Raw genomic sequence first — 235,028 nt, 5'->3', positions numbered from 1 at the left:
CCCCGGCTCGCGCTTGAACAGACGGAGACGGGGCCTGCCACTGTCTGGCAATGCGCGAGAACACCGGGCTGACCGACAAGCGCCCCAACTCTCTCTAATTGTTCTCTCTTTCGCTCTCGCAGCCATCCCAGCGAACCTTCAGTGATCTGATCCAATGTGGGCACACGTCACCATGTGGACCGTGGCCATTGGCCTTGACACAGAGTTGGTTTCGACGGAGCAACCGGCCCAGGATGACCGCGTATCTGACAGTGCCGTCCTCCTGGGTTGGGTTGGGTTGAATTGAGTTGAGTTGAGTGACCCGGCGCCTTCGGGCTGGACTGTTCCCAGCAATTCGAACACTTCCTGTCGACTCCCCAAATAAAGTTTGACAGAGAACAATTAACAATCAACTCCTAGATTGGAAGGTTTGCTCTCTGAGACAGCGAATCTCCAAAAGCCAAGCGACAGTGGTACTGCCAAGCGCCCAGCGTCAAGCCTTCGTCCCTGTCACCATTCACTGCAAAACGTCTGTCAGCCCGTCGAGAGAAAGAGACCTGTCTTGGCCGCTGTCGCACTTCATTCAACCAGTGCAACAGCATACCACGACAGCACGGCACGCCTCATCCGCCCGTATATCCGTCTGCTCCACCCACCGTTTGGCCTCGAACTGTCACGGTCAACCGTTGACAAGAACTCCTACTGTCTAGGACATGGGATGTTGAAACGCTTGACCAGAGAAGTCTAGAGTACCTACTGCCACGCGGTGGCCCAAAGTCACCTTGCGAGAACAGCGAGGTGATGAAGACTTGGCATCACCGCTTCTCGAGAATTCGCCGTGTCCTGATCCATGATCTTCAATGCCCCTGCGTCAATCTCATCTGAAGACGGCAGCAGCATGCAAGCCCGCACCGCACCGCCGGCGGGACGGGGTCTCTCGATGGACGTGGTGGTGGCTCCCTTGGTGGCCAAATTTAGCTTCTCTTGACTTTATTGTCAGGGCTTGGGAGCCCCCCATTGCTCGCTGCCGGCAATCAATCGTCGGATCATCTGGCGCATATCCCTCGCGATGAACATGTCAGTGGTTGCGTGGAATCTGATTACCGTTCACTCCGCGCCTCGCTGGGATAGGCCAATGTTTCCCTTGCCTTCCGAAAATTCACGCTGGAGCGTTTCAGCATTCCCCGGACACCACGAGGCTGTGTGGTACGTGGGCCAATCCGAGATATGGAGGGAAGAGCGTGGTAAATATGAGCACCACATTCTTGCGCGGAAGACCCCCACAGGACCATCTCAAGCCACAAGAGACGCGCAGCCGCCCTCCCCGGTCTAGACGGCGCGCCCGCGCGTGCTGCCGGAGCTGGCGAAGGCTCTGGTCATCACGGCTCCACGTTGGAGCTGCCGGGCGAGTGGGAGTCCGGACTAATATGCTCCGCTCGTCGTCATCCAATGGAAGACTATGCGCCGACTACACATTCGTCAGCGAGTCCGTGAACGTCGACGGAATAGCGACGGAATCCAATGTTTACACCGTCCAAGGCTGTCTGTGGCGTCCGTCACGGGCCGCTCACGAACTGGTCTTGGAGGGCACCATGCATGTCGTATAAACACGATGTGGCCCTGTCGTGCTTACCGCAGGCTCGGGCGCATGGCTCATGCTGATAATGGCCAGGAAGCAGCTCAACGCAGATGGGTTACACGTGTGGCTTGGCGGAGATGACAGATGGCGTTTAGGAGGTCGGAGTTGCGACCTCGATCTATCTGAACATCAGCATATTGCGTGAACATTCCTTCGCCCCTGATATTAATGTGGCAATCTTTCTCTCCCTGCAGACAGGTGTCCTGAGCTCGTCCGAGGCTGGAAAAAGCACATCAGAGCCTTGGCGACAGTCTATCCCTTCCGTGGGACATGGCAGACGAACGAGTGGTGTGGCTGGCCTAATGAGACTTAGCGGACGGCCCAGAGGCGTTGATCGACTGCGACATGCCACGGCTGAGGCGAGCTGAGACCGTAGTGTTCTGATGGTTCGAAGTTGCAGTACTGCACTAGCAACGAGCTATCAGTGAAACTCGTTGGTGGCCACAGCAGGCGTAGAAAGCGTCCAGTGTCTAGAAGGAAGACGTACGTAGTCGTTCTCCCTAGCGTCAATTAGCTTGCGCGGAACGAAGGGGACCCATTCCATTGGGAGTCTCGGTTAGATTGGGGTTGCATCTGTCAAGCGTGCGGCATCTCAAGATAGAGCGGCTCCTGGCGGTCGTGGAAGGTTAAGGGTCTCGGTGCTGTCGCTCGTAGGGTGCCATCGGAGACTCGAGAGGCAAGGTAGGTGCGCAGTACAAAGTACACGCCTTACGACGGGAGCGCAGGAACTACCGATGGAAAAGCGCCTGCCCTGGTGTTGGAGGCGGGGGTACGTACCTCGGCAGTCCAGAGTGGTCCAGGTCCAGTTGCCCCCAAATAGGAAATACCAATGGTGGGCACTGGAGGCCGAGGACTCGAGTCGCCGCAGCTCACACGAATCACAATTAATTAGGGATGCTATGTAGCTTCATTTCCAATTTGGCTTGATTTCGACGTGCACAGCGACACGCAGCATCGGGCGCTAGTGCGCAAGAAGGCTATCAGCTGTCCTCCCAAGCCACGGGTGACATGACACGGCATGGTGACAGTATGTTAATGGACATGGAATGGGGAGTGGACACCTGGAGTGGTGGAACGGCGGTACTCTGCGGTGTCGATGAATCTCATCTATTTTGCTCTGCATTTTATTATATCGACAAGTATTATTGTCGTCCATTCTGCCCGCGGTGGTTATTTTGGTGTCTTGGTGTCGAGGCGAGTAGGGGTGCGCGGCATTGTGTTGTCCCTGAACCTGAACCTGGCGCGGACGGGTAGACGGCCATTCCATGTCCAGGTTGCCCTTGATCGGCCCCCGGTACGCTGCGAGCTGCGAGGAGAAGGGGACGCAGAAAAAAGAAAAGAGGAAGCAAGAGAGATGACGCCGGGCAGCAAACAGCGCCTCACAAACACAGCGAGCGTCATGTTTCAAAGTGTTGCTTCCTTGCCAAGACCCTCTGGGAGTCCACCCCCACCATCCACTCTCCAGCTGCAACAGGCCAATCACGGCCGTCCTCATCGCTGCTAGACCTGTAGTCGGAGAGAGCAGCCCACCTCCCACCCGGACGGGCTGGCTAGATCGGTATCCAAAGTGTGAGTGAGGTGCGCTTCTCAATGGCCGCCCCCAAGCATTCGGCGCCATTCGTTCACCCGCAATTCCATTGCACTGCACCTGCAGCCCGCTTGTTGATAGTGACCTGCTCTGATAGCGTGAGGGGCCCGGTGTCCCGTCGTGCTGCAGTTGTTGAGGAGTTACCTTACCTACCTACCTACCTAGCAAGTACACTTGTGATTTCCAATAGCACCCCGCGCCTGCTTGCGCCTGCCCTGCACTTTATTGGAGTCTCGTCCCGTAGCTGCAGTCGTAATCGCATCGCAGCCACCTCTCAGTAGCACGTGTACCTGCCCAGCCTGCGCAGCTGTATCCAACAAGCTCCATCCAGCCCTCTGCATCACGCAAGCTGCACCGCAGAGACCTCTTCAAGCTCGTCGCCAAGTACCTCCTCGAGCTCGGCCCGGTACTTTGTGCTCTCTATTCAGAACGATCCGACCTGTTCCTGGCCTGTTGCTCCCCAGTCGAGCTTACGCCAATCATCTCCATCGAGCAACCCTTGCTGATCTGTCCACCGGCCGACTCATCTCACCGTGGCCCTCGTTGCTATTAGCAGAAGCTACCAAAGTGCCCGTACCAAGTACCGCACCGTACCGTCGTCCCTCCTCTTACACACCACTTCACCTCTCACACACGCCAAAAGAGGTGCAAGACTACAAGTACTTTACTTCCGCAGACAGCCCTGCTTTGCATGAGGGTGCTGTGCTTCGTGCGGCCTGCCGACTCTCTATCTGAACTCTGACCTGTCATTCTTGCAGACTTAAAAAAGGTGGCAGGTGTCCCGGCTGACCAGTTCTCGCCCTTCACATCCTCCGTGCCACACCGATCTCCACGTCTGCATATTCTCGACCCAAAGATCCACGGACGGACTGACGACAGAGTCTCGGCCGAACATCTGAAATTCCTCCTCATACCATTTCGCGCCCTTCCATTATTCGCTGAGAGTGCGATCCCACCTGGCCTGCTGACCTCAGCGAATCCCGTCTTGCGAACCGCCCAACCCACCCCGACCACCGACCACCGTGGCCCACGCCGAACATCCCTTGCCTCAGCGCGACTCGGGTGGTGTGAGACAGGTCGGGCACAGATCGCCAATGGCCTCGCTCTAGACAGCGATAGGGATATCCCATATCTGAGGTAAGATTAATTCCCCGACAGGAGCGTGTCTTGCGTGTGGGCATCCAGCTTAAAGTGAGTTTAGGGCAGCCTTCACCTCCCTTGAAAGGGCAGCTTGCTCTGCGTATTTGTAGCTACATCTCGCCCGAACTGACTCGCTGCCTACCACGAACCTCAAACCTTCCTTGAGCTTCCCCGACACCAAATAACCTTCAACCTCCCACACTCTCTCGGAGCTTCATCGCAAGAGACCACATTTATCCACTGTCAAAATGACTCAACTCAACGGTCAGAACCGGCAGCAGGCCAGTAAGCATCGCCCAAACAACATGTCTCCATCACCATCGCCAAAACTGACCAATTCAGCCTACAGCAATGGCCACCGCAAGTTTTTTGAGGATGTCGGTGTATGGAAGGATGCTCCCCTTCTCAAGGGAAGCACCAAGTTCGAGCCTCTGCCTGATGTCAAGAACATCATGATTACCGGTGGTGCAGGCTTCATGTAAGTTGCGGTCTTGGCATTGCGCCTTATCAGTATCACGTCCCGCGGCACTAACAAATCCCTCAGCGCTTGCTGGCTCGTCCGTCATCTCACTCTCACTTACCCTGATCACTACAACATCGTGTCCTTCGACAAGCTGGACTACTGCTCGTCGCTCAACAACACCCGTGTACTGAACGAGAAGTCCAACTTCACTTTCGTCCACGGCGACATTACCAACCCCACCGAAGTCGTCCAGTGCTTGAAGAGGTACAAGATCGACACCATCTTCCACTTCGCCGCTCAGTCCCACGTCGATTTGAGCTTCGGTAACTCTTACGGATTCACACACGCCAACGTCTACGGCACCCACGTGCTGCTGGAGAGTGCCAAGAGCGTCAACATCAAGCGCTTCATCCACATCTCCACCGATGAGGTCTACGGTGAGGTCAACGACGATGACGATGACCTCCTAGAGACGAGCATTCTCGCCCCCACCAACCCGTACGCTGCCAGCAAGGCTGCCGCCGAGATGCTGGTCCAGTCCTACCAGAAGAGTTTCAAGCTTCCCGTCATCATCGTCCGTAGCAACAATGTCTACGGACCCCACCAGTTCCCCGAGAGTGAGTATGCTTCTGACTGTGAACTCATCTCAAGCTGACTCTGTCACAGAAATCATTCCCAAGTTCTCATGCTTGCTGAACCGTGGTCAACCCGTCGTCCTCCACGGTGACGGCAGCCCCACTCGCAGATACTTGTTCGCCGGAGATGCTGCCGATGCTTTCGACACCATCCTCCACAAGGGCCAGATGGGCCAAATCTACAACGTCGGCTCATACGACGAGATCTCCAACATTGACCTGTGCAGTCATCTTCTCAAGGAGATGGGTATCCCCCACGACACGACGGAGGAGTTCAAGAACTGGGTCAAGTACACCCACGACCGCCCCTTCAACGACCACCGCTATGCTGTCGACGGCACCAAACTGCGTCAGCTTGGCTGGGATCAGAAGACCAGCTTTGCCGAGGGCCTGAAGATCACGGTTAACTGGTACCGTCGCTTTGGCGAGGAATGGTGGGGTGACATCACCAACGTCCTCACGCCGTTCCCCGTTGTCCAGGGTCTGGACGTGTCCGGCGATCAGGAGCCCATCAGCAACTCGCCGCCTACGCCCGAGAACAAGAAGAGGAAGACTGCGGACGGTGTCAACGGCAACGGAAATGGCCATGCCGTCAGGGCCTAACAAAAGCTCAAAACTTACAGGACGGCATGGCTACGGGGCATGAGGGTACACGACGAGACGTCCCGTTCATTATGATGTAAATCTATAGACTTGCGACGCCTGGGACTGGCACGAGGTTTGCATGGCAAATTGCACATGATTTTGGCGCAGATAAGGAGGCATATGGAAACGTACCTATGGAGTTAATCATAGAGATTGAATGATAGGAAATTCAAAGCGATTTACTCAATTGGTATTCCCTCGCATGCTGTTTGCGTCGTGCGCGTCTCCTCATCGAACCACTCAACGTTGGGAGTTTGGAGGTCTCAGTACGCCACTGATGGTTCATCCGGCCAGTTCTAGCGGATGCCGATCTGGCGTCGACGGAGACGATTGCCGCCCGGAGCCTATTCGTCAACGGTGTCGACGAAGGAGCAAGTAGGCCTGATGTGGATGGAATAACATGTGAGCTATGACTTCATGTCAACCCAGACCGTGCAGACGCGGATCTGGCCGGGCCACGCGAACCCCCTCTTGGAATCACGGCCGCCGTTGGTCGGAACCGGGGGCCGATCCGTAAGCGAGGGCTCGTGCAGGCTCGAATGATGGAGTAACGCTCCCGCGGGGACGCGATGTTTGGTTCGCAGTCCGAGGCTACCCTAACTTTTACGGATTCGGATATGGGATGAGTGGTTCCTAGTTTCGTCTTGCAGCTTCGTCACCCGTCACGGTCGTCTAGCTGTGATGGATTTTGTCGAGGCGAGGTGGCATCAAGCAAAAGGACTCCAAGCTAAGAGTGACGTGATGATGGGCTTGTGTTAAGTTGGCCGCGCTCGTGTAACAGGCGAGGGGTTGGCTGTGCCGCAGAACCTCGTACGGCGAAGGTAGTCGTACTTTCTTTTTCTCCTTGGGAGGAGGGCTAGAACCACGTTTATTTCGCGCAGAAGTCCCAAGGGGACCCGAGCCTCACACACTCTCCCTTGGCCGGGTGTCCATTCCGACCCCTCGTTGATTAAGCTCCCAAGCTTCCCCCCTCTTTTTGCACGATTGCGCGCAGCAGGCTTTCCTTTTTTTTTCTTTTTTTTCAGCCTGTGGGTGCCGTCGTCGTCGATTGGAGGGAGGGAGGGGGAAGAAGGGCATGAAAGGCCTTGGCTACGGCCCATGCGGGCGGTATTCGCTTCGTTTTGGGAACCACGCAGACGGGTGCGTTCCCATTTAAACCCAGCAGCAAGGGGAGGGAGGGGGTCGGGATCACTGAAAGACTTTTGCAGGAGGAGGAGGAGGGGCGGAGAGACTCGCACTTTTGGCACAGCTATTACTCCCTCGGTTTTGTTTGCTTTCTAACTCCGTATCTGTGGTTCTTTTCTCCTGTCTCCTGGCTGATATCCGGGCCGGGCTTTACCTGACGATCGCTCACTTGCCCATCGGAGCTGTGTCCGACTCCGCCGCCCGGACGAATGAAACGACGCCGACAAGTATCCGTAGAGGAGACAGAACCCCCCGGTTTTCGATGCCCAAGGGCCAAGAGTGTAAGGGGGGCTCGTTTTCTTCAGCGGCGTCGATGGGCACAGACTTGCGGCTTTCGTCTCTCGGCCAGGCGTCCTGCCTCCTTTTTCCTCTCTTGCCCGACGAATACCATGTTCGCGGCAGACGTGGCCCCCTGGAGTATTCGGACTGGGTTGGGTGTGCTGGTGAGTCGCTGCACTGGGTGAAATGACAATCTGCTGCTGTATGGTGCCTTGGGACTGGAGTTTGCTGGGCAGCGAAGGGTGAGCGGGGAACCGGAGAACCCACACGCGGGCCCAACCACCCCCGTCAGCCGGGCCAACCACGCTGCAGTATCGGATTTGTAGTGGAGACTCTGGGGCCGGGGGATTGAACAGTTCTGGGCTCGCATCGGCGGGGGAGTAGAGAGAGGGGCTACCTTTTTTTCCCTCGTCCTCGGACTTGGATGGCGAAGAAGAGCCCGTTATCGTGGGACGGAAGCCAGTGAACCACAGGAGCGGATGCTTGGCTGGCGGGCCTTTGGGTCTTTTGGGTCCTTTGGGTCCTTTGGTTGAGGTAGGTAAGGTAGCACTTGAGAGAGAACTGTGGGCGCGAGGACTCCATCGTGCATAGGGGAAGCTGCGCCGGACTGCAGTAGCCTTCGTCCCGTTGGCCGTCCCAAGTGCGTCGAGTCGAATCAGCTTGGCTTCTGGTCTCTTCTCTCATGCAGTCGAGGGGCCAGACGGAGGGGCTGCTGCGTCTGTTGCATGTGTTGGGTGCGACGACAGGGCAGCTTGTTGGAGCATACTGGCCGTCTGGCCCGGTGTCATTGGCAGAGCTCACCTCGCTCTGTGCCGTGTAATATGTTTTGGACGACGCTAATGAATGACTGACCTTGCAGATGGAGCGACGTTGTTGTTGCTGTTGACTGTTGCCGTCGTATTCTGACGGAGCACGCAAACATGGAACGAAGGAAAGAAACACATGCGGCATAGCATTGGTAATGCGAATGCCTTATGACTGACACCTTGGCTTTCCCCCCATCCCCCATTAAGACGCCGTTTATCGACATGGCCATCAACAACCAGAGGCAGCTCCCGTGGTTCAAGTCGTTGTTACCTACCTTAGGTATGTACGTCCACGTCCACGGCAGAGGCGCGGCAAAGAAGCAAGCCAACGGCGCATGCCGCCGCCCATCTAACATCCACTTCCTCGGGCGCATCACGGTCCAACAGCCAAAAAAGCCAAAAGGGACCCTTGAAAGACGCTCTCCACCCTGGAGTCCTGGACCCGTCCTCGCTGCTCGCTGCTCCCAATCCATCGCCGGTTCCCACGTCCCATCCCGGCAGCTGTCAGGATCCTGCGCAGCATGCACTGGCCACCGTCACCACACTAGGACCTTTCCCCGGGGGCCAGCCCATTCCTCCTTCAGTTCTAATCCTACCTTACCTACCTGCTCCAGTGCCTGTTCTACGGATACCTCACGCTGCGCTGCGCTGCTGCGTCTTGTCGCCTGATTATCCGTACCTACCTATCCTCAAAACGTCCCCCAGGCCCTCCTCCCTCTTTCATCAGAAAGGCCCGTCTTCCTGTCCGTCCCTCTCTCTCGCTTTCTCCCTCTCTTTTGTTCTTCTTCGCCGCCAAGACCCGACGCCCCTAAAAGGCTTCTCTTCACATTCCACGCCAGCACGAGCTAGGTAGAGAACCAACCAACCGACGGCCCGGATTCGTTCGTCGAAAAATCGAAAGCGCCCGCGCCCGCCCGCTCCCCTTCCGTTTGGGGGCCGCCAAATCCACCCGCCCCTTTATTCAAAATAACCACCACTATCGACGCCCGCCTTGCCCGTCCGCCCACCCGCTCGTACCGCACCGCAACCGCAACCGCACCGCACATGCCCCTCCGTTTCTCCCCGCGGGCCATGATATGATTTTCCGGCGCCGCCGACACTCTGCACTGCGATAGGACCTCCAACAGCGGGTGGCACAGACACACGGGTACCGGCCGCCGCCCATGGCCAAGAAGCGGCGCACCAAGAAGCGGAAGGGAACCAGAACGAAACAAGACCCCGCCCAGGGCGCCTCAAGCATGTCCACTACCGACGAGCTCGCCTCGCACTCGAGCGACGGCCTGTCCAGCGGCGTGCGCGAGAGCGAGAGCGCTGCGACCGAGATGACGAGCATCATGAGCACCGAAGAGACCTCCCAGGCCGGTCTCGACGCCGACGACGATTGGAACTCGCAAGAGGAGGAGATTATGGAGGTCGACGAGGAAGACGACGACGACGATAACTTTTCCGTGTTCGCGCCCAGCCATTACCCACGACCGAGCGAGTCGCACCGGACCGAGATGCCCTATGGCATGGCCCAGAGCCATCAAGACATGTGAGTGAAACCTGTTTCAGAGGGCCTTGGAGACAATGGCTGACAAGATGCAGGTCGTCAACGCGGTCCTTCATGGAGCGAGAGCTGGATTATCAGTGGGAAAATGGCCGTCGGTACTGTGGCCCGCACTACCACCTCCCGAACGATGAATGGGAAATGTGCCGCATGAGCCTGATCCACCGAGTATACCTACATGTTTTCGACGGCAAGCTGAGCACGGTGCCGCTGGAGAACCCGACAAGAGTGTTGGATATTGGCACGGGCATCGGCGAGTGGGCGATCGGCATGGCGGACGAGTTCCCGAACTGCGAAGTTATCGGTACCGACATTTCCGCCATCGCGCCCACGTCAATACCGATGAACTGCTTCTTTGAGGTGGACGACGCCGAGCTGGAGTGGGAACGCGAGCTGAACTCGTTCGACCTGGTGCATTTCCGCCACATGATGGCGGCGTTCACGGACTGGAACTTCATCTACCAGGAAGCCTACAAGGTCATCAAGCCTGGCGGCTGGATCGAACTACTCGAGTGGGATGACCAGCAGGGCTTCAAGAAGTTCTTGTCAGAATTCCCTCCGTCGTCCGAGATACACGAGCTGCAGAGGGACCTCACGATCGCGGGCCAAAAAGCCGGCCGCGCCAGAGGTGTATCACACATGAACCCCAAAATGTTGAGCGACGCCGGTTTCACGGATATCAAACTTACAGAGCACACAATCCCGATCAACGTCGAGACGGGCGAAGGCAAGCTATGGCTGATTGTCTGCATTGACGGTTTGGAGGCAGAGTGCCTCAGGCCGTTGACGACGTACATGGGTTGGGAGCCAGACAGGGTCAAGGAGGCATGCCATAACGTTGCGAAGGAGATGGCCCGTCTGGCAAGGGATCCCATCAAGTCTCACGGGCTGATTGTCAAGGCTCGAGTGTTGGTCGGAAGGAAGCCGCTCAATGCGCCTGTGCCACCAGCAAGAACTTTCCCGACCTCTTTGGACGAGGCGTCAGAAACCGATGATACGGCGAGAGAGGACAACCACAGCAGGCGAAGGGCTGACGAGGACGCATCCGAGGCATAAGCGAACCTCGTGAATCGTAGTGTGGAGGAAGAGGAGGCAGTTTGGTGTCGTAATTCTCTGACCCCTCTGACCGAGTGACGAACAACTCGGCAGAGCACGAATTATTCTCATATCTTGCATATATCGCGTTTCATACCGGCGGACAGTGGCTGGTCATATTAGCGATGTCATCTAGCATATCTTTTACATATTTTACTCTCCCGGGGTCTTGGTGGACTAAAAAGAATCACGGTGGACAAACTGGATGTTGCGTTGACAGGTCAAAGGTTTGTGACGGATGCGCCGTGGTTGTAAGGGCTAGGCGGAGTAGTAGCGGAGCTTGTCGAAGAATAAATCACCTCAGCCGGGTGTTGCTTGACACAATTAAAATCCCTTCCAAAAATGTGCACCCAAAGTAAGGTCAAGGTATCATTGGGTTGATCCCGGAGCTATCAACGAGAGTCGCGAGCTCAGACAACGAGTGTTGGTACGTACCAAAGCTCCCAGGTTGCGGTGGGGGCCGAGGAGAGAGCTCCCTGCCTATGTCATCCTCCCAGGTGTGCGCCATCCAACAGCGGCCGACCGCCCGATCGGCATCAACACCCAGCCTCCAGAGAGCTGCATTCCATGCGCATACCCAGCGGGCGACCTCGCCAGCACTCTTGCCAACCCCGACCCGAGCGACGATGACCGTATGACCGCGCCCACAAACCCACCATGGCCCTGAATCCGTCCGACGGCTTCGCCGCCGGCAACGGGGTGCTCGACCTGGACGACTCCGCCGCGTTGCCCATGTTCATCGTCGAGCGAGTCCAGCTGCAGTTCTCCATCGCCGCCGACTTCGTCGCCGCCCAAGTCGCGAATAACGTCCTCGTTCTGGCCCTCTCGAACGGGCGCATCCTTCGCATCGACCTGAACAGGCCCGAAGACATTGATGGTGCGTCACTTCAATGGCGTACGATGCAGGCTCCCATAGCTGACCAGCTGTTTGACAGACATCGACCTACCGAAGAAACCCGCGGAGATTGGCGTCATTCGCCGCATGTTCCTCGACCCGACAGCTTCACATCTCTTGATTTGCACGGCGCTCGGGGAAAACTATTACCTCCACTCCCAACACAAGCATCCTCGAGCCCTCGCCCGCCTGCGGGGGGTCTCGATCGAGAGCGTCGCCTGGAACCCTTCGTTGCCGACCGCTTCGACCCGCGAGATCCTCCTCGGTGCATCCGACGGAAACATCTACGAGGCATTCATTGAGACGACCTCGGAGTTTTATAAGAAAGACATCAAGCTCAAGAACCTGCACAAGCTGCCGGATGGACCCATTACGGGTCTTTGGGCTGACACTCTACCCGGCCGGCCAGACATGCGGCGGGTTCTGATTGCGACACAGAGCCGGCTGTTTCATCTGGCTGGCAAGGTCGGCAGCGGCCATGATAGCGGAGGTTCCATCTACACCAAGCTGTTTGAGTCGGAGCAGCCCACGATCCACGAGCTGTCACGCTCGTCGGGTGCTGCGGTGTCCGCTTTGGTTGTCTCACCGGACCCTCCTGATCAGAACCCGTATGAGGATGAGGCACACGAGAGAGCCTACGCGTGGCTCTCGGCACAAGGTGTGTTCCACGGGCAGCTGGCATCCAGTGCGGAAGGCAGCAAGATTTTTGCCGAGTCCAGCATGCTGCCTCGGTCACAGCTTGGCTCGTCCGAGGGGCCAGGCAGACGTAATATGACGGCGGACTTTATTGAGGCGATTGTGCTGACGCAGTGGCACATTGTCAATCTTATTGGCGGTCGTGTGGTCGCCACGAACCGATTGACCGGGCAGGTTGTGTATGACCAAACGGTCCTGGAGCCCGGACAGAAGGCAGTGAGCCTGTGTGTCGACCTGCAGAAGAATACTTTCTGGATGTTTACCAGCCAGGAGATCTTCGAGGTTGTCGTCAACGAAGAGGACCGAAATATTTGGCAGATTATGCTTCAACTACAACAATTTGACGCGGCCTTGCAACATGCCAAGACGCCGCTGCAGAGGGAAACGGTGGCCACTGCTTATGGTGACTATCTCGTCAAGAAGAGGCAGTTCATGGACGCGGCAGCGGTGTACGGCCGCAGCAATAAGCCGTTCGAGGAGGTGGCTCTGACTTTCATCGACACTGGTGAGCCTGACGCTCTGCGAAAGTACCTCCTGGCTAAGCTGGCCACTCTGAAGAAAGCTGCGGTCATGCAGCGGATCATGATTGCCAGCTGGCTCGTGGAGATCTTCATGGCGAAGCTGAACTCGCTGGACGATACCATCATCACGCAGGCAGAGCTGGCGGATGGCCTCAACCCGGCACAGTCTAGGGAGCAGCTTCGAGCCGTCGAGAGCGAGTTCCAGGAATTCGTGAACAAGTACAAGTCAGACCTCGATCGCCGGACAGTATACGACGTCATCAGCAGTCACGGCCGGGAGCAGGAGCTCCTGCATTTCGCAAACGCCATCAATGACTACAACTACGTCTTGTCATACTGGGTCCAGCGCGAGCGGTGGGATGAGGTGCTGAAGGTTCTCAAGAAGCAGACCGATCCGGAGGTGTTCTACCGGCACAGCACGGTGCTCATGACGCACGTCGCGACGGAGCTAGTCGAGATCCTGATGCGGCATTCGGACCTCAAGCCCCGAAAGCTCATCCCGGCGCTGCTCGAGTACAACCGCAACTTCGAGGGCAGCTTGCTGCAGAACCAGGCCATTCGGTACCTCCAATACGTCATTATCCAGCTCAGTTCCAAGGACTCGGCAGTGCATAACACGCTCATTTCGATGTACGCATCGCACAGCTCCAAGGACGAGGCCGGCCTGCTGTCATATCTCGAGTCTCAGGGGCCCGAGCCCAACTACGATCCGGACTTTGCACTTCGTCTGTGCATCCAGCATCACCGGACGCTTTCTTGCGTGCACATTTACACTAGCATGGGCCAGTACCTGCAAGCCGTCGACCTGGCGCTGTCGCACAACGAGGTGGACCTGGCGTCGGTGATTGCAGACAGACCCATGAACGATGCGCCGTTGCGGAAGAAGCTGTGGCTTGCAGTAGCCCGCAAAGTGATATCTCAGTCAAACGGCATCAAGACCGCGATTGACTTTTTGAAGCGGTGTGAACTTCTCAAGATTGAAGACCTTATCCCCTTCTTTCCCGACTTTGTAGTCATCGACGACTTCAAAGAGGAGATCTGTACGGCGCTTGAGGACTACAGCCGTAACATCGATGCGTTGAAGAAGGAGATGGATGAGTCGTCGCAGACGGCAACAAACATCAAGATTGACATTGCCGCGCTCGACCACCGGTACGCTATTGTCGAACCGGGCGAGAAGTGCTACGTGTGCGGGCTGCCACTACTGAGCAGGCAGTTCTTTGTGTTCCCCTGCCAGCACTCGTTCCATTCCGACTGTCTTGGCAAGAGGGTGCTTGAGCAGGCCGGCGTAGGCACGAGCAAGAGGATCCGCGAGCTCCAGGTGCAGATCAGCAAGGGCCTCGTCAGCGGGGCTAAGAGGGAAGCCATGATTACAGAGTTGGATTCGTTGGTGGCGTCTGCATGGTAAGTCTCATTCTCGAGGGTTTCCTGCGTTACTTACTAACAATCTGTAGCATCCTATGCAGTGAGTTCGCCATCAAGAGGGTTAATGAGCCTTTTGTCACGCCGCAGGACAACCTGAACGAGTGGAAGATATAGATGGGTGGGGGCCAATTAGAGCGTATCTTTTGTACATGTATGGTACCCTTGCATGAGAGCGTGATGGCTGCAATACCCGGCGTTCAATCAATTAAGTTTTCAAGAGACACGTCGTTTACGGCGTGATTTCCTTCCATTACTCCTAAGCCTAGTGAGAAACTGTCTCATGGGCCGAATTGACAGTCGTTGACTGCGTTGGATACAAGCATGATGCCGATGATGGTGCCGTAGAGACCCAAAACCTCGGCGAAGATGAGGATGAGGATCATGCCGACGTACAGACGCGGCTGTTGCGTGCTCGCCCTCACTGAATGGCTCATGAGTAAATATGACAGACCCGGCGACTACTAGACTCACCTCCCGAGTCTCCAATGACACCGATGGCGAAGCCCGCCGCGAGACCGCACATGCCGACGCTGAGCCCAGCGGCCAGGAACAGAAACCCGTTGTGCAGGGCCAGGCCCTTCTTGTTGAGGCGGCCGGAGATGATGACGGCGACGACGAGGCCGTAGATGGAGAGGATCTGGGCCATGATGGGGCAGATGATGTTCTGCATCAGCCGGTCCGGGCGCAGGACGCCGCTGTGGAAGATGGCGCCGGAGGACTTGGCCGTGCCGTATGCGGCGCCGAAGACGGAGAAGATGATGGCGACGGCGCAGCCCATTGCGCCGAAGAAGGACTTACGCGGTGTGAGCATGGGTCACGTCGTTGGTTTTGGAGGTGATGTGACACTTACGGAGTAGGCCGGGCTGTGAGCGGGGTCAGCACGGCGTAGACATCTTTGGCGGCGCGTGAGGGAGTTACGTACCAGAGGTCTAGAGCGACGTAGTCAATGGTATTCATCTTGACGGGGTGTAGGTGGTTATCACGAGGTATTCGGTTTGCGAAAGCGAAAGTGAGCAGGTTCAATAAGGGGACGAGGAGAGGAGGGGTGGTGCGTGATGTCTGAAATTCGCTTCTTTTTATCTACGCTTACGGTGAGACTCTATATCTGGACTGTCATACGGCTGCCTGGATGCATGTGCCATAAGGCTGTCCGACTTGCTGTTGTTTCTTTGCCCTTGAATGTAGGAAGGATCATTTAGGTGGCGTGCCGCCCAATGAGACAGATCCGAGCTGACCACCCAGCCATGGCTCATGCAGACGAAGCAAGAGGCCACGACATCTTGGCATCTTGGTTGTCAGATATTGCTGCGCTCTTGTGTAAAGATTTCCGTGTTAATTTCAGTACTGAGCATAGTTACTCCCCTATTCATCTTGTGGGTTATGTCTGCTTTTCGTCTCCCAACTTTACGTTGCACCTCACTAGCCTTCATTCGCATGCATAGGTATGCAACGGCGCAATCCAGTCCCGAGTCTTATCAGCCAGCTTCAGCCGTCGGGCGAGTGATGTGCGCGTGGCGTTGCGTGTCGTTTGTGCTGCAGAGAGGTCTTGGAACGACGTGGTGATTGGTTCAAGACGCTGGTTGTGAGGGTGGTGGGTGTAAGCCAGTCGGAGTTGGGCCGATTCGGGAGCGGGGCAGGATAATCCGGCCTGCGGTCGTTGTCCGGACGGGGTGGACCCAGCGGGACCTTAGGTAAGGTATCAGGCAAGCACAGGGAAAGCCATCACGTGAATCTGGCAGGAGCAAAGTCCGACGATGCACGGGCCAAGGGGAAAGGGAGAAAAGCCGTTGCGGTCACAATCGGTCGAAGGATTTTAATTCTGGAGATCTCCTGCAGGAAAAAGGACCCCCGTCGTAAACTCGGCCTTTTTTCTTTTCTACTGGGTTAGCTTTTTTCTGGGTCAGCAAAGGTGAGGCGGGAAAAGAGCGAATGGGTGGATGAGTCGGGCGGAGGCTTTGCATTGCACAAAAATGCGACGATGCTTAATCGCAGTGTTACGATACGATCTCGGTGCCGCGGTCTGCTCGATTCAGCAAAGTGGATTTGTCTCCTCATTTTTAAGTAATATTCTTCTCCCTCCGCGCAGCCCACTCCGAGGTTGTTTTTATTTCGTCGGTCATGGAAATACGACGACAGCCAAACACGAGAGGCCCATTTGGCAGCAGAGATTGCGGCCAAGAGGAGGATGCCGCGCCTCCGTCGTCACCGACACTTTGTTAGTGAGCTGTCTTGTCTCCTGTCTGGACGCTTTAGCGCCGGGAATTTGGGGCTTTCTGGGGACCCGGACGACGCCACATCCCGGCCGTCGGATCTCGGCATCGGGCATGGGAGGGGCTTAGCTTAGGTAGGCGGGTTTGGACGAAGGTAAACAGGTGGATGACGACGGGCCACTTCCGCTTTTGGCCCTTGCCTCTCTCATTCTTTTCTTATTTTCGCTTTTATTTCCAATGCTGCTGGCCGCGGGCTGCTCACACCGGCTCGGTGGCTCCGGATTGTCGTGGCGATCACTGCATCGAGGGACCAAGTGCGTCGCGTGCGGCGGCGGTTCGGCTCAGTCGGCTCCGATGAAGCTTTTACGGGGGCGGGAGGCTTACGGTCCTTCCCCTTCCATTGCGCAATCCATGAGCGCGTGAGACAGGTTCGAGGGAGGGAGCTGGAGGCCCGGGGCGAAAAGCATTCGTACGCAACGCAAACCCCCCATGGGAATACTACTGTCTCCGACACTCCGGAGCCGCGAACGGCGCGAACGGGATCTGCGCTGGCTCTCTGGGACCAGTCAGAGGTGACGCTGTTGCGGCTCTGGCGGCACAGCGGACGGTGAAGGGACGGTCGGTGTGTCACTACTTTTAGGACGCTGCGTCAAACGAACGCCCCCGTCGTCGTCAGTCGCGGACGGAGTGATGAGTGAGCTGGTCGACTGGTCGTCTGGTCGTCTGGTTGGCGTCAATTGGCGCCCGTCCGGATGCATGTCCCAGCGGGTTGGGACTCATCATCGGAGTTTACAGCGGTCGCCGCGGACGAATGGTTGTGCTCTGCTGTGCTGTGCTGTGGCTCAGTAAGGTATCTCCTTAGCGACCGAGACATGGACATTTTAGTTTCCGTCAGGCACAGCCAGTAGGGAGATAGCCTCGCTATCCACAGTACGAAGCCACAGAAAGAAGAGGTAAGTAGAGCCCTCACGAGGCCAAAAGCGTCGTCATAGGCCTACTATAGCAAATAGGATCCCTTTATTTTACTAACTCCTCACAGTAACCTCACTTACTATACAAACTACGCTGACGTTGAGGTAGCTGAGGGGGCCGCTAAAATGTCCATGTCTCGGTCGCTAAGGAGATGGTAAGGTAGTAGCGGCCATGGTTGTTCTGCGCAGGTTGTCGTTGGTTCCAGAGCTGTCTGGGCTGTCTGATGTTCCCGCGTAGCCGTGTCAGGATGCTGCGCTCGCTCAGAAAGGGGAAGGGGGGGAGGAACACCACCACGACTTCAGACTTCTCCTTGCAGTCCTTCGACTGCTTGCAGCGTCAAACCCCCTCGAGCGTCTTGTTTCACCATCCCTGTCACCTGGTGCCCGCACCGCCCGCACAACCGACCGACCATTCAGCGTCGTCTGCGACCTGCCAGGCTGCTCTGCTGCAGAGAGAAAGTGCGAGGTTGCGAGGTGAAGGGAGAAATTCTGCACGCAGCAGTTGGGAAATGGCAACAACATCGACCACTCGACCTCCTGCCCAGCCCGTGGTCCTCCCACTTCACAGCGGCTTCGAAAGGCCGGACAGGCGTCGGTCGGGTGCAGGCCCAGCACGGCCACGCGTCTGCTCCGCCTGACATGCACGCTAGCTTTCCTCCTCATTGGGAATGGGGACGCACTCACTCGACTTCACACTCACAGTGTTGTGGTTGTTCGAGAAGGTTGATGCCGGGGTCGTCCCAGCTTGCGAGCCTGTCGGTCTTCCCCCTACCTCCCTCCTGAGTTTCCCTCTGCACAATTCGCTGGCCCATCCGTCGTCCCACGACATGCAGCGGCCTCCGTCTCTGCTCCCAGGAGTCAGGGCTTGCAGCAGCAGCACAGCTGAGCAGGTATGCAATGGAATCGACGTCCCTTCTTCTGACTGGCGAGCGTGTTCCCGGTGTAAGCGTGACTAAGGTGGATGCGTTCCGCTCAGTCCCTCTCCCTGACAAACGACAACGACGACTCGACGAGTTCCATAGGTGCATCACTGCATAGTAAGGACACCAAGTCACCAACAATGGAAGGGGAAAGATGGAGAGGCATTCCCGGCCTCGTCCCAACACACAGCCCCCCCGGACCCTGTCCACGCACCGTCCAGTGCCCCGCCGAGCATGACGACGATGGACAATTCTGCGACTGTATGAGACCTTTAGGACAATGTGCTGCGACTTGGCAGTGTCAGCTCCCGCCTTGTCGCATGGCCCAGCGCCCGGGCTGTTTCTATTCAAAGAACACTCCCCGAATTTTGACTTTTGATACTTTAGAAGCTAGCCCGCTGCTTCGTCGACGCATCTCATGTTCCTGCACCTACCACCACGACTCCCTTATTTTTTTTCCGTCATTGCGTTGTGCTTGGCCGCCCTTTTACTTTAAACGGGCTCCTTACTCATCCAGCACTCACACGAGTCGCGAACTGCCAGAAAAGAAGGAGGAAAAGAACCACCCCACGGTTACTGCGAATTGTGCTGTGCTGAGTTGTGTGTGTTTTTGTGTGTGGTGTTTGTGCAGAGCCCTTTCACTCTTTAGTTTGGGTCGGTGCCAGTTCGCCCCCAACCACGAAGTCTTCCATTCATCACACGCAACTCCGCCACCATCGTGGGTGACGAATCCTCTCCCCACCCCCGTGTGCCGGTCCCGCGCGCCCGATCCGAACGCCGAATATTGCAGCTGGCTCAATTTGCAATTACTACTTCTTCTTCTACCACTACTACCGCTAGCGCCGCCGTCAATGACTTCATAGCAACGAATCCGACTCGCAAACCAACAACGGTCTTTTTCTCAACTGTTATATACAGCCCTGGCAACTCCCCGCTTGTAAGGCCAGCCGACCTGCAAGCCCCCGGGACTTCTCTCATAATCAGCCTTTCGACAACGATTAACAACACAAGATCGTACACGAATTACACAATACCCGTCACACGATGAGATCGACAACATTAATTGCCCTCGCGGCCTCGTTGCTGCCGGCAGAGGGACTTGTTCTGAAGAAGAGTGAGGCAGGTGCGCCCAAGGTGGTTGGTCTGGACTTGCACAGAGAAACGATACCGTACACTCGCAACAAGAGGGACATGCTGAGAAGGAGAGGTTCAGTACAAGCAACTTTGGACAACTTGGTGAGTTGGTCAGACTTTTCGCGAAGCATTCTGGGAAAACTAACAATCCACCCAGGAAACGCTGTACTTTGTTAATGGTTCCCTCGGAACACCCTCACAACCGATGAGATTCCACCTCGACACCGGATCCAGCGATCTCTGGGTCAACACCGCCAGCTCCAGCCTCTGCTCAGGCACCGGCTCGCCGTGCTCCGTCTCCGGCACCTACGCCGCCAACTCGTCCTCGACCTACAAGTACGTCGGCAGCTGGTTCAACATCTCGTACGTCGACGGCTCCGGCGCCTCGGGCGACTACGCGACCGACACCTTCACCATCGGCAAGTCGACCCTCACCGACTTCCAGTTCGGCATCGGCTACACGAGCTCCTCGGCGCAGGGCATCCTCGGCGTGGGCTACCGCGTCAACGAGGTGCAGGTCGGACGCGCCGGCAAGGACCCCTACGACAACCTCCCCGCCAAGATGGTCGACGAGGGCCTGATCAAGTCCAACGCCTTCAGCCTCTACCTCAACGACCTCCAGGCCAGCACCGGCAACATCCTCTTCGGCGGCGTCGACACCGACCACTACGAGGGCGAGCTCAAGACGATCCCGATCCAGAAGCAGGGCAGCGCCTACTCCGAGTTCCTCATCACCCTCACCAAGGTCACGCTTGGCTCCAAGACGCTCAACGAGGACATGGCCCTCGCCGTGCTCCTCGACTCGGGCTCCTCCCTGACCTACCTCCCCGACGACATGGTCACCACCATCTTCTCCATGGTCGGTGCCGTCTACCAGCAGGACGAGGGCGTCGCCTTCATCCCCTGCTCCGCCGCCAACTCGGGCAACATGACCTTCACCTTCTCCGACCCCGTCATCACCGTGCCCATGAACGAGCTCGTCCTCGACCTCATCCCCATCACCGGCAAGCGCATCGCCTTCTCCAACGGCGTTCAGGCCTGCCTCTTCGGCATCGCCCCCGCCGGCGACGGCACAAACGTCCTCGGCGACACCTTCCTGCGCTCCGCGTACGTCGTCTTCGACCTCGACAACAACGAGGTCTCGCTCGCGCAGACAAAGTACAACGCCACGAGCTCCAACGTCCTCGAGATCGGCACCGGCAGCAAGGCCGTCCCCTCGGCCGTGGCCGTCGCGAACCCCGTCGCCGCCACCGCCGGCCTCGTCCGCGGCAGCGGCAGCAGCAGCGCGGCGGTGCCGTCCCTCGGGCCCATTGCCGCGTCGCTCCTCGCGGCGGGCGCTGCTTTCACCACCGGGTTCTGTCTTTTATTTTGAGAAGCGTTTTGACCAACGTAATGGGTTCATGAGTTTTACTACCACACAACATTTTTATGCATTGCGGCGGCGTTTATTTTCCTACCACTGTCATGAGCATGGCTGAGCATCAGCAAGGCGTTATTAGGGGGGGAAAGCAAGCATGTCACACAAACATCATCACACAGCACAGCACAGCACTCATTCCTTTGGAGAGAGGGGCATGGAGGACGATTCAGCAAAAAAAGAGAGGAAGACGAGATGAGACGACAAGACGGGCACATCGTGCCGGTTTAGATACCTAGAGCCGCATGATTGGCTAATCGAAGAAAGCTTTTTTGTGCCTGAAGTTCACGATGTATGGTGACCCTGTTCATCATGACTCTATTTCTGTTGGTGTGGTGTTTCTGCTCTAAACCGTTTTCGTGACCAATATCCTCCTCCCATTCGTCTGATTGTGCGACCCGGGAAACACTAAAAAAAGGGTGGTCCCAAACGGGATCCGGTTCCAGCTACTGTGTCGGACTCGGTCGAGGGCTCACCCCTGGGACCTGTGGCCTCGGCTCCCCCTGACCTTTTCGTTGAGCGCCAAGATTAGTCCCATCCTCTGCCAAGAGGTAACATGTTTCTAGGTGTATTATGCGTTTGAGCGTCTTGTCTTCGAGGCCTGCTGAAGGGGGTTTTTCTGTGTCGTGCCGTCACGATGGGAGCGGATTGACTTTGAAGCTCTCGGAATCGAGCCTCGGTCCGGATGGGCTGGCGTCCGAACATGGGCCCCTCATTATCCAGCTCGCTCAAGAATCGCTAGACGACAGGTCCTCGGTAGCAGCCGGAAAGGCGGTCGGGATCTTCAGTCCGGGGATCCACCTCCCGATGGTCCCAGTCACGTACGCCTCCGGGAGGCCGAGCCGGGCGGAGGCTTCTTCGACGCCGCGGCTCATACGGTCAACGTACTCCGCGTTCGGCGGGCCGGGACATGTTCTCTCTCGGTCAATGTAGATTAGCACGCGGTCTCCTTTGAAAATTATCCTGTCGTCAATAGTTCTGCCGTCTTCGCTTTCGTTCGAGGCGGCGTGCGGGATAAAAAAGCTGGGATGGGCTTCGCTGCAATTGAGCTTCATGAAGTCGACCGTCATGTACTCCTTGGTGTAGGCGTAGGGAACGCCCTCACATCTGTCGAGGGAAGCCTCGTCTTCGGGGGATATCTTGTAGACGACGCCGTAGACGCCCGCGTCGTTGGCGACGTCGTCGGTGCCGTTTTGGACGACGTTGGCGTACCCTCGGCCGTTGATGATGAAAGTGTAGTTTCTGAGAATGGCCAGGCCGACGAGACGAGAGGATGGGCAGCGTTGTTTCATTTGGGTCGTGGACAGATTTGAGCCGTAGGCGAAGTAGTAGACAGACTTGTCGTTGGACATTATGCGTGTTCTGGCAGTTTTGATGATCCAGTCGACAAAATCAGGATCGATGTCTTGGATGGTCGTCATTTTCGCCACAAAGTTTGGTGAAGTAGAGATGCAATCCACATTGGAATGGAACCGGAGGGGTATATATGGAAGACGTGCAGCTCGCAGGGGTGTCTGTCTTTCTTTGTTGATAGGCAGGCTTTAACCGCGTCTTATGCAGGCAACCGTTGGTTGCCTCGCGACGTTTCTCCTGTGTAACTGCCTTTTCGACACCGAAAATAATAGGCATGCATTTCCGGAAGTTGCGCGACCCGGGTCATGTTGCAGCTTGATCAAGAATAGTAGAGTATCGTCACCAACGTCGACCACAGCCGATATATAGCAGCCATCGTGAGGAGACCTCACACGCTCAAAACATAACTAATGAATTCATTCACATTTCAATTCTGCGCGACCCGAACCGCCCTGAGCATTTAGTCTATGAAGAGACTATGATTTCTGCCGCTTGTTCGGCAAGAGCGTACACCGCTGCCTGGATGTGAGCCGTAATGATGGTCGGAAACACAGAAGCGTCCACAACCCTCAGGTTGGCCACTCCTTTCACCCGCAAGTCACCATCGACAACTTTGCCCATGGCACACGTTCCCATAGGATGATAGGTGCCGCTACGCAAACTGAGTTAGTCTATGCTCTTTACAGAGAAAAGGTCTCAACGCTCACATAACTGCTGCGCGAATACGTGCTTCAATCTCCTCATCGGTAGAATCCATCGTGAGCGCTTTCAAGCCGGCGGGCGGCGCTTCGGCTTCGACGATCCCGCGGCTAAGAGTCGATTCGCCGCCGACCATCATGCGGATCATGCGACGAATCGAGTCGCGCCATACGAAGCGATCAACCTCGGAAGCGAAGAAGTTGGGGTTGATCAGAGGAGGCGTTCCTGGGTCGCGAGAGGCGATGGTGACGGAACCGCGGGAGGTGGGCAGGAGCCCAACGTTGGCGGTTGTCAAGTAGGTGTAGTTCGACGGCAGACTGGGGTTAGTGTTGACATACAGCACGAAAGCCTCCATGAGAGTTCTCTCGTCCTTGAGAAGAGGGTGTGTTTCGGCATCTGGCGCCTTGCCTTCCTCACTGCCGATCGCCTCGACGAGGCCGGTCTTATCTTCGACGTTGAAAGACGCAACGAAGTTGTTTGGCTGTCCGAGTCCATATTCCGGCTTGAAGAACAGTGGGTTACCCGAGTCAACGGTGGCGTTGCGATACTCAGGGGCAAGCCTCCAGTTGGCAATAAAGAAGGGATGGTCAGCAAAGTTCTTCCCAACCTCGGGCAAATCGACCTTCTGCTCAATGCCATGCTCCTTCAAAACATCGGACGGGCCGATGCCAGAGAGCATGAGCAGCTGGGGTGTGCGGTAGGCACCCGCAGCAGCGATGACTTTCTTGCCACGGATCTCGGTACTATTTGCAAGACGAACACCGGTTGCAACAAGATTCCCCAAGTTGTCCTCGTCAATGAGAACCTTCTCTACCAAAGTGCCTGTCATGACGGTTGCACCGTCATGGGGGTAGTATTCAGGAGTAATCTGGCGGACTCCATTACGGCGGTTCTCAGAAATCTCACCAACGCCAATGTTGGAGCCTCCGTTGGCATCCAGTCCTGGCAAAGCCTCGATTCCAACAGACGCATACGAGTCAAGAACGGCGTCCCGGAGAGGGTACACACGGCCAGTGACTGATGGAACCTCAATCTTCAAGGGTCCTTCCTGGCCATGCTGGTCGGGATTGACGTCTCTTGTCCAGTACTCTTCAGTCCGTTTAAAGTACGGCAGCTGGCTTTCATAGCTCCAGCGAGAGTCGTTCACCAGTTCGGCCCACTCGTCATAGTCGACTCGAGCACCACGCATCCATCCGCCTGTCCAGTAGATCAGCACACATGTCGCTCACTCGAACTGGGATACTTGCAGGTATTGATCAGGGAACCACCGCCGAGACCTTTGCCAGCAGCCATTTGAATAGTGCGGTTGTCGAGCTGCGGCTGCGGTACGGAATAGTCGTTCCAGTCAAAGTCGCCCTGGATCAGGTTGGTGGAATTGACATAGAGAATGTCTGAACGACCAGCCGCACTCTGACCAGCCTCGATGACGAGAATCTTGGTTGAGCCATTCAGCGCAAGCAATCGGCTGGAGACGACAGTGCCGGCGAGGCCACCGCCGACGACGATGTAGTCCCAGACTTCCGTGGGAAGCATTTTGACAAGCTGGAAGGCAATATAGAAGACTTGGGTACTACGTCGCAGCGAACCTAATATCCAGTGTCTAGGCCGCGGCAGAAGAGACGTTGCGGTGAGTCGCGATACGATAGACTTGGCGGAGGTAAGAAGAAAACTTCGCCGAGAGAACATTAATCTGTGTTCATGAGAACAAAGTCCCCGGCATCGAGCGGGTCTCTCAATCATGTTGACTTGGCGCGACGTGGCTAAGTAACGCACCACCTGGCTGGGATTCTTCACAGAACACCGCAAATATCCGTACGAAAGAACGCCATCCTCATATAGGAACTATCGAACGGATTTATGATCAAAGTTCACGCTGTGGGTCGCTCGGTCCAAAGTTCCAAAATCAGATCCCGTTGGCTCACCCCTGAACGAACCCCTGTCGCTGGAGTGGCGAGCATCTTGAAGGCGTTATGATGTTTACTGGTGGTCGTAAACGGGTTTTGAGTCTTGATGTCTTAGCAAATCCATCTGAGATCATAATATTGTAGTTGTCAACTCCGCCGCCTGCTACTTCGCAATACATCAATCATAAACAGAAAGCAGCGTTTCTCAATTGCACGTAGTCCATGCCCCTTGCAATTCTCAACACCCTAGAGCTTTCACATCCTGCAGGGTTTCCACTCTTTAAAGAGAGAGGTTGGGGAGTCTTGATCATTGACCCCTTTGGTTCGCTCTTGTTACTGTGACAACCAAACTCGGCTTCTGACCAGATTCATGACTTTGAAAGTGGTTCCAGAGCCGGGGATCTCCGTATCTACAACCATTGATCTGATATATTTCTAACTTTTCGCATTTCATATCTTGATATCGTTGCCTAGTATGATCTCAGAAAGCGCCTCTGCATCACACTTGGGGTTTCTCGAGAACTGACAAATTGTCGATCGCAAAAGATGTAGTTTTAACAGCAAGATGACCGTATGCAGTTTCGACTAGTGTCAAAATAAAGGGCATTATATAGAATAGTCGGAGCCGTTCAGCTCACGTGTTAACGGATCGAACTGATTCTTAGCTACTTGAAGTCGTCGTCCGGGGCGGTAATATCGCAGACAATGAGATCGATGACTCTAAGAATGGGCCACTGTGCGATGTGAAAAAAGAAGTCACGGGGGAAAACCTATGATCTCACTTCTAATTTCAAAAGTGGTCGATGGCCATGCTCGATCTTCTCAATTGGTGTTCTGTATCTTTCCTTTGCGCCCAAACTGACCAACGGCATCTTCAGAAAGCCAGCCTTACTGCATGCCTGACGATAAGTATGCAATATTTCTACCTGCCCAAAGTTTCTCTTTTTTCATTCGCAGCCATTGACCTTGGTCCACAAAAGTGGTCTCGTTGCGAGCGCATTCATGCATGTTGGTGTTTGTTGGTGCATGCTTCCCCTGTAGGCCAAGAAGAGGACGCCGGGGATCTTGTTCCGTCTGGTTAAAAGTCCGAGTTACCCCGCCATATCTTCTTCAATGGATTCTTCGTTGTCTCTTCTTCAACATTGGATACTGGTAGTCATTATTCGTGGCGACACGTTACATTTAGTCATTTAGTGAAACGATCAAGATGGCCCAACCGCAGCTCAACCCCGAGGTGGTGTTGGCAGTCGATGAGGTATTTGTATTCTCAACTGTAAATATCTCATAGGCTAATTGGCTTCCAGAATGATGATAATAGGTCTGAACTTGGGAGCGTGAGTTTGAGCCTCAAGCTGACTTAGGAATGCTACCTTTGTGCTTATGTGGAATCTCATAGAGCATCGCCTCATCGAGCACGAGCCTGCGCAGCTCCCTCCTCGATTACCGCGTGGAGAATGGTCGCACTTACCATCGGTACAAGGACGGAAGTCAGTCCTCTGTTCTGGCAGCGAGAGTTTGATGTATTCTGACAGTTGTACCAGAATACAATCTTCCCAATGATGAACGAGAGAGCGACAGAATGGGTAAATTGGTCCTATGAACCGAGGAGACTCAAGCTAAGTACTTGAATAGACCTAGTCCACCAGCTGTGGCTTCTCACGCTCGATGATCGACTTGGTGTTGCCCCGCCATGCAAGGAAGGCACCACTGTCGGCCGAGTCCTTGACGTCGGAACGGGGACAGGGATTTGGGCTCTGAATTTTGGAGACGAGCACCCAGAGGCTGACGTAGGTGTTTCTATCGGCTCCCTGCTACCAACCTTACGCGATAGCTTTGTCCCTAGCTGACAAGATGCCTTTGAATAGGTCTATGGAAATGATCTGTCTCCGATCATGCCCGGCCAGTGAGTATAGTCTTTCAAGGGGCTTTACAACTCTAAACTGCGGGATCTACTGACCATCCTAAATCTAGTGTCCCGCCGAACGTTAAATTTGAAGTCGACGACATTGAGGAGGAGTGGTTATGGTCCCGGCCCTTCGAGTACATCCATAGCCGACTTATGACTTCGAGCATTAGCGATTGGGAGGTGTATCTGCGAAACTGTTACAAGTGAGCTACAATTTATTCCTGACCATACATTGCCTGTACGTACGACTGACTCGATTGTGAACGTGCTAGCAATATTAAGCCTGGCGGTTACCTTGAACTGCAGGAGATGGACCTCTTTCCCCGCTCCGACGACGGAACACTCAAAGCTGACAGCGCGTTCTTGAAGTGGGCAAACTTCCTTCACGAAGCTTCCGTCAAGTTTGGGCGCCCTTATGTGGAGATTGCTGAGATTAGAGATCTGATGGCTAAAGTCGGCTTCGAGGATGTTACCATGAGCGTCTATAAATGGCCGTCGAACAGTTGGCCAAAGGACACTAAATACAAGGAACTGGGGATCTGGAACAATGAGAACGTTCTATCCGGCCTCGAAGCCTTCTCCATGGCGCCATTTACCCGCGCCCTGGAGTGGAAGCCTGCAGAAGTCAGCGTTTTCCTCATTGATGTGCGCAAGGACGTCAACGACAGAAGTATTCACGCTTACTGGCCAATGTTTGTGTTGAGATTATCCCACAATGATAGTGTGCTAACAGACTTAGGTATTGCGTTGTCGGCCGCAAGCCGGAAGCCCCCGCTTCACCTGCTGCTGCTTGAACCAAAAGTTGAAGGATCTCGGGTCCACCAGCTTTGGCATATGCGAAGAGTTTCCTCACCTTTACTATGGATTTTCTACACAACAATAAAACACGCTCTCTACAATATATGTTGATATGCTTGTGAATTGTAAACCCACTTGCTATTTCAGAAAGAGGGGCGGGAGCGGCCACGAAGCCAGTGATAAGCTCAAGTAAAACTACGGCCATCCTTGTCACGCCACAAGTCCATCATATATTCAGAGAAATTTGATTATAGAAAGAAGTCAGCTTTCAAGTTGGTTGGCTATATCAGTGGAGCTGCTCACTGAAAATGTTTCTGCCTAGAAGAGCCATGTAAGAGCAGGGATTTTGCCCTGGAACGGCTGCTGGACATTGAAGCAGCGTTCTTGTCCTTGCCAACCAAATCGACTCCGCATCTGCACAGAATCCCCAGAAAATTCTGCGGGAGTCGCACGCCGAATCATCACGCTCGCAGTGGCGGAGACTCGGCCGGTCCACTGGACTCCCAACCAGAAGACAGCCCATACTCGCATGCAGAGACTGAGCTTACTGCGTGCCATGCCGGTCCCGTAAAAGTCCCCAAGGAGACCTTTCCACCAACAAGAAGCCCCCGTTTAGGATGAAAACTCGCCGGCCACGTCTAACCCGCCGAGGAACAACCCTCCGATGCACGGGTGAAGCGATTCCCGGCTTCGCTGTCAGCTGTGCCGGGGAACGCGCATGCGTGATGGTGTGAAGCGTTGTGTAACACAGCATTTGTATGGGGGCCAGGCCACAAACGCGCGTTTAACTCGACAGAGAGACCCCGCGGCGCAGATCGACGGTCACACCAAATTGCCGCAGCGCAAAGGAACCATGACAGGTCGTCTTCTCAAACGAGCATTATTCCAGGCCTTTTCTTCTAATCTATTCTGCCGGATTCAGCAGCTGGAGTTTCAGGCTAAACAGTGCTTTGGATGATCTAGGACCACTCGGCCCTGCTATGCAACTCCACAAGAAGTCCGAGGGTTCGGGATTAGTCCGCCGTTTTTCGGGGTTGACAGACCCACTCAGCCGGGCCCTCGGGCCCGGATTTGACTCATCCCACCATTTACCCCTAAACTTCACCCAAACGATGATCTTATGATACAGGTCTAGTGCGTAGCTGGGGTTCCAACGGGGCTCCATGTCATGTAAATCTCCTGATTCGATCTGCCATGTTTGATTCGCCAGTAGAACGTCACCAAACGCCCAATTACGGTTCTCCGACACCATCAACTCCTGAAAAGTCTACGATAGTCCTGCCAACCACGAGCTCGCTCTCGCCTGGGTACATGCTATTACTCTGCGGCTCATTCTCACACGATGGGTAACGTTGCAGCGGGCGGGACCTCTGCTGGGCTCTCTCTCTCTCGCGCGCGCGCGATTATAATCATGACAACATGAGCGCGCGCGCGCATGACAAGCATAGCAAAGGCACCACCGAGCTCAAGGCAGCGACATTTCGAACATGAAGACGTACCTGGGTAATTGGGCAGCAGACCTTATGATAAGCGGCGTTGTCCGTCTCTCATTGGCCCGAGAACGACTGGTAAGAAAGTTCCTGACGTGAGGACGGGTTGCGGACCCGCTGTGAAGACAAGGTGGCATGCACCCCTCCTGCATGGCCGTTCTGCCGGGATGCGGCACGTAGTCCACGCACTGCACCCACAGACAGACGAGACAGTTCGAGCAAGGTCTCTAAGCCGGTCGGTCCCTGGATATTCCGAGGAAGATGGTTCGGGAGGTGTACCCTTTGCATGTGCTCAAGTGTTCAATTTCAAAGTCCGAAGATGCCTGTGTAACAATGCCTTTGCGCCTGCCCAATGTGCCTAACCTAGTCCTAACACTTGACGCCATGCCAAGTCCGTGGCCAAATCATGTGTGGTATCCCCTTTGCCGCCAATGTCACGTCCAGACCGTTACACATGCGCCAAGTCTAACAGAGGGCATCCGTACGCATGCTCCCTCAGCAGAGCCCTGAGAAGAGCACGCTCGTCTTGCTGCCGGATTCGCAGACCTCTCGCGTCCAGGAGTTTGCACAGAAAAAGTTCCTTCTCGGTGAGGAGATCGACATGGTCGGGCTCGGGCCCAACGATCAGGGACAGACACTGCCCGTAGTAGCCGCGATTAAAGAGGATGCCCATCGTGACCAGATCCATCTCGCAGAGCTTGGACATGACGGACCCCACAAGACACGCCCATATCATGACTGGTCTCAGGGCCTCCATGGACGGCAAGCCATCGTCGAAACCACCTTCGCCGTCATCTGCTTCCCTAGACTGCCGTTCTTGTAGCTTTTGCGTAACCTTGTGCACCGATGTTGAGAGGAGGTTCAGGGGCACAGAGTAAACCATTGGGTTGCGCGGCTCGTCTGGTACAATAGTCTCAAGGTAGACAATCGCAGCAGTGCGCAGAACCGGCTCGAGAAGATTCTCCGCCGGAGAAGGCACCGGTTTGGTCGTGTATAAACTGCGTACCATGGCCGCGGCGACGGCTTCCGAGTTCCCGAGGTCGGCGGCGAGGGTGAGCTCGTCGAGCTCCCCCAAAGAGTCGTTGAGGCAGTCTTCACGCAGTGCCCCGCCGTATAGAACAAGCTGGTACTCACACCAAAGCCATTCTTCAATAAAGGCTTCTGGGTTGAGAAGAACTTCCCGGTTGGGGCTCGCGAACGCCAAGCGCAGCACGCCGGCGAACAGAGCTGTTGATATCATGGCATTGATGAGGTATGACTGGAGCCCGCACGGGTAGAGAATGTTGGACATATCATTGACGATTCTCGTACGAAGCTGATGCGGTAGTGCATCCGTAGTTGCATTGAAGAACCTGGGATAATCAAGGTATGGTAAGAGGCCCAGGTAGACGGCCCCTTTAACGTCAGCTCTACATCGAAAAGGTCAGCAAAACGTCACCTAAGCCCATAGGGTAACTTGCCTTCGTATCATGTTCAAGAGAAAGTTCCATTCCCTCTTCATTCCCCCCTCTAGTTCGATCAGGTGCTTGAGGCCCTGCATATGAACCTTCCAATGATCGTATCTTCCCACGTTCCAACCCGTGATGGCTAACTGAGCAACACATTCAAGCATCCCTTGGTCGAAATCTCTCTTGGTTCGGTCTGAAAGCCTGTCATTGACCAAACTACACACCTTGGAGACGTGGTACAGCAGCTCGGGAGATGACCATTCGCCCTGTAGAAACATCTCCGCGTAGCAGGCCGTCATGAGCACGGCGTTCAGGCTCGTCTCGCTGGACTTGATTCTTTCGATGAAGGCAGAGCCTCGAACCGGGTTGTGTTCAAGAATCTGCTCGCACGGGTACATCTTCGTCGGGGCCAGCTTAAGATAGAGTTGCACGAGACACTTCTCCCTCTCGGAAAGATTTCCCATCCACGAGGCCAGCCATGGGATGGGGCTCCGGGGAATGCGTGACGTCTCGTCAAACTTGGCAGCCTCGACGATCCCCTGTTGTGCCGGGGTCTCTCTGACGAAGACGGGCTCTTGGGCTTTCTTCGATGCCCTGGCTTTACGCACCCGGTGCTTTTCATCATCCGACGAGTTGTGAGAACTCTTGCTGCGTTTTGACACGCTTCTGCGGGGCTCTTTAGGTTGGCTCAAGAACTTGTATTTTTGTTCCAGCGGCCGCGAGGGGTCTATAGCGGTAGCTTCCTCGTGGCTTGAGTCCGAAGCCGCGGAAGTATTGATGAACTGGGTTCCCTGGTGTTTCGACTTGGAGACTTGGAGCCCCCTCCGCGTTGAGACAAGATTCCCATTGTGGACAGTGACGTTGAAGTGGTCCATGTTGGTAACAAACATTGCAAAGAGGTATGCAATTGATGGCTGCTGAAACTCTGCAGCCCTAAAGGCCGACTTAACTTCAAACATGGTCTAACATGATGGATACAGACAACTCTTTATGGCATCACTTCCAAATGAGTTGTCTGTTCACTTGGAGAATCACGTATGCTTCGCCAATGGGATTGACCTATCGTGGAGATGGACAACGTCGTGCATATTGACTGGCGGCGGTTCCCAAAGCGGAAATGTTTCCTCTTCGGGTGCCGGTGCGGAGGATTCTTGGTATAGAGACTGTTGCGCCTGCGAGATGCATGGTTGCGTGCGGGGAGCGACGTAGCTTGTCGAACCACGAAACATATTCGAATGGAGAGTTGTCGATTAATCTTTGCAAAATGCTGCTGCCTGGCTGATGTCTCCGGACCCTGGCTGCAGTTCCCGTGGAAGACCGGGGTCCGGCATGACACCCACCCGACGTCGCCCCCCGGCCGGCCTCTACGGACTGGAGTTCTAGAGCTGTCGAGCACCTTCGTGAGCCATTTCCAGCCCCCACTACCAAAGGTGTGACGCAGTGAGAAGCTAATCGTCCCTGGTCGTGGGCGACGTTGAATGCACGTCAGACGTTAGGCACAACGAGAGGTTTTTACGTCCGTAGACCGCAGGCCCAAACGGGCGCCCTGCTCAGCCAGTCAATCAACGGAACTCGCTCCGTCCCGCAGTGCTCCTCTCCACACCCTGCTCATTATCTTGTATTTCGGCTCACAAGTCGCTGTATTTTGGGGCAAAGGTCGGCCCTATGGACACGGGGCGCTTATTTGAAATCTCGTGTTACACAAGCGCGCATACCCAGGATTCCTTTACGCCTCCGCCCGATGTCTGTGGCTGTCCGCTGTCTCGATCACACCGGACGTCAGGATCCAATGCCTCGAGCCCGAGACACGGCACCACAGCGAATTGCTGTCCATGGCGGTGACGATGTCAGCGTTACATCTCTCGTTGTGCTAATAGAATACCTGGCCCTTCATCAACACCCGCGCAGTACGGTGGAGATCTGCTGATTTGATTTTGCTGCCCTCGAAGGTGGTCCCAATATCCACCTTCCCACTCGGATGCCCGATAACGACAGACTTTCTTGGCCTGCTGTCAACAATCTGGGCCGCAATAGTTTCCGGTATCTGACTTGCCGCTCCGAGGCACAGCGCAAGTGTCAGGGGAACAGCCTTGTGGGCCTGTCCCATAGACATGGCCAGGCAGCGAATATCGACATCGGGCGAGCGAGTATCGGAGAAGAGGAGTACGATCTTGGGCACGCTCTCCACATCAGGATCCAGGCCCATCGCAGAAGCACCTGCACGCCGAATCTCGTCCAAGAAGGCCTTCAAGTTTGGATCTGCTTCAATGGCCTGAGGCGTGAGGTCCTCGGCAGAGGGAATCCCCAAATCAGAGGCGCGGACGAAGACGCCAGGGTTGCTGACATCCACCAGAGATGCCTTTATGGACCTGTCGTTCGATAACTGCAGCCAATCGCAAGCATTGCCCGTAGGAAGGGCCTTGCCCGTCTTGGCCCCGGCAGGATCCAAGAAGCTCAAGGTGATAGGTGAGTTGGTGCCAGGAACACCGTCCATAGTGTAGTCGCCATCGGGGCAGTATCTTGGCGGATTCCCGTCGACTCTGAAGCGGGAGAGAATGACTTTGGATGTGTTGGTGTTGAATATGCGCACGGTAGCATACTTATGGCCGTCAACCTCCTGGATCTGAGGATCGTCAACCAGAGACTCATCCAGGCTCATTGGACCAACGGCAGACGACATGTTGCCGCAATTCCCTGCCATATCTAAGCTGCCATCCGTGATGCCGACCTGGACGAAGGTGTAGTCCACGTCAACATCGGGTCGGGACGGCGGTGATAGTACGATAATCTTGGAGGTCGAGGAAATGCCGGAGCCGATGCCGTTCAACTGTCGCCCGTAAGGATCCGGGGACCCCATGGCGGCCGGGAGGACGGTGTGCCAATCATTTTGCGGGGGCAGGTCCTTTCGGTGGATGATCAGGCCGTTGGACGTGCCACCACGGACGAAGATGGCGGGGAATGAGCGTGACGAATGTAGACGCGTCGATATCGTGGCGTTGAAGGGGCACAGTAGTCCGACAGATCGCCGGGGTTTTGAGACGACCTGAAGAATGCCACATCGGGCATAGGCCAGCATTGTGTGGCACTGGAGAAGCTTGCTGTCGCCTTTGAAGCTGAAATGAAATGATTGGCAAATGCAACCAATGATTTCACTTGGATTGCTGCTGCCAGGGGTCTTCGTTAAGTGTCGTTTTTGAATCTGCATGAAGTGGTTGGCAGAAGAAATGCGTGGCTCGCAAGCTGGAAGTTGAGGTTTAATTATGGCACAAAAGTACGGGTTGAAAGCCAGCAGTCACAACCGTACCGGTCGTACAGGGGTCTTGTTGGGGGCGGCACTTCACTGTAGGGCAGGCAAGCTACGGGCAGGGTACTAAGCAGTTGCCAAGCCGGGAAGCTCAGGCTCGACCCCGATGCCGAAACCGATCATGCTTCCCGTCCCGTCGTGGTGGGCACACTCTCTTTCGACATTTCCCGTAGCACACAAACGACCCTTAGTTCGAAAAGCAATGATCTATTTGATAGAAGGGGTATGCAGAGAACGATTGCAACAACATGCCAATTGTACTCAATCAAAGGATGAGATGGCCGGCCGATACATGTCCGATTCGGCACCGAAGCGAAAGCCACCCGGAGTTGAGAGGCTTGTAAGACCGTCTGATGTTCGAGTCCCAGGAGTCTGGAGATAAGCACCAAGCGTCCGGATGTGTGTTCGCGTTACAGAAAACAAGCTTAAACGGCCTTGAATGAAATCCGTGTCTATAATAAAGTGGTGTATCCCCTCATCCCGTCTCATTGATCCCTCAATGAACGACATCTGATCACTTGCCGCTCACCGAAATCACACTTAAAGACCATTCACCACAATGAACCCATACGTCGAAGTCACCCTCAGCTGGCTCCTCAAAAGCTCCCGCGGCCACGACGCAAAGGCCTTCTACACCTCCCCGGCCTTCGCCGCCCACAAGGAGCAGACCCTCACCGTGACGTCCCCGGACTGCGGGCCCTCGCCCGCGGAGCTCCGGCCCGAGTACATCAACGAGGGCGGCGGCCGCATCCCCGCCCTCGCGTGGACGGCGCCGCAGGACGTCGAGGCGCGCGTCAAGGAGTGGCTCATCGTCTCCGAGGACCCGGACGCGCCCCTGCCGACGCCGATCTGCCACGGGTGAGAGAACCTCTTGTGTTGTCTGATCGCACAAGGGAGAGAAACGTTTTTGCTGACGGTGAGAGTGTAGAGTGTATGGTGGCATCCCGCCTGAGAGGAGGGAGGTCACGGCCAAAGATTTCGAGATTGAAGATGAGAAGAAGTCGCTGCTCAAGGGCGGTTTTCACTGGGGCAAAGGGCGGCGGGAGGGTGTCTACGTTGCTCCGAGGCCACTGATGAACCATGGTCCTCACAGATGTGAGTCTTTTCGCCACTTAATCCTGCTGAAATTGATTGCGTATTGACACTTGCAGACTTCTTCGAGGTTGTGGCGCTGAGTGAGCCGCTGGACAAGTCGATGCTCGAGGCCCGAGCAACGAAAGAGCAGGTCGCGGAAGCCATCGACGGCAAGGTCTTGGGTTGGGGTTTGTGGATTGGAAGTTGCGAGAGGAGGTGGACTTGAATGCCTGAGGGCCCTTGCTCACACATGGTCTTCAAATCACTAGAGAGCCGCCTTTAAAGCTGTACATTTTGCATTTTATCCACCTACTTGAATCGCCTCACCTAATACCACCGAGTTGCCCTCGAACCATCTGTTACTCGGTCTGCTCTCAACAGAACAAGAAGGGATAAAAGCAACGACGCACACCCACTCGAAATCATGCGGATTGAACTCACCCATACGCCGGCTTGTGCTCGGGAACCCACTTCTGTGAAAAGGAACCCCCCCCCCCCCCCCCCCCCCNGACCCCCCCCCCCCCCCCCCCTACGAAAGCCCCAAAAAGTTGGGCTCCCCCGCGCCCCCTGCGGTCCAGTCAAAGTCGTCCATCAGCATCGACCAGTCGATATCCTGTAGCAAGTCACTCGTCGGCAACACGTTGGCGTTATTCGCATCCGTCGCCGCCGCTGCCGCCAGGTCAGCAACACTGCCTCCAACAAGCCCCGCCCGTCCCCTACACTCACGCGTCGCTCCCGCCGCGCCCCCTCCCACCCCTCCTGCTCCCGCTCCCACCCCTCCGCCCGCCTGCCCTCCGGCGCCACCGCCCTGCTGTCCCATCCTCGCCTGGTCCAGCTCCTTCTTCCACCGCCGCAGCGTCCCGAACGCCAGCACCGCGCCCGTCCGGTGCGGGTACCGCGAGATGGGCGCCTCGAGCGGCGGCATGATGTGCCGCAGGCTCCAGTACGACTCCGTCATCCGCAGCACGCGCATCGCGAAGTCGCCCTCCTGCACAGAGCACCGGCGCAGCGCCTCCTGCGAGTTCTTGATCGAGACCTCGGCGTTGGCGAGCTCGAGGTCCGTCGCGTGGCCCGAGAGGAGGACGTCGAAGACGACCGTCGCGGCGTCGAGCACCGTGCGGAAGACGTGCTGCGGGGCGTGGTACAGGAACCGCTGGGAGCTCTCGAGGCGCAGGGCGAGGTTGATGATGGCTTGCGCCGTGCTGTATGCGCGGTTCACGTTGTGGCGGAAGGTGGATTTGTCGGCGGTTGACAGGGGTATGAAGTAGTACGACTGGAGTTCGAACTGCACAGCCAGAATGGTAAACAGGTCCAGGTCTGCCGTGTTGTTAGTTATGTTCGTTTGATGGCAAGGGTTCCGCGTACCCGTGTTGTGCCGAGACTGCAGCTGCCTCAGCTTGTTCAGCTCATCCTCCAACAACTGTATGACAGAGTCCGAAACGCCCTCGCCCTCCTCGGCCACGGAAAACATGGTGCGGTTCAGTCGATTCGAAAATTTTTGCATCTCATACAACAAACCAAAATACCCCAAGGCATCAGGCAGAGACCTGCCGCCGGCCGCCCGGTTCACGGCTTCGTTGAAGAAGCCTGCGGGCGGGGGCAAGCCATTGCTCGAAGCCACCCTGATTTCAAGTCAGCCAACCAACGACTCGACACTCGACACTCGACACTCGACCATACCTCTGCGCCTGGATATTATATCCCATCCAGGCAAAGCACGCTTCCTCGTCCGTGATATCCGTCTGACGGTTCGGCCCAATGCAAAACTCGGGATGAGTGCCACGCCCCGTATGCAGGCCAAGCAGCAACGCCGCATTCTGCGCGATCGCCACGTACGAAGCGGACGGGTCGTTTAGGAATCGTATTGTCGGCAACGGCCATGTACACAGGACCAGGAGCGCGTTGATGGTCGATATGCTTATCGGCGGGTTCGACACTGCGTTCCACACCTCCTTTGGCAGGTTTTCAACCAGGAACTGAAAGAGGCCGGGGTCCTTGGCGTACCGCCTCGACGAAACGGCAATGATTGTCCAAAACAGTATGGGGCTCAGCTTGTACAGCTTATCCGGGTCCTGGGACCGTACAATAGGGAAGTACGGGTGGAAATGTTCAAAATAGCTGCACATTCATCAGCGCTGCGAGCTCGCGTTTACAGGAGGAGGGCGAACTTACGTGTCGAAATAGAAATCAATATCCTCACTCGACAGTACCTTGGAACCCAAAGCCCTTGGCTGCGCGGGATGCCGCGGCGGTCCAGTCGGCGTCGTGTGCGACGTCAACGTCGGCGTGGGGACCTGCTCTGCCGTGCGGGAGTGAGGAACAGGCGACAACGCAGGGAGACTCACGCGACCGGCACTCGGAGGCGGCCGGTCCGCGAATGCGCTTGCGGGATACGCCGAACTCGGGCTCGGCAGCGGAAGGGCAACCGGGGGAAGCACGCCGGCGGCGGAGACGGGACTGGGATTGACGGCATTCTTGATCGTCTGGACCTCCTTCTCGAGTTGTTCGAGCTTACTGCCAAGGTCACACGAGCACGCATCAGATTACAAGGTTCCTTGCCTCATTTGAGATGAACTTGAAGAGAAACGGCAGGGGAAAGGGAAGGGAAGAGCAAGCAACCTTCTCCTGGTTATGCGCTTGTGGGACTTGTCAATGACACATTGGATCCCGAGCTTCGCGCAACGCTGACACGGCTTGTTCGGCGTCAGGCTTGCATTGCATTTCACCTATTGCGGTCGTTCCAACGGCTCCAATTAGCGACGATGTACTTTTGTCTTGAGAACATGTATATGTATTACACGGCAAACGAGACAGGCTGGGAGGCTGAGGGTTTGATAACGTGGTACCTGAGCATGACACGGCGACGTCGGAAGACCAATTGGAAGTGAATCCGGAGCTGTATCGCGCAGGTACAGTGCACATGCGGGGAGGAGCAGCCATGGCTGAGGGAACAGAGAGGGAGATTGTAATTAATTCATCGAGGGAGTCAAAAGGAACGTGAACCCACCTTGGAGTCTCGACAACTTGTGCAGGCTGTATTACGCCGGATCCGGTTCGGCACGGGGGGACTGGGCGAGGTATCCCTATGTGCCGAGCCGGGGCTCTTGAGCGGCGGGTCCATGAGTTTGTTTGGTGTTTTGGGGGTTCCCAGGCGGCAGTGGTCGTGCTGCGGCGGCGGTGGTGGTGTAGGGGGCGCCAACGCGTGCGTGCACCGCGTAGCGCAGCGCAGCGCAACGCAACGCAACGCGCCGAAGTGACGTAAGGTAGTCCTCAGCCCAGGTAGTCCTCAGCCCAGGTAGGTGTACCTTGGGTAGATAGTCTAATTTATTCCTTTGTGCAGGGCGTAAGTGCGCGGCTCCTCTGCATCCCGTCGTTCCCGGTTGGATTTGCGGCTTCGCGGGAGGTTGAACTGACTGTGACGATGGGAAGTGGAGAGTTGGGTGGGTGGAATTCGGTGCGGTTTCGGCAAAAGAAAGATAGGACGGGGGAGCGATGGATGGATGATAAATATGGCGCTGCTCAGTGGACTCTCGCTGACTGCTGACTGCTACTTGGGAGGGAGGAGGAAAAAGAGGAGGCAGGCGTCATGGGTTCGGTTCACTCCATCGATCACGTGCGCTGACGACCTCGAAGGATTCCGGCAGTGCCTTGTCGCAGGACAAAGAGCCAAACCGCAAACCGGAGTCTGGGCTTTTGGGGAGGGTGAGAAACATCGGATTGCCAGGAGCTTCTTTTCGGCAGTCAACGATGCACATTTTGCATGTCCGACATGACTTTGGTGATGACTTCTTGTACTCAGAGTGAGATGGAATTCAGAGTGAGATGCGTCGTGTCACGATACGTGATATCTACAATCGTTTGATGCTAATACAGCATTCACTATACGCCCGTCCACCAACCATTGGCGTGCGTCCATTACCGCCCACCGCCCGAGACCCCTTTGATTCCATTTTATGTCTGCCAAACCATCCGCTGTCGTAGACATCATTCTCTCTTTAGAGGACGGAAGCCCAGTCGACTTCTTCTGGCGAGCCTTGCAGACTGCCCGTCTTGTCTCTGCCATCTACTCTTTTCCGCCTGCCCCTGCTAGATCTGCACCTGTGACCGTCGTGTCCTCACCTCCGCCGGGATTGGTCCAACTCATGTCGCCCATGTTCGTCAGCATGCTCCATGGATCGATACCGCCTACAGCTTCAAAATCGATAAAGGATATCGGGTCGGCGCTGGGTGCATATTGCAGCCCCCTCGAGTCCCATGTCGACGCCGCCGCGCCCGACACTTGTGCTTGGATGCTGGTTATGTCAATGATTTCATTGACGTTCCCGTTCGTATTAGTACTGCCACCGGTGCCATTGATGATGCTGCCGCTGCCGCTGCCGCTGCCATTGCTGCCCTGGAGACCGTCTTCCGGTGTAGTACTTCCCGCTCCGTATCCAGGCGTAGTGCTACTGCTGGCTACCGAATGTGAGGGGGTGCTCTTGTTGAAAGCGGACGGCGGCGACGGCGATGTTGAGTTCGTGCGGTGAGGCAGCGTCAGATGCGGAGAGGACCCGCTCTTGGGCATCATTCCCGTATTTCTAAGGAAGCCCACCGCAAAGCCTCCGACGCCGTCGATTCCATTGCGCGATGCAGGCGGCGCGTTGTTCATATTCTTATTTGAAGGGAATGTGCCGCTGAATGGGCCTGCCTGGGCGTGGTTCACTTCAGGGCCGGTCGTCAGAGAGGTACGTCTCCTCTTATTTGACGAGTTCTCAGGAGGCGGCCCATTTGCGTTGTACCCGAGAGGAGCACTCGGTTTTGACATTGGTTGTGTGAGAGAAGCTCCGGATTGCGAGATACCTAGGTTGGAAGGGCAACCCGACTGGGGGGCCACTGGTCCGTTGCACCCTTCGTGCGTTCTCGGATAGTTCTCGTAGGCGGTGCCTTTAGGATTGCCGAGAGGCAGTCTGCCAGGGAGAGGGGGCTGGATCTCGGTATGTTTCGATATTGAGCTTCGTGCCAAGAGAGGAATATTCGAGCAAGTCCAGCCGAACGTGTTTTTGTAGTTATTCAAGCTGGGCACGTCGATGATGCCCGATAAACCGTTGCGCTGTATGTCCATGAATACTTGCTGGAGAAAAGCCTGGGTAATCAAGTGTCGACGCCCGATGCCTTCCATCGCCTGGACGATGAATTTGAGATTCTGCAAGTCTGCCATCGACAGCCCGTTTTGTGGGTCGCATTTGGCATTGTACACGTACACGGACGCAGCTGAGTACAGTGATAGAGCAACGAGGGGGCTTTTCTATAATACGTCGTTAGAACAACAACAAGACAGAGGCAACAGAGGCGGTCATCGACTTACGTAGCCGGAATTCGTGTGACTTGTCAGCTTGACAATGTTGACCACCTCCTCGGCTGCAGTACGCAGTCGGAGTTGTGAAGCAGTCTTCAGTTGTTCAGGCAGTTTGTTTTGCTCTATTCTATCGATCGCGGCGTGGTGCAGGCAGATGATGGATGCATGGAGGTTGAGGTTCGTGTGGACGGCCGTTGGGTCTTTCATGCTTTGGGGCAGACGAAAGCGTTCGGGCAAGAACATGAAGGCACTTGACAAGAGATTATCAATGTCCCTGTGACGCTTCCAAAACTCGCCGTACTCGAAGTCTCCGGGTCGGTCGTTGGGTCTCTCCCAGTGAACATGCTTCAGGAGCATGTTGAAGACGTAGCAAATGATAACCGCGCCCGCGAATGTGGAGTACGACGCCCCCTTGAAGGCGTCCTGCATTGTCGACGTCTTCTCTTCACGAGCTGAGTTGAATGCCTCCTCGGACGATGGCAGGTGAGTGGTAATCTGTCGGATTAGCGATTTTGTCTCGAGCATGCCAGGAGAGACTTACCTCGTTTGGATCGATCAAAGTCGGCCAGCCCGTTGATATACTGGCGTGACAGTCAATGCAGTAAGCTCCCCAAAACGCCCGCCTTCTCTCCTCCAGGTCAACCCACGACGTTGGCGGCGCGAGCGTTGGAGCCATCTCTTGGCCATCCCCATCGATGCGATGAAGACCCATCATCTCTACAAGACGCACGCATTTTGCTGAACTCATGGCGGCTCTCGTGAAATACATACACCTCGCTTCGTCTGTCGCAATTAGCGCCCAAGCTTGCGCATGCTGAACCGTCAAAAAGTGCTCGCCATAGCCTCTCATCTCATCTGCGTCTGCGTATTGCCGAGCTCGCTTGTAGAAGATCTCGTGATACTGGGAATACTTTTCATGTCCGTTCGAAGCCATGGCCCAGACGGCATACTGCAGGCACATGGGCGGACGCTTGTGAGGCGCCGAGTAGAACGACTGGAAGTACCTGCCGGGATGGATGATTGGAATAAAGTGCTGCTGTCGCTCGAAGAAACTCTTGTTACTATTTAAGAAAGTTAGACAAATATTCACACCAAGGGCAAGGGATTGCCCATACAGATCTTCCATCATCTCAAAAGGGGGCAGAGCCTCCGAAAGACCAAGGCCAATCAACTCTCCAGATGACTCGCCGAAGCTGGGCATTTGCGGTTGAGGCTCTGGGATATCATGAGCTGACAGTCCTGCTTGGAGGTCTGCAGTTTCACCAGCGAAGCCGTTTTGCATCGCGAGAAATGTGTCGATGTCGACTGTGAAGTCGTCCATACCAACATTGATCCGACTGTCCAGATCTCCTGCTGTTGCAGCTGTCTCATTCACCTTGCCGGCCTCCTTACTCGCCTCCTTGAGAAGGTCTTCCACCTGAGCTACACATCGTGAGCGACGTCCAGCCACGGAGATACAACTGCCATACCTAGCCTCTCCTCGAGCTCCTTTACGTTTCGTCGTTTGAACGCGGGCTTCCTTCTCGACTCAGGGTACACGCACTCTCCCTTGACTTTCACGCAACGGCTGCATGCCGGCTTCACTCGGTCGCACTTGAGCTTCCGGGACCGGCAGGTAACGCACGCCAACGGCTCGGAGCCCTGGCCGACAGGGCCGGTCTCCGCTTGCTCGCCGCCGTCGGTATCCATGATGCGGCGGCGAAATTTTGCATCCGAGACTGCAGCAGGCGATATCAGCGCGCCGAAAGTGGGCCTCAGCTCCGAACCTGCATCCAGGAGCGGGCTGTGTTGGGTGTCAGACTCGACGTATACGGATGCAATGACGCAGATGCAATGGCAGTACGTAATACCGCAGACAACATCAGGTTACCTGAGTTGTCAAGTCACTGGAGATGTCTTCTCGGGCTATCTCTTCTATGGCCAACACGCTGGCTAGGCAGATGCATGCCCATCTCGATGACCAATGTCGGACATCTTTTGCGCCGATTGCCCGAGAACGGGACTTAGCGCGCCGTCCTCATTGGTCATTTGCGGAATGCATGAGGTGGGAATTCCGGCGTGGCCAGCACAAGTGGAATTTCCGGCGTTAAGCGTTCGTTCCCCGCCGCGACCTCACGTGAGCTGCTGTTTCCTCATGCCAAGTGTCTTCAATGGTGCTTAAACTGCGTCCCGTTGAAGATCGTCAGCCGCCACGTCCCGTCCGTTCTTCCGCTCTGCCGCCGTCTTTTGTGGGTCTATCCGTACATCAACTCCATATCGATTCCACATGGCCTGGCCGAGACATGGCGAGCTTCCGATCACATCGGTACGCAACCGGCTCCGTCTCGGCCGAGCGGTTGAGTCGGTGCCTCTGCCAAGCCTGCCTCTGGTGACCCGCCGATCAGGAACAGCACGCCGACCGCAACCCTGCCGGTCCGGGGGTCTCGGAGGCAAAAGGCAAAAAGGGTGATCGACAGCAGCTCTCGCAGCCTCACCTACATCTGTCACAATAGGTCTGAGCTAATCGCAAACCGTCAAACCGGCTTGTCAATGTCCCCAGGGGCTAATGTATCAGGTGGATGTGGCAGCCGAAGAAACGCCTGCATTGGCGATGACGAAGTTTTGAGTTCAAGTCGTTGAAAGCCTAAAAGTCCCCGTGGCGTCCCAGGAACCGACACCACTGCGCTGGACAAAGTTGCTGTGCATGCTGCACTCTCGGGCCAGGTCAAGGAGCTGAGCGACTGCCATCCCAATTGTGCCGTCGCAGTAAGTTGAGCGCGCAGAGGACTTCAGCGAGCGTCCCTGGCGGTCAGATGGACTGTTCGCACCTTGGTGGGATGATCAAGGGCGATCTTCTGGGACATCATTCGTCAGGCCTGGTGGTCTGAAACTCTGTCCTTCCTCGAAGGATTACGGGAGACTCGGCGAACACGTCGGTGAAGGGCGTCAGAGAACGGCAGCCACTGACGACGGCGTACGCCAGAATGAGCATCAAGCCAGGTCCTCAAGCCCGCTGTCTGTTATCGTGAGGCCGATTTGCAACGGGGGCGGGAAATTAACAACCAAGCCCGCCGAGTGATTGCCACTAGCCTTGGTCCCTTTCGGACTAAAACATGGACAAGCGTGATGGATTGACGTCTAGGCGCGCCACATTTCGCATCTTGCCCACGCTTTTCACAACATCCTCGGTCTACCAGAGGGCGCCCCAGAACGAGCCGAAGAAAGGCGAGACGAGACATTCGGAGATAAAAACACGCAGCCACCGCGACTTGACAGCTGCAGACGGCATCCCAGTCTAGCGTCAGCAGCCGGACGACAGCGTTAGACGGCCCAAGGCTGGTGATCGACCGGGTCTGGCCCGAGTGAGCAGTTGACACAATTTGGCGGGGCGACGATGACTGCATGAATGCGGCTATTAGCTGTGACAGAACGCCGCCAAGGTCCATCTACCCATGGATGAAGCTTGGCCGCCACCGCCTGTTGACTTGGCCAAACGGCCCACGGGATCGACTTGCACGACATCGATGGGCGTTGGAAAGGCGCTGGGAATTTGAGAGGCTGTCACCGGCGAATTTGTGGAAAGCCAAAGCCCGAAGACTGAAGACTCGAAGCGGGTCTTGCGGTAGTCGGCGCTAGGTATGCTTGACAAGCCGGCCGGGCCTGGGCTTTTCGGGCTTTGGCGCTCGGCTGGTTGATCAGGATCGACGGTGGTCCAGGCTTATGATCTTCCCGCCTCTTGGTCAGCAGACAAAAGTGAATTTGGAGATTCTCGAAGATTTGCAGCATGGGTAGGCGCTCTGGGAGCTGAAGACTGTGCGCAGGCAGCCAAACAGCACGCTCATCATGGCGGCGAGCAACTGGTGAGGAATCAACTGCCAAGTTGAATGAAAGGGGTAGAAGGGGGCTCCGTTAGGTGGTTTCACCAAAAATATGCTGCCCAGCTCACTGCCAATATTCCTTCAGACTTGTCATCTGAGCGCCCTCGTGTTCTGGACGCGATCCATCCAGCCACCTTTCGGACCAAACTCCATCCAGTGAGATGTGAGGGACGACAGCTATCCGGTCAGGGTACAAGAGACAACGGGGATCGTCGGCCGTTGCGATTCAGGGCAGCCCTTTCCTCGGGACTAAGTTCGAGGAAGAGAGACGAGCCGATGCGGGTTAGGCCGGGGAAGCATGGCAAGTAGCTGCTGCTGGTGCAGTGGAGCCAGCGGCGGACGGGTGTGAATCGGGAGGGACGTCAGAGTAAACTATATTTTGGAGAGGGGGGGATGGACAACTCACACTTTGAAGGCTGTCACGCAGTTGAGTTTGTCAAACGATGGCATGCCAGGATGGAGCGACAACTTGCGGCGGTTTATTCCCAAAGAGGCGACTTGTTCGTAGAGAGGGAGTGCGTGTAAGGCTGCAGGTCATGACAGTCGACATGGCAGCGGCCAAGTGGTGGTGATGGCGGCGGATAGTCTTGGCCAGTGCCCCCGAGTCAAGGTCTAAGGACGACTCCATTATCATGACAAAACACACAACGATGGTGCCGATAGTTTGAGGGTGCCTTAGTGCCGAGCAATGCCTTGGGTCAAGACTTGGGAAATGTGGACGGTAAGGCAGGTAGATATCCGAGTTGGCTTGACGGGGCGTCCTATGTCTGACTGGGAATTAGCGTTGTATTGCCTTAGATTGGCCAGGTGCACGACACGTATGTACGTAGCGCACTTGTGCATGCGTCCGGATACATGTGCCTTCCAAGTAGGTTGACAGAGAGGCACGCCGTATTGTGGGTGGTGACTGGGCAATATGAGCATGCGCGCATGTTGGGTAAGGCGAATTGGGTTTGAGGCCCCCATTGACCCAGTGACGAGAAGACGATGTGGCAGCCGCTGCACCTGCCTGGGTAAGGTGCCTACCTACCGCAATAGGTACCTACCTAGGGTAAGGTCGAGGCACCCGACCTTATTAGTGTCGGGTAAGGAAGGCTAGGGATGCAGCAAGCTGACCCCCGGGGCCATGCCGCCATCCAGGGTTGAGGAGGAGATGAATGAGTAAGACTCAATGGCTGCTAGCATGGCAATAGTTGACGTGGTACGGAGTAGTATTTCCCTACTTGGGCGAAGGCGCTGTAGGCGATGTCGTGATGGTTTGGGTTTGCGTCCATGTTGTCGATGGCAGCGGATGGAGCGAGGGAGTTGCTTGAAGCAATTGTGGACTCGCGACACACTGCCTCGAATAAACGGGGAACGAACAGGGCGTCTGCCAGATTGTGAGATGGGGAAAAGGGCGATCACTGGCGGGTGATAGGCGGAAATAGGCAGACCAGGGCCTCTGGGCAGCCTCAACCGGATCATTCCCCACTTGTCTCCTTCCCGACCCCTTGCGCTGCCCTTGAAGACTTGGCCGCCCTTGCAATATTGGGCAGGACAGGTGCCTCTCTCCAAAAAGTCTTCCGTACTTGCTTGACTGGGAAGGAACATGAAGCTCTGGTGGGTCCCGCGGAAAGGACCCCCAGCCAACCTAAGGCGAACACTCACGGCGCCAAGTGGAGACTGAGGCACTCTACCACTCTACCTTACCCTAGCCACCTAGATACGTACCTCGATTTGCAACTCCAAGGCACAGGTCATCGCCAATCTCTTCGTAGGTGAAATCTTCCATGGAAGCCAGCTGGACAACACAACCATCCACCACTGCGACACCGTCATCCACTCACAGCCTCCCATTGCCGGTCTTCGATATCGACAAGTTGCAACACCGCAGAGTCGCATCCTGAACGGCCTCGCTCCTATCGTGGCGTCGCATCGCACGGCGTCTATCCGACCAGGCCATCCCCGGCGTGTCAAGGCCAATGACACTTACTGCTGGTGCTGTTCGTGATGCCGTTGACACGCGGCGGTACACGCCCCCAGGCCCCCTCGGTCTCCCCTTCGTCCGCTGCAAGATGAGCTCTGACAGGAGGCAACCTCATTTCCGATCCGATACGTTGCCGAAAGCTCAAGGGGTGCCCAGGGGGAGGGTGGCAGGCACTTGCACTCAAATCACAAATCATCAAACTTGAAGATTCGATACCCGATATCCGCTTTCCGAGGGCTGGACAAATCTCAAGAGGACCAAGGAACGAGAGGATGAGAAACCCACACGACAGAGTACGAAACGTCAGGGTCTTTCCGGTACTGCAGCACTGCTCAAAGCGCGGGCGCGCCTGTTCCACCAATACCCCGATAAACGTTTCTGCTCCATGGAACACTTTGAATCCGTCAAAGGAACAAGCTGAGACAAAGACGCCCATCCTGCTAACACACCAACAGCACTTGCCAGAATGCGCCACATCCACTCTGCCATGCGAGTCTGGCCGATCAAGAGACACGCCACAAAAGCCAAAGACCGAGAGCACGACGCTATCGCTGTTGGCGCAACGACCTGCCGACCTCCTTTGCCCTACGAAACACCTCCGGCATCCGTAATCGACCACCGAGTGACGTATCCAACCTTGCATTCCACAGCCTGTACTGACGACAAGCTCTATTCCGCCTCAATCTTCTTCAACACTCTCGGGCTGTAAATCATACGCCATCAAATTGCGTCTTTTCCGCTCCCGGAATTCCCATGCCATGCCCAGTCCTCCATTGTGTGTATCTGACCGCCACAGAAACCTTGCTTCATCCCAGCATGCAGTGTCATGCCGCATGCTTTGCTCATCCGTCCTCGCACTCGCCTTCGTACTCAACTGGCTGCCCTTGGCTGCTAGACTCAGGGATGGGCCGCTGATCTCCGAATCCCCTCAGAGACCCGCTCACCGTCTCCCATTGACTAGGTGTATCGTCGCCCTCATCGGGACGCCGATGGCTGCTGTCACTTCACCACCGTCGAGGGTGGCGATACGGCATGTCACCATCCTGCCAGGGTTTCTACCACGTACCCATCAGCATCACACTCCTACTACGCAGCTCGAGGTCGCTTTCATCTGACGCCTTCCTGGCTCGTCTAAAAGTGCCGAGCAAATGGGAGAGCCACACCTTGTGATTCGCATCATCCCATCCCATGTCTTGTCATCACCATGTGCACGCTGCAACGGAGGGTTTGGAGGCGCTAGCTGCGCGCTGACATGGCAGTCATTGCCTCCCACCGTCGTCTCTCTGGGGGTGGTAGGTTGAGCATGAGAGCATGGCCATGTTGCTGACACCCATCGACAGCTAGCTTCCTGCCATGCATAGCTCTCTCCGTAGCAGCATAAGCAGTGCCCGTGTGGGTTTTGACTTGCCAACGATGCCCCCCAGACTCATGTATTGTTCCTGAGGTGGAGGGCACTTGACATCCCTTTTTGTGCGCCGGCCGTCCTTGGCCCGGCTTGACACAACCGGGACCCCGATCCCTGGTCCCTGTTTTGTGTTCTTCGGCCGGGTCTGTTCTATTCTGTGCTGTGCTATGCTGTGCTGTGCTGTGCTTTGGGCTGCAGTCGGCACGTTGTGAATCTTCACCCCCTCCACACATCCTTCGTCCAGTGACCGTTGCGAGTGGCTGTCATCCAACGCAAAGTTACGACGCTTCTGCCAGAGACGCGAGGCCCAGTGACATTGCAGCTACGGCGAGATGCGCTTATCACCTTGGTCCAACCCAGAAACACACTCTTAGCCGTTGCCGCACGTCTCGTAGCGCATAGCTCCTCCATCCACCACTCTCTCGTCCTCCGACTCCAACGAGGTCAGGGTATGACCTTGGCATAGCGCAGATGCCATTCAGACTTTACGGCATACACCGCTCCTTGGGGGGCCACACGACAACAAGACGGCGCAGTTACGAACCGTTGGGAAACGATGGTTGCCAACCAAAAGCAAGCATGTCACCACCAAAAGCTGTCGTTCTCCATTGCTTCCTGCCGCATCGTGCTGTCAGACACTTGACCCCAGGAAGGACCGATTTGCTATCCTCATCTCTCTCTCTCTCTGTGTGTCTCTTTCTACCCCTTCACGTCAACGTCTCAGCATAATCAAAAAAGGAGAAGAAACCAACAAGAAAGTCACTTCATCGGATGACCCTGCTACCGCTCACCCAATCCCCTCCTCTTACACACCCCCTTTTCCAATAGTTCTAATCTTCTTGTCACGTCCCAGCTCAAGGGAGGCAAGGAGAGGAGAGGAGAGACCGACTGGGGTGTGTCGGCGGCAGGCTTAGATGCTGTCCTGACACCGGCAGTCGATCATTGTGCGGCCTTGACACGAGGGAGGGGACGTTGAACATTGAACGAACCGGGCGAACCCATGTCCTTCGTCGCCTGTCATTATGGTTCCTTGATCGCGTGTGTGTGTATGTCTCGAACCCAGAAGGGGGGCAGTGACAAAACGTTTGTGTGCCAAGATGTCAGAGACAGAGACATGATGGGAGGTCTATCTCGACCGCAAGAGCAAAAAGCAAAAAAACCACAATGGAACATTTCATTCCTCTCGCTGGCCTCTCCGCGGACGTGCATTGCAGGCTGCTGCTGCATGTTTTAGCAATCTAGTGACATGCTCTCTTGAGACCAGAGAGCTATGCGTGAGACATGCCGCTGGGGTGAAAAGCTGCACGCCATCGGCAGTCACGGGTACGCATGGCATGGCATGGCATGGCATGAACTGAGATGTGCAGCCCGGCCCAGCTCAGGGGAAAGGCTGGCAATGAGAAACAACAAAATGACGAACTGGCGGAGGACGCTACCGGACAAAGTATACCGCAGCGCTGGATTTTACGGCCCAGTGACTTGAGGGCCAGCGTTGGTTCAACGTGAGGTTGGACTGAACTGGCGGAAGGGAAAGGCAAAGACTAAGACTTAGGGGAGCGTAGTTCGATGGATCTGCAAGCCTCCGTTATCGAGATCGCAGCGGCTTGCCTGACATGCACCGGCATCGTCAACGGATCCGCCAAGCCGTTCTTCCCACTCGCGCCGCCGCCGCCGCCGCCCGGCCGGTGGCCTTGCATCTTTGGTTGGGTGCTCAGCAGCAGCCTCTTCTTGCTCAGCTGTGTGTGTTGTCATGGGAAAGGGTCCTCAGATGGAGAGAAGGATGAGGAGGCGAGGGAGGCTTACGATTACGTTCCGAGTGGTGGTGTCGTTCCTAAACCCGTACCAAGCCAACGGAGGCCGGACCCAAGTCAACGTGTCTAGTGTTGTGGACCTCGATCTCGCACTTCGCGGCCCTCTCCCTCAATCTAGTGTACGAGCAAAGAGCGAGCTGCCCAGGCGTTGATGGATGATGGTGGTCTTGTCTTTCCCTTCCTGTCTCTCGCTCTCTGTATCTTCCCCCCACCGGTCGACGCCACTTCCCTCTGGTCTCTGCCCTGCCCCCGATCTCGTGGCGTCTCGTATCATGTACTACCATCAAATGCCCCCCAAACCACCCACTCATCTCACTCGCGCGTGCAGCGCGTGGTCTGGACAAAAAAGCATCCTACCATGGGTTTTGTGTCTGTGAACCCCGAAAAGAGGAGAGAAGAAAGGAATCTAGATTCCAAAACCGAGACCCCTCAGACATGGTTTCTTTTTCCTGCTGGTCTCCCCGCCCTCTCTTGCGGGAGGGGCGTGTGTACTGGACGCGGGTGTGCTGTGTTAGTGTGAGGGCATGTATGTATCTACTTCCGTCTCTGCAGCTGCAGCAGAAGCAGCAGTCACAGCAGCAGGAAGGAAACAAATCACCCGCCCGCCCTGGCGACGTTGCGAACTGGGCAGAAAAAAACAAGAAGGCAGGACGGCAGGTACGCAAGGACTTTTTGGGAAAACTTGGCTCCCCTTACACACGTCACGCCCCCCTCCTCTGTTTCCCTTGCCATGAGGTCTGCTCGTGTGTTACACACTTGAGTCCAGTTTCCCATCGATTCTGCGTGGTAGTAGCTCCCCCGAAAAAAAGTGAAGAGGAGCGTGAAATGTTTCACAAGAGAAAAGAACACTGCATGTTTGGGAAGGGGTTCGTTCGTTTTTCCCTCGCTCCTCCATCCAGTCAATGCTTTTTCTCGCATTCTAGACGTCCCAGTCGAACGAATCTCCTTGGTTGTTTCCCTGTTTCCCCCCACCCAACCACACACACCACACACAAAACCACAGCGGCGGCGACGGCGGCAGCCGCGCACGGCGCACGGGAGAGGCGGTAACTGTAGCAAAAACGAAGAAAAAGAGTACCTCGAAAACATTGATGACGACAATGGTGCGGTTGACTTGCGTTGGGACAGACTCTCACACTCTCTCTGTGTGTTCATACTAAGGATTAACAGGTGGCTGGGGGGAAAAGAGAGGTACAAAGTAACAAAAAAGGAAAAAATGGCACCGGTCTCCGTCTTAGTCCGGCACGAAGGGTCGACTAAGGGACCATTTTCGCCGCCCGCCCAGCCCTTCCCATCGAGAGCGGCGGCGACGGCCGACCGCGCGCGCGCGCGAGCTCCACGCTCAGTCTCCCGCTGCAGAATCCGTGTGTAATGATGAAGCAAACGTTGGTTCTCGTTGTGCGGTGGCCCAGTACACTGGAAAGCGTGCGGGTTTGAGGAACGACGAACAACCCTCAGCCAAACAACTGTCCAGTCCAGGCAGAGAGCAGACTGACTAAAGGTGACCATGGCCATAGCACGGCGCCGGTAGTATCCAACCCGGGATCTTGGGTCCTGTGCCCCGAAATCTCGTTATTTCTCTCTCTTGCTACCGCTACCCTCCCTTAACCAGCCAGCTGCTATAGGGTCCAATCGTCCAGGTTGATGTAACCGCATACTCCTTTCCTTTAGCCCATCTATTACGGGGGACCGAGAGTAAGGGATAAGGGAGCAGGCAACATGGCAGAGATGGGGAAGGGGCAAGGCGTGGTTGGGCCAGGCGTGTGTGAGTGTGTGCGTGGGCGTGCGTGAGAAAGACATCTCGCCATCCAGGAACCACAAACATCATGCTCTCGTTAACGGCTCACACAGACCCTTTTCGTTTCCTTGCACGCTCTCTGCTTGATGTGTGTATATTTTGGTTAATGTTGCTTACGGGCTGATGATAAACACAGCTTGTAAACAATCATGCGCTTTGATTCACGTAGAGTCCGTCCACTGACTTCCTTCTACTTCGTCATGGGCTGCTGGTATAGGCCAAAAAACGAAAAAAAAAGATCTGTTCGCTCTAGGGCTCGCGCACCATGGACCATGGCTGAAGGGGAATGCGTCACCCGGAGGCTTGCTGATCACAGATGGAACCTAGGGAAGGCCATTCTCGTGTTTCCTGGGCAGCAAGTTTTCTCTTGGCGAAAGGCTTTCCGAGCTTTTCTTCAATGTTCGAAGGATGGGAGGAAGGATCTATCTTCCTCGTCACGCACATGAGAAGGAATGGCTGTCATCGAATGTTTGAAGCTAAGCGTGTTTACGAAACAAGGTTTTTGGTTGATATTTGTTGTGTTACTATGTACAGAGAACAAAATCGACCAGAAAACAAAAAGTTGGTACACTGATATCGTTCTACGATCCCTTTGTGGTTGGTAAAACTTGGCCTCTGGTTTGGCTGGTTTGAAGAAAGGAAAAAAAAGAGCCCCGTGATAAGCAGAAAACACCGATAAAAAGCGTTGACCAAAATGTCCGAGATGAATCTCTGTCTGATGAATGCATTTGTCTGCCCACCATCCGCCAGTAGTGCCTGGTAAACCGCCCCGTTGAACCCCTTTGCCCATAAACCCATTTGTGTGTGTTGTTGAATAAGAATACATTATTCCCATAGATACAGTCGACATAGAAAATAGAAACGAGGTGGGCGACAAAAGCATTGGTTTTGCTGGCGCGCGCCCCCCTCCCGTGGTATTTTTATACAGAGCTCATGAAGTATTAGTGTGTGTTCCCCTGGTGCCGTTTTGTGTTTTTTGCCTTGCGTCAGGTCCCCATCGTAGTTCGTCGTTAAAAGATGATTGGTCTGGTATGAATTCTTTTGTTGCGTTGTTTGGAATTTTTGTGTTTTTCTTTGTCTCTCTTTGGTGCATGATGATGCGAGGCGTTCTTCTAGATGCTCCCCCTCTTGATGTGCGCCGAGCGCCGTTGCTTCAGGCTCTCGAGGTCCTCGTCAAAGGCCTCGCCGTCGCTGAGAGGAACGCTGGAGCGCTTGCCATCATCGTAGTCGGCGCGCTCTGTCGACGGCAGGATCTTGCTCTCGCCGCTGCGGCTGGACATGGCGTCGGACTCAGCACGGGCGTTGCTGATCATGGTGGGCAGCTGCCGGCGCCGCGCGTTGATGAACCAGTTGGAGATTTGGTCTGTTGGAGGCAAAAAAATTAGCGTTTGGCCCCAAAGAGAGTCTAACGGTTTCGGAAAGCGTAAACTTACTCATCTGCAATCCAGTCTGACGCATAAGCTCCTGCTTCTCATCCTCGGTAGGGTACGGGTGGTGCAGGTGGGCCACAAACCACGCACGCAGCTTGTCAGTCGTCTCCTTGGGCAGGTTGCCGCGGCGCTTGCGTTGCTTGCTGTCACCGTGCATCCCCATGGCGCCAAGCTCTCCAATGCGCATGAATTCAGGATAGTGGCCATAGCCGGCAGCAGAGAAAGGCGTGCGGTCGAACGGGTGGATGGCACCGAGAGACAGAGACTGGACTCGGCTGGGATGGTGGTATCCGTAGGCGTAACCGCTGGTGCGGTAGGCGGGAGCTGCCTCCATCATGGGGGCAGGGGGCATGCCCATCGAGGGACGGATCGGCTGGAACTCGTCCTGGGAGTGACCACGGACACGCTGCATGGGGATGGACTCCCGCTCGGAAAAGTTCATGGGCGGCAGGCTGGGAAGCGTGGGGCGGATCTCAGAGCGTTCGTTAACCTCCATGGCAGGGGATCGCATGGAAGTCATGCCGGAGGAAGACATGTAAGGGCTGGTTCTCGCTGATCCGGTCCAGCTCTCAGTGGCAGCACGGGAAGGGACTGGCGGGGAGATCTGACGTTGAGGAATGCGGGCAGGGCTGTCGTAAAGTCTCGGCACGCGGCTAACTCGCTCACTCTCCTCCTCTTGATCGATAGAAAGCCTCCTCCTCTTGTTCGAGTTTGGCGAGTGAACGTACTCCGGAGGGGTCATGACACCGGCATATCCAACGGTTGGTGAGGTGTTGGAAGACGTTGTCCTTGTGGTTGACGCCTCCTGTGGTTGCAGGCGAAGGTGAAGTTCTGGGATGGCCTGATATCTCTGTCAGTCAAGAATGTCGTGCTTCTCAGACTTGGTTAACAAACCTGGCGAATGGAAGGTAGGGCGATTCTCTCGGGCTCAGTGCGAGGACGCGAAGAGTAGTCTGTGGAAGCAGACCTGCCGCCATCCCAAGGGTAGGACTTGAATGCTGAATGGGGGGATGGAGCAGCCATGGCGAGCATAGACATCTTGTGCTGTGGTATCTTGAAAGCGAAGGTCTCTAGACACGACCGTTGCGGATGTAGCGCTGAAGGCTAGATCCTGTGGAAAATAAAAGAATGGTGGGCTCGAAAACGGAAGCCGCACGGCGGACAAGGACTGCTGCGGTCAGCGAGAAAGATCCGGAAGAGTCGGTTTGCAGAGGAGCGTACCGAAGTCGGTCCAGCCAGGAATTTCAAAAGTTGGCACGTCGAGGATGGTGCTCCTGTAATGTTCTGTTGCTTGGTTGAAGCTGTGTATCTCTGTTTCGGCGGCGGGGTCGAATAGACAGTTGTTATAGTATTGCTCGTCAACGACAGGCGTGGAGAAGAAGAAGCAATAAAAGGATGCTGATGTGATGGTCAGGTGGTCCCAGCCGTTCTTCTGAATCAACAAACAGCTCGAATGGGATGATGGTCGGTGATGATGGAGACAGATGCAAGGTGGGATGGCAGTCCTTTTGTATATCTTTGAGTCTGGGGGAGGTATCGGTGTTGTGTGTAGTAGAGGTGTGTATGTATGTAGGTGTGTAGAGTAAGGTAGGTAGGTAGGCAGGCGTATGGCAAGGTAAGGTAAGGTAGCGTGGTAGGTTGGTGGAAGGTGGATTAACGGTGGGAGGCGCACAGATGTGGTGCCAAAATAGGAAATGGGAGAGAAGTGTCGAGGAGGAGGACCCGGCGAAGAGCCAAATTGGACAAATTAAGACGGTGATTTGAACACACTGAAACTGACACGAACCAGCCTCAGACGAAAGAGCCCCCCAACTAGTAGGTTCTTGAGTGAATCGGACCGTGGAAGGGAGTTGTGAGAGCTGTGTGAACTTGAAAGAGAAGCAGCAGCAGCAGCGCACAGCCCACGGATGCTTAATGCCTTGCTACTTGACCTATGTATCTGGGAACGAGCCTTTGCTGATGTGGGGGAGGGAGGACGGTTTTGACGGAAGAGACTAAACCTGAACTAGCCCAGAGCTGCGAGGCATGGGCATGGGTGGCATGGCGAGGAGGACGATCAGGGTACAAGCAGCCGTCAATGAGGAACAAGAGGAGGATTGCCCATCTCGACCAGGGTTGCAGGACCACGCCGTCCGTACCCACATCCACCAGGGCCTGCTCCTGGGATGCTGATGGTACCTCCCAAGTGGCGTCCCCCCCCCTCTGGCTCTGGCGGACAACGGACTGATATGCTAGGCTCGTGGTGGTACTGGGATGTGTCCAGCACCACGGGGGGGGGGGGAAGGGGGGCATGGATTAGGGGTCTGTTCGACGAGGCCGACCAGGATGCGAGAAGCAGAGTGGAAAGATGGGAGAAGCAGTAGCCTGCCTAACAGTGACACGAAAAAGGGCCACTAGGGAACCGCTGTGTGTCCGTGGGCAGGGGTCATTTTGTACACTACACCCCGGGCTGCTGATGGCTTGCTCCCGGGCCAGGACGGTTGTGATGTAGATGAAATTGCCCGAAGGGGGGCGCCGGCGGGTATGGAGATGTTCAATGGCGCTGCTGCATTACTCCAACGACGACTGACTATCCAACGTGCCATTACATATGCAACTGGCGCGCTGGCGTCAAGTTACCTCACCCTTCCAAGCCAAGCCTCTGCAACGCTCTGGCCGCCAAAAGGCCAACTAGGTTACTGACGGATTGTCAAATATGCAAACGGGACAACCAAGAGCCAGCAGACAAAATAAAGATGTGCAACCCGACATAAAAACAATAATTGACGGCAGACGGGCTTGGCGGCCTTGTTCACACGTCGAGTCCCCCAACGTAACGGTGTCGGCCACAGAGAGGCCAGTGTCCGCAGATACAGATACTCGACCGTCATTTCCCCAACGGGAGCCCCATAGGAGTAGTGTATTGGCCGCCGCGACATGGGAAGCCGGAGATGCGGTCAATATGGGATGGATTCATGGCATATTGCATCCAAGAACGATGCCCGTATGGGTTCGTTCCGAACAGGAAACCGACCAGGTCCAGTCCTTGATGGAATCTTCAGCAACACGATGCGGTCGCCCGGCAGAATACCTGTCCTTCGATGGCGTCCTCGAATCTTCAGGCCCTTGACGGGCTGCCGCGTGAGCTCAAATCTATTTTCGAAGACGCTTGCAGAGTCCTGAATTATCCTGAACTTCATACTGGGCCGATTCGACGTCCGTGATCCCTGGACGTGGCGGCTTCGGGAAGCTGATCACCAGCCAGCCATGAGGCCTAGCATTGCTCTCGGGCGTTCGATTCTGCCATCGTTCTTTTCCCCCTTCTATGTTTACGCAGTGCATCCATCGCTCGTGCTCGCCTTCGGTGAGGCGCCGTTGATTTTGCAAATCCCTGTTGTTTTCTTCTTCGTGCACATGGTCAGGGAGTGAGACAACCTTGATAGGGCGTACGTCGAATATGTCATGACTTGGAGACGTGTTGACAGGAATGGGACCCCCAGTTGAAAGATAGCCCGATGGTGTGTTACAGTCGGTGCAATGGGTGCATTCTTTGCTGCTGGTTGTTCAAGTTCCGGTTCGAGCCCGTACGCCAATGTATGAGTGTGTGTGAGAAAGAGAGCAAGTGAGAGAGAGTGTGTGCACGTAGGCGTATGGTGTGTACGGTGTGTGCCCGTGGATAACGTAGATGGATGGACGGACGACGTTTAGGCGGATGGATGAGAGCCAGGCCAGGACCTGGGCGACTGGGGGCCAGCAAGGCCAGCCAGGGCAGCCTTGACGTGACGGCGCTCCCCTGCTTGTCTGCCATCGATCCCATCCACACACCCCCGAATGATGTCCATCAGCCATCCCAAAACAACAAGGCGGGTCCGGAAGTCTCCTGGATGGGAAGAAGTACGAATAGAGCAGAGTTGAGTTGTGCGCTAGAGCGGCTATGCCATCCGCCGCTGACACGCCCACCCCCTTCAGCCCAATTCTAATGCTGTTCAGGTATCGTGATTTGCGCAGTCAATACCTGGATAAGGTCCGCGAGCGTTACAGGCCTGCAAGTATTTGACATTGCCGCGCGAGACCGCTGACGAGTGAGAGGGCAGACAACGCGATTCAGACGTCCGTCCCAAGCCTTGGGTTGAAGAACCGGAGCCGAACAACTTTGTTTCTGACAAGAAACTGGGAGAGTAATGGCATTCTTCCTTTTTTTTTTCTGCTTCTGCTTGTTGCCTTCCTCTTGTCGCCTCTCAAGCCACCCGTCAGTCGCCCGGTTGCAGCTGACGTCTGTGACGTGCTCAAAACAACAACCTCCTAACCGTACAAAGTCCGAGGGTTGGCTGGTTGGGAGCTCCTCCTAGGCGTCGAACGTCCTTCTGAGGCTTCGACCACGACCTTCGATGGCGGAGGCTGTGCTTGTCAACATCGACAAAAAAAGGGCATGGCACTTCGACCCAAGGACAATCGATGTAGACTGAAACGTCAACCATCATTGGATGCTTTTCTTCCGTCCGAGTGTTTTGGAACACGAGTTGAGTTGCGCGCGATGCATGCAGTGCGTTGCGGCTCCCACCATTGACGGGCCATACGTCTGGTTATCGGATCGTTCTGACATTTGCCTTATCTGGAAGTGTTTGCAGGCCTTGATTCAAAACGAAGGCTGGTGTCCATTTGAGCAGAGTTGCTGCTCTGCGATTGGTGATGATCAAACTTTGACATATGTAACCTTTGTCCCCTCGTCCCTCCCCTTTCCCGCCAACACCCTTCCATCCCCGCAAAGCATCGAGGTACCCGATGTCATGCGGCTCCCGTTTTTTGTCAGCTCCCGAGATGGCGGGATGCTTTATTCGACAGCCATCTCGTCAACGAGCAGCAGTCTTTCACAGCCGGAAGAACCGCCGAGTCAGTCGCCTGAACTAAGGGCATTCTGGCCATGACTTTGGTGACTACCGTTTCAACTTTGGGTAGACGTGCTTATTTTGGGGAATCATGGCTAATGAGGGGAGATGGGAGGCGCGCCCTAACAGGCAAGCCTCAACTCCAGGGAGTTCCAGGGAGGGGCCGAGTGCCTCTTCTCTCGTTGTCCGTCGCAAGGGAACACAGGCAAGCGCGCTCCGGAGCCGAAGCCGCCCGCGCGAGGGAGAGCTGTCAAAAACGCAGATCTACCGCGGTGATCCTGTGGCCCCCGGTCGGCACCACAATTGATTGGGCCTGTGGCTGAAAGGAAGTGGCATGTTCCGAGTAGCATCAATGTTTTGCCCTGGTGGCCGTGGCGAATCCTTGCTTCGAAAAGCATTGTCTGGGGTCCCACGATAATTCTTCTGCTCGCCATTCTTTGACAGGTCCCAGAAACAGGTCAAGGTGTGTGCATGACAGGTCCAAAGACTGGAAGGTTCGTGACGAGATCTAGGGAAACGATAATTGCGATTGGTCGCTCGGGGCAGTATGCGGTACGGTTGATCTGAGGTCGATCGGAACCAAGATGGGATTGCTCAGGTTGTCAAACGCCAGCCTTGATTGCGATTGGCTCCTCAGGATCTGTCATGATGGGCTCCTTGTCAAGTCTCGCCTCAAGTTGCTGCGCCCCAAGGAAGTTGAGTTGGGGTTCCGGGGAACGGCGTGCACATCATACATCACACAAAGGAGGGTGGGAAGGAGACAAGGAGAGACGGAAGCCCGGGTGCTGACTGATGGAGGACCCGTCAGGGGCCACGGTGGTATCGCGAGTTTGACATCTGAGGTTTGCTGGTGTGAGTGCGTAGTAGCAAGGAGAGGGCGTCTTCTTTTGCTCGTCGATTTGGGACGTCGCAGCTACTATGGTACCCCGTAGTTGGAAACCGCTGCTGGGACACGCCAAAGGCACAGCGTGCAGCGACTGCACGTACGCTGGTGCCCTCGCTTTGGGTCGACAGTTTCGATTACCAGTAGCCTCGAGTACGGCGGCCGCTGACTGGCTGACAGAATGCTGCTGCTGTCGAAAATGCTGCAGCCCGACCGCTTTCTGGTCCAGGCGGCGTTGTGGACTCCCATCGAGGCCTCCCCTTGTCAATGTTGTTTTGTTTGATAAAGTAAGGTGAGGTAGGAGAGCAGTGCGAAGCCGATCTTGTCACATCTGCAAACCTTGAACCAACTCGCGTCATTCGGGTTACCAGTCGCTAGGCTCTGCTGCGCTGGACCGCCCTGCAGCTTAGCAACAGCCAGTATGACAACGGGCTGGCCAGAACGCTCAGGTAGGTAGGGTGGTAGGTAGGCAGGTAGCAATCAGCCGGACTGTCGAGCCACTGCAGGTACCGATTCCTCCGGCAGTACGACGGCCTCTTCCAGTGCTTAGAGCGGCCCTTGCTACCAGGTCACCAGTCCGTGTGTCGGGACAAGCTGAAGACGCTCCCAACCAACGGTTGGTCTTGCAGATGTATTGTGGTGTTGGTGTGCAGAGCAGTTTTTTCCACCCCTCAACTCTTAGTTTGGAGCCGTAGGGAAGCCAAGGTTGGTCTGACAGCGCACCGTAGGGCACCTGGGGCCATGCTGGCGGCTAACACGGCTAGTCTTCAGGCGAAGAAGTCAAGCGCAGCAGAGTTCCGAGTAACAGAGCACGTTCGCGCGGGATCTGTGCTAGACAGGCGATCTTTGGTCTGTCCCAAGTCTCCAGCCCCGAAGCCAGAGAAGGTTTGCTGCTTGCGCGTGGCCCAAGTGTGCAGCCCAAGTGTGCAGCCCAAGTGAGTACGTCCAAGTCTCTCGATCCTGGTCTGGAGTATGTACACAACAGACCGGGGCGGGTCCGGAAGTCTGCCTGGTGATGTGCGTAAGACTGACGACGGTAATGGTGGCGGGTACGTAGACACTTGGACTCGCAGTTGGTTTTCGACGTGCCCCGGTAGGCTGCTGCTGGCTGGATGGCTGGTACCAAGAGTGTCTGGTCCTCCAATCAGACTCTTGCTATCGGAAGGGAATAGCGGTTGAAGTCTATGGCGTTCGGAGGGAGACAAGATAATGTTTGCCATGGTTGACTGGGATTGGCTACCGAATGCTTCTGTTGATGATGAGCTGACGGGAGGCTGCGACTTGGTTGCCTTCCTAGATCTCACAGCCAAGCGTCTGTATCGATCTCGGGGGTGCACTGTACCGGTGGCCATCTGCATCGGAAGGTCGCTGTGGTGGTGGCCCCAGGGCCATCGCCGTCGCCATCGCCACCGGGTCAGCCGTGGGCATGGGGGCTTGTGGCTTGCTTGGGGGTGGTTGAGTGAACTGGCAAGGGTTGGGTGATGATGCGTGATGCGTGGTGCGAGATGCGTGATGTGTGGTGCGTGTTAGGCGTAGGTAAGGTAGGGACGCGGGTGCTTTGATACGCTGCGATGCAATGCTCGAGCCCGGCCTCGTGCTGGCGCCTGTGTGCCCGAGGTCAAGGCCAAGCAGCATAACAGGTAACCTAAGGTATTGTCAATGTAGACAAGCAAGACAGACGCAAAGGCAAGTCGCTGCACTGCAACTGTCTCTTGCCCACTGACCGGTTAGTTGGTGGCTGGCATCTGGCAAACGGTGCAGACAGCAGCCAGTCAGGTAGCCAGACAGACGGTCAGAGACATGCCGCGTGGTATTAGATGCAGCTCAAACCAGATCGAAATGCGAGGTGATTAGATGGCATCTGCACCCGTCCGTCGAGGACTGCGACGGGCATCAACCCCAGATGTGCGTCCCGATGAGCAAGGTTGGTTGGTGGTCGGTAGCGCGATTGGGTGAGGTGGATATGCGGGCAAGATTTTTGTTGACGACCTACGGGCTTACAATGAAAGTGTTGCTGTTACTTTACCTAGGTAAGGTAGGTACCCAAGATTGGGCTTTCTGGGCGTGTACGGAGATGCGCAAATTGGAGGGGAAAGAGCCACCAAGTGTCTCTGCAACTATCTAGTGCTTCCAAGACTGGCTACAACTAAAGGAAGGTGTGGTCTGCACTTGCTGCTATTGTCGCACCTGCACTTGCCAAAACGCTTCCACCATCACCAACAACGACACCGCCCAGCCGCCTTTCCCCGTTGAGTGTGCTCTTTCCTCCTGCCCCGCCCAAAAATAGCCAGACTCCCCCAACTCCCAAGACTGGAATCAACCAAGACACAAGCAGACAAGGTCGACGAGGCTAGCACCAGTCTGGCGATGCCTTCAATCTTTGCATTTTCCTCCACGGGCATGGACTGGACCGCCCACGAAGCCAACCAAGCCAACGACAGCGGCCCCAGCAGCCTGACACAGCTGGGATGCGATCAAGCCTGGACAGTCCCGCACGCCGTCTGTCGTCCGTCATGGGGCCCGCGCCAGACGTCACTTGGCACCCGGGCGTCTCCCGATGGCTTTGCGGCGGCGGATAGGGGGAGAAAATAGAAGCGCAATTTTACTTGAAGTGCCGTCGGAGCAACTGACGAGACTTGCTGTGATTGGCCAGTCAGTCGCTCATCACCTCACCAAAGTCCCTTACCTTACCTACTGCAGAATATTAAGGTAACGGCTACGGATAATGTCTCTCTGGTCACTGCTCTCTAAAGTGACGAGGGCGTCAGCTATCACGCCAAGGGGGGAAAATAGAAAGAAATAAAAAACTACCTAGCTGCTCAAGGCATGACATGGGCATGCACGGAGCAGCGTAAGCAGACCGACTCCACTGTGCATTTGTCTTGACTTGAATTGGATTGATTGAATCGTTTGCCTGCAAGCCACAAGCGAGAGCAAAGTGCCAGCTCCTCATGCATCCATGGAAAGAGCTCCTGCCCTGGACATGCTGCAGCCTCACGCCTGCCTCTCGGTCTGAAGTGGGAGACAACTCCCGCCAGTCGGCTCTTCCCATTGGCCCTGCCGCCCCAGCAAAGAGATGCGGCGGAGAAGCCTTTTCCGATCCAAGCCTCCCATTTGCTGGCCCTCCACACCCGCCCCTCCCTCCTGCCCTTCACCGGGTGCCGGTGCCAGAGACTTGGACTTGACAACTNACCCGCCCCTCCCTCCTGCCCTTCACCGGGTGCCGGTGCCAGAGACTTGGACTTGACAACTGCTGCGAATATCCGCCAACAACATCGTCTCTCCCGATATGAGATGTGATAGACCGACGCAGCAAACATGATGCACATGCGCCCAGAATCTACTCCTCCTCCTGCTCCTGGTCCCGGTCCCGGTCCCGGCCCTGGACAACTACCCACGACAACTACACTCTCGAGTCTCGACGCCGCCGCCACGCACAGGCATGTACGAATACCTACCAAGAACGAGATGCTCGCTCGCACTCGTATGTACTTACACCTTGACCCTGACCTTGCCAAACCCTCGTCATCTTGTGCGGGTACGGATACCTCGACGGCCCTGACCCGCCCTGGCCTGGACTCGACCCGACCCTAACTGCTATCTTGTCGTCTTGTCGAGCTTGCTTGACAGACGGGCGAGTCTCCGCTACACAAACACACATACCTTACGCACGCGCGTGCACACCACGCACATCCTTCCCTCCAGCCATCGTCAACCGGTCAATCGCGGCTGGCTTCCGGTTCACCGCACAGAGCTGACCGACTGTTCAGTGCCGTTTCGAATTTGGGCCAGCCCGAGTTCTCAAGCTTTCTAGCCCCCGCCCAAGGCTGCCTCTCTCAATCTCTCCATCCTTGTTCCCTGGTCTCCACGAAAGAAAGGCGAAGGGCACTCGAAGGAGCATCTTCTTCCCACCTCGCCGTCGTCGTCGTCGTTGACGAAAGGAATAGATCGGCCGGTCAGATATTCTGTAGAACCTGTCCAGAGATTGGACGCCACGGGCTGCGCGTTGACACACACAAGGGCCGATAATGATTAGGAGCTGGGGACCGAGCCCCGAGTCGAGAAGACGTCCATGGATCTTCTACGACGTCTCAGGGGAAGGCCAATCTAACTGCTAAACCTCATACTGCCTATCATACTCCCCGGACACCGCCTTGGATCTTCAAGTTCCTGTCATCTTGCTGGAACAGTTCGACCAATCTTCCAGAGCCTCAGCCACCGAGCGATCCCGGCACCCGTCTTCGTCACGGCGGAGTACCAATCATCAATCCGTCAATCAATCACATCCACCAGCCGCAGGCACAAGCGCACTGTACAATGCCCTCCCGCTGCCCTGTGCGCCCGAGCACATGCCCTCCTGCAGAACGGACAGGACGATCATGCCAATCGAGTCGTCGTCCTGGCCGACTGACGGCCCCAAATTGCTTGCCTGTGTGTCCGCCCATCCCGGCCGCTTCTCCAGCCTGATTGGCCCTGCTGCTGCGGTCAAGTTGAGCAGACTGCATAAGCCGTCACTGATGTCTCTATGGACCACGTCCGAATCCCCTCAGCCTGCTCGCCTCGCTGACGCAGCGGCCCTCGCGGCAGCTGCATTTTGAATCGCATCGCGCGCCACTGCAGACGCCAACAGCAGCATGCGCGATCACAACCGCCTGTCGTTCACAAATCGATCTTGCTTCCCATCCGACGCTGCATATTGTTCCGACCCAAGTCACCGCCGTCAACTTGCATGTCACCACCGTTGTCTCCCGTCTACGATGCCCGCCTGGGTTCTGTCTCTCGGGCGGCATCTTCCACCTCCGCTCGTCAAAGCCCAAGGGTCAAATAGGGGAGTTCGAGCTGCTGTGGAGGCTGCCTTGTCATACCAACACGGTCCAGCTCCGTCAGTGTCCTGGATCTCCACCAGCGACAAGGGATATCGCGCTCGACGATGCAACCCTAAAAATACCTTGTGCCACAAAAGAGAGGCTCCGAACCGCTTCCGAGAGTTCTTCACGTTATTCGTCGTCCACCGGCTCTAGAGCATCCTCCGAAGCTTCAGGTTGCTGTCAGGAACGTTCATCCAGAAACCTTAACCAACAGCGCCAACATGGCTTGATTAATTATTGTTATTGTTTATCTTCCACCAGGTCGACAGAAATAGAAGCTCCGTCAACTAGTCCGGCCGAACAGACACACAAACATCGCGTGGGAGCGTCTGTTCGCCTGAACGCCTCATGTTTCAGAAGACTTGATCGACTGGCTGCAGCCTCCCTTCATCTGTTTGCATTGTATCTCAGATGCTGCGTATCGTTATGTCGGCGGATGGCGCACAATATTGTGCTCGCCGTGCGTTTTCGCCGACCGTTTTCGAAAATACGTGCTGGCTGGCATCTATCTGCTGAGCGGCATGTCCGGCCTACATTGCAAAAGGGCGACGACAGGATCGCTGCGGTGGGGATTCGAACTCCAGGTTATTGCGCACCAACACATGGCATCGTACGTTTGACAGCTCCACGCAGCTCCACGAAGTATGGAAAAAAAAAGAAATGGGACTCGTTTTCTCGATGAATGCCAGGCCTGTCCAGTCTGCCAGATCGCTGGGTGGCCCACCCATCCGCATGTGCAGGGATCACATTCGCAAAAATCACCCAACTAAGCAAAGATTACCCGTCGTGAGGGTTCCCATTCAAATGGATCTCCATTGTGAAGACCAGGGCAGGCAGGGGCACGACTTCCCATTGATGAGACGGCAGAGCCCGCCAACTGGGGTCTTTCAAGGGTTCCTTAGGTGCCACCGACCCAGTTATCTTGCTGCTCCACGTTTCGATTCGACTCGGATCCGGCTCCGTCCTTCACTACCGAAACACCCCGAACCGGTGAACCGTTCCAAGGTCAGGTGATGGGACGCCTCAACACGAGCCCATTTGTGGTATGCAAATGATTGGAAAACATCGGTCTTCATACGCAAAGCTGTGCGACTTGCCGCAGGCACTGCTGAGGCGTGGGGGGACAGCCGCGAAGCCGCATCCAGCAGGAGAGAATTTCTGCCACCAATGCCTTGTCAAACTCCAGGATTCTTGAACTGGTGGGTTGGCTGACAATTCCGGGGATTTGGTCCTTTACTGCGTAGAAAGGCCGGGGACCGTATCCAGCATACTTATTGCGTGGAGAGACCAACCGCCATCGACCACCCTGAAGATCCAAGGGATAGAGAGCCGCGCCAGTTAATCACGGCCAGATTATCCGCATCGATCGTGCAGTCGCAATCTTCCCATCGCCTGTCAAAATGTGGGTGAGCCGCACTCCGCCGACCTGGCACCTCATGTTACGGCCATGATGACCCGCCCACTCAAATTGAGTTGAGTCTCCGGCCGGTACTTTTGCCTCGATGGGTTTTCGAGGAACCTAGACCCGTTGCTTGCGATGGCGAAGGCGCAAGCAAAAGGTCATACGAAGACGTATGTCTGTGGTACCCAGGCCACCTGGGTTTCCCAGGGCACGGAGGTGTCATGGGTCCCCGATGCACTCTCCATTTCAGCCCGCCCGGGCTTCAGAAACCAATTCAACGGGTTTTCACATCAACGATTCCTCAAACGGACGGACCATTGTGCAACCGCAAGGTGTGCAGCAGCGTGTCACCAGCACTCGTGTTGTAGCCTGTTACCGGGCCTCATTCTCCCCGATGACACAGGAGCTCCTCAGTCCAGGCCCAGGAAACTCTCAGCAAACAGCCAACGAGATACCTGACACGAAGGAATCACCCATGCACCCCTATCCAAGCTGTTAGGCATTTCTTTTGTGTTCAACGGAGAATGCCACCGTCCAGAGAATTTGCATCTTGGCCATGCTAGGTTCCGTATCTTTGGACCACAAAGCTGGGTCAGCCATCAACGATTGATTCATTGAACGGCCAACGCCCCGTCCTCTAATTCCCAAAGCTGACAAGTCCGCAGGTAATCTCTTTGAAGGGCATGATCAGGGTACCTCGCTCACCCTTGGGTTCGGCGAGCAAGACCGATAGAATTGCTTTTTACAGGTCCTTTTCTAGCGGCGTGCCGCGAGATGCAGCGCGTTCTGGCATGATCAATGATCAACAGAGTTTGCTTTCTCATATGCAGGCCTTGGCCGACGTCCCACAGGACATGCAGGTCGATGATAGTCGGGCCTCCATGACGGGTCGTCGACTCACCACAACGCGCCAGGTCACTCCTCCAGCTGGGGGTTCTGGTTGTGATCCAGGTCTTGTCTACTGCATAACTCATCACCACATCATCAAGCTCGGACAGGTCGGAGACTCGGAAACACCTTTGCTAATCTGACGGTTCATCAACTTGACTCGTCATTGGTGGATGCATTCTTCGAGAACAACCCAATCTCGGTGGTTGGAAGATCTGACAAGCCCTGGCCCGACGTTATACACAGACGACACCAATGCCCCCCAGCCAGGCGGGACTCGCCGCACGCCAGGTCATCACCGGGGCCGTGACAGGTGCTCTCAAAAGGTATCCAGACACGTCGTACGAGCTGCAATCACCCAAATGAGCCTTATTCCATATTCGACTCCCTACATGCAATCAAGACAAATCATCTTGTCCGACCATCCCATAGCTCTAGGAATTCAGTGGATACTTTACGACCACGTCCGTCGCTCGCGAGGTACAAGTGACGGCGGTGACAATGTCTTCCCCTTCTGGAGCTCCAGATCGGATCTTAAGGCGGCAGTGGTAACCCTTGTCACGGCCCTGTGTATCGCGTCGCGCAAGCTGCTCCCTATTAAGTAACACAGCCGGTTGGGACGGCCGTGCTGGATACAGTACCGCCCTGGCCCGTCTGGGTCCTGACAGTGACACAGACATATCAGATGGAGATCAAGAGGTCCACCGACCGGTAGTTCCATTCAGAGCAGTTCTCGTGTAATCGGGAACGGCAATGTCGAGTTGTCGGCAACGTCAGTCGTTGCAGCCGCATTCGCTCCGCACGTCAATTGCAAACCTTCAGAGTGACAGCAACGGTCAGCATTAGCGTCGCAGGGGGATACTGTTCCTGGGCTAAGATTGAAGCCTAAAGGACCGCGCGCTCTTCAGCCGGTGACATCGGGCGCATTCCCACAAGGGGGAAAGGAAGGAGCAGCAGACTTTGTTGACAGCCGCGGCTCCAATCTTGCCATCACCACCTTCCTCATCCCTCACACCCACAGGGGCAGAAGCATGTTTTGCTTGACTTCATCGTCCGTCGTCGGTAACGTTGACCGACTGCAATCATGGACGAAATCTTGGGTTTTGACAAAGATCGACCGCAGGGCTGCAGACTACACAGAAGGGAGGCGAGGTCCAGGCCCAGATCCAAGCGCACAACGCAGAGTCAGGAGAATCGTGCAAAGATAATTGGAAAGCCACCTATATTAACACTCCACTGCAGGCTGCTTTGAGGACACTTTGACGAGATATCTCAGCTCATTATGAAGTCATTTTTTTGACGGCAAATCTCGCTGGCCGGCGAAGGCTCCATTCTTCAACCCCCCCCCCCAGCCGATGGGAGTCACATCGATTTCCTGCTCCCCCACCGCCCACCAAAATTACAAAGGGGATCTGTCAAGTTTGACAGCCGCAAGGGGACGACAGATCCAACGCTGATGGATCGGACAAGGTCGGTTCGAGTGGAGTGGCAAAGTGGCTAGGAGGTTTAACATCCAAACATACCCTCTGCCGACACCATGTTCCTCGTCTCCTCCAAGGATTAGCCAGGAAGAGGGGAGCAGCGGTCATCACTCTGGACGCAAGACTGGCGTGACTGGCAAGGATTCGTGGGGAGTCAAAAGAGGGCTCTGCCTCTTGGGATTCCCGGCCCCTGAGGCCGAAGTCAGGGGCCCGTCAGAATCTCACCCACTCGCAACTTGTCAAGCCGCCCCGCGGACAATGACCGCAGGCAAAACTGGGCTCGCGGCAGACCTGGTCCCGGAAGCCGTGCTCAATTGCCAATCTTCTGGCGTTGCTTCCGGACATCTGAAACGGAACAGGCAGGTCCGACCGGTGCCAAAATGCTGCTTGTTCTCCACTCGTTTGCCTTGATCTGATCCCGGCCAACCGACGTTTGGCTGCCAATCGGGCCCCTGGGGGAGCCCTTGGAGACGGAGAGCAGGCCCAGCAGGGCCAACCATCACGACAAGAGTTCACTTCACCCTCCTTTTCTCTCGAGGCTTCCCGCTTCCTCACTCTCCGCCCCCGGTGCCAGAACCCAGCCTTAATATGGTCCAAGCGTCCTGTCAAAATCGTAAAAAAACCTTCAATTGAACTGGGGGGGGGGGGGGTATGGGGGGGGNGGGGGGGGGGGGGGGGGGGGGGGGTATCAGGGGGGATCCTAGCACCTGTCACGATTTCTGGCGAGCGAATCGCATCCCGTTCTCGCATTCAGTCCAGAATGCGAAATGCCAACGACAGCACAGCGGCGGGCCTTGACTCCGTCATAACCTTCGACGACGTCTCATCAAAGGCACAACTCCAAAGCCAAAAAGACATCAAAACATGGGACCAGACCAAGCGCAACGCTTACGCACGGATTAAAAAAAAACCGACGTGTGTCTCTCGACTGCAGAACCCTTTGACAGCCCCTCAAACGGGATCTGCAATGTTTCTTCAACCTCGAGCTAGCGGTTTTCTGATTTGCCTCTCGTACAGATTCTCGTTATGATGTTATGTCGTGCATATTCATGACCCGCTGTCAAACCACCGTCTGTCGATGTTCGGGTCCCCTCGCCTTCATCATCCGCCCGCCGACAGGGATGAAGCCTCATACTTTCTTTTTCCTTCACTCTCACAAAATGGGACGGTTTGTACAGGATCTCGCTGCTCATCCTGTCCATCGGACCCCTCACACGCACACGCCCACCCCCCTCCTTTGAATTTGGCAGAAAAGGGGGAGGGGGGCCAACTTGTCACATCCGTCAGCCAGTCGCAACTTGTAGATTTTTCTGGCAGGACCGTTGAGGCTGCGGGCTGCGGACTGCGCCACCCTTTGACTTGTCTCGAAAAGAAACATCAGTCCGGCCCCCAGGGCCCGGATGTTCGCTGAAGTGCTTTCTCTTCTGGACGACACTTGCGAGTCTTGAGGTGAAGCTTGTCACAGACAACCGACCAAACCCAACACGCCGGCCACACTCACAACTCTCGCGTGCGCTGTCAACAACGGACGTTTTTGACACCCGGTCAGAGCAATTTGTCATTGATCATCTTGTCCCAAGGCCTCGTCTGCCCGCACACAGGATTGGTCAGTCGGGCTCTGACAGCTCGGCAGGAACATTGGACTTTGGGCTTGCATTCACCACACAGATGCTATTTTCCTTCGTCCTCTGCCCCGGACGTTCGTCCATGCCATGCGCTCCTCCCGCAAGAAGGCTGAGCAGACAGGACCCGTAGATACTAGACACCACACACACACACACATCAGATCAGGCACTCGAGACACGACAGCTGGCTGCCGTACCTGGCGAAGTTTAGACTGAAGAGAGACTGAGCCGTGACTAACACTAAACGTTGTTGCCCCTTGGTGTACACGCTACTGCTTTCACTTGGGATGCAAAAGCCTGCCAAATGAGCGAGGAGCCCGAACGAGTCACGTTGTGTTGTGCTATAGTAGCCTCGTTACCGCACCTAGCCCCATACCTGGCCGACCATGTGTCCGTGATACAAACAAAACGGCACTTGGGGGAACGCGGCATGGCGGATCACCACAGATGAATTGGGTAGATACTGTAACTGCCGCAAGCTACTAATCAATCTAGCCCCCAATTTTCTGCCCTCCACCTTTTTTTTCTTCCGCCAGACTTGCCCTCCTAATTCCTTGGACGGGAACGCGACGAATTGGCGGAGAATTTCCTCGAAGAGAAGGGAAGGACCTTGTGGCCGTTGAGAGAAGGGAAAACCAGTCCAGCTAGTTACAAGTGACTTTCCGCCCGTCGTAGGTAGACTTCTGTGTGTACTACACAATATGTGTCTAGTTCTGTTGCCAGCTTCTCTCAAATCCCGAGCGAGGAATGGATGACGTGATACCCGAGCATCCGGGAACAAGGAACAAAACCCAACTGAGAGAAGAAGGCAAAAAAACAGAAAATCCAAAACGTCCCAAAAAGGGATGCGATTTCGCCAGTGATTTGACATTCCGTCGAGACGAACGGGCTACTCCAAGCGGATGTGATGTCTGTGTGTGTGCGCGCGCGCCCGCCCGCCACCCCCGTGTCTTCGGGATGTTTCTGTCTGGGGGCCGTTGTCAGGCGGGAAGAAGCATCTCTCTCGCACACGGCACGCGCGCGGGCGGCCGGTGGAAGGGATCCCCCTCCATCGCATTCTGCCTCTCCCAGGCATAACTCTCATAGGTTGGTGGGAGGGTATCTCCCTGTCAAGAAAGGGGAACGAGCGAAGGATGTGCGGACGGTGATGTACTCGAGTATATTTTCTTTGGGCGGGAAAAGGCTTCGTCAAGCAGGCTTTTTCGCTGTTGATGGCTATATCTCCAAACAAATATGCTACTCCCGCCCATCAGACGAAAGGGAAGAAGAAGGGTAGAGCCCTACATACAACCTCAAGTGGGAAAAAGAGAAGACGAAGACGAAGATGCCAAGGTATAGGGCGTATATGATTGTCCCGATATTTTGTCCCGATGCAGTCCCTGTCCGACTCCGAACACCCATCATCATCATCGTCGTCGTCGCCAACGAAAGATGACACGCCAACCTTACCCGGCCTGTACCCGAACTGTTGCGAACACCCGTCCACACCATCCATACCCCCAACCAAACCGTCCAGCCTTTGCCCTTGTGTGTGTGTGTGTACTTGCTGGCTCCCTGATCCCAAACCGAATGAACTTGGTTACAGTCCTTTCAAATAGTAAAGAGACCAGACAACCCCTCCTAATGGATTGAAGGACCAACTGAGATGAACCTCACGACGCCGCCCGCTCTAAACTCATGCTCGCCGCAGAACCTTATTTAGGAAACCGCCCCGGCCCCTTTTGGGCGTTTCATCCCCAGTGACGACTGGTTGTCGTTGCTGCTGCTGCTGGTGATGGTGGTCCTTTGTCGTCCCGTCTTTTCCTCCGAGGCCCGGATCGCTCACTAGTTGCGCATCTCCCCTGTTGATCTTCACGTACGAATCGTCCGAAGACGCCCCAGCCGCCGCCGCCGCTGCTGCTGCTGCCCCTGAGTCGAAGTAGCAGCCCTCGGCGGCAAGTTTCGACAGGCCCGGTGAAGTGTCGTTAGTTGGCGGTGTTGTATGCAGGGCAGTAGTAGCTGTGGGTGTCGCGGCAGAAGTAGCTATAGACGAGGCTTGGGCGGGTATCCCCTGCCGGATGTGAGAGAGGCCTCTGTCGAGGTATTCGACGAGCGGTGCCTTTGTGTCAAAACCAAACGTTGTGCCACAGTCCTTGTCGCCACCCGCTCTGTCACTTCGCGTGGCAGGTGAGCCTGATCCATCATCGGGCTGGACAGGTGCAGCGGTAGGGGCGGCAGCTGGCGTCACGGGTGCGGAGGGGGCGACGGCGGTAGGGACGCCGCTGCTGCCGTAGACGAAGTCCAGGGCTTTGCGGTAGAGGTCCGGGACGCGACGCCGGAACTCGGCTTCGAGGTCTCGTTCATGCTCTTCCATGGCTCGCGCGCGGTCAGAGCTGGCTGTAGGGTTTGACGCCGAGGATGAGGGGTTCACCCGTCCCTCCTCGCTGTCGATCTGACTCAGCAGGTCATCGTATTGTAGCCGTCTCGCCGCGTCATCATCTTCTGACAGCGTGTCTGTTGTTTGTTTATGGGCGTCCCGGCGGAGTGCTAATTCCGTGCGGGCTGCCCTGGCTTCGTTGGTCATCTTGGAACTCTCGATGGAGTTGCTATACGAGACCGAAAATTCCTTGTAGTGGCCCTTGAGCACGAAACATCGGCCCGGCCAGCCCCAGCTCTTGAACTTTGTAAAGAGCACGTCGGCGACGGGACACTCCCATACGGAGTCGACGGCGCGGGCGTAGACAACCAAGCAGTGTGCCGATCTCCACTCTGCAAACTTCCGCCCGCTATCGTGGTCGGCGAAGGCACGCTCAATCATGTCAAAGGGAGCATCTTGAATGAATCTCAGGGGCGCGCGGAGGTTGATTGCACCGCGTATGTGAGACCTCTCGAATTCACTCGGAGATCGGAGGTCAACCAAGAGGATCCTACTGGGGGGAAGGATATCAATTATTTTGTTGAGATGATGAGGTAGGATCATCTGGGCTCCTTGAGACGCCACGGGGGCTAGATCATCAATCTTGAGATTCTGAAATTGCTGAGAGACGATGTCTCGTTCCCGTCGATGATGGAACCAAGCCTGAAAGATCAGCATATGCTCCTACACAACACACCGTAGAGTACCCACCTCAACATGCCACAACTCAACGCCTAAGTTGGAAGCAACAAAGTTCTTTTGATCGTCATTTGGCAAAGGTTCCTGATCGTAGTATTGCTGAAGCAGCGTCTCAACATGCTGCGAGAACTTGGGTGGTTCGGGGATATCCTGGAACACAGTCCTCCGTGAACTCCTCTGTTGGTTTGGAATCATTGTTCTCGATGTGATCTCGGCAGATGTCTGAGAGGACAACGACAGCTGCCGCTGAAGACTGGTCAGGGATGCCGAGGAAGGTCCAGCTCTCAACAGCCCAGCAGGGCCGCTCGTCGGCGATGACGACGGCGAGATAGCTTCGGTGGACGCCTGTTGCCTTGTCCCTATGTTCCGCCTAGAGGCTCGCCCCTCTCCGAGCGAATACGAACGCATGTCGGCCAGGTGCTGGTCAATCATGCTGCCATGGTCTGTCGGGGCATAAGTGTAGGTGGTATCCGAGAAAAACGTCTTCATTGACGCTGAATCGGGCTGGGTCCTGTCGAGCGTTGCAGAAGAGACTCGCACAGGCACTTCGACCTCGGCCTTGTCTTTCTGACCTCCCTGTAGCATCATATTGTTTGACCTGATGAAGGCAATGAAGGAAGTCGCATGGTCCTCGGGCAACAGGTCCCAGACCATCACCGGCATCGACAGCAGAAGCAATGTAGAATGGCTTCTGAACACCCCTTGAACCTTGACGTACTTTGCCATTGCTGGGAAATTCGACAGCCACTGTTCCCAGGCATTGAGATCCAGCTGTTGGTTATCCTCCAAAGCGAGGGAAATCATGACATGGGGCGTGTCCTCGTTTGGGTCTTTTGATACCGGCGCCCCGGGCCCTCGACCACCTGTCAACTGATCCGGGTTATCGCTTCCGTTAGCGGTTGTGTCCTGAGGAGGCGAGGGCGGTCGAGCGTCCGGGGGGACAATCCGTGACATCTCGATACTGGGTGCTTTGTGATTTGTGGTCATCATGAAGTGGACTGGTGTTGACCTTGCCTCAAAGAGCTTGCCGTTGATAGTAATTGGTCTAGGATGTTTTAGACGAGCAAGGACTTCGGCATGCAACATAGCGGCAGAAAAGGTGCGTAGCCTCCATTCCTGCAGTACTTCAATGAGGGCATTAGTGAAGGAGTAGCGACCTGGATCCGGGGCAATGGCGTCCCAGCTCGAGGCTGAGATGGTCTCGGTGATACTGTTGCCATTGGGGAATGTAGCACTCGCAGCTCCAGCGCAGCAGTCAAGAAGGATGAGAACGTCAGAGGCCGAACGTTCGAGCAGAGTTTGAATAGCTGACCACTGCAGCCACGGAGAGTCGGGATTTCGTGTTCTAACTCAGGTTAGAACCATCTACTACAAGACTTCACGTCACTTACGCGCACCAGGTGCTTTGCCTGGACTCATCTATCCTTGCGTGGCCGCCGTAATACACCAAGAAAAGCGTATCTTGGGCCTCGTGGTCTTTGATCAGCTTGCCGACTTGCATCATGAGCTCAAGATGGGAATTTTCGGAAGGAATGGCGAAGATGTCCGTGTTAAAGGCGTAGTCCTCGCGGAGGCAACGCTCCAAGTCCTCTAGTTCGGGCAACACGAAGAGGTCATCTGAACCCCAATGAAGCAACAAGGCCTGGACCTTCTTATATCTCTGGGATGATCTGCCCCTGTTTGGAAATGCTCGGTTTGCAGACTAGGTGGACATCAGGAAGAGGCCTTGCCAAGAGGTTTCACGGCGACTTACATCCTCCAAGGTCTGCACGAAGCTATCGAGATGTTTGACATGGTAGCTCACGCGACTTGTGTCGTGGGTGGCGGTCCGGGGTGCATCGCCGGAGCTGGATCCATACTGGCCATCACCAGCTTGTGAGTGTACTCTTCGCGACTGGTGTGTCGTGACTCTAGCACCTACAGTCGAGTCTGCACCACTGCTCACGCTGTTTCCATCGTACGGCCGGCGAGACCGGATGGTCACGTACGGCTGGTCGTCGCCCATGTTTGGCTGTGTCCCCTGCTGTTCGGTCGCAGTCCTGCTCCGTCTCCCCCTCTTCAAAGATCGGATGTATGCGTCCGCAAATGCTGGAATATAGAGCGCGGGGTGTATTCGCTACTCGAGGTTGGTGGTTTGCATGGCGATTGGGAAAGTGGTGTTCGCTATGAAGGCCGAAGGAGCCCAAAGGTCTTCAGTTTCAATACGGACGTCTGATGCATTGTCGGTCAGGATCGACAGATACCCCTCGGTCTCGAAAGAAGAGGGTGGACGTCGCTGGCGGTGTTTTCTGACGAGGCCTGGGTGTCTTCGGTCGGCATCTGGCGGGCTGAGGGCATCCCACTTCGTGCCAGCGTCGGTAGCCAAAGTGGTTTAGCGTCACTCAGACGCCGGTGACCTAATGGGGTCGATTGGCAGGGGTCGCTGTACCATCGGTGCCGCCTTCTGCCACGTGCGTGGGAGCTCTCGTGTGGCGCTGTGTGGCTAGGGAGGGAGCTTGGGCGCCTCCCGGCACTGAGTGACGAGTGACATGCTGTTTGTACAGAGTTCAGCCACAAGTCCGACTGGAGCTCAACCTGAGTCGCCCCCAATCTACTCCGTACGCTGTCGTGCACTCACTTACCTCACTCTTTCGGTACCGAGCGAAGGTGTCCTCAGCAACGGGTCCGATGTCGATGCGGGTCCATCTGCGAGCTGCTCACACTCATACACGTTCTTACCCTTCACATCACCGAGAGCCCACTTGACGGTGCTACCTTGAATCTAATCTGATCCAGTCGTCGTCGCAAGGACTTTTGTCAAAACCACCTACCAGGATTTCTGCTTGGGGCACAATCTATCAACATGCGTCAACGAATCACCTTCATCCACAAACCTGGAAATGGAGTCCCCTTCGAAGCTCTCGACATTGGCGATGCCGGCGTCAAAGGCCCGGAAATTGATGCCGTTCGCGAGGACAGAGTCACACTAGCTCTGGAGGAGCTTCCGGCCGAGCTCTCTCAGCTTCTGAGTGAGAGCCATGAGCTCCATATCCGATGGGCTACTCCTGAGACCTACGAGACTGTCACTCCCTTGAACTCTAGGGTATCACCGGGCTTTCATCTGTTTTATACCCCCAAAAAGGAGGGGTCATGGGATGCGTAGGTATTTTTGTCATGCCATGAAAAGCTGCATACTAACGTGATCTCAGAGCCAAATTATGTAAAGCTCTCAGCGATGCATTTGGGGCTAGCGGATGCTCGTCGTCAGAGGCAAGTCATGTAATATAACTTCAGTATCGTTTCTTCTAACATTCAAACAGTCATTCACGAGTCTTCCAAACGACAGATTCTCTCACTCCGCAGCTTTCCAATACTACGAGCTACTGGACAACCTCACAAAGTTCATTCATTACACATCCGAGACGCTATGCCCAGCGTCAAACACGGCCTGCAAGTCCCGCGCCGAGGATCTCAAGACGGCGGCGTCCCTCGACATTTCCTACGATACCATCTCGCACGCCCTCAAAGTCACGGCACAATGGCCGTACACTACCCATAGGATCGACGTCGCCTCAACACCAAAGCATAGGACCGAGGTCGGCATCCTCACCACCGACTCCTCCGCGAAACCTGAGCCCCACGAGATCGGTATGACCGGCGGCCTGACCGTCCTCGGCGAACATACGAAGCCCTCGCCCGTCCTCTTCAACGTGCCCGCACGCCACCGCCGCCATGACGAGGTGGCCGCCGGCTCTTCCTTCTCCGCCAAGTTCATCGAGCCGACAGGCCTGCACCCCGCGCTACAGCTTGCAGTCAGCTCTGCCCGGCCGCCCGTCGACGACGCCTACTGCGCCATCCACGCGCACTTTACTCTCCCCAGGACCATCTTCGCGGACCGTTACCAGCTCGCAGACGACCTGTTCCTCCAATCCAAGAACCTCACCGCCTTGCGCTACTCCAGCTCACCCGTCGACCTCGAAGCGCCAGCCTACGCGACCAAGCCGTGGGGCTCTGGCGTCCTCCTCGAGCTCGCACCCCCAACCGCGCAAGAAAAGGACAGTGAATGGACGGCCGAGATCCCGCTGCACCTGCGCTACCTCAAGCCAGCCGACGGCGGCTACACGGATCTCGAAGTCCCCCACCCAGCCGTGTTCTGGGCCTGCTCCTCGGAGGAAGGCACCAAGTTCCCCAGCAGCCCGTTCGAGCGCGTCAACCTGGGCTACGACGCGCTTTTCGGGCCGCGGACCGTCTTCTGGCACGTAGAGCCGGTCGGCGCTTCGGCGGGCGGCGGCGGCGGTCGGCTTACGAGCTCCGTGCGCGTGCCGGTTTTGGAGGCCGGGCAGGCGGGGTGGGTGCGGATGGGGACCGCGGGCGCGGTGATGCTGGGCTTCGCATGGGTTCTGTGGAGGCTCGTTGCCGCGTATTCCCGGACCGGATACGGCAAGGGTGCTGCTGCCAAGGCGGAGGAGAAGAAGACGCAGTAGCTCAAGCTGTTTTCCCGGTTTTAATTATGTTTTCCTTGCAGGATTTCCTTGGAATTTCAACATCGCATGATTGCTTAATTAAAATGACGATCCACCGAAGAAACATGTTCCGAGCTACAGTGTTGCGCCGGATCGGCACGGTAAGGTAACAGGACGGATGTGGCGGAGCCGACCACTGACGCGGCGCAGCAGGACTTTATAGTGCCTACCTTGGGTATGATGTAGTAGCAGCAGCTAGACCTGCTGGAGCTATGTAAGCGCCAACGTCAATTTCAAAAGTGAGCCGGTCTTTTTTTTTTGTTCACATATAGGGGCCGATCTGTTCGATGAAGCTCTCTCTTCGTCGGGTTCCGCCGTCGATGCAGCAGACATGCTCACGTACATTGTCGCCCTCGTGGCGTTCGTCGTCTTCTTCTCCGACCCGCTTCTCCGGATGCTGTCCCCGTCCGGAAGCCATCGCGTCATCCGCTCGCCGCGGCCGCCAATGAATGAGTCGCTGCTCGCAATCGAGCACCCCAACGCCACGGTACTATCGTGTCCTCCAGACACCTACACGGTGCACATCTTTTCAAAGGAGCCTTTGGTGTTGTACATCGAAGGGTTCGTCAGTGCGGACGAGAGAGCGCATCTTTTGGATGTTAGGTGAGACTCCATCCCTTAATTCCCTTCACTCACCTTTACCATGTCAAGTTTGACGACATTGGCTGAGCTGGACAAAAAGCTAATGTTTAAAAGTCAATCCCTGTTTGAGCCATCAACCATCACCCACGATGGTGCCGGCGTACAGCGCGACACATCAATCAGAGAGTCCGAGGTGGCCATGATCCCGCGCACCGACGGGGTCAGGTGCATCGAAGCCCGGGCCCGGTCGCTGCAGGGCTGGAGAGAGGAGCTGTGGATCGAGAGGCTGAGGACGCAGCGGTACGTCGAAGGAGGGCACTATTCGTACCACTTCGACTGGAGCTCGAATCGCGGGGGCTGGGGGCGGGTGAGCAGCATGATGGTCTGGGTCGATGCGCGGGGCGACGAGGACGGCGAAGAGCTGGTTGGGGGCGGCACCGAATTCCCGCTGTTGAGCATCCCGGGGCAGAAGGAGCGATGGTGTCGCTTCGTGGACTGCGAGAAGCGTGGAAAGACGGCGGCGGCGGCTGAGTCTGAGACGGGGGCCGATGCTGGCGGCGATGAAGACAAGGGGGTCGTGTTCAGGCCTGTCCCGGGAAATGCGGTATACTGGGAGAATTTCCGCGCCGACGGGAGCGGGGCGGGATACGAGGAGACGTGGCATGCCGGCCTGCCTGTCGAGAAGGGCATCAAGGTTGGCCTTAACATTTGGAGCACGGGAAGGATAGACTAGGTTGGCACGAGAAACCGCAATGTATTATTAGATGATGGTGTGAGAATCAGGCAACACAGGCTTCGAAACTGAAAGGCTCTGCGTCACGGTCTTGACATGTTCAAAGATCTTGTAGGCGGCCTGTTCTGGTGTCAACTTCGTAACGTCCAGTTCGAGCTCCAGATCCCCTCCAAAGCGAAACATCTGCTCGTCTTGCCTGATATCCTTCAGGATGTTGACATCTGTTAGCTTCCCGTTTGCAGCTCCACCCCGTCCGCTCCCGGTGGCCCTCTTGATGTTCTCTTCCAACTGACACTCCAGGGCGATGGGAATGAAAGGCACACCCCTCCTTCTGGCAGCGTCCTCATATTCTTGAGCAGCGGCGCTGCCAAAGGTACTCGAGCATCGCGCGTCTGTGAATATGTACGTTGTATTTTGATGTGAATCAGATGTGGCGATGGTAAGTAAGGTGTTACGGCGGTGGAAGGCTCTCATCAGGTTGTAGTCTGGATGGTCTCGGTCGATGTGGACGAGGTCGATGATGCGGTGGTTGTCCCAGACCTCACTTCCTGGGAAAAGTTTGGACAGCTCCCTGGCTATCGTGAGCTTACCGACCCCGGGGTAGCCGTTGATGTAAATGTATTGAGACATCGTGATGGGTGGAGTTATGTGACAGGACGTAATGAAGGATGTTCTTATTGCGCAAATTGTTCACATTCATGTTTTAGGAGGTATATTCAGGTAATCCAAAATGATCCACCCGGATGGATTCTTTTACAAATTTTGAACCCTGATATGTTGCGAGTCATCAGTGTTTGTTTCTTTGCGATCCGGGTGCATGTTCCCCGCGGTGAGTCAACAGGGCTCTGTCCTCCCTTTCGGCTCTTCAGCACGTAGGAGCAGCCAGAGAAAGCCAAGGGTGGCTAATTGGATGGTATAACGCTTAGACCAATAGAAAATAATGAAAACTGAGGCAACCCTTTTCGTTATTGCCCACGCGATTGAAATCCTAAGACTAAAAGTGTCAATATAAGAGGAAAATGAAAACAACAGTCAACAAGAAGAAAACGCCCAACAGTACAGTCAATAACAGCAAAAGCGAAACTAGTAATATTAGAACATAGGCAATATACCACAGTCTAAGTAAGTGTCTTTAAATATTATGATGTTTCACCGACTTGAAATGCATAACTACTGACGTGATCGGACTGCAAACATACCCACAAACCATGGACGTTACTATTGTACTCTTCAATTACCTTTTTTCCGATGACCCGTAAGGTAACCCGCGAACACTGCGAGGCTCTCTATCACCATTGGAGCCCTCAGCTTCTCAAGCCGGCCTGCATCAGACACCCTACCACCAAAAGCTCCACTATCACACCGAAACATCCACAATCCTGCGGCCGTCACTCTCCAACATCCCGATGTCTCCCTCTTAAATGCGCAGTCAGTCGACTTCGTCGCAGCCCGGATGGCAGCACACGGGACGTGGGCATCCCATTAATACCCCCGAAACCCCCAACACCACCACACCAAGTCGCGGAAATCTTCACACCCAATGCGACATGCGGTTCCGAGAACTTGGATTCACTAGCGCGTGATGCGTGCCGTGATCCCTCGCATCTTGATTTGGTCTTGATCACATAATCATGGATCCGAACCGGACGTTGCTCAAAAATAGGATTAAGTGAGGCGGACGATCGCCGTGGTTGGTCCGGAGAAGCCTCACGGTTCCGCCCGATCAGCGCCGATGCGCGAGACAAATGTGACTTTGGTCGCCTCGTCTTACTACGTCACCCCGTTGACGGATCCGTGGCCGGCCAATAGTACAACATGGATGCACGTCGACGATAACAGTATTTCCACATGCGCATTATTGTTCTCATGCAGCAACATGTGGCTTTTGTGAATAATACGAAGTCCGATGCTGTAATATTGAAAAGTGACACGACAATCTACCTAACCCCCTCTTGAACCAACCCGCTTTGCAAACCAGACATGACTACCTATCCTACACATCGCGCACCAACACCGTCCTCGCCAACACCAAATGACATTTTGAGAAGTGAAGGTGATTCCAGTCACAAGATGCTCTCCATAGCCTTGCCTTATGCAACCTTGCCAATGCACCACGCCCTTTTTTTGTAGTCCGAACCAATGATTGGAGTCGATGTAGTGCCGGAGACTTGAAGCTTTGCATTCTCCCCCTGCTGTTTTTCTCATTCTCGGCCAAGGTCCGTTTTCCAGGCGTGAAATCACGATGGTGACAGGGCTTCAAGGGAGTATCCAGCCATACAACGTCGGAACGACCAGATATGCTTTCGCGGCCGCAAACAGCCTCTGATCACGTCACAACATTTATCACACCATGGGGACCTCCCCGAGTCAATGTTGACCATGGTGGTGCGCTGGTGGAGGAGGCGGGGGAGGTGGAACGATGCTGGCGTCGTGGTCGACTTCAATCTCAAACATGGGGATCTCATCCGCCTTAAAGTACATGCTGAGGTCGTCGCCTCCGGCGGCAGAGATGGAGTACATGTCGTTGCCAAAGGCAACACGCCTCACCTTGGCACCGAGACCCCAAAGGCGTCCGGGCGTCATCTCCTGGGGAACAACGTTGTCGAACGACTGCCAGTTGGCGCGGACGTGGGCGAGGGCCGTCCTCTGCATTGCGCGGTGGCTGGCTTGACAATGCTCGACGATCTTCTTCTCTCCATGGCCTGCCCATCCGATGACGAGGCGGACGGGCTTGCCGGGCACCGACGGAGGTGGGGGCGGCGCGGCAATGGAGACAGTCCCCGGGGGTGGGGGCGCCATGGAAGGGGGACGCATTCCTGGTGGGAACCTGCCTGGGGGAGGCAGGGGAGGTGGAGGCCCTTGGCCGGGAGCGCGAGGATAGACACGCGTGGGGGGCCCTCTCCAGCCAGGAGGTGGAGGTGGAGGCGCCGAGCTGTTGATGGGAGCTGCCGGGATATAGGACGGGCGCGCAATCGGGGGAGGTGGGCGTCTTCTCGGCAAGTCCTCTTCGGAGGAGCTATCTTCTTCAGAAGAGGAAACGTGCTTCTTGGACTTTTTCTTATCCTTGCGGCGGGAAGCCTTTGTCTTCTTGCGACGGGATGATGGGATCTCATCGTCTTCACTCTCGGACGAGACAGCAGATAGAGAAATAACCTCATCCAGTGTCGAGGCTTCGCTGTCAGAGCTATCCGAGTCGTTCTTTGTGCCACGAGGGAATCCGAAGCCATTCAGCTCAACAAACTGGAAAACTTCCTGAGCCGACTTGGTATGGAGTGTCTCATAGGCGTCTTCGAGGTCGCGGCCCGTTGCTGAAAGAACCTCCTGGCGTTTGCCCTTGTGCACCTTCACTGCGTAGATGGTGTAAGACTTGTTGGGATGGCGTGAGGTATAGATGTCGACGAAGGCACTACGACCGGATATCAGACGCAAGTTGTCTAAAGCAATGTTAGCAGGTAAAATCTCTAGATTCAAGTTAGCCATGTTACCCATAATCTGCTCGCGCCAGGCGAGGCATAACGGGTTAGGTGCCATTGTCGTCGATTTGGGACAACGAGTTGGTGGTATTGCTTCGCGTATGTCGTTCAGAAACACTATCATATGCAAGGTGGAACCGAAAGCTGTATAGACCATGCAGGAGGGGAAGGAGAAGAGGGTGTAGGTCAAGCTGACATCTTATACAAGCCTGTCGAAGATGTCTCCCCTTTCCGTCCGTCCCATCTCAAGAGGCTGGCATGTTGTTATAGCTGCGAACAGTACTGGCCCATGATTCAGCCAGGGCGGATAGATGAGGCGGGCAGGTGTAGCCTGATGTGTGCAACGTTGGTCTAAGACAGGTGTGATCAATATCCTACCTTAACAGAGGCATTCCACTGTGGCCCAGTCGACGAGGAACAAGCTGATGCGCTATGACCCATCTGGTCTTCGGCTTGGCCAATGTACGGACAACCTGCAGAAGGTACAGATAAACAGCCTGCAAGGGGAATGGGGACGGAAAAAGAAGGTATATCGCCCGGGGTTGGAAGGGCCTTGGACTGTGACTGGACGGAAACGGGAGAGCAAATAGCTGGAGGGGGCTGAGAAGCAAGGCCAAGGCATCAGTCCAATCAGGCTCTACAGATACCCATGGTATCAAGAAATTTTGCTGCATAGTCATCCTTTCTTTTTGTTGGGTCTCCATGGCTACTGTACCCTGCATATCTTGTCTTCACGATGTAGTTTTGAAATCTGGTGTGAGTGCGAATATGGACACCTGGAATTGCACTTTGCGGTCGACGCGGAGCCGCATATTTCCCCAAAGGATGACCGGCCGACCACGCTTTGGATCTGGCGTCGGTATAAAAACGGTCGTCCCAAATGTCTCTGCTGGCACGAGTAACGCTGGGCAAAATTCCACACAGCAGATCCTTTCGGCAGAGCCCGAACGCAGCCTAATCCATCGTCGTGGCAGCTCGCGAGCCTCTCGTCCATTTTCGAAAACATCGGTTCCGTCCTCGTTTCCACGAAAACCCATTTTTCGTTTTCGGTAAATGCCGAACAGCTGTCGTCATCTTCAGGCCGCACCGCCGTGACAGCCCTGTGGAGAGGATTGTCCGGATGCCTCGAGGCCCAAGTGAGACATCCCGCGCGTTGATGATGGGTGGTTACGCTCAGGTTGCGAGAGGGCAAGCGGCGTCATAACTTCTGGTACCAAAGCACTGAGCTGGAGGGGGGAAAGCCCGGCGTAACAAAAGCTGAGGTAGTTGAATTTGTGACCATCTGATGTTTAGTCGGGGAAAGCTTGGTGCGAGGGTATGCCTGGTAAAGTATGGGCGATCCCGCCCTGCGGCAGGACAGACAGGGAAGTTGCTGCCGCTACAGCTGCAAACGGCAGGGGAGGTCCGAGATGAAAGTATCAAGAACTGGCTGCGGTGCGCGTTTGGAAGACTAGAAGCGAGAAAGAAGCAAACTGCCAGACGTGCTTTGAAGGCAACGCTATGCACAACCTTTTTTTTTCTTTTTTTCCCACGAGGACGACGGGGCCCGACCGCCACGTCTCAATCTCAATCAGTGGAACATTGCCCAAGGAAGCACTGCGTTGTTACGCTGCAGGTCGGAACTTGGTCGTGCCCTTCTACCCGTCCCGCACCGAGAGACATAGCATCTGCTGCGAATCCGGAACGACGCAACACAGTTGGGCATCAAAGTGGACGATTTTGGTGTTGGTGTGCACCCTAGCTGCAGAATGCAATATGCAGGCAAGACCGATGTCGATGTGATAGGTGAGATCAAACGAGGCGGGAGGCAAATTCGTTCAATTGGCCGACGCCTGCAGATAAGTCAGTCTAGAATCACACTGTCGATCTGACACCCGACGATCAACTCAGACATAATCCTTCCGCCAACTTCAACGACCACCAGGCTCAAGGCTGCGGGCGTATCTAGCCAGCATCTCCTTGCGGTTGACGATACTAGGCAACTGGGCGCCACGGCCTCGACGACAATCGTTGCCCGAGTCAGTAGGTCTTTGCTTGGAATCGACTTTGAAGTCAGGTAACGGTGCTACTGAAACGAAAAGCCCATGATGCTTCACCACATGGTTCGTCGCCCTGTGCGAAGTCAAAAACTGATGGCACCTGACCCTAGTTGCTTGCCCTGTGCTTCCTGGGGCTCAACCGCGATGTGACGAACTCATGTTGCTTTGAGCACACAACCTGAGACGATGTTTAACGTAACAAACGGCATGGTATCCTGTCATCCTACCTATCTATCAACCCCGCGCTACCCCATTCTATGTCTGCAGACGCTCCAAACGCGAAGTGACAGCCTCGACTAAAGCCGTCTCACGCGACAGTAGACCCATGACCTGCTGAAGCTTGGCCTTACGGATCTCTGACGGGATCTTGAGCTCCGACGCCTTTGACGGCGACTCCTGGACATCAGTGCCGTCGGCTGGCTTCTGTACCCGCTCCACCTCGGCCACCAGTTCATCTCGTAACCGCTGCACGTCCTCGAAACGTTTCTTGAGCAATCTTTGTTGCTTGGCTCTCGGACTGTCCTCTGATGATCCCAGCACGCTGGCCTCCATGCTCTTGACTTCTTCCACAAACGCTCTTTCCTTGGCGCTGAGCTCTCGAGTTGCGGCCTTGCCGACGTATTTTCGGACACTCTCGAGCCTTTCATTCAGCCGCTTTTGGCGATCCTGCGCGTCTGTGATGCGCCGCTCGAATCTGGCTTCGTCGCTTTCACCCTCCCCATCCTTGTCGTTGCCCGCAATCTTATCAATCTTCTCCTTGACCTCGTTGGCCTTCTGAATCTGATCACGAAGTTCATCTTGCAGAGTGCTGCAGCGGCGGAAAATCTCCGCCACGGCAGTACCAAGGCGATAGGTATCCTCGCCCAGGATGCGATGAGCGTCTGTGAGAATTTGCAGAGTCACTGGAGACAAACGAATCTCCTGGTTGACAATTGTCTTGTGACGTGAGCTGCGAAGCCTGTTGATGAGCTCTGGGAGGTCGGATTGCTGCTCAAAAGCATGAGACGGCTGGAAGGCTGGACGAGGCTCGTAGAAATCCAGAGGTTCCATCGTGGCAGGCTTCTCTTCGTACGGCGTCTCATGGCGTATAGGGGTAAAGTCGTCTTCGGGTGTCTCAAAAGTCAGAGCGACCGGTTCGTACGGGGTGGCCGACAAGAGGAAGTACCCGAGATCAGGGTCGCGTACGGCGGCACTCGCGGCGAGGGGCACAGTGACATCGTTTGAGGACTGAGTGTAGAGTCGGTCCCGAATAGAATTCTGTCCGTTGACAAGAAGGCCGAGACGGAAGTCTGAGCCTGCCTCCGACTCGCCCGAAAGCTCTCCCTCAAGACGAAAGATCCAAGGAGATAGAGAGAGGAAAGTAATGCCGGCATGCGAAGTGACAAACAATGAGTACCGAGACATGACATCCGACGAAAATGTCGGCCAGGAGTCCTCCACCTTCATCTCGGTTGGTGCCATGGTGTCGACGCATTGAAACGTCAGCAGACTGGGCAAGTCGGCCGCCGACAGGAGACGTCCGAGTCTCGACTTGTTGCGTGGTGGCAGCCATTGAGCTTCGATCCCTTCCAGGTCTAGGTAGACTCGGACCTGGCCAGTCTTGGAAAGCAAGCAGACGACGGACAGCGAAAGACCCTCCTGGTCCCCATCGTCAAAATCCAAATCCTCGTCTTCGCCCATCATGAGGTCCTCCGTGTCAACCTTTTTACCGATGACCATGATATCGGTCAACGAGCTGTCGTAATAATCCTCGCTGTCGGGATCGGCGATGAAGTCGAAGGGGCCTTGCAGCCGCGGTACAACACCGGGCCGGGAGGGGCGTGTATAAACTTCCACCGGCTGTTCGCCCGGTGCTGTGTCGATGACTTGTGGTTCCTGAGAGTCCAAGTCGCCCATCCACTCGAGTTGTTGCTGGGCAAGGAGCTTGTCGATCTCCGAGACTGCCGGGTCGTCTTCCAAAGCGGCCACCTTGGAGACGATGGACACAGAGAGTGACGGAATCAGAGTTGGCGGCGGCGCCCATTTCTGGGGTAGGAGAGGGCAAAGAGCGTAGACATCACCCTCCCTCATGGCTACCCAAAGGGTCATGGGACTCCATCCTCCAGATCCACGGCCAGCAAAACAGGCTGATGCGACCTGCATCTCCAGAGAGTATTGCGAGAAGCTGGCATTCATGGCCGCGGTGGACGCCGTGAAATCTTGGTCAAGTGTTGTGCCATCGACGAGCTTCTTGAGGTCGATGGACAGAGTAGGAGAGTCGAAGGACCAGCGATCGGTCATGGACAGCTCCCAGACACGGACAATGGCATCGGTGGTGACTGTGACCAAACAGGATCCCTTGACGCCAAGCGGGTGCCAGATCGCCGAGGCGACCGACGCGCGAGAGGTGACGTGGGTAGTAGGCCCAAGAGTCCATATCTTCGGTCGCAGGGGACTGGTATCTTCGGCGGTGAGGTGGGATGAGTCGGGGACCACGCAGATGTGAACGGTGTGTGTCGTCACGATGGCGAGGTAGTCGGAGTTCGGGGAGATGACGAGCTGCCGGATGTCATCGGCGACGGGCGTCTTGATGGTCTGTTACGGAACATTAGAGATTGAATTCAACGTCTTGACATCCATAACCTACGCGGAAACCCTGCGCGGTGGCGGCCTCCTCAGTCGAGGGGATCGCATCCTCGAATGTTTGCGTCGACTCCTCTCGCTTGACACGGCTGCCCATGCGACGATGGCCATACTTTGTTGACCACTTCTCCTTCAGGTATGCTAAATCGCCCCATCGCAGCTCCTTGCCTACGGCGACAAAAACCTCGGTGCCTCTGCGAGCAATTGTCCGCCTCGGTCCGACGGTCTTCTTCTTTTTGGGGTAGGGCGACGGCGCGCTCAGCGCCTTGGAGTCGGTTGACGGCGCGAACAAGCTGTGGCCGGGGCCATGGGACAGCCACGGAGCCGTGTAGCTCTTAACTTTGGGCATTGCGTGGCTGTTACCCGTTTGATGTGTCGAAAATATGTCTCTACAGCTGCGCGCGATTTCGTGGGTCTTGCAGGATCGCTGCCAAATGCTGAGGTCGTCGGCCGAGTTTTTCCAGACGTCTTTGATGGCTGGTCGCTGAAATGTTCCTGGACAAAAATCCAGAGAGAGTCGCTGTTGCTGCAGCGAGACCCACTTTGAGCTCCGCCTACCTTAACCCAGCACCTCTGTTCCGGAGCTGAGCCAATCACAGTTGCGCAAGCTTAAACTTACAACACGGCAATTCGCAGTGAAGTTGAGAACAGCCGCCTAATGCTGCCTAACTAGAATGATAGTCGATGTCTGAAGAGCAGAGAATTTCCGTAAATTACTTGAAGATATTGGTCTTATACGAAGCCTTTTACGATGAGAAGTGAAAATGAAGCAGAGACCCCGGAAGACTATGATGTTCTTACTAAAACTTCCAAATCTCCAATCGAAGTAAACGTGTGACAGAAATAATCAGCTCATGGATATTTGGGGAAAAAAGAAAAAAAAATTACGATACAGCTGTCCTCAACCTATTTCACCTGTGGTCAAAATCGGGAAGTAGCCCTTCGTTGTCACCCGTGAGGTTGCATGCACGGGCCACCAGATCCAGATCACTCGAGGACTCTCGCGCAACTGGAGCCTGCCTCAGGTACCTCACCTCATCAAATACCTTGATCTCAGAGCCAATCTCAAGCAACAAAACTGTCGGCCAATCCTTCACATTGATCCGACCTGCGCAACACCAAACCAATTGCTATCTCCCACAACCCCACAAGCTGCAAAGATGCGGTACGGCGTAAGAAACACAGTAGAGCGTCTCGATAGGCCGAGCGCATACTACCACAGCAGGGTACGCCTTCCCACTCTTCCCTCGCACCGTCTCCTGTGCTAACACCAGCGCTCTCTCTCCAGAACAAGCGCAGAAAGAACGACCACCGCGACGACGAGGACTCCAGGTCAGCCGAGCCCGCCGAGGACCCCCTTGCCCACGCGACGACGCTCTACGTCGGCAACCTCTCCTTCTACACGACCGAGGAGCAGGTGTACGAGCTCTTCTCCAAATGCGGCGAGATCAAACGCCTCGTGATGGGCCTTGACCGCTTCAACAAGACCCCTTGCGGCTTCTGCTTCGTCGAGTACTACACTCACCAGGATGCCCTCGACTGCATGAAGTACATTGGCGGCACCAAGCTCGACGAGCGCGTCATTCGCACCGACCTCGACCCCGGCTTTGAGGAGGGCCGCCAGTACGGCCGCGGTAAGAGCGGCGGGCAGGTGCGCGACGAGTACCGCGAGGATTACGACGAGGGCAGAGGCGGACTCGGAAGGGCCATCCAAGACCGCGGTGGAGAGTATGACGAGGGACGGTAAGACGAGGCGCTGACACGGCAAGCTGTGGCGCGCGTTTACCTGGAAGAGAAGACAGAGAGGGAGGAAGAGAATATTAGAGATAAGAAAAGCATTGGGGTTTTTTTGACATACCATATAGGCGGGTAAATATGCTTTCACGGGAACAGGATTCGGGATTCGATACCCTCAATTTGACATCATTCGGGACATGATTGGAGTTTGTGCTCGTTCTGAGCACGTGTCATTCTACATGGCTTTGCATTATACGCGGTTGTTCTTGAACCCACATACATGCATAATGTACAACAAGCAGCGAGAGCTCACGTCTTCGCTGTTCCCCGCGACAGAGCCTCGGCAGCAACCAAGTATGTGAAGAATCATACAATTGCTTGCCTTCTCCGTCGGCGACCCTCGCTATCCCTCCCTTCACGTCCTCTCCTTTCAAACAAAACATTCGGCATTCGTCATCGTCGTTGTTTAGTATCCGGGAGGGTTCAATCTCTGAGATACTCTCGTCCACTTGGGCAGCTCTGCAGATATCAAAAGTTAGCCATGCCACCCCCTCTGAAGACACCCCGTTTGGGCGGAACAACGAAGCAGGAAGAGAAGCAACATACTGTGAATGCCCTTGCGGTACCTCTTCTCCTTGCGGTCGAACATGGTGTACTTGTCCCTCGGCAGCATCTCCGCCTCGGTGGGCATCTCCGCCTTCCACCGCTCCACGGCAGCAACCGTCTCGCCCTGCTTCGCCAGCGCCGCGTCCACCGTGGAGACGACGTCGTCGACGGCGCGCAGACGCAGCCTGTGCCTCCTCTTCTGAAACTTGGACAGCCTCCAGGGGATCTTCCAGAGCAGACCGCCCGACAGCGGCGAGGTGATGCGGAACGCCCCGAACATGATGTGTGTATGTGTGTCTCCTGCCGAGTCGCGGCGGTGACAGCGGTCCTCTATCGGTTTGTCGCTCGCGCTCTCCGTCCGATATGCAAGTAGGATAGAAAGGGCCTGTCAATCGTACACGGGTCGCCGTAAATGAGTCGTCGTCGAGGGAGGGGGAGGGAGTCGAACAGCTCGAGGCGTCAATTGTGCAAGCCAGACATTCGATTCTAGGAAATTTCGGAGCTTGCACCAAAAAGAGTGGAGCCAATTGGCTGGCGCAGCGCAAGGTTCCCATTCGCGCGCGGAATTTCCCACTGGTCGTCGCAGCGCACCCGGGGGGAGGGGTCCCACCGCCCGTCCGCCCCGCGGGCCTACCTTAGCTGGCAGCTCTCGCTGGGTGCTTCAGTGACTTCGGTGAAGGAGCGCGAAAGGCCAGCGAGAGAGAGTATCCCGAATCGCTCGAGACCATCCTCACTCCACGACGACAAAACTCCGAACAACATTAGGCCATCTGCTTTGCGCCGCGGGCCTACAATCGAAACTCTCTCAGCGACAGCACAGCGAGACTCACTGATGTCGCGGTGAACAATGTCGTACTACTTCGCCATCGTTGGCACGCAAGACAACCCGCTCTTTGAATATGAGTTCGGCACCTCCAAGCAGGGCGGCGACGGCCAGTCGCGCTTCAACGAGCAGATTCGCCATCTGAACCAGTTCATCCTGCACAGCAGTCTGGACATCGTGGAGGAGGTTCAGTGGGCACAGGGTCAATTGTATGTTCCATCCGTGGAGGGAGGCTTTTGGTGGTGATCATGCGCCTGGCACATGCTGACGATGGAATTCCTGCCTAGATACCTCAAGGTGGTCGACAAGTTCTTCAACAACTACGTCTCCTGCTTCGTGACGGCAGGCAACGTAAAGTTCCTCCTACTCCACCAGCCTTCTGCACCTTCCAGCACCGCGTCTTCACGATCATCAACAGCCATCGGCGCCAACCCGACGAGTCCTGCGACCGAGGAGGCGATCAAGAACTTCTTTCAGGAGGTGTACGAGAACTGGGTTAAAGCGATAATGAGCCCATTTTACAGACTCAATATGGAGGTGAAGAGCCCGGTGTTTAGAGCAAGAGTCGCAGCGGCAGGAAGGAAATACTTGTGATATCTAGACCGACATGGACAGAAGCATCATGCCAACGTGGAGAGAGGCGAGAACAAGTACTTGGCGCAATGAGTCACCTGCAGTAATACAGCCTACAGCCAGACTGAGGCACACGCAGTGTAGACGGCAGCCGGTCCATTTAGACGAATTCAGACATGTAAACAATGAGCCGCGTCACGATTCATGCACAGCGGGGTTGGTTCGATATGTTCAAGTCACCATTTCGGTGTTGTTTCATTCGGACAAACGCGTCTGCCTATCGACGCCTCGAGTAGTATCATTCCCAGAGTCTCGTGTGATCCCCAACGCCTTAAATCAACGTGATGTATCCATATCCCATTACCGATGAGAAAGACCAATGAACCATCCGCACCAAGCCTTGCCAAACGGCCTTCCCGGCTGCGTGATACCAAGAAGCTGCAAAACAAAGCTCGACCGTGTCGTAACGACACGCTTAACCACCGAAACCGTACAGGGTGCGGCCCTGGCGCTTGAGAGCGTAGACAACGTCCAGGGAGGTGACGGTCTTGCGCTTCGCGTGCTCAGTGTAGGTGACGGCGTCACGGATGACACCCTCGAGGAAGGACTTGAGGACACCACGGGTCTCCTCGTAGATCACTGGAGGGGTTGTTAGACCTGGTTGTGGTTGCAGTGGAGAGAAAGAGGAACTTACTAGCAGAAATACGCTTGACACCACCACGACGAGCGAGACGGCGGATAGCGGGCTTGGTGATACCCTGAATGTTGTCACGCAAAATCTTGCGGTGACGCTTGGCGCCACCCTTTCCGAGGCCCTTGCCGCCCTTGCCGCCTGGAGGGACAGTCAGCACGTTGTCCAAGAAATGGAAATGTAGTTGTCGTGATGATGCCGACTGGTGTATACGCGACCTGAGAGGCGTGGCGACGCGTCCGCGTACGGCAGTGCATGCCGATGGGCCTCCGTGGGCACCAACCGCGGGGTACGCAACGACACCTGGAGCGGCAAACACCACGACGGTGACGATGGAAAAAGGAAGCAAAAGATTACTTACGTCCAGTCATGTTGATGAAGTTGTTTGAGGTGGATAGTTAAGTGGATGTAGTTGTGTCTCGAAGACGAGATGTTGGATGACGTTGTTTGGTGATGGATACGTTGGGGTGTGTAAGAAGGGGAGCGGGAATGGAGAGAAAGAGGGGGAGAGGAATAAATAAGGCAGTGCTGCAAGTCTGGGGAACGGGTTACTGATTGTGTGGTGCGCTGAGGTGCGGTGCGTGCAGTGGTAGCAGAGGCAGGTCCGGATCAGTAGGCTAGTCCCAATTTGGACTTTGGAAAAATAGCGAAACGGTAAGGTCCCTATTTTTTGCCGCGTATTTTGCAAGTCACTTGCGGCCTGTTGCAAAGCGTTGTTTTAGCAGGTGCGTTGGGTCTTGTGTTGTCAATTGCAATGGGGACACCCGGCTTGCCCCGTGCACCGCCTTTTTTTTCTGACCAGCTGGAGCAGGCAGGGGTGCTCGCAGTCGCAGCTGAGCCAGTTGCCCAATGCAGGGTGCGGGCGATTTTTTGAGTGGACCGAGCTCTTTGCAACCGGTCTCTTGTCACGCGTCAGGTGTCCTCCCGCTGCCTGCCGTCCGCTTAGTTCTTTCCGCTACCGCTGGACTGATTTTTCATTGGCTGCATTTTCATCTCTCCACCGAGTTCATGCAAGGGGTCTCAGTCTCCCCCACCATCGGCCATCGATCAACAGTCGCGATCTGAGGTGGGCGCGTTCTGGAAAACACAGGAGATGAGGCGCCCTCTGAATGATTCACTGTTGAGTACCTTGGCTAGCATGGAGTTCATTGGTCCGTGTTGGGATGGAAATCGATTGCACTGCAACAATGTTGGGGTCTGGGGACCAGATCGAATGGGTTCCAGACTTGTTCTGGCTAAAAAATGTCGATAAGCATAGCCCGAGCCATTCTTAGCATCTCTCGTAAGCCGCTGCCGAGGCCCGCTTTCCAGCACCCGCCCGCACAACAAGCCGTCAGGCTCTGTGATTGACAGCAAACATAGCAAAAATGCCCACACAGCGTCGTGAGGTGTTGCGAATAGTGATGCATTACTTTTCTCGTCACGACCTGTCTACCGAGCAGCCTGGTCAACGCGAGGCCGTTAATATACAAGAGGACATAATGTGTCCTTCCTAAGCCAGTATGCTCTCCCTGCTTTGCTTTCCCAAACGCCGGTGCCATGCAGCATGCCGATAAACATGAATCCGTGTCATCGTGCTGTTATACCATGCCTAAACCCAAGCTTGGCGGACTTGCCTCGTTCCGTCATACCCAGACTCATCTCCTATACTTGCACAACCCCTGAAAATGCAGAAATCGCTATTCTCTGCCTCGCAGGGCAAGCCCTGACTTGAAGCCAAGAAACTCATATGCCATATACTCATGTCATCATCGAGTCCTCCATGCTCATGTCCTCTTCGAGGCTTTCGATCGCTTCCTTGATCGATACGCTGGCCTTTCGATGCGGTTAGCCAAGGGCTTCATCACTACACGCGGATAGCATACCTTTGGATCCAGAGCGAGCGCGTTGCTGAAGCAGCGTACCGCCATCTGCTTCTCCCCGGCATTCCTGTACAGCCTACCAAGAAGGAAGTGCACCATCGCCTCGTCTGGTGCCATGTCCTTCACGATCAACAATTCCTTCTCCGCAGCATCTATCTGTCTGAGAAGCATGAGTGCGCGGGCTTTCCGATACCGGACCATCGCAGCCTTGGGCGCTAGCTCCACAGCCTTGCTGAAGAACTGGAGCGCCGGAAGAATCTGCTTCTGCCTCTCCAAAATCCCTCCTATGCGACAGATGAGAACAGCATTGGTCGGATTGATGATCGACGCGGTGTGGAAGTGTGAGTATGCCTTGTCGTAGCTGCCCAGCTTCTCGTACACACCACCAATGCCAAAGTAAGCGTTGTAGTGACGCTTGTCGGCAGCGATGGCGCGACGGAAGGCCGCCATAGCCTTTTCATACTCTTCATTGGCGACGTGCTCGTGACCTTGCAGAGTGAAGGCGTACGCAAAACCTGGATCTAGTTGCGTAGCCCGCTTAAAACACTTGAGTGCTTGTTCGTGGTCTCGGGAAAGAGACGAGGCATTGCCCAACGCACACCAGGCCTGAGGCGAGTCCCAGTCGGCATCGACAAGCTCGTGGGCCAGGAAAGAGAGGTCTGTCTCGCGCTTCAAGTGCCAAAGAATGGTTGAGTAGATTTCCATATCTTCCATTCGCGTTGGAGCCACAACACGCAGCTTCCTGAAGAACTTCTCGGCCTCCTTGTACGAGCCTTGCTCGTGGTACGCCTTGCCCATCTGGACCAGAACCCAGGGTGTATCCTGTTGGCTGCGGGGCAAAGTGCCGTAGGAATGCAGAGCCTCCTGGCATCTGAACTGCTTAAGTGCAAAGTAGCCAGAAGCGAACTTCTTGAGCAAGTCCATGATCCATTTCAAAGCCTCTTCAATCTTGACGTTGTCGGGCTCAACAAGAGCAGCTCTTGGCACAGCATGCTGGATCGCGTGAGGCTCCCGTACTCGAGTGGTCTCGGCATGGTCGACGTCCATGCCATTGTCTTCGATGGGCTTCCGGTTGCCACTTACGACCCTACCGACACTGGAACCACTAGAGCCAGGCCGCATGATTCGAGAGATTTGGGGTCTAGCCTTCTTCAACTCGCGAGTCCCGCCGCTGATGGTAGCAGCGCCCGAGTTCGCCTTGGTGACTGACGGCTTGTGAAACATGTTCATATTTAGCCTCGCACTCCTCCTTTGCGTAGGAGCGCTGACTTCTTCGGAATGCTGTCGTGACTGAACAGGGTGCCCCGAGACTGTCCTCTTTCGTTCCGAGGGTGCTGCTGTCCGCAAGATTCCGGGACCCGTGCCGGTGTCAGAGTGCAACTCGACGGTTTGATCCTTATCTTGACTCCTAGTGCTTCTCTTGGCACCTAGTCTGTAACTCATCTTTGGAGGTGCTTCCAGGAAGCCTGGCTCCACGGCCTGCGCCGTCCGTGTCCTCCGAGGCGGCGCTTGAGGTGGCTCAGCAGCGAAGTTACGCAATGTCGGAACCTCGGGCATCGATACGGGACCGGTGGGTGTCTCCATAAGATCGGACTCGCCATTTGCCGTGGCTGGCGGTGCCAGTCTCGCCTTTGCCGCCGTGATTTTTGACATAAAGTCGTTCTCTTCCGCCTCGGCAGCAAAAACGTTGGCACTAAAGGGCATGTCTTGGTACGTCGAGGATCGGTGAAGGTTGAAAGGATCTGATGAGTCCATCATAGTCCGGGCCGAGTGCTTCTTGGGCTCGAACGAGTTCGATGTGCCCTCCTTGGGCTCCTGGAGAACCACACTGGGGTCTTGGTCGAAGCTATGGGTGAGTGAATCGGTGACCTGGAAGATGTTGGGGACCCTGACATTCACACCCATGTCGCAAAGAGCCTGGAAAGCGTCCCACATGAAGGGGTTGACCCTGACGGCATTCTCAAAACACTCGATCGCCCTTCGACGGTCATCGTATGCTCGGTACAGCTTTCCTAGCAGACATAAAACCGCAGCTTCGTCTGGATATAGTGATCGGGTTGTTGTGGTATGTTTGCCCAGGTTCGTCTTGCCAATCCACTTCTCTCGCGCTTTTTCCAGCGCGTTGATGCCGTCCTTGTACCGTTCGAGTTTGAGGCAAGCCTGCGCAAAAATCCAGGCGGCGCCCAGGTTGGATCCACGAGAGGCAGACGGCCTGCTGACCTCAAAAGCAGTCCTCGCATCGCCAAGGCGGAGATGGCAAAGCGCCAACAGGTAAGCCGATTCACTCGACTTGGGGTCCTGAGCATTCAGGCGTTCGGCGAAGAATAGGGCGTTGTCATAAGTGTGATGGTCGACATGATAGTATATGACCTGACGCAGCAGGCCGGTGATGGCTGCGCTGGTGGGCGCCATTCTCACGGCGTGGTGAAGAGATGCAGGCGGCTCGATGGAGGGGGTTACCGTCGACGAGAGATTGTGGCCATGGGTTCGCGCGCAAGTGGTAAATAGTCGTCGGGTGGGATGGCTGGAAAGTCGATCTGGGTGGCCAGCGTCCCGGGAGGGCGGGCGGCTAGGGTTGGCAAGCGTGGTTGAGCTCTGGCGAGCTTGGATGATGGTTTCTGTGCAAGCGCAAAAAGTTGCGTCCGTGAATTTCGAGGTTGGGGGTCGCGCGGAGCCTCAGGGCTAGAGGAGCAATAAGGGGACTGCGGTCGAATCGTGTCGGCTTATTGAAGGCATTAACAATTAAGAGCCGTAATGAATGGCCGCTGAAGATGAATTGGCGCCGTAAATGCTGAAACAAGCGACGTTGGTATCGATGGGTATTGTGGTGTTTCTCTGTTGCTGGTACTGTTGTTACTGGGCCTGTCGAGGCGGAAAGGCCGTCGTGGTGGGTCCCGTGAATTTGTTTGGATTTCCCTTCTGGGGGGCGCTGCAAGTCGACGTAACCACGAACTGAGAACTCGGTCCAAACTTTTGCGTTGTTCACTCCTCGCAGCAACCAAAGAAGAGACGGCAGGCCATTTGGCTGACTGGGTCGCGTCTTGCAGAAAAAAAACGTGGCTACGAAGCGCACTGAACGGATCGAGAGGAGGAAGGAAGGAAAAGGTGTTGACGGAGGAGGAGGGGTGGAAGCTGGGAGACAAAAGACCAGAAGCTACCTAAGGCAAGCTAGAGTCACTACACCATGAGATGGAGGGGGCAGGCAGGTAGGTGGTGGGCGGAGACAGCGGCAGACTTCCAGCCGTGGGATGGCAGGAGGGAAGAAGAGAGCAGAGAGACAAGGGCGAGTCCCGTCGTCGCGAAGGTGTCACCTCAGGTGAGGTCAGTTCAGTTCAGGTCAGGGACCTTGTCTAAGATGGACAATGTCAGGTTGCTATTCCTGTTCCACCGTGTTGACCTGACGGCAGCGTTTCCCTCTCCTTTCAGTCCCCGTCGCGCGTGGTGTTGTGGTGCGACCACGCTGATTGGCTCACGCGATACCGCAGCGACCGCCGTCACCTCGCCCAGCAACAGGAACAAGCGCCCACTCAGCGGCCTTTCTGCCTGCCAGCCCCCTGTCGTCACTCGCCAGCCCCCGCCAGAGACAGCCTCCCGCCACCTCTTCCTTTCCAGGCGGTGCACCGTCTTCTCAATTTAGAGATCCACTTGATGCCGTCCGAAGTGCACTGTCATTGGATCCCGCGCCTGAGCCACACCTCACTTGTGGAATTTCGTCACTCGCATCCTTCAGCCTCAACACCGTTTGCCCGCAACCTGTCTTCATCCTCAGGAACGTACGGGTACTCATTCACATTCGTGCCACCTTGCGCCGGGGCATCGACCAATTCAATTGACCTCAACTGCGTTTCTTGTACCCTTTGACGGCATTAACCATTCCTCGCCTTTCTGCAACATCGACCCGCAGCAACCTCAACACAGCCAACCGTCGACATGGCGCAAAAGGCGAAGAAGGATAGGGCCAAGTCCAATGCCGCCGCTCTGAACAACCTGCACATCGGCTCTGCCATTGTCAACATCAGCTTTCTTCTGTTCCACTTCCTGATCAAGTCGAGGTCTCTTTTCTGGTTCATTCTCCTCTCTGCCCCGGCCTTGATCTGCGAGTTCGTCCTCGAGAACGCGGGGCGTCCCAAGTATGACGCGGGAGGAGGTCTCAAGGCTTCAGGCGAGGACCTCGCAGCCGCCGGCTTGACTGAGTACATGTTTGACGTCGTCTGGGTCACCTGGGCATCCGTGGTTCTCGTCATCCTGTTTGGCAACTGGGGCTGGCTGCTGTGGCTCGCCGCCCCGGCATACGGCGCCTACGCTGGAGTTGGTCTGCTAGGAGCTGGCAAGAGGATGGCCCAAGGTATGCAGGGTGCTGGCAACAACGAAGCTCCTATGCCTGCCAACCGCAAACAGCGCCGTGCGGCATAACTTGGCTACAAGTCTGTTCCAGCAGCTCGACAGCTGATATGGTGTCTATTCACCTCTACTGGGTCTATCCTCAGTTCTGTCTATGCCACGGCTGCTCTTCGGCCCACTTCTTGATGACCTCTGCGTCTACATTTCTCACCAGAACATGGATGTGCTCAAGAGCCCGCACACTCTGCAGAGCAACCCAATTCTTGAACCAGACAACTCTGTCTGCTCCACCATCGCCTAAGCTTTCAATAAAGTACCTCTCGACAAATCTCTGGGTGATGCGCCTGCTCTCTGGCGTCATGTCCCCCGTCTCCGCATCAGTAGGGATGATGGTGCGCGACCAGACCACGATATGGGTGATCTCGGGGTCAAGTCCGTACGGCCAGTCATTGACAAGGACTCGGTAGTCGGACGGATCCTCAAAGGGAACGAGCGACTTGGGTGTGAATGGCGGCTCGCCCCAGGTCTTTGGCAGGCGGTTCACGAGGAGGTACTTGGTCATGGAACCATACTCGGCCTTGGTCTCGGCCGTCCACTTCATGTATCGACGCAGGTCTGAGGGCTTCCGCTTCAGAACCTCCAGCTTGTTCGTCTCTGTAGACCATTAGACTCTCAAGACACAAAACCAAAGCGCAAAAAATATGACGCACTAATAATCTCCTTGAGCTCCTCCCAGTCATGCTTCTTGAACTCCTCGTCCGTCTGTGACAGGACCCACTTATCGACATCCGTCAGCGGGAAAGGGGCTTCTTCAACCGGAACGTCGCCCATGTTGACTGTCGTGGCTCGGAGGGTGCGGTGATGTTTGAAAAGGACCGGATGGCGGCGTTGAGAAGGGCGTCTCACATACAGGCAGGACGATGACTTGACGGAGATGGCAGGCAACACGAGGTCGACTAATTGGCGGTAACGGCATCCACCTCACACGGGCGGCGGCCTGCGGAAGATCAGCGGTCCGGTTTCCCCAACTAGCCGCTAAGGTAACTGCTGTTACGTTACACAGGTGCTAGAAACAACTATCAACGGGTGTTGAAGATACAACAACAAGCTTCGTCTCAAGTGCGCTGTTCTGTACAAACAATATTTACTGCCATGTACTTAACCCGGGAAGCAGACAATTTTGTTTTGGGGCTTAAGTTGCATCTTTTTCTCTTATCCTAACAGGCTTCTCAGTGATCCAATGCGCATGTATTTGTGTTAGGAAGCCAGCGTCAGCCGCTTTCCAACGGCGCCGTCTTCCAGAAGGGCAGCTTAGATGCAACAAAAGCAGACATTCGAGCATAATGGGCCAGCAATAACTCCCGTCCTCTATGAGGATTCAAGCCGCCTGGCAAATCAAATATATATTTCATAAAAACCAGGTGTCCTTTTGTTTAGAAGAAAAAATGCATTGAGTTTTGAAACCTGGCCGAAAGAACATGCTGTGAGCATTGGTTCGACCAGTACCTAGGTGTCATTTTCCACCGACTTGACCGCCGAGTCACATCGATCCTTTAACATGCTCACAACCACGTTTTGTCGGCCAGCCACGCGTCAAGAATCAACCCCGAAATTGAGGTATGCGCAAGGCTGTTCCGGCCAGCAATGACCGAGTCCATCCCGCATAACACGAATGACCCGGCCGTCGACTTATCGGCCAACGTGGCTGCTCCCGCACACCCGTACTACCCCGTCGACGCCCCAATCCTGCACTATACCGTGAACCAAACCGCCATCCCCATCCTCCTCATCGCCTTCGGCGCCGTTCTTGCCCTGGCCGTCGGAGCGGCTGTCCTGGGCGCCAGGAAAGCCCACCCTGCTCTGTCGAAGGCAGATCTCTTCACCGTCGCTTGGTTTGCACTTTGTGAGTAGTGCCTCTCGGCTACGGCGCTTACAACGGCTGACACGATGCAGGCGGCTTTCTTCACTGCTTCTTCGAGGGTAGGTAACAACCCATCATTCCATCGCATCATACCCGGTCAGGATCTAATCCCATCGCAGGCTACTTCATCCTTTACCATGAAAACCTAGCGAGCCTGCAAACTTTCTTCGGCCAGCTCTGGAAGGAATACGCCCTGTCCGACTCACGCTACCTGACATCCGACACTTTCATGCTCTGCGTTGAAGGATTCACCGTGGTAAGAAACCCCGGTTCAACCTCTGAACGAGCATTCAATAACAGAAATTAGGCGATATGGGGTCCGCTGTGCTGGTCCATCGTGATCGCCATCGCGAAGAGAAGCACCCTGCGCTACCCTTTGACTATCATCATGTGCGTCGGTCACCTGTACGGCGTCGTGCTCTACTACTCCACCAGCTTGGCCGAGTACTTCCTCCACGGCGTATCTCACAGTCGACCCGAGTTCCTTTACTTCTGGGTCTACTATATCGGGTTTAATGGCCCCTGGGTCATTGTGCCAGCGCGTATGCCATTCCTCTCGTTTATCGATACTGGTTGGTTCGAGCTAACTTGTCAATAGTCCTTCTGTCCAGCAATATCATGTATATCAAACGCCAACTGGAGAAGGCGGATGGCAGTGATGGCGCCTTTGAAGCAGCTCAAAGTTTGCCTCGCGACGTGAAGAAGAATGAGTGAGAGAGGGCGGTGCACACGGCGACAGTGTCCTTTGAGTTTCCTTTGATGGGATATCTTGAATCGAGCCCGACATCAGAAATTGGGGAACTGTTGGAAAGCTTTCGGGCTCGTGTCGCGCTGATTCATGAATTCGGGGGAGCAACGAGCTGAGGTCGACAGGTATGACAGCGAAGTTGACACGGAACCGTTTCTGTTCGCATCTGGGCGTTGGTTGTTTCCTGCGTATGAAATGAGTGCGTGTCACTGGCTATTTGGTGAATTCCATTCCGAGTGACTATGGAGAATCAGAGAGAGAACTGCGAGCGAATGGACATCCAAAACTTGCCCTGAAAGTAGTTCGACGCTGTGAAACCTTAGCCGCCTCGCCGGCCTCCCAAGTCTGCGACACCGAACTAGATAGTAATTTCATCATCCCAGAACCATCACCGGAACGAGAACCAGGGAGAACAGAGTATCCTGAGAATGCTCACTGCCAGTCATACGAGAGTCGGAGACGCCTCCCAGGTGTGATACAATATGTCGCGCGTCGGTGTGCAGTCAAGACTACTAGAGTCAGTTCGGAGACATGGAACATATTACATGCTCCTTTTCCGAGTATCATGTGGCTGTGAGCATCATCCACCAGTGGCAAACTGCTCGTAGATCATAGCCTTACTTGCACGCACAGCACTCGGACCAGGTGCTAGAAACCATGCATATGGATATCATTCATCTTATTCGGTATCCTATCTCCTCAAGAGGCAAGCTATACCTCTAAGACGCTGCCTCCCCGTCGAGTCATGTGTGTCCGAGAGATCATTCCTCGGCTCTTCATTATCAGCAAGTCGTCTATACAACCACAACGCCGCCCAGATGCCTAGATGCATGCCAATGCCCCAATGCACGAGTTGTTGACCAAGTCCCTTCATCACTCATCTAGTAGATGCCCTGCGTTCTATACTGGAAGGTGTCGTAGCTGGCGGGCATTAGCAATTGGATGTGCATGAAGAGTAGTGGAAGACCTACAGCCGCGTGTAATAACTGCCGAGAGACTTGCCGATTAAGTCAGTCTCGACAAACTGCTCCGCCTCGTCCGCACTGAGTTGCAGTTGGAACCGTTGGCGAAGGTTGTGCGTAGCTTGGGCTACGCCGGCAGAGTAGCAGGGCATCTTCGAGTCACGTCCCATCATGGCCACCAGATCAATGATGTTATCCGCAGACCGCCGCAAGGCTGAAGAGGTTAGCTTTTTTTTCAAAAAGACTCCTGGTGGGACGTAATTTACCTTGGAAAGCCTGTTTGCAGAGTTTCTTGTAGTCTTCGTAGTCATCAGATCCAATGCCGCCCAGCACCTCAATGTACTCCTGCGTCAGCTTGAAAGGCGCTGCTTCAAAGCCAACGGATCCCGGAGAGTTGGACAACATGAAGCCAAAGTCGATGTGAACGATATGGCCCTCGCTGTCGATCAGGACATTACCGTTATGTCTGTCCTTGAGCTGCAAGATGTATGATATCATACTGTACGCGGCGAGCGAGCGCTTAAAGGCGTCTACTCCAGCCTTGTACGGTTCGCTATCTGCGGCACCAAACGCTTTGAGAAAGTGATCTCTGAGAGTGGCGAATCGACGTTTTTGGCCCGGACCCGCCTCCATTGACAGAGTCAGACTTCTCTTGATAGAGTGTAATGAGACGCCGTTGGTAATCGTCTCAATCAAGCCCGACGACTCTCCCGTGACGAGAATGCGCATGAGCTTGACCCAGACATTAACCTTCGCATCGACCCAAATCTTGTGGCAAACGTCGATTAACTGGCAAGCGAACGCTTCCTGACGCAGATCGGCCCCCGTCTTAACGATGACGCTAACCAAATCCCAGTTCTTCATCCAGCCATAAGGCGACGTCTTGCGGACACGCTCCTTCTTGGCCTCCCAGGCTTCACCAAAGACTGCTGCGCTCGGATCGTCACGGTCACCCTTGGTCTGGATACCACCGGTCTTGATGTCGTTTTCCATTCTCGCAAGTCCAGCACCGGCATTGGCCCCTGGCTCAATAGGTGATTCGCTCTCCACCTCAGGCTCAGCATTTACTTGTGCAACGGCAGCAGCCTGCGCCGCCTGCGCAGTAGAGGCCTTGGCCATGATCGTGTCAAATGTTGGACCCTGCTCATCCATATCGAAGCTCTGCTCCTCCAGACTCTGCATACTCGCAATGATTTTTGCCCTAATAGCTTGCACCTCATGTCTTGGCCGCTTGCCGCTCGTAGCCTCAAGCTGGGCCAACATCTGTGAGGCTGTGCGCATATGCGTCGCGAGCGCAGAAAAGTCGGGCTGCTCGGCTGCTGGAGCACCACGGCCTGATAGCGTCATCTTGCGGAGAGGGCCCGGAGGACTGCTAGACCTCGAGGTAGAGGCGCCTGAGCTGCGTGGAGTGGTCATGTTGTCGGAAATTGTACTCGACATCGTGTTAGTGTTGCTTGGGAGACGTTGTGGTTGCGCCGGCGAAGCCTGCTTGGCTTGGAACTTCGAAGATGCATCTTCATCGAATGGCTTCAACATAGGAGAGCTTCCCAGGTCGCCGGAAACGGGCTCGAACACACTGTCGATGACGGGCTCCGGAGTTTTAGGCGCGATGGGTATGCGCGGCGAGTCAGACAGGTCAAATATGCGTCGATTGGTGCCCTGCTCCGTAAGCAAAGTCGACAAAAGCCTCTTGTTGTCTGGCGTCTCTGGATCGAACGAGAAGTCATCCCTCAGCACCTCAACCATAAGAAGATATGGCACCTTCTCCGCACTATTAAGTACTGTTGATTCCCCCGGGTTCAAGCGCACAATTCGATGGTGTCTACTCTTCGCGGGAGAGCCATCGACAAGCGTCGGGGGGCAGATGACTGGAACATCCACCTCGGCCGGAAGATCCTGTGCGATGAGAGCCAGCTCCGCGCGGAGCGCACTGAGGCGGGCAGGCTTCGGCACAATGACTAGCCGGTTCGAAATCCCCTCAAGCGCCGTCAAAAACTGCGTCTCGCACCTGAAGTAGTGTTGTCGCAAAAGCCTCGTCTTCTGTAACGGTGTCAATTCGGCGCCGGCGGCACTGCTCTTGAAATGATGAGAATGTCTCCTATTGAGAGCGTCGTTCGGTCGTGGCGGAAGTCCTGCAGACACTGGAGTTGCGGGCCGGGTGATGGCCAATCGTGGGGACCGCAGCTCGGGAAGAGGCAGTGATGATGAACTAAGTCGAGCGTCCGCGTTCTTCATCTCGAGATGTGACGGCAACCTCTTGACCTCAACTGGAGTCCTCGAGCCCGACGAACCCTGGCGCGACGGCGTTGGCGACGGGTCCGTCGCCCGGTGAGGCAAGTTCGAAATCACAAGGTCCGGAGCGCTCGTGATGCGCCCGCCATCTTTCGCACGCTTGGACCTTGTGCTGCTCGCGGCCGTCACCGTCTGGGATCGTGTCACCTTGGGGTTGTTGTCCTGTGTTTGCGAGTTGGATATCAGGTCGTCGGATGGTTGAGGCTTCCTGGCTTGTGCAACGGCGAGGGGTCCCGCCCAATGCGGGACGAGAGGGACCGCGACACTGGCCAAGACGAAGCTTGCAAGAACCGTAACTGGCAAAATGTTTTCCTTAATCTTGTCATGCCGCGCGGCATCTGGTAGACCGAACACGATGTGCTGCACCTTGTTGTACACCCTACGACACGTTTGGAAGGACTTGGATTGAGGATTGGATGATAGGTCGTGTAGGTAGGTCTGGAAGAGCCAGAAGGTCTAGAAAGTGACATTAGACAAGCCATCGACGGAAGCGCGGCGGCGCAATGGGTTGACGGAGGGTAACTCACAAGGAGGGCGGCAGTCACAGACTCCTCGCACAGGTCCAGGAGGAATTCCTCCAGGGCCATGGACTCATTGTCGACGCTAATTATAAGATGGCATAGCTGCGGCAGGAAGAATTCAATGTCCTCGTAAGGGAATTGTCGCAGCTTGTTGCAAAGGACATAGTGGATTCCCACATGGTCGGCGTACCGGCTGCATCACAAAGGGGTCAGTTTTGAGTGTCCGACGTCATGTGTCAGCGCCAATTGGGGGCGCAACGGACGCTGCGACAACTTGGAGATGCTGGGAGGAGGGGGAAAGAGCTCACGATAGGTAGGAGACGGAGAGAAACGGGTTCGAGTTGAAAACGTCGGACTCAAGGAATCGCTTGAGCAGGTCCCACGACATTGGTTACGCCACGAAGCGGAAAGAAGGATGCAAGTACAGTGAGGCTCGGTGCCTCATTGATCATGGACATGAACGGGATTTGCAGCGAGAGGGACGGTTTCGCATGGCTCTAGAAGCTCATATGTTTGGAGGTCGGTTTGCGCAGAGCAGCACGCAGATTTGCAGATGCAGCAAGCAAGACAATGGATCGAGTCGTCGAGTCGGCGGAAGGACAGGTAGGGTAGGTACACGCGGTGAGGTGGCCGGATGCTCGTCGGTGTATTAAAGGAGTCCAGTTGTAGGTAGCTCCCTTCTCGGCCGTGGATTTGGGGAGGTCGATTTGTCCACTAATGTGAGGGCGTGACTTGGAAGGTGGGAGGAATGCCCCATCAGCCATGCACGACCCGCCGTTGCAAGTGCCTAAATTTTCGGGCTTCAAATTAAGGTACGCCGGGTTACCTCAGCATGGCTCAATTCGCAATTGCTGGGTACCTGGCCTGCCATGCCTGGAAGGTACCTTGCGGGCTTGGTTGGGACTGAGCACCGGAACTTTAGGGGCCACCTTCACACAAAAAGGGGCCACAGTCCGCTGGGACCGAGTTCGCTACCCTCTAGGTTTGCTCCGCAAGCCGTAGGCACCTGCGGGAGTTGGAGAGGCGGGAGACATTTGCCCAGAGACTGAGGTGCTAGGCCACAGAAGCTACCTTACTAAGGTAACTCGGAACCTCAAGATGGATGACCCCTGCCGGCGGGGTATCGTCTTATATGCATATGTGACGTAGGTGCATAGGGGGCGGGGCGAGAGAGCTCACCCTGAGAGCTGACGTACTATGTACAGTTTGTGGGTGATTTGAGACAGAGGTCCATGGACTTGTGAGAATGAGATGAAATTATCTTGATATAATTACACAAATTTGCGAGCTTGCTTGGCCCCCTATCCCCCAGTGATTTCACAGCATGAGGCAAGTAAAGAGACCCCGCCGAGGTGCCGCGCCGCGCCGGGTTGGTGAGAAGTGAGTTTCAGATGGCCCACGGTGTAAGTCAGTCAGTATCAGCAGCACATCTTGAAGCGCAACATAATCTCTTCATTCTAAAAATGTGAATGTGAATGTGAATGCTGTCCAACGACAGGCCCAATGCGCATACAAGGAAGACAAGCCGTCCATGGCATGCAAGTGTGAGGAAGCAGCGCTTAGTTCCTCCGTGCCGTGTACCCTGTGCCCCCAAGTGACAAGTTTTCGTTGTGTCACCCAACGCCGATGTAGATGCTAGCCAGTCCAACGCCAGTCCTCATAACCCTTTCATAGTTCTCGTCATTCAAATAATCTCGACCCCGATGTGATGTGCAGAAACACTTTCTCACGTGGCCTTCTTCTTGCGACCACCCTTGCCCTTCTTCTTCGTCTCAACCTCCATTTCCTCCTCACTCTCTGTGTCGGCCTTGGAGCGGCCACCCCTCTTCTCTTCGTCGCCGACCTTGAGGGCAATGTCGGCCAAGAAATCATATTGGCCGTCTCTTTCGATGACTTGCTTCAACATCTGTGCCGTCACACGCTTGGAGTTCTTCTCCTTGGCGATGTCTGCGCTCTTACTGACAACTGCAATCATAAACAGCTCCAGGGCCTTGCCAACGGCGATGGGCGTTTGTTGAGCCACCTTGCCGACTTCCTCATCGGCCTGCATAATGCGCTTTATCCTGGCAGTGGGGAACTTGGTCCGAACTGGAGAGGATTCGACTGGCGGCGGCGAGGGAGCCGACTGTGTGTTCTTCCTTGGAGGCATGGTGGCAGAACCTGGTGTCTGGGGCAAAGCTTGATTGTCGAAATTTGGATTGTACGGAATGTCGTAGAGATTGGGCGTTGTGCCGTACTGTTTTTTCTCTACGTATTGGTGGCTCTGGGGTGCTGGCGGTTGATACTGGTGTTGAGGCTGATCTTGATATTTAACGGGTTGCTGCCCATATGGACTTGGTGGGGGTTGCTGCGGAGAAGGCTGCTGCTGTTGCTGTGGTGGTGGCTGCGGCGGCTGGTGGTTGGACTGCGGTGACAGGTACTGCTGGTGCGGTTGATGGTAATGCTGGTGGTGCGGGTGGATGTGCTGCACGGGTGGCTGATAAGAGGAATATTCGGACTTGAATGCCGTAGAGGGCGGGTAGTGGGGCTGCTCCTGTTTGATGTGTACAGGAGTAGAAGTCGGCTGGTGAGGTTGGTAGGCGCGCGACGGGGACGAGGAGTATTCATATACCGGCGGCGCAGGTCCTGAAGTTTGCAGTTTGCTCAGGTCCAGGTGCTGCTGGTGGTGCTGCAGATTGTGCTGTGGAGGTGTAGGCGGGGCGGGTGCTGCCGAATAAAAGGAAGAGAGGTCTGGCGACTTTGGAGCGTAGGCAGTGTCGTCCGCCATTTTTATTTTTTTTTTTCCCTCTCCCTCTCCCGGCTAGGTACTGCTCTGGCGCTGTTCTGGAAAAATTAGAAGGCCGCTATTTTTTTTTTTTCGTCCCTCAAGGTGGAGGCCGAATGACAGGGGGAGCTTGGCTGGGTCGGGTTGGGGTGCTATGGCCAAGGATGCCCAAGGACCGCCTATGGCAGCGTGGGAGCGGAGACAGGATGATTAAGCGAGGAACAGGGGGTGGATGATTTCTTGGAGAACAAAAAGCACCTGCTTCCCCTCTCGTTCGGCTCGGGTGGTTTCCTTCAATGACTTGCGTCTCTCAACGCGAGCAATCTCTTGTGCGTGGGCGTATGCTCGTCAGTTGTATAAACAACTGACTGGACTGGGATATAGACTGGGGTCGGCCAAGGCAATCGTTCCGCGTTTCCCGTTGACGGCGGCGTGAGTCTGATTTAAGCCTGGCTGCCGCGTGCGGTGTGTATAGGCACTGAGGCAGTGACAGCTTGTCCCAGCGCTACGTCTGCTGGGATGCGTGAGACGGGATGGAGTCCTTGGGACGCGGGGCTAATGCAGTGTCGCCTTGGTGGTGGCAGTGAACGAGGCAGAAGCAGTACAGATGCTGTAGGCTCGACTCGCGGATGACATGCAGAACGAGACAGGATGGAGATGCGTGCCTGTGTGTGCGTGTGGAGGGGAAAACGTCTCAGTGTGAGCTGCGTGCAAATCAGCCTGAGCCAAGGTGATGGGCAGGGCTGAAGTACACAAGCAAGTCACGACAAGACAGAGAAGAGCATGGCACGTCTGAGAAGGCCGACAAGCTCCCACATTCTCTGATATACAGACACACGACAAGAGCGCCAGGTCGCTGTTAAGACCAGGGCAGACAAGCAGGCGCAAGGAGCCTTCTCGCGACTCAAGTCTCAGCCCTCAAAGTGGGAGGGGCAGCTTGCAGCGTGGAAAGACGTCTCCGGGCCTCGAAGCAGGCAACAACGTGTTTGTGGTAAGGCTGGTGGATGCAGGCAGTACCAGAAGCTCGAAGCGACGGGAAGTCGTGGCTGAAGAGGGCGTGGCCGTGAGACAAGAGGTCTGTTTGTGCGACAATGCGCTCTCTCGACACAGACAGAGCTCGTCGATGAAATGGAGAAGTCGCGATTTGGCCCGAGCGCTGAGTCAGGAAAGACTTTGGCGATATGGCAGCTTCGGTACGATAAGGTTTCGGTGTGAGAGGCGAACCAGGATGCAACTGCACTGGGTTCGGGGGTGCTGGGTTGGAGGCGGTGGGCGCGCAGGTCGAGGTGCCGTCAGGCGTGAGGTGCGGGGCAGCGGTATGTTCGGCCGTGATCCAATGAGGTGTTGTTGGCGGCTGCAAGAGAGACAAGAAGGAAAAGGGGTGACGAAACGTGTGAATGGGCGTGTTATGTCGTCAAGACGGGCCAGTGAGGCCAACGCAGGCGCGGCGTGATGTCTTGCTTGCTTGCCTCTGGCGGACTGGCAGGCAGGCACGAACTGCAGGCGGCAGGAGACAGTTGCCAGGCAAAGTGGCAGCAGGTGGAGGTGCAGGTGCAGTCGCAGGTGCAGTTGCTCTACGCTTGCTGGTGTCCGGTGTTTGCGACGGTTGGTTGGACGGAGGCGGAAGGTCAAGGTGACGACGGCCCCGTGATGATGGCAGGTGTGGCCAGCGGGTACGTGGGCTTTTGGCAGGCGGTGCGGGTGGTGTAAGGCAGCTGGACTGTGGACATGGACCTCGCGGTGGGCAGAAGCGGGCTCCTTTCATAAGGCGATGGATTCGCAGTGGGAATGCCCACCGTTTATATGCGCGTCGCGGGTCACAGCTCCCCTTTGCTCCCCTCTGCCTTCTCCAAAAAATCACCCCCAGTAGCAGGGGCCACGCTGTTATTCTGATTGGACCAGGATCCTCGACCTCTTCTCCCGCGCTTTACCGTTTCCCACTCCAGTACCAACACTGCCTCTACCTGACCACCAATACTTCACGCCCAAGTACATACCCTGACGGCTAGCTTCTCCAGTGCCGCCCTTAGGTACTCAAGCTTGCCGTCTTAGCTTCAAACTGTCGTCTGCCACCAAATTCACGTCTCTTTTTATTTTTATTTTTTCCTTCTCTTTCCGACCGCGATATTTGTCCACGCCTCGCCACCACCTTTTCTTCTTTTTTTCTGTTGTCTTTCGTGGCGCAAACCTCACCCATTTTCCAGTACAAACCTCATCCGTCACACTGCCAGTTCGTCAACGGCGCGAGCGTCTCGCCCTCCCCACCGTTGGCCCAATCTGCATATTGCAGCTTCGCGGATGCAGTTGTACCTTGCGGCGCACTCGAAGTAACCTCAAGCAGGCTGAAAGAGGCGGCTGGCTAACTGATGTAGCCTGGCTGGCTGACCGTCCACGACAACTCAGCTCGCGCCTCTCGTTGCCTGCTTGCCTGTCAATATTCACGCACTCACACACGCGGCCTCAGTAGGCTCTAGAGGGACAGCTCAAATATAGCACGTCGCGATGTCATGTCCAAACGAGTCTGACCTCGCGGCTTCGCACCGGCATCAGCTCCCACTCGTTTTATATCGATGAGACACATCGTCAAACCCCGCGCCGTCCTCTTCAATGCTGCCTGGAGCTGGCACCCTCCCTGCACCTCGGGCTCCCACGACCCTTTTCGCTGCACACCGTCATCAAGGACCCCCATCGTCCCAAGTCAAATGGCCTTGCCCGTCACAAAACGTCGCCTTCATCGAGTCGCTGACTGTTTAGGCCATCCATGACCTCACGCGAGACCCACAACAGCTCCTTACCTTACCACCTACCCGTCTGAGCTTTGCGACGGCCCCTCGTCGCGAGTCACACTTGTCTCCGCCCCAGGGCTGGCCCTGCGTGCAAGAACTCATCTGCATCTCTCAACGCGTCTCTGCAAACACTGACATGTTTGCTCGCGATCCCTCGGCAGAAATCCCGCCACTACCGCTGCAATCTCCCACTTAGCCAACGGCCCGGCATGCAGGAACGCACTCCAATCATGCAGGTAATCAAACCACGAAATCGATTCTATTGTTTGCGCACCCGCCCCAGCGCCTACCTTCTATTGGTCATCACGGATGATGATAAAGATAGAGAAATAGCTGGAGACCAACAATGGGACACGACTGCAGAAGCCGAGTCTTCCAGCTCTGGTTTCGAGGTTGTGCGCCTCGGTCCATGACAGTTTTTTACTTGATCTAATCTGACCCCGACCGGCATCCGCCCCCTTGGCAGACAGCTTACTGAATGTGTTTCCGTATGGCTGACGTTAGTGTCCGCAGACCCTTGAGCCTCTTGTCCTCTGTGCTTGACAAGAACAGCGATACTACGGGCCATGCATGGATCCCGCCGTCCTCGCTGCGGCTGTCTACCTCGGTACTCTTCACCAATGTGTTGATCAAATCCTTGATATCCGGCGCAAACACTTCCTCGGATCCGTATGTGATGAAGAAGCCGCATGGCGGGCTAGCTTCCGCCCACACCCGATGATCGCCGCACTGCCCGGGAGACGCCGTTTGGTCATAGGCATGCGCGTGCCCGGCGTACTGTGTCGCGTATTTCCACAGCGTGTCGCGGTCAAGGTAATCGCTAGCCGAGTTTTCGTGTTTGGCTGATATCAGTCGCGCCCATGGCGAAATTAACACGCAGAGTCCTGGGAGCGGCGATTCCGAAGATCGCCGGAGCGACTGCTGGCTTTCGCCCTCCGATGGTGCCGAGTCGTCCCCTTTCTCCTTGAATGCTCTTGCTTCATTCATGTGGCCCAGCTCCAGCAGCAGCGTCAACATGAGAGTTCCTCCTGCCGAGTCCCCTGCGATGACCACTTTCTTCGGGTCTTCCGCAATGGAGAGCACATGCTTGTATCCCCTCAAGGTCTCGTACACCTGCGTCGGGTACTTTTCGTCGGGAACGAGCGTGTACTCAAGCGCGAAGATGGCTGGGTTCTGGTAGCCTTGCTGAACCAGCAGCGCGTGCCACGACAGGAGGAATTCGAGGTAGAAGTAGGCAGAGCCCATGGCGAATCCGCCGCCATGTGCATAGTAGACGACAACATCGGGTGGTTTGGTAGCGTCCTTGTTGATCCAGACGCCCTGGAATCCATGGCGACCCTGCCATCGAAAACTAAGCCGCCGCATCTCACACGTGAAGAAAATGAAGCAATGTAGACTTACGTGTTGTTTGTACTCACGCCAGCTGACGGGTGATCTGATGTACCCATGCCGCAGCATGCGGAACCGTAGGAACGGCAGCGAAATGTACTTTGAGAAGAAGACGCGGCCGATGTTGGTGGGCAGGTTCGCAAAGGCGTAGCGCACGCAGCGGATGACGAGGTCCTCGAAGAAGCTCGCCCGCTGCACGAACAGCGACCTCTCGTCCGGGCTCAGCAGGAACCGTTCGCGGAACAGCGAGCTGGGCAAATCGAACAGCAGAAAAGGCAACGCTTTGATGGCCACCACCGCCGTGGGGAAGAAGCCGACATTGAGCAAGAGCTGCGGCGTCAGGAATATGACAAAGACTAGGCAGTCGAGCAGCGACACGGGGCCGAGAATCATGGTGGGCGGATGGGGGAGACTTGGTGTTACGAGCTTGTTGGAGAAGATGCCAATCGAGTCTATCACGGACGGATGTGTAAGTTGGACACGCTGAAGAGGGTCATGGCAAGGAGAATATAAAAGAGACAGGGCAATTGAGGTTCAAAATTAGCTCTATCGGAACTCCCAGTGTTCCTCCCTTCGCCGCCGGCCGGGTGGTTCGTCGTCGCTGCTAAGGTAAGATTGGGAAACTCTAGGTTTGTGACGTCTTCGAGGTTTGCGGAAGCCCGTGCCTGGATCGGTCCCTGCCTGCTCGGGCTGGCTGCAATGGCGGGGGTGCTGCGTGCTGCTACTGCCAGGGGCGCCTATGTAGGTAAGGCGGGAAAGCCAGCCAGCAGCGGGCTGCGACTAATTATTACCTGCGCTGAGTTTGTTGGGAAGGAAGCTGGCTGGTACTGTTCCTGAGGGAATCAGCAGTGACGCGGGGCTTCGTTCACATGCATTCTGCACAGCTCGACCTTGCGTATCTCACAGTACCTTTAATCCTAGCTGAGCTAATTGTGTACGAGTACTTTTTTTTTTCTCCCTTGCTCATCCGAAAGTTGCCAAAACGTGCCCTTTACGGTTCTGGCGAGAAATGATAGCCAAGACCTTGCTGAGTCAAGGTGAAGGGGGCGCTGCGCTGCGAGACAGAGAACCCCTTGGCTTCTTCCCGTCACAATTTGGCTTGTGAAGGTGGGATAAACTCGTCAACCATGATGCATCATTTCCTTCTCCAAGCTGCGTTATTAAATGTGGTTATTTTGTTTTCTTCTTCGCTGGACTTGTATGGTAGTAACAACGACGACCCTGGCGGGCCATTCCGCAAAATTGATGAACGAATCCCCCATGAGCCCGACCCATGCGTGATATCCTGAGCTGCAAACGCCGAAATGACTGCTATCGTGCGCCTATCGAAGCCCGGCGCCCCCAAAAAAACGTTGAGACCAAGACGCAATATGATGTTTGCAAAAGAAGAAGTCTTGCGAGCTCTCTTCTCTTTTTCAGACCGCCATCACCCACTCTTTTCTCGGCTGTCAGCGTAAACACCAAGACGCCTCTGTCGCTCGTACTCACACACACACACACACACACACACACACACACACACATACAAACCCCGCCGCTCAAGACCTCGCGAAGCCTCCAGACAACCTCGTTCCGGGAGCCGCCACGGAATGGTTTTGGACACGCGATTAGCCGCTCGCTCATCTCTTCCTCGTTTTCCAGCAGTCTTTAATTCCCTTGGCCGCCTCAGCCAGGTCCTTCTCCGTGACGCGGTCCTCGATACTCTCCATCACGCTCTTGATCGTGGAAATGTGATTGGCCTCGGCCTTATCATCGCGAAAGCGGATGATCCTCCACCGGTTCTTGTCGTCCTTGTGGCACTCGACGATGCGGTTGTTCAGCGGATCCCCAAGGGACTTGAGCGTCTCCCACTCATCCTCGGTGATGTGCACCTCCGAGAAGAACTGGTACTGTCCGTCGCCCATGAAGCTCCACAGCTCTGAACGCGGCACGTTTTCGTAGTCAATGTACGGCTCCGTGAAGTCGTCAAAGTTCTCGTCCGGGTGGACCGTCGGGAAGTTCAAGCGTAGCCGGCAATCCACCGTGTTCTCTTCAGGCGGCTTCCACTTTAGGATGTGCGGGTCGGTGCCGTGCTTGTAGTCGGATGAAACGCACGTGAAGATGAGGCCGTCGTTGCCGTGTCGCAGCTTGGGCAGGATTTCGCGAAACATCATTTCTATGCCGTACGAGAGCTGCATCGACTTCATCTCTACGAGGAACGGCTGGAAGTCCTTCTCCTCCGGGTACTGTTTGAACAGATCGCGATAAGGCTTGTAGATGTTTTCTTGAAAGTACGCCAGGCGCTTGTCGAGGGTGCGCGACATGAGGTCCTGGCCATCGAGAACCAGGCAATCGAAGACGAGGAAGCGAGGAGCCTTTTGACCGCCGCCAACGTCATCCATGACCAGCTCGCCATCGACGATGGTGCGCGTGTGGTGCTTGCCCACGTCATCTTTTCGCGGGAAGTGGAAGCTGCTGTTCTTGATGAACCAGTAGTCGTTTTTGCGGTCGATGAGGTAGTGAATCTCGCGGCCGCTCTCGTCCTCGGTTAGGTACAGCAGGTACCGGATGCCGTCCGACTTCTCGCAGACGTAGTAACTATTCGTCGCGTTGAGTCAGCAAATCTCGTCGCGCGTTTTCTCATTCTCTTGGTGTTGTCCGACACCTATACGGCAGGCGAGAGGGATGGGCGCGGGCGGCCAAAGGTGCACTCACTCTTTGTTCCGGAGCTCGTCCAGGTGCTTGCGCGCGAAGCTGACGGGCTGTGCGCCGGGGAAGCTCGTTTGATTGCGATGCAGGAGATTTGCAACCTCCCGACGCAGGTCGAAGAGCAGTTGCCCCTCGGCCTTGATGCCGGGTTCTGCGATTGAGGCGATTGGGCCCTCTGGAGGCGGCTGTACGCCATCCATCTTGTGTGTTGTGTTGCGCAAAGGAGAAAGTACAAACAGGTCCGGCCTAGCCTCGCGACGACGAAAAGTCTCGGAGCTTTATCGGTTTCTTATCGATAAGCGATACCACAGGGAGCTGTGCCGTACCTTGGTAGGTACCTTAGGTGTGCTGGAGCCTGGAACTCGCGACAGCCCGGACCTGCCTACGGATACGTTGTGAGAAAGGATATGCCAAGCTGTGCCAAGCCATTTGTGATGTTTACGAAGTGGTCTAAACACTCTCTTTGAGATGTCACAGTCACAAGATGAACTCACTCTGGAACACCGAGCTGAACTAATCTGATTATTTCTTGGACTATACAATGGCTTTTACGAACGGCAAGCCCTCGTAAACGCCAAATGACCTTCGTCGTTTCGCCAACTGACGAGCGAACCTCAACCAAGCCTGCGGAATCAACGCCTCGTCAAATTATAGGAACAAGCCGGCAGCTTTGAGCTGGAGCTGTTCTGATATCCACGCGCAAATTCATGTCCCGTTACCTCAACTCACGCCTAGCTCTCGTCAATCTTGCTGACCTCGGCCTTGGCATCCTCCCAAGTCTCCTTGTTCTTCTTTGCCCATTCGATCTGGCTCTTGGCATACGCCAGCTAATATCGTGTTAGCTACGGTAATGTCATAGATACCGCAAAACTTACCATGTAACGGCGCAAATCCTCTTCCTTCTCTCCCTGGAATCTCTTGAGATCCTTCAAGATGCTGGCGCTGGCCTCCTTGACGTCGTGTTCGGATACAACCTTGGCCTGCTCCAGCTGCTCAATGCTCTCTCTGGTCTTTCCGATCATGTCGCGGCGCGTCCTCTCAGGGTCGACGTCTGCCACTCCTTGGATCGCATGGCGAATCGGTCCGAAAATCTTGTTCGTGATAGAGTTGCTACTCGCGGCCTTCTTATGACCTGGCGTAGAGTTGCTTCTCTGCGGTACTCCCTGGCTTGCTGATGGCGCCGGCTCACCGTGGGTGGGAGGAAAGTCGGAGTCGATGGATGCCGTATCTTCGGCGCTACCCTCGCGTTGGTGGTTCGACGTTCCCGCCTCTCTGAGGCTTGTTGATCGCTTCGGCGGGGGTGTAATTTGTTGACTGCTGCTTAGGTACTGCTCAATGCGTTTGGCTTCTTGCTCGCTCCGCTCCAGCTGATCAAGAAGCGCAATCTTCTTGTTGAGTTCATCGCTCGTCTGCTCTTGCTGCACGCGCTTCAGAACTCTGTACTTGAGTACGCTGCGGACAACGCCCGCAAATTGCGCATTCTCGCGCATAGGCTCCGCAAAGCTCGCGCCGAGCGATCCGGAGAGTTCTTCCGTTGCAATGTATGACGAGTCGGCGGCCTGTCCCACCCTCTCAAGCGCAGGTCCCAATGACGGCGCCTGTTCCGACAGCGCAAACGCGTTGAACTTGGAACCCAGCTCGCAGAGATCGGCAGCGAGAGCTGACAGATGGCTGAGTGTCCGACGGTTGACCTTTTCCATAGATCCAGACAAAAGTTGCTCCAGTTCCTTAATCGAGGCTTCATACGTAATGAAGTACGGGTCGAGTTCCTGTTCGCTAAGATTATGGCTGTCGGGGGGGAATCGGCCAAATACGTGAGAGCCTGTTCCGGCAATGGCGTTGGGATCGACACCTGGGCCTCCCGTTGTTCTCAACTTCGCGGAGCTGGCTGGTACGGGAAGGAAGGCGTGGGCGGGTGTAGGGTTCGCTGGGTCCAGGGGGGGCGCCTTCAGGACGGACTTGGGGACTGAGGCTACGGGGTGAGAGTGCAGGACCTCACTCTGAAGGAAAATCAGCCACAATAATGCTATCGCAACGATGACATGGACTCACCCAGCTAGCATTGGGGTCAAGAAATCTCCACCACACGCCATCGACTCGGACTTCCTCCATGCGCCGGCAGCGGTTCAGGAACACAGCGAGCATGCGCTTGCGCAAGTCAATAATCTGCTGGTCTTGCTTCGCGTTCGTGGGGTTCGCGGCGTAGTCGGCCATTGTGTGCTTCTCGGGAATCGGTGGTATGATCAGGGTGGGATGCAGACGGGTAAGCGCTTCTCGCAGGGAAGCGAACTCTGAGTATCGTCGGCGGACCTCGAGGTTCTAGATTCTTGTCAGCACACAGCCGTAATCTCGACTATTCAACCAACTTACCCCGGTGCGAATGGTGTAGACGATGTATCTACCACCACTCTCTGCGCTCTTTCCTGCATCCGTAATGAGGATGGGCATCGACGGGTTCTCGTAGAGAATCTGCTCGACTCGACTCTCGTAGCCACCGGGCTTCGGGCGAGGGACGATATCGCCCCTGTCTCTAGCAATAGGCTCATTGTCGCTGCTCTCCACCTCGCTCTCGTCGTGGCCGAGGCCGCGATTCTGGGGAGCCTCGTCGCTTGTAGTGGACGGGGTCTGAGGGATGTCGAATCGCTGGTCTAGAGTCTCCCAGTCGGCATCAGCACTGTCTGAGGAATCATCCAGATCTATGGTTTCCATCATCTTGAGAATCTTGCTGGTCGCCTGGTGTTGTATTGGGGGAATGGTCGCAACATACACTCACGAGAGGTAGGAGAGGCCGGGTTGGCCGAGGAGGAAGTCAGGCTGTCCCGCCTGTCAAAGCTGGTCCCATAGGGGTTGTTGTCCTCGTCGTTCCACATGATGCTAGCCGTGACTGAAGACAACAGCAAACAAAGCTATAGGCTGTGATTCAATCGTGCGAAAGGGTTTGCGGTCTCAGTTAGGCTGCGCGCCGGGGGGATGCGCAGCTGAGCCGGGTGTAGCGGGGGAGGGGTGTGGAGGCAGTCGGTAGCATGCGACAATCAGCGATCGGGTGATTGTGAGTATCGGAGTCGAGAACAAAATATCCCAGTGGCTCAGTGATAGAACCCAAGTCCCAGGGCAGACTGTGGATGCGGTCGAGGTGCGGACAAGAGGTCGGTCGGGCGTGGGGGAAAGAGGTTGATCGGTGATGAGGTTCGTGTGGTGGTTGGACTAAGGTAAGCTCCAGGGTGCAGCAGGTGCAAGTGCCATTCCGGCCGGAGACCCAGGCAATGACGAAGCCACCTCCGGGGGCCTGCTTTGGCCTTACCTTACGCACCCGGACTGGGTGGCACCTTCCATTCCTCAGTACCTTAGCAGGTACCTACCTGTTTGTACTTCACCTCACCTCACTCGCCAGCTCACCTTCTCAGCCAATGGATGCCTCCAAATGTGCCTTACCTCACCACTTTGTCCTACAGCGCACGGGCCAGAGTGACACAACTACCTGACTTACCCCTGCTTTAGCAACCCGCAGTGCCGCTGTTTTGTTCTGGAATATGCACATCTCGGCACATCTCTGAATTATGAATGCACACATGCAACTGTCAAGGGGAATCTTTGTTTGTATTGGCTTGGTTGAACACACCCCTGCGGTTCATCTGCCGCCGTAACCTGACTCCATCATCTGAGCATCCTGTGGACCTGTCAAGCAACCCTCAGACTCCTGAGACCTCTCCATCCATCATTAAAAATCCATGCCAAAATGGATTCATATCAAAAACATGTTTCTGCCATGTGTCTTGCTTCCCATGGCTAGTCATCTCAAAACGACGTCGTGTTCGTTTCAGCAATTTCACTCAACTTTGTCTATGCCACACGGCGAAGCTGGTCTGGTGCGTATCGACCGCCCCCTTGATGAACTGGCCTTGGTGGAGAAGGCGGCGGCGAGTCGACGTCAAATTCATCAGTGCTATCCGACTCATTGTGATACGGTGTACTACAACTCATCTGTAAGTTTGGGAGCAACTTTCAATGCTCCAGTCAACCGTACCTGTACTCCTGGATCTTCGGAGGGTCTCGCTGAGGAGTGACCTGGTTGCTGTGAGTCCCTTGTATGGGATAACTCAGATCACCTGTCGAGAGCCGGCCAACCATCTCGACCGTGCGAAGCGTCACCTCCATCGGGTCCTTTCGAGATTTCTTGGGCGATCCATCCCTGTCGGTCTCCGTCTTGCGTTTGACGACTTTGTGATTTTCACTCTGCCTACTGGTCGCGTCAGCCTTCTTGTCAACTCTGATAGATGAGATCTCCTACTCTGGACTTTTGGACGGGCTGCCTTCCACGGCCATTGGAGATGTCGCAGGTCGGCTGCGTGGAGGTATGCCTCCAACTCTAGAAACTTATCAGCAGATCGCAAGGTTTGGAGGTCAAGGCACCAACTTGGGGCTTCCTAGAGCACCCGTCATACGGGGAGAGGTCTCTGACTTGGATCTCGGGATGGCCGTGGCCCGCGTTTTGAGAGCACTTTCTCTAATTAGCTTTGCCATCTTCGCCTCCATGAGGTTCTTCTCATACCTTCTCATTGGCTTGATCTTGCGAGGGCTGTGACGAGGCTCATCTCTGTGGTGGCTTTGACCGGTAGGGATGTCCTGTTTGACGTCCAGCTTCGCCTTCTCTTTTCTCTTCTGTCGATTCCTCGTTTCCTCAGTTGTCGTGTGCACCTTCTTTGAGGTCTTGAACTCGGTTGAGTCCTTCTTGATTGTTGCGCCCTGCTTCTTTCCTGTTCTTCCCGATAGGCCGTCGGGTCGCTCGGCGGACAAGACGTAGTCGTCGCTGGCAACAGTAGCTCCGCAGGGAGAGGCAACGTTCTGTGCGCTCTGACTGGCTTCGGGCTTTCGACGTGTTTCTGGGGATGGGGGGTCGGTGACGGACGTCATTGACAATCTCGATTGATGGCTGTCCCTTGTAGACACCTCATGCAGAGAATTGGAGTCTGAGCTTGCAATGGTCGAGGCTCTGCCTACCGGGGTGCTGAAGATTTCGAACAGCCTGCGGGCGAGTGACGGCCGTCCACTGGACGCCTCTTGTGGACGCGAATCACCCCGAGGATGTGTCCAGGGTTGTGTTGACCATATGTTTTGAGAAGGCGGCTGTGGTACTTGTTGTCCTTGACCACTGTCTTGAACGACAGGAGCCGCATATGTTCTCTGAGGCGGAAACGGGTTTTGATAGCCGCCTTGAATGGACACGCCGTGGTTTGGATACGGCTGGTAGACCACTGGGTACATAGTTTGAGGCGGATGAATCGGCATCGGCGTCGGTACATAAACCGGAACGGGCGGTGGAGGGGGTGGAGGAATATGAAAGAAGGTCGGGGGAGTGATCATAATTGGCGGTGGCTGTTGTACAACAGATAGGCCGTTATGTCGGAACGGAATCGATGGCTGAGTAACGACGGAGCTGGCCCGGCTATCAACTCTGCGCCGACGGCGGCGTGCCTTGCGGACGAGAACGAAATCTTGATGTGTCCATTCCTTCTTCTTTCTCTTCGACTTGAGGAAGAACCATAGAGAGAATGCAAGGACAACAAAGACCACGGCGATGCAGACGATAATTCCGGCCTGTTGAGCCTCTGTAAGACATCCCCATCCAATGCAGGTGGTGTCTGAATTTGGCGATGTGGGAGGCAGTGGCCCGGTCGGCTCCTCGGCTTGCCGTGTGGAAAGTCGACTGGAATCTTCTAAATGTGATCTGAGGACCCAAGAGTTGAGTCTCGCCTCGGATGAAGAGATGGCTGGCATGACGGAGTTTTCACATCTCAAGTCGGGTCGCTGATGAGGGTGGAAGCGTTCTGATTTGAGATGAGGAGGAGTGGGAGGGGACTGCATATGGCTTGAAATAAGATATCAGAGAGACAGTTTTTCAGGACCTTGAGTGGGAGCAATGTTGAATGGGCAAGAGGGAGTAGTCGTATATCACTGCGCTCTTTCCGTTTCAAACCTCTCTCATTTCACTGTTGAAAAAAAGTCTTACGCAGCGTCCACATGAATTGGACTGTAAATCAAACTTAGATATAATATTCACTAGCAATTCCATCAAACCCAAGCTTCACCTTCATATCCTTCTTCGTTCTTCATGCTAGAAGGGAAAGAACGACCAACTACTTGGTAGTTGTAGGTGCGTGTAAGTGAGCTCACTATGTCTCAAGTACCTGACTCAAACGCGTAGAGTCCAGCCATTAAGAAGTGCTGTCTACTTTAGAGACATCAGCCAATCAAAGCACACATTGACAGCAGCTCGGTGAATGCAGGAGAGCCCCACTAGCGTCTTTCCAGACCCACCAGTGCAAGGCCAACGCGACTGAGTGATCCTTTCCTCAGCCTCATCCCAGCTCCCCCGAATTTCTTAATTACTTCTTTCTCGTCAACCCATCCCATCGCTATATCCATCCGAGGCATGTCATAGCCTCTCATCCGCCACAATGTCAGCCCACCGGAACGGCGCGATGAACGGTGCCAATGGCACAACGAGTGCGCCAGTCAGCAAACGGTTCTCTGACATACCGGCTGCCATCGACGTTCCTGTTCAGGGCGAAGCCGAAGACGAGGCCGTCGAAATCGATCTCCTCGAGCTATTCGACGACCCGACCGAACTTTGCACCCTTTTCGAAAATGAGCGCGCCGCTCGTACCTACTGGATGACCGTTTCGCTGGCCTACGCCAAGCAGAAGAAGATCGACCATGCCATCGAAATGCTGGTCCGTGGTGGAAACGCGATGCGCGATAACGGCCCCAAGGAGAAGCTTAGCATGATCTCTTGCCTCTGCTGGATGTACCTGTGGAAGAGTCGCGAGGCGCCGCGCCTGCCCCCCGATGGCGAGCTAGCCTCCGAGGCAAAGACGAAAGAATACTACCTGCAACTGGCAACTTCGACACTCAACGATGCATCGCGCATCAACCCCGCGTTCCCTCCCCTGTTCCTCGCCCGTGGTGTTCTCCAGTTGCTCAAGGCATCGCTGCAGACGCCGAAGACGGCTGGGCACGGCCAGGTTGATTCCGAGAGGGCAGACCTTCTGCGATCGGCACTGAAGGCTTTCGAAGACGCGATTCGAGTTTCCGGAGGCAAGAATATGTTGGCGATGATGGGAAAGGCGCGCACTTTCTTCTCGCTCGGAAAGTATCCTGAGTCTCTGGCATGCTACCAAGATGTTCTGCAGAAGATGCCAGACTTTGTCGACCCCGATCCGAGAATCGGCATTGGATGCTGCTTCTGGCAGCTTGGCTTCAAGGATGACGCGAAGCTAGCGTGGGAGCGATCTCTTGAGATCAACCCCGATCACAAGGTCGGCAACATCCTTCTCGGTCTCTACTATCTCGACGCCAGTGGCCATATTCCCACCAACAGTCCTGAGTTCCTTCGTCTCTACAAGAAGGCCATGACCGAATACACACAAAAGTCCTTCAAGCTCGACAAGAATATGCCTCTCACATGCGCCACCTTCGCTGGTTACTTCCTTTCCCGCAAACAGCTGCCTACAGTCGACTCTCTCGCGCACAAGGCGATTCAATACACGGATGTCAACGCCATTGCTAGCGACGGCTGGTACCTGCTGGCACGAAAGGAACACTACACGGGCGACCCTGACCGTGCAAGTGACTTCTATCGTCGGGCTGACGACGCTCGTGGAGGTTCTGAACGTGGATACTTGCCGGCCAAGTTTGGTGCTGCTCAGCTCGCCGTGTTGAGAGGCGACTTGGGCGAGGCAAAGTTGCGTCTGGAGAAGATCATTCAGCAGTCCAAAAGCCACGAGGCCATGATATTGCTGGGAACTCTGTACGCCGAGGAGGTTTTTGCCAACCAGGACGCCGATGGCAAGGAAGATAAGTCGGCTGAGATGAAGAAGGCAATTGGTCTTCTTGAAGGAGTCCGAGGCGCCTGGAAGGATTCCAAGAAGAGCATGTCTCCCGATGCCGCGGTTCTCCTCAATCTCGCTCGCCTTTATGAGACCGAGTACCCGGACAAGGCTCAGCAGTGTCTGCTCCAAGTTGAGCAACTTGAGCTCGAGCAGGTTCCTGAGGAGGAGCAACCGAAGGATATCGACGATGAAGCCGAGAAGCGCGCTGCTCTGCGCAAGTTCTTGCCACCACAACTTCTCAACAACATCGGCTGCTTCTACTCTCAGTCGGAGAGGCATGAGCAAGCTAGTGAGATGTTTGAGGCTGCCCTGGGCGCTTGCATGAAGATCGGCGAGAAGGATTCGGAGATTGACACTGACGCTCTCGTCACCACGATCAGCTTTAACCTCGGCCGCAGCTACGAGTCTCGTGGGCTTCTCGACGAGGCCATTGAGGTCTACGACGGCTTGCTCAAGCGCCATGATGATTACACCGACGCTCGGACACGACTGGCATATATCAAACTCAGGAAAAACCCTAACAAGGAAGGCCCGGATGCCGTCGCGAAGCTGTACCAGGAGAACCCGCAAGACCTCGAGGTTCGCGCTCTGTATGGCTGGTACATGGGTAAAGTCCACTCGCGCAAGCGACCACACAACATCAACGAGGACCACGAGTTCCGCCATTACAAGCACACTCTGCAGAACTATGATAAGCACGACCGATACGCTCTGGTCGGCATGGGTAACCTGTATCTGATCCAGGCGCGAGAGATGCGCCGCGAGTCGGACAGTGACAGAGCCAAGCGGAGCGCAACGTACAGCAAGGCGGTTGAGTTCTTCGAGAAGGCCCTCTCTCTGGATCCCAGGAACGCCTACGCAGCACAAGGTATTGCCATTGCATTGGTGGAGGACAAGAAGGACTACAAGACGGCACTTGGCATCTTCGTCAAGATCAGGGATACCATCAAGGATGCTCATGTCTACGTCAACTTGGGCCACATCTACGCTGAGCTGAGGCAATGGACCAAGGCCATCGAGAACTACGAGACGGCGCTGTCGAAGGAGGGCAAGTCCAATGACCCCGTCATTCTTGCTTGCCTAGGCCGCACTTGGCTCAATAAGGGCCGTTCCGAGCGCGATCTGGATGCTTACCGACAGTCCCTCGACTATGCCAAGAAGGTAACCTGCCCCCTCCGAAGCTTTACTAACGGCAATGCTAATTCTATGACGTTTAGGCTCTTGAAGCTGCTCCGGATCAAGTCCACTACAAATTCAACGTTGCGTTTGTGCAGATTCAGATGGCGACAATGGTTTATGCGCTGAGTGAGAACCAGCGCACGGTAGCGCAACTTCAGGACGCCGCCGCTGGTCTCGAGGCTGCCATCTCAGCGCTGGACGAGATTGCTGGCCATCCCCAGACTCCCTATCCCAAGCATGACGTCGAACAGCGTGCCAACATGGCTCGCAACACGCAACGCAAACAGCTCGAAAGAGCCATTGCCAGCCAGAAGGAGTACGAGGAGAAGAACAAGGAGAAGCTACAAGCCGCACTTGAACAACGTCAAGCGGAGCTTCGCCGGCGCGAAGAGGAGCGCCAGAAGGCTTTGGAGAAGGAGCGAGAAAAGCAAGAGAAGATCAAGAGGGAAAGAGAGGAGATTGCGGCAAGGGACAGAGAGATTGCCGAGCGCCGCGCCGAAGAGGACAAGGCTCGTCAGGAGGCTGAGATGACCACAGACGAGGAAACGGGCGAGAAGGTTAAGCGGAAGAAGAAGCCGGCGCCGAGAGGCGATGGTGAAAGTCGTCCAAAGAGAGGGTCTCGCAAGAAGAGGGCGGAAACCGATGGCGACGAATCGGGAGAGGAACGTCCCACGAAAAAGAAGCGCCGTCTCACAAAGAAGGAATCCGTCAACAACACCAAGTACAAGTCCGCCGAAATCGTCGTGGACAGCGACGACGACGATGACGATGAGGATCCTCTCGAGCGCGCAGAAAGGGCTCTTGAGAAGGCCAGCTCTCCGTTATCCGACGCTGGAGACAAGAATGGCGACGAGGATGACCGCATGGATGTGGACAATAAGAACGACGATGAAGACGACGATGAAGATGCAGGCGGCAGCAGGCGGCAGCAGGCCTCACGGTCAAGAAGGGGCAGAGTCATTGACAGTGACGAGGAAGACGAAGATGAGGGTCCGACCAAGAACGGTGCCGACGCTCACTCTGACGACGAGGCACGTCCAGCAGCAGACACCAGCATGGCAGACGACGACGACGAGTAGAGGCAGATAATGGCTCAAAGACTGGACTTGGGTATATCAGAGGTGGGCAGACGGAATTGCAAGTACAGCCATCAGGTGGCCGGAATTTTATAAAAGCGTCTGCGTCTATTTCGGCGGAGTGTAGTATAGGTATGATAGGATGGGAATTACATAAAATGGGACAATGAATTACCGACACGAGAAACCGAGCAGTTTCGGGGGTCTGCCGACGGATGTGCATGCGAACCTTCACGGGCCGGCGCCGGGGTCTTGCCTCGTTGTTGAACTGAGTCGCAAGAGGAGGCTTCGTAGAGCGAGCAGACGGACTAGACTGACTGGTGTGCTTTGATGACTGCACAGTAAAAGCTGACTACGACGGCGGCATTTTCCCCGCGGGGGTTCGCCCAAGCGCCAGCAAGACCGAACCCGACTTCAACGATGAACCCCGCGCTCCGGATCGTTGGAATACGTCGGAGCGGGTTTAAGCGGGAAATTCAAGCGGCAAAATCAAGCGACATTGGCGTGGCATGGCAGCGTGGTAGGTAGCGTGGCAGCATGCCTGCCGGTGGGGTTCCAACAAGGTTTCCGAGCACCTCGAAGCTTTCGTGATACGCCATGCACGTATCCTCCATCTGTTGGACTCGAGCGAGCAGGTGCAGATGCACGAGACGTCGACCGTCGCAACGCCAGACGACGAGCAGGACACCAGAGTCGAGTCGAATCGAGTCTGGTCATGAGCACTATCTCACTGGACTGGCGCAAGTCGTCGGAGAAACTCCGCAAGAGCGGAGCTGGTGATGGACGTCAACGAGGGGGTATCGTGGACGAACCAGAGGTTTGGTTCTCCATGTTCCCGTCCCCCAGCATCAGCATGCTTGCTACCCCTCGCCCGGCGCGGGGAGTGAGTGGATCGATATCACGGGGCGTCAGTTGCCGCTACTGCTCAGAGGGGCAAGCCCAAGCACTTTCTGGTTTGCTCGGCTCAAGGTTCGCCGCATGTTTAGACGTCACGCCTGGTTTTGAGACAGGTTGATGGAGGCGTTTGCACTCAGTCTGCTGCAGTCTGCGGTTGGTGTGTGTAGTTGCAATTCAGCGAAAATTTGACCGCCCATCACCGGCGCGTCTCTGCCCATTGGTGGTTGTCGTCGTTCCAGCGAGAATTGATCTCGAGACGGCCAATTGCCATTGGCCGTCCCTCCTCCCCGCGGGCCCTGACAGGCTTCTTAGCACACCTTGGGTACCTACCTAGGTTCCATGCTTGTTGATGGGCGCTGCAGCTGCTGCCCTTGCCCTGCGGTGGGCAGCACACCGCACCAAGCACCGTCCACCCGGCGCCACCACCCACCTACACTACCGCAGTAATTACACTACACAACCACGCAGCGTGCGTTCCTTTAGCCCAGTGAGGCGATGGCCGCATCCGGCGCTTGCATGCACCAGCCTGCGATCGAGTGGACGATCATCCCGCTCCGAGCCCACTTACGACGTTTCGTGTCCCGCTCTCCAGTGTGTGTGCGTGGTGTCTTGCAGAACCGGGGGAGCTTTGGGGGCTAATTACTTAGATTGGCGCGGCCAGTATGGGAAACTTCAGCTATTTAAGACCACCAAGCTCCGTGACATAACTCCTCGCATGCCCCATCTCCTCCCCCAGTCCCGGTTCTGATAGCTAGCATTCCTGTCGTTGTTGAGCTGCCGCGTCGTATTTTGTCATCTTTTCCCCGTCTTATACCTCAATCGATTCGCATCACCAGCAGCAGCTTGATTGTTCGAAATGGGCTCGGTCACAACCGGCAAGGCCGACAGGGCCTGGTGGAAGGATGCCGTCATCTATCAGATCTACCCGGCCAGCTTCAAGGACGCCAACGGAGACGGCCTGGGGGACGTCCCGGGAATCATCAGTAAGGTCGACTATCTGAAGGACCTAGGTATCGATGTGGTGTGGGTGTCGCCCATGTACGCCAGTCCGCAGGTCGATATGGGCTACGATATCTCCGATTACCAAGACGTCCACCGACCATATGGCACTGTTCGCGATATGGAGGTTTTGATCGAGGAGTGCCATAAGAGGGGGATGAAGCTGATTCTGGATCTGGTGGTTAACCATACCTCTGACGAGCATGCGTGGTTCAAAGAGTCCCGGTCGTCCAAGGACAATCCCAAGCGAGACTGGTACATCTGGCGACCTCCTCGCTATGCTGAGGATGGCACGCGGCTGCCCCCGACTAACTGGCGAAGCCACTTCAGCGGCAGCACCTGGCAGTGGGATGAGGGAACGGGCGAGTATTACCTCCATCTCTTCGCCAAAGAGCAGCCTGACCTGAACTGGGAGAATCCCGAGACCCGCGAGGCCATCTATGAGAACGCCATGCGATTCTGGCTGGACAAGGGCGTTGATGGCTTCCGCATCGACACGGTCAACATGTACAGCAAGGGCGTCGAGTACAGAGACGCGCCCATTGTCAACAAGAACGCCTTTGAGCAACCGGCCTTCATGATCTACTGCAACGGCCCCAGGATACACGAGTTCCTGCGCGAGATGAACAACAAGGTGCTCAACCACTACGACACCGTCACCGTCGGCGAGCTCCCGCACACCCCGGACCCGCAGCACGTCCTCAGATACGTCAGCGCCGGCGACAGGCAGCTCGACATGGTCTTCCAGTTCGACATTGTCGACGTCGGCCAGGGCAAGAGCTACAAGTACCAGGGCGTCGACTGGAAGCTGCCGGAGATGAAGAACATCGTGGCAAAGTGGCAGCAGTTCATCGAGGGCACCGACGGGTGGACGACGGCCTTCTGCGAGAACCACGACCAGGGCCGCTCCGTGTCGCGGTTCGCGAGCGACGCGCCCGAGTGGAGGGAGCTGTCGGCCAAGATGCTGGCGCTGATGATGTGCTCGATGACGGGCACGCTGTTCGTGTACCAGGGCCAAGAGATCGGCATGATCAACGTGCCGCGCGACTGGCCGATTGAGGACTACAAGGACATTGAGAGCCAGAACTACTACAACGACATTAAGCGGGAGCACGGCGAGGGCAGCAAGTTCCTGGAGTACGTCATGGACAGCATCAACAAGATGGGCCGCGACAACGCGCGCATCCCGATGCAGTGGGACGACTCGCCGTACGCGGGCTTCACGGACAACAAGGACGGCGCGTGGATGCGGGTCCACGAGCTGTACCCCGAGATCAACGTTGCGAAGCAGGAGAAGGAGCCCGGCTCCGTGCTAAACTTCTGGAGGGCGATGCTGAAGCTGCGCAAGGAGGAGGGAGACTTGCTTACGCACGGTGCGTTTGAGTTGTTTGACGAGGAGAACGAAAAGACTTTTGTATACAAGAAGACGAGAGATGGAAAGGCTGCTGTCGTGGCACTGAACTTCACGAACGAAGAGCAAGAAGTCAACATTCCGGGAGAGGATTTGAAGATCAGAGTCGGAAACTATGACGATGTAACAGATAGAGTTTCTGCTGAGGGAGGCAAGAAGGTGTTGAGGCCATGGGAGGCGAGGTTGTATTTGCAGGGTTGAGATGTTTTTTTGGGCAACTCAACGATGGACAATGCCGCTGTCATATACACCGTAGGACGGAGACATCATAATGACGAACTTTCATTAGGTTTTACTTTAACTGCCAGAGCTGGCAGTAAAACGGTATGCTCCCCACCGAGACATTAAGCACCACGTGCTAAGTTTACCCTAAGTCAATTATTATAGCTTGAATGGATCGTAGAGATTTTGGTAAGCAGACTACCGCGATCGAGGTGGGTACCCCGTGCCGCGCCGATCCGGAACTGAGCAATGCACCGTCCCGTTGCACCTCCGCTAAAGTGGAGATTGTCGGAGCTTGTCCGGGCGCTGTTCAACTTCTGAAAGCACCAGCTTTCGGTCAGAACAGCAGGCGAATCTCTTTGGACATAGTACAGGAATGTTGGTGTTGGAATTTGGTACCACAGAAGTTCAAGGATTTTCCTAGGCGACGGGATAACACACTACAACCGGCAGCATTAGAATCGAAGATTTCGGCTACGCATTATGTAGTACGAACGAGCGTATGCGATCTTGGCCCGCGAGTTATTCGCCGAGCGGCAGGCGCCACAACAACATCCCTGACTAGCACTGAGTGAGGACCATTGAGTGTAGAAATGTGACGTATGTGGTCGTCTTGTGCTGAGGATCATATAAGTCTCGTCCGCTGTGCACTCTACGCTGTTGGAGTGTTGGAGTGCTGATACGTTTAGTGGCTGCCTCCCTCATTTTTCATACCAGCACTTGACGTAAATACATCGAGCCCACAAATTGCAAGACATTGGAGAGAGGCAGGGGATTGTGGTTTTGGTGCTGTCTCAGAAGGGTAGTCAAACCAGCACTGCCAAAGTAGAAGGCGCTCGTCAATTCTTGACTGTACACGGAGAGCGCTCGTCAATTGTTTCCGGCCAGTGAAACCGCTTTGTCTAGCCTCCTCCCCAGAATTGTGCGTTCAATCTGACATTTGCACACCAACCAACCAGCCTCCCTAACGCTTACGTCTCATGCTTCCTTTTGCATACCTTCGCTCTTATCCTCGGAGTTTTCCCAAAGACATGTCCCACATTTCATGCGGCTCATCTTTCCATACATTTCATATTACAGCCTAGACAGTTGTTTACTCACCGATCAGACAATACCCGAATACCTCAGGAGATGCCGTTGCAATTGTCCAGCAAAGTTGAGCCTCTTTTCATCTACTCGCAACTGACATATCTGTAAATGAGGCATACAAAATCCTCATCCCTGGCTCTGAGGAATATTAAAGAGATGGTGTCTTTCATGTTTGACAATCTTTTTCCATTCCACAAATCTTATGGGTATAAAGACAATACCAAGAATTCCGACCATTGGGAGCCAACCTAACATTCTCTGAGAGAAATCAACTGGAAATAATATCTCCTTTGACGACAAACCTTACACAAACGACCACGTCTCCCGATATGAGTACCTCTTCACCCTCTACGTCCGCCTTCAGGTGCAAGGAAGCCAGCTGCCATGCTTCTCATTTCGCTACAAAATCCAATCTTGTACGACATATGAGATCCAAACATGGACCAAAAGTTCGAATGGCTTGCGGAGAAGAACGATCGAACCATGCATCAAACAACAAACGCCATCAAAGCAGCTGCAAGAAGTGCAAGGCCATGCAAGCTCGGCTGAACGAAACATATCCTGTGCCTGGCGATGGAAAGAGTATCTCGCAAATTCCGATGACATCTTACGAGACGGACACCGAAACATGGCCTCAAAATACCGCTGGAACGCATTCACTACTCCTCGACATCATGTGGACTCAGGAGGATCTGAGTCACTTCCTCCAAGATGGCTGGTTGTCATGAAGGGTACCCAATGTTTGATTCTTAATTCCATGACATTTAAGCAGCATCTAATGCATACAATTTAGCACACGAAAGCTTCATGTTTCTATCCACAGTAAAGGAGATATAACTGAGGGGACCTCAGCTTTCACGACCACCTCGTTATTGGCACCCAATAATAAAGAGGCGATTTTGAAACCAGGGGGTATCTAGATCGTTAGTCTTTGATAATGTTAGGAATCTGCAACTACTGTATGAAGTGTTCAGAAAGCTAGTGCGTGTGATTTGTATTTGTTGTGAAGCTGATTTTGATTATCTAAACACAGACCGAGTAAGTCATCGGCAAAGGTAGACTATCAATAAGTGGCTATTGAACAAATCACCACTCACTAGTGATGGTGTATTCATTCAACCTTAACCTTCAACAATTAGCTTACCTCTTTCGCATGCGGATTTTTGTAGTCGCTTTGATTGATCTACGTAAAATAATTCCACTTCGGTGAAAGAGACTCAGATGTGGTGTTCCACGTCAAGATTGTTTGAAGTTCCAAGAGCGCGAGGGTTTCGTCGACTGGGCCGGAGACTTGTAGCCCGTGCTAATGCAGTGCACTCGACAATCCTTCCTATGGACAAGGCAAGTCTTGTCATCATCTTTGACTTTTGGTAGATGGAAGACGAAACAAGTCGTTTAGAAATCACTAGGCATCTTAGCTTTCAGTTCCGCCGGCAAAAGTGCTGGCCATCCGTCATCCTAGTCGGCGTTCGGTCCGAAGTGGAGCACTGAGGTGATGCGATCCGGCGGAGTGGGGCCGCACAACCCATCGGACCGGGCCGCTTCTGACTATTTTTACTCCAGATCCGTTCAGAAGCTGAAATCCCAAGGCCAAAATTTGATGAACTGTTTAATTTCGGATAAAAACCTAGTCCGGCTCAGAAGTTTCAATTTTCGATGTATTATCATCAGCGTTCAAAATCCGTTTGACTCGAATGCCTTTCGCAATTTTCTAATAACGAGCAATTTCAACATGTTTTTAAACCGCTACTTTCTAGAGACTGCGCAATTGCGTCAGATGCCTGGTCTTCTGAGATTGCTAGCGCGCCTTGTTCATCTACTACGACCGAATTCCAACTTCGGGGAGAGTTTAAGGGAGGAGTGCAGAGGCGGATGAGAACACACAGAGGCGGTTCAAATAAGCTCACTCGCTTATTATTAGTAGGTTGCTACTGTGCAGCTTTCGTTCCACGATGATGTCAGTAAGTAAGCGTGGTACGCCTGGAGCCATGGATCAGTAATCGCGCCAAGACCCACAAGGGGGAGATCACCGGGAGGAAACAATGGTTCTTATGATAGAGACTGGGCTTGGTCTTGAAGCGGCCTGGACACACGCGTCTGAGAGACAGACTCGCCTAGGCTTATCATCAAGCCATTGAAAACAGGAGGATGGGCCACTGTTAGGAGCTTCTCATCGTCAATCTCAAATATTGTGCCACACAATGGGTGGATATCTCTTTTGTAAGGGCCTGCAAACTGTACATGCAGCATGCGCTATCCGGCTTTGACGAGGGGTGGTTGCTAGGCATTGCCCTCCTGCGATGTCTGGGTGCTCTGGGTGTAGATCGCAGATTGCAGTCTACCGCAGATTGCAATCCAACGCAGGGTGCAATGTATTGCAGGCTGCCTTCCATTTTTTGCGTGCCATCTTTTCGCACACTGCCATCCATCTCTTTGTATGTCTTCTTGTGTTGCCGGCTTAGCCTGCAGGATGGGTTGCATTGCAGGTTCAGCTGCTTCTTGGGCCTGACGCCAGTACGGGCAGCTTGTACTGCGTAATTAGCCGCCGAACCCACCTCAACCAGGATCTCTGGCCCCGATTCTCAATCCAACCAGGTCTGCTTGAGCCAGAAATACCTGGTAGGGGTGTTTGACTTTGGCTCGATACCGCGGTACCTTGATGTAGATTGAGCTGGCCTGATGCTCCAGCCAGCAGAGCGCCGCTCTTATGAGCTCTCTTGCCATCCTGGCCTCCCGCCTGACCACCTGTCTGGCTGCCCGCCTCGTCGCCAAAACCCTTGTCAATCTAACGCCCATGTCTTCGCCCAAAGCCTGGTCAATCTCAACGCCCATGTCTTCGCCCAAATCTTGTCAATGTCAACGCCCATGTCTTCGTCCATCTCGACGCCCATGTCGTCGCCCATCTCGACGCCTACCCCGTCGCTCACACGGACGCCTACCCCGTCGCTCACACGGACGCCCACTCCCTGGCTGCCCCCTTGCCCCTACCCTCCTTGCCAACACTCTGCGCTCCTAGAATAACGTCTCAAGTATCCATCATCCGCGAAGAGCTCCCTCGCATCGAGTTCACATCCGATCAATAACTCAAATCGCTGAATGCAATTCCAGAGATGGTCTCCCGAGTACTGTCATATGTTACGGCAACTCTGGTGACGATACCTCACAGACATTGCTACATTAGGTATATACATTACCTTGGGAGAGAGATAGTGAGAACACGTCCTCCGTCCGCATCAATATGCCGACCCAACGAAATTTGAACTCGGTACATTGGGAAGGAGATAAGGATAGGCAGAGGCTTGGCTTACCCGTCGTCGTCACTGTCGTGGTCCCGTGAATGTACGTGGAACGGATCATCGAGCCAGAAAGACGGGCCTACCAACCCCGTCATCCACGGAACCTTGAGAACCATGCCCTCGGCGCCTCAACCCAAGTAACAAGGACCCGCAGCACCTCATATTGATCATTCTGCCCTAAATTTTGTGTCGTCTCGGACGATGAGGTAGAGGCATCGCCGCCGGGGTGGGCATGCGGGCAGGCTCGGCTCCAACACCCCTGTCTCTGCATGGCGCTTTGCGCAATGCCTCTTGCGAAGGCTTGTTCATGTTCTGGAAGCATACTTCCCTCCCAGCTTGCTCGACGACACCCCCCTCCCCACTGGCGTTCCGTTCCTCCGAGGTGTAGTGGGCCAGAAAAAGCAATGTGAGTGCCGTACCTGCCACCCCACCGCTGAGCTTGCCATGGCAGACTGGATCCCTGGTATCTCATCTGTATAACGAGTGCTGGACGCAGCGGTGTGGGCATTCCTGAAATCGCAACATCGACGTGCCCATCCATCCGTGCATGAACCATCCATTGACTGGCTTTCTATCCACCCATTTCCCTAATCATTCCTGCTCGAGGGCCGTTCAGGGAAACCCAGAGATGTGTTGCCGATCTCCTCTAGGTATCGACTGCGCTTCAAATGGACGAGTATAAGTGCTGCCGTTTTCCCCGCCTCTGTTCGTGAAGTCAGATGTTCCAACTCATCAGACTTCTCTTTCCCTTAGCACACCATCATCGTTGGGAACGTCTCATTCTGACCACAATCTCATTTATAACCTCAGATTCAACATATCGTCTCAACATGGCCACCCAAACTTCTCAGGAAGGGTGTGATAGATGCCCGTGGCAGCCCGACCTCGGCCTTCGGAGATCTATCCGAGTTCATGTCGCCAACCAACACCGTCAGGGGTTGGGAGTGAAGCCCGACCAACCTTTGCGCAACCAATCCAACACTGCCGAAATTCAGGAGCCAGTCAACGACCGCCCCGAAGGCTTGATTGATCAGCCCGAAGTGCTCAACGTGAGCATTGAGGAAGACACCGACCAAAGCAACCGAAGCACCCCCGAGACTGAGGCGGGATCTGGTGCTACTGCCAACGCTGGTCGAGTCTACCAGAACAACTTCTACAACAGCACTGTGTACAACTTCAACATGTAAATGTGAAATTTGACCAGTGGCTTTGTCAGAAATGAAGTTTATGATGAAGCAGAGTTATTAGGAAATCACAACAGTGATAGGACGTCAAGGAGTTTCGAATTAAGCAAAGCGCTGGGCGTGAAAAGGAGGGAAAACAAATACCAAAACGACGGAAATCAATACACAGAATGAAGGAACGAGAGGATCAGTACACGAAGCAAAATTTAACTGTAACTTAGATACTTTCACTTCTCTTCTTCGCACCCGCAAGAAGCTGTTTAAATAAATACAACTTTTGCTTTCAAAATTTGGGGCATGCTGACCCCCAACGACATCTGTTTGAATATTTCTGTAAATTCCACTTCGTGATATTCTTTACTTTATTTCTTTCTCAACTCGCGAGCTATACTTGAGAAAATAGATACCAAGCATCTAACAACGGCGCTCTAGGCTGATCATCCGCCGCGGCCTACACTACAATCGTATGGGAGTGATGTCCAGCCCAAGCCCAGCATACTTAAAATCAATTTGAACGGATACAAACGCCTGTTCGTGGGGGAGCAAAGTCCGAGATGTTTTTTTAGTTCCACGGCTCCTCCGTCATCCTAAAGCAAATCTTGAGAGGAGAACCCGGTGGGCAACGGGCAGGTTTCCATGACAGGATAGTCGGGCAAGGATCCAAGGAGGCCTGTATGCGTCCCAGATAATAGGCGTTTGCTGAACTGAACGCACAAGTAGAGAAACATCAGACCAAGCGTCTGTGTTGCGAGGCCGCAGTTCTTCATCACGAACAAGAAATATGGCAGTTTCTCTTTTCAGAAGTGGCCAGGGGGAAGTGGAAAAATGTTGAAAATGAGGACCATGCCTCGACGAATCGGACGGCGTTGAACTAGGGGCCCGGAGGCCAAGCATGCGGCCGCTCCAACGTAGCGCATACAGCACACCTTCATCTCCCATGTTGCCTTCAAGGCAAGCGCCCTGGACTGGAAGAAGTAAGGATCCCTGCCGCGCTCCAACAGCGCTGCATATCGCCATCCGAAAGAGGACTTACCCCTGTGAAAACGACAGAGCAGGATTCTGGACAGCCGCCCAAATCGCCCAGCCGAAGTATGACTCAAACTCGGGAGGTTGACGCGCACCGCTGGTTGCCTTCAAATCCGTTGGCGCCCCAAGGACATCGAACCTGTCGGCGGCCCCTCTGACTGCAGCTCGGGCTAGAGCTCTGCACCATAATGTCCGACTGGAACCAACACACAGTGTGCTATCTGTCACGCGTACCTTCGATCTGGAAATATTCAGATGGATCGTCAACCCATTTTGACTTTATTACGAGTTAGGAATTGATATTGGGACTGAAATGAGCGATCAAAATGTTATTCAGCGATGTTATCATTATATAAAAAGCCTGCGATTGAATTAAGCATACTCTTTAAGCGGCCACGAACCGCCAGCATCGGGGATCATTGAAACGTAGGCCACAGACAATTCCATCGGCGTCACCAACCACAAAGATCGATTTAGTCACATTTTTCGCCATCATGAGCCTGCCTAGGACGACGTACCTAGCACTTGTTTGAGAATGGGCGGCAGGGGAGGGGTGGATTTTGGAGTTGGACTACTTGCTGCTGGGGTGTTTGGGTTGCTTGCTGCGGATGCTTGCTGTTCGGAATCCTGGGCTTTTGGGGCTCGGGATGGTTCAGGAGATACACCAAAAGCATCAATACGACCCAGCAGCACCGGGATCTCCGCCGCCGCTGTCAGAACAAGGTATGTTATCCCAGCACTTGCAGCCAGCGGCCCTTGCAGCAGCCCATCTGTCAGATGTCTTTCACCTTTCCCCGAGACGAACAAGGTGGATCTCAGTCTGGATATCGACGACGCCGTCGCGACCTTCACCAACATTCTTTTGCCATCCCTGCTAGCAGGTTCGGACGTCAGATCCTCGCCCAAAGCGGATCCGCGGATGGGTTGCCGTTGAGACGACAAGATGCACGGAGCAAGGATAAGAAAAGAGACCGACGGCATCAGTTCCGACATGGACTTGCATCCGCTAGACGGCGTATGCCAGCCTACTATACCTGCTTCCCCTGCCACCAAAGAAAAGATGGAAGGATGTGGTCTGGTCCACGCCCATGCCCGGAGCGAGTCGGACTCCTCTGCCGGACGCGCGCCCCCAAGACAGTTGTGCGAGGACCTGTCAATCTCTTCCTCAGGTCTCATCTCAGAACCGCGAACCCTGCAAGGATGCAAACCGGCTGTTCTAATTAGCAAAGTCCGAGATTGGGAGAGTTCATGGAGGGGCGCCTTTGATGATTGCTGCCGCCGTTCCAATGCCTGGTCCGATCAGTTGTCAGAAGACAACAGTAGCTATCTGATCGTCTTGCATGTTGACTTGAGCAAAAAAGAAAGCGAGAACAACCTGATGCGATCTCCGTTGCGCTTTGACGGAAGTCGGTCATGAATTCGTGAGTGACACCCTGATGTTTTCATGTTTGCCGTGCAGACATAAAAGACGACAATGGACAAGGCACTCTCGCGGTCTATTGGGCATTATTGTCACGATCATAGGCAGAATCTTACTATCCAAACTTTTTCCATATCATTTCAAATCAGACATTAGCAGCAAGCAATGCCGCAGTTCATCCGAGCCCACGATCGCAACTCGGATCCGACATGTCCGCACATGATCTGTTCCTGGGAGGTCGGCTCAGACAATAGGACTAAGCAAGAGCACATACTCGAAGTCCACGGAGAGATACAGCGGTTGGTTTGTGGCGTGGAGCTCGGCCGCAACGACCCCTGCGACATTGACTTCCACGAGGAGTTCTGTGGGATATGCAATCACGGCGAAGAGCAGACGCAGTATACCGCCGCTGCTACCAAACAGTCCTATTATGAAGACGAGGAAGCCCTTTCTGAAGTGCTCATGAAGCCCAACGCAAATGACCATAGGGTCACCTTGGCAAACGGCGGAGACCAGAAGACAGAGATGATCGACAAATAATCCGAGGCCAGCACGAGGCCTAATCACGAGCCTCGTCACGAGACAATTCAGGCCCAACAACATGATCTGACCGCGATTGGATCTACTTAGATGTAGCTTGCAGGGGAAAGGTTCTGGCTTCATGCCATAGGGAATCGGCTGGAGACGGAAGTGGTGGGAGAGACGTGGCCGGGGAAGGGATGAAAGAAACGAAATAGGGATAAACGATTTTGGGGGTAAACGATTTTGGTATTTCATTGTATGAATTTCCCAAGTTCCTAAGCACGTAGATAGAGAAACAAACCATGGATTGTGTTCCCCTGCAACGCCTGACTTTCTGAAAGAATACTTGAGATGACAGATGTGTGCTGAATGACCTGCGCCACTTGCGCCAGCTCTCGAATATGACAAGCACGTCTGACCCGCAAGCCAAACGGTCGTGAGAGCCACGCTATCAGGGGACGTCCCGTCCCGCTGGAAGCTCAAGAGACTTCGATATGCCGTACGGTCCACACCAGCCTAACCTAGGCCATCCACTGCTCTCTCCCAAGAAGCTGATACACACAGCGATGTGGCGGGAGCCAGCCGGCCTGCGTGCGGCGCTAGGAACGTCCAAGGCGTTCCCCGGTGCCCAGGCCGATCTCAAGTTGAGGGTTAGCCACGGCAGGTACTGTCTAGGCCAGGCTTTTGGGACCGATCACATTACCCCCTGAGGTGTGCAGAAGATAATCTCAGTCTGTGTCTCTGGGAGCCTAGCGTCCCCGTGGCCTAGAGTGCAAAAGTTTGATCCGAGCTACCTGCGATGACACCTCATCCCATTCACAGACCCAGCCAGAAAGACCTTGGGGGCGTGATCCAGAGGAAAAGAAGAAACAGCTGGAATTGCAAACCAAGTACATCCATGTTACCACATCCTTGTTAAGAGTCATTGGCTCGGAAGCCTGGCAGGAGACTTGAACCTCGCTCGGGTCGCACGTTTTGAGGAAAGGAACAGGATTGCTTTTTGGTCAAGTCGTGCCAGCAACCTTTCTTGGGTCTCTTGAATGATGACGAGGTCGGCCACGAACAGGATCGAGCACACGGGCTGGCTGAGTCTGCGACAGCTCACGCGGGTCTCCCTCCCATCAGAGAACACTCGAACTAAGAAGCTAGTTAGCCTCACTTGACCCGAACCCTGCCAAGTCGTTGTCGTGTTGGAGGCGAGGGCGGCCGCGGCGAGTGTGCCTGTAGGAGGAGGAATCATGGGACTTCTGGTCTCTCAGTGAGCGACCGTACTGGCGTGCATGACTGGGCTCAGCTCGGCTGCAAGGTTGGGCGCGGGCTCCCAGATCCATTCACAAGAAGACCAAGGAGCGACGCCAGGCATGTTCTGTGTCTCTCCATCTAATCGATCGATGGGAGGGTGAAAGATAGTTCCACCCCCTGAAGGCGACGCCGTGGTCTGTTTCTCGGACTGCTGCTCCGAAGGCACGAGTTACCCCGGCAGAAGTCCAAGTCAAGCTATCATAGGGGGAGGTATAATCTTAAACCAACTGTAAAAACACATGAATTTTACGGGGCTTTTTGGTCTTGGCTTACGATGGCGGGCCTCCTCCCATGGCGCGAGGGTGTCGTGGTCACGCAAGGGCGCTGCGCCGAGTCTGTCAATTAAGCGCCTGCGAACGGTTCATGAATAGAAACGCATTCCTAGACCGCATGTTCGTCTTGAATTCAGCCCTGTTTCTGTCCTCATGGAGGTGGCCCTGAGTCTGCGGCCGGTCTGTCAACGAATGAAGACGGCTCAGGGGTTTCCATCTTGAAACCAACAGATGGCAGCATCCGTCCGAATCAGGAAATCGGTCACCGACGAGTCTGCCTCGCCATCAAGAAGATTCTAGCAACTTTTTTTGACGATGCCAAAGCTTTTTTGGCGATGCGTTTTGATGTGGGAGAGAAAATCGGCTGCCTCGTTGCCTAATGCTGCGCTTTTGCCCGCGCTGGCAAATGAAGTTATTGGGGGCCGCTGCGCCCCCCCTTTCCCAACCGCAAGAACGGCTTTCTCAGGCAGAGACGTCCGTCCGCGTCATAATATCTCGAAAAATAGATTGGTATTGATCATACAGAGGCCGGTATTATCTGCACCTTTGAAAATTTTCTCCTCGCCCTGATTGGGCGACAGTGTCGACTGAACCAGCGTCTTGTTGTTGCCTCGACTGCTGCGGTGTCGTGTGCAGTATCCTCCACAGCAAGTCAATCGACGGTAATTAACTGCCCCTTCGATGGGTTGTCATTCTGTCGTTTGAGTCCTTCGTGCGTCGCGCCGTGACTGACTTCACACGCGTACCCCGCCTAGCTTCTTCACAACGTCCTCGTAAAACCTCATCGAAAGCTTCGCTGCGACCGCGTCATCAGTCTCGATCTCGCCGTCCCCCAGTCCGAGCTGGTCTCCGCCAGCGATGCATTTCTTTGTCGCCTGTTCGAAAACCTCACCCAGACTCGCGCCGATCTCAGCCATCTCGTCGTCGACGAGCAGGCCATCCCTTACTCTCATCGCCAGACTCGGTTTGCGATAAATGTCGAGCCCCAAAACCTTGTCCACCGGCTTCCAGTGCGCGAGCTCGACGAAGAGAACGCCGAGGCTGTAGATGTCAAACGTCTTGCGGAAGCGTTCCCTCTCCGCCGGGTTCATCAACTGTACCTGGGGATGTCGATACAGATTGTACTCGGCGTCGTCTCCGGGGATGTCTGTCGCTTCATCGCTACGAGCTGGACGCGAGTAGTCGAAGCCGGTCAGGTAAGGCTTTGTGTAGTCCACTAGACCGGCTCTAGTTCGGAAAAAGACAATGTTGTGACTTCGCAATCCCTTGTGAAGCCAGTTCACGGCATGCAAGTACAACAGACAACTGCTGATGGCGTGAGCTAGCCTGATCCGATCGGTCACGCGAGGCTTTTTCTCGTTTTCGAACAGGTCACGGAGTGATGAGGGGGCCAGCGATGCGTGTACATCGCCATCAAGGGGCCTTTCGAAAACGAGGCCCAGCTTCCGGTTCAAGCTGTCGTCATCATCGGGCGCGACAGGCTCTGATCCTGACATGTCGAAGAAGCCTAGACAGTGAAGTGTGCGAAACGCCTCGGGCTTGGGGCTGTGGTTCAGAAGAGCGGCAAGTTTGCCCACTCTGTCAATAATTACTTGCTTCGGGGGAGAATCGTCGGTATTGGTCTGACGTTCGTATTCTTTCCATTCAACCCAGACTCTTTTGCTGACGCCGTCAGGACCACGAAGATTTGCTTCACACCTGGGCTGATCCAAGTCCTCGTGGCCCTCGTCCAGATCGATCGCCTCCCGCTCCAGGACCAGCCGGTCTTGTTGACCAGGCCTTCCTAGCTCCAATTGCCTGGCCGTCGCATCATCCAGTTTTTGTTGCTTTTCCGACTCCATTGACTCATTGAAAGCTTTGAACTTTGCCAGTCTGGATATCAGCTTCAAGTCGTCTGAGTTGGCCGCTCGCTGATTCATGGACATGGTGGAGAGGTTCGGCGGCATGGTGGCGTCCAACTTTACGTTCAAAGCCATGACCAGCCGCCCGAGGTCAGCTATGCGGTGATGGAGCTGCAAGACCCCTCGATTCGTGTCCTGAACTGTATGGTGGATTTCGACCTGCAAACGAGCATCAAGAATATCGGTCATATTGTCGTTGAGAGCTGAGAATCGGGATAACAAAAGCTCAAAAGCGGCCTTGTCGAACGAGACCCAGCTCCAGATGAGGAGACCCTCCTTGGACTGCTCTTTCAGCTTTGACATGGCTCGCTTGATGAAATCACGCCGCTTTTCCGGCAAGGGAAAGTTGGCCGATGCGGCATCCTTCTCCGGGGTTTCAAGTACAGAATCCTGATCGGTGGCAGGCTTGAGTCTTTTGTTAGACCGTTGGTGCTCCTCAAACTCCTTGAAGAGATACTGGACTTGCATTAGAAGGTCGAGAACGGTGGTTCGATGCAAAATGAAGGTGTTGGACTCGAGAATCTTGTCTTTTTGGTTGTTGTCGAGATCCAGAAGTCCGGACGTCTCACTCCAAGCAAAGAGTCTCTGTTGTTCCATACGCAGCCTCAAGTTGAGGAACTTGCAGTCCTCGGGGAAGTTCCTTGCTGTTATGAGCAATTGTATGCCTGGGTCTTGTTAGCTAACTCGTTCTTTTGCCAATACTAAGGGAGAGTATCACCTTGTATGCAGCTGGTGTAGACCTGAAGTCCAATGGATGCTACGCCAATGGCCAAGCCCGCTGCGGAGACGGGATCCATGGTGACTTCTGGGACCTGCTGCGAGAGCGGTCAATCCTCTCCTCACTAATCAATACGGATGTAGGTGCTGCTGTCGAACATGACACGAAAGGTAAGACGAGAGAAGCTCCCTGAGGCGTCGGTATTTCTTCAAATAGACTCATGTCTTGGAAATCACGCCCTAGAAGGCTCACCAGAGTTGACCGATTGTGACATACCCCGCCCCTTTCTCGTCTCACGGCGATCCAAAGCCAGACCTAGCCACTTGGTGCCAGCTGGGGATAGACGGCGCTGGCACTCGCAGGCTTGGCTTGTTAAAGAGCGAAGAGACAACAAAAGGGTGAACAAAAAACGCTCGTCAGGATGGTTAGGATAGCCGAGTCAGCTGACCAAAGCTGGAGTCAGATCGCCCTGCGATGGGGCATGTCTGACTAACTTTGTCCTTGCTCTTCCCGAACGCGCTGTGTCGATCGGGCTTCCCTGTTGCATCATCATCATCAGCTTTGATGACAGATCCGGGGGACACGAGAAGTATGTGTTACAAGAAGTGAGGTTGAATCAACCAACAATGGACGTGACACGTGAAAGGTGAAGAAAGGGCGTGGGGTGATGGGCCCCAAAAGTGCATGAATGATGGGTTTGGTCTGTGCCCCGTCCGGCTGCTGCCGTGTTTCTCCCGGCCGAGTCCGGATTGCATGCGGGCATGGACCGATGGCCGGGTAGTGGGAATGGCTTCATGGCAAGGCGCATCCTACCAAGCTCAATCGGCGATAGCTATTTGTACCTGGTGCCAATGTCGTGTCGTGTGTGTGTGCAGAGACCTGGCAGGTCTGGGCGGTGATGACCGACAGCCGTGACAGCCGTTTCTTTCGAGCGAGATACGCAGCCGTTAGGAAGGTGCGGTAGCTCCCATGGACCGTGCTTTGAGCTGCCCCTGCTTACTTGAGCAAATTAATTTGAGGTGGTTGAAGTTGCCAACCGATTCGCCCACTCGTTCTCTGAGTTTCGTCTTCTTCGATGACTTGGGCCCGGGGCATCCCGACACCGTCACGCTTCCATTGTAATGCTTGGCCCGGTATGTCGCTTTGGATAGATCGCTTGGCGGTCTGGTTGTCCGCTGGTACTCAATGCCCTACACCATCAGCTCACAGATGTCGAAACGGGCTCTGCTTTCAGGTTGATGCTGATGCTACTCGTACCAACCAATCACGCAAAGCCGTACGCAACAAGGTTCCGCAAAAGACGGTATTGAATTCGTCTCTTGTGCATCTCTGTTCATGTAGCGGCCGACTTGCCGCGTGGCACCAAGGAACTCTAAAGCGGCTCACAATTGAGCGGGAAGAAACGCCCCGGCTGATTCCCTACCTGACTTGCGCTTTGGCCCGTTGTACTTTATGTATAGGGCTGAAGGAGGGAGGAATCGACTGTCATGCCAGGCCATACCCTTCGGCAACACTTGTTTAGGACGCTCCGATATCCGTGGCTTCATCCTAGCATCGAGCACATGGACGCGCCTTCGACTACACAGGCCGAGAACCGTCGTCTGGTCTGCCGTTGCTATGCTATGGTCGATTGAGAGTCATTTTCGGGCTCGGTCTTGGCAGGTGGCTGATAACGACGTCGTCTTTCTTTACAGATCCATCATTGTATTAAAAGCATCGGCCGCGTCTCACGCGAGACCATGATAGAGGTTTCTCGAGTCATCCTGTCAACGTTACGCCGTCGTCATCTTGGCCCGTTTGCTCGCATAGGCTCTTCTTTCATCAGCTTAGACGCCGCTGTCCCCGAGATCGTGCTCCACTTCTCCCACAAGCCACGGCAGCTCCTCGTCCCCGACAGTCTCGGACCCTTGCTCACAAAGCTCGCATCACCAACACACCAACAACAACGACGACACCATCGGGCGCAAGCCACGTTGATAATACCCGGATCCGTCCCGCGGCAATCTTGACAAAGAAGGTCGCGGCATAGCTTGCGGCGCACGGCCAAACCTCAGCCACTCGGCTCATCTTGACACCATTGGTCGGCCCCTGTCCAGCTGTCCGGGGTGGAGGGGGTATTTGGACGGGTTCAACCCATCATAACCGTGCACAGCAACTCAAGCTGTTTGCTTAGGTTGGATGTTTGGTACCGCAGCGTACCTACCTATTCTGCAAAATTGAGGGGGCACGTATGAGGTGCTGTTAAATACTGTCTGCCTGGCCTTGGACACACCCCAGTTCGAGCAACTTTTCCTCCTGCAACCACCCATCGCCAGCTCAGCTCCGCTTCATCAAGATTCGCAACAACCCCGACTTCAATAACGGGCGAGCCCGATTCCGCATCGAGTCTGAACATTCCCGGTCGTCGGTTCCGACCCTGAAGGTCTGGTCTGCGGCAATCGGCCGTTCGATCCCCAATTTCAATGCAGAGTTCCTTGTCCCCCGAAGTCCCACCGCCTCCGGGCAGCGTCCACAGCAATGGGTCGCCGAACAACATGAGCATGGTCGCCGACTCCAACTCTCCCAGCGACCGCGACTCCCCCAACGCACCCTCCTCGGCGACCAGTACCCAGGGCCAAGCACCCGTCGTCGCTGTTCCTGCTGCATGTCTCGCATGTGTAAGTTCCAGTCCCCTCTCTGCTCCCCGCTGGCCGAGTCATCCATTCGCATGTCGTCCACTGCGATTGGCGGAAGAGTCTGTACTTGTTCAAACCAACCCTCGCTGACCCCCAATCTTCCTTCTGCAACAGAGAGGCAAGCACCTCAAGTGTGATGGCCAGAATCCTTGCTCGCGATGCCAGAGCTCGCAGTCGGAATGCGTCTATGTCGCCTCCCGTCGAGGCTACAAGGGCCCGAGGAGGAACACTGCCGCTAATCCCAATAAGAGGGCGCGATCTTCGTCCCCCACATCCACCGTTGCTGGTGCTGTCGGCGACAGCTGCCCGATGCTTCTTGGCGCCAATGGCACCTCGGCCGCGATGCAGAACACAATGGCTCCGTTCAACCCCGGCGTCGTACTCCCGGACACCCCGAGCACGACCTTTGGCGCAACGCCGAACCTGACGAATCTGCAACTATACCGATCTTTCGGTGCTGCAATTGGCTTCAATTCGAACCAGTTGGCACTGAATCAGCAGCAAAATGGAGTCCCTGCTCAAGTGCCCGTGCCGACCCTCGCAGAACGGTGTCTAGACTCGTTCTACCACCATTTCCATGCCTCCCACCCATTCGCGCTGCCCAAAGAATGGCTTCTTCGTATAATGCGCGATACAAACGTGGAGCCTCTTTTGGCTGCAATTCGATGGGTTGGGTCCCTCTTCCTCGAGATCGGGCCCGCCCGCGCCGGCTTTTTGGATGAAGCGCTCCGGCTTGTGCAGGATCCCACGACAACCAAGGATGGTTTCTTCGTGCAGGCCCTGATTCTCTTGATTGTCGCACTGGATGGAAGTTGCCAACAAGAAAAAGCCCGGACTCTGCTAGGGGAAGCTGAGCGTATTGCCATTGAGCAGGGAATGAACACCAGAGAATATGCCACACAGTATGGCCGAGGCATCCCGATTCTGGAGGAGAGCTGGCGGAGGACATGGTGGGACTTGTTTGTGGTGGATGGCATGGTAGCTGGAGTCCATCGCCAAACGAACTTCCTCCTCTTTGACGTCCCCGCAGATGCTGCTTTGCCGTGCGAAGAGCACCAATTCATGTCAGGGGTATGTGATGTTTTCTGCAAATACTCACGAGTAAAAGGCTGACAAGACATCTAACAGAATATCCCCCCTTCAATGACTCTTGCGGAGCTGGAGGACCAGGACTTTTCAGGAGAGGAGCGAGAATTTTCTTCGTTCTCCTACCGCGTTCTCGCTGGGCGAAACTTAGGCAAGTTCATGCGAGTTCCGCCCATCTTTGGCCCGGAGGACGAGAACTTGGCGCGGATCGAGGCACTCCTCACCAACTGGCGACTCCATCTGCCTTCGTCTAAGAAGGACGCGCTGAACCAGAAGCTTCAGTCTGACGAGATGATTTTCCAGGCAAACATGATGACCCATGCGTAAGCATACCAAGACCACCGGCAAGAGACTCCAGAGACTGACCTACCCTCAGGACATCCATCATGCTGCATCAACCACACTCACAGCTCGATTCGTCGCCTGCGCGATCTGTCACGTCCTGTGCCCCGCATAGGCCGGTGCCATCCGGGGACTTATTCAACTCCCACACCAATCACACCATCACTTCGGCTGGCGAAATCAGCAAAATGATCACGCACCGGGTGCCTCTGCTCTCGCACACTCACTTCTTCACCTGCGTCGTCACGCTTTCATCCATCGTGCACCTGAGCAAGTGGGCATTGTTCTTCATCCCACACGACGATGACGAATTGCGACAACAGATCCGCTTGAACATTGGGGCTCTGAACAAGCTCTCGGCGGTCTGGAAGGCGGCAGGAAACGCCTCGGGGCAAGTCAAGGGGGTCGCGCAGGAGATCTACCGCACAAAGAAGGCGTCGCAGATCAACCCATCTTACTGGCAGGGCTTCACACAGGAGGAGGTGATGAACAGCATCGCTGCGGATGAGACCATCATGCACGACATTGAGACCGGGCTTGGAGCCATCCCGATGCCTAACCTCGACAGCCTTGAGCCTTGATTGTGGCGAAAGAGGGATTTCGGCAGCACATTCGATTCTCGGCCGGTTCACCGAGACAGTACAAACGATCTCTTTCAACACCAGCGATCAGGATGAATTACAGGGGCGCAATAGACGCAAAAAAGAGGGGTAGTACAATTTCTGTCATTTTCTTCTACATGTCATTTCCTTATGGATATACCAGCCCACACGGAAACGGGCTTAAAGCGGGCGCCTAGGACGTGGCTGGTGAGGCGAATCTCCATTCTTGGGACGACTCAGATACGGCGGTAACAACTCTGCTCAGATGCTTCATCTTTGCTTAATATGACAAAAGGCCCCCCTGACGGGTGGCCACAGGCTCCATTTGTCAGTCTGTTTTTGATTTGGACAACCTTGTTTCAGACTATCGCTGTGTTTTCCAATGATCTGATTAACTTCCCGGCCATCGAGACGGGTGGACGCCGACGGGAACTAGCTGTCGGGGAGCAGTCTCGGCTGTGGAGGCGCCGCCGCGGCGCTCCATAGCTTCGCGAGAAACGAAACAAAATCCGGGGTCTTGACGGACCGGTTTTGGCCAAGCAGATGCCCGACCAGATTGATGAAGCTCGTGCGAGCGCGTCTTCCGGGCGTCCACCACGTGGTGATCTAAAGATGTTCCCGTGGGCCACAATCCGGGGGATTGCTACGTACTACCTTGCAGCCCTACAGCAATGCAACCTACCCTTCAAAAGGCGGGTCACGATCTCGCCAAGGAGGTAGGTGACATGCCGCAGTGAACCCCTTCGTTGCATTAGCCGCATTCTCTGAACTTCAGCCGCAGTCCCATCTCCGAAGACGATCGTTTGTCAATCGTTCGAGATGTGAGAGGTGGTGATCATTCGGACGTCCCGAATAGGCTACTTTGGCACTGGCTTGCAGTCCAGTGCCGGCGTTGCACAACGGCGGCGCATCTTGGCGATCCCCGGGGTCCCTTCATATCCGCCGGCAAAGCTAGCCCCAATTCTCTCTTGCGAGGAACTTCGGTGCAGCTTCGCAAAATTCGGAAGGAAAATAAAATAAAATCACGGACTGATTGAAGACGTCCCCGGCTGATGATCCAATCTTCTGTCTTACCGTTACATGTGCCGCAGCAACAACGGGATGCCGCCTGGCCGGGACACAGGGGTTTTGTATGTGGGTAAGCGGACACGGGGGCTGGGGCTGGGGATGGTGGCCCGTGGGGAGGTGCGGCGACCCTCTCGGCGTCCATCGCCACGATGTCGTCTGAACTTGCCCGCTCACCTCGGGGATCAAAAAGAACCTCACCCCACGCGCATTCCCGCCCACACAACACACACGGTCTTGGGTATTGGGTACCGTAGCCCATTTCAATCGACGCAATGGCAGGCTATCAATAACACTCCCCCTGCCGGATCTCGGCAGTGCCAATCACAGATGCAGAGGAAACAATGGGTGACATCGCTGCTGACGGTGCGGGCCATCGGGAGCCGCCCCCAAAGCCTCGACATCCACCACCACCACCACTCACCACCAGGACGAGTATGTGTGTGGTCCGGACATGCCGCCAAGGAGGACGACCTCGCCTCCCTCCCCTGGCGCAGCCTGTAGGACATCATTCGGGGATTTTTTCCGTACCCCTTCATCTGTTGAGAGGCCAGGGATTCGTTGCAGGTTGTGGATGCACAGCATCCCGAACGAGGGATTCGATGCTCCTCTTGCCAGATTGGGCGGTACGAAAGGGCAGGGAGATGGAGATAGTGGGTTTGGGATGAGACACCACAGCGGTAGCTAGCCTACTTTGCCTACCTACCTGACTTACCTTTGCCCTACCTCATCTGTCTGCCTGATTCTGCTCTTGCTCCTGCACCATGTATTTTGTCTTTCGGCAGCTCTGTTGGGTAAAAACGTAACACAGTAGGTCGCCGATTACCACGTCGCCTAGTGCGTGCCAGCGTTGAAGCCTATTACAACGCCTTCAGAACGTGGCCATGCAGGCTGCCGGCCCGCGGGCTGCCATGTAATCTCTGGCTTGGCGGAAGTCGGTTCGGTCCCTGGGAGCCATGTATAATTAACATTATCCCCTTTCCCAGTTGGTGAGTTATAATCGATGTACTATTCCTTCGAGTCTCTTTTGTTATCCTTTAATCTCTTACATGACGTCGGGAGAAGAAAGACTGTTTCTCTGTCCACGAGTACTTATATATACCACAGCATCTCTTAATCAACCCTGCCAGGACAGCCTTGGAAGATATGGACGGTAACAGCAGCGACTACTACGAGCCCAGGAAGGAACGGAACAAGATGACGCGCAGCGACGACGAGGGTGTTTTTCACCATGACGCGGAGATGATGGGTGCTGTGGACGCCCATCTGCTAAATACCTCCGTCCAGAACATCTCGTGGGAGGGCATCGAGGTCACCGTCAAGGACAGGGAGACCAAGCAACCCAAGAGCATCGTCCATCGTGTTGACGGGCTCGTCGAGGCTGGTACGGGCTTGTCACCGCTTCTCCTCTTGTGGCGGTTAAATCACTAACACCACGTCACCAGGGGAAATCTGCGCTCTGATGGGACCCTCGGGCTGCGGCAAGACGACCCTCCTCAACGTCCTCGCCGGACGTCCCACCAATGCTTCCGGTGTCGAGGGCTCCGTGCTGGTCAACGGCGTCAAACCGTCCCGCTCCGAGTTCCGCCAGATATCCTGCTTCGTCGAGCAGGAAGACGCCCTCATCGGATCCCTGACCGTCCGCGAAACCCTGCTCTTCACCTCTCGCCTCTCGAGCACCAGCTCCCTCCCCCGCAGGGAGCGTCTCGCCCGGATCGACGGGTTGCTGGCCTCCTTCGGCCTCAACGACCAGGCAAACACCATCATCGGCACGCCCATTCGCAAGGGCATCTCCGGGGGCCAGAAGAGGCGCGTGGGCGTCGCCAGCCAGCTCATCACCAGCCCCAAGATCATGTTCCTGGACGAGCCCACCAGCGGGCTGGACTCTGCGGCCAGCTATGAGGTGATTAGCTACCTCAAGAAGGTCGCCCGGCGAAGCAACGTATGTGCCACTTGAATGTTTGCAACTTGGCCCCCTCGCAACTCACTGATGTGTGTGGACCATCCAGCTCATCGTCATCGCATCGATCCACCAACCCTCAACCTCCACCTTCAACCTCTTCGACAAGCTCATGCTCCTCTCGGGCGGCAAAACGCACTACTTTGGCGGCGTCGACCGCGTCGTGCCGTACTACGAGTCAATGGGCATGCCCATGCCCGTCCAGGTCAACCCGGCCGAGCACCTCCTCGAGCTCGTCAACGTCGACTTCGTCAAGGACAAGCGCCAGGCCGCGGCGCGGCTGCAGGCGATGCACGAAGCCTGGAGCGAGTCGGGCTCTGCGCGCGACTTGAAGATGGCCATCGCCGACGCGCAGCAGAAGAGCAACCCCGTCGTGCTCAGCGACGAGGAGAAGAAGCCCGGGCTGCCCAGCCTGGTGCTCACGCTGCTCCACCGAAGCTTCATCAAGAGCTACCGCGACGTCGTGGCGTACGGGATCCGGTTTGCCATGTACACTGGTATGCTTCACTTCTCCCCCACTACGATCTTTCGCTGATAATTTCAGGTCTTGCAATCATGATGGGCACGGTCTGGGTCCGCCTTTCCACCAGCCAGGAATCCATCATTCCCCTGACCAACGCGATCGTAAGTCCCTGCCGACGACCACTTCTTCTAGGTCCTGTCTCGACTAACAAGCTGAAGTTCTTCGGCGGCGCCTTCATGTCCTTCATGGCCGTCGCCTACGTCCCCGCCTTCCTCGAGGACCGCTCCCAGTACGTCAAGGAGCACCACAACGGCCTCTACGGCGCCACCGCCCTCCTCATCTCCAACTTCCTCATCGGCCTGCCCTACCTCTTCCTCATCGCCCTCATCTTCTCCGTCATCTCCTACTGGCTCTCCAACTTCCGCCCCGCCGCCGACGCCTTCTTCGTCTGGACAATGTGGCTCTTCCTCGACCTCCTCACCGCCGAGTCCCTCGTCGTCTTTTTTACGTCTCTCTTCCCCTCCTTCGTCATCAGCCTCGCCCTCGTCGCCTTCGCCAACGGCCTCTGGATGTCCGTCAACGGCTTCATGGTCAGCCCCACCATCCTCAACTCCTTCTACAAGTACGTCTTCCACTACTGGGACTACCAGAAGTACGTCTTCGAGGGCATGATGCACAACGAGTTCGCCAAGCGCGTGTACGACTGCGGCAAGGGGTGCCAGTGCATGTACCGCACCGCGCTCGAGGCCCAGTGCAAGATCGCAGGGCAAGGCGTCCTCGACACGTACGGCTACACCGAGGAGCACTTTGGGCGCAACATCGGCATCATGATCGGCATCATTGCCGGGTACAGGATCGCCGCGTGGATAGTGTTGAAGATTAAGAAGAACTGAAAGGGGGGTTGGACCCGCTGGTCGGATAACATACATCCTGATACTGCTGTTGCTGTTTCTTCTTGTTGGAAATTATTATTGTTTGGTGTTGTGAAAGATTGGCTTTCCGGGGTCTAACGGAACCAGACCTGTTGGTAGACGGTTGGTTGCAAAACAAAGTGGGCGTTTGATTAAGCTTTTTGCTGTAAATTGTAATATCAATAGTGTGTATTTACTTCTCGAAAAAAAAAAAAGAAGAAAAAGAAATCTTGCGAAAATGTGAAGACTTAGTTATCCCGCTGTAGACAGACTAACACGCCGAGTCGGCCCTGTTCGTGATCTGAGTTTAATGGTCCTCGATCAGAGGGCATAAGTAAGATCTAAGGGTAACATGCCAAGATCGACTGGCCTGAGTACTACGGTGGTGTGTCGATTCAAGAGAATACCGATCTCTCTACTGTCGAATCCTTTCTGGTCCGCCGCCATCACCACGCCTCCGCTTAGCAGTTCTCACGCACTCGATATGGCCAGTAGTCCCTTGAACTTGAAGTATTCAAAATCACGAGATGAAACCGACTGCCGCAAAGAAGCTAGTCACCAAAGTTAAAGTAGATGCTTCGAGAGACATCGCGAGTTGTGCTCGCCCGATACAATGATATTACACGTCTGTACATGAATACACATACTGTCATAGGCCTTGGGATCACCAAATAACGATCAACGCCGGTCCAACAGGTACTCCTGACCCCACAAACCAAGCACCTCCCGCCATGCCAACTTTTCATTCCAATCCTTCGAAGCCACCAGAGCGGATGATACATATAGAAAAACGGGTGCCGTTGAGGCAAGATAAATAACACAGAAGTTCTTCTCTCCCCACATCTTGCACTAGATCCTGGAGCTAGGTCCGGACCAGCGGCCCTTGTCCTTCTGCCAGTTGGTCCACCGGTTCTTCCCCTCGAACCTCGTGAACTTGTTGCCAAGGGCGTCCGAAACCGTCATCGTCTCGACCGGCATGAGCTGGGCATCCGACTGATACGGCAAGACGCTGCGCTCCTTCTTCTTTGTCACGCGCGGCTTCTTCTCCACCGGTGCCTTGACGGCCAACTTCCTCTCCTTGAGCACGTCGCTCAGCTCCTGCTCAGTGTTGACAATCTGCGCCTTAAGGAAGTATGGATCGCTGGATGTCGAGTCCTCAAGCGTATCCATAACGGGCGTGCGGGGCGTGTACGCGATGTCCTCAAGCTTCGGCGCATGGGATGGGTCGGGCACGATCGCAGGGTCCAGCCGGGCATGGGCACCCTTGGCGAGGAGGGCGGCGATATCGAGACTTTCGCCAGGTGGAATGGCCTCCTTGTGGGAAGGCGTTACGCAGTCCATGTCCACTTCCTTGCGGAGAACGTGGTCAATGTCGATGGCGGAGAAGTAAGCACATGCTTGCGGAAGGTCGTTGATGCCGACCTGCTGGGCAAACATGGCTCTCGTCCAAAGGTTTGCCACCTGCAAAGCCATGGCGGCGCGGTATTTATCGTGGTCCTTGACGAGGTATCTGATCTCGTCATGGACAGTGATGGCTAGGCGGGCTTCAATGTTGAAGCGGCGGGTGAGGTAGTCCATGCTGACGATGAGGAGGTGCAGATAGTCTACGCCAGAAGACTGAATGGCCCAGTTAATACGTGAGGTCAAGTAGCCGTTCTGGTTGATGAAGCGACGCATCAGGGCCTCAGTAATCCCTGCACCGAGGACAAAAGTCCGCGGCCGCTCCTGCGCGGCGAACTCTTCGAGCTTGTTGAACACAAAGGACTCCGTTCCTCCACGCCAGAATGGCCTCTTGCTCAAGACTGATCTGGTTGTTTTCGTTCCCTTCGTCCTGACATACAACTTGGCCGCAGTCTCGTTCGTCTCTTTGTCGGTCAGATTGGGGTTGAATTGTCTGAGCAACTGGCCGGCAAACTTCAGTCCAGCACCGTAGATACGGCCGTAGTTGAAAACCTTGGCGTCATTTCTCGTGATGCCCAGAATGCTTGCCGTCCGAGAGTGGAGATCTGTGCCGGCCGCTTTGGTGCCCTCGAGGGTCATGAATCCGATGGCATTGCCACCGTGGAGCTTAAACGTTGCGTCTCCGACCAGGCTGGCAATCCACAGCTCCTCGGAATCAACATCAGCGCCAACGAAGCTGTATCCCGGTGGTGCCTTGACCATTGCCTTCAGCTCCGAACCCACTCTGTTCTTCTTTGCGTTGCTCGCTGTGAGCCATGTGTTCTCCACAGCTCTTCGCGTAATGGTCCCCATCGGAATTACTTGAGGCAGGATGAAGCCCTGAACGTCCTCGGGAGACTTGCTGACAGGCCCTTTAGACTTCACTCCGTTGGAGGAAACCTCAGGAATATCGTCTTCGTAAACAACCATTTGCGACGTAATACGATCGCGAGCGCTGATCCAGTACGAGCAAGACGCATTCATCTCCAAAGCTTGCTTCGCGTAAGTGTATTGAGATGATAAAGTACCGCTCTCAAAGTACGATAGGTATCCCTTGGCCATGGGATTGGTGCATCTGGCCAGGGGACCGTCTTTGTGAGGTAACTTGAAGAAAACTCCCCCGTCTCTTCGCAAATCCGCGTCTTTTTCTGAGTCAGAAAAGTCGCACTTTACCATCTGCTTCTTCTCATAATTGAGTGCTTCATTTCTCGTCACCCTGAAAGTCCAGCCGTACTTTTCCGACCAAACTAATGGGTGGTTGTCCCATGACATCTTCAGTAGCAGAGGCGCAATACGGGTTCGCACCGTCAGGTTGATCGGAGCATCGTTTTTCGGAAATAAGTCTTTGTACCACTGAGGCATACCAGGCTTTTTCTGCCTCGCAGCAGGTCTGGGAGGATCGTTTTTCTTCTTTCCTTTGACCATTTTGATCTCCTGACCCGACCAGTCCAGCTGCTTCATCCATGGATCATTGCTCCACTTCTCCTGGTCATCTTTCATTTCAAGAGCCTTCTCGGTGAGCCCAATCAGACGCTCCTGCACTGCGTCGGAGAGTTCGCGATATGTGGCTTCGGCATTGGCGATGTACGCATCCCAGGACTTGTTGACGGGCAGAATGACGGATGCCAGATGCCGTAAAGCCGCAAAACTGACGGGATGAGGGCAAGTATCCAGAAAGTTGGGGAACACAATCTGATAAACCCTGTGAGTGATGGCAACATCGGCAGCGCAGTAGTCCAGCAGGTTGTCCAGCTTTTGCAAAATCTCCTCGCGATCATGGGTGCCCAGATCATCACGAATCGCCTTGTCGATGGTGACGTCGAGATGGAACTTGGCAACATCCCTCAACGAGTTCACTGAACTCCGCTCAACCCATAGTTCCGCCTCTTCCTGCCGGGCACTGTGGCTCAGCAGCTCCGCTAACTGTACATCGTCGGTTTGGCTGGTAAGTTTCTCTCGCATTTCCCGGTTCTTCTTGTGCTTCATCCATGTCGGCCTCTGCTGCGAACACATGCCGTTGACGGCGACGTGAAGCGACATCGTATCCAAGAACTGGTTCCGTGTCTGCTTGATGTCGTATTCCTCCAGTATCCTTGCTCGGTCGTATCCAATGTTATGTCCTACAATCACGCGCTCTTTCATCGGGTCGCCGAGCGGAATCAGATGCCGATCGGACTCGGATTCGCCCAGGAGCCAGGGCGACAGCCACGCATACCATGCTGTCGGACTTGATGCACAAGCCATGACTGCAAATGAGCTCTCCTTCCACATGACCTCGGTATCAAAACAAAGCATCGACTCGTCCGGGGCTTCCACTGCTTCCGTTTTGCCGTCGGGATGGTATTTTGTCCATCCGCTTCTGCGAACCCATTTCCTCGGTTTTGGTGGCGGAGCCGACCGCGCAAACTGTTTGGCGTAGGAAAGGTAAGGTTCGGCGCAGTCAACAGCAAGCTTGTGGAAGTGCTCATCCAACGTTCGGCCTTGTAGTTCGGGGATATCGAAGGCAATGGGGTCGCTATTATCGGTGTTTTTACCAAGAAGATCGTGTCGTCGCAAATGGTCTTTGGAAAGATCCACTAGTTCTTTAGGTGGCGGCGCATTTCCATCGGGAAAAATCTGCTGAAATACGTGCTCGCTGAGGTGCTGGACGCCGATATCGTTGAAACGTGATTGAGATGAGACTGCGGTGGTCAGTATGCGGAGAGCAATGAGGCAGGTGGATGCGCGTACTCGCCAGACTCCGTTCTTCTTCCTCCGTAGCCTTAGGTGCCGGGTTGCCTGCGGCGACGGCAGACTGCCACCGAACTTGGGAGCGCCATACCAGGCGACGAAAAGCGTGATGTCTGGCAATGCGGACAAAGCTCGCAGTCGAACCCCTCATCAAATGGGTTCCAAGTTGAACCATCGTCTCGACCGATGGAGTTACATTACACGGCAGATTCGATAATGTTTGTGTTCGCGCGGTCAAGACGCATGGCCTCAAGTTGCGTGGCGGATGTTGCGCAAACAAAAGACGTTGGGCGATGACGATGGCAGCAGGGGCGACGTCGAAAAATCGAAAGCCGTCACCACTCTGATAGGCGTCGTGATGGGCGCAGAAGAGGGGCGCGTTAGCTGAAGTTCCGTCTCCTCCAAGACAGGGATTACCGGCCAATCGGCGACGCTGGATTGTCTGACCTTGCACACCTTGCTCACCTTGTCAGGGCCCACATTTTAAGGGTCTGCGCCGAGATGCAAGGGAGGGTACGTACCTTGTCAGCATTCCTTGATGAACCGGTGGCTCGGGACCCCAGCTACTCATTCTGGCAAACACCAGGCTAAGGTGCCCTTGTTGATGCCAAAGTCATTGATTGACCTGACACTATTGAGAGGTGCCGATGCCAATATTATCCGCAAATACCGGCACACATATAGGTATCAAGACGATATCTGTCGGTCAAGGCTAGGTACGCAGGCGAAAGAGCTTTATAGGCTACGATCAATATGGACACACATCCAATCGACTACCCAAGTAAAGTTCATACGTACTGTCCCTGCGTGCGCTTTACCTGGCTGGGTCAAATGAATCAGCGAGGCTCTCAGCCACGGCCGATGAAAGCACCCTCAAGGTGGTTCCTTTTCTGCATTAAAGGCCATTATGCCGTCCACACTTGTGGATTGGTAGTGAACCGGGAATTTCTGTCCTCAGCTGGTCAACATACCGGGCACTCTCCACGACCCGATCTTTGACAATCTCCCCGGAAAACAGAGCCAGGAGACATGAGCCTAAGCAACTATACCGGTGACCTAGTCGGCCATTACTAGGCTAACAACTGCCCAGTGAATTTTACGCATCATGTCGACCATACAGACCCCGGCAGCCAGCGGCTTTGAAAATCTGCTTCCTGAGTTGTTCCGCATGATTATGTGGAACCATCTCGAACTTCAAGATGTGCTGGCGCTGGCTTGCGCCTGCAAAAAGACCTCAGATTGCTTCAGAGCCGAAAGAAAGGGCTTGGCGCGACGTTCCCTCCGCGAACTGAAGTCATACCTGCCCGAGTCGCTTTGGACTTACGCTAGAGCTATTATTAATATTCGCCATCACCGTCAACATACTTCGGGAGCTATCCCAGGTTCCGGCCTTTGGCCCAAAATGCCGTCGGCCACTCAAACCGAGGCATACGTGGCAGCTGCTTGTGCAGCATTGAAGAGTGATCATACAGCCTGGGTCGAGGATCTGAGGATGCGTCAACTGGCCGATTTGGAAGTTTTGTTCGACGACGTCGATTACTGCACCGTCGTGGCCATGAGGACTGTCAATTGTACGCTCACCCTGGCCGAAAAGAAAGCAGAAACCTTAAAGTGGCAGCGTAACTTCCTGTGCTTTGAGCTGGCTTGTCAGGTGTTCTTTATCGATGAACCCTCGGCTCGCATATTGTGCCAACAGACGTACGAACGATTCCACCAGGCATGCTATAAAACCACTTCCTTTTCACCATCGGAACTGAAGGAAGCCGTACGGTTCATAGGCAAAGAGCACGTCAAACTATGGGAGGAAACGACAGGACGAGTTACACTCCAGCCCTATCTCGAGCCACAAAGCCCGTACATGATAGTCGATTTGATGTCAAACGAGCAGTTGGCTTGCGGCGCAAAGAATGTTCTGGTGGCAGTAGTGGGAGCCTCGAACAGCGGATCTGCCTGGCCCCCCGGCTTTAAACCGGTGAAGTCGGGAAACAGCATCGTCGTTTACTCAGGAGGAGACCGCATTGAACTCATTGCACATCGGCCCATGGACGAAGAAGAATCTCAATACATATACTTGCTCACCTCACGAGGGCTCCGCGAGCTTGTCAGTCTGCGGCGTATGGGCGACGAGCAGCGACGAGGTTATATAAGAGAGAATTTCTTCAGGCGTCGGCCATGGATGCATTGCCCTCCCGAGATAGTGAAAAACCCCTCATCTCCAACATGGGAAAAGTTCCGTCCGCCGTTGTGGGGAGAATTCGTAAGGTCCGTTGATGAGAGAGTCAGAAGTGCAATTAAGAGTTTCAGGGAAATGCCCATAAACAACTGATGCCGGATGCCTGGTTTGAACAGCTTTCGAAGCAAGCGAGAGCCGCGGACATGTACACCGATGAGGATGATGGCTGATGCAATTTGAGGGGTCAGATTCGGAACGCCTCCGTGGTTAGCAGACTAGCTGCCTGTATGGGACTCCAGATAGACGCGCGCAAGCTGTGCACCCACCGTATTGACTGTTGCTCAAGGGAGGCGAGGCGCGAAGACGTACGACTAGTATTGAGCTGGCAGGCGGCTCCGGTAGGACCAACGAAATTGATGCTTGCTTTTGTAGTATAATTCCTTTTTCTTTCCCCTTTCCATGACCCGATCACTGTTCCAGCCTCGGTCGACGCGATTGGAGTAACACAAACGTGTGATCCGAGCACACTCCACTGCTGTGTCTCTGGCAAATCTTGGGCGGACTTGATAAATAGTCGAGAAAAGGTCGTGTGTGCCTTGAGTCTGGCAAGGCTTGCCATCAAACCTTTTTTTGCCATTGTCGACGATAATCGGACCAACTGAGCGATTCAGGGCTGCCGCAATTGCCGCCGTGGAGCTGTATCATTATTCATCACCACCACCTGAGGTGTCTTAGGTGCACGCGAGATATGGGCTGTCGGAGCACCTGTCCGTCCCCGAAGAGCCACCTGCATTATCCGTATGCCGCTTGCCAGTAGGTAGTAAGTAGGTTCCCGTCACAGCAATTAGGCGGGTAGCTCCTTGCACTGAGGTGGCCAGCAAGCACCAAACTCCAGTGGAACAATCCCCGAACCGGCGGCTAAACCCCGAAAACACGCCCACGCTCGACGCCCACGACACTGGGAATTGAGTGTGTGAGACGGACGGGAGGGTGGACGTACGTCCTGCCGCTGCGCTGCGCAGCGTCATCCCGCCTTTTCGCCTTCCTGGCGCTGCATCTCCCCCTCTCCCACTTCACCTCCATCACGTAAACATGGCCAAGGATCCCTTTGTCGATTTCAGACCTCCCTTTCGTGGATACTTGCCAGGTAATTAATTCTTTCCTCTTTGACCTACCACCATACAAATACCCTTCATCCATCGGGGTGCAGAGACACTGTTCCTGACACTCAATTCCGCTTGCCGCCCCCGAAAAAAGACGACCGCCCGCGCATCACCCTTCCTCCCATGCCGGGCCTCATCCCGTTTCTGCCCACGCCGCCGCTGCCGCAGCCGACTCGAACCGCCTCTTCGTCCATAGCTCGACCGGTGAATAACTTCCTCAGCGTAGACCGGGGTCCTGCGCGAGGCAGCAGCAGTCAGGCACCCATCGAGCTCGACAGCGATTCAGAACCCACTCCGGGGCCCCAATCCGCCACCACCAACCCATCTACAACCACAACCGCTTCCACCACCGAACTGTCCCAACCACAGCCACAGAACAACATCCCCTGGGACCTCTGGAACTGGGCCGCCTTGACTCCCGACAGCACACAGCAACCACCACAGGCCCTGCCTTCCTTTTCTGACTTTGCCGCCAACCTGGATCTCGACACTCTTGACGCGACTCTGCTCAGCGCCGCCGCCCCGCATACACCTGCCCGCGAACCGAACAGCGACGACTTCCTCTCTGCACTGGTAGACGGAAACTTCTCCTCACCATCCTCCTACCCGCAGTCGGCTCGAACGTCCTCAGGCAATAGGTCCTCCAACGGCGCAAGCACACAGAACCACCTAGGCTCACTACGACCGAACCGACCTGCTCCAACATTACCCAATACCGTATCTACCGCGGCAGGCCCTCGACGATCGACACCACGTCCCAGCGTCTTCGACGACAACGATATTGAAGAATCCCTATTTGTGAGCTCGGACAACGAACCGGAAGACATCATGCCTGTTCAGACGCGCCGGAGGGCGTCCACAATCATCAGCTCTGACAACGACCCGGATGAGGTTGTGCCGACCACCACCACTCGTAAAAGGGCCGCACCTTCCTCAACGGCGGCTAGAGGGGCGCCGACCTCCACCAAGAGACGCCGAACTTCACAGACATCTGCCACACGTGCGCGCACAACATCAACCGCCCCACGAGCGACACCTACGAAAATTGAGGACGACGATGACATCTTTGGCGACAAGGAGTTTGAGAAGGGCAAGGGCAAAGAAGAGAAGGACGAGGACGCCATCGACCTTGTGGCCTCTAACGAGGTGCCGCAAGAGCTGCTGGTTCCCAAGGAGGACAAGAGGATAAAGCTGTCCGCGTTTACATGCGTCATCTGCATGGACGATGTCACTGCTCTGACGGTCACGCATTGTGGTATGTGGTGGGTATACATAGCTGTTCTAGCTGTTCTGACATATTTCTAGGCCACCTGTTCTGCTCTGAATGCCTACACTCAGCTCTAAACGTGGACGCCACCAAGAACAAATGCCCGATATGCAGGCAGAAAGTCGAGACCAAAGATCGCAGCGACTACACCTCAAAAACGAAAGGGTTCTGGCCTTTAGAGCTGAAGCTCATGACAGCAAGCCGAAAGGGCAAGCAAAAGGCGTGAAACAAACCGCCCATGTATAAACACACACCATACACACACACAACATCATCTCTGCAACCGACCTCGTTACCGTCGGGGATACGGCAAAAGCGCGACAGGTGCCACCATAAGGGTCGCAGTTGACCTAAAGGATCGATCTATCGAATCGAGAGAGAGAAACTCTACTAGCATCATTACACGAAGGCATGAAACTGGAGAAAGAGGGCAGCATTGGCAACGGATTTTGAGCATTTCTAGTGCGTTGGGCGGAAGGCAGATAGGTTTTGTCATATTTCTTGTGATACCCGTTCGACTAGCCTTGAGGGAAAGGGGACGGATGACAGGACATTGGGTTCTAGATTCTGTAACCCCAGTCAGTTATAGATGGGCATAGGATTCACCAACTTGCATTTCTGAGTACAACAACGTAGTGGCTGTGTGAATTTTTTCCATCGACGTGGAGTCATGACGTAGATGGGCGCACTCAGGAGACAACCTTGCTGGCTCAGTAAGAATGTTGGGAACTCGGGGAAAAGAATATCAAGAGCATCTCAAAACGTACCACGGAGGTATTCGGATCTACAGTATTTTACTCGATACATGATCTTTTTAGGGGGCGCTTCAATGCCCCCGATATGCTCAGGTATGGCCACCGGCCAATTCCTGTCCTTACCCCCTTTCTGCCAACCTCTCCTGAACGCCTGGTTCTATGCACGGATGACATGGCATCTTTACGCTGTAAAATTTTAAGGGGTTTCGGCATCGTTTTTATGTCTTTTTGTCCGTCGGGCTACTCTTACTCCAAAACCATGTACACATTACCTCCTCCCTATCTCGCCCAGTCGTGCGCTCATGTGAAGAGCGTGGGGCCTTGTCTCTTCGGCTCCGGCATGACTTCGTTCTCAAACTTGGTGGTTCGTTAGTAAAAGAAATGGCCAAAAAGTCTGGAGAGGGACGTCAAGACTTACCTCCAAAAAGCCAGTCGCTGCAATCAGGACCATGAAGCCCTCGGCCAGCTCCTCGATCCTCTCCTCCAGTACGCCCTCACCCTCCACGGCGCCAATGCCCGCGCTACGCTTGAGGGTGTGCGTCACCAGCATACGATGCTCTGTGAGGAACTTGCGACCCTGCAGGATGTTGCTATCACCGCGGCTGACGATGGAAGCGCTGACCACACGGGTCACCTTGGCGAGAAGCTCATAGTGTTTCTCGAGTGCCTTGGGGTTCGTGGGGTCAATCTGCAACTCCGGGTCCGCGGCGAAGAGGCCAGACGCCTCGATGGAGCGCAGAAGATTCGCGTGCAGGATGTACTTGGCACCAGGCTTGGTTTGTGCCAGCTGGAGAAGCAGTGCGAATTTGGCGGCGATGTAGGTTTCCTGCGCCGAATTGCCGGTGCGGACGATCTCAGACCAGTCCTGCAAAATGGTACGAAGCGAGTCGACGAGGATGCCGATGAAGTTGAGACGGTTGAGGGTTTCGACGATGTGAGCATCATCCTCTTGGCGTCCGAGGTTGACGAGGGCGTTCAAGAGAATGAAGGCGGCAGTTTGGCAAGCTGCATCGCTACCGTATGCGTCGTCGCAGATCACATTGATCAGTCTCTCGCCATAGATCTGGATTGTCTTGATGGTCTTCTGACGGCCGGCCACGAGAAGTCCCTGGTCAACCATGCCGGTCAAATAGCGGTAGCAGATGCTATAGTAGACTGAGCGGAGATCCGACGATCCGGCCCACTTGCCAATGGCCTGGAGGCAGATCTGGAATAGTTGGTAAAGCTTGTCGCTGACGAGGCTGCCGATAGCTTGGCTCTCACGGTCAAGCGAAGGCTTTGAAGTTAGGTCGAGCTTAAAGAGGAGCACCCTCGCCAGCTTGGCTAGTTCCATGGCCTCCACAGGCTTCTCGGACGCAGACGCCTCTAAGCCGGGGAGGATGGCTTGTAGGGCTTGAAGGTAGAACGAGGCCTCTGTTGTGCCCTTGAATTCATTTGACTCAACCATTACGAGAAGTAGACTCGTCCAGGTTTTGAGAACGCCAAGGCCTTGGGAGGCAATGCGCTTTTGCCTGTTCGTGAAGATTAGATAGTCGACAATAGCTGACTCTTCTCGTTCCAAGGCTACGTAGTCCGCCGCCGTCAACACTACGCCTTCGTCCTTTCTCTCACTACGCTTCAGAAGCAAAATCTCCTTGGCGCGGTCAATGTGATAGATAGGGTTTCCGTGGTCATCCTCTTCCAAGCATATTCTGAGGTCAAGCTCCTTGTAGAACTGGAGGGTTGGCAGCGACATGTCCCAGATGCCCTCAGGCAGCAAGAAGTCGTAAAGGTCGAACACGGTTGGGATCGTCATGGGCTCGTTGTTGTCACCCACTATCTGGCCGTTGAGAGCGTCAAAGATTCGTCTTTTGAGGGACGGCATTCGGGTCTGTGATACGCTGCAAAGCTCCATCGCGATGTACTCTAAGCTCATGCTGCGGAGACCCAGAAAATCGATGAGCGTCGGGGCACCGTCTGTAAGGGGGAAATGAGGTAAACTAATCTCCTGTCCCTCCCAAGGCAGAGCAGGTTGAATGACAACTTCTCGCAGAAGGAAGTGAAACAGAACGTCGTTCTCGCGGAGCTCGTCAATAATGAGAGGAGCTGATAGAGGTGAAGTCCAGAGCACTCGGAGGATGCGCATACACTTGCTCTTCATAGAGATGAGCCATTGCCTCATGCCCTGAGGGTCGCCAAATGGCGTTTCTAGCAACAATCTCAGCATGCTGTGAAATAGTGAATTTCTGGATGCGAATGAGCCGTCTGAGTCGATAGCCAGCGTATCAACACCGCATTGGAAGCCCAGCAGGAGGTGAGCAATCGTTGGCTTGTTCGGGCTTGCCGCAAGGCAGCTAAAAAGAAAATCGAGAATATAAGATTTGGTTAGGTAAGTGGGCGATTCTGCTTCGCGTCCCAAGTCGAGTGGCGCCGTCAGCTCTGCCGCAAGAGACCGGGAAATGGCTTCGTGCTCTCCGTTGGCCTCCATGGCGACGATGGCCTTGTTGCGATGATTCTTGCGGCCTGGGCTAGATGACCACGCAGAGGTCATCTTGAAGGAAGCAGTCATCTTTTCCAGAAGCTTCAAGCATGCCAAAGTCAGGTCGGGGTGCCCGAGCCCGCAGTAGCTTCCGAGATCAACCACGAGACCCAGGTGTCCGACCAGCCCGTCTTCGAAAGATGCGTAGGCGGCATTCGCGACAGGTGGGCGGCGGTGATTGGACTGCATCTTGATGATTGGCCGCACAAGATCTAGGAAAGTTGCCTGGAGGTCCAAGACCTTTGAGATGACATCCACGGCTCTCAGGATGCCCAGGATGACGGGCGAATCTGGCGTCGCATTACCAACATCCACAGCATCTTGATGGATAGTTTGGTAAAGAGCGTTAATGACCTTATCATTAAACATCCATTCCATGACGCGAGCGAAAGGGTGCAACTTGACGTACGTCGCCAGATCCGTTGCCGCCATTGCAGAGTCAATGGGGATGTTCGTCTCATTGGCGATAACGATGAGGTTCTCGTTGAAAGTCGACAGGCAGGTTGCCGCAAATTCAAGACAACTCAGACGGAGCATCCTCAGCTGGTTGGTGTCGTTTACTTCGTTGGCCTTGTTAGCGAACACCTTGCCTAGTACCGTGTCGACGTAAATTTCGATACCGGGCATGCGGTTGGCCGAGCCTAGGTTCTCGGGGAAAGGCAAGCCATCATTTAGAGAGCTACTATCCTCGGGCGGGGTAACAAGAGCAATCAGGAGCTGGATAAATGCGTGGGGCTCTTCGAAACCGTGGCAAATATCATCGCTGACGGTTTCCATCGATACCACAGGCGAGCTTTGTGGTGACCTATGTTGAACAGCAGTCACGATGTAACCGCCGTTCATCCAAGCTTCTAAGCATTGCCACATGATGTTAGCTTCTTCCTGAGTCTTCCGCGTGATAAGTGCACGAAGAGCCATGAAGGTGCCTGCTCGTAAATCAGCGGGAACAGGACTGCTGGCCAGCTGGAACAGCATCTCAACGAGATTGAAGCTCGGCTCTTTCAGAAGGAATTGTCTCGCAGTCTCGCTCTCCGACGCAAGCTTGGTGATCAGTCGCAGGTAAGATTGCAACATCATCGTGGATTCTGGCTCAGCCTCGGCCTGGTCGCTACTGGGACGACCTGGTCGATATGCTGACGAAATCTGCGGCGTATGCGCCTTTTCTCTGATCTTATTCGCGAAGAACACGAGCTCTCTGAATATTTGTTGCCATGTAAGGGACTGTGACCTTCTCATTTTGCCAGATGCGTGGTGGCCCTCGTCAAGCAAAAACTCATGAGCAGCAGTCGCGCAGTCGTCGTTGCCAGAAATGGCTTGCAACATCTCACAAAATGAACTGACGAGCGGCGTGGAGGCCCTACGCGATGCCCAGTGCATGAAGCCCGCCAGATTGCTGTCAGGGTCTGACCAAAAGCTCATCGCCGCATCAGGGCGCCCCTCGTAGGCGTACGCAATGATGACCAAGAACCTTTCCAAGTCCAAGTCCTGCTCGTGGCTTTGGCTGAGCTGGCGTTGTTCATCCTCTTCTACGCGGAGCTTCCGCAGTACGTCGGGAAGGTTAGAAATGAAAGCATCAACAAAGACTTCGAGTTGGGCCATCAAGCATTGCTGGAAAAAGTCGGAGAAAAGGATTGATTCCGAAATCAGGGGCGGTGCCTTCCGCTGGAGCCAGTTGCGCATGGTTATGCGCGATGGGTCAACCCATTCGGGTGTCTTGATGTCTGCTGCGATGGAGAGAATGAAGTCGAATGCACCATCTTTCAGTGCTTCGAGAAACTGCTTGGATCTTTGTCTGTCCTCTGTATTGAAATCAGCACCGAATCAGCGAAAGGATTAGTAGGCACATACCTTGATCGAGATCCACGCCTTCTAGACCGCCAAGCAGCGAGTCGTCGAGATACCATCCACTGTACTCAGATAGCCACCAAGCCTTGACCGCCGCCTGGAGGTAGACCAAACGCCAAGGGCTTTCATCAGTAATGAGCGGATGGAGCTGTCTCGCCATGGTCAGGTTAGATACGCCCTCGGTAGAGCCGTAAAGTGTGATGTATGCGCCCAGGGCCGGGAAGAAGTGTGCTTTGGTCATGTCAATAGGCGTAACCGAAATGGTGTCGTCTTCTACGTACCCAAGAGAACATCATATTTGTCGGCATTTTTCAGATGTTGCAAGAACGACTTGAAATCATTGACTTCGGCTTCCCGTTTCTCAATTGCTCGACACAGAATAATGGCGAGAAGCTCATGCTGCTGATACAGACTGACGCGAGAAAACTCGATTGTCTCCATCTCTTCCGGGACTTGGCCTCCTTGTCCATTGATGAGCACAGCCGCGGCGGTCATCTTGTCGGCAATCTTCTGGAGCCATCCCCTGACGTCTTGCATCGCTGACATGCATCTCGGAAGCAGTCTCTTCTGCGAAGATGCGGTTTCACCCGGTAAGTTCTGGAACACGGCAGCCGACAGGTACAGCTGTACCGCGTTCAGTATCTCGGCGTCGAAGTCGTCCTCGTCCAACCCATCAATCTCCAGCATCAATCTGACGCAGTCAAGGACATATTTGCGCTGTTGATGCACTCGTATTAATCCGCATTCGAGGAGTGAGCGGCCAATGACGGAGGGGTCCTCCTCAGCTTCAAGGACGTATCGCGCGGCCTCGACTTCGTTGATTTCGGCTTCGTCGGCGAGGTTGAAAACGATCTGCTGAAAATTCTCATTGATGGAGTATTCCTCGTCGTCAATTACGATCTTGCCTAGCGCATCATGCTGTGTTAGACTCGAGTCGGTCAAACTGGAGAGCTGCAACTGACCAGACTTGACCTGATTCCTGCTCTTTTCGTCTCTTTGAGGTCTCTGCCAAACACTCTCGAGCTCCCGTTCGAAAATAGCTTGGATTACGGGGTTGTCCAGGGAATCGGCGCCTTCAGGGCGACCATCGCGGACCGCGGCCAGATCGCGGTGGAATGCCTGCAGCGCATCTAGGGTAGTTGGTTCGGCCATGTTGGGGAATTGGGCGCGCTATTGCATGGCCTCGGGGCCGAATCGTCTCATGGGCTAAGAAAAAGCCCGCGAAGATGTCGCGATGGCGTGAAGCGACAAGTTTGGAAGATGTTGTTAGGTCGCGGATCTCTGCCCAGGTGACGAACTTCGAGGTTCTGGGAATTTTAGAGTGGACCTACGCCGGAAGCCAGGTACCTCACTACCTGCCTAAGGTACCTTCTGAGTAGGCGTCCATAGGCTGAGCTTTACCACAGGCGCGTGGTCGGTGCCAGACGCTGCCTCGCTCGTCCAATTGTCTGCGCCGTACGTTGCTGTGTCGAAAATCCCCGTCCGGAGCGAAGATATTCCGGGACAAAAGTTAACACAAGCGGTGCTATTGAGGCAGGCGGTGGACTTTCTGCCGTGAATTTCCGACAGGGGTAAGATGCCTAGGGGTAAGCTCCCGGAGCTAGAGGTACCTGGAGGCGCGAAGCTTGATTGCGCTCAGTGAGCGAGCTCTCATGCGCCGCGTCTGACATACCTACGTACATAATAAGTCCATACATACATACATACACGCGCCTGAACACCTTCCGTACCTTTTTGGTTGCGATTGACGTGGAAGGAACTGGCGACTGCCTGCGCCTGCCTTGGAGAGGCGTTTCGGCCAAAGTCGTGACTGCCCCTGCGAATAAAATATTGTGTCTAGCTGCTCTGGATTCTGTTACTGTCATCCGTCCGTCCGTCTCCATGCTGCGCGACGAATCAACCAGCGACACCAAGAAGAAAGACGGCGACACCAGCATGCGCTAGGCCAGCATGGCGCCTCCAAAGCTCAAGACGGGCGAGATCACCGTCAACGATGCCCTCAGTCAGTCAACAAATCCTTTTCCTGAAAGCAGTAACTGACGATTATTCAAGACGCTATATCTGGTGGAACGCTCAAAGAGCGCGGGGCGGGTCTCGACGGTACGTGGTATACGGCATAATCACAGGTCATTTTGTCATCTTCTAACGTGTGTTAGACCTGATATTCCTTCTGGATAAGAAGGGCAAGACTGCTGCCTTGTAAGTTGAGAAACCACCCCACCCCACCCCCTGGCTGGCAGGAAGACGACGAGAGAAGACGACGAGAGAAGACGGCGAGGGATGATGATGTGGGAAGATGACGAGACTGACGAAGACAGAACCGACCTGGGGGACAAGCACTATCACCGTATCTTTGAGGGTCTGTTTCGCTGCGCGATCGCCGAGAAGCAGAACTTTTATGGGGGCAAACGAACTACAGCGGCCGCTGCCGGCTCCAGATTATCCAAGTGCGCCGAGGCTTTGCGCTTAGCAGTTGCCCACGGTGCCTCGAAACTGAAGCGGAAGACTCTCATAGCTGTGATCGATCATATCACACAGACCCTTCCAGGCCCAGGCGAGGATGCAGACTTCGTAGAGCCGCTACTCAAAGACTACGTAAGGTCTCTCGCCGCGCTACTTGGCCACCAGCCCAATAGCGAGCATCTCGCCATATTGAGCGCAGACGGCTGGCTAGCCTGTGTTGACTTTTGCATCGACACAATTTCACGATACCTCGAGAATGCAGACAGAGATTCCGTTTCGCGTTCGTCTCCGGCTCCTGGTACAGCCTCGATGGGCTTTTCAACAGGTCGCAGTACCAACCCAAGCCAGCGGGTGACGGGGCAGATTCATCGCGGCACTGTTCAGGACCTTCTCCACTGCATCTACCTGCTTGTCATTCCTCCAAATGCGCCTCTTTGGAGAAGAACTAAGGATTTGTCCAAGACGCTCATTCAGATTCTGCATGTTCGTCATGTTGGGTTAGGCCAAATTACACAGCTCGCCTTTGCTTCAATCAATGTTTTACTGGCGGCAACCCAGACAGATGATCTGTCGCGTGCCAGCAGCTTGGCCAGGGATTTGGTGCCTCTTGTCAGTCATTGGTGGCAAGGTCGTACAGTTTCTCAAGATGAGATGCTGAATTCGGTCAGAGACGAAATGTTGAAGACCATCTTCCTTACCCACTTGCATCTCGAATGTCTCGTTTTCCAGGAGGATGACCACGTTCTTAAGGGCATCGAAGACCTCATAGATGCCTTGTGGCAAGAGTACTCTCGGCGAGACCTTCGATCACAACTTCAGCTGGAGGATCTCACTTTCGTACCGCATCGATTGCCTCAAGATTATTTCACTATTTCACTATTCGGTCTTCGCCCTCACAACCGCGATGGCGAAAGAAGATGGGCGTTGGTCCAGAATCTCGCCATTTTAGAACGTATCCTGTGGAAGGCCCGGAAGCAGCAACGGTCTCAGTCACCAGATGAGCAACCTCGGAAGAAGCGCAAAACACATACAAGCCGGATCCAAGAATATCTCCAGTCGCACAATTCAGCTACACAGCGAACAGCATTGCAGCTGGTACCTTTTCTCTTGAACCTTGGCACTTATACCAAAACAGATATTGCAGAGCTGCTACCAAATGTGGTAGCCTTTATCAGCGACAAGGACGCAACTACCGCTTCTTGGGCGATGCTAGCTTGTGCAAGGTAGGCTTCCATCGCCCCTCCATCATCATTCCCTTTCTCTATTGTCCTCCGTACCCATCGTCCTCCATCATCGTCCCCCTTATCTATCATTCGGATGATGCACCCGTGTCAACTGATTGCTAACTGTCTCACAGTTGCACTCAAACCGACTGCGTTGACAGCACTGTATGGAAGCACATATGGCAGATTGCGGCGAGAGCCATCAGTCTACCTGGTACTAGCCGAGCGGCTTGTGTCTTTCTTCATACGGTTCTGGAAGCGAAAACCGAACTCCTTTCCTATCATGACGTTTCAGACGAAGTGAACAGCATAGTCACAACTGCCGACGTCAACGGGCCCATACTCCTCGTTGATTCTTCGATTACCCTTATGCTGCATCTACTCTTTCTTCGGAACGTGAAGCTGCCGAATGCCAGTCAAGCGACGAGCCATCACATCATTCGATGGATCTTTTTGAAATGGAATCCAAGTGAGTAGTCCTGGCGAACGATAATTATGATCTAACAGTCCTTAGCTGAAATGAGCTATGCCGCTCTATACTCAATTCATGCGCCAGTAACTGAACTAGTCAACTTGATTCGTGCCTGCTGCGGCTCTGCACTTCTGCACCATACGTCCCAAGAGGCCGTGTCAGGCGGTTCAATATGTCAAACTTGGAGAGCCCAGTACCACGCTTCTGTGCTGACCAGATACCTGCTCTTGCTGGAAGAACCAAAGCCACAAACCCGGGAGGCCACGAGCTGTGGTCAAGCTGTTGCATCAGTTGAACTGATCAAAGCTGGTGACTCGGCAGCATTCCATGCCTCAAAGAAGCTCGTACTGGAGCTTCTGTTCCCGAAAATCGAGAGCTTGCAAGATCTTTGCGAGTCATGGAGCAAAAAAGGATCAGAGGGCGGCACGCAAATATCCTCAGACAGATTCCACAGTCTCTTTTCAGCTGTGGTTGCAGGAACCATGCTTGTCTCGCAGCTGACTGATCTAAATTCAGGACAGTCGCGGGACATCGAGTCGACCATCGCCAAGCTCACCAGCACAAGCCTTGAGGCTGCTACTGCTTCAGACGACAGTCAGCAGTTCTTCGAGATATTGTTCAAAATCATGCGGCCTGTCCTCCCGTCCTTGGAGACAGAGAGCATTAACGCAATTTTGAAAGATGATACTCCGCTGCTCAAACTAATCACAAAGATAGCCGAGGCATATCGCGATCAATCAAGCCGCCAATCTTCGGGGCAAAACCAAGATTTCATGGATCTGGACGATGAATTCGACTCACAAGAGAGTAAGGCCAGTATCGCAACAAAACCGGCTGATGTTCCTCGTTTGAACACATCCTTGAGCTTGGACTTGGGAGCATTCTATCTTGCGACTGAGCAGCGGATGTACTTCTTCGAGGCGATGCACAATGATAGAGGTCAAGTAGGCCTTGTTCCACAAGATTTCTTGGAGCAGCTGCTGGACCTCTCTGATGAAGGGTTTTTGATGTGTGCTGCCTTGACTTTCGAAATATTCGGCTCCGACCTAAACATAGGCCCAGATGTTGCTGAACAGGTGGTCGAGAAGATCGGCTACATCATTGGAGAAGCAGAATACAATTGTTGCGAAGTGGCGCACTCAACCAGCTTGCGCATTCTGGAGGGCCTCATGCAGATCTGGGTCGATGAGAAAGTCGAAGTATCCAAGATGGTTGGCGACCTCTATGACCATCTTGTCGGCTCTATGTCGAAGAATAGTCTTTCACCAAAATCGCAGATATCTCTGGCAAGTTTGCTGCTTGCTTTGCTGCGAAACGAAACTCAGTATGCAGACAATTTCGGGTCGACGTCTTGCCGCACAACGTTGCTGTCTATCATGAAACAGGGGACGCTTGCTGTAAAGCACTTCATCGGGGTCGCCTTGCCAGACATTTTCGGCGTTTATGTGCTCAAAATGCACGACGAAATTTTCGTTGATGTCTTGAATAGTCTGCCCACTGATCCAGAAGCAATTGAGGGAATCGCGTTTCGGCTCTTTGTTCTGTCACAACTTGCCTGTCGCTGGCCAACCCTTCTTAGGAGGAGCACATACCACATCTTCGAAACACCTGGCAAGATTGCTCAGTCTGCGAAGTACGCCAAGAGATGCCTGGATAATGTCTCGACCGCTCTTCAGTTGAGTTCGTCCAAAGAGCTTTTCCAGATTTTCAGCCCACAACTGCTATACACGTGGCTGGAACTAGATGCCATGGACGACATACCGTTTGAGATATTCGGTTTCACCAGTCTCGATGCACTACTTCAAGAAGCACAAGCCGAGATCGCAGCCTTGGAAATCATGCGAGGGCGCTACGACAGCGTACGGACACTATCCGAGAGACTTGGTATGCCTCTTGCCGAGATGGTCAAACAAAGCTTCACGAAGATCATGGCGTACACAATCGCTCACGAAACAAGCATATCTGCCTCCGAGACCCAGAACGACGGGAGTGAGAACTGGGTGAAGAAGTTACTGGGTAGAGAGCAGTTTCTTGACCAGATTTACCTCAACTTCGTGGACATCGTGGCCCTGTTCTTCGATATTTTCGACCAAGAGGATCCAATCGAAAAGCAGCTGTCTAGGGACAAAAACTTTCAATACGCCTCGATCAATATGGAAGAAATGAAGAAGTTCGCCATGTCACCAACGAACTTGCCGGCCAATCAACAGCCGATGTTCAGATCCAAGTTCTTGCTCAGGGAGCTTTTTCATCTATGCAGCCAGACAGAATATGAGCTTCAGACTTTGTGGACACCAGCACTTGTAATTGCGGTCACACGGAAGCTTCTCAACACGATCCATCCAGCTTTAGGATCTCTACATGCTTGCTCGGTACTTAGAAAGGTACGGGTTGTTATCGCCCTTGCTGGACCAGTCGCGCTCGAGGCATACCCTCTTGAGATGCTACTTTCTTCGACCAGACCCTTCATCGTGGACTCCGAATGCGCAGATGATGCACTAGGCATCAGTCGATACCTCCTATCCAAAGGACATGGCCATCTTCTCAATACTCCATCCTTTCTAGCCGGGTATGCACTATCAACCTTAGCATCCCTCAGAGTATTCCTTGAGTCCAGCCAGTCAAGCACAACCCAAGAGAGCCAATTCAGAGCTACCATGAGCAAGGCCCAGCAATTCCACTCCTGGTTTAGCGCATACCTAGCAGGATACGAATCGCCAATTCTTGCCGATGAAGAGCAGAGGCAAGCATTTCGGTCAATTACTCAGTCCGCCTCTAAGATTCGGTCGTCTGGAAACGCCGAGAAGGGTACGAGCGAGAGTACCCTTCTTCTGGAAATTCTCAAAGATGGGGAGCGCGATCAGAAGCTTTTGAACGAGGCTGCCCGAGACCTGGCCCTTGGCATGCTTTGCGGTGACTTCGTCGTGCCCTCTACCGGCCACCAGGACGTGATTGAGAACGATGATGAAGCGCTCCAAAACAGCGCTCTTGTGTGGAAGAGCTGCAATGCTCTCGATTTGAGTGATGAATACCTCGCATGGGCTGGTCGTGTTGTGGGCAGGTCATTCGCTGCGTCTGGAGAGATTCAGCCAGAACTGTTGGAGGAATCCGAACTTTCGCGGTGCAACAGGCTAGCCCCCGGATCTAACAACTCCGAGCAGGGGATTCTGAATCTGCTGCAGCAGCTCACGCAGAGCAAGCACACGGAAATTTCGGGTCTCGCGGAGTCTGCCTTACGGACGATCGTTTCGGAAGCTGATGCGCAAGGGGATGACGCTCTCCTCGTCGCATCCCAAACGACTCTGACCGAACCTCTATTTGTGGCTTCTGCTTGGGGGCCATATCGCACGCCCCCAACCGATTTCATCGCTTCACAGAACATTCCTGATTCACAGGTCTTCTTCCGTGATCACGTCGAAAGCCCAGATTGGATTCAAGAACTGGCAGTTCATCTTGCGCAGTCTGTTCCCGAATACATCATCCTCGCTGCCTTGGTACCGATTCTGAAGAATGTCAAGGGATTTGCGCAGGATTCGTTTCCATTCATCGTCCACTTGGCTCTATACAGCCAACTTGACAAGCAGCACGTCATCAAGCGCAACCTCTCTGAAGCCACGAAAGAGTGGCTCAAGATTCAAGACGAATCTGCTCGTACAAACCAAAAGCATCTGATCAACACCGTCTTGTATTTGAGAACGCAGCAGCTACCGAAGGAGACATCTATAGCAGATCGTGCTATGTGGCTGGACGTCGACTTTACCTCCGCAGCTGCGGCCGCCTCGCGCTGCGGTATGTACAAGACCGCGCTTCTGTTTACTGAAGTGGCTGCATCCCAAGCCACACGATCATCGCGGAGATCGTCAGCAGTTCGTGACGAAGACTCGACGGACGTTCTTCTCTCCATATTCGAGAACATCGATGATCCTGATGCCTACTATGGCTTGCCTCAACCTTCAGATTTGTCCAGCGTTCTTAGCCGCTTGGAATACGAAAAGGACGGCTCGAAACTTTTGGCTTTCCGCGGCGCTCAGTACGACAGCCACATTCAGCGCGGGGATCACGCTTCTCAATCAGATAGCCAATCACTTGTCAGAGCCCTCGGTACTTTAGGACTTGCAGGACTTGCGTATTCTATGCAACAAGCCCAAGAGAATCATGATGCTGATGAAGACTCCCTCGCGAGTACGTTTCAAACCGCTCGCAGACTGGAACGATGGAATCTGCCAGCACCGGCTTCGGTTGATAACTGCTCAGTGACAATCTACAAGGCTTACCAAAACATCCAACAAGCTGCCGATACGCTTTCAGTCCGAAGTTCCATCTATCACGGCTTCAGCCATACAATGCGCAATCTCGTCAACGGGGGACTGAATGCGGCTAAGCTGAGGCAGCACCTTGGTGCTCTTGCGGCATTGACAGAGCTGGATGACGTTATAAATGTTTCTGATTTCTTGGAGCTGGAGGGCATGCTTGAGAAATTTGAGCAGCGCGGACAATGGATGAGACGCGGACGGTACGTGCAGCTCAATATCAATGGGTGTTAAGCCCTCAACCCAGCCAGCCTAGCTAATGATCCTTCACAGATACGAAGACGTCAGTCACATGCTTTCCTGTCGAGAGACAACTTTGAGTTTGATGAGCCAACAGCCCAAACTTCGCAATACGAGCCTCTCTACCGCCGAAGCAAGACAGATCGAGATTCGTTCTAAGCTGATGTCTTCTGGTATTTACCGATTTCATCAAGCTACGCAGGAGTCACTCAATGTGTCAACCTCGCTTACTAGTCTGATCGTACCTTGCGAAAACCTGGGCTTGAAAGTCGATGCTGCTGTCAAAATTGAAGCCGCCAATTCGTTGTGGGATCACGGAGAGATGATTCACTCCATTCGAATGCTTCAAGGCATTGACAACGATTCTTCCCTCAAAAAGCAGACAATTCCTGTTAGTCGCTCGGATTTGTTGTCAAAGATCGGCCACCAAGTCTCAGTAGCAAGGCTAGAAAAACCGCATCATATTCAGAAGAATTACCTCGAGCCGGCGCTCAAAGAGCTTAAGGGGAAAAGCGAGGGCCAACAGGCTGGACGTGTGTACCATCAATTCGCCATGTTCTGTGACGAGCAGCTGCAAAACCAAGATGGCCTCGAGGACCTGGCAAGACTTCAAAGTCTGCGACAAGGCAAGAGCGATGAAGTTGCCCAACTTCAGAGTCTCATTGCAAGCACCCGCGACTCTCAGCTGAAGACCAGGTATCAGTCTCATCTGAACCGCGCCAAGCAATGGCTAAGTCTGGACGAGCAAGAGCTTCGTCGCGTTGAGACAACGAGAAGCGAATTTGTGCGGCTCAGTCTGGAAAACTATCTGTTATCACTCATTGCATCGGATGAGTATAACAACGATGCCTTACGATTCACCGCTCTGTGGCTTGAACGATCGAATGAAGACGCCACCAACGAAGCTGTACAGAAACATCTCGGCAAGGTTCCAACAAGAAAGTTTGCAACGCTGATGAATCAGCTGTCATCTAGACTGCAGAACGAGTCAAATCCGTTCCAAAAACTCCTGACCACGCTCGTCTACAATATCTGCGTCGACCATCCTTACCACGGCATGTATCAAATTTGGTCCGGATCGAAAGTTAAGCCCCGTAAGGAGGACCATGTTGCTCAGCTGAGGATCAGGGCTGCCGAGAAGCTTGCTGGGCTCTTGCAGTCCAACCAAACCGTCGCCGCGATATGGCAAGCAATTGACAGGACAAGCTCTTACTATCACCGCTTGGCCGTCGACCGGGACAATTCTAAGTTCAAGGCTGGACATAAAATTGCCCTCAAGGAAATCCACTCGGCTCAGTCGCTCGTCAATGCGCTCATCAAGTACCATATCCCTCCGCCGACTATGCAACTCGAAGTAGCAGCGGACAAGGACTACTCGAATGTCCCCACTATTGCAAGCCTAGATCCCCAGATGTCAATTGCGTCTGGCGTCAGTGCACCGAAGATCATCACGGCCATCGGGACCGACGGACAAAAATACAGACAGTTGGTTAAAGGTGGCAACGATGACTTGCGCCAGGACGCCATCATGGAACAGGTCTTTGCTGCCGTTTCTTCCCTTCTGAAGCTGCATCGATCGACACGGCAGAGGAATCTCGGCATCAGAACGTACAAGGTTTTGCCCCTGACGTCAGCCTCTGGGTTGATCGAATTCGTCCCAAATACTATCCCATTACACGAGTTCTTGATGCCAGCCCACGAGAGGTACTTTCCCAAAGACCTCAAGGGTTCTCAGTGCAGGAAGGAGATCTCCAATGCACAGGGAAAGTCCACCGACCTGCGCATCAACACTTACCGAAAGGTAACGGAGCGATTCCATCCCGTTATGAAGTATTTCTTCATGGAAAATTTCGAAGATCCCGACGAATGGTTTGTCAGGCGCTTGGCATATACCCGCACGACAGCAGCAATTTCGATGCTTGGACATGTCCTTGGTTTGGGAGATAGGCATGGCCACAACATCTTGTTGGACCACAAGACCGGAGAGGTCGTCCACATTGATTTGGGCGTAGCATTCGAGATGGGACGAGTGCTTCCTGTGCCTGAGCTGGTGCCGTTCCGTTTGACCCGGGACATTGTGGATGGCATGGGAATAACCGGGACGGAGGGCGTTTTCCGTCGCTGCTGCGAGTTTACGCTACACGCCATGCGAGAGGAGACATACTCCATCATGACGATTCTCGACGTTTTGCGTTACGACCCCTTGTATTCGTGGTCAATCAGTCCCGTCAGATTGGCGAAGTTACAGGGTGGTGGGCAAGATGATGCGGACGACGATGTCGCTGGGAAGAAGCAGGTGAATGAGCCGGGAGAGGCCCATCGTGCCTTGGAGGTCGTGCGGAAGAAACTGTCGAAGACGCTAAGCGTCACGGCGACCGTCAACGACCTTATAAACCAGGCAACCGATATTAGTAACCTTGCCGTCCTGTACTCGGGCTGGGCTGCATATGCGTAAGAAGATAGAGGACGACAACGGCGGTGACGGCGACGGATGACGGCGACGGACGACGCGAGGGGGCGATGAGGGGAGACGACGAAGGGGGACGAAGGGGGACGAAGGGGGACGAAGGGGGGCGAGGTAGAATGGGGCAATGAGCTGATTGAATGATACCCTTAGAATGGCATAATACAGTCTCCTGTGTGTACGGAATCGGTCAACGATCCCATGGCCCTACCAAGCCACGGGAATCAATGACCTGGCTGTCCAAAGCTCGGAATAGGCCGCAGCCGCTTAGAATATACCGAACTTGCTTGTGTATCGTCCCGTATGTGTGCATCGTCCCCATCGTCTTTATAGTCCACCATGCCCATCGTGGTCCCTTACCTCTCCCTTCCATCTCTTGTCGTTCCTCATTCACCTCGCTAGTCATCGGCAACCTACTAAGAGCCTTCGAGAACAACAACGGAGAAAGAATCGTGTACGCTTCATGAACCTGACGACCCCATGGAAGCCATATCTCAACCAATGGGTATCTACATCCAACTCATATTGAAACCCGTGGGTACCCATCACCCATTAGCCACATATATCTATCACTACGTATGGCCTATTATTACAAACATAATAGCTGACATAAGTAATTGTGAACGGTCTCATTAACTGAGCAACGTACATGAATAATCTTGATGTGTTATACTCAGACCTAGCCGTCGAAGAGGACCTTATTGAATGATACTATTAAAGTGAAATCTATAATGAATCTTCGTTATTGGTGTTTTATTTCCATCGTCACTGTCTTTCGAAATTTCCAACCATTTACCTCGCCCTTCCTCGTCTCTCGTCCTTGTCGGCGGAAAGCCGTACTGGGACCCTCGAAGATGTGGATGAGATGCCAGATTGAAATGTGGACCTTCATCAACAATCTTCAACTCAGACAATTGATCTAGAGTTAAGTCGGTCTCAAGTCTGACTAAAGGGTCATTTCATGGAATGAGCTAGGTGAAATTTGAGACAACAATCAGAAGGAGTTTTGGACGAAGCGAGGTGATGCGATTAACAGTAACATTAAAATAAACGGTCCGGGTAGGTGTGGAGCCACTGGGCCTACCTAGGTACGTAAGGTACTCTTATCTAATCCCCGGTCAGCGCGATAAGAGACGTACCCGGTTCTCTTGAATGGATGATGCGAACGACGGCATGGTGATTTGATAATGGTAGCTAGGACGCATACCTAGCTCCGCGTTTAACTCCGCGTCCAGATTCCCGCGACAACGACCACGACGTCTGTACTCGCACTTCCCAACCACACCAAGACCGATAATACCGCCACCACACGACGACGTACTATTTTGCAAGCCCGACGATAGCAAGACAAGACATTTCGGACACTCGGTCACCCTCTCTACCCGAACATCCTCGATTTCCAAAAAGCAACTAGGTCTGCAACAGCTTAGACAGAAGTTGTTGCAGGACCATACGGTCCATGCCGTCGAATTCACCCCCAGCAGTCGAGGGAGCTTTGCCATCACGGGCGACGGGAAGGACAGGCGGACCAGGTTCAATCGCGGATACGAATAGCCCACAGCGCCGACGACCCCGCGTGGACTCGGACGTTTCGCGCTCTGGCTCTGTCGCCCCGCATCAGCAGCTGTCGTCAAACAGGCCCAGCCCGAAGCGCTTCAAGTTTGGTGCCGAAGATCCTCCCAACTCCAACATGTCAACCAAGATGAAGGGCAAGCTCCCCGAGGTCATTGACCTCACCCAATCCAACTCGTACAAGCCGTACACGGGCGCGAAGAAGCTGGTCATCAAGAACCTGAGGCCGACAGCAAAGAACGAGCAGTTGGAGCAATACTACAAAAGGACAGAGCAAGAACTACTCGATGCTCTGCAAGACATTTTCAATGGGCGCAAGCCGCAGTTGCCTTTGGAGAGGCTGTATCGAGCAGTCGAGGACATCTGTAGGCGCGGTAACAGCAATGATTTGCAGCTCTACGAAACACTACGCAGGAAATGCGAGGAGCATCTCACTGGCACTGTGCTGCGTTCTATCAAGGCTCACGGTGGAAATACCAACGTTGAAATGCTGCGGAGCGTTCTCAAGCATTGGCGGGTGTGGAACGGCCAAATCGTGAGTTAGCCCACCTCAGGGTACTCGGCAAAACACTAACATCGGATGCCTCTAGATGACGATTCGATCTACATTCAGTTGGCTTGACCGCACATTCGTGCTGAAAAACAAGAACCTCACTTCAATTAACGACATGACAATTACTCAGTTTAGAAGGATGACATTCCCGTCGCGAGAAGATGCCGACGGCCCATCACCAGGTGGGCGGGCGCTACGGGGCATGTACGACTTGATTTCTTACGACCGGACTGGTGACGAACGGTTTGACGCTGCCCTACTGAAAGAATCCGTCATGATGCTCCACGTCTTCAATATCTACACGAAGCTATTCGAACCCCGCTTCATAGACAGTTCAGCCGAATATTTCCAAGACTTTGCCGAGGAACGAAGCTCATCGAGTCTGAAAGAGTACATTCTTGCATGTGAAAGACTCCTCAAGAGAGAAGACTACAGATGCAATGAGTACAATCTCGATTCCACCACAAAGAAACAACTTCTCGATGCCGCTCACGGTATTCTAGTCAACAACTACTCCGATAAGCTGTTGAATAACGAGAGTCTCTCGAAATTATTGGCCGAAAACGAGGTCGAGTCTATGAAGGCACTCTATGAGCTGTTGAGACTATCGGGTATTCAGAAGAAGCTGAGGGCCCCATGGAGCGCATACATCAAGAAGACCGGAGCTGCCATTGTGGCCGACAAGGAACACGGCGACGAGATGGTACGGAGGTTGCTTGAGCTGAAGAGGTCGCTCAGCCTGATCATTCGGGATTCCTACGGAGGCGACTCGGACTTCCTGAATGAGCTCAAGAATGCCTTTGGCGAGTTTATGAACGATCGCACAATCGAAAAGACATGGACATCAGGAACGTCCAAGGTTGGAGAAATGATTGCGAAGTATATTGACATGCTGCTTCGTGGCGGTCTGAAGGCACTGCCCAAGGCGTTATTGTCAGATAACAAGGACCGCGCTGCGGCAGAGCAAAGTGGCCAAGCCAGCACTGGAGACGAAGATGCGGAGCTTGATCGACAGCTGGACCAAGCCCTAGAGCTGTTCCGTTTCATTGAAGGCAAAGATGCCTTCGAAGCGTTCTACAAGAAGGACTTGGCCCGTCGTCTGCTCATGGGCAGGAGTGCCAGTCAGGATGCCGAGAGAAATATGCTCAGGAAACTGAGGGAAGAGTGCGGCACCAACTTCACACATAATCTGGAGCAGATGTTCAAGGACGTCGAGGTGGCCAAAGAAGAAATGGAGACGTACAAGCAGTGGTCAGAAGGCACTGGCGCGGGCAAGGCTCCAATAGACCTGTCCGTCATGATTCTGTCCGCGGCTGCTTGGCCAACGTACCCCGACGTAAGGGTTAATCTGCCCGACGATGTTGCCAAGCAGATCGAGCGTTTCGATCAATACTACAAGAACAAGCATACCGGCAGGCTTCTCCACTGGAAGCATGCATTGGCGCACTGCAGCGTCAAGGCGAAGTTCCCTAAGGGCACCAAGGAGTTGCTCGTTAGTGCATACCAAGCCATTGTTCTCGTTCTGTTCAATGAGGTTGGATTGGATGGCTTCCTCGCTTATGAGCAAATCGCGCGCTCCACAAACCTTCAAGGGGACGAGCTAGCGCGAACACTACAATCTCTTGCCTGTGGCCAGGTCCGCGTGCTAGCCAAACATCCCAAGGGCAAGGACATCAACCCAACCGACACCTTCACAATCAACAAGGCATTTTCACACCCAAAGATCCGAGTCAAGATCAACCAGATCCAGCTTAAGGAGACCAAGGAAGAGAACAAGGCGACGCACGAGCGTATTGCACAAGACAGACGGTTTGAGACTCAGGCTGCCATCGTCAGAATTATGAAGAGCCGGAAGACGATGAGCCATGGTGAATTGGTAGCCGAAGTCATCAACATGACCAAGAACCGCGGTGCTGTTGACGCGGCGCAGATCAAGAAGGAGATTGAGAAGTGAGTCGAATCCCTTTGCCGCATCTACTATGCTTGCTAACTTTCATGTAGCCTTATCGACAAAGACTACCTGGAGCGTGAGGGTAATACTTATACGTACCTGGCGTAGACAGCGTGTTGGAAAGGCCTGTTGTATACTAGACGTAGACACTCAAGGCGCGGCCACGTCGGAGGGAGACATGTAGATTACATGGCTTTTGTTAGAGCCACTGTATATGAATATCACGAGATGAGTGATTTCCACGAGGCGTTAGTCGATAATTTACTGGTTTAGTTCTCGGCAAGACGAAGTTGTGGTAGGCTTCTCATTACATTGTGGGAAGAGATACAGGTGTGGTGGCGAAGGGTGTCGGTATCCAGCCTCAGGAACTGCACCTGTAATAAATGGCCGTGGATATGCCCAGTAATGGTACAGCAGTTACACCAGCTGAAACACAGAGATCATTCTTATCCAGCGCTAGAGCCCATAGGTTCGAGTCTCTTGTTAGACTTTCCCTTTCCCTTTTTCTTGAAAGTCGTCGTCTTTCATATCGACTGACCCACAAAGCGACAGCTGGGTCCCGGTGAGCATTCGGTGAAGACCCACAGACCCCATGCCGGTCCCTGCGGAAAAATCATTGGACCTAGCGCATTGCGGGGTTCCAAAAAAAAGTTGCGGTCCCTCTGCGCCTAGCCAAAATTTCCAGAAATTTGTGCCAAAGGCGGTCGGCGCGAAATCTTTCCCAGTCGGAATCTCGAGAAAAAAAAAGGTCGTCAGGTACTTTTCGTTCCCAGCCCCGACTCGTTTCCCTTTCGAGGTTCACACCCATACAACCGATTCTTATCTTCGAATCGCCGGACATATCCCCAGTCAAGCCGACTTTTTAGATTGAGCCCGAAGAGATACAACCGCCAAGATGCCCAAGTCGAAGCGCAACAGAATCGTGAACCTGACCCAGGTCAGCAAGAAGACTCGCGAGCAAAAGGACAAGCTCTTCGCCAACATCCGCGAAACCGTTCCCGAGTACCAGCACTGCTTCGTCTTCGCCGTCGACAACATGCGCAACAACTACCTCAAGCAGGTCCGCCACGAGCTTACCGACTGCAGGTTCGTCGCCTTTTTCTTCCTCTCCTCTCCGATGCCCATTGCGCTGCGCCTGTCTCGCATAGCAGGGACGTTTCCTGGTACAATTGGAACCTCCAGACTAACCCCCTCCAAACCAGACTCTTCTTCGGCAAGACAAAACTCATGGCCAAGGCCCTCGGTCAAGACCCCTCCTCCGCCGTCGCGGACGGCATCGACCGTCTCACCCCCTTCCTATCCGGCACCGTCGGCCTCCTCTTCACCAACCGCGACCCCAAGGCCGTTCTCGAGTACTTTGAAGGCGTCTCCCCCGTCGACTTCGCCCGCGCCGGCACCGTCGCCACTCGCGACTTCGTCATCCCCCCGGGCGTCGTCTACGCCACCGGCGGCGAGGTCCCCGCCGAGCACGACGTGCCCATGGAGCACAGCATCGAGCCCGAGCTGCGCCGCCTCGGTATGCCAACCCGCATGATCAAGGGCCGCGTCTGCCTCGGCGACGCCGACGGCTCCTCTGGCGAGGGCTACACCGTGTGCAAGGAGGGCGACACCCTGGACAGCAGGCAGACGAGGCTGTTGAAGCTGTTCAGCGTCTGCCTGAGCGAGTTCAAGGTCCAGGTCATGGCGTACGTCTTCTCTTTTTACTCATTTGTTCTTTTCTGGAGGACCATTCGTTTGGGCTAACTTCGCGAACAGATACTGGAGCGCGGCGTCAGGCGAGGTGACAGAAGTCAACCCCAACGCCATGGAGGCCGACAGCGACTAAAGCGCCTTTGAGGGCGGGAAGGCCAGGGTGGGGAATGGATGACCAAAACGTATAAAAAGCTTCTAGACTTGATGATTGCTTCTTCATGTAGGCTGATACCATCATGGATTGCGAGGGGTGGACAACAAAAACAACACTGCGGCGTTCGGGCGGTTCATTAGATTACAATTTTTTTCGGTCATGCGTCGGGCATCTTTCACACATTTTCACATGTCCTCTTGGTTGAGGAAGTACTTTCTCGTACGCTTTTGTTTCTATGAGGATAGAACGTACCCAAAACGAGCCAGAAGAATGCTACGTACGATCTGTCTGTCTTGGAAAACGAGAGGTCCTCACCTATTCGTACAAGTAATTATAACGCGATACATGCGGGAACTCCACCTGCCCTTTTTTATGATCCATTTGATGTCTTCCATGCTAATCTCCAGGTCAGTAGGCACGGAGTCCCTTACCTCTGACCTTACCTGCAGCGTCGACCAATCGTTTTCGGAGTGATGTTGCTTGCTCGAGCTCGAGTGATAGAGTACATGCAGAGATGATTACCTTCGACGGTATGCGACGGTATGCTGCAGCAAATTTGATGCGAACGAATGTCTCGGTAGCCTGTGGGATGAAATTGAAGCGCCTGAATACGGCCGCACTGTATGCGCCTGTTTGCGACCCTTTTGACCCGGAGATGGAGAAGACTTGTTTATGCTTGACACCTGCTTACCCTCGATGAAGAAAGGGAAGAAGGAAAGAGACTGAAAGATGAGACGCGCGGGTGAGCCACCCACCGCAAGACACTACGTGTCTCGTCAGTAGCGACGCAGCTTTCTAGGATCCTCATAGCCGCCGCCGTCGTAGCCTCGTTTCCTGTTGTCGTCATCGCGAGGTCGGTCGTAGTCCCTGTCCCTGTGGCTGTCACGGTCCCGGTCTCGGTCGCGATCCCTGTCGCCTCGGTCACCGCGATACCCACCTTCTCCTCTGGGTCTGATCGGTTCCATGTTGCTTCCTGTCCTGCGGCCTCCGTCACGGTCGCCGCGGTCTCTGTCGCGATCTCCGTACCGGTCGCCATGGCGGCCACCTGATCTGTCGTCATGTGAGCGGCCGCTTCCACGGTCATACCCACCGCCGGAAAAGCCGCGGTCGCCTCCTCCGAAGCTGCGTCCGGGTCCTGAAGGAGCATCCCTGGGAGCGCCGTATCCGTTAGGGCCGCCTCGGTCACCACCACGGTTGAAGTCTCCACCGCCACGGAATCCTCCACGGCCGCCGAAGCCTCCTCTAAAGCCTCCGCCGCGACCGCGTCCTCCCTCGAAGCCGCCACGGAAGCCTCCTCGGAAACCGCCGCCACCGCCGAAACCACCGCCAGGTCCGCCCATGGGCCTAGCCGGCAGGGCTTTGGTATATCCTCGGCCTCCGAGGCCGCCACCGAGTCGGCGAGGTACCCAGCCCTTGACGGTGCGCCCACGTTCGACGTCTACCTTGATACGTCGGTCCTTGATTCGAATACCATCGCAGGCATCTAAAGCAGCTACTCACCAGTGCGCCAAGGCGCTTGTGTCAGTAAACCCTTACCAATATCATACCTTTGCGTCGTGGAGTGGAATGAGAGAAAATAAAAACAAGATTGTGAGACGGGCAAGCTTGAGGGCCACGGATCTCGGTGTGTAGAGCTGGGCAAGGGCAAGCCTGAGGGCCACAAGCCGGGAGGGAGATGACTGTCGGATAGGCCGAGCATCGTCAGGGGGGTTCGGCGTCATTACCTCTCATATCTTTCTCTCGTTCAAAAACAACGAAAGCGTAGCCACGATGGGGCTTCTTCTTCTTTCTGGGTTTCTCATGAGCATGAGTGTCAGTGATGATACGAATCTATCTGACAGTCAGCTTGATTAGGCCACGTATATTGGGGAACAGGAGGACATACGCGCTCAATGGGGCCGAAACGGCCAAACTCCCTCTCGAGATCCTGTTCGTTGGCCTCGTAAGAGAGTCGCGCAACAATCAAAGTCTTGAAAGCATCGCCGCGAATGTTGGAGTCCTCGTGGGGTTTGACTGTAGAACAGAAATGTTAGCACAGATCTACGAAGACAAACGATGTGTAGGGGACTGACAGTTCTTCGGCCCTTCCGTCTTGAGCTTCTCGACTGCAGCTTGCTTCTCAAGCTTCTTTCGGTCGCGCATCTGCAACCAGCTCTCTGTCGGTTTGTATTCGTCGGTCTCCTTGTAGGCTTGAAGTGCAGGCAAGAAGTCGGCGACACCAGAGACGGGTAGGGTCTTGCGCTTTTCGGGCGCATGGTCGGGAGGCGGCACCCATCGCAGGGGCGGGCGCGGCGCGAACAGCGCCAAAAGGTTGGGAGGGAGCTTGTCGGTCATCGCGAAAGACGCTTTTTGTCAGTATCCCAAGATCGTAGATATCCTCTAGCTCCACTGAGATGCGCGCGATGGCGTGCAGCTAGGGATGTCGTAATGGGACGTGGTGGGAATGGGGTTGAAGGAAGAGCGTCGCGTCCGTCCTTGAAATTGACACGAGAACGTATGGCAAGGGAAAGTTTGTGGTGCAGCCTGGTTCTGTCCAGACACTGGACCACCCGCAGTTGTGCCAGCCAATGGTAGCTGTTCAAACAATGCAAGGTGGGTTCAGAAGACGCGGTACGTACTGCAGCAGCTCCGGTCCAGCTGGCTCGGATCATTTGCGATTTTTGCGCTAAGAAATTTCCCGCTCGTGGCAGACGGATGACCTTCTTGCGACGACTCGACTACGCAATAAAGGGATCTGTATGCCAGGCAGGATACCATGACGATCCAGGCATTGAAGACGGTGTCCAAGGGCCAGGTATGTGCTCTCCGCCTAATAGCGATCTGTTTCAATGGCTGACAACTCGGCAGAATGGCCTTGGCTCATTCATCCTCCAATGCAAGAAGTTGGACTTCCACTATTGCGACTGGGCTGGTAGCTCCAAGGGCATGAAGTAGGCAATCTCTGGGTTCTGGACGTCTTATATGCATACTGATTTTTTCTTCCAGCGGATTTATCAAGTCTCAGCTCCCCAAATTCGCCAAGGCCCACCCCCAGATCGAGTTCACCGTGTCGCCCCGACCCGCGAAGCACCCCATGATTGTTGGCCACTACATCAACGGCCGCGAGAAGGCCGTGTGTGTGCGAAATATGGAGCCCTTGGAGATTTTAAAGAAGGCCGAACTGCTGCGTGACGCCAGCGGAGAGAAGCTCAAGAGGACGAGCAAGCCTGTCACGAGTATCAACACCAGTGTTAGAGGTGTATGGTCACCGTACCATGGCAACGGCATGGCTGTATAAAAACCTACGAAAACATTTACGACATCTCATTGGAAAGCATGTAAGACTATGACCGGGCCAGGCGTGCATAGGAGGAAAAGGCAGCATGACATGTTTGTTGCTTGTAAAATATCACCCGAACGGGATGGGGAACGAGTGCCCCCTCAAAGCACTCGAAATGCAGATTTCTCAACGCTCACAGATGAGACATGATTACAGACGTGTATGTGGGTATACTGAATTTTGTTTTCTTCTCTACTACCTCGGGCACTACGAAAGGTTTCGTTTTTTCGTTGCTTCTTGTCCTGAGCTACCCAAGCCATCGTGAGGCCATGTTCAAGCGTTCATCATCATCAGGTATGTTCTATTTAGGGATTTACTGCTTGGCGTTGACAATATCGACGACTGTATCCTGTCAGTACTGGGAGTCGGTTTCGTTGGCGAAGAGAGTACTCACAGCCAGGCTTCAAGCTGGCACCGCCAACCAGGAAACCGTCAATGTCCTTCTCCTTGGCCAGGTCCTTGCAGTTCTTCTCGTTGACACTGCCGCCGTACAGAATGCGGGTCTCCTCGGCGACCTTGTCGCTGACGTTCTTGGCGAGCCAAGCGCGGATGGCGGCGTGAACCTCCTGGGCCTGCTCGGTAGTGGCAACCTTGCCGGTGCCAATGGCCCAGATGGGCTCGTAGGCGACGACAACCTTGGACCAGTCCTTGATAGCGGCGTTGAGGGCAGCAAGCTGCTTGCTGACGACGTCGACGGTGGTGCCAGCCTCGCGCTCCTCGAGGGACTCACCGCAGCACCAGATGGCACCAACGCCGTTCTCGGTGGCATACTTGGTCTTGGAGGCAACAACCTCGTCGGACTCCTTCAGGATGGTACGGCGCTCAGAGTGGCCAAGGATGGCCCAGTTGATGTTGCTATCCTTGAGCTGGGCAACGGAGATCTCGCCAGTGAAGGCACCGTCGGGCTTGTCGAAGACGTTCTGGGCGGCGACCTCAACGTCCTTGCGGAGGAGCTCACGGGTGAGCTGGAGGTAGATGGCGGGAGGGGAGACGACGACCTCTGTGGGCCAATTGTCAGCTGCAATGTCTTCTTCCTGTGCTCTACATTGGAGCAAGTGGGCAAGTACCAGTGTTGGGGTCGAGGGTGGCGCCGTTCAGGTTCTCGACAATCTTCTTGATGGACGACACAGAGCCGTTCCTATCCAGCGCGAAGCATGACGTGTTAGCCCATGTTGCGGTGCTGGCTGTTACCGGAGCTTCCATCCCCCCTCCCTCCATGTGCCGTCTCCCCCTTGGGATGGGTTGCTGCAGGATGTCCGATGAACCCCGCCAACGAAGAGACTTACATCTTGAAGTTGCCGCCGACGAAAAACTTGCGAGCCATGTTGGGCAATTGGTGGTATCTGATGATTCTAGGGAGAATGGTGAAGCTTCGGGAGTCTGAAGGACAGTTCAGAAAGATCGGATCACGGCTGGAGGTGTAAATGACGCAGGACAGGTTTTGGCAGGTAGCTTGTCGTAACAGTAAAAAGACCTCAGCTCCAGCGCGAGGTGGGCTTGATGGAGGGGCAAGGAGGGGCGGGGGCTTTTTCGCAGGTGCAGGACACCGGAGGGGCAGTGGCACGCTGTCACGGCACCTCACAGCGCCTGCAGCACCAAAATCAGCAGTTCCGGTGGGGCTCCCAGCGGCTCCGATCTGGCCCGGGGCCTGCACCCGCCCCGCACTCAACCTCACTTTCTCACTGGGTGACCTGAGCGGTCGGTCGCCGTGGGCTGAGAGTGTCCTCCAACAACCAGCGCCCCTCAACACTTTTCGTGACCAGTCGGTCCGGTCCATTTCCCTTCACCCTGGACGCCAAGCTACCTTTCCAAGAATCCAATCGGAAGTCTTGTTGCTCATGTCAACCACAGCTACCTCATCGGGGAGCGCCTGGTCAGGTTTGGCTAGTCCGTGTCTTCCATCGAGACACTGGGTGACTCGTCTGAGTGATCGCCTTGAGACCTGGCCATCGTCGTGGAATCGATCAACATCACAGGTAGGCTTCAGATATCCGCAGCATCGTTGTTGTCAGACTCCATGATGAGGAGATACGCCTTGCTTCTCATGCACAACCGCCAGAACCCGGACACTGTCGTATTTCTGTGAGGTAAAGACCTCGGGTTGGTTCTGCATGATCCTGTTTCTTCCGAATACACGGCTACTCTGCAGGTTGCATCACCATACCTCGGTAACCATTCGTCAGCACTTTTATGTGTATCTAAAGAGACAGCTGCTCTATTGCCGAGCCAACAAAACAAATCAATCAACAGCTTGAAAATCTGGGACCCGCGAGAACTACGGAAAAGCCAGAGAGGAAACACCCAGGCCTGTCATACCCACTCGATGGCTCTGCTGCTCGTGTGCATTCACTCAGATCTTCGTCTACCTGTCACCACACTCGTTCCGCGCTGTAGCATACCGGCTTTCCAAAAGAAACATCTGAGGCGGGCTGCGGACCTGGACAGGTTTTCTCTTTCCCCGGTTTGGGATAGAATTCACACCGTAACAGTCCAAAAAAAGCAAAGTCACAACTGATCGCCCGCCTAACTGTCATCCTGTCCAGGACCCATGCCCCGGGGACACAGATCTCTGGCTGACTTGCACAGCTTCGTATCCATGCCGATGGACCCAGGAAAAAGAAAGCCTTCATTGAAATCCAGCCCCTGCTGGAGATCGTGCCCGACTTCATTCTTGCTGTTCCAGCTCAAATTTTTCTTCGTCTTGCTTGAAAAGTCTCAGCTCGGACCAGCGCATTGTGTGTTATCGTGTTATACAATGTCCAACGATGTGGTGTTGGATCTGATTTGTGAGTTGAGTAGTATTTCGCGAGCTTTGGTCTTACACATTCGAACAATTCAGTGCTAAAGAGGGATCTAATGAGACCGTCTCGGTCACTGTTGACCAGCAGTCGGTTGACGGTCAGAAATGATCACCCAGCTATCAAGAAACCCGTCACTTCCGCGGCTGGCTGGTAACCCGGCCTGGTTTTCTCATTCGTCTGACTGACACCGTTGGACAGCGCAGTTTACAAGAAGCTTTTGGTGGCCAGCGAACAAGTGGTTCTCCGCATTTGGCACCTCAGAGTTTGCTGAAGGAAGAGATGACTTTCAGACTTGACGGGAGCCACCAACCCCTTACCAGCATCGGCAAAAGTTCGACTCCTGTCTTTGAGTCCTAGAAAGCAGCAAAACGTCCACGATGGCAATCAGAGCCGAGTGCCCCTCAATACTCGACGTCAAAGCCATATCAGGATGGTGGCCTTGCACAATAGATGAGCGTGACAGTGCTTGGCTACCCATAAGGCCGCCAGTGTAAGTGAGCAGCATCTTAGCCTACTGTACTTGAAATGTGATGGCGTCGTCATGAGACGGGCAGCAAGCGTGATATCCACGTTTCATCCACCTTTACCGGAGCTATTCATCACGAATCTGCCCGAGACATCACGGTTTGTGGCAACCTGGGGCAAGATGATGAACAGGCGTTCTAGATGTACGGCATCCCACTGAAGATGGGTCCTTCATAGCTTTCAAACCCAGCATACGAACAGACAGGGCGGTATGAGTGAACCCATGTCGTGTCGTGTGTCGTCCTGATTAGGCCGGTCACTTAAGTAACCGGGGGCGCAGCCGATGGAGGGCCAGACACACGTGGTGGCGTTGACCCCAGTCCAGTCTCTGGGCCCAATCGCATCCTCAGCATCCAGGATTCAGGTGCGGTCCTTGGCGTTCATGGCTTTTTGACAGTTGGAATAGGCGAGGGAGGTTGGAGGCGGGCGCCCGGGAGACGTTGATTATTCCGTGGTGTCGTCGACATGAATGACAGATTCATTGGGTCCAAGCTGCGAGCAACAGAGCTCATTCGCGAGTGTTGGAGAACCCCAGTTCGCGGGGTGTCGATTGAAACGGCTTCTCGCCGAGGTGGACTCGGAAACAGTCGAGAAACAGTCTTTTAGCCAAGTCGGTCACTGAAGAATCGGGCATGATGGCACACCACTAGGTCGAGATCGATGAGGCCTGCTCTACCCCATGCGAGGGACTTGGCCGCGGAAGAGTGGGTGTCGACTAGTTCCAGAGTCACACAGTTCGATTGCGCCTTCTTGACTCACTCTCATGGCTCCCTGGACAGATGAACGCCTTCTCGTGAAATGAGTTCCCTGAGAGGAAAGAAACACTAACATCAAAGCACTCCAGGGGCTGGCGGGAAGCGTCGTCCCGTTGATGACTAAGGGGTAGGAGCAGTGGACGAAGTGGGGATGGGCACCCGCTGTGAAGCCAACCGCATCTCTTCGACAACACTCTTGCAACGACTTGTCAAAACCTCCGTCAACAACGCTACTTCACGTCACCATGTGCCATCCTGTACTACCCGCTGCCATCCAGGGCCGTATGCGCACTTCTTTAGCATTGCAACCATGGCTACCCTGGTTTCTGTCGTTCGTCAGATAAGGTAACATTCAGACACCACTTCTTCATGGAAGAGTCGAGATCCGATGTGATAGGGACCCCGACCTGACAGGCTCAGCCCCGAGGGCTGCCGTTTCGCGGGGCACTTTTCGACAAACCAACGGCTGCAGTGGTCCGTTTATGGACTTGCTGGCCGGCTATCCAGGGTGTCGAAGCCAAACGGTCGAAAAATCGAATGGGCCTATCGTGTTCACAGCATCCTCAGACGCGTTCGGTTTGACAATCCCCTCGCTCGGCCGTCAATGCGCGTCGACGAACCCAAAACCCGTGCGTCCTGCCAAGCTTCAAACAACTCTCCGGGAAGAGCGCCAATGAAGGTGGAGAATCCTGAAGACGGCACGGCTTCGAAAACGACTGGCCAATCTTACTCCCCAGGCACAAACGTTTCTTGATCCTCGACCAGCAAAGACATGTCTCCTCCACGTTGAAGTCTAGGTACAACCAACACACCACACCGCCCTGGCTTCGACGACGACCACCATCACAAGCTGCAGTGCCACCACCACTGCGACAGGGTCTGGATGAGGGGCCTTGCAGGCGGTTTGTGGTGGGAGCAACCTGTTTTCACTCGGCGGAAGACGTCGTTGGTCGACCGCAATACCACACAATGCCAACGTCTTCCTTCCCGGCCTTGCTTATCATGATCGTGGCTATTGCGCATGATGTTGGCCATTCATGGATCAAGTTTTGACACCGTCCACATGCAGGCCTAGCTGCTCTGGCAGCTGTCTACCGGTAGCTGCGTCCAGCTCCGCCGTGTGAGCGGCATTTCCATCCCGGTTGTTCAACCCTAGCTCGGCCTCCAGACTCGCAACACGCTAGTTGGGCGTTGAGCCTCCTCTAAGGCCAAGCGGACCTAGCCGCAAGATCAACGGTAGGGCTGGGGGCTCACTGTTCCCGCCCTCACCATGAACGGCGCTGAGAAGACATGCGACGCTGTGACAGACTATGACTTACGCAAAGAAGCAAGGCGCCAAAGTCTGCTTTGTCTACCCAGCTTTCCTCACACAGACTTGCAACCGGCCAAGGTGCCGCTGGATCCACGGAGTTGCATCCGCTGCTCCCTTCCCAGCACCGCCCCCAAGGACATCCAATGGTCTGAGAGAGACAACACGATACAACACCACCGGTTCCTCATGAGAACCCCAGTTCAAGCCGTCAGTGCGGTCTTGAGAATGTCTCGCCAAACGGCAACGTTTTTCTGCGATTCCCTGCAGCGATTCTCAGGGTTGGGGGGTCTAACGGTCCAGGGTTGGAAAGATATATTGGCCAGAGCGCGCATCATCATGTTGATGTCACAGCCGTGGATATGCTTTCTCACTGCGTCCGTCTGTTGATTAAGCTTAGGCACGGTCACCAACGCTGAAGGCTGTTTTTTGCCCTTTCCATTGAATTTGCCCAGCCTTCTCGTCCCGTCTCTCATTCGTCCCCGCGTGTCTTCGGGCCACAGTTGCCGCCGTGAGGGGAAGAATAAGGACGCTCTCCTTTCCACGTCTTTACTACGTTTTCGGCACCGTTGATCCCTTGTCTTCTGCCCACACGATGTTCACGACATCGACGATATGAGGATCCCGCCGCCAGAAGTAATACTTAGTTGGCCGCCACCGCGTTACGATGACCCCGAAACCAGAGGCCCGGCCAACCAGATCGTCTCCCTCATCCTCCTGGCCATCGCTACAGTTATCATCGCCATCCGGACATACACGCGAAAATGTATCACGAACGGATTCGGCTGGGACGACATGCTCGTCATCCTCGCCTACATTCCCGCAGCAGCGTTCGTGGTCGTGGGGATGATATCTATGGATCGATATGGCTGGGGACGCCACGTATGGGATGTGCCCATTGACAAATTCACGGGGTCTTTGCAGATGGGACTCGCTAGCCAGATCCTCTTCGACTTGACTACAAGTTTTACGAAGCTGTCGATGCTGGCATTAGTGTACCGAATCGCCCACGAAGCCTCTCGCAAGTTCAGTCTCCTGGTCATCGGCCTAGGGGTGTTTATCTCCATCAATTGCGTTGTGTTTATGATGGTGGCCATGTTGCAATGCCGGTATGTAGGCTTTGATTTTCCACAGCCAACAAGACTGACTTTCTGCAGGCCTCTTTCTCAGTATTGGACGCTTTCAGCTGAGCCTCAGAACTGTATTAACGAGGCAGCGCACCTCCTCGTTGCCAGTATCATCAATACCGCGACCGACTTCGCCGTGGTCCTGCTACCACTGGCTCTAGTCCGTATTGTCTATAAGAACAAGCTCTCTTCTAGGCAGATGGTTATTGTCAACCTGCTTTTCGGTGCCGGTTTCCTGGCGTGCTTCGCCGGCATAGCTCGCACTTACTTTACGTGGATCATGACCACGGAACCGGATGTTACCTGGAACGCCTGGATGAATTGGCTCATGTCATCACTCGAGCTGTTCCTTGGGATCATCTGCACCAGCATCCCGTCAACCAAGCCATTCTTCAACCGGTACCTTCCCAGATTGCTGGCCTCAAGGTCTCGCAAGTCACAACCTACCAGCGTGCCATTACCTACCGACAAAGCAACAAAGGGCTCCCAAGCGGGCAGCCAGTTATCCTTCGACTCGGATCTGGAGGATGCCATACCCATGGGTTCACAAACATCAACACCAACTACGACGGTTAAGCGCTTCAGCGAAGCGACATTGAATAAGCCATTGCCGGCTGTCAAGAAGAATTCCGTATACACCATCAAAATCCAGCTGGATGAAGCCAGCCTCAGTCCCGCGGACAGGAGAGACCGCGCGCTGAACCAAGTCACCCCGACAGCCCCGGCTCCAACAATACACAACTTCAGCAGACCAAAAGTCCTTCACACGAGGAGCACGTCGGAGCCTCACAGCATACACCACTTGAGCACCGAGTATGCTCACGACTCGGATCGTCACAGCCAAACCCTGGACGATTCGGATAGCAACTACCGGCAGAGCATTGACGACCTCGAAGCCGGCCGTTACAGCTCCTACGACCGCCAGAGCTTTGCGGCGTCTACAAGAAACCTTACCGGTGCCACGGCGACGAAAGGCCACGCCAAAAACCCGTCCGTCGGCACTTTTGGGGGCTGAATTCGGCGGCGAAGCTTCTTCTCGGTGTGGCAGAGAGCGAAGATGGTGGTGTGTGTTGCAGCAGCAGAGGGACGGGATGAGACCCATCAAACATGGTTTGAGGCTTCCTAACGCCGTCCTCCCGGCGTTTACTTTTTTTCTTTACTTCATGAGACGGGATACGGCGGCTACACTTGCAGCTTATGATACACCCATACGCACCCACACCGCCTGCTGGATGGCAAAAAGGCGGCAGTTCCTGCATCTCATTTCCTTTTTTGTACATTCTTATACATTTTAGCTTTTCGGGAGCCAGACCCGAACCTTCGTCACGACGCCTACGACCAATAATACACAACAGACTGTAGTACTTAGAGTCACTGTTGGTTTTGCCAATCTGTCCTTGTGCCCTACCATCTGTTCCACGTCTGACTCTAGATAACTCTAATCACTCCAAACATCTCAAATTGCCTGAACTCTGGGAAAGCTTGATCCTACCTCCGGCCCAGGTCCCAGACGGTCTTCTCCCCAATGGGAATCAACCTTTCGCTCTTCGCTGTTGAGACGTCCGCCCCGCGGCCAGAGGAGAGAGGGAAAGATGCGTGTCGGTGGGTAGTCCCGATGGCGGCCGACAGACATGCTTCCAGGACGAGGGGCCGTTGAACCCGTCCCCCCCTCCACCCACTCCTTATTACCAGCTCATGACTTGCTTCTATCGAAGCCACCACCTGCGGATAAGCTTCCTGTAGCACAATCCACTGGAGCCATCCCGATTTAACGGCCCCGTTCTTTCGCCGCAATCGAAAGCTCTCCATCCTCCCCCACATCCTTATTCCCCTCCAAGCCGTCCTTAAATCCATGTCGATTCAAGCCGTAAAGCCTTCCCTCCCTGCAAATGCCTTTATGATGGCGTGCAACCGTCTGCTCATTAAGCAAAAAACTGACTGCAAAGCAGCTCCAAAGTCCCGTCAACGTCCCGCTGCAGAGCTACACTCTGTCGTGCACAAGTCAGTCCACACCCACGTGCCCGCCAAGTCTCCTCCCAAGCATGCCTGCCCGCTGCCGCCATGGCCGCCTTTCCAGATGTTGAAGCTTGGGAGGGGATGGGTTCTCTCGACTTGCTGACTGCGCAGCGCACAGGCGGTCCAAGAAACAAACCCACACGCATTAGATCCCAAAGGAGGAAAAATGATACCGCAATAGAGAGAATGTGGGAAAAGTGAATCTGCAAGGCTGCTGCCAGGCACAGACGTGGCTGGGCAGATAAGACATTAGCTTAACTGCCAAATCTGCCCTACTCGCTCATTGCGAAGCGGTGATGACGAACAATGCAACAAATAGACTTGGACACTACTGCAGGCACAGACTGCGACCGCACCCAATGCAAGCACGGACAGAAACATTGCCAGTCCCAGCGAATAAACTTGACTGCCAACATGCATCGGCCCTTCTCAACCTCGATGATCCGGGTCAGTCGGGGGGACAGCTAAGTAGCAAACGTACTATAGCAAATCCAAAAAACAAAATTGAACTTCAACGCCTATGTTCATATCAAAGAACGGGAGCCAACCAGTGTAATCATCAGCTAATCTGAGTGATCGTCGCTTCACGACGCTCTTGACACAACCCAAACCTCCCCCCTCCACACGCGCTTGCCGTCGTCGCCTCCCCCTCTCCCTCCTACACCGTCTTCTTACCCCTCGTTGTGGGGAGGGGGGGCAAGGAGGGAAGCAAAGTCATCCGTTCTTCACCGTCCGTCTGTTCTGATCTTCGGGCATCCGCATACGCTCACCACCTAGCGCATCTCACAAAAGCATCGAGATGGCTCAGGTACTCTCATCTTTCGTTAGACCGTTTGGCCTGATCTCGTTTCCCCCGTTGGCTGTTGGCATCTCGTGCTTCCTCTCTTCTCTCTGCTGAACAAACACGACGCTGCTGTTTCGAATGATACTGACTTGCCCAAAATCCCATTTCCTCCTCTGTTTCTGTTTTCCCATCATCTCGTGTGTGCGTGATTGTGGCGTGCCTCTCTGCTCATGTCACCTCGGCCTCCAACCGTCTTCATCTCCTCTTCACAAGCCAAGATGGGGGCCGTCATCCGAAGCATAGGTCGGTTAGATCGCTGAACAGGTAGCCGACAACTCCCCAGAACAGAGAAGTAACAGCAGCGCAGTCCCAAATTTGAAGAAAGAGAGAAAACAGATTAGCTACCGGGTATCTGATCAAAACTACTGAATGGCGGTTGATAGCTGGAATGCCATCGAGATGTCCCTCCCCCGAGCCCGGCTAACGAGGAAGACTGAAGGGGGGGCACACCCGACATTGAGATCCACCGACAAGACGTCCGATCCATAGCCATCTCCAACCGCGTAATCCGCCCAAGCAGATGACCTTCACCGAGAGCAGCCCTCTCCCGTTGAGCCTCTAGGAAGCACTGAATGAACGGGGGCACCTCCAGCTGGATGCAGACTTCCCGTCTCCCCATTTTACCCCCATTTGACGGATGGTGCCGAAACCCATAGCCAAGGTCGTCAACAACCGTCAGCAGCCATCATCACCAACCCCAGTAGCCGCGCCATCTCGATGAGACGAGAGAGCTGCAGCCTGTATGATGGGAAAACGGGAGGGCCCCAATCAAAGGTAAATAACGGCGACGGTTGCTGAACGTGGGCCCGATTAACATGCTGCGTGCCCCTGATACCCCTTTTAATGGAAAAAGGTCTATTTGGTCGGAGGGTGTGTTGGTGTTGGCGTTGGTAGGGATGGCATGAATGCAGGCTGAAGGGGAGGGGAGGGATGTACAGATACCTCCGCCAGGAGAGAGATGCTCACCTGTGAAGGAGATCAGCAAGAAGACGGGAAGAGCAGAAGCGTGGGAGGGTGAGGCAGAGACTTCAGTGGTTGACACGGGAGACAGCCTAGGAGCTCGGACTGGGCAAGCAAGCCATTTCACACGCTGCTGCTGCACGACATCGTCCCGTGCTCATGGATGAGGTGTTACTAAAGAAAGTCAATGTGTAAGTCGGACTATAGTTATCCCAAGTGCCCCTATTAATTGCCGATAACCTTGTTATCAAGGCTGACTGGAGTGTCAGAGCGAGAACATCACGATGCAAGGCTGGGCGTAGATTTCCGACGCCATTTTCTTGAGTTTTCTTAGTTCTGTGACTCTCCCTTTTCTCCAAAGGTTTAAACAATTCTAGTCTCTGTACATGATATCCTCCTTAATATGTGTCCTTACTAATGTATCCTTCCCGAGCTCGACGGTGTTCGTCGGACTTTACCCTCAAAGCGAGGGTTGTCTTCAAAAGTACAATTTCTGTTGTGTCGAGCTGCGAGCTCTTACATGACTTTGATGTCTCTTCTAATGCAATCCTTGAACAAAACTGTGCAGCAGCAAAACCAAAAAATCAGACGACTTCTCCTATCATGTCGGTCTTTCTCTTTCGCCGCCATTCTCGGCTCGGCGTTTACCAGAGCATCATCCTTTGCTCGCGAGTACTCCTTCTGTGTGTTCCATGGCTTCAATGCTCCTGGGAAATCCGTAGCCTGGCGGCTTGTGTAAACACTGTCCATCCGGCTTTGTGGCTTGTCCGTAAAGGGGGTCGATGAAGTATATCTCATGGTGGACACACGAGTCCCTCGTGAAGAGTCCGATATCTCCAGATAGTAAGCAGCGGCGGCGATCCTCACCCTACGAGGATCGGCGCGCTGTTCATGACGAGCCCGATGCACTTGCATCTATGGCTGATGGCAATCCAGTGTTGTAACATATTATGTCTGTAAGTGTCACAGGTCAGTGGACTGCGTCTTGTGTTGTGTAGTGACGGGCTTTTACGGACCAAAAAACGTGTGATTCATCCAGCCTGGACGAAATTTCCGTGGAAGGGAGCCTGCTGGGGGCTCAGGGTCTGTCCGATCTTTCCCATGGCAGAGAGGTGGTTGTGGGCATCCTTGATGAGCTGGAGGTTCTTGACATCATCGGGCTGGGTGAAGCCGCGGACGAGGTCCTCCAGGGCCTGGCGATGGGACATCCACTCATCAACGAGGGGCTTGGTCGACTGCTCCTCTTTGATGGCAGCCTCGACAATGGCAGCCTTGGCAGTGACCTTGCGGGAGGTAGGGGCAGGGGCAGCCTTGGGCGCGTCCTTGCGCTTGCGTCCCTTGGCGACCTGCTGGCCGCTGGAAGCGGTGGTAGGAGATCCGGGGACACCGTTGTCATTGTGGACACGGCGCATGTGGTCCTTGAGGTTCCATTGGCGGGGGAATCCGTTGCCAGGCATCGCACGATCGCATCCATCATAGGAGCACAAGAAGGGCTTGTCACCGTGGCCGTGCATGGCGTGGGCCTCACGCTCGTGACGGAGAAGGCAGGCAGTGGAGGAGAAGCGGGCGTTCTCGCATGACTCAATCTTGCAGCGGTAGGGCTTCAGGTGGGAGTCGACAAACTTGCTGTAGAGGGGACAGACACAATCGTTAGTCATGCAAGGGAAAGGAGGCATGCTGACATATTTCCAAAAAGGGTCGACTCACTCATAGTTGCACTTGAGCTTCTCGGGCTTGTGGTTGCAGCTGGATTCTCCCTCCCAAGGGCAGTGGAACAGGCCATCGGCCTGAGGAGTGGCGTTCTTGTACAGAGGGTGGTCCCGAGCAGAGTCACCGTCGTTGGTGTTACGGCGGCTAGGGAAAGCCGGAGGCAGAGCAGCATCGCCGACGATGGTGAGGACGCTTCCAGAGAGTTCATCGCCCATGAGCTCAGGGCCAAACTTGCCGTTGGCGCTGTAGATTGATGCCGAGTCAGAGGCTTGCTCGAGGGAGCAGCTGATCTGAGGAACATACCTAGGAGACTGGCTCTGAATGATGGGAGAAACGTGCTCCGAGTGGGAAGGCGAAGACATGAGAGGGGCGGACAGCCACAACTCCTCAGGGGTCTGAGCAGGAGAAGACAATTGGGATTCCGCGGGGCTGAAAGAGTTCCAGGAGGCAGAAGGAGAGTGAGCTCCAAGGCTGGAGTCAGGGTCCAGCTGCATCTGAGCAGGCACGACGTGCATAGTCATGTCCGTCTGGGATGGAAGGCCATCCACGATTCCGAGCTCCATGGAGTTAAACCACTGGGACGAGACGGCGCCCGTATCCGATTCCAGGAAGTAAGAGTTCACGTCCATCAACTGGCCGTTGGTCTGAGGTCCGTAGACAGTAGCATTACCCGTAATGTCCATGGAGGACAGCTGTGCAGATACTTGAGATGACGCAGAAGAAGTCATTCTGGGTCTGGCCTTGGGAGATGTGATCTTGGAGATTCTGTGTTGCTTGCGGCTTCCAGTGGAACTCCTCGAAGTTCCCCGCCTCATCGGCTCGCCACCGACAGGCGCCACGGTCGTGGCAGGTGCGCGAGCAGTCCACTTGCTCTGAAGGTCCTCAACGGCTTGTCCTTGTCCTCGGGGCGTGATGTGGCCTTCAACTTGGAAAGAAAAGTCCTCGGAGTCTCCCGGGTGGGCAGATCCGTTGTCTGAGAAGTCTTGGAAGTTCTGTGCACCTTCTCCTGTCGTTTCCCACGAACCACTCAAGGGGTCCGATGGTCCTGTTTGAGAAGAAAAGGAAAACATTCCTGAAGGCACCATGCCGGCGTGGAAGAAGCTGTAGTCGCTGAAGGGGAGGTTAGTGTGCTGTTTCACCACTAATCTTTGAGAAGATGCAAAACAAGAAATGAAGAAAACATCTCGACATGGCACAACTTTGTTCCTGTAGCACCCGTCATGTTAGCTGTCGTTGCTTTGTCTCACGGGTTTGGGGTTTCGTGTTGACAGACCAAGTGAGCACAGATCATATAGATCAAGCCGGGATATATCATGTAGTCCGGGATGTCAGGTGCGGTGGTCGATCCAGTTGGGAAGTCCGGAAGGTCAGACAAATGAAAGTCCTTTGCGGCCAAGTGAGTGTTCAAGGCTCCTCGTTGTTCTCCAGGCACCCAGGCATGGGTCTTGGTTCGGTCATTTCATACTTCCCACAGCGGAGGTCGAGGTTGGAAATTTCATTGGTCTCCTGACGCCGAGTTGTATCGTCTGGTGCAGCTGAGTTCCTTGGGTCGATAAGATCCTTGGGTTAGAGTCCAGCTGAAGTAACAAGTCCATTTGAATGCGACAATGGGTCGAGACAAAGTCCATGAGGCTGGAGAGCCCGGGTCGAAGAAGAAGTCCGTAGATCAGAAACAGAATCGAAGCAAAGGGAAATCCATAAACAGAAGAGACGGAACCAGCCATGTGGGTGCAAGGAGCGATAAAGCCTTGGTCCATGTCGGGTTGTGACCAGCACGAGCTGAATTAAGCTTGACTGGTACACGGGAAAACAAACACGGAGTGTTTATTTCAGCGTTCATCCTAGGAGTCCGATCCAAATGCGAGACTGGGCAGTCTCTAGTCTCGGGCGAGACTTTGTCCACAAATCCAGGGAGTAAAAAATTCCACGGTTCAAGCCAGTCATAAAAATCCAGTTCTCGCGAAACGTCCAATGGGTCCATGTTGTTGCAAAATCCTGAGTCGTCGACAGGCGATACTAACCATGGTATAAGTGTGATGATAGATAATTCTTTGTGTGATGACCGTTCGGTTTGACAAAGTGCATAGGGCGAGGCCCAAGCACACCGGTCTCCTTCCAGTTGGCAAGTCAAGCAGGTATTCCTGGGAAGAAGTTTCCGGGCAAGAGAGAGAAAGTCCTGGCAAGTATCCTCGGATGAAGTCCTGGGCTGAAGAATCCTGGGTCGAGATGTCCTGCATGAAAAGGCCTCCGTGGCAGGCGAGATCTGAGAAGCAGACGCAATGAAACAAACATGACTTTCGCAGTACAGGATTTCAAAAAGACAATGGACCACCCTGGGAACAGAGAAAGAAAAGACAATACCTAGAAGGTGTGTGGACGTCGTCCAGGTCAAGGTTGTAGCCAGGCATATCCGGGCGCGGAACAACAAGAGCAGTCATTGATTCCTTGGGTTGTATATCATGCAATCCAGGGCAGTAAAGTCAACTCGGATGAGCTGTGTCGGTGTACAGAATAACAAGAGCGATAACCCGGGCGGGTAGCTGCTTGCAGAGTTCCTGTGGAAAGGGGAAGTCGAGTTGGTGTCGTATGGGATGATCCTTGGGTGGCAAGATGGGGAAGATCTTTTTTGACCTTCTGTGTAGGGTTGCTGTTGTGTAAGGGTTGGAAGGGACGTAGGCGGGTAGAAAAAGAGAAATTGGCGGCTGTTGGGTTGCCAAAAGGATCAGCTTTGCAGTAGGCAGAATGCTTGGGCAGGAATGTTCTTGCGTGTTGGGCTGAAAGGAAGGGAAGAGAAACGACGTTGGGCAGGGAGAGAGGGGGTCAGCGGGTTTTAATGTTGCAGGACGACGACGAAGGCTTCTGAGAGCACAGCAGAAGCGAACGAACGAGATGAGGTTTGCGAGGGGGTCGGTCGGGGAGGGGAGGATTCGGGGTGGACTCCACGTCGTGCGTGCCATGCCGCATGCCCTGCTGGCACTCATGATCCCTGTTCCCGAAGCATTGGCACCTTTCATTCTGCAGGGCGGATGTGCTTGATGTGCCAGGCCAAGAAACCACCATCACATACGTGCGCAGCATGCAATGATACGTATGGATACGTATTTGGTCTTGATTGTCCACCACTCATTTCCAGCGCCAGCCCGTCTCGCGCGTCTCAATCAGTCTCATTTCGCTGCCGCCGTGTTTATTGAAAGCCGTGTCCTTTCCCTGGCCAGAGTGTCTGGACTCCCGCCCTCCAACACAGGCCGACTGGCAGAGAATGCACGTCGAGTGTGTCGTGTTGCTGCTGCCGGCCGTCACAATGGCCGCAGCATGCCCTCGAGCTATTACATGGCGCTAGCCAACTGGCCTCGTTCTGACTGCTCACTGCACCTGTCATAGGCCCGTTCCGAGGGGAAGTTGGCGGTGACTGGGCCTTCTGCCTTGATTCTGCTGACTTGGACATGGGCCGCGGGTGGACACAGACGGCGACCCTGAGCCTATCGCGGTGCGAGGAAACCCTAGTCGTGCCGGCCAGGAGGGATTATGGCTGCAACGCCAGCTCATCCGTGCAGCACCCTGAGCGTGCTCGGCGGGAAAACGAAGCCAGCCATGGGCCAGCAGCGAGCCAGAAGGACGCAGAGAAAAGAAAAGAAGGCGGCAGGCTGGACGAGTCGTGACGGGCTAATGCTTGCTTTCTGCGAGCCCTTCATCTTCTCCGCCATCCGCACCACGCGCGGAACTTGCTCGTCCCATCAAGCTTGGTGTCTCTGCGCTGCCCTGCCTTGCGTTGCGTTGCCCGTCTGCGCGCGTTCCGAATTTCCCATCCCATCCCATCCCATCACAAGCCGCCCGCCCGTCCCATGCCGTCCCAGAACCCCTATTCCCTTGCGCCATCCGTCGTAAATGCCTCCCGTTTCCAGTAGGTTCGTCGAGCATCAAAAAAGTCATGGCGCGATTGTGGACGTACGCTTTGACGCATCAATCAGAGCCGTCTGCTTGAAGATCGAAGCGGCCCACCGGGCAGAGGAGGAGAAGGACGACATGTGTGTCGACGAAAAAAGACGCAGCAGGACGAGCCAGAGCCAATGCGGACTGCATTGGCGTCTGTAGTCGCACCCCAAAGCCGCCGACGCGGGCGGGAACTGCGGAAGCCAGGCCGGCTTGTCAGCCCGTCAGTGCCTCGTTCTCGTGTCTGGTCGTCGCCCATCAAGCACCGTGTTGCTTGCTCTATTGGCGGTTGTGGCTTCACGTGTGTAGTCCCGAGTTGGTCTCGGCGGGCTTGATAGGACAAGCTGCAGTCGCTGACACACACCGGTCAACGCTCTCCATCTCGACTTTCCCTCATCCGACGGCAGTGCTTTTGGCGTGTCCAACGGCCACTGGTTCGGGGGTCGAGCTGTGGTCGGCCGGCCACACACCGGCAGCAGCACACCACACCGTAATCACAACACCACCCACCATCTATTAATTGCAGGCCACTTTCCTCCACCCACGAGACAGCAACGGCCGGACATCAGATGCAAACGCGCTTCGCGACGTGAATAACCGGTTACTGCCAGCTGGCTTGCTGCTGCTGCCGCTGGCAAACCGGAAGCGGTCCACGCCAACCACTTCGCAACTCTTTTCGCGATAATGCATTTGCGTAGTGCATGAGAAATATGCGGCGTGGGGCCAGGTGGTCACCTTGCGACATTATCCAGCTGTCATGCTCATCGTACCATGATCGAGATGCCGCGACTGCGATGGCTTGTCGTGCGCCGTGATGTGATCCCGAGAATCCGAGTCGACAACCAGGCAATCAGGATAAGCAAGCCGGAGCAGCAGCAGTCGTCGTCCATCTCCGAGTTCCCCGGCTGGGCTGGAGGGAAAAGCTGCCCCGAGCTCCACACGTTGTCTGAGTAGACGCTGACGGTCTGACAATGGTGAAGCTGGCCGGTCTTGACTTTGAGGCCAGCATGCGGTTGAGACGCGGGGAACCAGTGTTGAAGGGTCGTCTCATGCGAGATGGCTGAAAAGCTGACGTTGGCAGACACGGGACGAGGGGTGGGGGATTGGGAAACGGGCGACAATGTGCGACGACGGCGCCCGTTGACGAGCGGATGCATTAACGATGGGACGAGACAGCAAGCAGCCTTGGCCATCGAAGCGCAAACAAAGACCACCTCACTCGGAAGCAACTGCCTCGATCTCTGCCCTCCCTCCTTCCCCGGGACAGGAAACAAGGTTCAACCTCCTCACCTTCGCTTGCCCCGTCCTGGTGATCTGCCTCACCTTTCCCACTGGTCATACATATCGAAGACGAGAGGCAGGGAAGCGACGTCGACACTTCCCAAGACGTCCTCACAACCAGCCTGAGCTTCCTGCTGATTGCGGGCGGATAGAGCTCCGGCTGTTTCCTCCTGGAAACACCCGACCGCCTTACCGTGACGCTCGTGTGGCCCTAAACAAGCACCCGCAACCTTACCTTAGCCAACCTAAGCCACCCGTCTTGATCAACGACCTCTCAACCACAGCCTCTAACACAAACCTTTTCCCGACTAGCTAGCTTCTATCCGTACTTGCCTAGTCTTCTGCGATGCCCTCCTCAACATTGCAGAGTCCACCCTGATGACGCATAGAGTACACGCAACGCCTGCTGCGCCAACGGGTACGCATAGAGCAAAGAGGAACAGCTCATCGCTCATCTCTGTCCTTAATGCATCTGTATCACAGGTCTAGGGAGTGCTTAACTCCTCCTTGACTCAGGGGAAATGCTGATGGTGGCTTCTGGAACCACACGTGACCTTCAACCTCCAGCGACAAGCAACATCGAGCTACACCACCAGTCACGGAAACTCTGGAACTTCCAAGTACCGACAAAGTTCCGCCACAGCTTCTCTCCCTCAGTGGAATTTGGAGCTGAGGTGGTTGGGAGCTCGCCGTCATCTAATCCCTGTCAGGATTTCGCGCCAGCAAAGTCTGTTACGCTCGGCCCTCGGCAAACGCTCTTGAGGCCCCCGAATTCCCAGTCAGAAGATGAGGGGATTCGCAGGTTTGACGATCCTCCCCTGGCAGATTCGACGGCGTGTTACGGATTTTGAAATCGCATTTCGTCTCCTCGGTTTTGTGGGAACTTCTTCACAATTTGAACCATTTACAGTGATTCATTACTTTCGGCCGTCGGACCGCCGAAATACACTATTGCAAATAAGGTGAATGTGCGCGCCCGTCGGCCTGGGTGCTTCCGACGCACAGCGCAGATCCAAATCTCGGTGTGCCGGCTATCTGACTCAGTCACCACCACCAACTGCTGTCTCGGGATTCGACAAAACGTTCCTCCGGTATCAAACCCTGCTCTTTCGCCAACGCCTCTGTGATGATGATGCTATCCTCAGATTGACCGACAACACAATGGCGATGAAGCGACGGTGGAAGTGGGCTTATCTCCAAGGACTTCGCCGATGAGTTTGGAAGCGAGACTGAGTGCATCTTAAACAGTACCGCGACCACTCACATCAAGTACATCAGTCTGTTTATTTCGACCTGATATCGCATCTTGCCAGATATCTCGCAGTCGACTTTCGGCATCCGATCCGTCCGTCCACGCAACTTCAGCGAGAGCCGCTTTGGCTTGCTCCCAGTTGCTTAGATGCATCACGGTGCTAGCTAGAGAGAGTTTCGCGGCATACACAGCCTTCCACTTTGCCAGCTGTTGCTTGCCTGTGTCAGTAATGGGCCTGCCTGAATTGGCGATGGCCGCACCAAACATGACACTCCAGAACCACAGACTCCTACTGAAGGAGCCTGTCATCATCTCTGCTTCTTTGTCGCACACGTCATCAATGAGCTGCTCAAGCAGCCAGACCGTTAAGACACAGTCCATCTCGCTGTCGTTCACCGCCATGACGAGGTAGAAAAACGTTGCGATGTAACTCGCGCGGCTGCTCTTAGGATCACCGTTCAACATCGTGGCTATGTTGCGCTCAGGGTCAAAGCCACGGGATAGCTCCCAATTGAGATTCTTGGTGTAGTCCTGCCAAAGCAAGTCCGTTGGGGTCTCTGCCCCTTCCCACCAGCCGTATTTCGGTGCCTGTCGTGGAGGTAGGCTCTCCATGTCCCATAGCGAGGTGAAGAGCAAAGCGATGATGCTTGGCTGGAAATCGACACTGATGGCGTCGTGTATGACATGGACTTCACCACGGCGTAGACGGTCTCCTGCCCTACATTCATGTCAGCTATAGAGATCCAGCATGCCTCCGGAAGATGGACTTGTGTTACATGTCCAGCATCTGCTGCGCCAAGTTTGACCGCATCAGATTGTACCCATTCTTCTGGAGTGTTAACCTATACAGACCGCGTAGATGCTTGGATGACGCATCAAGGTCCCCAACCGCACCCTAAGGTCCGTCAGTACTGGTCTGGCCGCAAGTTTTCGGATTTTAAGTGGTGTACCTCTGTAAGTGCTAGCGTGGCAATAGCAAAGACGGCAATGTCGCTGACATCAGTCTCAGACTCTGACAGCTGCTTCTTTGCGAACTCGTATGCTGCTGCCTTGTGGTAGAGAAAGGGGACTTTGACATGCTCAAGTGATCCTGTGACCCAAGCCCACTGGCACGCCGCGACCACTAGGCAGCCATGAAGCAGGCCTGGATGCAACAAAGTCCTCTGAACACTGCCCGACATGTCAGAGCCAACATCTTGTCTGCAAACAAAGTCGATTGCCTACCTGCACAGATTCTGGCCTCGTTCCACGGGAGTCTGTCCTCTGACATAGAAGTTGGTAACTGAGCTTTCGGTCAGGGAGGTAGCAAAATGGTAGCGGGTGACGCGACTTACATTGATGGAAGAGCCATTGTGACATTTCCGAGAGTTGATAGTCGCCGGAGAAGCCGGCGAATGGCTGATAAGACAGGACGTTGACAAGGCGAGCCGACTCCGCGACCGGGATCAAGGCAGCCGACTCGGACTCGGCCCGAGACTCTGGAGTAGACTCGGCATCAATGACGGGGTCGGGGTAGATGCAGTCCTTGCCCGTCTGGAGACAGTTGGTGCTGCGGGCATTGTTAGTCGATTGCTGGGCTTGACAGGCAGATTCCGGATCGATCTTTTCATCACAGGCATTGTCTCCGCCAAGACGGTAGGCATAAACAAAAAGAAAGGGGGGGAGGTGTGAAGACAAGGTAGGGATAAGGAAGGACATACCATAGTGGCTTGCGCTCATCGCAGCGGACGTGACGCTGCTTACATGTCGAGCAGCCGTTTTTGCTACGGCGGTGGAACTTGCGGACTCTGTTCTTGGGGGGCGCCATATCAAGTCCAAGGTAGGTTTCGGTGTCAATGATGCTCCACGCAGTCCCGGGGGTTAAATCGACGCCGATTGACCATGCTTGATGAAATGACGACGGTTATGCGGACCAAATCTCGACTGATCTTGCAGGTGCATGAGACCAGGCCGGGGGGTCAGCTCTGAGGGACAAGTGTGAGGTGATGCGAGAGGGAAAAGCTCTCGTGATAGGGAGATGGGATCGGGAGACAGGAAGCCTCTGGCCCGAGAACGTGTTTCTTCATTTTATTCAGCCTTCTGGTTGCGGTGCCGGCACGAAGGCGTTGCTGACGATGATGATGATTGGCCTGGACTGCCAAGCGGGAGTTGCTACACGAGACGTGCATGAAGACGTAACCAATGGGAAAGCTAGGAGGTCATCTGGTGGGGTCGCCTCTCGTGACTACCTGACAATTATGTAATGTTGCTAAGCTCAAGCCACTTGTCAACCCAACCTCGGTGTGGCTGGGCATCTAGACCGAGAAGCCACAACCTGGAGAAGGGCCGTGTCTCCCTCCGTCTTTGGAAACGGCAACTGCTGCTCTCGCTTCAGATGCGAAACCCTAGGAAGGCACGATAGCACGGCAATTCTCTCCTTGTCTGCAGAACTTGCAGCTTGTCAACCACAGAGTCTTGCAGTCCTCCTCCCCTCCTTCTCCTTCTATTCATCTGATCTCCGAAAACACAGAAGATCGATGCTCTAATCCAAACACAGCAAACGATCCACAAGCAATTATCGGCCTCTCCAGGCGTCATCTCTGGCATCAGCGTCGACCCTGGTCTGTCAGATTCGTACGCTCAAGCGACGTCCGTGAAATAGTGTTGTTCCATGCCCGAGCATCGAACATCGTCGAACATGCTTCCATCGCTGGCTGGATCGCTCCGCTTCCACCCACCAGGCACCACCAGGGCCCGTGGCCGTCATTCCAATAACAATCGGATAATTTCTTCCGATCAGGAACCCGCGACGGGGGCGCTCGATTGGGTGCCCTGTGTCGCGCCGGGGTCGAGACAGGGTGCCGAAAAACAGATGGCCGCATTGACACCCACGGTAAAAGTGACCGGTCACGCCCCTCCGAATCGCCAGATTTTAAGTGGAACACACCGGCTGTGATTTCGGCCTTGTCATGCGCATTTCGCGGTGCCATGCGTGCCATCCCGGCCTGCTCAATGCCCGCAAACATGGTCTGCCCAAGTCATTTTTGCTGTTCGTCTCGGCCGGTCTGGCTCTCGACTCTCCAGACACCCGCCGATGGGAACCACGCGAAACAATGCTGCAAACCCGACCACCCTTGACCTGTCTCAATGCACAGAGCCAGCAGCTCTCCCTCCGCTCCCTCACACACACACTCACACACTCACACACTGCACAGCCTCTCCACCTCAGTGTTTGGTGCTGGCTTGGTGCTACACTGTCACAGACGGGACGGATACTCACTCACTGTCGCCCGCAGAATCCACGGCAGCCCTCTGTCCCGAACTCCTTGAAGGAGAGGAGTCATGTTCGTCGACACAGAACGCGGGGTGAAGGCGTGTTGCGTCCATCTACCGAGTCGTGCGGAGAGCATCTGAGATGTGAGCTGAAAAACAAGCGCGCAGTTGATCAAAGTGCCAACGCCTAGCGAACAACGTCATCTTAATTTGGCAACATGATCGTCCCGCGGAATCCCCGCAAACCACGAGGCGGCGCTTGACAGCTCATCAAGAGACGAAATAGCTTGTCCAACCCCTCCTCCACCGCACGCAACTGTTGGGTTGAGGCGCTCGGTTGCCATTCACTGCACCCTGAGATCGATCAAATCTGCCTCCGTACATCATGCACATACAGTACACACAGAGATTGCCGGCGATCGTCCGACAACCCTCGCTTGCCCTTTGCCCTTGGGTTTTCTTGCTCAGTTCGAATCGTTGAGGTTATCGACAACCTTCCCAGGATACTAGGGTTTACCGAGGCGCACGTCATCCCGCCCTATTCGCCCTGGGGCCTGGTCGGCGGTTGTCGATGTCGAGTCGATGCCACGGACGATGGACGACACTAGTCACTCGCAGCCAGCCGAACGACCGGCCTTCGAACCACTCGCTGCCCCCCCAAAAGTCTCCCCCCAATTCACATCTCCAGCCCCATCAACTCCATTTCTGGGATTCTTGGGCCCTGGTTCCCTGCCCCAATACAAGACAAGACAATACCAGCTTCACTTCGCTACGTCAAGGTCAGATCATTCATCGGTCCAACACACACTTGTCACCGAGGGTCCCCCAGCTTTTTCGTCTCTGTTGCACTGTTCTATTCGAGGTCGACGTCTTGGAAAATTGGCAGCCCGTCAGCAGGACGACTGCCGGATTGTCACTGCGGGCAGAGACACTGGATGCAACACAACCATTGGCTCCATCAACCCCCCGGGCTATGTTGAGATGCCTGTGATGCTCGCCGGTCATTGACAGTCCCTGATTCAATGATGCGCCAAAAGCAACTCCAATTCACCAAAGTGGGCATCAAGGCATGGTTGGGCTCACAAATACAGGCGGTAGCGCGCGTCCCCTTCCCCCTCTTCATCGTATCCGCCGCCGGTGTTTGTTTGTCCAATTTGTGCCCAACCCGGCCTGCTGTCACCGCTTCTTCTCCCGCTAGGTACAACCCTGCACAAATCATCCCATCCGGTACCGAAAAGCTACTCCGACCTTTCGGGCAACAATTCTCCAGCCCAGCAAAGAAAAAGTTTCTGTCACAGCCCAATCGGTGCCCTACTCTACACAATTGGCCCCGTCGACTTCGTCAGGAGTTGGCAGGGCCAATGGCTTTCACGCGCGAGCCAATACAGCCCGGCCATAAGATTTATTTTCCATCTGGGGTATTCCTGGTGAGAGGGGCCAACTGTCAAAAAGTCGACCTGGCATCGCGCCAAAATAGAGGGGACAGGAGGGCACCAGCCATCAAAGGGCACGCTGATCTCCCCTCGTTCGCTTACTCGCCTATCCTGTCGTGTTCACCTCGCAAATCCGAAAAGCAAGGCTCGCCAGCCAAGGGATGGATGCCAACTTCCAGTAGGGCGGCAACACCGTGGTGAACCCCAATCTATCCCAGGACGCCCGACGGACGAACCTTCTCGACTACAGCGCTTGGCAGTCACGTATCCTCTAGCCTATGCGGCACCCGTCTGCTTGAAACCAAAGACGTCTCCGTGGTGTTGGCCATTGGGGCGAATGCAAATCTTTACTCGAGTATCGCCGGCTTGCGTCTCTCCTGGTCCCTGTTCACCCTCCGCCTCGACTCTTCCCAACGGACCACCTCCCCTTCAACCCTCAAAACCAGGGATCAACCATTTTCGCCGCCCGGTACCACGCCCCACGAGGAGGGACATCGCAAGCAGACATAAAATGCCTCCATTCCGAACTTAATCATCCACTGTCAGGATCCTGCCCGCTCCCCCATCCTCGTCCATCCCAGGAACTTGTTGGTTTCTTCTTTCCCGTTTTGCTCCAGCAAGACCAGAGGGATTCTTCCACTAACCCCCCTAGTGTCTCTTCACCTAAAGCCTTTCCCGAGCGTCTTATAAGTCACTTAAGGTGCTGTCGTGGAGACAAGTCGTTTCTTGGACCGATCACCTGCTTTACCCCCCAACATCCACACCGCCCTTGCAATCCGACCCGGACTTCTTCAAGGGTACCATCCTAGAACAAGACCGTTTTTGTTATCGTGGATTCCCTTGTGTTTGAGGAGACGTCTTGCCGCATTTTCCCAGGAATACTTGGCCCGAGATCACAGCCCAAGGGACTCTTTTTTGGACACCCGGGGCTGACCTGCCCGCCCAAGGACTATTCTTATTTCACGTGGCTTCCATCTCTGGACTTCTTGGAATCCTCCAAGTCTGTTGCTTGATTTCTTTTCTCTACCGTTATGCCCCCGGAAGATATGGCCCAGCCGGATTTTGCCTACAGACCATCAGCCATGTCCAACGGACCGTGGAACTCGACGCGGAGGTACGGACCGTTCCCTAAGTCTCATGACGTCCCGAAAAGGACAGGAGAACTGACCGATGAGAAAAGTTCAATGTACAACGATACATTTCCGCCTGCCGGAGGGTTTGAGAATGGTTATTACCGTTCATCTAGGTAAGAACCAGACGCCGATGCATTCTGTCATTTTTCTTTTCCACGGAGCAACCAAATAACACCAAGCCTTCAAGTGTGTCAACATACTCTCCCGGAGCCAGTAGTTACAACCTCCCGATTGGGACCAATCCTCACGCAGCTGCTGCCGCTGCCGCCCCGGCGTACGGATCATCACGGCCAGCATCTGGAACATACGGCACCAGTGGTGCCGGTGGTTATGGCTCGTACAAGGGTACAGCCTCGGCCTCCCAGGCCTGGGATCACCAGGAAAGATATTCCCCGACGGACTCAGTCGACGACATCATCGCTTCTCCGAATCTCTCTGATTACTCGCTCGAGAATGGAACGGGTGCGACGCCTCCAAATAAAGGAGGCAAAGTGAGTGGGAAGGGTCGGCCCCAACGTCGACCATCGAACCGGGACGAATTCGACGGGCCGCATCAGTTCCTCGCTCGCCCGCCCCCCGAGTACATCGCCATGCAAGAACGCGAATTGCCGCACCTTCCGACGAACTTGCATGTCCAAGAGCAGGACCTGGTTCTGACACAGGTTAACGACCGGCTCTCTCAGTGCGCGTATGACTTCGTTGCGAAATACCAGTTCCCCATCCCTTTGACGCAGGACATGAGGCCTGTAGAGCGACCTCAAGACAGGGAATGGACGGAATGGGTCTATCTTCTAAAGCGGTTGGCAACCAAGCGCCGTATCCCGGCCCGTGTTCTGTACAACGGCCAGATCAAGCAATTCGTCACGATTCTCGAGAACTCGCTAGAGATGCGACACGCAGCCAAACACCAGAGCCGCCCACTGAAGGACGACCGCAACATCTTACAGCTCATTTCGGCGGGTATCCAGGTGGCCAAGATTCTAAAGGACGCAAGCGCCATGGACTATCTCGACCGACTATACGTTTCTACGGAGAAGCAGATACAGGATCGCGCGGCAACACGATTCAGAACGTGATCTTGTTCGTCGTGCTTCCTCCACTCTCCACACACCATTTGCCCCGAATCGGACTTCACAACATCGTTGACCATACCCAACCATGAGACGAGCGATTTGAATTTTCGACGATGAGAAAAAGGGGCACTAACGATTTATCTACGGAACTTAACGACGGAACTTGAAAGTGTTTATACTGGAATTTGCAATATGGTAACAGGCGAGGATTCTTCTCATTCCTTAGAGGGGACAGAAGAGAGAATGTAGATGACTTGATACGGAACCGGGGGGCGTCACGAATGGACGAGAAGCCCAAACCCCCTTCAAAAGACACGACCACGACGGAAAGCCCACAGCTAGCTTAGCTCCCTCAGCTCCCTCCCCATCACTTGGCAATCGGGTGTGTGTGTCTTGTTTATGTTTATTTGTTTGTATGGAAATGGTAATGATGCTCACATCCATGGTCGGGCAAGCTTTTTGTCACTACTACCACTACTACTGCTACTAGTCTTGCCGACAGAGCAAGAGAGAAAGAGAAAGACGGACGAGAATTTTATCACCCTACTTCCCCCCTTTACGAGTTGGATTCGCAAGCGAAAAGGGCATTTTTGGCATGCTACAGGGAAGCGATGGGCGCTCAGGGCTTGGTCATTTGAGGAGACAGATAACCTCTTGTCTTGCTGTACATCGTTATTATCTTCTGGTTCTTTCCCCCTTCCTCTCCCTGTTTCCTCTGTTCCTGCACTGCCATGGCGCGCGAAGGGGTCTTGGAGTTCGTCTCGATGGTTTTGATACGCTTTACTTATACTGGGGATGTCTCCACACACAACAGGGTCGGCTGTTTGATACTACTACTACTCGGTGTGCGAGCGCGCTTGTTGAGGATGCAGGAATCTGGACAGATATCCCTACTAGTCTTTTCTTCCCTCGCTGACGCTTGCTATTTTTTGTAACTGGGTTCGGGGCGGCTTAGATGAATCTTTGGTAGTTTGATATCCCCATCACAGCCCAGGATTGGGCGTGAGCTTTACTCTACTCTCTCACGTGGCGGCCAAGAATTTTAACTCGAGTATTGTTCATGATACGGCCCCTGGCGTTAAATGTCGTGAACGTCACCACTTGGCTTCAACGGAAAAATAGACTGAACCGTGCGTATCCAGGAAGAAGAGAAGGGGGTAGGGGGCGAGAGAATCGACCAGCGGTCTGCTCCGTCTGCCCCCCCGTACGTGGTAATAGGTCACGCCCGCGGAAGGTCGGGGAGAACGGCCAACGTCGTTGGGCTGAAATGAACCGGTGATCATCAGCCGATAGGATCCTGCTTCCGTGCCTGACGGGTGGCTTGGCCTCGGTGGGAGAGACCTGCCAGGGGTACACTCCTGACGGGGGGCACTTGCTATCGCTGAAGGCTTGGTTCTTCTTCTTCCCTCTGTGCTCAGCCAAACCAAGGAACTGGAGGTTGGTGAACGGAAGCGCCAGTGCTAGGGTTTGAAAGAGACCGTGATGTCGCATCCCGCTTGATGGGTCACCCGGGGAAAGATGGAGGGAGGGGCGAAAATCTGTACGCTACCTACTAAGTACGAATTATGCGGCATGTCCCAGGGGTCCTGCTACTGAAGACAAGTTGCTGCAGAACATGATGTGAACGACTTGGCAAAAGGGTGGGATGAGGACGGAGAGGGTCTTCCGCGCCCGCGAAGCTACTTAACGCCGCTGCAAGGGCACAAGTACCCCCCCTCTCCCCCCTGAAGACTTTACGTCAGGGAGCATAAAGGCCGAAGGGTAGAGTCTTACTATGATGTAGGCCGTTATAGTTTTTGATGATGGGTTGTAGTAGCATTATTGCCATCATAGGCCTAACGTCTGGTGGTGGGGACCCTCTGGTGAAGAGGGTGACTGACAAGCAAACGGGCACATGGCAAACATGGCACCGCATCCTGACCAAGGCGTCTTGACTTACTTTCTTTTCTGCCTTTTTCTGCTTATGGTTTGCTGCCCTTTGTATGCGTCGTCGCCTGCCGGGACAGTTTAGATTTCTGCAGGTGAAGGGTGCTTGTATGTACGATGGCCACCAAGTAAAGAAGGTTGAGCCGGGTATCAAGGGTTTCGGCCGCAGAAGGGGTGGCAGAATTGATGAAGAACGACAAGAAGCACGGGGCAAGACGAGCGGGATTCTGGAAGAGCGCCAGAGTCCGATAGAAGGCGGTTTCGAATCTTGGCTGACTATGGGTTGAATAAGCAGAGCATGTGGCAGCTAAGGTTTGTGAGAGTGTGCCAGGACAGGACGGGTGTGTGCGCGTTGGGGCCGTGGCTTTTGTGTGGGATGCTTCTATCTTGGGGTACATTTGCCCATTGCGTTGAGGTGAGATCGGGTCGGTGGTAAGCCAAGGCTGCAGGGCATCAGAACTGCGAGGTGAAGGGGAAGATGGAGAGCATGGGATAAGGGGGTTCGTCCAGGAAGATGGTTGACCAGGCTGACCTTGACGTGGGTGGTGCATGCTTGTCTTTCGGCGAATGGTGAGGGTGTCGTGCCAAGTAGTTCGGACTCGGATTTTGAATCATTGTTTCGCTGTTTGAGAGGGAGTTTCGTCTTCGATGCGAACTAAGGGGTGGGATAAGAAGGCGATACTATAGTTGGCCTCTCACGTTGCTCCTGTCTTGGATGACATGCCTTGACAGCTCAAGAGCTGAACCTTCGGAGTGTTTACTGTAAAGTTGCAAAGATGAACAGAAAGGTCGAAAGAATGCGGCAGGATGCCGGCGGAAGCGGCGCAACAGAGGAGAATCAATATGATTAGACGACTGACTTATGCCTGATTCAAAGGCCGACTCATCGCAGGGCAGACGGCATCGGCGAGGCGGCGAGGGGGGCGCGCCGGGCGGCATGCCGCAATTGCGGTTTAGCTTCCGCGGCCGAACGTGGTTCGTCGGCTGCGCAGTGCCAAAAATGGATGGCATGTAGTTGTGTATACTTGGTTGTTGCGTGTTCACCAAGGTTTCTGCGCAGTACTCAAGCACCGCGCGCTAGAACTTAGACTGGCGGGGGCAACCAGGCGATCCATCGCTGTCGTACGAGGAGACGGTGCAGATCGTCAGATTTCTGATGTCCCGAGGTTGTAGTTGGAAGATCCGACAGGGAGGTCGTGTTGTTGTAAGTTGTGCGGTTGCTGGTGCGAGGTAGCATCGTTTCCCCGTGTAAGTGGCGGGTAGTCTGGAGATCCGGGGTTTCTCTGGGGGAAACAATGTGGATTTCTCTGTTGGGAACGGTTCATGTTGCGAGCGGCGAGGCGAAAGAGTCCATGGTAGGGGGGTTTGGGGGGGGTGCGCGGTGTGGGAGGTTGGTTTGAGGGACGGGCTGGTGAAGGCTTGATATTATGGCTTTCGGGGCCGTGATATCGACTGGGAGCGGGATGCAATGTCGAAGGATGACGGTTGATGGCTGGTGGTCGATGGCCAAGGGTTCAGGGCCCGGGCCGGTTCGTTGATGCGAGCCTGTCTGTCGATCTCTGAGGGGATTTGTCAGACTGGAATAAGTCAAGTAGTCTTTTCTGGAAGAAGGCTGTTTTTCACGAGTGGCTGATAAATAATGTTGAAGCTGTCACGGTGGTCGAATTTCGTTCGTGTGTAAAAGTAAGGTAAGCAGTCGTAGAGGTGGGATTCCGCTCTAGGCAGGTGTGGCCTAGGTACCTTCCCTTGCAGCAGGAAAGTCGCACTGTTAACTAGGGTGGATATACGGAAAGACACACAGTGCCGATTGACAGGCGCGCATGGCAGGCAGGACGGATCCAACGGGTTCTGCTGAGCCGCTGCTGCTCGCGCGCATCTACTCGAGACACAAACTCTCAAGTTCTAAAGTCAAACAGTGCGACATGGACCCGGTCTTACACTCCGCATGCTCAAGGCCAGATGCACCGTTGCTTGGCTCCGGACGGCGGCTTCGGTCACCGGTGTGGCAAGCAGGTCCCGAACGGCGGCGCCGGTCTCCTGCCGGTGATGGATCGGGCATAGCGTACCCCCACCGTCTCCGCCCTCGGTCCCTGAACAGGCTTAGCGCTACATATGGGGGCGGAGGATGAAGGTGGTTCAGCTTGTTCAGCAGCTCCAGCAATAGCAGCGGCAGGCTAGCACAGCGGGCAGCGGACGGCGCTGATAGAAGGAAAGATGCTGCTGCTGCTGCAGGACGGGAATACGGGAATGGGCGGGAGAAGCTGCGTTGGCTGCGGCACAGCGGACTCCCGTCGCTTTCTGAGTGCCAGTGAGCATGGGGTGACAGACAGCCGCCATCCACTCACTCGTTTTAATCTCGTTGGCTCGCTGCCCGTTTATGCTCTTTTCCCTCGTTCCCGCCGTCCTGCATGTCTTCAGAGCGGTCAGAACGAGCTCAAAAAACAACCATTACGACGACTGCCGGCGCGAACGACTCGACCGACGCCTGTACCCGTACCCGTGCTTCCCGCCTGTCACTTTCGACTCGAGCAAGACTCCCGCGACGCAGAGAAAGACTTGGCAGACGCTTAGCCAGCTGTACGAAAAAGGACCCCAGCGTGCCAGTTCCAAAATTGGAGCGAGCGTAAGCAGAGCCGCCCAACGTATTAACTGGCCACCTCGTTTTGGGGGACTAGCCGCTTCTCTCTCAACTCCAGACAACAAAGGGGCTTCGAAATCAATCGACTTGAGCTCAACGGCCGCTTGGACATCCGACGGTACGGGTCGCATCCACGAACGCCTACCCATCGCTAGCATCGATTCAATCTCTCTAACTATTCACCCAACCGGACCGACGCCTGCCGAAATGACGTCCGTATCCTCCAGAGGGACGCCTCACTCGCCCCTCGACTTCGAGACCGCCGCCGACACGGACGACACATGGCAACACCTCGACATGAATTCATACGCGTCCTCGGTTGGCATCGTCCACAGCCCGGCCAGCGGTAGCCTCAATGGTTACGCCGTCGTCGGCCATTTCGCCGGCTCGGACCATGCGGGCCTGTCTCCGCTAAACCTCGATCAACTTGACCAAGCCGCCTACTCCGCCCCGGGATTCCCTGATCAGACGGAGGCCTTCGCTCCCGCTCAATCGGCGGATGGCCAATTTGTTGCCGGCGGGCAGAATCCCGACATTCTGACGCCTCAACAGTATCTCTTTTCACAGCAGGATCTGAATGGTTAGTGTCATCCAGTACCGTGTTTAATGACTTGACCAGTTGAACTGACCGTCTGTCCACCAGAGATGACATCGTCCATCATCAACTCACTTCAGAGCAACACTGCACCTCTTACAGGCTTGGAGACGTTCAGTCAACAGCAAGATATTGATCTCGAGCTGGACTTTTCACAGTCCTTTCAGCCCAATGCCAATCCGGCCCCTTGGAACCCTGCCAATCTTAAAGTCGACAATGGCAGCTCCGTGTTCGTCACGGATGACCTCTCGTCATCACAGGGCTCTGCCTTTGCCAGCCCAAATCATTCAAGCCCGACCTCGCCTGACATCAAGCCAGAAGGTGACAAGTCTTCGTCATCGAGCCCGATCCGCAAAGTTATAACCGGCAAGGTCGAGAAGAAGAAGGCATCGGAGCCGTCTAGCAAGTTTGTCATCATGACGCCCAATTCCATCACCGCACGCGCCGGGCAGGCGAACCTCTATGACTGTTTCGACACCATGCGAACAAACCCCCGCGGTCGCAAGGGACCTCTCGCCGATGCCACAAAGCAGAACGCTCTTCAGGTCCGTCGCCTTGGGGCCTGCTTCTGTTGTCACAGCCGCAAGGTCAAGTGCGACAAGGAGAGGCCTTGCAAGAACTGCAAGAAGCTCGCGGCCCAGGTGCCGCAGGTCATTTGTTGGCAGTTCTCTGACTTTCTGACCGTGTTGTTCCCCGAGTTTACGCGAGCGCACTTTCGCAAGGATCAGATGTCAAAGTTCATGAAGGAGAACGTCCAGCTCGATGGAATGGAGGAGCTTGCACCAAGGGAGGTTGAGCTCTTCTCCGGCCTTACGCCGACGCTCAAAGTCCGGGCCAAGTTCTTCACACCCATCACCGACGACGTCCAACAGCACTACCATCTACATGTGGGCAAGGACAGGGTTGACCTGCAGGCAAGAGGAACTGCGCCGATGGTATTGGAACTAGATTCTGCCGCTCAGAGAGACGCATTGAGGAAGAAGGCCAAGGAGTACATTGCTGCCATTTCTTCTGAGCCTGGGTACGCACAGCGGGTGACCGAATCGATTCGACATACCGATCTGCCAAAGAAGATTTTGGACGTGGTGCAAAACTATGCCAGCAAGTCTGAGGTAAGTTATCGATCCCTCGGCCGAAAGAGAATGCAGCTAACATACTCAGTCATCAATCGTCAAGAAGGCTCTCGCGATATATAGCGCCCACTTCATCATGACGCGACACCTCTGCATCACCAGGCCAAGCGTCATGAGCCTCCAAGACTCCGGCCTTGTACCACAGGCGGTGCCATGGGTTACGCCTCGCGTCGTGAACAGACAGATCAAGGCCGTTATTGACGATCTGCTGCTGCGCGACATGCAACAACTCTTCGAAAACTTCTCCAAATCCCTCAAGCCCAAATCACGACGAGAGTGGGCGCCATGCACCGCTGCTTTCCTGGTTCTCTGCTTGTTCATGGAGTCTGTTGAGACGGCTGCCGACACCTTCGTGGTTGCGCTCAACGAGATCAGTCTGCGCAACCACACGACGCCAGAATACAAGCGAGAGGACGCTCTCAATATCAACAAGGAAGTCGAGAACATGCCGTTCAAGCAGTTTGCATACCAGTTCCATCAAATCTACCAGACGCACAGCCGGGATACGTCGACAAAACCATTCAATCCGTTGGTGGACGATTCATGGCTTCAGCAGGGCGAAATGGACGCACCTGCGATGGAGATGGTCATGCGTCTCAGGGAATTCTTCTCGGGCGAAAATTGTGAGTTTAATTTCTTCCTTAGCCATCATCGTTTGTGGTTTGCGACACTAACAATGGCCACAGACATCGAACTCGACTTTTTGACAATGGACCCGATCCTACCCAACGGCAACGGCGAGGCGCACCCCTTCCCCCGTGACGTGTCTGTGAACTACACCGGCCGCATGGTAGCCAAGTTCCTCTTGTCGTTCTTGGACGAGAAGTACATCTTTGGCGAGGGCACTTTCTGATCCATGATCGAGCATAACCTGGGAAGGAGAACCCTGGCTGGCGGAGTTTAGAGGATTTACGACTTTATGATCAAATACCCTTCTTATTCAGGCGTCGAGCGATACAGATGGACACCGTTCGTAATATTGGATAATTGAAAAGCATGATAACAAACACATACGAGTCGGAGACTAGACGAAGGTCTCGTGAAAATATGTTTGTCCGATTTTAGTCCTGATGCCACACTATCTCTATGGCTTCAGGGTGGAGCGGACCGGTTGTCTAGACCTTGGGTTGTTCTCCCACTCGAACGATAAAAAAGTAGTTAACACTCCCGCGTATTGAAACTGCGAAGTGTAGGCATATCGTGGGGTTTTGGTCTCGTAGGACCAGACTGTTCTCTGCGTCGTCGTGCGGTTCAGGTGTGCCAGCACTTGCCAGCTATCAAACGGCGGCCCAAACGTCGCCGCTTCTCAAAGCGACGGACCAGGTTGTCTTGCGATGTGGCAGAGCAATATCTGGTAGCCAGTCAGAGGGCTCAAAAAAAGACCATGCATAAGGTCGCATGAGACCCTGTTGATTGGCGGTCGAGGCGCGCTGAGGTGTTGTTGGAAAGACGAAGAGCGAAGAAACGGCGGGAGGGGATCTGTCTAAAATAGTCGCGAGGGAAAAAATCTCCTCGGTGGGCATCCGGCTAAAATTATGGGGCCATCGGCCAATGATACGCCAGCTGTCGAGTCGACTGCTCTCCAGAGTCCAGGCAGCAGAAGGCAGCTCCAGGTTAGTAAGCAGGCGGACGACCTGCCTTATCGTCCGCAATCCGCGAAATACCTTTTTCATTTTCCTCTCTTCTTCACACTTTTTGCACCAATAATCAACCGAACCCGACTTGTTTCTCGACTTGTGCTCGGTCAGTTTGAGTGCCAGACTAAACCTGGGCTGTGCCTCCTTTTCCATTTTTCTGGTGCTCTCGATCAATCATGGTTGAGGATATCACCGAGAAAGAGCTGCGGGGGAGTGATTTCCAACATTTCCATGACTTTTTGCAATTACGATTGAAGGTGCACTGCCATCTTCGCCTATTCGCCTAGGCCACAATTGCTGACTTTGGCTCGCCGCCGTACCGCGCATTTGCGTGTTTCATGTCTTTTCCCCTGTCTTTGCACAGCAAAAAAAAGCAGGCAACCGACGATTCGGTCACTGGATTTTTGGCCTCCATTCCTAAGGCCATTCTCATTGGTTCATAATGTCTTTCAATTCACAGTCGGTATCGGGGTGACTGGCCTCATTGCCTTAGTGGACCAAAGTCGCGCCCGACAAATCAGTCATCCGGGCAGTGCGCTTGCTGTGCCTCTGCTAGTGATTCTCATTTCTGGGGTTTCTGGTTTCTCGACGTAGGCTTATCCGTTTTAATGTCGGCGTCGACCGCGATCGTGCCCATCCCGCCACACCGGCTTTGACGAATTTGAGGCTCTCACCGAATGTCGGCTCGGTGTCGGCTTCGTCAGCCACACTCGGCCCCAAGATTAATCTCACAGCGTTGGATGCCTTAACCACTGTGCAAGGCGCACACGTGAGGTCCGTGACGTCCTCTTCTTCCCTTGCCTTCCCTTTGAATTCCTCCCCTTTCCGTTCATGTCTGCCGTCTTCTCCTTTTCGCGTCTTCTTCTTGAGTTCCGGTTTAGACGGCGGTGCCTGGAAAAATATGGGGCATCTGCCTTCCAAACCCCGTACATCCTCGCCATATGACCCAGGCAGCCAAACTAAGCCAACCTCCCCCCACGTCCGCAAGCAGTGATTCTAGATATGCTCTCTCTTGAAGTAAATTTCCCAGCAACCTCACACACTGCCCTGCGACGGCGATCTGAGTCACTTGGTACTTATTCCGATGTGCCTTACTGGGGCTGGGGGCCGGTAACCGAGTTAGACTCCGGCTGTTTCCTTTGTGCATCGGGGGCCCTGTCACCGTCGGTGACTGTCTCCACGGACGAATGAGAGGGTCACATCATCACTGCCTGGACCGCGAGACATGGGTAGCCGGCGAAATGCGCCGTTGCGCAAGTCGTTCGTGCGCCTGCCACATGGAAATTCCTAACCCGCGCAACCGTTCTTGTCTGTTTTTGTGATTGGGATTGTCAAAGATGGTAAGTTCCAAAGGCAACAGGCCTAACTTCGCCCCATCGCGTTTCGGTGTCTGTACCTGGATCTTGAGGCGCTGTTGCATCTGCCTCGTGAGTCAATCCTCGCCGTACCCTCGATTTGAGTCTCGTACCTTGTATCCATATGTTGAGGCTTGATTGAGGTCATTTCCAAGTGCCTCAAGTATGTCCTCGACTTGCTATATAGATGCCTAGTTCCTCAGTCCATTATCGTTCTTTCCATCAGAGCAACACAGTTCACACACAACCAACGCCTTCTGCATCATAAAGACATCCACATCTCCTGCTTCATATCTAGACATTCAGGTTTTCACCAACATCTCCAACACCACCACCACCACTACCAACATGTTCGCCTTCACCTACAACACCGCCTCCATGGTCGCCATGACCAAGGCCAACAACGATGACTTCCCCAACGACCCTAGTAAATTTGCCCCATTATCAGTTCTTGTTCCTATGCTAACTCTTTCCAGCTCAGGGCAAGTAAACATTGGATTTGTCGAGAATTAAAGCAACTTCCCACTCCATCGACCCAATCCGACTATCCAACTATCCAACAAATAAACGAACAAACAAATATTGCATCGGCGGCGTTACGGACATTTACAGCACACATATACAAGATTATCATGTCATACATGAACGTCGTCGGTCTCGCGGCCATCTATTGGCCTAAGCACCGGCTGCATCACGATGCGGCCATCGGTGGGCCTGCCGTTCCAACAGGATGGTGAAGAACCACCATTCCAGGCAGGCTGGCATTAGTCCCCTGCTTGGCTTTTCTTCGGGCTTAGAGGGGGTTGTCTTTGCAGCACACACATTACACGGGCGTTAGGCGGGAATCTTAGGTAGCTTTCCACTCATTGGACAATCTCCCATGAGTATGTTGCTTCTTCTGAAAGGGGTGTGTACAACAGCATAGAACGGTTACGATAGGTAGTACGATACGAAATAGGCAAGGGTACCAAATACAAACAAGTAGCTTTGCATTCCCCCTCGTGTGCCGCTATCCGCCATGCAGTCTCTGCCTTATGGGGCTCGCTTCGCAGGAGTGGTCCCTCCTGAACACCCGTCTTAGCCAATTCCAGACGGCGAAGATCCATTTTCGGAAGTTGGAATATGCCGGTGACGATGCTTTGGGCGATGGTTCTTTTGGTTGTGGGAGGGGGCTGAGCGGTGGTGGGAGCGGGAGGGCGGGGATGTCGGGCCATCTGTCATCCGTCGGCCCCCTGGCGGCGTCAGTTTGATGGTCGAGTGTGGCGTGAATGTGCATTTTTGTTTGGGTCTTGAGGCATGGGTACATCATAAAGTGAGGTATCGTATTGCTGGTTGTCGACTGAAGTGCGTGGTGCCTCAGGTTGTGTTCGCGGTGTCCTTAGTTTCATATGGAATGAAGTTCGACGTAGAATAAACGAAACATTTATACACCAATTCAATAAGTTCTCATTTAATGTAATTTTGGTGAAGGAGAAATTATGAACATCCATGTGACGCCTTTTGGAAGTTGCGGGAAGAACAGTATTGTCGAGATGGCGCCGAGGAGGGACTGGGGAATTGGCAGATGGACGGGATGTGGGCAGACATCTCATTAGTAATACATGCGCAGCACTTCAAACACTCAAAATCCCAAGAAAATCAAGGATTTTGTGAAAGTTGGCAGATGACCAGAAGTTGGAAAACTCTAGAAGTCTCCGTATGCGTGGTCTGCTGTGTGGGGTAGCATGCCACTTCGGCGGTGGCGGCGAGTGTATCAGCACTGTCATCCGACCACGGCAGGGGATTTCGGATTTGGCATAGATACTTTGATTTCACATGCGAAGAGATATTTTGTGCTTGGGAGGCTGCAGAGACTTCAAATGTGGGCTGGTGCCGTGTAAGTCCATTGGGTGCTGCTGCCCAGTTCCGCTGCGCAATACTGTACATATGTAGGAGCAAATCCGGCCAGGCAACCGCCCAAACTCACAGTCCGTGATGAGTCACAAGTATAATTGTCTCTAGACGAGCCAATAGTATAACATGAAGTCAAAGAGGGGCCGGCTGATGTCGAGGTGCCCAGCATCGTGCACACTCTTAAGACGAGATGAAGAATGCCTTACCAGATGAGACGGCTGGCAATGGTTCGGCACGCTCAAACTTGTTCAAATATGTTAGTAATTATATGCATTATGCGATCTGGTTGAGTGAGTCACTTCGGAGATCTCGCCCGGAGCTCCATTCGAGCCACGAGGGTCCGTCATGGTTAGGGTACCGCACGACTGGGCAGGAGACAAGCGACCGGGCTTTTGGATCCACAGGTCCACAGGATTGATGTTGAATTAAGGTGAGCAAAGGAAAGTATCCGATTTGTCGCTATGTTTGCGAGTTTTGTCGTGACAATTCACCCCAGTATTCGCAAGTTTGCAGACATACAGGTAACAATTGTCTTTGTACACGTTGTCCGCGTCCAGCATAATTGTCGCTGTCTTTGTAAATGTTCTTTCTTTGTTTGTCTTGAATTTTTTAGTTTTTAAAGTGACGTATACCTTCTTTCTCCAAGGTAGTAGAGTTGGGTGTGGTTGAATTTGCGACTCGCGATGTGTTCGAATCGATGTGGAACGACCATACGACGTGTGCCATCAAGACTTGCCCGCCGCTTCCAGCTTACTCACCACACTGCACTTTCAGCAGCCCGAACAACTCCCAAAGACCAGATCAGAACCCTCCATGTTACCTAAGGGGCGTCGTTACAGGATAGATGGCTTCAGATGCAAAGAAGGTCTCTAGACATCTCCAGCCCCAGTTTCGGTGGTTGCCGTCAAAACCGAGCCCCTTTAACTCATCAGTCCGACGCCTGATTAAACTAATTACGGGAGAGTTTGTCTTATAGTCTTCCAGATGATCCGTAAGGAACTTCAATAAAGCTTGAAGCCTATCTCTCGCTAAGATCGTGCTCGGCATGTTGAATCGACCTTTTCCCTGGAACATGAAGCATAGCGACGAGAAACACTTGGACATCCTGAACCGGAATAACCAAAAACTGATCGGAAGCACAGTCTATTGGCATATGGCACAGTGATGGCCTTCAGTATGGTATTGAGTGCTGTGATGCCTTGGGTTTGGAGCCATCTGTATAAGATGCTCGTCTGTCCCCTTCGCTTTCCCCTGTGTTTTCTCCCTTATGCCCCTTCTCATCTTAATCGCACCTGTTCCTGGTATATTGTACTCTTGTGCGGAAAATCGGCGTCTTGTCACCTATAGAACTTCCTGAGCACCGATCACCGTTTGTGAATCACGTAGACTCACGTCTACACCGCAACCGCCGTCCAGCGCAGACCTACAGCATGCCGTGGCAGTAAAGCCAGACGGACCCACTTGAATCTTACTAGTCGAAGATGAGGTCCTTTTTCGAACGCATCGTCAAAAATTTTGGTGGTGAGGAACCCCAACCTGAACCCGAGAGTCCACCTCTCGATCCGTGTAAGTCGTCAGCCCCACCCCAGCACCTCGACCGACCAGCGCGACAGCACCACCACCTTTCTATCAAATAAATGCGAATTTTTATTTATTTGAGAATTCAATTCAGTGACACTAATAGTCAAGTTTCGCATTAGTCTGGGGCGCTTAATATCTATTTTGTCGTCGGTGCTCGTCTTTGCGTGTTTAAATGGATTTACTGTTATCTGCTTGTGTAGTGACAACAGGGTTGCGGTGAAGCAGGATGGATTTGGTTGAGTCGGGCGTTTTCGCGAACCTCACTTTCGACTGTTAGCGCAGTACTTTCTAGGCGTAGTTGCATAGCCAGCTTAGCATGAACCGCACTAACTCCCACCGAGGCTCATTAAACTTATTTTGTTCCAGGTTTGGTCCCCAGGGGGGGAGCCTCGCCTTACCTAAGCAAGGTAGCCGACTAGCCACACAGCATTCACAGATCATTTTAAGCCCCCTCAAAGGTTTTTCTCTTCATCAGGTGTCTGCGAAAACTGCCCATTTAAAGATTTAAAGGCCGAGGTTTCAATTCAAACGCCAGGTAAGACTATATGTAAATCGCCTAGAATCCGGACTTCTCTTTACATCGGGAAGCTCTACATAAGCGCGTGGAACATAAATCTCCTTCACATACTTTGGAAATCAGCGTCGCGTCCCTGAAGGAGACCGCCTGCATTTCCTGTGGACTTGATTACTTCCATCGAGGGCGACGAGTAACGCGATAGGATAAGAAACAGTATCTAACAATAGAGGCGATAACGGAGTCGACAACGAAGACGGCAACGATAATAATTTAGAGTACACATGAGCCCACGGAGAGGCAGTCGCTCTAGCCTAGAAGAAAATAGGCGATTCTCTAAAGATGCCAGTAAATCAATTAACATTTAATTGCAGGCGGCCACAGAGCTGCCGCATTTGCCCTTGTATATCCTCGGAAGCCAGCGTCCGCTCGTAAAACAATACAGGCAAGTCATCATTTGATCCGAATACATTCTTGCTCCTTCCCATCAGTCTCATCTTTGCGGCTCTGCCATGTTTCCAGACAATACGCAACTGCGGAATACGACGAGCGGACTCTCTATCATGACGTGGCTCAGCACCTGCAGCTCGCAGGCCGGGAATGCGCATGTAGCAAGGGTTGCAAGTCAGCGACAGGGGATCAGTGAATCAACTGCTAGAGTCGACCTGCCGTCTACTCACCTGCTCTCTGTGTCAGGTCTAGCTTCTGCCTAAAAATCCCGGAACAACGGCCTCTTCTGCCTTAAACATCCCGCACGTTTAATCGTTTGCGGTCAAACACTTCGCGGGGGGCAGCATATGTTACGTTCCTCAACCAGCCATAGCACCCAAAATGGTCGAATCAGAGTCCGCCTGTTGGTCCTCATTGGCGCGCCGGCTGGGGCTTGTGTTCTGGTATGACTCCGCGATCTGGAACTTCCATTCACACCAGAGTCTCGCAACTGCGATATTCAGGTGTTAATGGCGTTTTCTGAGGTCAGTTATTCCACTTGATCGCACTCCCTGTCGCTTTACTTCGGGATATAGACCTCCGCAGATATCCTGCCTAATATCTCTGGATATTTATATTCGGCCTCAGTTCTGCACTTCTTGCCACATCTCAACAGGTTCCAACCAACTCATTCATCCCAATCAAGCATCACCACACCCATTCACACTCTCATCATCTGCATCTCCAAGAGACCCCACTACCCGCTGCCTTACGCAAACCAGGCCTCACTACACCACCAAAGAAACCCCCTCTCATCAGGCACGATCACCCGGGAAAACCAACACTCTTAACAACACTTGCATTTTGCAACCCACGATATCGCATCCTCAAACGGCGATGATTGCCAAGCCAGAGCATCTCGTCAACACTCCCTGCGGCGGAGAGCCCACCAACCCCGACCCAGCACCCCTCGACCCTTGTAAGTCACAATTCCACTTCCACTTCCACCATGCGCCACAACCGTTCGCTTCATGCACTGCCCCAAAAAATCATCGGCGATTTTCAACTTTGTCAATTTCAACCTCGAATTTCACAATGGCTGACCTGAACGCCTAGTCTATGGTGCTCGAAACCTCTAGAATCTGGGCGCGATAAGGCGCATTGAATGCTTCGAAACCCGTCGTAGATGACTGGGGGTAGGCTACGCAGCAGAATGGCGTACTACTCAATACCACGATACTTCAAGAGGGTGCGGCTTAAAAGAATGAGAGACGGGTGTTATAATGTTTTAAATCGCTATCAATCTATCAATATACCATACTTTTGACTTCATACTTCGTAACTGTGCCTAACGTTCCAAGACTGTGATGTGAGACCTCTTGGCCAGACGACTCACCCATGCTGCCAGTGCCCGCAAAGGGAAAATATCGTCGCTGCAAACTGACTTCAGGCATCTTCGACTTAGGTAGGCGCGTCAACCTAGGTAGGCGCGTCAACCTAGGTAGGCACATCAACCATTGGCACCCGATACCTTCAAGTTTGTAAACTTGAGGAACGCCGGACTCGATCGCGATTTGACTCTGATAGTTGAGCCGAGGACAGGCAGCCAGGACCGATTTAGGCAGGCACTCCCCTATGAACCCTGCCGATTAGCGCTTGCCCAACGCGCGGACCACTCTGCGACTGGGATAGAGGGTCTAAAGTCCGGCAGGGTCCTCTATGGACCCCTCCGACTTTAATTGACGACAACCTGCCCAGGGCATTCCGGTCGCGTCGTCGCAACTCAGACGCGTCAAACCCACAGCGCCGCTGCCGCTGCCTGCCCACCATGGCAGTCGTATCTTCATCTCTTACGGAACTGTCCGCCGTATCATCGCCAGACTCCTTCCGCACCGCGTTCCAGTCGCCCCCAGGCCCTGATGCCATGGACAGCCCGATCGTTCCCGCCGGTCCCAGGTATACTTTGGCGAACCAGCTTCCTCGCGAGCTAAAGGCGCATTGCCAGATTTACCTAGAAGAGCATCTTTGTGCGTTGCCTGGTTGGCCCACTTCCCCGAAGCTCCCTGCTGACGAGTCAACCCAGACAATGGCGCACTCGGGCTCCTCAATAGCCTCCTCACCGCAGGCTCCTCTCGACAGGATGTTGCCAAAAAAGCCGTTTACGTGCCACCGGTGACGCATCTCGCTCTACTCAATACCCTCATTATCCCCCCGAGCCATACCACACGTGCTGCTGGCCCCGACCGGCTCGAAGTCGGCTCCCAGACTCTTGGCTACTTGCGCAACCTCCTCGCAATCGTCGGACCCATCCACGCAGGCTTCAAGGGTGCCTTCCAGTTCCACGGAGGAGGCTACGGCCGCCGGAACCGATACCATGACGAGGAGGATGACGAGATCGATGGCGATCAGATAGGCAATAAGATGGCTGGCGAGGACAGTATCTGGCACCGTGCCCAAGATTTCTGGGCCGTCGTTGGATGGGCGTTCAACTGCAGTTGCGTCCACCCCAACCGATGGCGCTACTGGAAGACCTGGCTGGAGTTCATGCTCGACGTCCTTGAAGCTGACCTTAAGGAGCGTAGGCGGATGGACGAAGAGGCGATGGGCTCCTCCCAGGACACGGACTGGACGAACTTGAAGGGGGCTATCCTCGTCATGTACGTCAAGCAAAAGGCCGACTCCAACCGGAGTGGCTTGAAGATGATTTCGCAAGCCCTCTTTGCCGATGGCTACACCTCGGCCATGAGCAAATTTCCTGAGATTTTCAACAGGGAGACCAAGGGCTTGCCGAGCGAAGACACGAAGCGCAAGAGGATGGCCACTCTAGACATTGAGAATGACCAGTTTGGGGACTACTTTGATGACGACCTGGTGGAATCAGACGACCAGCAGTCTCAATCTGAGGAACCACCCACTCCACGCACACCATCGAGACGGGCAGGTGCGTTTGTGACGCCGGAATTGGCTGAGTCTATTCCCTTGCGTCTGCGTCTCATGGATCTGTTATCTGAAGTCTCTGAACGTCTGCCGTATGACTTTCAGTCTCACAGAGACTACGTAGCGGACCTCATCATGCATCTCAAAGCGCAACCTCTAGCATACTTCCAGCAGTTTATCTCGGACATGGGTTCTCACGTTGGTCGCGCTTTCGAGATCGACTTTTTGACGACCGAGCTGGACCACTTGTTGCCGTCGCGATACCAAGACCCCAGGAAGGTCGCACCTTCGAGCGGTGGCATCATCGTCAACGCTGAAGTAATGGAGCACTGCTATCTGCCGCACCATGCGAATACCGTTGACCCAACAGACAATGCACGTCTCGCATTGATACTCGAAAACCTGCTGCACCAAATGTCCCCCGAGGAAATAAAAGCTGCCAAGGATAAGCTCCATACGGCTGCTGAGTCGGGCATTGAGGCACGCAAGTGGAAGGCTAGCGGCCGCAAGGTGATGAAGACGAGGAATGGTAAGAAGCAAAAGGACTTGGGCGACAAAGACCGCTATGCAATGGAGATGATGGATCTAGCTGGAGAGCGCATTCTGTTGTACATTGACATCATGGGCTCTTTCTCAGAGGACTCTGATGATGACATGACAGACTGAGGACCGGTATGGTTTTCGAAGTATGATTCGCGGAGAGACTGAGGCAAGGGCGTTACATGGTATTATGAGGTTCCAAGATACCCATTTAAATCTATTTCATGATTTGTTCATAGTACCTGCGTCCTGTGCTGTGATTGTTTTTCATTGAAGACCGTTGATTGTTGAACCTTGATCCTTGGCCCAAGTCCACTGAGCCCAATGCGGTAGGTGGGGTAGCTGATCGCGAAAATTCCCCATCGACCCCTCCAAGCTCCGGCTAACTTTGTACTGCGTACGCATTCAATCTTCAACTTCACAACCCAAACCTCTAAAATGCCGGTAAGTAAATCCACATTTCAGATTTGAGCGCTGATGACTGAGCATCATGCCGTAGTTAATCATAGTCTCCGGCCTCCCGACGTCGGGCAAAACCCACCGCGCAAAACAGCTCCAAGCGCACCTCGCAAAACGCATCGCCGCCGCCGCAGCGGACTCTTCGTCCTCGAGCAAGCAAGCGCCCTATAGACTCCACTACATCTCCGACTCGACGCTGTCCATCTCGCGAGACGTGTACGACCTCGACCCGGACAAGGTGCGCGCGCACACGCGCTCGGCCAACGCCTCGGAGAAGGACGCCCGCGCGGCGGTCTACGGCGCCGTCAAGCGCGTGCTCACGGACCGCGACATTGTGATCCTGGACGGGCTGAACTACATCAAGGGATGGCGGTACCAGCTGCACTGCGAATCGAAAGCCGTGAGAACGCCGAGCGTGGTGTTGCAGATCGGATGCGGGGTTGACAGGGCGAGGGGAATTAATGAGGAGAGACTGAGGAGGAGGGAGGAAGCTGCAGCGACATCGTCAGCAGCCGCAGCAGGTTCAGAGGTGGAAGCCAAGGCCGACGACGATGCGAGCGGAGAGAACGAGGAGGTGGAGGAGCAGCCTTACGACAAGGAGAACTGGGAGAACCTCGTCTTCCGCTACGAGGAGCCGAACCCGATGACGAGGTGGGACAGCCCGCTGTTCACGCTCATCTGGGACGACGACGAGACACAGGCGGGCAAGGTGTTTGACGACATCTGGGACGCGATCGCGGGGACGGGGAGGAAAGTGGTGAAGCCGAACCAGGCTACTGTCCAGCGCAGCCGTGACGCGGGAGGGGATTACCTGTACGTGCTCGACCGCGAGACGCAGGACGTGGTGAAGAAGATCCTGGAGGGGCAGGGGGACGAGGAGGGCGGCGAGGTGAAGATCCCCCGCGGCGGTGGTAGCGGCAGCGGCGAGGATCTGGTTGTGCAGCTTCCGGGGCGCAAGGTCGGGCTGCCGCAGCTGCAGAGGCTGAGGAGGGCCTTTGTCGGGTTGAATCGTGGGGGTATCGGGCTTGAGGGTGTCGGGAACTTTAGCTCGGACAGGATGAGGGAGAGTTTTGTCGGGTATCTCAATGATAGCTTCGAGAAGGAGGGGTGATAATGGGCGTCGTCGGTCGTCGTGAGAGAGACTGGAGAATTGATACCCCTGAATGGTTTACATCATGATTTCGGTTGCTGCCGAGTTTTGATGCGTATCAGAGTATCATGATGCTTCCAAAGCTACAGATTCGGCTCGCGGAATCACGAGGAACGCCAAGAACAAGCTGGATGCTCTCTGTTTCTCAGCCAGAGTAGTTTGAGCAGACCGCAGAGTGTCTGGTCAAAGGTTTCACACATCCTTAGATACGCCTGACTTTTACTTCGGAAGCTGGCTCTAAACCGCCAAGGCCTGGGCGACGAGTCATAAAGAGGCAGAAGGTGAGAAATCGCCGAGGGCTGCAGTCTATGTATCTGCAAACTGTTTTGTAGACGGTGTCATCACCTTCTCTGTTCTACGTGCTCGATGGCTGGGCTTTGAGGCATTCCGTCCTGCACAATGTACAACGACGACGATGCGGCAACCAATATGCAGACGGTTCCTGACGTGTTGCAAGGTGCTTTCAAGGACCAACTAGGAACGCTACAGCATCAACACCTCGGGGAAACAGGATCTCTAAGTTGGTTATGACAGTCCCAAGGCTGGATCAGGAGATTTCTGCGTCACCCCTCCCGTGATTGGCGCAGACGGGACACGTCTTGGGAAGCGTGCAGCTTGTTGGCACGGCGTAGCGTATCTAATGAGCAGGCCAAGGCGCTTAAACCTCGCAGAGGAGTCTGGAGCGTGTTGGCGTGATATTCCCTACCTACTTACAAACCGCGGATAGACTTTCGGAAATTGAAAGTGAAGTAAATTGTGCTGGGCATCGCCAAGAGCCTCATCGCAGCATTGTGGGTGCTGCAGGTTGCCCTGAGGGGCGCAAACATCCGCTCCGCTGCCCGAAATAGAGCCCGGCCTCGTTTTTCTCACGAAAGTGAGGCGGCAAAGGTGTTTTACAGATTGCGAGAGCGGGCGTTAACAACTCTGCCCACGTGCTGCATTTCTGCCGCGTTGGAGCGAGCGAATCCGTCTACGCCGCCCCTTGATAAGGCTGCGCCAGGGAACGCAGAAGGTGTCGGGAGATCGCGCAGCTGAGGGAATAGGAGATTTACCGGATGGGGCCGACTTGGCGATTCCACGTCTCTGAGAGTTTCGCCGAGCCCTGAATAGAAACTGCACAGGTGATGACAGGGTCGTGGCATCGGGTGAAAGCTTGTCGGAGGCCAAGACATGATGTGAGCTGGGGGCAAGTCGTGGCTCAAAACGACACGGGGGCTAATAAAGACCAGACCAGACTAGAAGAAAGAAAGGAGGTCCCGCGGCTCTGGGAGAGGAAAGGTGCCGGCGCGACGTAGCATACCAGGCTGGCGGTGATACCGGACTGGATAAAATTGAAACTGGCAGCTTGGGCGATTCGCAGGCAGTCTGGATCGGCATTGGCATCAGCTCGAGACGAAGCATGTGGCAACATCTGGTCAGTGCCAGCAATTGTCGCGTGTCGGCTCGGGGTTTTGAGATGAGACTTTGCCGGCGTGCGTCACGTAAATCCGTGCTGGCTTGAGTCGCCTCACCTTGAGCTGACAGGCAGGCTGACAGGAGCCAAGTCGTGTACTTTCGCTACGAGGCACGATGCGGGGGAATTGTGCTTGACTAGCAGCAGGAGGATTATTGGGTTGACGAGGGCGACGGACCGGAGCGAGCTGCAGACCGTGGAAAGCAAATTAGTGCGACAGGAGTCTATTAGCGGAAAGTCTCCGTATGGACTGATTGTGTGATTGAGTGTGGTGTGGTGTTTCCGTCTCTCTGCCGAAGGTGTCGATGTCTGCCCTGATGGCGGAGATGGGCAAAGTGCGCCTTTGGGGTCGGAGATGCAGTTCGTCTGGAGAAGGAAAGTGGCATTTGCAGTCAGGCGGGAGTGTTGGACGGAGGCACATGGACGCTGCAGCCAAACGGAAGGCGGACGGAAAGAAAAGGAACGATGAAGGGAAGGAAATCGCCAAGAGTTGGGCCAGCCACGAGCGATAAGCTTTGCCAAGAGGGACAGAGCCAAGACGGGCAGGTGTGGAAAGACTGGGACTCGGGTTGGGGAAGCTGCCTGGCCGTTCTTTCCTTCATCACTTGGACCAGCACAACCTGGAGAAGGAGGAGCACAAGCCACGTCCTTTCCCCTCGTCCTTTCACAGGAAAAAAAACTGGGAGGCAGGAACAGCAACTGAGGCCAGACCACCACCCACCACCACCTCACAATCACCTGCAATCTATTGCGGGGTTGATGCGGCCCATAAGTTCGGAGATTGGTGATTGGCTCCAGCTCGATTTATCCAGAGAGCGAACAGGTTTTTGGGCTGTCCATCACTTTCCTCTCTCCGACCTGAATTCCCGTCTGACCTTGGCTATCCCCCACGTCTTGTACGCCGGTGACGAGTTGTTGGCCATCTGCAATTTCTCTCTCAGAAGCACCTTCTCCCAAGAGGCAGACGATGTCCTCAACTCCCCTGCGTCGATGAATATCTGCCGTTGGCCCCGGCTTCAACCTCCTCCCTCATCTGGACATGGACGGTCCCAGTTTCCCGAGAAGGTGATGCTCGCACCGGAAACCACACCTCGTTCAGCAAGAGCGCCCTTGTTAGTGGTGGACTCTCCCCTGGAGCATTAGCCCGTTAGGTACGTTGGCCCGCGCGGCATCCACTGCATTTTGTCCCCATACTTCGCCGAAAGCCCGTCATGATTGGTGGACAGACGAACGGATGCACTCGAGCCTGGGAACGGGGGTGGACCCAGAGTCGAACACTGTGCTGGACACCCCCGACACAGTGTGCAATCCTTCGGCGGCAGGTCATTCATCATTTCCTCTTCCAGCCCAGTGGCCGCCGAAGCGAAGGCAGCGGCAGGCTTGTGGGCACTACTGCTCGCTACGGCCGCTCGATACAGCGTCCATCTCTTGCCGCTTCAGACGGTCATTGTCGCCCACCGACCGTCTAATTGCTTACTCAAACACCAGTTCAGTGAGGTGAGTTGGACTTTTAGATGTCTTGACCGATGGAAATGCTGACTGGACGGGCCAGGTTAGGCACAACCACCGCCGTCGAGTTAGAGTTGCAAAGCCCCAGTGACAGCGATCGGGTTGATGTCACCGGCACTCATCTTCTGTGCTTCTCCCGCGCGCAAGCTCTCGTTCTCGAGACCTTGTCCCACACCACCTCATCATGCCCTATGGTAATCGACGTCGGGAGGGGAACTCGAGGGGATGCCGACGACGACAAAGAAAAGAGTCGCAATTTTCCTGCTCTCCCGCGTTTCAAGAGCCAAGACAAAACGCTCCGAACCCAAGGGGACGGCTGGTAGCCATCTGAATTTTGTACTTGATCAGCACGGCTGCCCGTCTCCGTTTCAGGGTACTTCCCTCGAGGCGGGGAGGCTGAGCAGCCACTGCCGTGCAGTCCTGCGCGCAGTATTTCGCAGCAGGCACACGCAAGACATGCTTTTCCAACCACTAACGGCGGGGGGTGCCATGCAGCCAGCCCAGTCTAGTGTCGGGCGTACAGTGTCTCACCTGTTCTCAATACCTTACATCCAAAGGAATCTTATGTAATCAGAAGACTCGACGCTGTCTTTCCTCATATGCTGCTGCAAGTTGCTGACAGCCATGAGGATTCTGCTCAACAACGCCGGCCGGACCCAACGCCGGCCGGACATGGCCCAGTGTCACCGCCATTGCCTTAGTTATCTTCATGTTGAAGAATGGCTGATGCAGCCTTGTTGTGATTCTTTAAGAAATGCAATATACACCAGGAGACAACATGTTATGTATGTATATACGCCAACTCGGGAGCAAATGTCATCATCCCTCTCGTCTCATTTCTCGCTACAGCTTTCAGTGTCAGTGCCATCGCACGCTCAGGCGGACTGAATGCCCTTTCTTTGCTGCAGGCTTCATGCACAGGAGAGAGGCTTCTGGGAGTCTGGGTGTACAGAGGCATGCCATGCCCTCTCATTTCTCGCAACCTTACCCTGGTGACGATGAGGCTCCTACCTTGCCGCCTCGCACTCTCTTACGCGCATCATCCCTAAAGCTCGCAGTACAAACACGTTCACGGGATCGACGATTAATTGACCGATAGATTGCGGGAAGTTGAACGGCCGCATGGCGATGTATGTAGAAAGAATACGGCACGGATGTCGTTGAAGCGGAATCCGCAGCCCGTCTTGTCAATTGCCAATCCTCAACGGCAAAGACCCTTTTCTTGGGCTTGTAGATCTGTCCGAGTTCTCTCGGGTCTGCCAAGGCTGTCAGTACACGATCGCGCAGTGTCGCGACATCTTTACAGCGGCCGGTCCCTCTGGCTAGGGACTGTGCTCGTACAGTGTCTTTGGCCATCGAACTGTGCTTCTGCGATAGGCAGATACTCGACTCCGTTGCAATCTCGCCACTGTAATCGCGCGCAACACCGCGTCGCCTGAGTCGTATCCAGTAGCGCCTAACACCGTTAGTCCCAGCAGTTAGCACGGCAGAAGGGTGTGCGTGGAGTAACCCGGACGCTTCACACTACCTATGTCTCTCACCGTGTCACAGTGCAGCGCGCCCTCGACACAGTATGCTTCCTCGACACAGCATGCTTCGCCATGTTCCCGCAGCAAGTCTCCCCACGCCCCCCTGTCCAAGTCGACCAGCACCACCCATCACCCTTCAGCGCAGCGTCGCTTCCCCCCATCTCCCATATCCATCCGCGTCCCCCCGAGTTACTATTCCAAAACACTTTCGAGACGGTCTACGACTCCACCCCGAGCGAAAAGAGCCCAGATCTGGCCAGCAATTTCAACAAAGCGCAACAAAATACAGGGCGCCACTCCCCCATTGCCCTCCAATCCGTACTCCCCCGAAATAGCGCTGACTTGCCCGTCTTCCCCCCCGGCTCTCCCTTTTTCGCCCTTCGTCCCCCCCATTTCAGACTGTTCCTCAACTCTCCCAAGAATCTCTCGGCGCCCAGCCTGCGATCCCTCCCACATCCCCCACACGCAAGCCTTCTTGGAACCTTTTTCTCCAGTGTGGCCACTGACGACTGCAATCACGACCCGTTTATCGACAACTCGACCGCGACCGTTCATCGCTAACTTCACCGGCACTGGAGGATTTTGGTTAATCGATGCTTCGACCCCCGAATTACGTGCCGATTTCTTGACGATTCTGTACTGTGGGAGAGACTGGAACGCCCGGACCTGTGTCCCTCGACTCTCGCTGCATCCGCCCGACCGAGCCCACGACCTCGCGTTTTCCCCCCGACGACAACAACCCGCCACCGTCAATCGACTCCGCGAAAATTTCGAACACTGCATGGTTAATTCGATGGCGAGTGTTCGCGAATAGGAGGAAACCTCGTTAAATCCTCGCCTGCGGCTGGCCGCTCTGTTCCTCATCGACAAGCACTCGACGAGTCGGCGCCGCGACAATGGAGGACGCCGTGTTACCAGCGGCGAGTCCTCTGCCCTCTTTGGGGGCTGCCGCGGTCAAATTCGCGACTGCTGCACCTATTATAATTGCGAACAACGGGATCAATTATGAAGAAACCACATCCGGAGGCACGGTTCAATACACCGACATGCGCGACCCTTTTTACGCCTCAATCTTCCCAGTATGCTACGCTCTTGCCGCGACGACAGTGACAGCGTACATGCTGGTTATCATGTTATTTATTACGCCCCGATCCTTTCTCGACGGAGGCGTTGTATATCTCGGACGACGCGGAGGCTTCACCAGCGGAGGAACTTCGAACGGAATCAGCATCGGTGGACGTCCATGGCTCCAGAAAGTAGCAGCCGTGACCGTCGCGATCTCATTGACGATTGCCAGCGCCGATACCTTCAAAGTCGCCGAGGAGCAGTACCAGTGGGCTATTCAAGATGCCAAAAAGATGCAGTTGGAGGTTATGGACGGTACCGAGTTGAAGGTCATCCGCCTCATTTCCGACACGTTTCTGTGGCTTGCGCAAGCCCAAACCTTGACACGACTCTTCCCACGGCAGCGGGAGAAGGTTATTATCAAGTGGACCGCTTTCGCTCTTATCACCCTAAACCTCATCTTCAGCGCCCTCAACAGCTTCCAGTACCCCTCCAGCGGGAGCAACGGAAACGCCCGCCCCCGAAGTTTCGTCGACGCCGTTCCCGCACTGAGCTACCTATTCCAACTCTCACTCGGCTTACTTTACGCCGCGTGGGTCATTTACTACTCGCTTATGAAGAAGCGTTACGCCTTTTATCACCCATTGATGAAGAACATGATTCTTGTCTCCACCCTTTCCCTGTTCGCTATTCTCGTCCCGGTAGTATTCTTTGTGTTGGATATGGCAAAACCTGAATTTACTGGGTGGGGAGACTACGTTCGCTGGGTCGGTGCTGCCGCCGCCAGTGTGGTAGTATGGGAATGGGTCGAACGTATTGAAGCGTTGGAAAGAGAAGAGAAGAAGGACGGTATCCTGGGACGGGAGATCTTTGATGGAGACGAAATGTTGGAAGTGTCCGCTTCCGAATTCCCGTGGCTCCGACGAAGAAAGAACCGAGGCGGGCCGAGAGATGATGGCCCAGACGGTCCCGATGGTGGTGCTGGCGCTCAAGGTCCTCAGTCCGGTGGCAGAGGTAACCTGTGGCCCGGCATGTCATCCATTACCAACAGGTACCGCGGTAACCACAACACCGCCAACGCCGCATCCAATGTCCAGAACGGGCAAAGAAATAAGGGTGGTTTGCTCCGTCCGCCAATGTGGCCATCACGGCCAGCTCCCGCGGTGACGCCCGTGAGCCGTACTGACACCGCGAGCGCGGCCAGCACCGTTTATGCCGTCAGATACCAATTACCCACAGAGACGACATCGAGAACACCCGAAGTCGCCCCGCATGCGACACAACGCAACGCCACTGTCGCCATGTCGAGAAGTAGCTCTTTGTCATCAAGGAGCGATTCTAGTTCTGATAATGATGAGCTTTCCATGGCAGCGCCTGTGCCGAGACAAGCCACTCATAAGGCCGTTGAGATTGACACAGAAGCTCAAGAAGATCCGTCGCTTAATAAGAAGGGGTGGAGGTCGTTGGTCTTCCGCCGCAACGCTCGTGATCCTCCCGCCGAGGTCATGGCCCAGACTGAAATGAAAGAAGAAATTCGGGGAGGCCACGACGACACGGGCCGGTGGGACCTCAAAGCCCGGTTCGAGGATTTCGCCGCCACCCAGGCCGAGAAGATTAGAGAAAAGATGCGTCCAACCCCCGAGACAGACAGCCTGCCAGTCACTGTCATCCCTGCGCCACCCAGACAAGGTGCAGCTTTGGCTCAATTATTGGAGGAGGAGCGCAGCAGTCAAGATGTTCCCGAGCGGGTAGGACTAGTGAGAACGACAAGCGACGCCTCGGCTCTCACACCCTCGCCCGCCGCTGCGCTTTCAGCCCATCCGCCAGCACTCGGAAGGACCACGAGCAACTTTTCTTACCGATCCCCGGACCAAGCCACGCTTCAAGTCAATCGTCCGCCACTATGGCCAGGAGTCCGACCTCAACACCAGGAGTTCGACCAGCGGTCACCCAGCGTGCCACACAGCAGGAGAGCTGGGGACGATCTTGGACCGCCGCCCACTCCTTGAGGACTTTTGAGCGACTGAGTTTGTTTCTTGTTGAGCACAATAAGCGTGGCGCAGCGGGTTTTACTTGATTATTTTGCATCGCATCAGGGCGGGTCACGGAAAACAACGGACGGCTCCGGCATGAGCCCGTATTTCAAATTTGAAGGTGTATATTGCGGAGTATATGGATATGGTTCTTTGTGTATATGGGGAAGAGGGCTCTCGAGAGGGCCAGGAGACCAAAAACAAACCGCCGCGAATAATGATGGGGCCTGATATGAGCACCCTGATGTACATGTTTGGGAATGGATCAGCCCGCCGGCGAAGCGGGCTCAAAGATCGGCGTTGACATGTGTTCATTTGACTCGAAATATGAGCCTGGTGTTAGCGAGCAAGCACGCTCAACGATGGGAAAGCGGTAGGCCTCATGTAGGGGACGAGACAGAAAGAGGGGGGAAGGAGGGTTGAGTTAGATACCAGGAGACGTGCTGTCTTGGGGAAGCATGAGGTGGTGAGAGGAAGATTAGCGACAGTCGCACCAATGAATCCAAATGAGTTAACAACACTATTGAACATGACCTATTCCGTGAGACGTTTATTCACTTGACGCCATCAGATACGCGTGTAAGCTACTGTCAAATGTCTTCTGGACCTCTGCGCGAACACTCCAGGTCTGATTGAGATACTACGGGACTTCCCTGTCGCGCCCTGCCATATTCATTGGGAGCAATTTCAGTAGCCTGCGCAGCAAACCGACGCGAAGAAAACACGTCCACTGCATCCCTTGAGTGTTGTTGTTGGACAACGTCGAGACTACAGCTGACGCGGACCTTTCTCTCGTCTCACAACCTCGAAACGCCTTAGCCATTCTTCTCCTGCACAATAGCCCCCACCCACATGTCGGAGAACAGAATGCAAGTAAGAAATGCGTGTCTCGAGGAAAAGGACAATTCT

At 54.7% G+C, this 235,028-nt stretch overlaps 57 protein-coding genes and 1 pseudogene across 58 annotated transcripts; 30 read left to right on the top strand and 28 right to left on the bottom strand.

Annotated features, from left to right (window-relative positions):
- Positions 1–4,594: 4,594 nt before the first annotated feature.
- GCG54_00006011 (UDP-4-keto-L-rhamnose-reductase RHM3) lies at positions 4,595–6,047 on the top strand (the record flags this gene model as incomplete). The annotated part of the gene is made up of 4 exons (XM_045406025.1): positions 4,595–4,631; positions 4,689–4,824; positions 4,891–5,426; positions 5,476–6,047. 4 exons carry the CDS (start codon positions 4,595–4,597, stop codon positions 6,045–6,047), a joined length of 1,281 nt encoding a protein of 426 aa, XP_045265408.1.
- Positions 6,048–9,522: 3,475 nt separating this feature from the next.
- Positions 9,523–10,964, top strand: GCG54_00006010 (uncharacterized protein; the record flags this gene model as incomplete). The annotated part of the gene is made up of 2 exons (XM_045406024.1): positions 9,523–9,893; positions 9,947–10,964. 2 exons carry the CDS (start codon positions 9,523–9,525, stop codon positions 10,962–10,964), a joined length of 1,389 nt encoding a protein of 462 aa, XP_045265407.1.
- A 696-nt stretch (positions 10,965–11,660) lies between these two features.
- GCG54_00006009 (Vacuolar protein sorting-associated protein 18-like) lies at positions 11,661–14,654 on the top strand (the record flags this gene model as incomplete). Its single annotated transcript, XM_045406023.1, has 3 exons — positions 11,661–11,880; positions 11,939–14,519; positions 14,570–14,654. The coding sequence occupies 3 exons, from the start codon at positions 11,661–11,663 to the stop codon at positions 14,652–14,654; spliced, it is 2,886 nt and encodes a 961-aa protein (XP_045265406.1).
- A 164-nt stretch (positions 14,655–14,818) lies between these two features.
- Positions 14,819–15,497, bottom strand: GCG54_00006008 (V-type proton ATPase subunit c; the record flags this gene model as incomplete). Its single annotated transcript, XM_045406022.1, has 4 exons — positions 14,819–14,961; positions 15,012–15,333; positions 15,391–15,403; positions 15,463–15,497. 4 exons carry the CDS (start codon positions 15,495–15,497, stop codon positions 14,819–14,821), a joined length of 513 nt encoding a protein of 170 aa, XP_045265405.1.
- Positions 15,498–19,685: 4,188 nt separating this feature from the next.
- Positions 19,686–21,724, top strand: GCG54_00006007 (putative aspartic-type endopeptidase opsB; the record flags this gene model as incomplete). The annotated part of the gene is made up of 3 exons (XM_045406021.1): positions 19,686–19,877; positions 19,933–21,133; positions 21,639–21,724. The coding sequence occupies 3 exons, from the start codon at positions 19,686–19,688 to the stop codon at positions 21,722–21,724; spliced, it is 1,479 nt and encodes a 492-aa protein (XP_045265404.1).
- A 196-nt stretch (positions 21,725–21,920) lies between these two features.
- On the bottom strand, positions 21,921–22,613 carry GCG54_00006006 (uncharacterized protein; the record flags this gene model as incomplete). Its single annotated transcript, XM_045406020.1, has 1 exon — positions 21,921–22,613. One exon carries the CDS (start codon positions 22,611–22,613, stop codon positions 21,921–21,923), a length of 693 nt encoding a protein of 230 aa, XP_045265403.1.
- Positions 22,614–23,010: 397 nt separating this feature from the next.
- Positions 23,011–24,777, bottom strand: GCG54_00006005 (Dehydrogenase patE; the record flags this gene model as incomplete). Its single annotated transcript, XM_045406019.1, has 3 exons — positions 23,011–23,197; positions 23,253–24,441; positions 24,474–24,777. The coding sequence occupies 3 exons, from the start codon at positions 24,775–24,777 to the stop codon at positions 23,011–23,013; spliced, it is 1,680 nt and encodes a 559-aa protein (XP_045265402.1).
- A 1,578-nt stretch (positions 24,778–26,355) lies between these two features.
- Positions 26,356–27,848, top strand: GCG54_00006004 (uncharacterized protein; the record flags this gene model as incomplete). The annotated part of the gene is made up of 9 exons (XM_045406018.1): positions 26,356–26,403; positions 26,453–26,482; positions 26,545–26,635; positions 26,690–26,731; positions 26,781–26,935; positions 27,014–27,051; positions 27,120–27,257; positions 27,327–27,746; positions 27,794–27,848. 9 exons carry the CDS (start codon positions 26,356–26,358, stop codon positions 27,846–27,848), a joined length of 1,017 nt encoding a protein of 338 aa, XP_045265401.1.
- Positions 27,849–29,790: 1,942 nt separating this feature from the next.
- On the bottom strand, positions 29,791–31,665 carry GCG54_00006003 (uncharacterized protein; the record flags this gene model as incomplete). The annotated part of the gene is made up of 2 exons (XM_045406017.1): positions 29,791–30,751; positions 30,935–31,665. 2 exons carry the CDS (start codon positions 31,663–31,665, stop codon positions 29,791–29,793), a joined length of 1,692 nt encoding a protein of 563 aa, XP_045265400.1.
- Positions 31,666–32,660: 995 nt separating this feature from the next.
- On the bottom strand, positions 32,661–33,866 carry GCG54_00006002 (2-methyl-aconitate isomerase; the record flags this gene model as incomplete). Its single annotated transcript, XM_045406016.1, has 1 exon — positions 32,661–33,866. The coding sequence occupies one exon, from the start codon at positions 33,864–33,866 to the stop codon at positions 32,661–32,663; it is 1,206 nt and encodes a 401-aa protein (XP_045265399.1).
- A 787-nt stretch (positions 33,867–34,653) lies between these two features.
- Positions 34,654–35,394, top strand: GCG54_00006001 (UPF0098 protein; the record flags this gene model as incomplete). Its single annotated transcript, XM_045406015.1, has 3 exons — positions 34,654–34,952; positions 35,023–35,189; positions 35,246–35,394. 3 exons carry the CDS (start codon positions 34,654–34,656, stop codon positions 35,392–35,394), a joined length of 615 nt encoding a protein of 204 aa, XP_045265398.1.
- Positions 35,395–35,697: 303 nt separating this feature from the next.
- GCG54_00006000 (putative transcription factor SEF1) lies at positions 35,698–42,285 on the bottom strand (the record flags this gene model as incomplete). The annotated part of the gene is made up of 9 exons (XM_045406014.1): positions 35,698–35,837; positions 35,895–36,485; positions 36,534–36,790; positions 36,849–37,286; positions 37,341–37,682; positions 39,236–40,452; positions 40,513–40,998; positions 41,045–41,925; positions 41,973–42,285. Coding segments are annotated over 9 exons (4,665 nt in total), but the record flags the coding sequence as incomplete, so codon positions are not given.
- A 10,167-nt stretch (positions 42,286–52,452) lies between these two features.
- Positions 52,453–53,808, bottom strand: GCG54_00005999 (Homeobox protein 4; the record flags this gene model as incomplete). The annotated part of the gene is made up of 3 exons (XM_045406013.1): positions 52,453–52,703; positions 52,774–53,611; positions 53,665–53,808. 3 exons carry the CDS (start codon positions 53,806–53,808, stop codon positions 52,453–52,455), a joined length of 1,233 nt encoding a protein of 410 aa, XP_045265396.1.
- An 8,028-nt stretch (positions 53,809–61,836) lies between these two features.
- On the top strand, positions 61,837–62,112 carry GCG54_00005998 (uncharacterized protein; the record flags this gene model as incomplete). Its single annotated transcript, XM_045406012.1, has 1 exon — positions 61,837–62,112. The coding sequence occupies one exon, from the start codon at positions 61,837–61,839 to the stop codon at positions 62,110–62,112; it is 276 nt and encodes a 91-aa protein (XP_045265395.1).
- Positions 62,113–70,457: 8,345 nt separating this feature from the next.
- Positions 70,458–73,914, bottom strand: GCG54_00005997 (uncharacterized protein; the record flags this gene model as incomplete). Its single annotated transcript, XM_045406011.1, has 5 exons — positions 70,458–71,840; positions 71,889–73,221; positions 73,268–73,578; positions 73,630–73,734; positions 73,798–73,914. Coding segments are annotated over 5 exons (3,249 nt in total), but the record flags the coding sequence as incomplete, so codon positions are not given.
- Positions 73,915–74,718: 804 nt separating this feature from the next.
- Positions 74,719–76,339, top strand: GCG54_00005996 (Protein pbn1; the record flags this gene model as incomplete). The annotated part of the gene is made up of 3 exons (XM_045406010.1): positions 74,719–75,014; positions 75,065–75,134; positions 75,176–76,339. 3 exons carry the CDS (start codon positions 74,719–74,721, stop codon positions 76,337–76,339), a joined length of 1,530 nt encoding a protein of 509 aa, XP_045265393.1.
- A 370-nt stretch (positions 76,340–76,709) lies between these two features.
- On the top strand, positions 76,710–77,693 carry GCG54_00005995 (uncharacterized protein; the record flags this gene model as incomplete). The annotated part of the gene is made up of 2 exons (XM_045406009.1): positions 76,710–76,981; positions 77,030–77,693. The coding sequence occupies 2 exons, from the start codon at positions 76,710–76,712 to the stop codon at positions 77,691–77,693; spliced, it is 936 nt and encodes a 311-aa protein (XP_045265392.1).
- A 27-nt stretch (positions 77,694–77,720) lies between these two features.
- Positions 77,721–78,323, bottom strand: GCG54_00005994 (uncharacterized protein; the record flags this gene model as incomplete). The annotated part of the gene is made up of 1 exon (XM_045406008.1): positions 77,721–78,323. The coding sequence occupies one exon, from the start codon at positions 78,321–78,323 to the stop codon at positions 77,721–77,723; it is 603 nt and encodes a 200-aa protein (XP_045265391.1).
- Positions 78,324–80,060: 1,737 nt separating this feature from the next.
- Positions 80,061–81,224, bottom strand: GCG54_00005993 (uncharacterized protein; the record flags this gene model as incomplete). Its single annotated transcript, XM_045406007.1, has 2 exons — positions 80,061–81,127; positions 81,179–81,224. The coding sequence occupies 2 exons, from the start codon at positions 81,222–81,224 to the stop codon at positions 80,061–80,063; spliced, it is 1,113 nt and encodes a 370-aa protein (XP_045265390.1).
- Positions 81,225–83,460: 2,236 nt separating this feature from the next.
- Positions 83,461–86,176, bottom strand: GCG54_00005992 (Nucleoporin NUP82; the record flags this gene model as incomplete). The annotated part of the gene is made up of 2 exons (XM_045406006.1): positions 83,461–85,779; positions 85,832–86,176. The coding sequence occupies 2 exons, from the start codon at positions 86,174–86,176 to the stop codon at positions 83,461–83,463; spliced, it is 2,664 nt and encodes an 887-aa protein (XP_045265389.1).
- An 811-nt stretch (positions 86,177–86,987) lies between these two features.
- On the top strand, positions 86,988–87,574 carry GCG54_00005991 (Nuclear cap-binding protein subunit 2; the record flags this gene model as incomplete). Its single annotated transcript, XM_045406005.1, has 2 exons — positions 86,988–86,999; positions 87,053–87,574. 2 exons carry the CDS (start codon positions 86,988–86,990, stop codon positions 87,572–87,574), a joined length of 534 nt encoding a protein of 177 aa, XP_045265388.1.
- A 456-nt stretch (positions 87,575–88,030) lies between these two features.
- GCG54_00005990 (54S ribosomal protein L31) lies at positions 88,031–88,450 on the bottom strand (the record flags this gene model as incomplete). The annotated part of the gene is made up of 2 exons (XM_045406004.1): positions 88,031–88,083; positions 88,171–88,450. 2 exons carry the CDS (start codon positions 88,448–88,450, stop codon positions 88,031–88,033), a joined length of 333 nt encoding a protein of 110 aa, XP_045265387.1.
- Positions 88,451–89,017: 567 nt separating this feature from the next.
- Positions 89,018–89,587, top strand: GCG54_00005989 (Trafficking protein particle complex subunit 2; the record flags this gene model as incomplete). Its single annotated transcript, XM_045406003.1, has 2 exons — positions 89,018–89,202; positions 89,281–89,587. The coding sequence occupies 2 exons, from the start codon at positions 89,018–89,020 to the stop codon at positions 89,585–89,587; spliced, it is 492 nt and encodes a 163-aa protein (XP_045265386.1).
- A 454-nt stretch (positions 89,588–90,041) lies between these two features.
- Positions 90,042–90,628, bottom strand: GCG54_00005988 (Histone H4.1; the record flags this gene model as incomplete). Its single annotated transcript, XM_045406002.1, has 3 exons — positions 90,042–90,205; positions 90,261–90,560; positions 90,619–90,628. The coding sequence occupies 3 exons, from the start codon at positions 90,626–90,628 to the stop codon at positions 90,042–90,044; spliced, it is 474 nt and encodes a 157-aa protein (XP_045265385.1).
- A 1,369-nt stretch (positions 90,629–91,997) lies between these two features.
- On the bottom strand, positions 91,998–94,531 carry GCG54_00005987 (Protein bimA; the record flags this gene model as incomplete). Its single annotated transcript, XM_045406001.1, has 2 exons — positions 91,998–92,072; positions 92,123–94,531. 2 exons carry the CDS (start codon positions 94,529–94,531, stop codon positions 91,998–92,000), a joined length of 2,484 nt encoding a protein of 827 aa, XP_045265384.1.
- Positions 94,532–96,049: 1,518 nt separating this feature from the next.
- On the top strand, positions 96,050–96,532 carry GCG54_00005986 (uncharacterized protein; the record flags this gene model as incomplete). Its single annotated transcript, XM_045406000.1, has 1 exon — positions 96,050–96,532. One exon carries the CDS (start codon positions 96,050–96,052, stop codon positions 96,530–96,532), a length of 483 nt encoding a protein of 160 aa, XP_045265383.1.
- Positions 96,533–96,602: 70 nt separating this feature from the next.
- GCG54_00005985 (N-acetylglucosamine-induced protein 1) lies at positions 96,603–97,414 on the bottom strand (the record flags this gene model as incomplete). The annotated part of the gene is made up of 2 exons (XM_045405999.1): positions 96,603–97,114; positions 97,171–97,414. Coding segments are annotated over 2 exons (756 nt in total), but the record flags the coding sequence as incomplete, so codon positions are not given.
- A 690-nt stretch (positions 97,415–98,104) lies between these two features.
- Positions 98,105–99,095, top strand: GCG54_00005984 (3-beta-hydroxysteroid-Delta(8) Delta(7)-isomerase; the record flags this gene model as incomplete). The annotated part of the gene is made up of 5 exons (XM_045405998.1): positions 98,105–98,363; positions 98,414–98,440; positions 98,501–98,637; positions 98,689–98,923; positions 98,980–99,095. The coding sequence occupies 5 exons, from the start codon at positions 98,105–98,107 to the stop codon at positions 99,093–99,095; spliced, it is 774 nt and encodes a 257-aa protein (XP_045265381.1).
- Positions 99,096–100,010: 915 nt separating this feature from the next.
- Positions 100,011–103,292, bottom strand: GCG54_00005983 (Phosphatidylinositol 4-kinase pik1; the record flags this gene model as incomplete). Its single annotated transcript, XM_045405997.1, has 5 exons — positions 100,011–100,050; positions 100,101–100,305; positions 100,358–102,839; positions 102,911–103,097; positions 103,213–103,292. 5 exons carry the CDS (start codon positions 103,290–103,292, stop codon positions 100,011–100,013), a joined length of 2,994 nt encoding a protein of 997 aa, XP_045265380.1.
- Positions 103,293–104,630: 1,338 nt separating this feature from the next.
- On the bottom strand, positions 104,631–105,671 carry GCG54_00005982 (DNA polymerase epsilon subunit C; the record flags this gene model as incomplete). Its single annotated transcript, XM_045405996.1, has 1 exon — positions 104,631–105,671. One exon carries the CDS (start codon positions 105,669–105,671, stop codon positions 104,631–104,633), a length of 1,041 nt encoding a protein of 346 aa, XP_045265379.1.
- A 3,254-nt stretch (positions 105,672–108,925) lies between these two features.
- Positions 108,926–110,236, bottom strand: GCG54_00005981 (uncharacterized protein; the record flags this gene model as incomplete). Its single annotated transcript, XM_045405995.1, has 2 exons — positions 108,926–109,792; positions 109,856–110,236. 2 exons carry the CDS (start codon positions 110,234–110,236, stop codon positions 108,926–108,928), a joined length of 1,248 nt encoding a protein of 415 aa, XP_045265378.1.
- Positions 110,237–111,462: 1,226 nt separating this feature from the next.
- GCG54_00005980 (mRNA-capping enzyme subunit alpha) lies at positions 111,463–112,731 on the bottom strand (the record flags this gene model as incomplete). Its single annotated transcript, XM_045405994.1, has 2 exons — positions 111,463–112,420; positions 112,538–112,731. The coding sequence occupies 2 exons, from the start codon at positions 112,729–112,731 to the stop codon at positions 111,463–111,465; spliced, it is 1,152 nt and encodes a 383-aa protein (XP_045265377.1).
- A 531-nt stretch (positions 112,732–113,262) lies between these two features.
- On the bottom strand, positions 113,263–115,401 carry GCG54_00005979 (Sorting nexin-41; the record flags this gene model as incomplete). Its single annotated transcript, XM_045405993.1, has 5 exons — positions 113,263–113,358; positions 113,407–114,531; positions 114,584–114,850; positions 114,902–115,227; positions 115,305–115,401. The coding sequence occupies 5 exons, from the start codon at positions 115,399–115,401 to the stop codon at positions 113,263–113,265; spliced, it is 1,911 nt and encodes a 636-aa protein (XP_045265376.1).
- A 970-nt stretch (positions 115,402–116,371) lies between these two features.
- GCG54_00005978 (uncharacterized protein) lies at positions 116,372–118,306 on the bottom strand (the record flags this gene model as incomplete). Its single annotated transcript, XM_045405992.1, has 3 exons — positions 116,372–116,501; positions 116,556–116,764; positions 116,942–118,306. The coding sequence occupies 3 exons, from the start codon at positions 118,304–118,306 to the stop codon at positions 116,372–116,374; spliced, it is 1,704 nt and encodes a 567-aa protein (XP_045265375.1).
- A 680-nt stretch (positions 118,307–118,986) lies between these two features.
- On the top strand, positions 118,987–122,678 carry GCG54_00005977 (Tetratricopeptide repeat protein 1; the record flags this gene model as incomplete). Its single annotated transcript, XM_045405991.1, has 2 exons — positions 118,987–121,581; positions 121,638–122,678. The coding sequence occupies 2 exons, from the start codon at positions 118,987–118,989 to the stop codon at positions 122,676–122,678; spliced, it is 3,636 nt and encodes a 1,211-aa protein (XP_045265374.1).
- Positions 122,679–124,428: 1,750 nt separating this feature from the next.
- Positions 124,429–126,183, top strand: GCG54_00005976 (Alpha-glucosidase; the record flags this gene model as incomplete). The annotated part of the gene is made up of 1 exon (XM_045405990.1): positions 124,429–126,183. One exon carries the CDS (start codon positions 124,429–124,431, stop codon positions 126,181–126,183), a length of 1,755 nt encoding a protein of 584 aa, XP_045265373.1.
- Positions 126,184–131,419: 5,236 nt separating this feature from the next.
- Positions 131,420–131,776, top strand: GCG54_00005975 (uncharacterized protein; the record flags this gene model as incomplete). The annotated part of the gene is made up of 1 exon (XM_045405989.1): positions 131,420–131,776. One exon carries the CDS (start codon positions 131,420–131,422, stop codon positions 131,774–131,776), a length of 357 nt encoding a protein of 118 aa, XP_045265372.1.
- A 5,273-nt stretch (positions 131,777–137,049) lies between these two features.
- Positions 137,050–139,013, bottom strand: GCG54_00005974 (uncharacterized protein; the record flags this gene model as incomplete). The annotated part of the gene is made up of 2 exons (XM_045405988.1): positions 137,050–138,881; positions 138,935–139,013. The coding sequence occupies 2 exons, from the start codon at positions 139,011–139,013 to the stop codon at positions 137,050–137,052; spliced, it is 1,911 nt and encodes a 636-aa protein (XP_045265371.1).
- A 2,383-nt stretch (positions 139,014–141,396) lies between these two features.
- On the top strand, positions 141,397–143,618 carry GCG54_00005973 (uncharacterized protein; the record flags this gene model as incomplete). Its single annotated transcript, XM_045405987.1, has 4 exons — positions 141,397–141,591; positions 141,724–142,680; positions 142,738–143,018; positions 143,072–143,618. The coding sequence occupies 4 exons, from the start codon at positions 141,397–141,399 to the stop codon at positions 143,616–143,618; spliced, it is 1,980 nt and encodes a 659-aa protein (XP_045265370.1).
- A 2,232-nt stretch (positions 143,619–145,850) lies between these two features.
- GCG54_00005972 (ABC transporter G family member 11) lies at positions 145,851–148,020 on the top strand (the record flags this gene model as incomplete). Its single annotated transcript, XM_045405986.1, has 5 exons — positions 145,851–146,088; positions 146,150–146,646; positions 146,714–147,161; positions 147,209–147,288; positions 147,346–148,020. 5 exons carry the CDS (start codon positions 145,851–145,853, stop codon positions 148,018–148,020), a joined length of 1,938 nt encoding a protein of 645 aa, XP_045265369.1.
- An 867-nt stretch (positions 148,021–148,887) lies between these two features.
- On the bottom strand, positions 148,888–152,383 carry GCG54_00005971 (DNA polymerase gamma; the record flags this gene model as incomplete). The annotated part of the gene is made up of 2 exons (XM_045405985.1): positions 148,888–152,159; positions 152,209–152,383. The coding sequence occupies 2 exons, from the start codon at positions 152,381–152,383 to the stop codon at positions 148,888–148,890; spliced, it is 3,447 nt and encodes a 1,148-aa protein (XP_045265368.1).
- A 3,284-nt stretch (positions 152,384–155,667) lies between these two features.
- On the top strand, positions 155,668–157,037 carry GCG54_00005970 (uncharacterized protein; the record flags this gene model as incomplete). The annotated part of the gene is made up of 2 exons (XM_045405984.1): positions 155,668–156,799; positions 156,850–157,037. The coding sequence occupies 2 exons, from the start codon at positions 155,668–155,670 to the stop codon at positions 157,035–157,037; spliced, it is 1,320 nt and encodes a 439-aa protein (XP_045265367.1).
- Positions 157,038–157,866: 829 nt separating this feature from the next.
- GCG54_00005969 lies at positions 157,867–163,081 on the bottom strand (annotated as a pseudogene). Its single transcript has 3 exons — positions 161,933–163,081; positions 157,985–161,883; positions 157,867–157,923 (listed from the first exon to the last, which is right to left on the bottom strand). Coding segments are annotated over exons 1-3 (5,105 nt in total).
- A 798-nt stretch (positions 163,082–163,879) lies between these two features.
- GCG54_00005968 (Serine/threonine-protein kinase TEL1) lies at positions 163,880–173,092 on the top strand (the record flags this gene model as incomplete). The annotated part of the gene is made up of 7 exons (XM_045405983.1): positions 163,880–163,931; positions 163,982–164,029; positions 164,086–164,128; positions 164,248–165,615; positions 165,750–166,084; positions 166,130–170,600; positions 170,671–173,092. 7 exons carry the CDS (start codon positions 163,880–163,882, stop codon positions 173,090–173,092), a joined length of 8,739 nt encoding a protein of 2,912 aa, XP_045265366.1.
- A 1,468-nt stretch (positions 173,093–174,560) lies between these two features.
- GCG54_00005967 (Cullin-4B) lies at positions 174,561–177,285 on the top strand (the record flags this gene model as incomplete). The annotated part of the gene is made up of 3 exons (XM_045405982.1): positions 174,561–175,208; positions 175,264–177,176; positions 177,228–177,285. 3 exons carry the CDS (start codon positions 174,561–174,563, stop codon positions 177,283–177,285), a joined length of 2,619 nt encoding a protein of 872 aa, XP_045265365.1.
- A 787-nt stretch (positions 177,286–178,072) lies between these two features.
- On the top strand, positions 178,073–179,002 carry GCG54_00005966 (Ribosome assembly factor mrt4; the record flags this gene model as incomplete). Its single annotated transcript, XM_045405981.1, has 3 exons — positions 178,073–178,263; positions 178,326–178,862; positions 178,933–179,002. The coding sequence occupies 3 exons, from the start codon at positions 178,073–178,075 to the stop codon at positions 179,000–179,002; spliced, it is 798 nt and encodes a 265-aa protein (XP_045265364.1).
- Positions 179,003–179,799: 797 nt separating this feature from the next.
- GCG54_00005965 (U1 small nuclear ribonucleoprotein 70 kDa-like) lies at positions 179,800–181,357 on the bottom strand (the record flags this gene model as incomplete). Its single annotated transcript, XM_045405980.1, has 4 exons — positions 179,800–180,515; positions 180,748–180,853; positions 180,909–181,036; positions 181,096–181,357. 4 exons carry the CDS (start codon positions 181,355–181,357, stop codon positions 179,800–179,802), a joined length of 1,212 nt encoding a protein of 403 aa, XP_045265363.1.
- A 421-nt stretch (positions 181,358–181,778) lies between these two features.
- Positions 181,779–182,300, top strand: GCG54_00005964 (54S ribosomal protein L51; the record flags this gene model as incomplete). Its single annotated transcript, XM_045405979.1, has 3 exons — positions 181,779–181,817; positions 181,871–181,953; positions 182,009–182,300. 3 exons carry the CDS (start codon positions 181,779–181,781, stop codon positions 182,298–182,300), a joined length of 414 nt encoding a protein of 137 aa, XP_045265362.1.
- Positions 182,301–182,655: 355 nt separating this feature from the next.
- On the bottom strand, positions 182,656–183,666 carry GCG54_00005963 (Triosephosphate isomerase; the record flags this gene model as incomplete). Its single annotated transcript, XM_045405978.1, has 4 exons — positions 182,656–182,684; positions 182,737–183,342; positions 183,410–183,573; positions 183,629–183,666. 4 exons carry the CDS (start codon positions 183,664–183,666, stop codon positions 182,656–182,658), a joined length of 837 nt encoding a protein of 278 aa, XP_045265361.1.
- Positions 183,667–188,347: 4,681 nt separating this feature from the next.
- GCG54_00005962 (uncharacterized protein) lies at positions 188,348–189,874 on the top strand (the record flags this gene model as incomplete). The annotated part of the gene is made up of 2 exons (XM_045405977.1): positions 188,348–188,841; positions 188,890–189,874. 2 exons carry the CDS (start codon positions 188,348–188,350, stop codon positions 189,872–189,874), a joined length of 1,479 nt encoding a protein of 492 aa, XP_045265360.1.
- A 3,836-nt stretch (positions 189,875–193,710) lies between these two features.
- Positions 193,711–195,474, bottom strand: GCG54_00005961 (uncharacterized protein; the record flags this gene model as incomplete). The annotated part of the gene is made up of 2 exons (XM_045405976.1): positions 193,711–194,305; positions 194,387–195,474. 2 exons carry the CDS (start codon positions 195,472–195,474, stop codon positions 193,711–193,713), a joined length of 1,683 nt encoding a protein of 560 aa, XP_045265359.1.
- A 5,366-nt stretch (positions 195,475–200,840) lies between these two features.
- GCG54_00005960 (Sterol uptake control protein 2) lies at positions 200,841–202,659 on the bottom strand (the record flags this gene model as incomplete). The annotated part of the gene is made up of 6 exons (XM_045405975.1): positions 200,841–201,570; positions 201,629–201,747; positions 201,803–202,022; positions 202,077–202,134; positions 202,187–202,401; positions 202,553–202,659. 6 exons carry the CDS (start codon positions 202,657–202,659, stop codon positions 200,841–200,843), a joined length of 1,449 nt encoding a protein of 482 aa, XP_045265358.1.
- Positions 202,660–206,568: 3,909 nt separating this feature from the next.
- Positions 206,569–207,746, top strand: GCG54_00005959 (uncharacterized protein; the record flags this gene model as incomplete). Its single annotated transcript, XM_045405974.1, has 2 exons — positions 206,569–206,783; positions 206,858–207,746. 2 exons carry the CDS (start codon positions 206,569–206,571, stop codon positions 207,744–207,746), a joined length of 1,104 nt encoding a protein of 367 aa, XP_045265357.1.
- A 4,768-nt stretch (positions 207,747–212,514) lies between these two features.
- On the top strand, positions 212,515–214,888 carry GCG54_00005958 (uncharacterized protein; the record flags this gene model as incomplete). Its single annotated transcript, XM_045405973.1, has 4 exons — positions 212,515–212,887; positions 212,951–214,014; positions 214,064–214,658; positions 214,722–214,888. 4 exons carry the CDS (start codon positions 212,515–212,517, stop codon positions 214,886–214,888), a joined length of 2,199 nt encoding a protein of 732 aa, XP_045265356.1.
- An 8,384-nt stretch (positions 214,889–223,272) lies between these two features.
- GCG54_00005957 (uncharacterized protein) lies at positions 223,273–225,047 on the top strand (the record flags this gene model as incomplete). The annotated part of the gene is made up of 2 exons (XM_045405972.1): positions 223,273–223,471; positions 223,528–225,047. The coding sequence occupies 2 exons, from the start codon at positions 223,273–223,275 to the stop codon at positions 225,045–225,047; spliced, it is 1,719 nt and encodes a 572-aa protein (XP_045265355.1).
- A 312-nt stretch (positions 225,048–225,359) lies between these two features.
- On the top strand, positions 225,360–226,491 carry GCG54_00005956 (Protein kti12; the record flags this gene model as incomplete). The annotated part of the gene is made up of 2 exons (XM_045405971.1): positions 225,360–225,365; positions 225,421–226,491. The coding sequence occupies 2 exons, from the start codon at positions 225,360–225,362 to the stop codon at positions 226,489–226,491; spliced, it is 1,077 nt and encodes a 358-aa protein (XP_045265354.1).
- Positions 226,492–231,043: 4,552 nt separating this feature from the next.
- Positions 231,044–231,835, top strand: GCG54_00005955 (uncharacterized protein; the record flags this gene model as incomplete). Its single annotated transcript, XM_045405970.1, has 2 exons — positions 231,044–231,403; positions 231,516–231,835. The coding sequence occupies exons 1-2, from the start codon at positions 231,094–231,096 to the stop codon at positions 231,833–231,835; spliced, it is 630 nt and encodes a 209-aa protein (XP_045265353.1). The 5' UTR covers positions 231,044–231,093.
- Positions 231,836–231,917: 82 nt separating this feature from the next.
- Positions 231,918–234,095, top strand: GCG54_00005954 (pH-response regulator protein palH/prr-4; the record flags this gene model as incomplete). Its single annotated transcript, XM_045405969.1, has 1 exon — positions 231,918–234,095. One exon carries the CDS (start codon positions 231,918–231,920, stop codon positions 234,093–234,095), a length of 2,178 nt encoding a protein of 725 aa, XP_045265352.1.
- Positions 234,096–235,028: the final 933 nt, after the last annotated feature.

Source organism: Colletotrichum gloeosporioides (assembly GCF_011800055.1).
Source record: "Colletotrichum gloeosporioides strain Lc1 chromosome Unknown consensus_36, whole genome shotgun sequence".
Lineage (NCBI taxonomy): Eukaryota > Fungi > Ascomycota > Sordariomycetes > Glomerellales > Glomerellaceae > Colletotrichum > Colletotrichum gloeosporioides.
The sequence above is the reverse complement of the archived record's forward strand: the minus strand, read 5'-3'. Positions and strand labels throughout refer to the sequence as shown.